Here is a 288,358-nt window from a genome sequence, read left to right as displayed (position 1 = left end):
CACTGTATACATTTGCACAGGCTAATATTACAGTTTGAATTTTTCATATTTATCTTATTATAGTTTCTTTGAATTATGAGCACAGCATCAGATGGGTAAGAGGGGAAAAGGAAGAAGATTACAGGCAACAAAAATCAGCAGTTAATTCATATCAAGCCTAAACAATTAAACTGTGATATTATCACAGTAGCTGACTTCTGCCTACTTCGTAGTCTTTTTTGCTGTTAACAGTCAAATTATCCCTGCTCTTTTGGAAGTACTGAGCTCTGCAGACTGAAGTTCTCTATCCAGATATGTCTCTTGCAGGCAACAGAATAAAACCCTTCTCACCAGCACACCAAGCAAATGGATAACCTTGGAGTTGAAGGGGATCATTGGAACAGTAGCGAGAACATCTCTGGTCTACCTGCTAAGTTTGTTCCACTCTCAGGCAAGGGAGTCTCAGACTGACCTATCCTCTTCATATTATAGACGAGTTTTCATACAGTAAGTGTACCTTTGGGGGTGAGTAAGGAATGATGTATGTTAAGTGTTTCTGTACAAATTTTGTAAAAACACTGTCAATGTAAATTCAGGTGGTAAAAGTTGTCCAGATGTTTTCCAGGAATAAGTACAGTGAAGTGAAGGTAAAGGAAGACAATTTTTTGCATCCTTTTTCTTTTCTGTCCTACAGTGTACAGCAACTAACACTTCCCAGAAAGTGCATCTAAATGCTCATTTCAGTAATTCATGTAATCCTCCCAAACTTTTTTTTTTTTTGAGAATATGCTTTTGAAATGCAAATTTTGCTTAGGAAGAGGACATAAACCACCAGCAAGTCCAGAAGTGTAACTGAAGGAAATCATATAGGGATCACTGTGGATGACAATCCGAAAATTAGCCAGCAGGTCAAAGGTTTAGACAGCAAACAAACAAACCAACCAATGAACCCACAAGCAAAACAAATAAAACCAAACAAAAATCGCCTTCAAGTTGCTGTCAGTGGTTGAAATAATGAAATGTGAAAAAGCATTTATTATGTTCCAAGCCAACCGTTGCAGCTAATCCCTCCCAAATTTCATCTCTCTCTCCCCCCCCCCCCCCCCCCCCCCGAACAAAAGAAATACTTGCAGTATACTCCCATGTTTTTCAAATCCCCCTCTTTGTATCTTTGTACTCCATTTTCTCCCTTGCAAGCCTGGGCAAGAGGAAGATAGATGTGAATTGCAACGGAAGAGTGGACAGGACATACTTGCTAAGCCCCCAGCCACTCAGGTATCTCTAGAAGGGTGGCTAAGCTCTCTGTTACCTGCTCAGCCATTGATTTTCACAAAATTGTAAAAACTATAGATCTTCATGAATTATTCTGTTAAATTTGGTTGAAATAGACTGATATATTAAGTATTTGTCCAGGAAAAATGGCAAATATAGAATGAGATAGGGCACAGCATAAGATCCTTTGAAAGAATCATGAAAAGGAAATTAATTACCCTGTGGTGTTATTCAGAGGTTATTAGCAGATTTAGCTAATTATTCTAATTTTCATTGCAGTTCAAGTGCTGTGCCCTTTCTGGAATCTGACTTTTTAAGGCAGATTAATTGCAAAGCACTCAGAAAACAAGAATGATAACAAACTCGGGAAACATGATCTATAGAGTAAAAAGTAAGACAAGTGGATATGCTTAACCTGAATATAAAAAGACAGAGATGGGATATTTTGTAAAGATTTTAATGAAGTGATCAGTTGTTCTCCATGGGCAGAAAACAAGCAACTAACTTCATTAGCAACTAAAAAAATCTCTATGAAATGTTAGGAAAATTAAGAATGCTGGTGGGAACAGTCAAACAGGCTTTCCGACGCAATGTGCAGTCACCTACCGCAGAGGTTTTTAACAGAAGTTTGCACAAGCACAGTCACTTATTGGGACTTTCAGCTTTACATTTCTGTCACTGTATCTTAAACCTTTTTCTTTGTGGAGATTCTGGGAATGCACTGAGGACCACTACAGTAGTACAGCTTAGGTTCTATTTGCATAATTTGCTAGATTTCTAAAATGCAAATCTGTGCTCCAGTGATAAATCTGAGAAAATCCAGTCAAGAAAATATGAGCCTTTCCATAGGTTTCAGAGAATTTAGGTTGAGTATCAGAATACATGAAGACAAGTATACTGTTTTCATGCATTCAGCATACGTATGTAAATATACGTATGCATCTAACAGGGATAAATGCATTTTCTTCATCCTCTTTGTTTTACCAAATCAGTGAGGCAAAATAAATCTGAACTAAATAAAAAGGAAGTATTTCTAAAGCTTTTCTTTTCTGAGGATTCCAGTCTAAACATTAAACAATGAAATTTAAGCTATGTATCGAAAGTAATGTAATAATTTCAAAATAAAGATTAATAATAAGCTTTTTTTTTGTGGTTATTTATTTCAATCTTCACCCTCTCCCAGAATTTTGAAAACCTAGTTAATGACGGTAGAGACACCTCTTCGTTTACAGAGAAGTGATTTTAGCCACCCTTTCCGTATAGGACAAACTCATCTCAAACCGTTTCATTTTGTTTCAGTAAAGTTTCAGTCCTGCAAATCTGTACATTTGTGGACAATCCTCAGTCACCTCAGGGCTCACAAAAGTCAGGTGGGACTTTTGCATGAGTAAAAATCCATGAGCAAACATTTTCAAAGATCAGGACCTAGAACTTCATTCTAAGAATAAAAAGGCGTAATTTTTCTTGCTGTTATACCACAGAAGTATTCACTATACTATAAAGTACTGTATAAGAAATTAAGTAATGCAGAAGCTAGAATACAGTTGACATTATTTTTAAAAATTGAATTGCAATACAAGTTGTGTATAATTAGCTTATAAAAATATTGAATTCATGCTGATTTATTCATTCATTTTGGTATAGCAATCTGTTTTTCTTTTTGTTTTTGTTTTTGTTGTTTTTTTTTTAGGTTTTGGAAGAAAGAAAATACCAGAATTATGACCCCTGTTTAAACATACACTTCATATGTAAATAACACGTCACTTCTTTGTCCTTAATATATTAGGACAGACAAAAAGTAATTTATGACTACAGTCCAACACACCAAGTTACAAAATGAATATCATTCCAAACTTTGACTCAGGAGGAGCTCATATGCAAGAGAAAAACACATGCGCTTGCTGAAACAACAAAGGAATAGATAGGAGATCTCACGTATTTCTACTCAATACAAATTTTATTTAATGTGGCAGTTGAAAGGTGGATCAAAAGATCAACCAGAAGGCATAATATCCCTACTGTCTAGTGAGGTTTGTCCACATTACTGTCTTACTATTTCAATTTTTGGGGAAGAAATCTCTCTAAATTCAGTGCTTTGTAAATCCCAACTAGTGGTGTATCAGTCATATTGCTTGGCATCCTTCAAATTGTTCTGATTGGTAATGTAATGTAGCTATCTTTGTATGAGGATTTCAGGTTTCAGGCACTCAAAGCCCTTACCACAATTCATTTCTGTAAGCATGTGAGTAGTCCAATGGGAGCAAATATGATAACACCCGTGCAAAATGTGTGGCTGGATCTGAGGCCAAGAATTACATGTATAAGAGAGGAAAGATAGGAAATTCCACAATAATGACTGGAGCACAGTCAGAAGAAGTGTAGAGGTGCCAAGGCAGCAGTCGCTTCCTGAACCACAGCCCTGAGTTGCACCATTTAGTTATCATGTTTGGTCCCAAGTCCATTACACAGAGGATCAAAGGCTGAGAAAAATGCCTCCAAGAAGACATTGCCCAATCACAGCCTTAACTTCCTGTGATGGTGCAAATGTTCATCTCTCTTTCCCCGCCAGTTAATGCGTAGCTTTCATGTTCAAAAGACTTGAAAATCAGCAAATGTATCTTTGCTAAAAATTCCAGTGCCAGAAGCCATGTGACTGACTCAAAGCAAAAAGCATTTCAAGTGAATCATACATCCAGGCAAGCCCAGACAGGACACTGTTAAGTATCAGTTGCCCGTCATAATGGTTATCTCTCTTGAGGAACTTCAATGTCAACAAAACCCCTGGCAAACACAGACCAATCTCACATGCTGAGTCCAGACCTGCACTTTTTCACGTGGTAAAATTCCCACAGGTAGCAGTGGAAAATTTACCTTAAGGCCTCTGCAGCTCTGCCAGTCATGTGAAGGTCAGAGCTGACCTTCCATGAAGAGCAAATAGCTACATACATCTCCATACTGCTTCATGCCGCATCCTCATCAGACAGCCTCCAACGGAATATCTGGGGAACAGGGGGTGAAGGAAGAGTAAAATTGTGGTCTCCCTCCCCTGACATAGTTTATACATCACCTTATCAACCCTTCTTCCTAACCACCCCTCCACACTCCTGGCCAAGTCATGCAACAGAGATCTTGTCCAATGCTCAAAATCTATTTTCTGCCATTCTTAAATGCCAAGTGGGCAATTTACAAACATGCATTAAGAAAAATGCACTGCTCAGCAATTAGAGTTGGAGGCAACAGTATGGCCAACACGGTGAGGATGTGTTCTCTCATCTACAATAGACCAAAACTGGCAGAGAGCTCCTATAGCTTAACATCAGCAATTCAGGCTTATAGGAATATGTCAGATAGCTGCTGCTTTCCAGTCATTAGCTAAATATGTAAGCAGCTCTCCAATGAGTCAGGCTTTTCCACTAAATTCAGCTGTACACTGAAAATGGAAGTCAGCTGATGATGAGGTAGTTTCAGGAGCACTGGTAAAAAGACTTAACTGGTAACTGCAGTGTGAAAAAAAGTTAAATGAAGCTGAGGAGGAGGAATTTTATCTGTTTGCATGCATGTTTTTCTGTAGTTACCACCGCTGGATTTGTAATACCATATTCAATAGAAAAAGCTAGGTAGAAAGCTGGGCAGCCTCCACCTGCAGGATTGCCATACTGTTTCAACCAGAACTGAGATATTTCTCTTCTAGCTTTAACTGCCCACTTGGAGGCACTTGTTCTCACTGAAGGCAGGTGTATATGGTGGGACAATATTTTGCACAGCTATAAGCTGTGTAGCATGAGTTAGAAGACCTACCCATAAAAAGTTCAAAAATCAGGTGGAACTCCTTCCAAAGAGGAGGCATCTCTCTGCTATTTCACTGGCCTAACTTTTATTTTCAAAGTAAAACCTTGTTTTGTACTCCTCCTAAAAACTACCACACAATTGTTTTAGTATCAAAACCCTCCCATTTTCCACCCCTCATACAGTAGCAGCAAAATGTTGCCTTGCTTCTGTGAAATTATTTGGGTAATGGGATTGTTTTCCATGAAGTTCTCTGGGACAGCCACTGCAGAAACTGCTATCCAAAATCAACAGAAGGAACTTGGGCTGTTAATGAAGGTGGTCCAACGTAATCAGAACGTAACCTCTATTTTAATATTTATTGACATTTCAATTCAGTCACAAAATAAAAATAAAAGGCATGTTTGGATTTTAAATTAAGAAATACTTGATAACTAAAATAAAATATATTCTAGGAGATAGTAGATAGAGTTTTAGGATGAAATAGCCATGGGACCACAAGTGAGAGCAAAGACAAGGCCAGTCACAGTGGCTCATTAAATTATTGGAAGAACTCTTTCACTATGATCAAGTAATGCTGATGTTTCATTTTCGGCTTCAGTGATTAGGCAACATTATGGATTTTGTAGAGTTACTTCTGGTAGGAATATGAGCTGATAACATGAATAATTTTTAGTTTTTTTTGATATTAATTTTTAAAAATTTAAGTATATACAAAGTTTTTTCCATGGAATCTAACAGAAATGAGCAATAGCAGTAAATTTCAGTCAACAGTGTACTCAGAGGGCTTTATGTTGAGAGGACCATGCCCACAATTGCTTCCTTGCTTCCTTTGCTGGCTTAGATGACAAACAATTCCCTCCTCCCTGTGTTTTCACAGCTAGTAGCAGTTAAACCCCTGAAACTACACAATTTACCTCTGCTGTAACCTTCTAGCCACTGCTACCCAAGTCTGCATTTAATTACTCCTTCCACTCAGCCTGGCAGAAAGGATGCCAGACATAGCTATTGGCCTAAAACAACTCTCCAGCTGTCTGTAGCTCACCTTCTGGTGGCTGACAGGCATTGACAGTCTCTGAAGTCACAATTCCATCCCTACAACTGCCTTTTCTTCCACTGGCAAAACATTGCTAGGTCTAACAAAAGAAGTGTAAACATTCAAAACAGGTTCAGGCAGCTACATTTTGTAGACTCAGATGAAAAGAGAAACAATCAGTAGGTATGACATAATTACAGGGTAATAAAACTATGAACATTGTTACGACATTAATGTTTAGCTTTCTAATCTGGGTGTACAAATCAACAGATGTCCAACTGCTTCCATTTTAGGTTGGAAAAAAACATTTTTTTGACTGATGCCCATCAGCAGACACGTATTTTTTTCATCGGTGACATGGAATGAAATATATCAGGAATATTACCAAGGGAAGCTCATCTCCCCACTGAGTGAGGAAAAAGTATAAAATAAAATCTCTCGCCATAATAAAAATATTTAATTTGTCTGGGTGTGAAAAGCCTCTACTGTAGGAAAAATATTTATATGCAGTAGGAAGGGCAAAATATTACTTCTACAATAAAATATGTCCCTGACATCCAACTTTCTGATTACTTTCTAAATTTTCAACTTTTGTTAAAAACAAGGTCTCCACAGACAAGAGAGGAAAGATCATTGTAGCTTTAATTTCCAGAGGGGCAAGAAAGTCAGCTAATCACAGTGTGGCTAGTGAGATTTGCTTTCATCCCTCCTTAAGAGATGACGCTTGCATGAAGGGACAGCATGACACAAAAGATCTGTAACTCATGGCAGGAAGGGTTGGGTGGGATAGAACAGAGCTGAAGTGAGAGAACTGAGTGGGGTGCAGGATTTGTTCCAGGGAAGGACTGAAGATGAGGACAAGAGGGAGAATGCAGGAAGCAAGGATGGTTACATAATTTGAAGAGTCATCAGGTGATCATTTGCCAGATGCAGAGCTGGATAAAACCTTACTGTCAATAGAAAACTCTCAGTGGTTTGCCAGTTTGACTAAAGTGAGCGAGCATAACCCTCTGAGTATACAAGTCATTTTTATATCCAGAATGAGTCTGCAAAACTTGCTTTGATTTGTTTAATTTAAGTTTCCTCTCCAAAGGAGAAACGCTTATACTCCGTGGAAACAGGACACAATATTGCTCTTCATTCACTTTTTTTTTCTGTACTTGAAAAAGTACAAGGAAGAAAAGCTTTGAATGAAGAAAGAAACACCAAGAGCATTTAAATGGCTGGTGTCAAGGAGAGCACTTCCGTGTCTTTTCCTTGTTACAACAAATGCAAAACTGCCACAAAGCACTTCCCCCCTTACTTAAAGTGAGAGTTTCTGAAAATGAAAATCACCATGCCAAAATCTGTTATGCTGCCTGAAGAAGACAGACATGTTCCAAGTATGCTCCATATCACTCAACAATTTGCCTGCAATTAACTCATGATTCTCTTGAACTCTGAAAAGTCTGTTGCACTTTTAGGTTTTTTTTTGTTTTTTTAGGTTGTGGTTTTTTTTTTTTTTTTTTTGTGAGGGTGGAATAATCCCCAATGAAAAAAACCTCCTGCAAAGTGATGTTGAATTGCATCTATACACAGAATTGTAGGGGACTGTCCATATGCCTATTATAAATAATTTTGAATCACTCCAACGGAAAGGCAGAAGCCTCTGAATGATGAATAGTAAGATAAAACCAAGTAAAATGAAAAGAGCTAGCCAATAAAACAACTATGTTTATGGATTATCTGTGAGGTTTAGGGAGGTATCCGCATTTGGGATTCATGTGGGATGGAATGAATGTGTCTGACTGTGGAACTGTGTCCTCCAGAGGCTTCATGTTATTTTTCTGCATAACTGCTGCTGTTCTAAAAGTTGAGAACAAAGCACCATATTTTTCAGATAATCAAATGCCCCTTTCCAGATTATCACGTTGAAAACTCATTATCTAAGAATGCATCTGACCAGAGGACACATCCTAAATCCCTTCAATGAAGGCAGTGATCTTCTTACAAGCCATTTTACCCAAGATTTCCTTTGAAGGGGACACAGTGCTGGCTTATTTTCTAACAATAGAAAAATGTCAGCTTTGGGCAATATTTGAAAAGAATATGAAAACTGAAACAGTTGAAAAACTGCAATTTGTTAGGCAATAGCTAAAAAATTCTGCCTTGCTCTAAGTGTTACTATGACCAGGATCACAGTGCCCTTTGCTAAATGAATTCTTTGAAAAAAGATCATTAAAAGACTCAGAACACTTTTGTATGATCCCACCTTAGCAAGAAAATGTAAACTAATTTAAAAAAAAATTCTACAGAGAACTCAACAACATATTTTAATAGAAATTTCTCTCTGTATACATATAAAATTATATATACAAATAGATACATAAAATTACATATTAAAAAAACCACCTTACCTACAGTGAAAATCTTGCAGTCATACAAGAATGAAGTGAAATGAAGCCCTTACTCATAATGAGAATCAGATCACAAGAGGAAAGGAGTTGAAATCTGTAAGCTAGCTCCTACTCGAAAAACCACGACTGTGAGGAAGGCAGTAAGTTTCTCTATGAATCAGCCAAACATCTGATCTCTGGGGATAATTAACTGCCTGAAAATAAATGCATCTGGAATCTGTATGTGGAATAGGAGTTAGAAAAGAAATAGTTATCCAACAAAAGCTCAAGAACTTTTATTAGGTAACTGCTATAAATGATTCCACAATTCCTTGATAAAAATCAGTGACTTTTGAACACAAAGCAAAAGTAAAAATTTTAGCAGCAGCCAGTACTTTTTGATCTACACAAATAAAAGGAAATTGAGAATTACTGAACTAGGAGTATCACAGTTTTTGAAATAAAAGTGCTTCAAATTAAATATTTATATGCTTTTTTTAGTACAGACATAACAACCAGCTGGAGTGCAGTCTTCCTGCAATACCCAGACAACATGGATGCTTCTTCACAAACTGACAACAGGAAATACAGATCAAAGCTGAGTTCCTAACTTGCGCAATTCCTAACTTGCACGAATGCAGCAAAAATAGAAGCGCAGTCAAATTCTCCTGGTCAAAATCCCTCAAGCAAAGTTGGTGATCTTGATCTCCGTATGTTCTGTAAATACAGCCTAAATGATGGTGATTGTGACATTTTTACATAAAAGCAATAAGAAACATGATCTGAATGAGACATTTAAATATGCTACTATGTATACTGCAATACATGTTTGTGCATTATAGCTTCTATAGATTATTTAAAATCACTTTAATTAACGCAAGAAATACTTTGAGATGTTTAAATATTTAAATACCTTTCTGATACATGTTGCAGGCAGAAGTTAAAAGTACTCATAGAAGGAAACATCCTTTCTATTGCAAGCTATTTAATTACTCCAAACTAAATACAAGGGCTACAGCTGCACTATTCTAATGATATGCTTTCCTCTAAAACCAAAAGCTTGAACAACTGGGCTGTTTTATTTGCCCCCTCTAGTCTACAACATAGATTTTGAATTTGAAAACTACTCTCAATTTGATAGGACATTTACATCCTTTAGAAAAATTAGATTCCTAGCTTCGACTTTGGGACATTCACTGCTGTCTTAAGGTACCAAAACCAACTTATAGCTGCAATTGCCATATTATTTTTCCTTTAATCAGCAAGTCCCTTTAAAAAGTGCTTTGGAAATAAAGCCGTACTTTACACAACTGTATAAAAAGAAAATTGAAAGAAATTCTGACCTGCTGAAAATGTGAATGCTGTGTGCTGGGTTTGCTCCTGCTGCTAATTGATTTTAAGGGAAAGGCAATGCCAAACACTTCTCTTGGAGTGCAACTTCAAACCATTTTCAATTCCCAGTCACAGGGTATCGGTAGAAGAAGCTCTGCTGATAGACATTTTGGTACAGCACCCCTGAGATCTGGAAATCTTTCTGAAGTACACTAAGTGCAGAGTAGTTATGGAATGCCACAATGAGATGCTACAAGGCAGGGCTGCCTGCATCACCTCTAGGACAGAATTCTGAGGTTACCATGTCCTGTGGGACAAGGAGGATACCTACCACCTAGCACCTTCACAATAGCATGGAAGAAGGAAAGGGTATTACAAAGTTCGGCAGAGGGAAATACTATTTCAACAGGAATAGGATGAAAGCTAGGGCCAAGGTTTTACTACACCAAAAAGTGTTGAAATTGAACTGCAGGACTTCAGTCTGAACATGCAGAGATCCACACTCAACAGGATGCAAAGGAACCCAGTATAGCATTAAATTTTGCATGCAGTCCACAGGTAGAGTCCCCCACAGTTGGAGGGGACAATCTTTAAGGGATAAGAGTAGGGAATAAAGTTTCCCTGCTACAAATGATTGAAACTAAGACTGTCGGAGCAGGGCTGACAACCATAGACCTTTCCATTCAAGTGTACAGAGCATTTGTCCGTGTTTCAGTCCCTTAACAGCACACAACTGGAGAAAAGCCTCCCTTGGCTCTCCCTATTGTGTATCCGTTCCTCAGGTCTCCCTCCTGTGTTACTGCCAACTTGGACTGTCACAGGTCCTGCATCAGTAAGGGGGTTTGCTCTAACCACCTCCTTTTTCCATTACAGTTAGATTGTGGTTTTATTTGTCATCAGAATGTTTCTATGCAAGTGGGTTTTGGAAGGCCCTCAGTTTCTCTCTGCTTTGAACAAGCTCTACTGCTGTACCCAGGTGCTCAGAAGTGCTCCTGGAACTGACCATGAACCCAAACCCGGTGTGCAGTAATGAGGCCCTGTACAGATACCCCTGGCAGAAGAGTTGGATTTTATTTGTGCGGTATCAGTAACTTATTGTACATCTCTCTCCTCCCTTTTTGACTGTTCATTTATTCTATGGGCTGGGATACTGTTCTATAATGTCTGCATAGTACCCTGGCAGAAACAACTGGGGCTTCCATATTTTTCCTCAAAAGATAGTAATACACATTTTTCAGATGGATCTTTTAGAGCTAACTTACCATATTTGTACTTACTGTCTCCTAATCTACAAACCATTATATCCATTCACTGTAACAGATGCAAATATCATTTGCAGCAAAAAGTCTGCATGTGGATGGTAATTTCATCTAATTTATGAATTTTCTCTCTTATGGCCCCTTCAGTCCTTAGTACTATGATGATTTCCTTTTTTCCCTTTAAAAATTTTCATGGAAAGACAAAAATGCTGTCATTCCAGCAGCAGGGAAAACCAGGCATCTGTTCCATTGGGTTTCTTTTAATGTCCTTAAAATTGCATTATCTTTGCTGCCTCCTATTACCTCTGCTTTTTGTTTGGTTGGTTTTTTTTGGTTTTTTTTTTTCCATAATGGCCACCTATTGTTAAATGATGGCAGGGATCCAAGTCTAAATTTGTTTTACATCCATTTTATTCCCCTCATCTAATTAGCAGCTGCTCTGGGAAGAAAGCAAGGAGGAAATTTTGCACATGCTGGAATTTGAGAAGTGTATTACTGTATATAATGACTTTTGGATATTTCTGATTTAACTGAAAAGAAAATAATCTCCTTTCATCCAGGAGCACTAGAAATATTTCCTCTCTGATCATCTGCTGTTTAAAAAGAAGAACATAAAATTTATATATATGTATGTGTATGTATATGTATATATATGTATATACACACACAACATCACAGATGGAATATATTCCACTTCAGGATACTCATGATCTAACCCAAAGAACACCACTGCATGTTCCTTTCCTTCCAGAAGTGCTACTATGAACCTGAAGCTACATCTCCTGTAAAGAGACAAGCTAGTGCACAGAGCTGTCATTAGGTATTTCATAGGGTCATAGTCTCAGGGATTCCTTATGTCACCAAGGCTCTCCAACCTACTCTTTCTGAGCTGTAAGTACCAAAATTAGCCACATTTAGCTCCCGAGAAGCAGCACAAATACTGATTTGGACTTGGTGAATATGTATGGGTTGTTTCCTTAAGAGTGCTCCAAGGCCATGCTCAGAGCCAGATCAACTATGTATGCAGACAGCAAACCTATCAGTGCATCCCCAAATCCAGACAAGAACTGCTTTCCATGAGTCTGTCTGATGACACATGTCATCTGACAGCTGGTGTTGTGTTGTCTGGAGGCCATCAGGTTCACTTAGATAGACTGTCCATAAGTTGCCTCCAAACCACTATGTGGAAAGGAAGATCTGGAGGACTTGCTTGTTCCCAGATCTCTCTCAATCACCTGACAGTATCATAATGGCAAAATTTGACTTTGGCTGCTGAATCTCTCTTGGAGCCAAGATATTCTGGACAGTCCTTGTTCTCAGCCAGGACAATCAGACTGCTCTATTGGTGAAAAACCTAGCAAGCCAGAAACAGGCCCCTGACACGCCTTAAACATCTCTATCAACATCCATTAGCAAACAACATTCAGTAGATGGTGGGGCCTTCTATAAGATTACTTCTGTTATTCTAGGCTTTCTCTTTAATACTTTCAGGCTGTCACATAACTTTTCATTATAAAATCTGAGTGTTCTGGTTTTCCTACCTCACCCCAGTACAACTCCACTGATACCTAAATGCTAGCTAGAAACAGAAATGTTCTGGACATGAATCACTCTTCAATGGCATGGAATTAACAAACTCATTACCTTTCCATCACTGATATGCAACTGATTATTATAACTGACAGTTATTGACTGTCAACATGTAACGTAACAACTGCTCCAGTGCAATTGCCTGTGCTCTCTGACAATCTGTGAAATGAAAAATCACGTAAGAAGAAACAACCCGCTCTCAACTGTGATTACTAGGAACAGTTAAATGAGCTTGTCCAAGATGTGAAAAGCAGCATGATTACTGATCTGAAGTCTAAATCTAAAGAAATTGGTGTGCTTTAAGCCTTCTCCATCTGTCCCAGGCCACATACTTATTGCTGACAAGTCACAGACACAGTAACTGCAAAGTTTCCTGTTTTAAGTAATATCCATGAAAAGTCCTGGTACACAGAATCTAATGAGTAAATCCTCAAATGAGTTTGGTCACGGTGTCACCAAGGGGGAAAGTTGAAAGTCCTGCAGAAGGGTGTGTGAGAAACAAGAAAGCCATGCGTAGCAGCATGCGAACATGGGCAAAGTAGGTGAGACTTTTCTTGGTTCCTTCCATAGGACATAGGAAAAACTATGACTTTTCTCAGTTTTGTTAGCTAGACCAGCTGTGCAAGGAAAAGCAGTCTGGTGGGAAGCCAAAATCCTGTTGGATGTTAGGAAAACAGAACCTTTGCAGAAGTGGGGGAGGCCCATAGAAATGGTCCAGGTATGATAAGGTGTTATGGGATGCGATGATATCGTGATATCTCCAGGGGAGAAGTGTCATATGAATGCAATAGCTGAATGGCTATTAATTGCAGGGAGGAGAATCTGGAGTTCCTGATGGTGATGAAAGGATGACTTCAAAAGACAGGGTGATTAGGAAGGGACCTGGGAATTTTGCTGGGAATTTTTCAAGATGCTTTTTTTTTTTACATCAGAAGATAATCATTCATTGAAAACAAATACTTTGAGGAAAAGGGCAAGTTTAAGGACTGTTGCTTCACACAATTTTCACCCAGCTTTACAAAGTATTTGGTTTAAAATTAACTAAAAATATTTTATTTAATTTGGAGAAAATACTGTGTTGTAAGTAAAATTAAACTGAATTTCTTTAATTTCTTTAAATTTAAAAACCTTTTATGTGTAAGCGGTGAAAACCTGTATGAACAGTTTCAGTGCTATCAAAACATCTCAAATGATACAAAACATCAGTTTTCAATGATTGTTAGTAAAATAAATCTGTATATCACTGCAAGTGACGCTATCAGGTTGAAGATGACCTAAAAGAGAAGCCAGGCCCAAGTAATTTAACTTCCTCACTACATGTCCACACCACCGCACAGCCAACATGCCTTTAGACTCCTGCCCAGCAAAAAAATACAAATAAATCCAAATGGGATTAAGTGGAGCCTGAAATGGCCCAATGCAGACATGTAGGGCTTGATAAATAAATGAAACTACGGAGCACCATTTTTTTTCAATGGGATGAGGGGTGGGAGAAAGGGAAAACACCTAACTTTGAGAAGCATTTTCTGAGTCATCATGCGATTAAAGTCTGTGGGCTGAGCTTGGGTCTGTTCCACCTGTTTTGCACCAGTTCCAGTGGTATTATGCAGTTCAAAACCTATCCCAGCTGCTCATCATATCATGCCTTTGGCGTAAGGAAATCCCCAGGAGTCAATCTTCAAACATTCCCTCCTGGGCTTTTGTGTCAGAGGTAGGGCCAGTGAAAGGGAATGTGGTCTGGGGCATCCACAGGGTCCAATTAGTCTTTCACTTCTGGGGTGGTCCCTTGGGGCCAGAGGCAGTGGGCATTAAATTCACAATCTCATGGCTACTTTAATTTACACTGGTGACTGTTATCAGGTAGCACCAACGTACAGCACGTAAATATTATGAACCAGAGACCAACCACAGGGAGAAAGCAAGCTGTACTTTGTGCCTGCAGGTAAGATAAGTTCACTGTTCATGAATGCAAAACTAATAGACTGATTCTTTTAAAACAAGTCTCTTCCTTAGATTGTAAGGAGATACACAAAAGGAGCCTCATTTTGACTGAATCCACTTAACTCAGGCTGAGTTACACAAGTACAATACTTGGGGAAGGGATGTGAAAGATCAGAGGACACAGAAAACAAAAAGCATGAAGTTGATTCAAAAGAATCTTTTTTAAAAACAAAGTGATGATACACAAAGGCTGGGATGGGTCTTGTTTCCGTAAAAAGTTTGCAACAGCATTAGTGAGCCATAAAAGGAGAGGAAACAAGGAGGGCAGTTCTGCCTGACCACCTTGAGGATTTTCTTGCAAATCTTGGGAGATAGAAGATAGCACAATAGCATATGGTACTGTGAAGGTACCACAGAAACCCAAAGTCCGTAGGATATCTTAGAAAGATTGCCAGTAAGCCAGAATGCTCCCTTAAGCCTAAATTTCACCTAAAGAAAGACCTTCCACTGGCTTCCTTCACCCCCCCAACAGATACTGAACAAAACAGAGTGCAAAAATTCCCAAAAGCCCGCGCTCCACTGTTCTACAATTAAAGTTGCATTTCAGTTTGCAGCTCTTGGTAGTATAACACACAGGAGCCTGCAACTTAATGGTCACAACTGCAATCACTTAATTTTGCCCATTTCTCACCAGATATCCCAATTAGCTGACAATTCATCACTCAAAAATGTTAGTCACAACATAAACTGTTTGACAGGTATCAGTAATTATTCTGAAACTGCAAGGTTTTTTCAACTGCTCAATCTACCCTGGCAGTGAAGGTAATATCTGCACCAATTAACTTAGGAAAGGAAATACTAAAATTCTTAACATATTGGAAGGTTAAATTTGTGTGCATGTATGTGTATATGTAATATTTTTATGTATATATTCATACATGCACAGACACATACTTGAAAATACTTCACTTAAGTGTAGTGAGTTTTGAAGAGAACTTGGCAGTACTGAAAGATTCATATAAATGAACTTGCAAACTGGTTGTCAAATGATGCAAAACAAGGCAAGAACTTCATATACTATATTAAATACTTTGAGCTTACTGAGTTACTTGCTTGGACTTGCAAGAGAAACCTGAAAACTGAGATATATAGTTGGTATGAAACAGCACTTAGGAGCTTGTGCTTTGCCTCCTACTCCTGCATATTTTATCATTTATGTTAATTACTAGTTTTAATGATGGGTAATCTTCAAAGAGGTATAACATAATCTCTGGGAGGGATGTTGAATACAAGGAGTGGACTGGGTACAGTCACAAATCAAGGGGTGGGGTGAGGAAACAATCTTGGATCTGTGGGACAAACACTCAACATCATGAGGGGGCTAAGCATGGCAGTGAGTCAGAGACAAGGCACATTTCTCCTAAGGGAAAGGGAGGGGAAGATCAAGGACTCTGGTTCAGGGAGGCAATCTGGAAAGAAGAGTCTGACCCTGAGAAGAAGAAAAATTTAAGAGACTATGGGTGACAGAGCAGGGACATAAGGCCGTTGCTGAAATGACTGAAAATTCAGATTTTGTAATCTGCAAGTCTAGGTCATCCTCTGGAGGATTTTATTCCTCACTGTTGATTGTAGGTAGTGTCTTAGACAGCACCTACTTCAAAGCTTCAGTTTGGAGCCCAAAGACAACTTGAAACAAAGTAAGTTTCCAGTATAAAACATATTCTGGAGAAATAGGGAAATCCTCCTGGATTTCACTGGCACCATGTCTCACACACCTATTACTGTCTTAAAGTAAGTGGAAAATACCATCATAAGTTATTACACGAAGACAAAGCTCTGACATTTCATAAGCTTATACTCCCCATAACTAGTGTAAGCATTGTCTTCTCCTAGTTTCTGAACAGATGAGAATGAACTGGAAAAGTAACAATGATCTTGTAATAAAAAGCAAATGCCATTGGCTTTTTACTTTCATCTACAGTTTGGTTAAAGAGCAGAACACCACTGGACCCTATTAAAGGACAGACTGCAACTGTCTGTATGTGAAAATACAACAGACTGCAAAGCAAACTCCTTGTCTGAACATGTTTCAGTCTTCTGAAATTATTACGGTGTGTGATGACTATGGCACAGCCCTGCTGCATTATCTAGTGAATTTACACTGCAACAGGAGGACAGAGAAAGAAAGCGGAGCCTCTGCATCTCCTTTGCTCTTCAAAATGCTGCTTATAGCCTGATCCTGTGGGAGTTCTTGTTAGGTATCATCTCCTGCTTCTCCTGCTTTATGTATGAATACTAAGGCAGATGGATGTGAATCAGAAACACCAGACCAATTCCTTTCTCACACTTCAAAATGACAATCTGAGATAATCCCATCTTGCTTTACAGACCCCAACTCAGAGCTGAATTTTATTGAATACTTATGTTTGAATATTCTTCATATGTTAAAATGAGGTATATTACTGTTTTTGATTTATGTATTCAAGCACTGTTAGATGACGCATTTGATGAATAATAGCATCAAATAATTCACTTGATGTTTAGTTCTTCCTGACATTCAATGCTTTTGTCATTTTCCATCAATATCAGAAAACCTATCATGTGGAAATACTATCTTTAAATGTTCAGGAAATCTGGGGTTCAGAGTGAGAGATACTTTGCTTCCTGAAGAACATGCACAGGAAAAACAAATCATGCATTAACAGCCCTTGAAGCACCTTCATACTCTTGTTTATCTCGTGGAAATGTATTGATCCTATTATGACTAAAATAAAATGGCTGAAGAGGACTAGGGAATTAAAGTCACATGAATAAATCTATATTTTTCCTTGAGCAGATTAGATAGCATTTGGGAACAGGGATCTCTATTATGATAAGGAATACTACTAGTACATTTACTTGGCAAGAACATGCAGCAAAATAGCATTGAAAAAAATTTTGTATGGTCACAGAAATTTGTATAAAATAAGAAATAATTCTGCTGAAAAATTAGAATACTTGAGAAAGGGCTCAGTGAAGGCAGCCGCTTCAACCCATTTGAATTAAAGAAATAATTGTACATTCACTTCTGAGCTGTTGTGTTTTCTTGGCACAAATATTCAAGAAAAGCAAATATTCAACTCCAGTGCTGAAATACTAACTACGAGTAAAATACAAGCCTGAACAGGGTCCAGCATTTCATTTATGCAGTATTTGCACTTCCTTATATGCCTTCAACAAGTGGAGTAACATATTAAGCAGGCTCACTATGCACAAGGGTAGGCTTCAAAGAAGATGTTGAATTCTGTAATCCATATGAATATTGTTACCTCAACATCCAACTGTTTCCCTCCTTTTGCAATTTGTACAATAGCAGTTTACTGTGTAAGTCTTTTAGTCAGCAAGGAGAAATACCATCACGGCAAGATGGTGCCCTTTCTGCTTGCAGGCTGCTTGGATAGAAAAAAAAAATATTTTTGCCTGTATTTTAATAAAGAATACAAATGCTCTGCAAACCAAACCAGCAAATCCTCCATAAGAGATAACAGTCTGCATAGGAGAAGCAGCTTGCTTTAGCTGTTATACTGACTAGTTTCTATTTTTTAAGTCTTAGCATAGCATAGGATGACTAGAAACTGCTCTCAAGCAGTGGATATCTGGCTTGGTGCTAGGTGCCAAGTACTTGTTTTTATGGGAAGAGAACAGTCACAACATGGCTTTATTGTCTTCAAGTTATTAACACTATTAGGTAAGGATAAGTGACACTAAAACAAAATCACAAGTAAACCCAAACTTACCTGTATTTTCGGAAAGCACACTGCAAAACGCATAAATTAAAGCTTTGTATGTCAGTCTAACTTTAAGCATAAAAGCCATATTATTGAGGTGGGTTTACAGCATTAGTTTCAGTGAAATTTGCCATATGCTTAAAGTGAAAGGGAAACATCAACCTGTGGGGCTCTCTGTGACAACTCAGTAACCTTTCACCCTAGAGGTTAATTCCTAGACAACGTTTCCCTATGTTGGTGAAGCCCTGAGTCCGTTGAAGCCCTGAGTCCAGTGAAGCCAGCAACAATTTTGTCCTTGACTTTGTTAAGGTCATAGTTTCTTACATGAGCTTGAGATTTAGAGCACAAATGTGAAAACATATACTGGCTTTCACTGTAAATGTATACTTGTACTTCACATAAATTGTTTTCACAAATTCTACCAAGTTATCCTTTTTATATATATTTCACATTCATTTCAGTAGAAATTTCTCCCCTCTAATCTGTTAAAAATTGTTTTTTCTTACATTCTTGTTTTGTTTGTTTTTTTTTTTAATTTTGAGGAAGAAAAAAAAAATCAAACAAGAAACCCTACAGCAACCAGTCCCTGTTTCTGTGATCCTTGAACTAGAACAATTTGTTAAGACTTTGTATAAAACTGACCGCTAATATACACAAATTTCACAATGCCTAAGACACGTAAAAGATTGTGTGTGGTTTAAAGCAGAAGCTGATTTAAAAGCAAATATTCTTTCAGAGCATTTACAATTCAAATATTGCCACAAATGCATGAAAAAACAAATCAACAGTCTAGAAACTGTATATAAAAATTTAGACTTGGTGTCTAGGTAGTTAATATTTAAGCTGAAAGAAGCAGAAAATAAAGAATTAACTGCAGTTTTATTATTTTTGAAGTTGAAAGGAATATTTCCAAAAGAGGGGGAGGAGGTGCAAGAAATTCCAAATCCAGGAACAGAAATATTCATAAAAGAGGATTAATAGAAAAAGAAAGAGAAGTCACTTAGATAGGTCTAAGGCTGCTACAGCATATTTGTATATTCAGGGATGAGGAAGAGATTTCGGTATTCACACTAAGAAACAACATTTTATTTCTACTTTGAATGGAAAAGTGAACATGGGTAAGAAGTAAGATAAAATAGAGACTGCCATCTAGAAAAGAGTACAGTTTACTCCAAAAAGTTCATACCTGTGGTCTAGCTTATTTAACCTATCCATAGCATAGGTATTTTCTGTGCACAGCATTATAAACATTATTAGGTTGAGAGCTGAAAGAACTGAAGATGATTCTAAAATTAGGCCTACTTCTAAAATTTGGTTCAGCAAAGCTCTTAAATGTTTGCATAACTCTAGGGGCAGTAGCAGTCCTATTTGCCAAAGTAGCAATATTCAGAGTTATGGACATGCTTAAAGGCTTTGCTGGACAGATGTCAATCACACACTGAAAAACTTACATCCTCAAAGAAAATCAGTATGCCATTTATTTCTTTATACAATCCTCCTATGCAGAAAGATACCCTTTGTCAGGGAAAAAAAGTAACAATTACAAATAGAAACCAAATTAACCCTTATTTGAAAAGGCAGTAGGGACCCTTTTTAAACTCATAAACATTGTGGCTCGGAAGGTAACAGGATACTACTACCTTTCTTCTTTCTCCCTGCGTTTTCTGCACATTTTTGAGGGGGTCAGTCCTCAATGAGGTTTTGCTGTTGCACTGCCAAGGCTGCTGGCAGCAGGACCTGGCTCAAATGAATACCTGCCAGGAAGCCCTAAAGCCTCAGATTGCTACAGAAATCCCATCTGGGGCCTAATATGTCTCTTCTTTTGGCCTGGAGCGTCTAAGAAGAATAAATTGGATTTCATTTAGAACAGGGTTAGCTACAAGATGCTTCTGTAACTACTGCCAGCTTGGGTCACATGTAAATCAGTGATCTAGCATAGACACTCTTCTAGTGAGTGAATGTTTCCAGGCCTTCCTCACCAGACTCTTCCCAACATGTTAAGTTAAATCACAAATACAGATCAAATACACAAATACAGTGATGGGATTTTGCTTTCAAAAAAAATCGTAAAGTGGAGATGTTCTTTCTTTTGGTCTCACTGAAGAAATATAAGGAAAACATAAATGTACACCATGTGGGTAACACTAGTGGTATCCTCAGGCCCCAGTACTGGGGTCAGTGTTGTTTAATATCATCACTAATGATCTGCATGAGGGGAACGAGTGCGCTTTCAGTAAATTTGCAGACAACACCAACTTGGGTGGGAATGTTGATCTGCTGGAGGATAGGAAGGTTCTGCAGAGGGATCTGGACAGGCTGGATTGATGGGTTTGGCCAATGGTATAAGCTTCAACAAGGCAAAGTGCCAGGTCCTGCATTTGGGCCACAACTCCTTAGAACTCTACAGGCTTGAGGAAGAGTGGCTGGAAAGCTGCTCAGTGGAAAAGGACCCATTGGTGCTGATCAATGAGCTGAACATGAGCCAGCTTGTGCCCAGCCAGTCAAGAATGCCAATAGCATCCTGGCTTGTAACAGCAATGGAGTGGCCAGCAGGGCCAGGGCAGTGATCAGCCCCTTGTACTGCATTGGTGAGGCTGCACCTTGAATTCTGTGTTCAGTTCTGGGCCCCTCACTACAAGAGAGACATTTTGGTGCTGGAGCTGGTCCAGAGAAGGGCAGTGAAGCTGGCAAAGGGTCTGGAGCACGAGTGTGATGAGGAATGGCTGAGGGAACTGGTGATGTTTAGTCTGCAGAAGAGAAGGGTCAGAGGAGATCTCATCACTGTCTACAACTGCCTGAAAGGAGGTTGTAGTGAGGTGGGTATTGGTCTCGTCTCCCAAGTAACAAGCAATAGAACAAGAGGTAACGGCCTCAGAATACCACTGGGGAGGCTTAGATTGGATTTTTTGGAAAAATTTCGTTGCAGAGGGGGTGGTCAGGCATTGGAACAGGCTGTCCAGGGAAGTGGTGGAGTCACTCTGAAAGTGTTCTAAAACCATGTAGATGAGGCCCTCAGTGATTTGTTTTAGTGGTGGACTTGGCAGTCCTGGGGTAAAGGTTGGACTTGATGAGCTGAAAGCTCTTTTCCAACCTAGCTGATGAAATGTGTTTTAGAGCACACACACATATTGCTTTTGGCACTAAGTGTAATGTATAAAATTAAGACAAATGTTTACCATTTAAATATGAATTTAATTTATGCTATTTGTTTTCTTTTGAATGTCATCTTCAACAACAAAACTATATTGGTCACATAAATTTTCATAATCTTAGTGCTAATAGATATTTCGTTTTTACTTGCCAACAACGAGCAGAAGTTCTTGCATTTCAATGGTATTGAAAACATATATTAATATTATAATAATAAATGAAAACCTACATGGCTATTTCACACATTCCTTTTCTTTCCCAACAGAGCACCCCAGTTCTGATAAATATAGTCCAATGTGAAATTTTGGTTAAAAAAAACAATGCCAAAGATATCCATCAATAAATAAAGTTTATGTTTAAAAGCACAACTACAACTCAAATGAATACAACCAATCAGAAAAAGCAACCACTTGATGAAATTTTGGTGTGTAACACTTCCACGTTGTCCATTTCCAGAGGTTTGAGCTTCAGTAAATGATTTATACTGTATATAAAATTAAAATAAACCATAAGGACATAGAGCAAACTATAAGTATAATGAAGTCTAATTTTAATGTTTTACTGCCTTGATCTTGCAAACCTTAATTTACCAAGTCAGTTCGCATTTTTTCAGGTCTTCACGCATACAGATGTTTCACAAAAGCTAATGAAATTGCTGCCAGGAGGGTGACTCGAGGTAATCACAGGATGAAGAACTTGATTATATATGTTAGGATTTACAAAACTACATACGCACCACCACATATGCATGATCCTGTATATACTGTATTAAACTTCTCTTACTCTCTTCATTATAGTTTTGTAACTACATCTCTAAACTTTGCATTTTTAGGACATACAGAATTTCTGTTTTGCAGAGAAGCAAAGAATAAAAAGAAGAATGCAGTTTTTCTTAACAGGTATCTTGATCTCCTCTATCATGATGGCCTATTGCCAGCATCTAACAGATCACTAAGACAAAGAGAAGTTAATTACTATGTGTAAACCTAAGGGGGTTTATGACTCATTTGTTCTCAATGAGATCTTCCTTATGCCAACTGTTAAAACAGTACAGTCACTGCAGTTTTTACAATTAATACAAATTCTGAAGCTCTGCTGCCATCAGAAATTACAACACCCATCCAATGTTAATACTTGAATACTTTTTCCAGTTGTCAGAAGGTACAGTTCTATTACCTTTGGTACTTGATCCTGCAGTCTCTATTCATATGAGGGTTATATGAGTCAATATTCATATTCTATTAATCTGATTAATGATTTTGACACAGATGCCCTTGAGTCAAAACTGTTGCAATGCAAATGCTTTCTTCAGGGTGACAGGGAAGAAGGATTCCCAAGCATGGCCTGCACAACTTTTGCAAGCAGGTTAGAAAGGTACTTTATAAATCTTCTCCATCCCAAGTCACATGGCTGGTACATATTGCTGCCTACCCCCTAGGGTGATGTCCCATTCCATATCTGGCTCTCCCTGAGCACAGTTTTGAAACATCTGATTTAGGCTTGTCCTCGTAATGTGAAGAAGATATTCTGAATATTGTAAACCCTTCATATGAAAGCTACATGGTGAGTCAACACATGAAGGACAGAAATGAATCACCGTGTTCTCGTCACAACCAGTGGCAACTCCCCACGTCCCCCCCTAAAAAAAAACCTCAAACCAAGGCCAACATCACCTACAGAAGATCCATATACTCTATGGTAGTAGATACTATACTCTTTTTAGTATACTCTTTTTAGTAAATAGTATACCCTTTTAAAAAAGAAACAGATCTGTGGTTTTCCAGAAGCAAGAGTTCCTGGTTTTATTTTGTTTTGGCACTATTCACTATAGGTCTCTCAGAGGTGATGTCACACAGGTACCATTTATCAGAGACTCTGGTACTTTGATGGGGGAGACGTGGCATCCATGCCAAATTTGTTTGTTTTGTTTTTGTAACATAAACATTCTGCTTTGTTTTTCCTTTTTTCTGTCTTCATGACATTTGCACTGAAAATATTTCAGGGTAAAAGAATTTGAAGACATGGAGAAAGAATCATGAAAGTAGCTGAAAATAGTTTGTTTCCTACAACTATTAATGTAGTATAAGATGACCAGCTTACATACTTTCACATATCCCATCACATTACTCCTGTCCTTAAGTTTCAAAAACTATAATTTACAAAATTAACATGTTCCATCTAGCACTTCAACAAGAAGAGAGGAAAGAGTTTAAGATCCCACAACTGTAAGATTTTTTTGCTGTTACTGTGCAATTGTAAGATTTGTATGATTTACTACAATTTTAGATAGTCTAGACAGCAGCTTATAAAGCATCTATAGAAATAACACGTTATTTTATATATTAAATCATTATATAAGGAGAATAAGCAATCATCAAAATAATGCACACATAGTCAAACTGTTCTTCAGAGGTCAGGACACTGCACTGTTGCAGAAATTAAAGGGACTAAAAAAAATCATACACAAGAAGCCTTGAATCAGAGCAAGAACAATATAAAAACCAAAGAATGTTATGGACTTATTTTATGGTTTAGAGAACACACTTTATCACCAAGAAATCCCTCTGTTATTCAGGGTAAGTAAGTCACTCATCAAGAACACAGTAAGACCAAGTTGTCAATTTGGTGTTCCATGGTTTTGAGGCTATTTGCAACCCAGTTCATTTCACTCATTACCATAAAGCATACTGCCCACAAGTTACTGAAGGTGGCAATCTGATGAAAAGCTTTAATCTGATGAAAAGATCTAAAGCAGTCTTTGAAGAAATGTCAGTGGACAAAAATTTGCAAGCATTCCCGTTGATTTTAATTTACAAAGATCTGAAATAGGGTTCATGAGCATGAATGGCAATCCCATGATCCTTCATGATGAAGAAAAAACATTCTTATTTTTCAAACAGGTAGGGTGAATGTAAAGAGAGATTAAAAACACTACACCAGTTTTCAGCGCAGTCTGTGGTAAAACTAGAGCACTGAGAAAACCATGAGGAAGTTGAATATTGGAAGAGAGCCAAAGGGCTGAACAGGTCTGACTCCCCTGACAAACACTTGAATCAGTGGGCCAAGTGAAACCAAATGGGATGGAATAACAGAGTCCTCAGAAATACTGTGTTCCCACAGTTTTCATAATAGGAAGTCAAGGGTAAAAAGATCTGTTTGTGCACTTCAGGGCCGGAGCTTAATCCTTAGAAGTCTTGAGGTATGAACCCAGGAAAACTAGATTCCTGATTTCTGCTGTTCACAAAGCTGTCAGGTTTTTCTGTGGTCACTGTACATTTTGGTAGGGAGTGCCCATAGATCTTTGTGCACTGAAAAGACATATCTACAGCTGAACATGTCAGATCCAGTTCTTTCCACATCATGAGTAGCAATGCTTATGTCAAGCTCTGAGATCACTGTATTCAGGGTTGAGCAGTCAGCTTGCTGAGGACGGATTATATCTCTGCTGGTCCTGATTCCTCAGATCATGCCTTGTTGAAAATAATCTTTCAGGCTCATGATCTTGTCAAGACTGGAATATTGTTACAGAAACAACAATCCCCCAAATGGTCTTATTGATGAGGCCAAAGAAAACATGATCCAAATGTAAAATCAGTGAGATGATACCTGTAACACCTACAAGACTCTTTCAAAATGAGAAAATATTGTATAATGAAAGAAAGCAAAAATACCCCAACATAATACAGAAGCAGACTGAAAAGTATTAACATTTATTCAAAAGTTAGAAATTAAATTGGCCCACTAATCCATAGTGAATGGGCACAGACAGCCTCTTCCAGGGGGCAATTCAGATACATTACAAGGAATTTCTTACAAGGAGTCAATCCTCACTGACTGCATACAAATATTTTTCACACAGCAGTCCATGAATGAAAACTCATCTGCAAGTCATGGCCATGTAACACACTGTCTGAGAACAGAAGTGAAGAGGTTCACAGGTGGTTCAGAAAAACATCAAACCCAAAAGGCAGGAAGTTATTCCATGGAGGGAAACAGAGCCCAAATGCATGTCAGCCCTCGTATGAACAGTGCAACTCCATTTCCACCCTAACTGCTGAGAGACATCCACCCTCACTTAATAACTAATTCCCTAATTCCAACCCTACATTAACCCAAAAAGTCTCTAATCCCAGCAGGGATCAGGTTTAAGCCTTGTCTTCAACTGCTCCTTTCAGATCTAGCACTGGCGCAACTGGCACACACTTGCAAGGCGACACCTCCTTTGCTGAGGGCGATACCTCCTGAACACAGCTCACCTGCACCCACAGCAGGACATCTGACTAAGGGATGATTAACACCCTTAAAAAGCTATAAGCTTCCACTTGAGCGTAACAGGGGTTTAAGGGAAACCCTTAAGGGCAGTGACGATAACAGAGTAACGCCTGTATTAATGCATGTTAACTAGTGTATTTCGCAATCCTAAATCACAGGAGATAAATAAGCCCAGGAATTAAATAAGGTGGAAAGGGGTGGGAAATTAATTTCAATTCATTACCTCGAGGGGAAAAGACAATGTTCAGTATGCAAATTGAATCCATGCCTTTCTTGCTTTGCACGGCTTCCTTTGACAACATTCTTGCTCCTTTCATACGCTTTGATATGGAGCAACTCTGATTCAAACTAATTCCAATTCATCTTTGCTAGGGAACTCAGTGTGTTGCTATTTGTTGCATGTCTCAGTCAGTTGCCAGGATCCAGTTTGAACCCCACAGTCATCAAATAAGTAAAGGTGTCAAGATCGTCAGAAACAGAGCCAGACAAATTATCCCACAGTAAAAAAGACAAGTAAATTGGATGACTCTTTGATCTATGGTCATCTTGTTGATTGGCTCTGAGGGCACTCATATGCCATAGACATTAAGACTGTAACTGAGGAAAGGATGTCTAATTTCTCTGTTATTTCCCTATTGTTGGATTTCCTGTTTAGAATCTCGACTTTTGTAGACCTTTACCATTTTCTCATCTACTCTGAAACAGTTAAAATGTCATAATTTCACCATAAGTTACTATGCTTGAAGATATTTGGTTCTCAGGTGACTACATTTTCCATCTATCAATACAAAGAGCAAATCCATCCTTATACTCTTGCTTGCAAGTTTAGGTGTATAGCTTTCTTTGTAAAGGTGTAAATAATAAAGGCATGATAATAAAACAGCAAAACTATTTACAGACAGAAGTCTCATTGTGTCCCTTACACAAGATGGCAGTTTTATATTTTTGTCTACAGCTATATTTAATAATATAGTTATATTAATTTATAAAATCAGTTCAGAGAACAACTCAGCCCCCTGTTAGACAGGAAAAGTTGTAGAGAGGCTGTCAGGACAGCTTAGATACGTTTTTGAGCACCCACAAAAAAAAAAAAGTGTTCAAAATGGAATGGCTCAGAATGCTGTCTTGTTCAGTCCTGGTATCATATCTCCCTGCTTCCCTCCTATTGCCTCCAAGACCAAGGTTCAACAACCTCTTCCTAGCCATGCTGTCAGCTTCCTTCCTTCATTCACTCCATCCAGCTCCTGGGGACACTTTGTTCATATTACTCTGCATTTGGAATATGCAAAAAGCATGCAGTTGCAGATCCCAGATCTCAAAAAGCTGAAAAACAGAAAAGGTTTTTTGTAAGCAGAAAATGCACTTCAGCTTTAAGGACACTAAGTCTACTTCTCCAAGATACTGCAACCCATTAAAAGTTACTTCTTAATGGAAACTAAATATTAAAAAATGGCTGCTTTTCTTTTCTCAGTTAAAATATTGCCTTTAAAAGCTACATATTTTGCTAATTTATTTCCAAAAAATATTCCATTTATAGCTTACAAAATAAGAAGCTTTATAAAGAAATTATAAATACAGGAAATTACATAAAACCTTCACAAGATGCAAAAGAGCTTTTGTAACCGCTGTAGTAAGTCTCTAAAGTGTTAAAAGACCGTGGAGGTGAAGTCACTATACGAACTGTGGCAGCCTAGGCTTCTTGTAAGCTGAGGCTTGTCTCTTTGTAAGAAAAAAACCACGAACAACCAACCAAACAACAAAGACAGATGCAACAGTTTCATTTAAGTCTGTGGTTTTGTAAAGAAATAGATTTGCCTTTAGGGTTTCTCCTACTACTTGAGAAACACTGTAGCCACATGTGGCAAAGTGCTGATCTATTAAAAACTCATTTTGCTGATTCAAATTAGTTCAGAAAATCTTGAAGCTTTCATTTTGTATGAAAGGCTGCAGTCAAGATCAAGTTTGGTCAATCTGCACAATTCTTATTTTATATGTGGTCAAGTACCATCAATAATGCATAAAGCTGATAAATGCGTTGCACTGAGCAAGAATCCCACAGAAATTCAGTTGTGTTCCCAAGAATATTTGATCAACTCTAAAATGGTAACAGGACTACATCCAGAGACCTTGGAACTGGGAGAAATGTTTATGAGTACTTCCAAAAGCATCAGGCTTGTTTTCATTTGTGTTTCAACTGGACTTAATGACACATTGACAGGAAAACATCTCCGCTTCCTTAGACAGTGGGTTCAGAATTTGTCATGCTAAAGATTACATTTAGATATAGGTTTAAAAAAATATGACAGTGAGGTGTACCTGGCAAACCCAGGATATGAGTCATTTTAGGTGATATTTGCAATATTTTCTGCCTGCATAGTAATTACATGAAAGAGAAGGGAAAAAAAAAGAAGCGGTGACAGAAAACAGTGGAAATACATTCCCTTAAGGTTGGGTTTTCCCTTTGTCCATAAACACTCAGGCTAATCTCCCTCATCAATTAATTAGAAGAATCACAGAAAATATTAGCAAGAATGACACAGTAAATCAATCACCAGTGAAAGGACAATTTGTTGACTAAGAATTACGTGTCTCCAAGGACCACAGCTCAAAAGTTCTCCCTGTGGGTGGCAAAACTCATTTTACTCAATTTCAAACCTACCTGAACAGAACTATCTGTGGTTTGTACTTGTCTGGTCAGCCAAAATGCAAGCACGAAAGAGAAACAAGGCTGAGGAATACATGTACTGCATGTTTTATGAACTACCAGCATTGATAACACAACCACCTTGAAAGACACTCAGACGCCAGGTGCTAGAAGGTAAGGGCAACATTTCAGTGTTTTTTTTTAATTATTATTATTATTTTATTTTTTTTTCAACTGGGGCACTGATGAGCATTTTGTGCAGCTGTAAAATACTGATATTCATATAATGTGTACTTGCATGTAGGCATTACTGTTGTATTTATGTATATGTGGTGATGGAAAGATGCTGGACAGTGCTGGTTTTTGTTTGAGCAAAATTTAATATACATCATGGTATCACTTCGAATTTGTATGACATGGGAAAACACACATACTCTGCGCTAATTTCTAATTATCCATTCATTTATTCACCCTTCCATGCCTTTTGTGGTGTGTTTTTCCAAAACACAGTACTATAGGCCAGTTTACTCTCACTTTTTGCCTTCTTGTAACATCCTAGTTTGCTGGCCAATGGGTCCCTATAAACCTTGAACAGGTCAAGTAAACAGGAGAGATTTTAAAAAATAATAATAGTTTATGTTAAAATTTATATAATTTGAGCACACAGCAAATACTCGTGGTCCTGAATATTTTTTAAAGGATGATATCCATTTCGCCTCCTTCCCCATCCATGCCAACTACAGGATGTAAGATCTGTCTCCTTTACCTCTTTTAAAACAGGTTTACATCCAGAGTCCAGGATGCTATCCAGAAAACATCAGATTTGTAAACTCATTCAGAATGATTAAATATCATTCTTTTACCCTTCATTTCACTTCCTCCTTGAAGTTTAGGATTCCCACTAGAAATATTTCCTTTTTAAGTAGGATTTTATCTTTTGTGATATGGTCCAATTAAACAGTTAGCTTGTAATCTCACTTTTAATACAAGGCTCCCCAGATTTAGAAAACTCTTCAGGGATATTCTGTGGTTTGAATATAATGTGATTCTGGTTACAAGCTAAGGCAGTTACTTTTAAGACACGGTTTATTGCTGTTGGCCACCTAGGATAAATCCTACTGAATTTAACAATAAGAATGACTCACTTGCACAAATAAATGCCTGTGTGTGTTGTGACGTGTACTTCATGCTTGTTCAGCTCCAGCTACATTTGCCTTCATATCACTGATGGCAACTTTGTACATGCACCAGCAGGGACTTTTACAATTTTACTGCTGTCTTTGGAAATTACTCTAGCATTTATCTTTGAAATAACACTAATTTGTATATTTAAACCCACTGTGGATCCTTCAAATCCTTTTTCTAAAAAGAATAAAGTGCTTTATATTAAACATTAACATTGTTCATGTCAGTTGGAGTACTCACATGTAGGAATTTAACACAGAAGTCCTTCCATGGTCAAAGCCTGCTTAATGAAAGGGGAACAAACACCTTTTTATTTTTTTATTTTCTTTTTTTTTTTTTTTAATTGAAACCTCAAAATAAGCCAGCATTAAAAGTCTAGGAGAAACTACCTGCAACAAACACCCGAAATTTAAAATTTACATTAAAAAAAAACCAACCCTCAAAGCCACTAATCTTTCTGTATTGAGCAATACATGCAGATCAAAAGTTTTCAATCCAGCAGTTGATTCCTTTTCTGAAGAAAAAATTACGTGAAAAGAAAAACTGCGCAGCTGTTCATGTTGCATCTTTATGCATTTTTACCTTAAAGTTTGGAACAGACTCCTCAGTACACATAAATGAAATAAATTTTGCTGTAACCAGATGTTCTGAAAAACATAACTTCACTCCAGTCTTTAGAAAAAACTACGGACACTCTAAATATATGAAAGATTGCATTTTTCTCTACCAAATTAACACAAAATGAATAACACAAAATAATGCAAATGTTTTTAGAAGTTGCAAAAGTGTTTTAAAACTTCAGTAAGCAAAACAGCAAAATTTCTTTCTCTACTAATGCAGTGCTTCTACTTGAGCTAAGTTACACCCTGATTTATCAGTTTAAAAAATGGAATTTTTCAAAATACTCCAGGCAATGTGAAAAATATTCTTAAATATTTCAGATGTAAGTAACCTAGTTAAAAGTAAGTGGCACTACCAAGGACTTCTGTTTTACCTTTGAATTTCAGGACTCTATCACCTTCCTCTATTAAGCCTGAGTTTGTACAATTGCCCAGTGTCTGCACAAGAGATCTAGGAGTATATTGCATGGTTTTCTCTGCTTTTTGTACTGGATGCACAAATGTACCGCCTGATATCTTCTGTCAAGTTTTACCAGTGAAAGAGCAGACAGGTTTGGTCACAGATGTTATGCTCCAGACAGTGATAACTGGGAAACCAGTAAAGATGGAATAAAAGCTACATTTAGTGACTTCTCATGGTCTATCCAGTCTTAAGAGGACTTCTTTTCTGACAGTCATGTACACAGTAATAGCAGCTCAATGCAATATGTCTTAAGTTAGTTCAAACAGGGACACCTTGTTACTCTTCCTGTCTTGCTTGGACCTTAATAAATTTAGTCTTACAGAACAGGCAGATATTGGAAGTATGTGACAGCCTACTGAGATGATTACAATCAATTTTACGAAAAGTTTAGCAATCACAGAAGATATCTGCAATGGAAAGCCACTATGGAATGGAAAGCTGTTCAAAGCAGGCTGAAAACTGGAACTGATTAACATACATTACTTAGAGCATTTGAATTTTAAAAATAGATAAATAGGTCAATCTAGCTTGCTTCTATCAGCAGAAGATTTTCTAGCACTTTTTTTCCTAGTAGTCCAGGTGCTCAACCCTAGGGTAGCTCACTGTGGTAAATCTTATTCCAGCCTATGTGTCAATCATTCTGTAGCTGAAGCTAGTAGAAAGCCCCCCTTGTTTTCTACAGCCCCACCAAGAACATGGTACTTTCCAAATTTCTGCCAAAGGCAGAATCTTAAAGTATTAATTGTAAGAAAAATCTACCTTGAGGACACCACTGCCTCTAAAGTGCTTTTCTCCAGTTGCAGGGTTAAAGGAGAAGCATCTGTACCATAAAGATTATTACCTATTGGACACAGATGGACTTATCAAAGGGAAATGAATAAAATAGAAAAGAAAGAAAAAGAAAGAAAAACAGGAGCTGACATCTGCTTTACAGCAATAGAGTTAAAGCCAGGTGGGACTTTGATCAGAGCTATCTTCAGAAAGTATACTGGTAAATGCAGAGACTACAGACTACACCAGGAACCTTGCTTCCTCCACTGCTAAAGCAAGAAAAAGTTAGATTACTTACAAGCAATAGATAACTTAATCCAGGGCTTGCTGCTAAGAATAAGAAACAAAGCAGAGGCTCACATAACAGCGCAAACAGCTAAAAATTTAAAAAAAAATATTAAAGTTGGTAACACATTCACACAACAGGTTGTTGATATGAGAAGTAATGTTTCTAAAACATTTGGCCACCAAAGTCACTTTCTGAAATACATTTATGTGGTGAAATATTATTTTTGTTCTCTTAGCCATTTAGAACAAAACAATAGTGTTTTGGGAGGGTAGAGGAATGACCTGCTAGTAATCCAGTACCCTGAATCATATGACTTTGTCTCTTAAATATGCTTTCAGTCAGAGGTTCATAGTAGCAAGCCATTGGAATGCCTCTTCTGTATAGAAAAGTGCATTTCTGATGTCACATAAATACTTGCAAACTCAGGCAGAGGTCACACATGATAGTTAGCTTTCCACACCTCTATTCCAAGTGGACAAGACCCATTTAGCAGATTAATTTTGAGAAAATCGCTGGACTTTTTCCTCAAATAAGAAGTGAGCTTTTCTCAGAAGAAGCCTCTTCAGAAGTGTGGGTGATCCAAATATCAGGTCTAGGCTTTCCAAGGGAAAAGTAATTAATTTTTAGTTAACTACATCTCCATGCTTAAAAAGGTGAAAAACTCCCTGACTACAGATTAATCATTAATGTCTTGAGGCAAATATTTATCTATGGAAGACTATAAAAGCACTGGCAGTCCTTTATTACCTGTATTGTTTCCTCTGAAGTGTTAAGTCCTCCATTTGACCACACAGCTTTCTCGAAGATCTTAGAGTTCAGTTATCTATGACCCCACTTTCCTCAGCTTTTTCTAAGCAGAAAATTTCTTCATTCATATCACCCATGTCCTGAGCAGCACTGTGAAGAAGTCTAACAAGTTGAGACACCTAAATAAAATTACAAGATTAATATCACTATTAAAATATCAGATTTGACCAACCACTTATTTGACAGCAAAGGACAAAACTTGTCCAAAAATCCTGGGACAAGCTCTTCGTACACAAGAACTCTCAGGTATAATCATGAAGGCTTCTATAAATCTAATCCTGCTTTATGCATTATGCTAAGCAGTTAAAGGGAGTTTTCACAACATTCATGTGCTCTTACTGCAAGGTCCTTTCCTGTGTTTGAAGAGGTAAAAGTAATTTTGTTGTAAACAGAATAAAAGCCACATCTAACTCAAACTAAGGACTGTATAAAAAAACCCTGATGCTAAACAATTAATCAAATTTAATATGATTTTCAGGGCAGTCTAGGTAACATAGACACACTACTCTTAATTAAAAACACTCTGAATGACTTCATTATTTCCAGAGTGCAAAAGTGTGTCTAGACAGCTTTGAAGTCTCTCTGCATAGTATAATCTGAAAATCACTACTGAACCATTTTGTTAGGTGCTGCATAAAAGAATTTACTGCTGAGAATTATAATACAGAGAAAAACTAAACCAAACAGTAAATGCAGCCTTACTATTGATCCATTAACCTTCATTTCAAATTACTTGTATCATTTCTACAGGACACACAAATTGTACTGCACTGTTTATAACTCAAAACATTTATTGACAAGCAGGGTAAATTCTAGCTACAAATAAAAGAAATGAAGGACTCAGGAAGCACTGATCTCCGTTCATACTGGCATAAAGCTTACTTGTTTTTTGTTAAATAGAGCGTAAAATGTGTCCAAGAGATCCTACATATACAGGTGGCTTTGTCTAAGGCATTTCTTTGTTTTTTAAACTCATTCAGTCTGACCTTGTAAAATGTTAAGCATCTGTTTGCCCTAAGTTTTCCTTCAAAAACTGTCAAGGATTGAAGCTGTTCAACATCCGGCTAGAAGGCAGCTATTACCTTTCAGTATTGGACACTATTTCATGTATTGTTTACTAAAAGCACAAAATTTCCTAGGTGAACCTAATTTGCTGTTAAGTAACTGAGGTACAGTGATGAGAACTGTATCTCTGTGGAGTATATTTTAATTTTAACTGGTGGTTAAACTTTATTCATTTCCGCAAAGACTCACAAATGCCAGCTCAGAACAAAAATATTTGGAAATAACAGACCAACTTAATTAAGTTGTGGGCCTGATCCTAATTTTGAAATCTGTTGGATTTCAATAAATTTTACAGCAAAGTAAGTGCAAATAAAGGCTGCTGTATCAAAGTGCTCCAAGTCAAAGCCTTTGGGTAAAGTGCACAAGCAGCTGAATCAAGTGCTCCATAGCAAACCATCCAAGCTGAACCAGGTCTTTCAAGAAAGAAATGAATCTAGGGATTAAAATAGCATCAAGAATAAGTCCTTTCTTGTGTAGTCTGTATTAGTAAGAGTATGCATTACTGTTGCATGGATGGAAACAAAATAATCCACTCTCTTCAAGTAATTTTAACCCCTTAGAAGTGGCATCTACAGCACTTAAAATGTATAGATCCTAATTCTGTAGTCTATGAGAATACCCCTTGTCATACACTGACAGCTCTAGAGACTCTACAAATAAGTAGCTACAACAGAAAGACATGTAGGAGTTTATCTGTTCCTCCAATGTAGAAATCTTTCAGACGCTGCTGATAAAGTGTGACACTGACATCCTTAAGAATATTTCCTATGGAATATATAATATTAACAATAACCTTAAATCTCAGATAAACTTTCCTCTAAAGAAAGCAGGGAGGAAACAGAAAACCCTAAACTGAAAGTCTCTCTGATAACATGTTCTCAAATATGATGTTTATTATTATGAAGGGAAAACACACCAGAAGATGTGCAGGTAATTTTTTTCCAGAAGATTCTAAGTGTAAACTTAGTATGTTAAAATAAACAAGCTTTTCTCATACTGTGAATGGAAGCATGATTATGCTCTTCAACAGTATTTAAACAACTTGTAACCATATTTGTTACCCTAAAAAGCAATAAAATCTGGGTTACAAAGGAGAAATGGTAGCAAACTAGGGTAAGGCACGAACGGCACCATGCTTTCTGTATTAAGAATGCTTGTGTTGTAACAAATAGAAATACAAATAGAAAAACAAATACAAAACGGAGAATATAAACATATGTATCACTCACTTTATATAATAAAGAAGTGAAGACTTAAATAAAGTAGAAAAGAGAATCTGGTCTTCATATGAATTGCAGTGTTACAGAAGAGAAAAACCTATCCCCCTGCAAGTGTAGAAAACCTTATTACCTCTAATGGTGTCTGATAGTTCAGTATCACCAGAGACAGTGAACTTTTCTATTAGTTACTTTCAGAAAGGGCTAACTAGAAAGAGCAAAAAATCGTACATTAGACAGCTCCATTAGTCCATGCAGAGGAGTGTGAGAGCAGAGCCACAGCGTTAAGAGCTCAAACTGCGCACAATGTCACCAGCCAAAGTCACCTTAGAGGGCTTGGCTCCATATGCTGCTTGGAAGTGCGAGTAACAGCTTGCCTACGTGGGGAACCTCATACAAAATAAAGTAGGGTGTGCTTTGCACATGTCAAATTGTTTCCCTATCAATTTACTCCAGAACAGGTCTTAGTACAGTTTAGCTCAGTCCAACATTATGGTGGGCATACAATAGGAAATTGATGGGTGCCCCTGTTGGCAACTAGTAGAGAAAAACTATCCTGCAGAAGGGTGAAACTAGACCCCTGACCCAATTTATTCTAATTTGCAGTCTCCAAGGAAAGGTTTGAAGCAGCCAGCTGCCTTGCTGACATGCAATGTATCTGCTGCTAAAGGCAAGAGTCCTCTTTAACTCCAGACTGTCCCACTTCACTCCTTTCTTTTGCTTCTTGGCTTTGCACTCCAAAACTTGTGCAAACTTCTTTAGACACCTTTACAATTGCATAAGGAGAAAAGCCTTGAGGGGTTTTCTCCATGGTTCTGAAGGAAATAGTTTCTGATCTTTGCCCATCAGCACACACAGATTTGTAAGCAGACAACGGGAATGATGCAAAAAAGCTGGAGTGAGAGAAACTATAGGAATGTCCACTGTGGTCTTTCAGGATCACTCTTAATGAGGACGACTGTAAATGAATGGACAAGAAATTTGTTTCACTCCTTCTCCCCCCAGTTTCAACACAGAGAGGGGACGCAGAGGAGCATTGCTTGGTCTGTAAATATCCAGAATGAAAAAAAAAATTAGAATCTAATTTTCTTGTTACATTGTGCTTTTTATAAGAAATGGCTAGCCTAGAAATATGTTAAGAAATAAATAATCAAAATTCAGTAGCAGACATCAGCAATTTATTACAACCTTCAATCTCTGTCACAAACACATCCAACAACTGCTTGTCACAGCAAATTGTTAATACATTACAGTAAACTGTGAATTACTAAATTCTTTAAATTTGTTTTCTCTAATCTGCAACTCATTACACCTCAAGTGCTATTGATAATACAGAATTGCTTATTTTTCATTTTGACCTCCAACAACAGAAGACCATGGGATGCTTTGAAGATAAAACTGAATCAACACACAGTTGGGAATTTCAGTGGGGCTTTAAAATAAGAAGCCAGGCAGAAGAAGGCATACCTGGTTATTTAGTCATTCTGATCAAAATGAGACATCAGGGATCTTGGATAAGGAATAAAAGGTTATTTATCATTAGTGATTGGTTAAAAATGCAAGAAAATGAGGTAAGACAGAAAATTCAGGTTTTATTTGGAAAGAAAGGATATCACACAAACCATGAGAAAATACTAGGATAATGTTAAGTGCATGTTTGTATACTAATATTTGCCTTCGTGCTTTCAGGAAATACTTCTACATCGTTTTCTTTAAAATAATTTCATCTACATTGGAGAGGTTTTCTTATTAAAGAAATTCATGTGCTGTTTCACATAGGCTTGAGAAAGGCTGAGTTCAATTTCTCATCAGAACTGTGTTTCGGTTAAACAATGCTCATGATGGATCAGCATACCTCTAATTGTCCCTGAACACCTACTAAAGCAAGAATGGCAAATAAGGCTACAATACCTCTCCAAATAAAAACCTTGCTATTTTAGTTCTGCTTATCTAAGACAAGCCTGAGACTTGGCACGGGCTCCTTTCATCTGTATTCAAATTAAAGCAGGTCAGTGGCAACAAATATCTAGGATGCCGTCAAACTCCAGTGTTTTCTAAAAGATTCACAGAAATTTACTTCAACTGGAATAAACCATGAGCATCTTAACCGAGGGTCCTCTGACTTTTGGTTCCTAAATGTAGGACATGTTATGGAAGGACCAAGTTAAGTTTCTGCAACATACTCGATTTCAGATACATCTTGACCCCTATTAATTCACTGTATTCTTAGAATACCACTCACTTCTGTGTCACACCTGGGCCACTATTTGAAATGAGTCCCTAAAGCAAGCTGGCTGATGTTTATGCAGCAGACCTTTATCCGGCATTTACCTTTGTAAATGGACTCCACAGTAAACATGGTTTTGTTTTCTTTCTTTCTGCAGTTGAAAATCCAGAGTTTTATAATAAAAACTCATAATACTGACAAAAGGAATTCCAAATCCAGTATTTCACAATAAAGTGGCACTTTATTAAGTGGCACTTATAAAGTGACACTAAATAGGACTCTTGATTTAAGCACCAGTGCAGCAAGGGCAATCATGCTATGACAACCAGTTGCGCCTTACTTAACACTGTAGAGTACTTTAAAAACAGAACCAAAACCATTCAAAGAGTAAGATGTGCATACATGGCACGCTAATAACTGTGTCTACCACCAAACCTGGAAGTGGATATAATCCTACAGATGTAATCTCTCCATTCAGTGACAGAAGTTCTATGAATGTTTATTTTGGCACTCACTTGTCGAAGCCATATTGATAATTGAAAAAAAAAAAAAAATCAAATTACTTGCTCCCATAATGGGTGTGGACATCATGAGATTAGTAGATGCCTGCTAAAGAGATTGCAAAATACTGTTGTCTTTTAGAGTCACGTGGAAGGGTATGAGAAAGTGGCAGAAATTTTGATCCATTTCAATGCAAAATTCAGTTCTGGTAGGTTTCATTATGAAATTCTACTGGACAGATGTTACTACTACAGGAAAGTGGCCACTTTTGAAAAGTTATAAAGGCAGCATTTTCAGAGGTGCTCTGGTAGTTTGTGGCTATCCTGCATAAAATCATACAGCCACCTTTATGGGAAGGGAGCTAACTTGTCAGCTCAATAGTATAATTATTCTTTGAGATTAGGCACTAACTAGGTTTCAGAAGCCATATAACTCCATTTACCATTGTTATGTCTAGCTAATTAATCCCTGCTGTCAGAGTAATTGTCAAAAGCGCTGTGCCCCTCCATGCCCAACGGGCTCTGAAATTTGCTCATTCAGTGCCACACGAAGGATCTTCGCAACACTTTTTAATGCACTGTTTCACTATCTCCACAGTCTCCAAAGGAGACCAAGAATAGTCATGTTGGACGGGGCTTGTGCCTCTGCATCCCTTAAAATTCTTGTGTACCAGTGACAGTAGTAGCATGAAACTGAGCAGACTGCAAATCCTGCTCTCCAACAGCTGTGGAAATATTCATGCAGTGGCCTGTACCCCACTCAGTGCTGCAACAGCGACTTTGTTGCATCAGCATCCAGTTAGAAAGCTTAACCATTGGAGCTGCAGCGACCACAGTGTAAACACGCCTGTCGACCCTTCTGAAAATTCCACTTTCACTGAACTAATGGACAAGCTCAATCTGAATTGCACGATGAAGCATACAATTGTGTCATTTATAAGCTAGGCAGCTCTCTTAAGGATGCTGATTAGAGCTGCTTTCTGCATGCATATGCACGCAATGTTCTTCTAGACTTTAAAAAACAGAGACACAGTATATTAAGGCAATATCCTCAAAACTGCTATTGTCAGTTTTACAAACGTTTGCTTCCTTTAAGATTTCATAGAAGAACATTAACAGATAAAGCATCAATATTACATTATAAATGGAGACCTCATTTCTCAAGAAAGTTATATCATTGAAAATAAAACCTGTCCTTCACATGCAGCAGTGAAAGCTCTCCCACTATAATAAACCCCCCTCTCATTCTGGTCATTCTTATTACCTTATTCTAAAGTTTTCTTAAAGGCTTTAGTCCAGAAAAATACATATGTGTATGGCTAGCTGCATGTATGTAGTGTAGTCCAATTAAATTAAATTTGTGGTTAGAAAATACAACTTTGAACAATAACCACACTGCAACACTAGTTCTGCTCTTAACCTTCCAGATACAGGATATTACTAGAGCATCAGATAAAAACAGTGATCAGTTTATATGAACTAGATCCTTTCATGTCTACCTTTATTAACAATTTATTACACTCATACTGCCTAATCTCATGCCACTCTATAATTCAAAAACCTTTCTGTACCTTACAACTCTGCCCCCTTACAGTGTAAAGTTAAGAAGAGACTCTGGGCAGATACACATATTCTGTGCCTTTTTGCATTCAAGTATCCCATTTGAAGTCCCATATTAGAATTTAAATGTATAACTGAACTGTTCTAGAGTAAGAAACTCCATGGTCTTTGCCAAAATCCTAAGTCTCTGAAGAGGTAGAACAAATTCATAGGAATAAATTTATAAGAACTAAGAGAGGTCTGCTGCCCCAGATGCCAAAGATTTTTGGACAAGAACTGCAAGCATATATGGAGGAAAAATGAAGAAGAGGGAAATAAGCTGCTTTCTTTTTCATTAAAATTAACAAAAAAAGTGCTGAACTTTCTTTCTAAACTCTTGTTTTTTAAAGCATCATTTTTTTTGATACTGTACTGCTATTGAAGTTACTAAACTTTAGAGAGTGAAAGCAAGAAGATTAAATAACTTTCCTACCTCAATGCCTTTGAAGGGCTTTCAGAAAATATCTTCTCATTTGGATGCCAGTTCTCCCACTCTACGAGCAGCAACAGGATCTCATCCAATGTCTGTTCTCTTACACACACCAGATTTTAACAAATATGCTATACAGAAGTCTGTGAGTAAACACAAGCAGCTAGCGAAGCTGATGCAACATGACCATAGCTGAAGTCTGTGAGGTTACTGCTCAGGTAAATATGGTTGTAGGCCTGATTCTGGTAGCTCAGACTGACACATTTGTGCAACAGACTACTAAAGGAGCTTCCTCAGCTTCTGCAAGACATTTCAGGTTTTTCAATAGAGACCTTAAGCTGTTTCCAGCTATGGCATTCTTTGCTTTCTGTACAGACACAGAATACTTTAAATTGTCAGGGGTACTTAGAGACACCTGTTACAATAAACTGCTCAGAGGACGGCCACTTGAGGTCAGGTTATTCATGGCGAGGAAGCACGAACAAATCTGAGGAACTCTCCAGTACCAACAATAAAATTTGAACTCCCCAATGTCAATTGTCCAAATTAAAACACAGTTTATGAGACCAGAAATCTCCTTTCAGTCAGCAGCACCCCAAGTTTTTATTCAGCTCTGACCTATTTCAGTACCCTTTTTAAAAAAATACATCAGGTAGGAACCAATCAAGTGTAAATTCACAGCTATAAGAAAACTTTAAAAGTTTAAAGAAAAGAAAAGGAAACTCTAGCTCAAACATGCAATCCTAACTGCCCTGTCTTGTCTTTTCTGTTAACACTGACTGGCTACAATAATAATACAACAGGCCAACAGTATTCTAAATGAAATGAGACAATCTGAGCTCTCAAAAAATACCAACACACTGGAGAGAAAATAAAAAGATAATTCTGAAGCAGTGCAAATGAGGTAAAGTGATCTGACACAACACTACCCATCTGAAGAAAAAGATTCTTCCATATTTTAAAGTGTGAGCATTTTATTTCTAGTAACAAGAGCTTTTCCTCCATGACCCTTTGGCATGTTTCTAAATCAGATGACAAAGACTGTATACATATACTGCATACACAGTTAGTATCTGCTTTACATATGGTCTTATATCATACACAGATAAATGTAGATGCTGTTGAGAATAATCCTGCTCATTCATGAACACCGAATTTCAACACTGACAACAAGTATCTGCTTTAGATGTAAGAATGCATGGCACTCAGACTATTTTTCTTTTATTCATTCTAACAGACAAGTCTGTCAATATTTTGAAGTGAATATTATTTTGTCAGCCAAACAAGTTCTTTATACTCTTCATGTTTCATTATTCAATGCTCAGAATATGCAAGATAATACGTTGGTTCAAAATAAAAAAATATTGTCTCTGTTAAAAAAAAAAAAACAGTCCAGCTACAAATCCTTACCCCCCCCCCAAAAAAAACAAACAAACAAACAAAAAAAAACACCAAAACCCCACAACCTAAACAAAAACCCCAAACCAAACAACCAAAGAACCAAAAAAAAAACCCCAAACTATCCAGGAAATTCTAGTACAAACATACAAAAAGTTTTGTCCATTTGATTTCTGTCTGATGGTGCCTGCCCAAGACCTGATGTCTAGGGACTTAACAGTTCATTATCGACAATAGACCTAGGACCTCACAGAGCTGTTTTTTTCATCTACAGTCAAGAAAAGATGCCTCAGCTGTTTTGGAATTACTCATTTCTGTCAACAGCAGTAAAAAACTCTTGGGGGGAAAGGAGACCTTCACATTAATTGAAATGATGAATTGACTAGTAAATGAACGTGAATTGTTTCCAGTAAACCTAATCCATATTCAGTTAAATCCAAATGGTGCTTTTGTACTGACTTCACATGATGACAATACAGTATAGTAAAATACCCCTCCCCTGCTTCTCTCCCCAGTGCCTAGATACATTGTGTATCAAAGACCCTTTCTAATTATGTTTAACTGATTTGCATCTTAACAGGACGATGTTCTCCAAAATGTTTTAACTATTCCTCAGATGCATCTGCTTAGAAACTTTATATATCTCAACATGTTTTATCAAATGCAATATCTGTATTAGACAAAATTTTGACTGAGTTTTCGAAAACAGCCTTATGAATTTAATGTGCAAATGTATAATGAATTTATAAGATAGATAACAAATATAGCACACTCCAACAGCATATGAAATTATTATTTTATTTATGATAGTAGCTGGTCTTCAAATATCCCTCTCTGTGCAAATTTAGTTCAGTCATAGAAAGTAAATAACAATTTCAAAATGCATTTTTATTGAATGCTTTTCATGCCGCAGTAAAACACTTCTGCTTCAGCAGGAGTGGCTAATACTTGACAAGATAGAGAAAATCTTTGCCAAAACATGAGAGTTAACTTGCTGTCTTAGAGCAAGCGCTCCGAGGAAACCAAGGATCTAAGCATAAAACCAACCAGATAGAAATACACGACACTCATGCTGAAAGTTTAGTGATGAAAAAATAACTGCTCCAATCTACCAGAGACAGCCGGAAAAAGAAAATTAACTTATACTTGGTGCTTTTAATTTAAAACACACACCTTTTCTACCTCGGAATGAAAAAGGAGAGCTCCAGAAGCACGTCAACAGTTATTCGAACGTGGTAGAAAAGCAACAGCAATTCCCCTCAAATGCTACAAAGTATCTCAACTGCTTCTGTGCTACCACAAAACACACAGCTAAATGGAAACCTGCATGTTACCTTTCACAGATGTCCCCTCTCATTGCTACTTTGAGGACAGACATGAGAAGGAAAGCATAAGCACTGCCTGCTGTACAAACCTGGGGATCCCCAAAAAGAAGCACCCCTATGTCTATAGGCAACCGTTTAGGCAGATCCAATAGTCATGCCATCATTCTATCCCCTTCTTTCTACAGCGTCTGGATCTTATATAAGACAAGCTGCCGTTGCACAGCTGCATCGTCTCAGCAGATCAGTAGCAGATGTGGTGTAAAGCCTGGCTCTCTCCATTCCTTTCTGACCTTGCTGCAGCAGCATCTGCCTAAAGCTGCCAAGGAGAATCAGCCGTGAGATCCAAAGAAAGATAAATAGCTTTCAGCCTGTCAGACACTCACTGCATAGGTACGGAAGTAAAAGTGAGATCGATAAAGCATGGATACTATGCTCAACCCTTTAAAAGCAGACAAAGCCTGACATGAGCAGAGATGGTAGTTTTGCTCTGTAACTGATTTGGTTGAAGAGACAGGAGAATATTCCAGGATATTCTTCCTTGTAGGAAGTTTTTTCCCCATTAAACAGGAACAAGACTTCCCAGATCAGTAGTGCTGACAGGCTGATGAAGCCCATGCAGTCTGTGATTTCGCTTAAATAACAGTATTGGGTTTTTTTCTCAAGTAAGGGCTTCAGTTCACGCCTCCTATATTACAGTTTGCCTGACACAGGTGGGGGCCTCCCTAAACTGACTGTGTGAGTGTAACCTACACAACGTCACTCAAGTAAGGTACATCTTTTATAAACCTGTTTCATTTCCATACAATATAAAAAATCGCCTATCAGTCTTTTCAGTCACCATTGTCATATTCAGTGGTCGTCATGTACAGATACAATTTCACAGCAGCTGGGAAAATCACTTTATTTCCAGAAAGCTCAAACATGACTCACCCCACCTCAAAACTTCTGTCGCTTTGAATACTATTACTGATATCTCTGTTTTAATATAGAAAATAGAAGAGACTTTTTTATAATGTTGTATGTCCTCACCCAACTTAACTGTTCTCTGACCCCAAGCTTCCTCATTGGTGAAATGAGGCCATAATACCTATCTAATGACACCTACTGAACAGTTTCTGAGTGCAAAGTGCTAAGGCCAGTCAGTAATACAAGTGAAAGAGAAATGCTGTTGCTTCTGATTTCTAGTTTCACACTCTGGGCACTGGAACTTATAGCACTTAACTTTCCCAAATTGCAGAAATCTGATACTGGAATTTTACAAAGACCTGGATAATGAACACTTACATAGATAGAGCTGTTTGATTGTCAGTCCAGGACTTGAATAACTATTCATGTCAAGCACATAGAACAGATTATAACAAACATATAGATGTACATATACATGTATCTTTCTTTCATGGCATACTGTGCTGTAACTTATGTACCTATTATGCTCACAACTATGGTCTGGTTTATTGAACTATAGTCTGAAAAAAAAAGAGTAAGCACAAATCTGGAGCTCTTCTAATGAAGTAAGCCTGTGAAAATGGTAACCTACATGCTCCTCCCTGAAATGTGTGAGGAAGATAATACATATTCTAGTCTTGTTTTGTGGGGGGAATTTCCTTTTTTAGCAGTGAACCTCATGCACATTGTTATTACATTTGACACACCTGCAGTCTCCTGTAATGCTTCTGCAGAGGCACAGTGAAATATGCATTTATGAGGGTTTTAAACTTCTTAATGAAGAACTAGCTAGTAATTGTGAAGGAGAAACACCTGCCACTATTAATATGAATAATAACACAGCTTGTTTTGACCTCACTGAAGTCCTTCACCTTTTAAAGCAGGGTAAAACCAATGAATGCTGTACACTGCAACCCTTAGAAGAGGCAAAACATTTAATGGAGGGCATTAATCAATATGTATATTACCACAGTAATATCAATAGGATTTCATCTTGACTTGAAATGACACAGGGTCTCCAACTCCCCTCTGACCATGGAAGCAGGAGTGAAAGGAGCAGAGAAGCAACCACCCTGCCTGCTGGTCTTGCATCCTGCTCTCTCAGGCCACTAATGCTGCCATTTGTCCCAGCAATCCCAATTGGAAAGTGGCTATTTTTTTGACTTCACAGAGGTTGACAGTGCCAAACCAGGCACCTCTCTCCTTCTTTGAGTCAGCCAGCTATGCTAGAAAGAGAAAATGCATGCCCTTGTTTGGCCATCTCTACAGAGGCAGAGCTGGTAGCTGTTCCATCCAGCAGTCTGCTCACACTGGTGAAAACACCAATATGTGTTCAGGTCAGCTTACTGACCCAGTTCAGAACCAGACAGGTCCATATGAACCATCACCTGGCCTGGAGTCTGTCCACTGTTTCAAGCAAGAGTCCATTCAGAGCAGATACAGCACTCATTAGTGCTTCTGCAAAGACTCTAAATTCCAGAATCCACAGGTTTCTAATTAAGTTTGGAGAGATTTTTGAGGAATTTATTCCCTACATGAAAGAAATACTTTCATTTTAGCAACTTCTGTTCTTTTATCCACATAGCTTCCTAGATCTTGTGATAAAGCACTAGAATTTTTTGCTATTTCTGGTATAGACTAAAAGAAGGAAGGAAAAGCTTTACTCTATTTCTTCTGACATGAAATCTTTAGTAGTCTGACTGTTGATGTTGCTTAGCTGTTGACAAGAGAACTATCTTACACATTTAAAGAGGGGGAGAAAAGCAGCAGCAAACTGCTCTGTGTTTAGTAAGTTCAGTGTGAAGCTATGCAGCTGCATTTTGTATTTAAAAGAAATAAGTGGAATTTACTTTGAGCTTGGAGAGAAGGAAGTGCTATTCCACCCTAAACCTTTGTGAAATGGTATGATTAATTGCTTACACGTAAAAGAGGTGCTGTGGAAAATTGGTTCAATTAGCAGGTAAAAGGCTCTTCAGTTTTTCTGAAAAGCAGCCTTTAAGAAATCACCTGCCACTCTGCAGGCTGGCAGCAGGTTTATTTCAAGTTTTCACTAATTTAATATTGTTACAGTGGTAACTAGCCGACTGGAACAGTCATCGTTGAGAGGAAGCTGGTGCGTGCTGTTCATATTTTATCTGATCAGTGAACTAATTAATTTCACAAATGTCTTTTTTACCCAAAAGGAAGGACAAAATACTATCAAAAAAACACAGCCAAACAAGTATTTTATCAAAACAGACCACATGGGGTTGAGTAGCTCTTTCATGCTCTCTGTATCTCGGTATGCATCTTGTGATGAAGGTTGTGAGTTTGAAAGTTACTCACTTTCTCTTGAATTCACTTCTGGTGTTTGAGACTTATTAATGTCCTGTCTATACTATGCTCTTTATCCCTCTCTACTCTTCCCAGTAAGGAGAAAAAAGTGAGATCTAAAAAAAAAGTTGATTTCCATAAATCAAGAATTCTAAACATACAATACCCTATACTTTTTCACTAACCAAAGACTTTCAAAAATCCTAAGCCAGTTTTCTTTTCTCCTCCAAATCACGGGTTAGGTTAAAAGAGCTCATAGAAGATTAAGGAAGTACTGTATTTCTCATTCTGAAGAAAAGTTTTCAGTAATTTTTAGTTCCCAGACATTAGTCCTTTAAAAATCCTTTAATATAGAAGCACAACTGGCTAGAAATTTTCAGGTCAAAAGAAGAAGATGCTCTTACAAATATTAAAATGAAACTCTAACCTGATCGGATTTTTTTTGTGATTCACAGATAAAACTAACCAAATATTCCAGGCAAACTGATAATTTTAATGAGAATTTAATCAAATGCTGAATTTTCCATCAGACTTCAAGGGAAAGTCAACCCTGACCAGAAGGGATAAAACTAGGAGAGGTGGCAGTGTCATGGAGCTGTTAAACTTTTTATAAGCTTTCCTCCATGCTGGGCTGCCTTCTTTCTTTCAAGGAACTGCATAAATAAAGTTTGAGTAAATGTGTAGTATGTTGGTAAAGAAACTATTTACAAGCTGCCAGAAAAACTACTAGAGCAATTTCCCCACCTGCTTTATGTTTGGCTTGCACATAGGACAATAACTAGAATATATGAATTGTGAGATCCTTACCTCTACTCTTACATAGCAAAGTTGATAGGAAGGGCTAGAACTGTGTAAATGCTCCCACTTCTGCCCAAGAAGACAAGACTTCAGCCAGGTCACCAAGCCCTGTTTCCTACCTGCAAACCAGAGGTAACAGGTGACATTTCAAAGAACTGTTTGCTTCACAAGTTATACCCTTGAGTAAGAACAGTTGTGTGTGAAAAAAGTGGCATTAATGTTCTAGGTGTGAAAAAGTTGCATTAATACACTCTCATAATCACAATTGGTAAAAAAATCTAGGTTCAGTGGTTTTTCAAGGCAAAAAGCAGGAAGCTATGGCTATCCTCAGCAAAATCTCTTCTAGAAGACCCCTGATAGTCTTTTAGAGAGCACGTTGAGAAAAAGCAGCTCACATGTGGCATAGCTGAAAATCCTCTTACCAAGGCACCTGAAGATTTTATTTCATTAGCTGCTCTGTCAGTTTTGTGGGCTTACAGTTGCCAACTATTAATTTCAAAAGAATGTTTCACATCACTGTGAGAACAGTACAAAAGAGTATGTCACTATGGCATTCACTGTGCATAGGAGAAAATACTGAAAATTACTATGTGCAGAGATTTGATAAGAGGATAAAACAGAATTGGAATAAGGAAAAATGTATTTGCCTAATCAGTGCTATATAATAGCATGTATTGGAAGAAAATGTAGTTAAATATAGAAAGTAGCATGATTTTTAATTAGCAGTATGCTCATCTATGGTGTATGCCTGTGTACTTCTTGGAAGAAAAGCTTAGAGTTGGCTATCTTATATGGAAATGTTACTGTGAAGGTCACACTTTTTTTTTTTTTTTTTTTAGCTTTTCTGTATTGCAGCTTGTAGCCCAAACTTTCCAATTCAGACTGCAAGCAAGAGAAATCACAAGTGTTCCCTTTCCATGAGTAACAGGATACAAAACCCACCTATCCCTGCCCTACTCCACAGGTGTTCACTACCTTTATTCTCAAGCAGCCTGATAGATTACTTCAACAATTCCATCTAGCTTTTCCTTTATTTTTAATCTTGCATTTTGCTGCTTCTTTTCAGCCTTGAAAAGGAACTAGGTCCAAATATTTGTCTACGTTTCCCACCTGTACTGTCAGGTCTAGATGAGCAATGTTTCTTCTTACACATACAAAATTTCAAATACTCGAATTAGAATAAATAAAAATTAGGATGCGGTTGCCTTTACTACCGTAGGAACTGTAGAAAGGAGCAGTGGCGTTGATGTTCTGTGAAGGCTGCCGTATCTTGCTGCTTGCCCTAAAATAAACTGGAGGTGGCAAAAGCTGGTGAGCACTCGGCGATGTGCTCAAGATGCGTGTGTTTGACGACGTACTTGCAGTTGTCAATGTACATACCCTTATGCATGTGTATGTGTGTACCGGTACATGTACAGTCTGTAAGCCCACGCCACGAAGCCTGCTCACCCTAGCGCCAGCTGCTGCCCCGACAGACCGGGTGCGCACGCGGCCCCCGAAGCCCGGCCGCTGGCCGCGGCGCCGGGTGACCTAGGGGCAGAGCCTCTCCTCGCTGCTTCCCCAGGAACTGCCTGCGCGTTCGGGAGCGAGGGCCATGTCAGCCGCTGGGACCCTAGAAGAGGAAGCCTCTCCTGGCTGGGAGCGGGCACCGGCTCTGGGAGGAGGTGCCTTCCGGGCGCCTTTCCTCCGCGGACCCCATCTGAGCTATGTGGGGAGGCTCCGTGCACTGCGCGGAAGAAGGAACACTCGGGGCGCAGCGCGGCTTCTGAGGAAAACGTGAGCAAATCGACAACCGGCACCGGTCCTGGGAGTCGCGGAGGTGAGCGGGACCGGGAGGAGGCTCCGATGGCCCCTATCCGCGCCCCCACCGTCAGGGCAGGGCGTGTCCCCCCGCGGACGCGGGTAGCGGCGGGGCCGGCGGCGGCAGGTGCGCGGTGGAGGAGGTGCAGGAGCAGACGGCAGCCGCCCTCCCTCCCCGCGGCACCGCGCTAAGCCCTGCTCTCCCGGCCGCCGCAGCAGGTACTAAAGGGGCCGCGCTGAGGGACCGCGGCGGGTGGTGTTGCCCGGGCGGGGCGATGCTGGGGTGTCGGGGGCTGCGCGGAGCCCGTAGCCGTGGCGGGCGGGACCAGTCTCGCTTCCCGCTGCCGGAGGCGGGCCGTGAGCTATCCCGTTGGGCTGACCCCGCTGTGATTCGGAGGGTGAAGAGCCTGCTGTCCTGCCGGAGGAGGACTCGTCCCGGCGGGCCGGTGGCAGCAGGGGCCCGAGCGCTCCTTGTCAGCACCTGCGGTCGGAGTCGACGCGCACCGAGGTTTCCCGCAGCCTCTAGACGCTCCTCCGGCGAGCGCGGGGAGCCCACAGGAGGGTGGCTCCCTACTCGGTAACCGACGAGCACGGGTATCTCCTGGCAGCTCCCGTCGGGTCGGCCCGAGAGTGAAAGTACCGGGGGTTACTTTCCTGATAAACAGTAATTGAGCTAAAGTGAAACGGGGGTCGGGCGAGATGGCATGTGCTTAAGGAGTGAACGGCGAGGATTGAAGAACAAATTTCTCTTACCCGCATAATGTGTAGAAGAGTAGAGCCGTAGCCACCCCCTGCCGTGGTTCCCACGTGTGATTTAAGGTAAATCCTCTCATAGGCCTACTAGAGCATTTTACAGCTAGCTGCTCCTAACACTTACTGTTCCATCTTATAATTACTTTTGTTTAGTCCTGTGCAGATCTCTGAAGTCTCTTCCTCTGATGCCATCAAACATACTGATTTTTACTCTCACGAGTGCTCCTCCACCATATTTACTGGATCTTTTCATTCTTATGAGTGAAGTTGAGACCATAATGCAATACATTTTTGATGGCTACGCTCTGACTAAGCAAAAACTTGAAAACACTCTGCAATTTTGCACTTCTCTGCTTTCCTTTCTCTGTATATACACTTGTCTGTGAGCTACTTTAGTACTATTTTTTCAGTGTGTTTTTTTGTTTGTTTGTTTACAAGCCGTAATTATTCTGTGCTAGTGTGTTTGAGACATGTCAGTGCCATCTTCACCAGATGAAGTCTCCAATTCAGCAGAACAGTGGCAGAGACTATGAACCCATAGTCCATGGTTTGCTGAAATCTGTTCTGCATTTTTTTGTATTAAGAAGGAACCCTGAAGGCAATAGCAGTGTAGTATCATTGTCGAATTTCCCTATGGCAAACATCAGTTTAAGTCCACTTAGCTTTGGTTTTCAGAAAACTTCTTAAAACACAACAGCAGCGCTAAGATGGAATTGTTTGCCCCTGTACTCAGGGACACATAGTTTTTAGAGGGGATTTATTTACAAATTATTTCAGGGTAGAACTTGTACTAGTGATGAATAAAATACGTTCTCAATCCATATCTAAAAAGAAAATATTTCCGTAACTTTTAATGTTGAGGAACATCTGGGCCTGTGTGCAGTAGGATTAGGTACAAACATGATTTTTTTAAAAAAGTATACTTCTACACCACCTCACTAGCCAAAGTCTGTTCTGAGCGGGCATAATCTTTAATCCCTCAGTATTTGACATCTTGACACTAAACCAGGTATCATGGTTGTTGTGTAGACATGGAGTTTTTTAATGCCTTCCATACCTGGTCTGTGAAGGCATAAAGAAAAATTCAATAGACAGTTATAATTAGCCTAGTTCATGATTGAATTCTCAATTTAAATGGTACTTTGTTTCATAGGGAATGAGTTTTACACCCTTAAAGTCAAAAGTGAATTTTCACTATCAAGTGAAATAAAATAAGGGTTGTTCTCAGGGAAGTAGTCCACTCCTTGTAGACAATAGCAGAACAGTATATAGAATCAGAGAAATCTTTAAGTATCTTTGTAGCTGGAAAGGTTGCATACAACCTTGAACTTAAAGGGAAGTTCATTAGCACAACAATTGGCCTCAGAGTTTGGACTTTGTGCAAATAGTTGCAGCAGGGGGTTTGTGTCTTTTTACTTTGAAAAGTGATTAGATTGCTTTAAATATTTACAGCACACTCTGCAGTTATAAAAGAGTGTCTAACTTGGGAATAGAACCAGGATTTTCACTTTAAGATGGTGTGTATGAGTGTATTTGGATGCTTGGCCACACAGCAAAGAACAAGCCAGTGTTGCCCTGGGTACAGGAAGCAGCCTTGTCCCTGCTTAATTTTGAGCAGTCCCTTGTCTTGAAGTTTCTCTTCGTGTTTGACCAAAATTATTTGAAGAAATGGAGCAAGCTGTCCTTTTTTTACATGCTTCTTACAGCTCTCATGTATAGAAAAATATTTGCTGTAGTATGTGTGATTTAATTTTTTTTATAAAGTGTTGCGTGAAGGAGCTGTGAATGGAAGGACAAAGCATGGGGCTGAAGAACTGAAAGAAATTATATTCATAAGTAAAAAAGAAATTCTTATATAAATCCTAATTGTTGTTTAAGAGTTAATTTTCTTGTGTTATTTCCATTTATCTCAGCAATCCATGTGGCTATGTCTGTATTTTCTCTGGAAACCACTAATTAAGCAGTACTACTTCTTAAAAATCAATAGGGAGGACTGACAAGTTCTGGGCAGAACAAGAAGTCACTGCGTCCCCTCCCATGACATAGGAAGTAACATGTCTGGAGGTGGAAGAGTTAGAGGATGGTCAGAATTAAGGAAAGTAAGCAGTTTTACTCCTGGCAAGTCGAATCCCACAATGAAAGTACTGTTCAATGAAGAATGATCCTGTGAGTTTGGCTCTTTGAGGGGGTCAAGGGAAGAAGACAAAGAAATTTGCTTTTACAATATAGGTGAATTTAATGTTGGGCTCAGCTCAGAATAGCTCTGGCTGTCTCTTCAGCATCTTGGTCTTCCCTGGCTTGTTAGTGATGCTGTATAGTTGGCAGCTGAACATATGCCGTGAGAACTTTCCATCAGAGGAAATGTTAGTGGTAGGAGGAATATCTTTTTGGGAAGGAGCTGTGAAAAGTTTGAGAATAGGGCAGATGAATGAGTTCTTGAAGTTTGCCACTTTGTTTTTAAGAAAGATATGATGTTAAAAGACCGGATAGTGCAATTTATGACTTGCAAAGGCAAGAACTCCTGTTAAGAAATACCAGCACTGGTGGCACAAGCAGACTCCATTTCTTCCTGCCCTGGATTGGGGTGCGTGTATTATAAACCTGTATATCTGTTGGCAAGCTTAACATTGCTGCAGATTGACTCTTCTTTTTTTTTTTTTTTTTTTTCCTACTATTAGAGTCCCACCTCCATTTGATAAAATAGCTCTTCTGTACTTTTTTTATATTCCTCACCTGTTATATTTAATCAGGTCCTGGATGTATTTAATTTTATCCAGAGAATCACTGTGCATGGAAGGCCATTTAAAAAAATTCCTTCTAAATGTGCTTTTAGTACAAGTATTGTGTGTGATTTCTGGGTGTCTTGTAACAAACTAATTATGTTTCACAAAACCTGCAAATCTTGGGTAGATACTAGAACACATATAGCCAGATGTCTTCTAGTTCTTGGTGTCCTAGCTGGCTTTCAAATCCTTTCAGTGACTGTTTCTGCTGCAAAGCACAGCGCTTCTGCTCGTATCTGTTGGTCTGTCTCTGTGAATAAAAAAAGAAGTGCTAACAACTACTAGTAATTTGCAAAAACTTTGAAAGAAGTCAAGTTCCAGCATTCCATAGGACATATATACTTCAGAAAGAATTCAGTTTGCCAAAAGGGCTTTCAAAGTCTGTACAGCAAGTTCATTCTTTTCCTTTCCTCTGCTGTTTGTACTTTAGTCATATATACACTGCAACTTCTGTAAGAAGCAAAGTCTGTCATTTCATGTACTGCACACTTACTGGTTTCCCAGAACACAGTCTTTTGAAAGGACTGTACAAGGTAGAAAACTTTTGAAAAGGTCTATGAGCATATCACTACCAACTATTGTTAATACAAATGCAAATTTTCTTTCCCAAAGTCAGTGAATTAAAAACCTAAGCTCATATTTAGCAGTAAATAATTATCTGTTGAGATCTGATCTGGTAAAGTACTATGCGGTAGTCATTTCGTGAAACTCGGTCACCAAAGGAGGCCCTGACATTCAGAAGAATTGAGCCAATACTTCATGTAGTAAAACACAAGAAGCAGTCGTTCTTACAAACGGTATTTACAAATTTTCAAGGTAACCAGGAGATGAAAATTACAGGGAGTAAAATATGTAAGGTCAGGTTTTTAAAATGAAGCAAATGAGCAGTGAGCCGTTGCTTTCTGACTGCATTTTAAAGCTTCTTTGCACAAGCCAAAAAACAAACATTGGCACTTAAAATTAGTAAAAAAGGAAAAAAAAAAAATCAAACTGTAAGACCAGAGCTCAGTGTCAATGTTTATACTATTCTGAACTGTAACAATGTTGATGGTTACTAATAAGAGGCCTTTATTTCTTGAATGCATGACTACAGCACAAAAGGGGTGTTTAGAAATCTGTTGATAGAGATCTTAGGACAGCCAAATCCTGGTTTAACTATCTGGTATGATTTACGAAAAAAAAACAAAAGCAATTTCTTCCTGTGACAGTGTACATGTATATAACCCACTTCAATACGTGATAAAATTAATGAGAAACTTTTGATCTATTGTAGTGTTTTGGGTTTTTTAAAATATAAAAATATGCTAAAGTGGCTCCTTTATAGTTTTTATTATTTTGGCTTAGAATTTAAAAATTCAGATAATGATAACTCAATTTTGGAAGAACCAAGCGACAACCAAGTTAATACATGTTTTCTGTATATTTACATATGTAGACCTAAAAAGCAAAGGTAGCTCTGTATAAGCAATAAAATGCTGTGAGACTATATTAAAAATCCACTTAGAGGTGTATATTCCCTGGTAGTAGCTATGTAGACTTTCTCCAATGGGATGCTGTTCTAGGTGAACCTTTCTGTTTCTGGGTGCAACAAGAAAAGCAGTTCATTAACAGCACAGGCTTTGTGCGAAAACATTATTCTTGCAAAATCAGTCATGCTCTGGTATCTGGAAAACACTTACTAAACATAAAAATCTTGGACAGGTCAAAACCAAAGTTTTCTTCCATTACTGTCTTGGTCTTGACATCATCCATCTCTCTGAGACCAATTCAATGGGTCTTCCCCAGCAATGGCAGCCCAAGAACTCCTCCAGCAGAAATGATCATTCCCTCTGGAAATTCTTCTGTAGTGATGCCTGTGGATTATAGATAGGATTCAGTGTATATATGTGCCAGTCACACTGTTTCTGTTCCCCAGAAGCATATTCTTTTGAGGTTGCTGGGTTTAACCATTTGTATTAAGGGATTAGTGTTTTAAATTACTCTGTGTGAATAAGAGTAATTCCAACGTGCTATCCAAACAATGTTTGTGGCTTATCATTGTAAACTTCTTTTTCTTATGAGATTCTGCTTCAGAGTTGCCAATTTGTTAATTTAGATATTTATAGATACTGTAACTACTTCCTTTTAGAACTCCATATTTAAGAAACAGAAAATACAAGAAAATACACAATTCTTGCAAAAATTTCTGTGTCCCTAGTATATTGTCACTGATTCACCTACACGTCCAATAACCCGTCCGGTCTTTACTGGCAACATGTAAAATGTAGGTTGTGGCATGAGTGGGGAGAAAGGCAGCACCTGCAGGAGATGTTGAGGAGCTTTCTATAAAGTGAATTAAAGTGGTCTGAGCCCAAAAGTGAAAAACAAAGCTCCCATGGATTGGCCTGGAGCAGGATCAACCATATTTAAAAATCAGAAATCCAGATCAACCCCAGTTAATTTGCAAATTTCTTTACAATAAAGGTGTTCTTGACACAGTAGAAAGCTTAATCAGTGTTTCTTAGACCTACTTAGCAACATGCTGCTCACAGCAAGCTATTTTAAGAACGTTTTAAATTGCAAGAACACATTTGCAAGACACCTGCCCCTGTAAGAAGTTACCCAGGAATAGTAATTAACACCTTTCTTTAACGTACATCAGAGAATTTCAGATAGATAGGGTCAGGAACAGTAAAACAAAACATCAGAAAACACAGAATAATTGATTTCATAACTAGATTAATTAAAAAAAAAATGTTAGTTGCAAAATCACTGATGAATAATAATACATTTTCAAATCTCCAGCTCCTTATAAGAAGGTAGAAGTCTGCACCATTTTTGCATTTGTTTGTAACAGGGTGCAGTTCTGGAAGTCCCAGTCTGTGAACTCTAAAGGGTGACAACAATTATTTATATGGTGGGTAATGCAAACATGTTTCACAAACATTATGGCTACTATGAATCAATTGTAATGCAAAGGTAGCTTGATGCATATTGTATACCTACCTATGTGAGGACTACACTGCAGTTACTGGGCTTTATGGACTACACTGCAGTTCCTGGCAGCTTCAGGGCTTTACGGTGCTGAGGAATCAGTTTCTGCCTTCTACACCGAGTGGAACAAATGGGATAAATTAATTTGGTCAGCTGTGAGCTACAGAACACTTTATGCCTCAGTGTTTATGTACCTGATTTATATTTCCAGATTTAGTCATTCATTTGTTACACTGGGGAGGAGCAAGTCAATAGTTAATGCCACTACAGGCATGCAAATATTTTATATATGCATTACCATATATAAGTGAAGTGAAATATATAGCCCAAGTGAAACCCACAAGGTAGAAATAGTTACAGGCTTAAACATTCTTAACAAATCACTGTGCTGTGCTTATTGGCTCTGTATGTCTTTTGTTAGTTATGATAACCTACTGATGAGAGCATGGGTTTGTTACACTCTTAAATTTATTGTTCAGACCCAAGTGAGCCCTTAGTTCAGCAGTGGTAAGTCATGGTGCAGTTAAATACAGTTCTACACACCAAAGCCATTGTCAAGTATGTTACCGCATCCCATGGCCATTCAGCATATGCATCCTACACCATTACATCCAAAGTGAGGATTTCGTTTTTAGGACAGCACTGTAGTAACAAAGTTGTTTGATGAGCAGTACAGTATGGGTAACACTTTCATGTTGCTACAGCACATTTGAGGTTTTCCATTGTTCTTTAAGAACTGCTTCATCTTAGTCTATTTAAACAAATAAAGGAAGTAGCCAAGGCTGTTTCTTTGACAGCAGAGAACATATAAGTATGTATTTGGCTTACATTTTCACAAAACAGCATTTACCCTTGTCACTCCACTTAAGAGCTTTACCTGTCATTTATATCAAACTTTGCTCTGAGCTGAAAGAAAAGACAATTATCCTGTCAAGCACTGTGTAGAGAAGCAATCCCCTTCACTGTGGAAGTATATACTAGCAGTATACAAGGTACTCCTAAAAAAAAAAGCCACACGCTATTTTTATTATGACAATACTATCAAAATGAGCCTTCCAAGTGTAAAGCTAAATTTAATATGAGGTTACAGAATGCCTTGTTCCTATTGAAAGATTGTAGAATTTGCAATCATCACTCACCTTAATCATAACAATTTATTTGAGATACTTTTTAGTGCATTTGGCTACACATTAGCTAACTGAATGTGAGCTACAAAAAAAGTATTCAGAGAATCTGAGCTACTTCACATTTCCTTTTTATTGTTTTATTGTTTTATTTTTTTTTTTTTTAGTGGCAACCTATTATTTCCCATTACAGCCTAGAAGGCTGAGTTGTCAGCTGCTAAATGATTTTGGGTTTTGGAGTTTTCACATCCAGTAAGAAGGAGGGATGTCCACATAACACCAAATAAGAATTCAAATACGAGGTTGAGAAACCTAAGGACCACATATTCCAAAATTCTTCTTACTGTATCAAGTTGTTAATCTTAAAGTCAGGAAGAAGCTTAACACAATTGTGATAAACATCTTTACCAGATTCAGTTACGGCAGTCATCACTGTGTTTGATCTGAAATAATTATTGATTTGATTCTTCAGAAAAGTATTTGATGTCTACTTTCCTGCTTAGTCATGTGACTTGCTTTACTGGTATCTCCTGTAAGTTTGTAGTTAAATTTTGGATGACAGGTATGATGACTTTGTAGCTAAACAAAATTAAATATCTGAAAGAGTAGTTATCACTTTTAACTATTAAACATTGACAGAATGAAGGGACTTTATAGACTCAGTTGAAAAGCTATTTCAGGAGCTGCATCATCACCTTTAGTGAAGTTTACAACTCACAGCTTTAGTCCAACTATTTTTTAATGCAAGCACTGACATTAAAGTCACAGGGATTTCTTTTATAAATAAAGACTAAGGGAATATTGGTGAGTGTGTACCACTGGATATTTTTGCCAGTTACATGTGATGTTATCTGGTTCTAGATAATTCCATTGAAATCATTTTTCTTTCCATTTAACTTAAAAGCACTGTGGCTCAAAGTTGTTCTTCATGTTGCAGACTTCATTACTGGAACATGCCAAGTGTATAGCTTAATTCAAATACTGATTAAAAGTGTATTTTATATATATCTATGTAAGTATGAATGTTAATGAATACAGTTAAGCTGAGCTTACACTATCTTTAAACAAACTCATAGGTCAGTATTTTTTAAAATGAATAGTTAGAATCAGACGGCTGATAAGGGTCACTTTATTCATTATCAGGTGAAGTCAAGGGTACTAGCCTGTCAAAGTTCAGTGCTGTGTAGTTAAATGCTCAAACCCATCCCACTCACGCAGCTCGGTTCCTTCATTCTGGGGCCACCTGCAAGATTGCTGATTCTGCCAGAGGAGAATTCAGCATTTAGAATTCAGCAAAATCTCAGAAACTTGGCCTCCATGGGATGCTTCAATTTGGGATCTTCCAAATAATCTCTCATTTTGAAACCACACATTTTTCAGTATCCAGAGAATGACAACACATTTCCCAAAAGATGTAGCCTGTACTACATATCTCTGTTATTCCCACAGCCACCTGCAAAACCAGGTATTTTTAAGGACAAAAATAACAATTTAAAAAACATTTGTTCAGCTCTTGAAATAATGTTCTTTGCAAAGATCAAAGGAGCTCAGGCTATATTTTTTTAAAGTAATTTATTTTTCTTTTTTTTAGCTTGAGATAAAAAATTATCAGGGGGATGGATATATGAATTTTGGGGGGATGGTGAGTATCAGTCATACCTTAGCCAACTTCAACATAGAGATGTAAAGATCCACAAAATTTTGCCCATTTTTAAAAATTATTATTTCATAGATGCAAAATCAAGACAAAAAAAAAGCCCCCCCCCCCAAAAAAGAAACCCCAAAAACAAAACCACCACCACCACCATCAAGAACAAAAAACCCCACAAAAACCAAAATCCAGGACAAAATAAAAAAAAAGCACAAAGCACATGTAGACCTAATAGGCTCCATTCAAAACCCAGAGAAGATAACTAGAATCTTTTCCAGGCTTTGTAATCTGATGCATCTTTTGATTCTGCAGGAAAATAACGTGTGCTAAACTCCGGAGTAATCTCTTAGGTGTTGGGAGCAGGGGAGAGAAACCAGGAATTTTTTAATTTAGCCTGAAGAATACCATGGAAAACTTAGTATGGAAGAATCTCACAGTTCTAGGAAGAGAATGATTCTATTCAGTCAAATCCAATTAGAACTAATGTTTTATACTGCAATAAGTGAATAAATATTTCTGGATTAATAACCTATAAAATTCTCTATGGCCAAGTAATTTGGTGTGAGGGAGGAATATGTATGAATTGTTTTTAAAGAAATATGACAACACTTAAGTTTTCCCTCAGTGGGTATTCCGATCAGCTGTAAGTTTTCCAGGTTCCAGCTGCTGCTTTTTCATTCCTGATGTATTCCCAGCTGAAAACTTTCCATGCAGTCTTTGACTGTGAATCTGCTGGAAAGCGGTGACCCACTTGTTTCTTTCATCTTCTTCCTGGTGCAGAAAGTTTTCAGATTTTCAGAAATCTACCAAACATTCTATGGGAACCCAGCCCACAGGAGAGCTGCCACATCTTTGGCCTCAGTCTTCCTACAACTTGATTGTTCACCAGTCCTGTAGGATTAAGAGCGTGACTTCTCAGCAGTGTTGTGTGCATGTTTTGGGTTGATCTCCTTGAAATGAAGTGTTTGTTTCCTTAAAAAATGTGCTTATTCTGCATTTAATGGGAAAAACTACTTTAGCCAATGCAATAAATGAAAATTAATTAAAATACAATTAAGCCAATTTATAACAGGCTCTTATCTTTAGAAATTTCAGGCTATTATTCTGAGGAAATTAGGCACAGTCTATAATTAATGAGAAAAAGTACTGAAATGGATAATGCATGTCAGAGGCTGCCAAAACACTTTTTTTTTTTTAAACAAAGATCCTTCAGGGAATGTCCCAAACTCCCAGCTTCATGGAGATTCAGAATTTGTTTGCAGACTTTTATATTACCAGGCCTGCATAATTACAGGGATTAAACTGTGCCCGTAAGGCTGCTGTTTTCTCCAGATGCTTTCCCTCACACACACACTGTGAATGCCAGTGCAGCTACTGGTTCTGATAGTGGGAGCAGTATCACAGAAGAAGCTCCAGGCAGCTGCCCGCACTTTAAATTTTGGTTGTCTAAACCTGCTCAGAGCAGGTCTGTACACAATAAGCAGGTGATGCTGGGGGTTGGAAGGCATCTTTGTGTTCTCCACTGAAAGGTTCACAGTGAATCCCTTTCTCTCCCTTTCTTTCTCCCTTTCTGAAAGCTTTGTCTGCAGTGTTCATGTGGAGTTTTGACTTTTTTTCAAGATTCTTACATACCTACAGATTTGCTTCCGTGACGAGCTGATTCTTGATCTGATTCAACCGCTTCTCACAGAATGATCACAAAATTCTGGCATGGCTTGCGTTGGAAAGGACCTTAAAGCTCATCCAGTTCCAACACCCCTGCCACAGGGAGGAAAAACTTCCATTAGACCAAGTTGCCCCAAGCCCCATCCAACCTCGCCTTGAACACTGCCAGGAATGGGGCAGCCACAGCTCCTCTAGGCAACCTGTGCCAGGGCCTCATCACCCTCAGCATGAAGAACTTCTTAATGTCTAATCTAATCTTTCAGTTTAAAGCCATCCCCCCTTGTCCTGTCACTACATGCCCTTATAAAAAATCCCTCTCCAGATTTCTTGTAGGCTTCCTTTAGGTTCTAAAGGTCTCCCCGGAGCCTTCTCTTCCCCAGGCTGAGCAAGCCCAGCTCTCTCAGCCTGTCTTCACAGGTTGAAGGAGAAGATACTTCAGCCTTCTGATCTCTGATCATCTTCATGGCCCTTCTCTGGACATGCTCCAACATGTCCATGTCGTTCTTGTGCTGGAGGCTCCAGAGCTGAATGCAGGACTGCAGGTGGGCTCTCACAAGAGCAGAGTAGAGGGCCAGGATCACCTCCTTCAACCTGCTGGTCATGCTCCTTTTGATGCAGCACAGCACATGGTTGGTTTCTGGGCTGCAAGTGCACACTGAAGCCCGCTCATGTTCATTTGCCCATCAACCAACACCCCCAACTCCTTCTCCGCAGGGCTGCTCCCAGTCCAATCTCCACCCAGCCTGTAGCTGTGCCTCAGATTGCCCCAACACCTTGCATTTCACACTATTGAACTTCACGAGGTTGGCTTTGGCCCATCTCTCAAGCCTATTAAGGTCCCTCTGGACCCCATTCCTTCCCTCCAGCCTATCAACCAAACCGCACACCTTGGTGTCATGGGCAAACTTGCTGAGGGTGCATCAATCCCACCACGCATGTCATCAACAAAGAAGTTGATTGAACAGAATCAGTCCCAGTGCTGACCCTTGAGGGACACCACTTGTTACTGGTCTCAAACTGGACATTGAGCCGTTGACCACAGCTCTTTTCATGCAGCCATCCAGCCAGTTCTTTATCCGCTGAATGGTCCATATATCAAATTGATGTCTCTCCAATTCAGAGACAAGGATGTCATGTGGGACAGTGTCAAACACTCTGCACAAGTCCAGGTAGATAACATCCGTTGTTGTTCTCTTATCCACCAATGCTGTAACCCCATCATAGAAGGCCATCAAATTGGTCAGGCAGTATTTGCCTGAACAAATGTGAAGCCATGTTGGCCGTCACCAACCATCTCTCTCTTTTCAATGTGTCGTCATACTTTCCAGGAGGATCTGCTCCATGATCTTGCCAGGCACTGAGGTGAGACTAATTAGCCTGTCTTTCCCTGGGTCTTTCTTTTTTTCTCCTTTTTAGAAATGGGGATTATGTTTCCCCTTTTCCAGTCAGTGGAAACTTCACCAGACTGCCACAACTTCTCAGATATGATAGGTAATGGCTTAGCAAATTCATACACCAATTCCCTCAGGACCCTTGGATGCATCTCATCAGGTCCCATGGACTTGTGCACCTTCAAGTTCCTTAGATGGTCTCTAACCTAATCTTCTACAACAAGTGGTTCTTCATTCTCCCAGTCCATGGCTTTGCTTCTGTGACTTGGATGTGTGGCTGGAGCAGTTGCTGATGAAGACCAAGGCAATAAAGTCACTGAGTACCTCAGCATGTCCTGGGCAACCAGCTCTCCTGTTTCCTTCTGGAGAGGGCCCACATTTTCCTTTGTCACTGACATACCTATAGAAGCTCCATGATGTCCCTGGCCAGATTTAATTCTACTGGGGCTTTAGTTTTCCTAACCTTATCCCTGGCTGCTTAGACAGTTTCTTTGTATTCTTCACAGGCTACCTGTCCTTGGTTCCACCCTCTGTAAACTTCCACCTCTGTAAACTAAACAAGTTTGACCTTGAGTTTGTCCAGGGGCAACTTGTTCATCCACACAGGCCTACTGGCATTTTTACCTGACTTTCTTTTTGCCAGGATGCATTGCTCCTGATTTCGGAAGAGGTGATCCTTAATTATTAATCAGTTTTCTTAGGCCCCTCTTCCCTCTAGGTCTTTATCCCATGGTACCTGAATGAGGTGATCCTGCCTATCTACTCTGCTCTTGTGAGACCTCACTTGGAGTATTGTGTACAGTTCTGGTGTCCTCAACATGAAAAGGACATGGAACTGTTGGAACAAGTCCAGAGGATGGCAACGAGGATGATCAGGGGACTGGAGCACCTCCTGCATGAAGATAGGCTGAGAAAGTTGGGGCTGTTCAGCCTAGAGAAGAGAAGGCTGTGTGCTGCCTCATAACAGCCTTCCAGTATCTGAAGGGGGGCTACAGGGATGCTGGGGAGGGACTATTCAGCAAGGACTGTAGTGATAGGACAAGGGGTTAAGGGTTCAAGCTTAAAGAGGGGAGATTTATGTTGGATATAAGAAAGAAATCCTGTACTGTAAGTGTGGTGAGCCACTGGAACAGGTAGCCCAAAGAATTCCGTAATTCTATGATTCTGCAATACCAAGCAGATCACTAAAGAGGCCAAAGATGGCTCTACTGACATTCGGGGTTGTGTGCTTGCTGTGCGTTCTCCTCACCACCGTAAGGATCTTGAATTCACCATTTTGTGGTCATTTTGACAGCCAAGGCTGTCCTTGAGCTTCATACTTCCCACCAGCCCCTCCTTGTTGGTGAGAACAAGGTCCAGCAGAGCCCTCTCTCCTCATTGGCTCCTCTATCCCTTGGAAAAATTATCATCAAGGCATTCCGTGAACCTCATGGATGGCTTATGCTTTTCGGAGTTGTCCCCTCAACAGTCATCAGGGTGGGTGAAGATCCCCATGAGGATGAGGGATTGTGAATGTAAGGCTGCTCCTAGCTGTCTGTAGAGGACCTCATCCACTCAGTCTTCCTGGTTGAGCAGCCTGTAGCAGACCCCCACTATAATGTCCCCTGTCTGTACCCTCCCTTTAATCCTGACCCATAAACTCTCAGTCAGCTCCTCATTCATCCCCAGGCACAGCTCCATGTGTTCCAGCTGGTCATTGATGTAAAAGGTAGAACAACTCCACTCCCATCTTCCCTGTCTGTTGCTCCTAAAAAACCTCTATCCTTCTATTCCAACGCTCCAGTCATAGGAGCCATTCAACTGTATCTCTGTGATACTAATAAGATCATAATCCTGCAAGTGTGTGCAGGTCTCTTGCTTATTCCCCATGCTACATGCATTTGCATAGGGGCATTTAAGCTAGGCCCCTGATGACGAAGCCGACTTGCTGGCTGGAGTGGCTGGAATTCCTTTGTTCTGCTCTTCAGGTGTTCTCCTGCTGACCTGCGATCCCTCTCCATGCTCTGAGCATCTCTTGCTGACACTGGCATCAAACTGGTAGGGATGGGATGGATTGAGGTTCCCCTCCCCTGGCAACTTTAGTTTAAAGCCACTTTGCCTGCTCCCCTGTTGCAGCATGTTTGAAAACTGTGAAGAGCAGTCAGAGTGGGAGAGGCTTTAATACATCAAATGAAGTTAGCCTGTAGCCTGTTTGCTTTCCCCTCTCATATTCTTACCCACCTGTACTGAAGAGAAGGTGTATACTGCTACTGAACTTTTTAACAGTGAGAACAGATGAAGTCGATAAGTTGTTAACAAAAATGCACTATCTGCATTCCCCCATCCCACCTCTGCTTTTATTGGTTATAATTAAATTTTCTACTTAATCAATCTATTAATTCAACAGCTGGTTTGCTTTGTGTGTCTGGTAGCATTTAATGTATTGCCAGGCAGTTAACCTGTTCATCTTCTTAGGTAGTAGTGTCTGTGGAGAAATCTACAAAATCTACGAAAGATATTAATTATGTTAGACTATTAATAGCTTCCTTTATTCTTTCACAATAAACTTTGCCTAAATTGAGCTGTGGAAGCAATGGTACTTCATCAGCAGATTGTCAGAACTGTCCTGTCCTGCAAGTTACCTGTAGTAGCTCTGCAAGCCTTATACAGCTCTGCTTTCAGTTTCAGTGATGGATTTTTCAAATAGGATGTTAACTTCCACCAGCAGGCCATCACTGCTGGTGATAGCATGTCAAATCCAGACTGTTTGGGTTAGTGATTGTCTTGGGTTCAGCTGTAACACTTATTTTTCTCCTTCCTAGTAGCTGGCACAGGGCTGTGTTTTGCCTTTAGTGTGAGAAGAATGCTGGTAACACAACAATGTTTTAGTTGTTTCTGAGCAGCACTTAACCCTGATCAAGGGCTTTTCAGTCTCTCATGTTCTACCAGTGAAGAGAGGCACAAGAAGCCAGGAGGGAGCAGAGACAGAACCCCAGACTCAAACTAGCCAAAGGGCTATTCGATACCCCAGCACATCATGCCCAGTACATAAAGTGGGGGGAATCACCCAGACTAGCAGATTGCTGCTTGGGTCAGGCTGGGTATTGGTTGGCTGATGGTGAGCAACTCTATAGCGCATCACTTGTATTTATTGTTTTGGGTTTGTTTGTTTTTTTCTCCCTTCCTTTTTTAGTTTTATATTCTCTCCCCTTGTTATTTCCCTTAGTAGTAGTAGTAGAAGCAGTAGTAGTTTTATATTATACTTTAGTTATTGGACTGTACTTATCTTAACCCATGGGTTTTACATTCTTTTGATTCTTCCCCTCCTTCCAGGAGCAGGTGGGGAGGAAGGGGGGGGACGAGCGACAACGAGAAACTGGCATCATGGTGCTGAGTTACCAACTGGGCTTAAACCATACAGCTATGATATAGAGCTTTGAAATAATACCTCCCATGGCCTAAGTCCAAACTATGCTGCAGTCCATACACTGTTCTAAACAGCAGGTTTTCTTAGGACTGGAGTGATTGTATGATTGACAGGTCAGAGAACATCAGTGATAACTCACCCTGATCTTGTCTGCTGACATTGCTGTTTAGTTTAATTCTTGTTTATTAGATGTCATATCAGAGTATAAAGACGCTCTACTGTTGTGAGTGCACTTACACACAAGCATTCTGCAGAATCAAATTCAAAATATAGGCAGTTTTCAATTCAAGAAAGTCTTGGAAAAGTTGTTAGCTTAAACAAATGCAGGGGTATTGCCAAAGTGTTAACATAACCACACTCACTTATAAGAGAATTACAAGATAAGTTGTATATGTACATACCTGCTTCAAATATATCTATATAAACTATTTTTAAAAATAGTTTATATAGATATAAGCCTTAAACAGAAAGGCTTAGCAAATGCAAAATAGGCCAGTAAACATGTTTTTTTTCTGTATATCCACTTTTTTTTTAAATGAAATAAGCATTTTGAACTTACAAAGTATTTCCCAATTTGAAGAATTAGAACTTTTTCCCATCCAGAGATACAGAAACCCAGATAGAAAATTCTAGTGGAATTCACTGATAATATTTATAAATGGTGGATTTAAGAACTTTTTTTAAACTGGATTTTAAAATAATTCCAAAGTAACTCTTTAAAATGTAGTGTAATTCACATGTCTTCAACCTTGCACTGTTTTCTTACAAAAGAATAATTGGTGGGAAAACAGACTTTCAGTTGTGTAAGACAGTGATAGCTTGCATGCTAATTACAATGTTCACTAAAGACACAAGTGTTAAGAAGAACAAAAGATGCTCTCTTGTAATGTTTTGAAATGTGATAAAGTGTTTAGCTCCATAAAGATTTCTATTCTATCTATGTAATATGGAAAAGTGTGTATTTTCACTCCTGGTTTTGGACAGTTCTGTGTTGTATGTTGTTAAATGGTCACTGGCGGCACAGTCAACGCCTGAAGAAGGAGCCTACGTTGTGCAAGTCACAGCTTTGAAACAGTTTACCAGAACACAGCTTCTTCAAAGAGTGCTCCGGAAGTGCTATGCTACCAGGGTGTCTGGTGACCATGAATGCACTTGGCTCTTGTTAAAGATGTTGTAGCCAGTGTAAATAAATAACTTTTCCTTTGCTTTTCTCACCTCACAAAATCCAGTGGGGGGAGGAGGTAAGGGGGAGGGAAGAAAAGCCTCAGTGCTGATATAACGTTTAGGTGCCAGATCTGAATACAGAGCTTTAAAATGAAAATTAAAGGTGCAGTTGACAATTCCCACAGCTGACAATATTGTCTGTTCAGCAACAAGTATGTTTGGTGTTGCAAATGACTGACCTAGTCAATGTGATCTAGGTACAATTATCAAATGTCCTTATTAGGCTTACTGGACTCACTAGACTCCTACATATCAGTCTTGCCAGTCTGGTTACTGTACAACACCAAGTACATGGTAACAGAAATGTATTAGAATATCTTTCCCCTCGCTGTCTGCCCCTTTTTATTCTTTGTTCAAAATAAATTAAAACACCACAAACCAAAGAGCTGAAGTGTGGCACTGTGGGCAAAGTAAATCACATGAGACTGTCTCTGGTTCTGTAATGACTACCACTTTCCTCCTGAAAATCTGTCTTCTTGGCAAATCTGCTGCCCAAAAAACCCTCCGCAAATATTTGTGCAAATGAAAATAGATTACGAGAAGGTGGCAGTGGCAGTGTGATTTCTAAGTATGAATGAAGCTGCTGGTATATTTTTATAACAGCAAATGTTTGTGTTTAAAATATTTCTTTTTTTTTTTTTTTTTTTTGTGTGTGTGTGTGTGTATGTGTTTTGGTTTTGGTTTTATTTTTTGGTTTGTTTGTTTTGTTTTGTTTAGGTGAATCTAGGACAAAGAGACTGACCAAATCTAGAAAATGAGTATTTAAAATGAAGTCGCTTGAGAATATGCATCTACTATGTTATATAGGCAACATCTTTAGACTGACCATCCTCTCTCTGGGATTTTGTTGATGTGTTGGTAAGAAAAGTCCTGAATACATTATTGCTTTATGAAAAATAGTTAAGCAAACACTGTCTCTCCTCTGCAACTGTTGTAGGCACAGAATTAAAAACTGGGCCCATTATCAGGGATTTTTTTTAGATCTCATAGCCTAAGGGATAAAAACCAAATCACATTAGAGTTACTGTACAGTATACTGTTTGATTGATATTCAGATGTTTTACATAACAGTGTGAAGCTTCTACTTGAATTTTGGTTTTCTGTTTCAGGTCAAACAAATCACAGTAAAAGATTACACGATTCCCACAGATGCCTTTTCAAGAAGTTCTTTTATGCAGAGCTGGAGGGCAGGCAAGATGTTGGCATAGCTGTTGACCTAAAAACCTGCTATGCCAACATATTGTCATCTTTCCTGTCTGTTTGCAGCAGAGGGAAATTCGACATTGTAATAGGCATTTGGAAGAGTGTTTGGTCTTTATAGATAACTTGAAATCCCATTTATCTGGCACTGCTTTTGACTCATGTGTTTATTATGTGCACAAATACCAGAAGAGGGACAGAATGTGTGAGTTGGTTTTGCTACTAAAACAAAGGTGCTGGGGAGGCTGTTAGTGGACAGGATAAGAATTGAATGTTTCTCTTCCTGACCTGTACATGTTTGCAAAGAGAGTATGAGTTATCAGTTAGCAGCCTGCTTAGCAGGAATTCTATTTACATATTTTTTTCCTAAGTCTGGTTATATGTACCTTTCCTGTGTACTTTTAATGTCTGTACTTTCTGTTAAGAGCCATTTAGTAAAGGGTTTTGTGCAATGAGAATACAGTGGTAGTCAAAAAATGAATGAGCACCTAGTAAAGAAATGTTGTAGCTGCATTCCACTGATCAGTTTCCAATACATAAATAAGAATAAAAGAACAGTAAAACTTTATTTTGAGGAAGGTTTCATGATTGCAACACAGGGAACCTCAAGAAAAATGGAAGTTACATGAATGAGGAAATTGCTACATGTGCTTGTTGTATATAAGATATTACCTCGCAAAATTAGAGCTCTGCTTAGAGAATCTAGAATTAGAGGCTCCATCAGGAACAGTAGTGCTACTTAAAAAAACAAGCATAATGAAGGACTTGATTCCAGATTCTGTACACTGGCAGTAGACTTTTACACTCACAACTCTTCCTGACACTCAAATATTGAGCTTGATCTATTTATGGAAAAATAAATAAAAATCAAAAAGAAGAAAAAAAAGAAAAAAAGTTTATTATGACTAGGTTGGGAATTTCTTATATAAAAATAAAATTCTGATTTTTTGGTAGTTTTTCTAATGATTAAGAGCTTAAACTTTATAAATTTAAAACATAAATTCATTTTTCCAGATTTCATTGAAAACACTTTAGGGAACACTTTTTCTGTGCTTTCCACAACATCTATGGCTTAGAAGGGTAGCACACTGATCAGGCACACTGCTGCTACTCCTGTCTTAAGTTAGGGGATGGCTACCTGTATTTCTGGCAATTGCACATTTGCAGGGAATGCATTTTGCAGGGAATGGCAGGGAATGCATTTTGCAGGGAATTGCCCAGAAACTCATCCTTCCTGATGAGTTTCTGGGCAATATCTTTTAGGTTTTGTTCCCAATAAGCAGTGCATATAGAATGCAATACAAGGAAAGCCCAGTTTTTGAGTAACCATCTAAATAACAGGTCCTGGGTCTTGCAAAATTAAAGTTTCTGTTTGTAGGATAGTTTGCATGTCGTAAGACAGTTTTGGTCACAATTCTTCAGTGTGACATATCCTCACACTATTTTTCCTCTCCCTCCTCTCAACTCACAAGATTTTCAAAAGATGTTTGTATTTTTTCAGATTTATGTTCACCAAACATGTGACACAGGAATGCTTTATGTATTTTTTGTCTCAACTTAGGCACAGATAATGGTCTTTAAAACTCATAGCGCGACTTAGGAAAGTATTTGCTTTTCCCCCCCTTTCTTTTGCGTTCATTAGGAAGGAAGTTATTTTACATTTATATACTAATATTTCAAAGATGCTTCATGGCAGCTCTTTCATTTTGAGCTCTGTTTATTGTTATGTTGCTGAATTGTATGATCTGTATTATACTAGGGCGGTGACCCTCAGAATAGTCTTGCAGTTGTGGGCAGACAACCTTCTTTCATCCCAAAACTGTTTCAGAGCCTTAAGTCTGTTATGTGTCACCTCATGAACAAGCTAAATTAGAACAGGTCTCAAAAAAAGCCAGCCAAGACTAGAACCCCAGAAAATTACAATTCCAAATTTGAAAGGAAAAAATTAATGTAATTCCATTTGAGAATTCTCAAATTTAGTAACAAGCCGAAGGAAGACACATGATATTTTTTCTTTTAAAATTTGGAGTCTGCATTTTAAAAAAATCACTTAAGAAATCAAATACTCTTTGTCTGACCCTTCTCCCACATAAATGTCACTGTCGTAATGCAAACATGTTACCCTGCTCATGTTACCTCTCACGGCTAAATTGAGGAAGTGTGGTCTGGATGATCAGGTAGTGAGGTGGACTGTGAACTGGCTGAAGGAGAGAAGCCAGAGAGTTGTAGTCTATGGGGCTGAGTCTAGTTGGAGGCCTGTAACTAGTGGAGTGCCTCAAGGGTCAGTACTGGGACCGGTATTATTTAATATATTCATCAACGATTTAGATGGGGGAATTGAGTGTACTATCAGCAAGTTTGCTGATGACACTAAGCTGGGAGGAGTGGCTGACACGCCAGAAGGCTGTGCTGCCGTCCAGCGAGACCTGGACAGGCTGGAGAGTTGGGCAGGGAATAACCTGATGAAATATAACAAGGGAAAGTGTAGAGTCCTGCATCTGGGCAGGAACAACCCCAGGTTCCAGTATAGGTTGGGGAACGACCTGTTAGAGAGCAGTGTAGGGGAGAGGGACCTGGGGGTCCTAGTGGACGACAGGATGACCATGAGCCAACACTGTGCCCTTGTGGCCAAGAAGGCCAATGGCATCCTGGGGTGTATTAGAAGGGGGGTGGTTAGTAGGTCGAGAGAGGTCCTCCTTCCCCTCTACTCTGCCCTGGTGAGACCCCATCTGGAATATTGTGTCCAGTTCTGGGCCCCTCAGTTCAAGAAGGACAGGGACCTGCTGGAGAGAGTCCAGCGCAGGGCAACGAAGATGATTAAGGGAGGGGAGCATCTCCCTTATGAGGAAAGACTGAGGGAGCTGGGTCTCTATAGTTTGGAGGAGACTGAGGGGTGACCTTATTAGTGTCTATAAATATATAAAGAGGGAGTGTCACGAGGATGGAGCCAGGCTCTACTCAGTGGCAAACAGTGATAGGACAAGGGGTAATGGGTACAAACTGGAACACAAGAGGTTCCACTTAAACTTGAGAAGAAACTTCTTCTCAGTGAGGGTGACAGAACACTGGAACAGGCTGCCCAGGGAGGTTGTGGAGTCTCCTTCCCTGGAGACATTCAAAACTCGCCTGGACACATTCCTGTGTAACATTATCTAGGTGCTCCTGCTCCGGCAGGGGGATTGGACTAGACGATCTTTCGAGGTCCCTTCCAATCTCTGGCATACTGTGATACTGTGTGACCTCGTAACTCAAAAATGTTAAACAAGATGGTTCCAGGTAAAGGAAACCAGGCAAGACATACTTGGATCAGTAGTGACGTGCAGACTATTGTTTCCTTGCACCCTTCACTCTGAAAAATAAGGCCTTTCAGCATCACATGGTGAAGAAGTTTTGACGTGAGTATTGATCGAACTGACTGAAGCCTTAAGCAATCAACTAGACAGAATGTAACAGCGCTCATTACAAATGACAGCACGTTATAGGATGCTTCTGATGATAATCTGAGATTATATAATATTATAAATTCACAGAATTATGAGAATAGGAATCTGTTTAGGTATATATTTTTGTGTTTTAGGCATTTTATTTTGCTGCTTTAAACTGCGTTTGTTTCAAGTAATAATGGATTGGAAACTGAAACTCACATGCTGTGAACCATTCAGAATTTCTTGAGGTTTGATGGACTGGGACAACAAACTAAAATTTTTTAAGCATTATGAAAAGTTTTGTTACGACATTCGTGAAAAATTGCATTTCAGCTGCACTGAAACTTTTTGTTTCAGCTCCAGCTGTACACAGTGCAATGTTTCAGTAATACACCTGGGGAGCATAAACAGTATTATGCCTTATCCTCAACAAACTACATAGGAATAACATATTTGGTGAAGAGATTTATTACAGCAAAATTTTATTATTTCTCTAGAAAACCACTGCACCACAGAAACAGTATGTGTACTATAGATACTGTAAATTGTATCTACTATATCATAAGAAACATTCTCAGTAACTGCACTTCAAGTAAGGGATAACATGTTTACCTGGTTTTTGTGTGTGTATGTATTTAAAATTTACATTAAAGATGGTCTGATATTTCAGAAGAATGATAAACAGTGCAGGAAAGAGCTGAACAGGAACGAAGAAAATGATCCATATCTTTTTTGCCAAATACAAGACTGGGCAGAGTTATAAGGAAGGGGAAGGCAATGGCCTGGGGTGAGATTCTGACCTGGCTGGTGTCAGCATAACTGCTGTTCCATCCCTCTTTAGGATGAAGACACAACTATGGAATTAAGTTTGCTGTTAATGAAGTCTGGTTTAGAACTTCTCTTTTATGAACTACAATCCTTAAAAATGCTCTGGTACTGTACTTCATTTATCATGATTTATCCTTGTTACTAGTGTGTGTATACTCTGCTCCCCCTTTGACACAGCAGTAGAGGGAACTTAGAGGCCTCTTGGTGTTGGCAGAGGACAGAATTTGTCCAGGAGGGATCAGGCAAACGCAGCACGTAAGCAGTGTCATTTTTTTCAGTAAACGACAAAGATTTTTCTGACCTGCCATAATAAGTGCAATTGGATGTATAGAAGACGACAAGGTGAAGCTTTGGATAGATAAATTAATTTGAATCTAGTTGGCTGTTCATAACACTTTCTTAAAATATTATCTTTCATAATCAGGTAATTTCTTAGATTGTTTCCAAGAACGTACCCGTGCTAGTACTTGAAGAATACTCAGGTTTTGATAGCTCCATTGGCAAAGGTTCCCTAGCATTACATATTTTGGATGCACTTAGAAGCAGTTTCATTCATGGCTTCTGCCAGCTCTGTAGAGTATATATGATCTTTTAATTATTCAGGGGTAAATTGCATCAATTCTCATAGATGGTTTCTACACTACTAACTGATTATTCAGATTAGTTACTTATGTAAGTTGTGGGAGCTCACTTTTTATACTCACTGCTACATTTGTGTTCTTTTAGAGCTGAAAAGTTTTCCAGGGCTGAAATTCATGCCTTGTGGGAGTGTAAGAAAAAGGAAAGTGGACATAACTGAGTAGGAAATTGAATTAAACTGTCTATTTATTGCCATTCTAGGCAGAAGAAGTAGGCTTACTCAGGAAAGACAAGACAAGATAGAAAAGCAGTTTGCTTAAGAACCAGAAGGAAGTGGAGGAAAGTTGGCACGTTCAAGAGGAAAACTATTTCAAAGCTCTTCCTTTATTTTCCATCACCTTATGAAACTTGCTTGTATCTGCTGCTGACCTGTGTGTATGTGTGTACAGAAATGTTTATTGATTGATTCATAAGTAGTTAAATATGTGTGTTTGTGCCCAGTAGCAATTCTGGAATATCTTGACAAGGACCTACTTAGGTATTTTAATATTAACACAGCACTAAGTCATTCTTTAGTTACCTTTCCCACCTCAAAATCAGTTAAACCACAATAAACACAAAAAAGAGCAAACACAAACATCTTTCATTCCCTTACACAGCAAAAAAGGAATAGCTACAATTCCTGTGAATAAAGTCAAGATTTCTTATACCTCTGTTTTACAGTAAAGAAGCTGGTAAATAAGAAATTATCATGAAGACCACAAGGAATTGCTCATGTCTGTCTCTAAATGACTGTTCTCAAAGTATCTGTCTAGATTATTTCCAATTAAGGTGGTACCTCTTCAGGCAATATACTGGGTTTATGCAAACAACACTCAGCTGGATCTAGGCTCCTGGCTACTAACTTACACAAATACCCCATTTTCAGGCATAATATACACAATACATCAAATTGATGTGGTCATTTCTCTACCAGTTGCTAAGTTATTCTCCAGAAATGTCCCAGAAAACACTGTGCACAATCCACTGCTTCCATCTTCTGCTGAATTTACAGAATAGGATGCAAGAATTCATCTGTATATATATTTAACAGTGCCTGAATTAGCATATTCTCATAATGATGTCATAAAGCAGGTCAAAGGGGACAAGAAAAGCTCATCCAGAATTTGGGTGGCATGAAAGGTCTCCAGTGCAGTGTCACTTCTGAGTAGGGGTGACTGCAAAAGTGTTAGCTAGGAGAGGTCTGCAGCTGCTTTATGCAAATGTCTAGACCTGCTGTAAGGATGCTAGATCATCACATCATTTTTCAATACTTCTGTCTTTGACTTTAGACAGGGTAGAGAAAGGATGAAGAAGGATGTGAACAATAAAAACTTAATATCTGTAACTTCAGTAACTCAGTACCTAACTTCCGGAAGCTTATTTGAGTAACTGACATCACTTTGGCTGTGTCTCTCAGTTCCCGGCATACAGCTCTTTAGTGCAGCATGTTTCCCTCTAGCTTTTCCACTACAAACCCGGAACAAAGTTACTACCAAAAGCAGAAGTCTCCACGCAGTAACCAGCACCCTCTTGTGCTCATGGTGCGCGCAGGCCAAACCCTGCGCTAGGTAACTCCGGAGCCTCACTAGCTGCTGAGTGCACCTTCACTTGGCTCAAGTCTGAGGCACGGCAGGAACCTACACATGCTCCTCCAATAGCTGGCTGTTGCAGTAATTATGTACATCACATGTTAATTTGCACAAACACAATTACAAATCTTCAATCCGAACAACTTCTGCCCAGTATTTCTTAGGGGCTGCCAACACCTTTCCAGGAAGTATGGAAGTTTCTCAAAAAGGAATTTATACCGTGTCTTCAATGGAAGGCAGAAAATCATCAAATAAGCTCTTTGGATCTCCAATACTATACTCTGTTAAGGATTTATAAGATGTAATTTGCATAAGAAATAGTGCAATAACAATGAAGTTGCTCCAAAGCAGAACAAAACCACAGTTTGGCTGGTGTACCACTGTCTAAATAAAAGCATAATTGATGCAAAATACTTCTGCCATAATAATTAATTCAGTACCAGGGTATGCTACAAATAAATGAGCTGATTGATCTTTCATTCTGCACTTTGAGAGAACTTAGGATTGCCATCTTTCGCCTACAAAAAGCAGCTTGAATAATGCAACACGCAAACTGTATTGGTGAGTTTAATTTTTTTATTAAGATCTGTGCTCTAACGTGGTAGAATATCCCCTCCCTGCTGGACTTTGCGAAGATGACAGTTAATTTCATGAATACAAATGGGAGGAAGGGTTTATGATTGAACTAGAAATTTCATAGCATCCTCCATGGATATAGGCCACAAAAGTGACATATCTCCAGTTTGTCAATGTCTCTCCTATATGGAGGGCTCAAAGTGGACACGATATGCTGGTGAAGTCTGACATATACCAATCAGACGGGTAAAATCCCTGATCTTGCTCTCCGGACTGAGCCCTATTCACATCACCCCAGGTGTTGCTAGCCCTTGTTGCTGCCTGGCCACAAGGTTGTTCCCTGCTCAGCTCACTGGCCACCGAGGCCCATGGTCCTGTCCGTGGCATAGTCCCATTACATCAATGTTGGGGCCTGCCGGTGGAACACAGAAGAGTTACTCAAACCCTGAGCTCGCAGCCATGCTCCCCACCTCTCTCAGGGTAAATCCCGTGTCTGCAGTAGGGAGTTATACCTCAACATTGAAATTAGTAGCTGAAAGGAGGAGAACCACATCTCACAGAAGAAAAAGCATCTGCCTTCATTTCAGTTAACCTCACAGCAGAGACTGGAGACTTATTCTGTCCTTGCAGAAAGGTGACCTTGCATGTTTTTTGACTCAGTTTTGCATCAAGACATTCCTTCATACGTGAACTAATTTCACTACGGTGTTTCTGGACCTGACAAACCTGTCCTTTTTCCATCTCCATGACCATACCTGCCTTTGAGTCTGTGAGGAGCTAGAGCAGAAAGGGTGATCTATTCAGAAATGAATCTGTCAGACACTCTGTATCTGTTCTGTGGTCACCATACTCTTCTGAACTTAGCTCTAGAAGGCAAAAGCAGTGAAACGAGTTCTCAGAAGTAATTAAACCAGAAGCAAAACTCACCTTAAACCTTATGCCACTTTTCTCTTAGGCCCTGTTCTGATGCCCTGTTCTCTGTAATGTCTGCTGCACTGATAGGAAATGCTTTGGAAAATGACATCTCAGGCACATATTCGGTCTCAGTCTAGAGCATCAGATGTCAGCACACCTTGAAAAGTAAACAGTTCTGGATAGAGCTCCCTCTGATAGCGCAAGTGCAAAACAGGACAGTAACACCTTACCACTATTAGGTTTTACCAAGAAGGCATTTTTCATCATTGCATGTTTGTCCTAAGAGGATATGGCAAAACACAGACTGGGATGAGCTGGGTTGAGCAAGCAACACTCTATTCCCAGCCCCACCAAAAATGCCCTTGGGCTAAGAGCATCACACTTCAGAACCTGTGGTTAATGTGCATGTGAAGGGCAGAACATCTGCTGTGGATTTTGTTTTGTTGGTTTTGTCACTGAACTTTTGCGGAGTCTTTCAATAGGAAAGCGCTGCCACAGTGTGTTATCTTGAACACTCAGAAACTCTTCAGCTTCTCAAAGATGCAGTAACACATTACGGAAAAAGGATCAGCAGACCAGCCTGTGATGATCCTCTGTCCATCTCCATATCTGTTGAGCTGTCTATGGGCACTGTACCCCTCCTCAGCTGGGGGGGTATATAAGGCAATTGACGTCCTTACCAAATATTTCCATGCAGCTGTTAATAAGGAACTCCACCAGCACTGTCACCTGCACATATCAACACATTGGTTTCAATTCAAGGGGCAGAAGAGGCATCAGCCTTCCTGACTCCTGACCTTTTTGTATGTGCAGAAAGTTGTATCTATGTCACTGCTCTTATGACAAGCTCCTTCACAAGCATTTCACAGAGGTAACAGCAAGGTACTTCTCACTGGGAATGCTCTGATCGGTCCGGATTGGCTTAACTGGTTGGTAAATTCAATCTATTTTGTCTTTTACCTCCGTCAGCACTCCCTGCAGGAGCAGATTCTTGCTCAACACATTTGGTACAGTGCAGATGGCAAGATTGCTTGAGTCGATCCTGCTTGTTGATAAGTTTTGCCTGGTATGGTACAGCAAGAGACAGCAACTGCTTGAGGATTAGGAGGCAGGCTCTTGACAATTTGTCAGTAATCCTAAGGGAACATGAATATAAGGTAACACCACAGTGGCTGCTACTACTTTACACTGCAACTGCTGGCCACTCCTCACAAGAGTAATTCTGTGGAGCAATCTCAGGTCCTTAAAGAAAAGTTCTGACTTGAGGAACACTTTTCTGTGTTGTTTTCCCCAAATCTCACTCCACAGCAGCAACAAGTAACTGTCAGAACCAAGAGGATTTTACAGGAAACTATCAGTTTGCAAGGAAGTCTCAGGCCTCTACCAGTCCCTCCATACTGGTGGCACCACTTGCAAAACTTACTCCTTCAATTCTTCTAATCTCTCCTCTTCACTCATCTTCTCCGAGAGTCATACCCAGTCCTTGATAGAGGTCAGCCAGCAAAAGCTTCAAGGGCGTGTTTCAGGATAAGTCTTGCAATGCCAAGAGCTTCAGATAACACTTTGAATGCTCCCTCTGATACTGAAGGAAACACCCCAGTGACTCCGGCTTGGAGGAAGCAGGTTGTTTTCTGCAACACTGGCAGCTGCTGGTGTACGGGCCAAGAAAACTCACACTAGCCTGCTAGCAGGACTCCCCATTCTTCTCTGCCCTCTGCTATCCCCTAAATGTCAGTGTGCCTTTGTGAGGGTAACACTCAGGAAGACAATTAAGTGAGTTTCCCATGCCAAGAATGAGAGGCAGAACAGGAGGAACAGAAAAGGAAGCAGAGAATAAAAACACTCAAGTTGAAATGGAAATCTGAGAAACAGAGTTTTGCTGCACTGTAGCTTTAGCCTGGGCTCCTGGTGAGGACAAATCCAGTCACTGAAGTGGAAGCTGCAGCATGACAGGTCGAACTTGCAGCCCCAGATCAGAATTCACCTTCGCGACCAGCACCAGCAGCTGTACAGTTTGGCTTCCCCAGTTAACATCCCCTCCTCTGTCTAGGGCCTCCTTCAGCTCCCAGTGTGCTTTCTTGCTGGAAGCGGGTCCAAATAGCCCCTCAGCTGATGGCCCTTTCATGTACAATATACCCAGGAGTTCCTGTGGGAAACATGGGAAACTTCATGGAGATAGACCCTAAGGTATGTAAACCTCTCTTGGAGACAGAAGCAAGTTTAGACAGGGACATGCACCTTTCTTTACTGTGATGGGATCTAGATGTTGCTCCAGGGAGATCACACTGGGATAAAGCTCACCTTCCGCCAGCACAGAAGTCATTTTATGCTGGTGAACTCCTTTCACTGCCTTGAAGACAATTCTGCTTCCTTCCTAGAGGTCAAGCAAGTCTTCATAGAATCACAGACTCGTTAGGGTTGGAAAGGACCTTAAGATCATCAAGTTCCAACCCCCTGCCATGGGCAGCGACACCTCACACTACACCATGTCACCCAAGGCTTTGTCCAGCCTGGCTTTGAACACTGCCGGGGATGGAGCAGTCACAGCTTCCTTGGGCAACCCATTCCAGTGCCTCACCACCCTTACAGTAAAGAACTTCTTCCTTACAGATAAAAGTGTCCTCAAGCCCCTGCTTGCAAAGCCAAAGCAAACAGGAATGAGACTTAAGGCTGAGCAGCATCGCTGCAGCAAGGGCTATCTGCTTCCCAAGGTAAGGTGAGCTGGAGTTGAGGTGGCCCCCAGCACAGGCAGTGCCCTTACCAGCGGTGCACAGCTGGGTGCTGGTAACATGGTCCATCACCAGTCTCAGGAGAGGCAAGTGATGAGCCAGGTCCACAATCCATCTGGGGAGTGCAGTCAAAGGAGATGGGGCTGAAGATGGGACTGGAGGCAAGCTACAGCATCTGGATGAAGGGTCTGTGTGAAAGACAAGGTGCCATCAGCATAGGTTTGAGCTGTCTCCAGGAGACAGGGCTGGGGACTGAAGGCCCAGCTGTGAGCTGAAATGGGCCTCACACAGGCGGAGTGAGGAACGGGGTGTAGGAGGAATGTGTGTTGAGGGGTTTGTGTGATGGCACCAAGTAAGACTGCCCAGGCCCCTGAGTCCCTTTCTGTGCACAGTCCCTTCCCAGCAAGAGATGACATCCACCTTGCAGAGATCTAGATTTAAAGGTGGCTTGATGGGTGGTGTAAGCCAGGCAAAGTATAGGTGTGTGCTCCAGCTTGCTTTAATGATAATAATTAAAAATTAATTAAAATGATGAATAATATAAATTAATAAAAATAATTAAATGATAATAATTAAAAAATAACCCAAATCTCATTCATCACAGTTCAGCTAACACCCTCATTTAGACTAGAGATGGCTGCTTGCTAAGAATTTATTTCATTCCAACACTGCCACCTCTTGTTCATCTGCAGATACTATTTTGCCCAGCTCCAGCCTGTGGTGGATTCACTACCAACACAAAGGCATAAAACTTCCAGTACTTGTGTTAAACTCACAGAAGGTATAGTGTATACCTCACAAGGTATAGCAACTGAGCAGATGCAAAATGATGTACTGCCATGCAAATTGCAAACAGATAGAAAGCCTGAAAACATCCACAGCAACAGTGTTGACTGGTATGTAATTGTTTCTTCTGGTAACTCAACAAATGAGGTGCTGAAAGAAAGTTTCCTCTTTCAGGGAATATTTTTAATAACAACAAAACACCAACGAAAAATCAACAAACCAAAAAAATGTCACCACACAACAACAACCAAACAAAGAAACCAAACCCCAAGTACCAGCAAAATCCACCCCAGTGGAAAATGGCACAAGATTTTTCCAGGGAGTGTGACATGTACTGTGTCCATGCAATGTTATCTCCAAACTCTGACTTCTGATGTGAATCTCAGTTGTCCTCTCAGTACTTTCCCCATCTTGTACCCCAGAGGCTGCCACCCAAGGGCATACATTTCCCTGATGCTGATTAATGAAGAGCAATGCTTGCTTTGCTTCTGCCAGGGACACCAAGTCTGAATTTTGAGGAAGCCTGGAGAAGACCTGGCTGCAGATGAGCAATGTGAATTGGTCATCTTTGTCTTTGAGTTTCTGACTAGGTGTTTTCTGGGAAGAGGTTCAGCAATCCCTAGAAGAAGCAGGACCAGAAGAAGATGATTCACATTCTGCGCTAGCAGTAGAACATGGGCAAGGACCATAGAAACTAAGGAGAATAAAAAATCAGGACAATCCAGTTAGGCCTATTTGTCCCACTGCTTGGCATTCAACTAGCTCATTTAATTGGGGTTAGACTAGTGTTAAAGATGGGTTTCCTGCGTGGGTTCCCTTTCCAGCTGGAAGATCCAATCAAAAAGAAAACTAAGATCTTGAAATGGAGCTGCCAGCAGGCAAATAGATTTACCACGGATGAGTCCTAATGGGCTAACACTTCAGGCAAATGTTTTTTTTTATGCCATGCTCAATAAACCCACTATTTCTGAACCACAGGATTGAGTCCAAACTCTCTTGCAGCTCTCTCTGCTGTCTAAACCCAAGATGAACCCTCAGAAGCTGTGGTGCTCGTTTTGGGTACTCAGCTGACTTGTGTATAGGGCCCACCTTGGAAATGTTAGTATGCTCCCTTGTCCCCTCACTGATGTTAACTAAGACAGCCTCACTTCATGTTCTCATAAGTGCCCCAATCCAGTCACAGGGCTCCATTACCTTTTCTGCAGGATCCAGAGTCAACAGAGGCACAGGGTATTCCAAGAAGGGTTCATTCCTGAATGGTCTTTCCACAACAGCTCAGAACTATGGCAACAGGCTTTTGGTATGTCTGTTGAGATGCTCTGGGAGGGTCCTCCTTTCTGCTGTCGGAAAGACTGCCCTGCTGTTTAATCCAGCAGATCTGTTGGGAATGTGTCCTTGATGTTGATCTCATCAGTGACCTTGTACTCCGGATCAGTGCCATAGGGAACTGGGTAGGAGCTGCTCTGCCCCTTCTCTCTTTCTTTTTGGTGGTAAGAAGGAGACAGTTGCAGAACCCAGACCCTTTGCAAAGAAAATATGAAGCTGAGACTGCTACAAGGCTACATTAAGTTCCTACTGAGCTGCATGGTCCTCAACTGTGCGGCATGACCCAACTCTCCCACCTGGGCCAAGAGAGCCTGTTCTGCTGCCTGGGGCTGCTCTTCACCAGGAGCATTTCATGGATTGATCTGCATGGTTCACTTTGGACCGTCACCCAGGTCATCAATAAAGATGTCAAATGGTATTGAAGCCACTGTTGCCCGTGGTGTACACCCGCGATAACCGACCTCCAGCTGTCATCTCCCTACAGCACATTTGGACACATCCTGTCAGGCACTGGGGTGCATCCTGCAGGGGCTGCTGGGGGCTGGGACCATTAGGGGCTGCCCCTGGTGTGGCCAGACCTATCCCACTCCTATCCCACTCCCCAGAGAGCAAGCAGGGCAGGCACAGGTTTTCCTCCCCACTTGTTTTTTTTAATCTGTAGGGTAGAAATAATTGTAATGTAATGTAAGAGGTCATGAGCATAATCAACATTATAAGAGCCCTCAGGCTTGTGCACACAGTATCGCAGAGAATATTCTCACAATGACAGCATTACGCAAGTGAACCATAAACCCCTGTTTCCTTAAGTTAGGTTTTAAATTTAGAACTGGGATCTTTATTTAAATCACATTATAATTCTGAGCACTGTTACCAGGCAAAACAAGAACTGTAAAACAGTCACACAAGCTTATTAATTTTTGACATATTTTAGTCCCGTATTTCATATTTCAGTCCAACTTTGCGTAAATGTACCACCAGTAAAAATGTTGCATGTTGAGGCAATCTACGCAGAGCTCAGTTCATTGAGATGGCAGGGATACCTGCGGGCTGGACTCTGCGCTGAGGGGACCGCTGAACAGCCTACATACCTGAAAGCAACCAGCACCTAAATGTAAGTCCTTTTGTAGTGTGTGTGTGTGTGTGTGTGTGTGTATGGGAACCAAGCCCAGATGCTACAAAACTGATTTCAATATTCCACAAGAGATGAAGAGTAAATGCCTCTACAGTGTCTCTGGGAAATACCATAAAGACACCCACAAGCACAGGTTCCAGTTTGCCAAACCTAATGCACACCTCCACCTCTGTGAATGCACCATTACACCTCTCCTCCGCAGGCCAGCACCAGCCCACAGGCACAAAATATGCAGTCACAGCTTGCAGCCATCTCTGCCTGGAAAATCCCACTTTTGCATCCCTTCTCACTTCATATCCCTTCCTCTTTGTAAAGTCCTCCCTGAACAGTGTTCCCACCATTTGCACCATGGTGCTCCCCTACTTTAAAACCCCCCTTCTGCCCCTCAAACCCCAAAACACACAGCTCCCTCCTGACCAGTACTGCTTTGCCCATGCATGGCATCCCCCAGCTCTCTGGTCCCATCTGCTCCACTGGCTTTCACACCCTCTCTGCATGCTTCCAGCTTCTGTTTATTTTCTTTTTCTCTCAGGCATACTAAGAGCTCATCTTTGCCCTGGAAAATAATATTAATAGCAATAATAGTGATAAGGGTAACAACAGCAATAGTAATAACAACAATAGTAACTGTAATAAAAGCCACAATAGTAATAATGATAATAGAAAACCCAGTGTGATATCTCTTTTTGCAGTCAGTTTTTCTGTACCTGTTTCAGCCAGGCTTCCTCCTGTTTACTCCTTTCCTGTTCAGGAGTAAAGCAAGGGCCTTACAGAATTCTCTTTTCTCTCACAACTCTCTGGATTTCTCACTTAAATTTGCGCTCTCTTCAGCACCAAAGATGAAACCTGTTTGGAGGAGTGCTTTTTCCCCAAGCCTACCTTGGCACACACAGACCCTCATCTCCCAGCTGGTAGAAATAAAAGCTGATTCTGGCACGCACAGACACACAGATGAGTTATGACCGACGGAGAGGCAAGAAGTTCTTTCAGAGGTCCATTTTTTACGGGAATAAAATGCAAAGCAGCAAAAACCATCCAGCCCATGGTGGCTGCCCCCCCTGCATTGCATCCCCAGCCCAAGTCTTGTGGCTGGGATGGACCCTGCACTCTCCCAAAGGAAAAACTGAGGTGCAAAGTGTCTGTGTTCCCCACAGTCCCTCTGGGCACCAACGGGGCAGGGAGCAGGTGTTAACCGAACCATCACCAGAAGACATGAACCCCAGTTTCCAGCCCTGTCCTGAGCTGGTTGGCAGCCCAGCTGAAGCACGCAGTGATGCAGGTGGTTGCAGTAATTTTGGAGTAACCCTCAGCATCTCCCTCTGAGTTCTGGGGATTCCAGTGCATGAAATTAAAACTTCTTCCAAAACACTGTCATCAGAACAGTGGCTTTATTAACGGAGACAAAGGCTTAAAACACGTTATGAGTTTGCTAAAACAGTGTATTTATGGAGGACAGACATTTTTCTGTACATCGATTCATTGTAGAAACGTGAGCAATTTGGCCTACATGATTAGGATATCCCCTAGTAGTTTGCAACGGATCCAGTCAGCTTTCTCTCCGCGGTGGCTCCCGGAAAGCAACCGGCTCCAGCCGGCACCCCCCAGCCAGGATCCCGCCGGTCCCCAAACACCGCTACGCCGGGGGTGCGCCGAGCTGGGACTCCTCGGCTGGGTCAGGGCTCTCCGCACACACCCGCCCCCCCCGCCACAGCCCGGGGGATCCCCTGGGCCCGGCCCCTCCGCCGGCCGCCACGGGAAGAAGCCGGGAGCCCCGGGGCACGGCACGGCGCCAGCCGCGCTTCTGGGCACGGCTCGGCTCTGCACCGCACGGGAACGACTCTGCAGCTCCCGGTACCGGCACCTCTGCTCGGCAAGGCACGGGCTGGGTGTTTCCTGGACGGACAGAGTCAGACGGTGAAGGAGGGGAAGGAAGAGAAGGGAGAGGGAAGGAGAGAAAGAAAACAGCTCCACGGATGTCGGATGTCGCGGACGACGTTACACAGGCGACGCGGGGGCTTCTCGCTGCGTTTCCCGAGCGGAGGAGCCCCCCCGGGTCGGCACGTTAGGGCGAGGAGACGTCGGTGCCTGCGCTCCCGGCGGCTCGTCCCGGGGCGCCCCGCTCACAGGCACTTGAGGAGAAAGGAATTGCACGACGTCCCCCGGGGGCAGTCGCACAGCTTCCCGATGCGGGCTCCCTTCCTCACGGCGCACTGCTCCCCGGCGTCACACTGCGGGCAGCGACAGGCGGTGAGGGTGGCCCGTCCCGCCGCGCCCCGTCCCATCCCGCCGCAGCACTCACCATGGGCACCTGCCCGAACTTCTTCTCGTAGTGCGGGACCCGCTTGCTCTTCAGCTTCTCCAGCACCTCCTGCAGCGCCTCGATCTGCCGAGAGATCCCACAGCACACGTCAGGCCGCGCCCGCCCGCCCGGCGTCCCCCGCCCCGGCCCCGGCCCCGGCCCCCTGCCCCACCAGCTCCTTCTCCCTGGAGGAGCCGCCGCCGCCGCCGGCGGACCCCAGGTCGCGGCCGCGGCGCGGTGGTGTCGGCCCCTGCCCGCGGGCACCCAGCAGCAGGGCGGCCGCCACCGCGCAGAGCGCCAGCGCCCGGCAGCTCTCCATGGTGCTACCGTCCCGACGGCCGCCGCCGCGGCCGCATTTATAGCGCCGTGCCCGCCCCGCCGTGCGTCAGCGCCCCCCGCTGCCGCGCCGCTCCCCGGATCTGCGCTGCTCGGCTCGGCTCGGCTCCGCTCCCCTCTCCCAAGGGCCCCGAGTGTCTGTGCCCCAAAGCCTCTGTCCCGTCAGAAGCGCTCCCCGAGGGGAAAATGGGCTGCTGCCCGACACGAGGTGTCTTGGGCCAGGTCGGTCCCATGTTGTGAGGGAAGAGGGGGGTGCTTTTCTCTAGCCTGTGGTGGTCCGAAAGGACAAGAGAGCAGGAAGCTGTTGGACACTCAAAGGAGCGAGTGGAGGTTGGGCCATCAGGGAGACCAGTCTTGGAAACCAAATCAGGGACCAGAGACAAGGGAGTCAGTAGCCCATGGGCTAAGGAACAGCACAGTGCAATGGGAGGAAGACCCAGGGTGGGAGGATTAGCCTGAAGATAGGGGGAAGAAAAAGATGGTGAGCAACCAGCTGATGAGGGTGGGAGGCTTGAATGAGGACAGGTGGGACTGCCAACAGGGTGAGAAGGTTCAGGGCCACCAACAGTAACGTAAAAAGTAACATCAAAATGCTTGATAATACTGCATTACTGAGCTGGTGCTCCATGAGCATCATCCATTGCGTATATGAAACAAGGCCACCTCCTTCTGGGATGAGGAAAAGCACAGTTGCCAAAAGGAGACCCAGCATCTCCATTCAGCTCTTCCTGCTAGCGTTTGGCTCTGCAAGCTCAGTGGCCTCATGTTCATTCACACTGCAGCCAAAAAGCTCCCTGACAGCGCCAAGCCTGCCCAAGCCTCATGGTCAAGATGGGGACAGGAGGAAGGCAGGAGCAGCTTCCCCTGCTAGGAAGAGCAGTGCTATACCAAGGAGAGCATGCACAGTAAGGAGCAATGCTCACCCCTGTCCAGGGTCATGCCTCCAGGATGAGTCTAGCGCAGAAAAGGGGGGACCTAGGCAGTGGCTTTGCTTGGCTTGAGACATTGGTCCCTCTGGCATGAAAGCTATGGGGACAAGGAGGCAGTGAGCATGGCCTGCCTGGGGGAGGACTCTGATCCCAACTCTGCAGTGGCACAGGGATGATCCTGACCTCCAGCCAGCAGCAGTAGGAGCTGGGCTGGAGCTCCATGGGTGAAGGGAGCATATGCTAGAGAAGGAGGAATATGGAAAACCTCATTAACAAAACTGTCCTAGCTGGCTGTAAGGGAGCTAGATACAGCCTGAAAAGGCAAATCAATATGAGCCAGAAAACCTCAACCGGTTGTTTAAAGAAAATCAAACAGGCCCAGGGATGTATTTTGTCAAACAGAAAGGTACTGTTTAAAGGGACAAGAGGAGTGTGGCTTAGTGAGTGAATTTCAGCAGCACCATTTTGTTTGAGGCAACAACTAGACTCTGGTCTCCCCAGCTATCACGTTGCTTGTCCTCAGAGCTGCATGTTCATCTCTTGCTGTTACCTCCTCCCACACGCTCCTATTGATCATCACATCCAGCAAAGGCCTCTTCTGTAATTGCTGTTCAGAGTAGAGATCTTCTGCATGTTTGCATTAATCCTCCAGCCTTTTTTTGCCACAGGGAAGACTGAGATATCAGACATTAGTGGACCCCACATCCCAGGCTGAAGGAAGAACGCAGCTGCAAAAAGTATTGGAAATGATGGGCTTGCCAAAGAAGGCTTCTTAGAGCAGAGAAATAACAGGCTAAGAAAAATACAACACTTCACACAGAGAGGCAGATATATGGCCTGCTCAACTTTGAAAAAAGCATCTGTGGAGCCTGACCAAAAATTCAAGCCATATTTTATAGTTTGAGGATTACTCATGCAGTGCTGAGGCACTACAGAGATGCTCAGAAAACACCACCTTTTCCTTTCCAACTTCCACTTCCAGTACAAACCTGAATTTCTTAGGTCCCCCAGTAAAATTGCTGTTGAATGTGAAGGCAATTATAAAATTGTATATCCAAGAGTCATTGTGTCTGTCTGGCCACAGACATGCACAGACCTGTATGTTTCTGCAAATATCTGCCTGCTGCTGTCTCTGAAAATATCACTGTCCCCTGCTCCCTGCTCAGCCCTTCTTGTAGACTTTGTCTCCAGCACTAGGGCATAAAAGAAGCCATAGCACACGGGATAGCTGAATTATTAAATATGAGTGTCAGAAGTGACCTTGCCAAGGAGCAGAACAGGGGCAAGGTATAAAAATGCACAATCACTGTTTACAGCTACAAAAAGGTGGGTACATTTTGGCAGCATCAGTAGCCTGTCATAAAACAACTGGCTACAAAATTAGGGGAGTCCTTGGCACTGCAGGTCTCAGCTCCAGGTAATCCACACAAAATGGCATCAGACCTCAGAGACAGAAAGCTCTGTGGCAGATGTTCATTAGTTCAAGCTCCTCAAAGTAAACTTATTTTCTCTGTAATGAATATTACTGCAGATGGCGCACAAACAGGACACAGCCAATGTGCATTAATAACTGTATTATCAAACAGGCAGTTTTTGAAGTTGTACATGGTATATGCTTTTTCATAATCACAGCCTTCCATCGTGATCAATTAATTGAGTGTAATTCTAAAAGTGGGGAAATAATAATGGAGGTGTCTATTGACACTGGTATCAGAACAATGGAGTATCCATTGGGTGTTTCTGATGCATTTATGTGTTCTAGTTTCAGCCTGACATAGACACAGAGTTGGATGGATTTTATGACTACTAGACCATAGAGATTAGTGTGAAGCATTTGTTCAAGTGCTCCACTGAATCAGAGCCATGAAAGTGGACATCTGGCTTTAAATGGATGCTTTAAGGCTTTGCTGAAAAGCAGTGGGATTTTAGAAGTGCTTTGTTGAATTGCCTTAATTTATCAACCTCAGTTTAAAAAAGAAAAAAAAAAATATTGTGCCACTGCTGGTTTTCTGAATCAAGACATTTCTTTGGCTGGAATCTGGAACAGGAAGGAAAATTTAAGATAAATCAGGGTTCTGCCACATTTGAAGCAATAATAGAGTCCAGAGGCATACTTGAAAGATGACATCTGCTTCAGCAGAAGATACCAATTCATCTGGATCAGTAATGGATTGGAAAATGCCATCTAAATAAAACATGGGTTCTCACAGGAACACCAAATAACAAATGCTAACACAAAGACTGAGGCTACAAACTCCCCATTAGAATAACCCCAAAATAGGGTTAGCTCCCCATGAGGTTAGTTCTGGAAAGAGCGGACAGGAACAGAAAGGTCCCCTGAAAGCCTGGAGCACTGAGTTCGAGGTCCTCGTCCACCACAGCTTGTGTGCTTGATACGGCAAAGCCATTTCCTTTGCTCCTCAACTGCCATCTGAGAAGTCAGTGTCATCCTGTAATTAAAGAGATTAATGGTTGAGCTGCTCCAAAACTACAGTGAATAGGTGATATGTACCTGAGACAGGCAGGACAAATCTCAGAATTGTCACCCACACCTCTTATATTGCCTCTACCATCACGAATCTTATGCCCTTGCAGTGGCAGCTACTTTTTGTTTAGGTTTATTTCACGTTTCTTTCATTAAACATCAAAAGGAGATCCTACTGGTAGAGCGATGGCAATGGGGAGTGAGAATGACTGTGTACCGGAATCAATATCATATAAACTTAAACGGTACCTGCCACTGCAAGAAACAGCAGACACGTATTAACATCACCAAATGTGGTATAAGCACAGAGTCCAACTCTTCCCTCCTGGTGGGTCCACAGACCACAGGTTTTCCAGGAGATCCCTGGGTAGCAATAGTCCATTTTTGCCATCGGAGTGCTGCTGCACACAGTGTGCATTGCGTACAGCCAGTGCCTACATACGAAGCACAGCATGCTAACCTGCAAAAGCTTCTCCAAAGTAGTCTGCTATGCAGTGGGGGAGCAAAAATCGCTAGTGATTCCTTGAATGGTTAATCCGCAGGGAAGGAGGTCTGGTTCTGTAACTCCCCTAACAAGAACAGGCTGAGAGGATACAAACAGCTGTGTGGACGAATTATATCTGTTTAACAAGTTTCCAAAGGTAAATTTTAAGGCAGAACATGCTTATTCATTCAGAGACATGTTTTGACATGGTTTGCACACATATTTAGAGGAAGCAATTTTGGTAACTGCAAATAATTGTCCTTTTAGACATAACAAGTTATAGGGAATAATCTTTCTCAGAAGTATGAATCCTCTGAAATCCATCTACTTCCGTTATCTGTATCCCAGGATTATCTGTTAACTGTCTCCAATTCAGAATTATTTCATTACCAGTCTCACTGGAAGGTTATATTCAAAGAAAAATACTCCAAAGAGATCAATTTTCTTAGCAGAAAAAGGCAGTACTCCTTATGGCTTTGGGAGAAACACCTGGGGGAAAGCGACGCCCCAGAATTGACAGCAGAAAAGCAACAGGTGCCTGAACTGATTACTCAACCATATCAGGAGAAAATACGGAGCATTTCTTCTTACTGGAAGCTATTAATAGCAATCATTTCAGGCTCTGAAAACTTTTGTCTCCCTGGCTACATTTTATATATATATTTTTTATATATATTTATATACAGTTGGATATATATATATATTTATATATATCCAGTTGGAACTGATCATAGAATGGTTCTGGTTGGAAAGGACTTTATGATCATCAAGTTCCAACCCACCTGCCATGGGCAGGGAAACCTCACACTAAACCATGCCACACAAGGCTCTGTCCAACCTGGCCTTGAATACCGCCAGGGATGGAGCATTCACAACCTCCCTGGGCAACCCATTCCAGTGCCTCACCACCCTCACAGTAAAGAACTTCTTCCTTATATCTAACCTGAACTTCCCCTGTTTAAGATTTAACCCATTACCCCTTGTCCTGTCACTCTAGTCCCTAATGAAGAGTACCTCCTCAGCATCCCTACAGCCCCTCTTCAGATACTGGAAGGCTGCTATGAGGTCTCCATGCAGCCTTCTCTTCTCCAGGCTGAAGAGCCCCAACTTTCCCAGCCTATCTTCATATGGGAGGTGCTGCAGTCCCCTAATCATCCTCCTGTGCCTCCTCTGGACTTGTCCCAACAGTTCCATGTCCTTTTTATGTTGAGGACACCAGAACTGTAAACAATACTCCAGTGATCTTAAGGTCCTTTCTAATCCAAGCCATTCTATGACTCTATGATTCTACGCTGGGCTGTCGGCATTCTGCACTGAAAATCCCCTTTTCTGAAGAATTACTTTGTATTCACTTCTGCATCTGACACAGCTGTGAGGACTAGTAGTTAGCTGACCTTCCTTCCCTGTCCTGGGTACAGGCGAACACCTCCATCATGAAAATTCAGGAAGGCTATGCCAGCATGTTATCCAAGATGATTATTCCTATTAGCAATCTTTCCTCTCCACCCAGGCCAGCACAGGATAGGAACTTGATCCATGTGCATTAACTCTTCTTGAATTTGATTCTCAGTCAGTATTTCTGCCAATGGCTATTGGCAGAATACCAATAGCCATTGTATCGTGGGACAAAGGTAGATAAAATCATCTTCCAAGTCCAGCTAGCACAGTAGATGCCTTCTTATTCTAGGCACACTACCAAATACATATCAAATGTATTTTGCAAATTTATTTATGTAAGAGATAGCATCAGTAGTTTCTTGTCAAACATTAAACATAACACTACAAGCTGTAGCTTATTCAGCAAAGCAGTGTTATACAAGTGCTGTGACTGATCTCAAATTACTATCAAAATACTGAAGCACTGTGTGATGATTGCTCAGTGTAAGTAAATAATTACAATATTCCTATTAAAACCAGCATTGCATAAATCTTTATTTTTAAATCACATCGACATTGTGGTTAGTTTGCCCTCCAGCCCCCATTAAAATATACACAGGTAATTCTGATGAGCATACATTTAAGTTCACATCCTGAAAACCCCAAATTCTGTCTTCTTTGTAGGTGCATTTAATGCTGCACTGAGGCTAAGGCCCAAAACCAGTCTGGTGTCAGCTGGATCAATAATTCCATCATCCCATAATCTAGAAAAAAAACAAATAAATCAAGCAATCATTATAAAGGATATCAACACACACAGTAGGTAGGTCTTCAAGCACATGAAGCTGGAAATGGCTATACTAAAGAAATTGGACTAAAGAGCTAAATTATATTTGAAGACATGGAGTTAATTAACCTTAACTATTAACGCAATGGACTGGTATGTGTCACTCTGTGGAATCTGTCTCCTAAAAGAAATTTTGGACAAAAGAAGAACATAGAATCACAGAATCACAGAATAGTTAGGGTTGGAAAGGACCTTAAGATCTAGTTCCAAACCCCCTGCCATGGGCAGGGACACCTTACGCTAAGTCATATTACCCAAGGCCTTGTCCAACCTGGCCTTGAACACTGCCAGGGATGGAGCATTCACAACCTCCCTGGGCAACCTATTCCAGTGCCTCAGCACCCTCACAGGAAAGAATTTCCTCCTTATATCCAACCTAAACTTCCTCTGTTTAAGTTTGAACCCATTACCCCTTGTCCTATCACTATAGTCCCTAATGAAAAGTCCCTCCCCAGCATCCCTATAGCCCCCCTTCAGGTACTGGAAGGCTGCTATGAGGTCTCCACGCAGCCTTCTCTTCTCCAGGCTGAACAGCCCCAACTTTCTCAGCCTGTCTTCATACAGGAGGTGCTCCAGTCCCCTGATCATCCTTGTGGCCCTCCTCTGGACTTCTTCCAACAGTTCCATGTCCTTTTCATGTTGAGGACACCAGAACTGCACACAATACTCCAGGTGAGGTCTCACAAGAGCAGAGTAGAGAGGCGGGATCACTTCCTTTGACCTGCTGGTCATGCTCCTTCTGATGCAGCCCAGGATATGGTTGGCTTTCTGGGCTGTGAACACACACTGAAACCGGCTCATGCTCATTTTCTCATCAACCAACCCCCCCAAGACCTTCTCCGCAGGGCTGCTCTGAATCTCTTCTCTGCCCAACCTGTAGCTGTGCCTGGGATTGCTCTGACCCAGGTGTAGACCTTGTACTTGGCATGGTTAAACTTCATGACGCTGGCATCAGCCCACCTCACAAGCGTGTCAAGGTCCCTCTGGATGGCATTCCTTCCCTCCAGCGTATCAACCAAACCACACAGCTTGGTGTCATCGGCAAACTTGCTGAGGGCGCACTCAGTCCCACTGTCCATGTCAGCGATGAAGATGTTGAACAAGACCGGTCCCAACACCGATCCCTGAGGGACACCACTCGTTACTGGTCTCCAGCTGGACATTGAGCCATTGACCACAACTCTTTGTGTGTGGCCATCCAGCCAGTTCTTTATCCACCGAGTGGTCCATCCATCAAATTGATGTCACTCCAATTCAGAGACAAGGAGGTCGTGTGGGACAGTGTCAAATGCGAACATCATGTCTACATATTTCAAATGAGATTATTCATACTTCTTTTTAGTATGAAATCACCACCTTAAAGAGGCCCTCTTTGTTTTTTTAATATTTAAATGGACAATGACCTTTTATCAATTACCTATCTTCTTCTAGTAAGAATGCTAGTATTTTAAAGACTATATTATTTTTTACAATACTCAGGTTAGTTCAGCTGCCAGATGAGAATAATAAATGTTTATTCTTTCATCATTAAAAGACCAGAGTAAATTCCAAGTATTTCCAGTATTTGTGGTATTTATTTTTTCTGAAGGCCATTTCTAAACAACTAACCTTCTTAACTCAGTCCTGAAATCAATTAAATTATGAACAGGCAATTACCAAATCCTCAAGTCCCCAGAATCAAACACACTTGCATATAGTCTCTTTGATATTATATAAAAATTTAAATACTTGTGGCATCAGTTCTCTGTGACAGCTGTACCCTACCCAAAAGAAAATCCATGTCAAAACTCCCAGCAGGCCACAAAACTGTAAATATTGTGTAACTACTACCTCCCCAGCACAATACTTAAACAAGATACCACGTTGCTCATTGCAACCCAGTCTTGCTGAAATAAGCATGCATTGTAATCAGGGTCTGCAAAACAGATACACAGTATCTCTGGTTAAGACAGTGATGCTCCTCCTCCATCCCATCTGCATTCTTTTTTTGAACTTACTTCAGTGTTGGCTAATGTTTAATTGTTTGTTTATGGAAAATTTAAAAATGCAAGAAAGGGTCATGAAAAGGGAGCTAAGGCTGACTCCACCAAGAGAAAGCACATCCATTCCTTCCTAATTGAAGTTTCCAGCTACAAATTTCCAGCTGCAAATTGACTATTGTTGAAGATTAACTGAAAAAAAAGAATCTGTTAGACAGGAAATCACACATTTTGCACTCTTCTCTCAATACTAAATGTGCCAACCTCATCCCCTGTAGAAAAAGGACTGCAAACTGTACATAAACACATGCTGATAAGTTCAAGGCAGCAGCAGACACTTTCCATCCTTGCTTTGTTTGCCATTTCCTGTGAAAGTTAATATTCATCAAATCAGATAAAAATATTAAGAGACTGACATGCTTTTTATTTTACAACAAATACATATATTGATCCTAGGATGCACAAAGTGGAATTGCAGTAAAAGACACCTGTAACAAAATGAGGCATGACTCAGCCTAGGAGCTTGCTCTCCAACTAGCAGAGAGAGTAAAGCTTACCTAAATGAGAAAGAACATTCTAGTATATCTTATCATGGTGCAGCTCCCAGGGTAGAGAAGACTTGTTACCCTAGATAGGGCACAAGAGCAAAGCTCAAGTACAAAAGAAGAAAGGAGTTTGGAAAACTTCACTGTTAACTGGTCAAAATGATGCTTTATGAAGGAAGAAATTTTATACCCCAGTAGCTGTGACAATAACTGACTGACAGGTCCCAACCAGTGTAGAAAGAAAGAAGTCTGGTAAAAAAAACCAAACAAACAACTTCTTTCAAGGGGAAAAAAAATGCTATAAACCCAAATCACAAACATAAGGAAACTAGCCCTATCTAATTTGTTCTCAGTTTAGGATTCTCAGTTATCTCCTTTCTAGTGGACTAATAAGCTGTGCACCGGAACATTCAAATAGCCACACTTGTGTCTGCACAGAAGTGGTACTATCAGCAGATTTTATTGCAGAAGATGCACAAGAATTGTCTGTATCATATTCTGGATAAGTGCATTGTATAAGCTCTTGTAGTCTGGTTCCTGTCAATAATTCCTTTCCTAATGTTAGATAGCTTTAAACTGCAAGTAGTAACTCCTTAAAATATTCTAGTATATTTCAATAGTACTCCATTCAAAAGAAACTCAGAGTGTGTGCTTCTTACCATACAGGAAAACCACTCAGAAGCTCTTATTCAAAATAACCAGAGGACCACATATAAATTGATTTTACTAAGACTTACCTAAGAGCTATTTAAATTCTCTTGATTTTCCCCAAGATAGTGGTTATACCTACTCATATATTTTAGCACCATAGACTGGCCAAGACAGAGTATTTCTACAATACTTCCAACATCATCAAGTGTGCTTTACCAGAGTTTAATATATATTCCTTCCCCCCCCCCCCCCTTCTTGTATGTTAATCTTGGTTTACTTTTGATGGATGTCCTCAACATAAAAAGGACATGGAGCTGTTGGAGCAAGTCCAGAGGAGGGCGACGAGGATGATCACGGGGCTGCAGCACCTTCCGTATGAAGACAGAATGAGAAAGTTGGGGCTGTTCAGCCTGGAGAATGACTCTTCATCAGGTACTGTAGTGATAGAAGGGGGAATGCGTTCAAGCTTAAACAGAGGAAGTTCAGATTAGCTATAAGGAAGAAGTTCTTTACTGTGAGGGTGGTGAGGCACTGGAACAGGTTGCCCAAGGAAGTGGTAAATGCTCCATCCCTGGCAGTGTTCAAGGCAAGGTTGGATGGAGTCTTGGGTGGCATGGTCCAGTGTGAGGTGTCCCTGACCACGGCAGGGGGTTGGAATTAGGTGATCTTAAGGTTCTTTCCAACCCAAACCAGTCTGTGATTCTATGATTCTATGAAAATTGTCAGATTAATCTGCTGAAGGGATGGAGAAGATACCTGTTAATAGTGAAAAGCAAAGTAGTCTGGTAAGGTCAAAGCAACCACAATCCCTTTGTTTTCTTAGGACTGTGAAAAAAAACAACTGTAAGAACAATTTCAATGATAGTAATTTCTATTTTTAAGCAAATTTTTTTTCTTACCGTTACAGGTTTGTTTGCGTATCAATTTTTTACTGAATACTTGTAATAACTTTCTTATTTATGAAACACACTGAAACTGAATGAAGGAATTGACACTGTGTTAGTAAGTCTGCTAAAGGCCTGGGGAGGGCAGGGATGAATTGAATAAGAAAGAATCAGCAACATAATGCAGTACCTTCCAAGCTGCAGCTTCATAGTGACTACCACTGTAATAAACACTTCCAAATATGAAGCACGTTTTAATGGCAGAGTTGTTTTTGTAAAACACAATTAACTTATATCGACAACCACAAAGATTTTATGTTGCACAGAAGTCAAGCTGCTTTCATATTGTCACCCCTGGCTTCTGCTTCTCTTTGTTTAAAGGAAACTACATTCTCTACTGGGATGTAACATTAATAATTAAACTATCTACTAAAACCCCACTGCTAGAACATGAGTCACAACTACACTCATAAAATATGTGCAACTGAGACACTGTGAGTAAAAGAAATAAAGTTCCCAAAAGTGAAATGCTCATGTAACTTGTTAAGATGCAAACTCAACATTTCACTGAAATCCTTTTAGAAACCTGCAAGCAGATTGATGTAACTCATTAAAAAGGGTACTGCCTAACAACTCCCGTTAATTAAAACTGCTCACTGTGAAAGGTTCTAATCAAATAATTGATCAAAGTTTGATTAGAAAACACAACTGCAGGGAACACGATTGACATCCTGTACATATAACAAGTTATAATTTACAAGCAAAATTTTAGAAGCAGAGTAAATATGGAAATTTGCTTATACTTTAAACATCGCTAGGGCATTTTCCTTCCTTTTCATTACTATTGCTAAAATTTTAATGCAAAGCCTAATGAAGTCAACTGGAAGAGTCACATCATTCTCCCTGGACATGAAGGGTGAGGCAGACTAGTCCCATATTTTAGGAGTGAGGACAGCTTGAGGGAGCCTCCAAACCAGCTGCATCTGAGCAGCAATACAGACAGCAGTCTTTCTGCCCATTTATCATTCATTCTTCTCAGCACTGCAAAGCTGTTTATTGGAGTGCTCTTTTGGAGGGATCCAATTAGCTCTGACAAAACTAAGGCTATCCAGATTCAATTTCAATACAGCACCCTGACACTTGGTCAACAGTCAACTGTTCCTTTTACCATGCTTGGAGCCAGACAGGAAGCATCCTTTAGAGGAAAGGGAACAGGTTACTTTGTCTCCCTGACCTATGGCAAATCCTTGCCAATAAGCAGCTGCTGATGTTGGCTGACAAATGGTTTGGCTTCAAGGTGCCACGTGGCTAAATCCCTCCTTCATGTATATTTCTTGCTGCAAAGGCAAATCGTACTTCATTTCATTGTCTCTGCTTGGGCAGCCTATTCCACAGTAACAAAAACTTTTGAGCTATTAGTCTGAGCTCTTGCTTAGGAGTTAACAATAAATAAAGGAACAAGCCACACATGTCATAATATTGGCAGGAAAGCACGAAATCAGAGCAGAAAACACGAGAATATCTAATCATATACCTAATTATCTCTAGCAGACAGCAGAGAGCAATTAAGAGCTCCTAGACAATGCAGACTGTACCTACATGTACTGAAGAGACAGAGAAAACAGCCTGGAGTGCCTTGACCTGCGCTAGCCCTCTCACAAGCACTCTTCAGTGAAAAGGGGCATTTCACTTTCCCTGCTTTTAGCCAGATGAACTTCAGCAGGATTTCAGCTCTGACATTTGACTTCATGTCTCAGTTGGGCTTATTAGCTTGAATACAGCATCACATGAACCCAGCCATGTGCAACCCAGACCCACACTAGTTCTCAGCTAGCTCACATCTGTGCATGTTAAGTTTCCTCTCCAAGCTACAGGCACAGTAAGAAGTACATAATTACCCTGCTTTTTTAAGTGAAGGACAAGATGTCTAGTATTAATTAGCATTTCCTAACCCGTAGGCTAGGCAACCTTAGGCTATCTCCTGAGATGCCTTCCAGATTTGCAACATAACTTCACAAAATGGCCAGATATTCTGGAAACATGAACTGGTAGAAACTGCTCAGTAGAAAGCTTCTTGTCTAAAAATCACTGGACATCATTAAAAACTTAGAATCTGACTTTTTTATTTTATTTCAAACTTAATCTTACATGTAAAACTATTTTTCTGCAGATTAGTAATTTACTGTGGTAAATACTGACAATGGTCTGTTGGTTTCAGGCAGAGGGCAAGTTTTTGTATCACTGATATATACTGAATAAATAGTATGATAAATATATCCAATTATTTTCATTCACAATTACAAAGAGACTGTGTTTCCAGCGAACATATTGAAAAAAAACAAATATAAAAAAGGAAATAAATCAAACCATTCAAACACAATACGTGTTTTGATTTTTCCTTCTTGCGTCAGGGCAGAAGGCTTTGTGACACAGGTACTAGGCTTAATCTTTAAGGGCTAGTAAGAGAGAGAAATTTTTAACAGCTGAAACCATCTTTCAATTTGGGGAAACCCCTACGAAATTTAAATCAATTAAAAAAATATAAAATTAAAAAGATATTAAAAAAAATTCTAAACCAGTGCTCCACCAAAAACTCTGTGTCAATAACAATTCAGGATTTCACAAAAGTGACCTCACTCATTATATGAAAAAACATGTAACACATAGTAACTTAGTAGCAGTGGGGTTTGTACACATGCATAAAGCCTCAAGAAGTTGAGAATATCTACGACTCTGCAACACTACCACATAGGCACAAGCAGAGACCAAACACTGATGAGACTAAAACCTCTACTAAATCCATGACCCACATGCTATACAGCAGCACCACTGAAACCTGCCTAGATGAAACCATAAACCCTGCGCTACGTATCCTACTAAGCCAGGGCAAAATGGCAAGAGCTTCCATTTGATAAAGACACTAATCTGATTAAACATTAAAATGAATATAGATCCCCCAGGTACAATGATTTCAGTTAATCACACTATTCCAACAGAAACCAGTGTAAAAGTTACCATTAATTTTATATCTTCCTTTAGATCATGATAAACAATTCATAAAGGAGCTCACTGCTGCTGTATCGAGTTTGTCATACGCAAGATTAAGCAGCTAGGTTTCCAGGTTACATAAAAAGGTCCCCTAACTCCTTCTCATATTGGCATCTTTACAGCACTGTCAGCCTACCTTGCACCCACTTGTTCACACAATTTCTGCCCATGATGCCCACATAAAAATTTATCAAATCCCAACCACTCTGTACTTAGTTTGTTTCCAGACTTTCCTGCCAGCATGTAAGAAAACCATGAGTATCTCTAATTCAGCTACACAAAACCAGACAGACTCACAGTTATATAAATATACATATAAATATATATTCTGCAAAATGAGAAGCCACAGAGGCACAGCAAAGCTGCGTTATTACATGCTAAACTCTACCATCAGCAGCAGCTCAGGGCCTGTGCAGAACTGGCTTTTGGATTCCACAAGCAGAAAAATGTAGTGGAAGACTAGTACAGACAGGATGAAACTGATGTAGAGTAACAATCAGAGGCCAAGAAAGCCTCCAAAGTCAGTTGACAGAGGATGCCAGGATGCCATGTTGCTTCATGAGCCTCACTAGTTCCCAGGCATTTACTAATATTCCATTAACCTGAGCACAAAATGCTGCAAATGACCTCCCAACAAACATAAATATGCCACATATATTCAGCCAATGACCTGAATCATCCAATACAGTCACCTACCAAGATAACGACCTGAGATTTGCAAATGGTTTCAGGTCTTTCTGGAACTTCTGCTTTACCACTGGTCTCTTCAACTTGCAGAATCCCACTGAATTAATTCTTCCTAACATACATGCAGCCACTCATTACACTGTTCAATGGGCTTTTGAATGGTGACCAAATATGACTTTGAGAAGAATGATAAAACTTATCCAGAACAAAATACTTAGAATATAAACTCCATGCTACCATATCATTACTTACAGAACCAGCAGAACAATTCCTACAAGTGCATGGTTTCTTCTGAAACAGCACAGAAGAGAGACTACAAAGTCTTTAAGACAGATAAAACATCGATTTGAAGCTTGTTTTGTTGTACTCCTGTATATCAAACACCATCTTTGTTTCAGATTGCTCTCTTCTGTTCTTCAGCACCAAGATTTAGATGTTATTGTTATGTCAGGTGATTACAATTAAGATTCGGAAAAGTCATTTATATGTTACCTTGCACTGGAATAATAAGGGTTTCCTTCCTCCTCGAACCTCTTAATGATTGGCTCCTTCAAAGCTGCTTCTTCTGCCTCAGATAACTAAAAAAAAGGCAAATAAACAAACAGATACTCTTTAATATTTTCTTCTACAATGACAGGAGAATTTTGTATGCAGCATTCAAGATTATACCCCTTTTTACATGATGTTATCAACTTCATGTATTTGACAATGAAATTAAAACACCACTTTTCAAAACCTGTGGGTAGGAAAAGGAGTTGTAAAAATATACTTAACTGAGTATAAGAACAATTGGGTATTAGCATCTGAAAAACTCCTGAAAAAAATGCTGTACTCAACAAACCCTATTCTGAGTTGCCTTTGGCAAGATCTTTTAACAAAACAAGTCTATGCTTTTCTAACACTGGGTTTCTCTATGATCTAGAGTGGTCACCACTGTAATTCAGAAAATTTTCAAGTTTCGAAAACACTTTACTGACATTAACCACAATTATTTTTCTCAAACTTCTTTCTGGCTTTCATTCTGTCCATCTTAGGGATTTGGGAAATCAAGACAGAGAGACCTGAAGATGAATATATTCTATCCATTGGAAGCTCAAGTAACATGCAGAAAACAGAACTGTTGAGATAATGCTTCCTATTATGAATACATAAAATACAAGCAAGTTTTAAGACATCACAATAAAATCACCTACAAGATCAAGGCAACAGTATAAACACAAACTATGTAATTTAAAAAAACACAGCAGAAAAGAGTGTACAGAGAAACTAGAAAAGATTATTAAACAAAATACAGTAATTTTCAATTAAAATGCTGAAATGAGTCAAAACCTTCCAGAAACCTCTACAGACTTCTCCTGTCGTTTCATAACTGTCAGTCACTGAATAATTTGAAGTTGTGCTTTCTGTAAAACTGCCTAATTCAGAAATAAATGGAAAGACACTTCGTTCTCACATATTCCTCTGCCTTCTCCCAAACCAGGGAGGACCCCTGGCTGCTCATCAGAACTAATAATCTGGTGCACAAAGTACAAAAGTGGATGATATGAAAAATACTCCTCTTTTTAAGCAGACAAGAATGTAATGAATGATCTTCACATTTACAAGGTGTAAAAGGTAACATTTGACAAATCTTTCAAGTTTGTCAATGCACTAGGTGGCATCCAGAGAATGATAGTTCATTGGAGTCTCACTCTCTCACATTCTTTGCTAGCTTAAGAAGTGAGCAGCTCCAGTGAAAGTGTAAATAATAATGACATTACTGTAAATGAAAGAAAAAAGATGTACCTGTTTTCCCTCCCTTGCTTTTTGGTCCTTAGCTATTGTAGCTAGAACAGTTGCAGCTTGCTCCCCTCCCATCACCGATATGCGAGCATTTGGCCACATATATAGAAATCTTGGACTAAAAAAATACATATTAAATACCAAAATAAGACATTGCCTTTGGATAGTAAAGAAATACTTCTCACTCAGCCAAGAATTCATTTTTATGCATGACAATCTTACAGTGTATTGTTTTTAAAGACTGCAAAGTTACATACTTCAATCCTTGCAGCATGAGGTTTGAAAATACGAAAGTTCTGTTTATTTCCTATATCCAGGCACCTTAAAAAATTATTTCTTTCTTGAGACTCTTCATTTAACACTACCATCACCCACCACCATTCCAGAATTTTTAAAAGTATTACCTTGAAAAATGAAAATAACATTTATGTGACTCTTGTCCAAAGGGAATAAAAAAAAAAATCCTTACAGATTCTGCAAACATTACTCATAAAAACAGATCTATGAAAGTGAATAAGGATTTTTTACACAGGCAGTACTCTTCACATGAATGCAGAATAACGAACCAGCCCAAACTAGCTAGTGACTCTTCAGGATTATACCTTTTTTCCTCCAAGAGGAAATGGGTGAAAAGCACGTCAACACATTTACATGTTAGATCTCCTGCATCACCTAATTCAAGGTTAATCATGAGCCTATAAACCTCTACAGGTTAGTCAGGTTGTTTTTTGCTTATGACCGTATTCAATGAAAATTGTTTTGCTTTCCAAATAGCATGACTTCTGCAAGTACCAGAACGGTACTTCCAGGATATGTTCTCTCAGCTTAGTCTTATCTCCTGTCATAACTGGAAGTAACACTTACCTATATGCTCTTCCACACATCCCATAGTTTCCAGCTCCATAAGAACCACCAATAATTACTGTTATTTTAGGTACATTGGCACAAGCTACAGCAGTTACCATCTTGGCACCATCTTTTGCTATCCCTTCAGCTTCATATTCTCTGCCAACCATGAAACCTAAAGAATCACAATATGAAAGAAAGGCTCAGTAACTTTATTAATATAATATGTTATATGTCATATTATGTGCTTTATAGCACATGCAGAAAAAATGAAGAACAAATAGCAAAGCAAGGCCTTCACCAGCTGCTGACAGACAGATTTCAGAACAGGCTGGAGATGCAGATGCAACAAAGCACACAGGATGCTGTACAAAAGTTACAGCCTCAACAGTTAACAACAAAACCTGCAACACAGTGAAACTTCAAAATACTGAGCTTACTCACCTGTAATATTCTGCAAAAACACAATGGGAATATTTCTCTGGCAACACAACTGGATAAAATGTGTACCCTGTGGAGAGAAAAGAAAGGAAAAAAAAAACCAAAACAAAATATAAAAAAAAGAGTAAGCCATTAAAGTTGAATAAGTGAAGCTATTTCTACCAGCAATCTGAAGACTGTCGCAAGCCTCTTTCCACTGAAGTCCACAAGCCTATTTACATCATGAAGTGCTGCATCATACAAAGTCAACTGCAAAACGTATGTTCACTCTAGAAGAACATGCCAAAAATGTGCGAGTTCAAGGGTGAAGCAGAAATTACATCCTTAAAAAGCACTACTGTTGATACTGAAAGGCTGAACTGTTTTGACTCAGCCAATATGTAGTTAAAACCACAGGCAGCTTCACAGTGTGGCATTTGATACTGATTGTTGAAGGACTGTGTCGCAGAAATTAAGACAACCAGTGAGATAAAATATCTTCCTGTTTCCTGCATAAAAGAAAAGTATTCTCTGAAATAGGTGAAGGCCCACATAAACCATTCACTCATGGGCAGACCAATTGCTCTTTCCCTTTTTCTCAAGGCAAGTGCCTTCTCCCCATTTTCTAAGAAAAGATCATTTTCCTAGAAAAGATGCAAATAGTTGATTCCAAGTTTTTGTTTCACAGAATTACATAATCAACTCGGTTAGAAAAGACCTTTAAGATCATCAAGTCCAACTGCTACCCTAGGAACAACAAAAAAAAAAACTAGAAAAACACTGTTTCAACCAGAAATAATCTAAATCAACAAAGTTCCTCAGGTTATTTACACACTGCTGGTAAATATATATATATATATATATATGTATAAAAGTATGTAGCAATGTAGCAACTGAAAAAAACCCTTCAAAATACAAAACCAGCAAAATCTATGAAAACAAAAAAGAAAAATCACACAGCATAACCCTTAGGTAGCTTTTTCAGAGAAGCATTTGAAAAGTATAGTGATGATCACAGGAAAAAGATGTATCCTAATGTATGACAAAGATGCCAGATGAAAAAAAAGGAATATTGTTAGATTATGATGCTTACAGAACCAACATCATGGACAAAGGTCTCACCAGAAGTGAACCAAATGAAACATTGCCATCTCCTTTTGCAGTACTGATATGGTAGCAAAAGTCAGGAGAGGAATGTTCCTAATTTATTTTCATTGGTAGGAAAAAAGTTGCAGCACTAAGTGATAACAAAATTACTGACAGTATTAGAAATACAAAGAGTTATTTTCAACTTGGAAACATACGTGTTAAAGCAAATGCTCGCCTAAAACAATGTCACTTACAGGCAGTGCTCCAAGTTGACAGTATTCCTTCAGTAAGTAAAACTCAATTTCATGTATTATTTTATTACATCAATAAATCACGTAAATTACTGCCTTTCTCCAAATATCTCTCACAGCTTCCTTTTTCCTATAGATTTTCAATACCAATTTCCTTGCCCTTAGTTTGAGGAGCTTGCAAGAACAAAACTACCATATATAATTGCTATGACAAAAATTCAACTGACAGTCATTTCTTGAAAAAATTTGATAAGAATGCACATTTTCACTCAGTCTAAGCCAGGAGCTGCTGCTTCAAAGAATAAAAATTAAACCTCTGGCAACGAATCCAAGTTTGAAATTGTCCAGTAATAAATTACAGTATTTCACAGATTACAGGTTAGGAATTATAACTAGTAGGGTAATTTATACAATCACCATGGACTTGTAATGGCTATAAATTCCAGGATTACTATTTCATTTGTGGTGTTGTCACACAAATTCAAATGCTGTTTTTTCTAACTATATTTTTTATTGATCTATCTTTGACCTTTCCTTTTGACTTCATACCAGAAAAATCTACAGGACACTGTTTCTAAAATAAGGTCTAATTTTTACAGCCTATTACGGTATTTCATGTTTACATGAAAAACGTGGAGCCAGTCTGCTCTCATATTTTAAAAAGTTTCTTGTTTCAACATCAAGTTGAAATCAGAAACCACACCAAGCTGTGTGGTTTGGTTGATACGCTGGAGGGAAGGAATGCCATCCAGAGGGACCTTGACACGCTTGTGAGGTGGGCTGATGCCAACCTTATGAAATTTAACCATGCCAAGTGCAAGGTCCTACACCTGGGTCGGAGCAATCCCAGGCACAGCTACAGGTTGGGCAGAGAAGAGATTCAGAGCAGCCCTGCAGAGAAGGACTTGGGGGTGCTGGTCGATGAGAAAATGAACATGAGCTGGCCTCAGTGTGCACTCGCAGGCCAGAAAGCCAACCATATCCTGGGCTGCATCAAAAGGAGCATGACCAGCAGGTCAAAGGAGGTGATCCTGCCCCTCTACCCTGCTCTTGTGAGACCTCGCTTGGAGTATTGTGTGCAGTTCTGGTGTCCTCAACATAAGAAGGACATGGAACTGTTGGAAGAAGTCCAGAGGAGGGTCATGAGGATGATCAAGGGACTGGAGCACCTCCCGTATGAACATAGGCTGAGAAAGTTGGGGCTGTTCAGCCTGGAGAAGAGAAGACTGTGTGGAGACCTCACAGCAGCCTTCCACTGTCTGAAGGGGGCCTGTAAGGATGCTGGGGAGGGACTCTTTGTTAGGGACTGTAGTGACAGGACAAGGGGTAATGGGTTAAAACTTAAACAGAGGAAGCTTAGATTGGATATATAAGGAAGAAGTTCTTCACTGTAAGGGTGGTGAGGTGCTGGAATGGGTTGCCCAGGGAAATTGTGAATGCTCCATCCCTGGCAGTGTTCAAGGCCGGGTTGGACAGAGGCTTGGGTGATACGGTTTAGTGTGAAGTGTCCCTGCCCATGGCAGGGGAGTTTGAACTAGATGACCTTAAGGTCCTTTCCAGCCCTAATTATTCTATGATTTTAAGTCATACATCGTAAGTTTCATTTTTCAGTGGCAAAGAAGCTAATAACCTATTTATTTACCTTTTTTGCTGACTCTGAGAAAAGAACTCCATTGTTTCCAATAATTCCTACTGGATAACCAAATATTCTTGCAAATCCTGAAGGAGAAAGATAAACTTACAAGTTTTCAAATATATTTATTTTACCATAGTGTATAAAGCTAGTCTTTCTCTTGGTAACAGAAAATAATATTCTTTTGAAGAAAAGAAAAATGTTATTAAGAATATCAATGGGTGAGCCAAACAGAATGAATCCAGCTGCAAACCCAGTGGGAACATATACAGAATAATTATAATATATGTCTAAATACCTGTAATTAAAGTATCCCCATACAAGGCTTTGAATTCATCAAATTTACTTCCATCTACAATTCTAGCAATGACCTTAAGAAAAAGTAGAAAAATAAAATTAAATTCAAAATCCTTCATAGTTTTTGTTTAGATGGAAAGACCATGCTAACATATAACTTAAAATAAATGCTTTCCATTTAGAGAACATCAAACAGCCAACCATATAAATAGTCTTGGATGGCAGGCAAAGCCCATTTACTTTTTTAAGTGTGATTTATCCACATGATGATAAAAAATGGAATTTCAAAATTAAGAATATTCTAAAAGAACAATTTAAATTATACAGAAACAAAGTTTCCATATTAGTTAAATTTTAAAGGAAAATGCTACCTCTGCTTATAATGAACATTCATCAATAGACTGAAATCTATAAAGAGAAAAAAAATACACAGCCATAAGCCACTTTCTCAGAGAAAAGTTTATTTTTAGCTTTTCTTAAATTTGTGACATACAAAAATAATGATGATCTGTTCAGAGGTTCCTCTGAGAGGCAAAGCAGCCATTTCATATAAATATAGATCCATTGATAGCAAGCTATTACAACTTTTGGGAGTTTAGTGTTAGACTCAATAAAAGCGTTTGCTTTTCTTTACCTTAATACAAAGCAAAAATCCTAGTAATTTCTGACAAAATATTTTAATAAAGGTACATACTAGGACATTTCCTAAAACAATTACTTGGTTGGTAGTTAAATGGGCTCGGAACATGGGATCTATGCAAAACATGAGAAAATATATGGTCTCAAATGAAGGTACTCGGGCAAATAATTACACTACACCTGCAGTAGTGTCCAATAGTCTCCGTATGTGGGAGAGGAGGACCAAATTGTTTGTCTTCCTTATACTCCATAAATCTTTAAATATTTGGTCTTTACTTTCATAGGATTAACAGAAAAAGAAAGCTATTGTATCACTCAGCAGGTCTGTATAATGTATTGAGAAGGCAAAGCTCCCTATTGTCTAGCAGCTTTTTCAGAATGTAAACCATCTTTCATCTTTGCTCATCCTTCTTAGAAGTATAATCAAAAAAAGCATTACATTTTTAACATGTCATTGCCACAGCAATGGATCTGCTGGGAAAAAAACAAAACCAAAAACCAAAGACACAAAAACCAAAACCAAAACCAACCAATGAAACAACCAACCAAAACCGTACCCCAAATAAGATTTCTGTAGATGATGACACAAAGAGTGATTTCCTGCAAGAAAAATTAGTGTATGCATGTATGGGCATGTGGATCTTGTATTTATATTCATACCTCTTTGACATCAAAGTTTCTTTTCAGCTGGTCGCCAACTATTCCATATATTTCATCAGCAGGAAATAAAGGCTCTTCTGATGGTTCTATAGTCACCTGTAGCAATTTAACAGAACAATTTAAACAACAACGGAATTGTTAGTCCACATTATGGCTTAAAAGAACCCAAATAAGAATTACTTTGCCAACAGCTTTGAGCAGTCTTCTCTTCACCAACCACATCAAAATGCCTGTACTGGCTTGTCCTCATTTTGCAAAAAGATCAAGTTTCTTAAACTAAAGCTTGATAACATGTTCTCACTTATTGTTACCTTTGTTTCTGCTCCTGTGTATACCTCCGTACGTGCTCCACTTCTTCCATGTTACCAAAAATTAAGCATGTCCTCCATTTGCTTACTTACTCCCTGTATCCTATTAGGTAGGTAGACAGAATCCTAAAAAACTGATAAAGATTTTTGCCATGCAACTGAATGCAATATCTTGCCTTCCTTCAGGTGCTGAGGTTTAATCTTCAACTCATCCTTTCACATCTCCTGACAAATTAAGTTAAGGCAATTTCTCCCCCATATGCTATTAACCCTATTTTCTACAAGGAATTTTTAAATCAATAAAATACAATGACATGATTTAGGTCTATCCTCTCAGTTTTATACCTTTAATAGTCATAGAAAATGTTATTCAAAAAAGATTCTTCAGCAGGTATTTAAGTCCATAGGAATGATCATGTGGGCTTAAAATTAAATTAAGCATCTTGCAAGCCTGCATTAATTTTAAAGCACAATTCTGTGATTCTTAAGCACTGTTCTAATTACTTCACTCTTGCATGTAATCCCAGTGATTCTACTGGGAATAATGCAGAACCAAAATACTAGAGAAATCTTTAAGGACAACAACCACACCTCCCATTTTTAAAGTGTCTGTAGTCAGAGATAAAAAATGTGTTGAATAAACCAGGCAAAAAAAAGCATTCCTAATTTAAACAATGCAGTGTTTTAGACTCTATACACTTACGTCTACTTTCTTTTGGAGATTTAAATTTCTGACAGCTTTCCTTGCTAGATGAAGTGCATGACTGTCATCCAAAGCATAGTGATCTGTTACACCAGATTTTCTGTATGTAAATAACAACAGCAATAGGAAGACTTATAAAAAATAATCATCTGACAATGAAAATCTGAGGTTTAAAAACTTTAAAGACTTATAAAAGTTTTATATTTATCTTCAAAATACAGATTCTACAATACAGCTTTCCACGTTTTGATATGAAATTACTTTCAAAATAAAACCCACGCCTGAAATTTTCTTTGGAACAGCACATTCAAGTTATCAGACATGATGGAAAATAGCAACTTTAAGTAGTAAAAAAATCTAAATGACAATATAAAAGATGACAAACACAGTAAAAATGGATATTAATATTAATTTTAAACTATAAAGAAAATATGTTAACAAAAATGTATAATCTTCCCCGAAAAAGAATTCTTTGTTCACTCCAGTGAAGTAGAAATTAAGCATTTTTTGTACAGTAATACCTAACTTCATTTAATATTCTTTTCATTTTAGAACCAGAAATTGCACAGAATTCTTCATTTTGATAAGTATTCTTTTACAAAAAATACAGACTATTTTGATCTTGTTTGTAGTAAAGTTCTAATTGACAGTAAGAAAGATACAATCTGCAAAATGCATTAATCTTTCTCCATGTGTATTATCCTTCTAACACTAAGTATTAAACAGTAAAGAAAACTTTACCATATGCATGATTCTGCAGTATATTAGACATGTAGGTATTTTAAAGTAGTAAATGAAGGCGACAAGATCCTAACTAGAGTAACATAAGGTAACTGTGCTACTCTTATAATAAAATAATTTATCAGCACCAGATAAGGACACAGGATATCTTAATTTTCAAATCTAAATACAGTTTTCAGAAGATTAAAATAAAATAAAACAAAACAAAACAATCCCCAACCCTACTAAGGTCTGAAGGATGGAAGAAATTAACTCTAGGAAAATATTTCTTTAGACCTGCAGTGAAGATCTGCTCCTCCAAGATCCTCTGCTGATACCTCTTCACCTGTTGCTGCTTTAACCTACCACAAGAAAAGGAAAATGAGCTTTAGAGCCTACACCTGTCTTGAATTAATATTTATACTGGCTTAGTTAAAGCAATAAAAAAGATCTTTGAACTTTCATTTTCACAAAATTTATTTAGCACTTAACAAACAACTTCAAATGTGATCCTTTCCTTCATTGTTTCAAACAAGCAATACCTCAGTTGAAACTCAGTATTCTTTGACTGCTTTTTCTACACAAACTCTTCTGTGAATTTTAACTTACTTATTTAAGTGTTAACCATTAATCATTAGCAGCTTTTATTTTCTCAATCTTCCATTAAACACACAACAACGTAGTAATTTTCCTTTAAAAAGCATATTAGTGGCATAAAACTGTTCAGATCAAGTATGCTGATTCCGTAAAAATACCTGGAATGCACAATTAAATCCTACATGTGTCAAATCTTAGACCTGACAGTATAATTTAAGAGTGAGTGAACTCCTTCTTAAAACAAAGCAGTATCATTTACTGCATGTTTAAAAAAACACACAGTTCTTGACGCATTTCCACTCAACCATAAATGCTTGAAAAGGATTCCTTGTAAGCTGGTGAAACCATTATTCATCGCACAGAGTACAGAGGTAGTGTAAGAGACAAGAGAAGAGAAAACTATAATAATTTCTAAAACATATTTCAGTTTCCAAGTTTTCAGCCTAAAACTGAAGTACACTAAAGTTATAAATATATAAACACACACACTTCCAAACTGTCAAGTTTGTAAAATTAAGTATAGATATTTCTTCTTTTAAATTTGAATGGCTACTCATGTAATATACAGGTGTGACATTCTGATACGAATTAATGAAAAGTTTAAGTCAGAGACATAATTAGCTTGAGTCTTCATCAAACAACAAAGAGGAGAACATACTTTTATGAGAAATAAGGAAAAATCTCTTCACCAAAACGGTTTTCAAGCACTGGAACAGGCTGCCCAGGGAAGTGGTTGAGTCACCAACCCTGGAGGTGTTTAAAAGATATACATGCAGCACACATGGCTTAGTTGTAGACTTGGCAGTGCTAGGTTTATAGTTAACTTGGTGATCTTGAGGTTGTATTCCAACATAAATGATTCTGTGATTCTATTCTATGATTCTATTAAATATACGTCTCTCTCAACGCATCTGAAACAGTATGCAGTTATAACATTGTGATTCTGTGACTACTGCAGAACTTTGAACAAATCTGAATAGAGCACTGATTTCTATTAGTACCAAAATCTAGACATTCATTTTAAGAAACTCTACAAAAAAGACTTTTTCATCTTCCACAGAACTGAAGTTTTCCTTATCCAAATCACAGGATCGGAGTTGTGAAGTCTGTCACTCACCCTGGGAGACCGTCTAGTTTAACTCCCCTGCTCAAAGCAGGGTCAACAAGAAGAGGCTGCTCATGATCGTGACTTTTAGTATCTTTAGGGATGGAGGCTTCATAACCTCTCTGGGTAACTTGGTTCAGCATGACCACCCTTGCAGTATATAAGTGTTTTCTTACATCTAAACAGAATTTCCTCATTCCAGTTTGTGACCTCTAGCCTCCTGACCTGCCTGTCACTGGACACCAATGAGAAGTCAGGCTCTGCTATCTTTACTCCCCACTGCTAGGTATTCACACACAGAGACAGACACCCCCTAAGCCTTCAACAGACTGAGAAGTCTCAGCTCTCTCAGCCTCTCGTCATACAACAGAAACTTTAGTCATTCCATCATCTTCAGGACCTTACTGACTCACTCAAATATGTCCATGTCTTTCTTGGTCTGGAGAGCCCAGAGTTGGACCTAGCACTGCCAATGTGTCTTACCAGTGCTGAGCAGATGGGAAGGATAACTACCCTTCACCTGCCGAAAACACTCTCCCTACTTCATGCACAGAATATTGCTGGCTGCCTTTGCTGCAAGGGCACATTGCTGACTCATGTTCAACTTGGTGTCCACTGGGACCTACAGTGCCTTTCCTGATAGGCATCTTCCCAACTGGCTGGTTCCAAGCCTGTTATGGTAACCAGGATTATTCCTTCCAAGGAATATCTGCCTGCTGTGTTTAACTTCAAAAGGTTCCATTCAGCCCCTTTCTCTAGCCAGCTGAGGTTACTCTGAGAGGCAGCACAATCATCTGTCCTCTTGACCACTCCTCACAGGTTTTAGCATCTGCAAATTTTCTGATGGTGAACTTTGTACTGTTGTCCCGGTCATCAATGAAGATGTTTTAAACAGTACTGGTCCCAGTAATGACATCTGGGGTATACTACTGACCTGCAGCTTGATCCCAGCCATTTCAGCCAGTTCTCAGACCACGTCACTCCCATTTACCTAGTTCATACTTTCAACAATTTGTTGAGGATGTTCCAGAAGACAGTGTTAAAAGATTTATCAAAGTCATCACAGACAACATCCACTGCTTTCTCTGATTCCACTCAGCCAGTTATCTCAGCATAAAGGACTATCAGTCTGGTCAGGCCTGATTTCCTTATAATAACTGCTGACAACTCACACTCAACGTTTTATCTACAGTGGTTTTGGAAATAGTTTCCAGGATTACTTGCTTCATCACCTTCCCAGGTACTGCAGTGCAATAGAGCATTCTACAAACTAGTTTAAATAGTACAAACTTTCTTAAAGTTAATTAAACTCTAACAGACTGCAAATACAGTCTTGATAAAATATGTGAGCATTTGTAAAGAAACCCCTGTTTAAGCTACTTCAGCTAGCAGTCATCAGGAAAAATGAACACAAACCTTACATAAAGTGTCCATTTCCCACAATAGATCAGGCTAACATGTACAAGAGTCCCCAGCACATAAACATACATGAATTTGACAAACTTATCCCTCTTACCAGACTTTCCTTCACTGCTGAGCACAGAGAGTAGCAAATTTTATCTGGGGAATAGAGACTCAGAAACTTCTGCAATGGGAGGGAGAAGCCTACACATCAACACAGCACCTTGAGCTACCAAGACTGAGGATACAGATTCCTGAGCTTGGGGGGGTACAGAAGAATGGCCCTATATATTATTACTACTGTGACACTTCTCTTGCCACTGAGATCTATCTGTTCATGAAGTCATTACTCCTCACCTTTCTAAAAGGAAGGCCAAGGAAACTTGCACTTTAGACTGTACCTACAATTCACTTTTTTTTAGCATACACATCCCAAGACTAATTATAACTAACATCAGGGAATTTCTTTTGCTTCCTTAGGATGTTTTGGTTTAGGTAGGTAAGCGATAAAATTCAATCCAATTTTCTCCATATAGGAGAGACATTTTGGGGAACAGGGCACACAATATCTGCTACAACATGGAATGGAAGTTTCTATGGGAATCTGAAGTAATTTCGATGCTTACACAAGGGTGAGCAAAATATTTTCAGTGAGAATATGAAAACCTCTACCAAACAGAAAAGCTGACAGGTAGTGATATTAAAGTTTGATCTATACGCACAAAGATAAGGATCATTACATCTACAGGTTGCTAAGGAACAAATTAAATTGGAGGATAGTTGTGAAATCTTCCCCTGGAAGTGGTGAAAAACTCTCATCCTTTCTAACTTCACAACAGCCTTGCAGTCACTGGCTTGCCTAGCCAAGTCTCCCTTTGAGAACTGACTCAGGCCACCTGTTTTCAGCTGCTTACCCTGGCAAAAATGTCCTGTGCTACCTCCCAGTGATAGCACGTATAACCTAATTTCCCTTGTCATGTTAAATGATTATCATTTTCTTAAAACAACAGAGTCTGGTTCCCTTTGTTCAGCTTCCTGGGCAGTACTGGGTACTGGCTGTCTTTTTTTTTCAACCTGCTTAATGCTGGAGCTTGAAAAGAACCAGCTTTAAGCAGGTTCTCCAGAACACATTATTCAGTGCAGCTAAGGGGTCCTCAAAGGTCTGATGAACCTTTCCAGCTCTAACATAACTCCAAGCAGAATCAAAGTGCACAGCACTCCCCCAGCACTCTTGCCAATGGAAATGCCATGTCAGAAGAACTGAGTTTGGTCAGCTTACTGAGCTTCTGCAACAAATTACTCTGAACCTGGGCAAGCCTCAGGGGCAGTACTACCACTTTAAACACCACTGGCTCTAAGCCAATGAACAGTGCAGGGCCCAGAAAGGACTGAGGCCTTCCTGGTACCAGGGCAGTTATTTGTAACACAATAACCAAGCTACTAACAGTCTGATGTAAAAGTTAATTTCTTTCATTGTACTTATTTCTTTATCTCAACAAAAATATATATGAATCACCCAATGTTACTCACTCAATTAATACTATTCTCAACTAGTATCTTCATTCATATTTATGCCACCTTTACCAAAAAACTCCCAATATCTAAATTACAGTGAAAACTGCTTAATTTTGAGGGAGGATTTATCTTTGTTTACCTATAACTACAAATTGAAAGAGACCAATACAATATAGAAAAGAACAGAGACCTAGATAAGATGTTTGAAATAATTGCTGCCAAAGAAATTCCAACAGACAAAGAAATTCTAGAATTCTAAATTGTAATATGCAGTAAATAAATTAGTGTTAAATCACACTGTTGGTATTAATTATTTCATCTGCTTTTGACGATTACTTTGTTGTTCTTGTCAACTTGGAAAGCCTCCACTGAAATAATGAAATACTTCAAGCTAAACACCTTATTTTATTGTGGTAGACAACAAAGTATTTTTGTAGATAGAGGTGTGTGTCCCCTGCTGCTGCTTTCTGTATGTCGGCTACATTCTGAATTTAAATTCTGTTTTGGAACAGTAATTACCATTTATCAGCCACAGAAAACTATGTCTGCATAAATGATAAGTTGGTTTGGGTTTTTTTAAGCTGCACAAGAGTTTAAAATCCACCTATGCATTAAACTTTCGAAGGAAAAAAGGGTTTAATATACACTTTTAGCATCAAGATGACATTTTAGCATCCAGATGAGCCAGTGGAAAAACAGCTGAAGTAAAGGAAAATAATTAAATGCAAAAACATACCATGAAAATTTGAGCAGTGCTATAAAAGTAAATGCTAAAGGATGCTACAGGGTCAATTCTTCATGCTTTTAAGGAAATTACCACAGCCATGCCTTAGGAACTGGTCAACAAAAAAATCCATCAGTGGTTGCCTTCCCACAGACCTGCTACGTCTTCCCAGTATCTTGAGTGGTGGAAAGAAGTGACTTCCAGCAGACTTTGCCTCTTCTGTTACTAGGGGAATTGAGTGGAGCATTATCTTCATTAACGATGATGTTACAAAGCAATTTCTCCATTTAGGCCTGCTCAAGATGGAAGGACTTTTGAGAGATGTTTGATTTTCACTTGGCTTTGCCACAGGAAGCACCCCTAAAAGATCCCAGAAGTCTGTAACAGAGCCAACGTCCTGCCTCAGACCAGTTTGTTCAATGAGACAAATATCTGACTATTTAAGAAAAGCAAGTTTATTCAGTCAGACTTCATTCAGACTAGATTAGTTATGCTGGGTGCTGCCTTACCTGTTAGGTCTAGCAGTAACGTAATATTTACTCCTGGAAATTCCCTTCTTCTCATAAAGCATGTGTTGGGTAAAACAATCTTTGTCAGCAAAGGTTAACTGTTTGTATCACCATAAAACTCAGCCTACACTAGAATATACACCAGTACAGCTGTTAAAAAAAAAACAACAAAAACCTGTACTTGAGACTTCCTTTCCTGTTCGAGCCAAGCTACTGTAATTTTAAAGATGTTTTATCCTGCAATATTTTGAATAGTAATAAATTTCACTGGAAGTTTCATAATAAAGCAAGTTTCAATTCACAGGAGCTTGTCAGGTCACTTTCCTTAGAAACAATTTATTTACTAAGGAAGCAAGGAAATTACGACAAACTCCATCATATGTGCACCTCCTTTGTCTGTAAACTGACATAAAATATAGCAGACCAGTCCTGTTTCTGAAGTTCTCTGTTCCTGACTCTCAGATACAATATACATACTTGAAATTTTTATTTATTTCACATCAAACCTAGAGAGTACATAATGGAATACAGGACGCTTTTCTGTAATTCAAAATGTGCACAGCAACCTAAAGGCAGTACTATAAAAATACCTTAACAAAGTCTGATTTATGTATAAAATTCTAATAGACAGAAGAGATTTAATTAAGTACATAAACATTCAGATCTATCTAAGAAATGCAAATCAATCTACAGAATATCTGGAAATACCTCACTAAGAAAGGTCGCAATAGTTTAAGTTGTACTATTGTTTGCAGCGCAGTTTTTTTGGGGGCTTTGTTACAACTTCAGTATCCTTACCAGCGGTGGCCCTCCCAGGAATATTGTTCCCTGTTTGCCAACAATAATACTTTCATCAGCCATTGCAGGTACGTATGCTCCTCCTGCTGTACAGGACCCCATTACTACAGCTATCTATTGGGAAAACAAAAAACGCAAGTTAATGAATTGTCCAACCCTTAAAAACAGCAAATGCACATGATACTATTATATATCGTGCTGATCTTAATACAGTTTCTGGGTCAGCACTGCAAGATTATTTCTGCTTGACACAGCAAACTTTTTATTTATATTTAAGATTTTCTTAAAAAACAGGGAATCTTTCTTGTTTTCAGCAGCGTCTTAAACTACGATTTTCAGGCTGCCCTGCAGGAAAATTCCTATGTGAAGTACCCTGAACTACATACATGAAATGTTTGAAGAGGCACATGAAACTACCATGAAATTTGTTCTACCATGAAACTTGTTTTTACCGATGAATGGTAAAAGGTTGAAATGTAAAGGCTGAAACCTAAAGGTTGCTCCTCGTATTTATGCTTAAGTCAGAGTCAGAGTTTCAGTTGTTGCTTACTGGCTAATTTCACCAATGTTAACATCATTTGAAGAAAACTCCTCACATCTACTGGTATGTAACTTCAGTTCTCAATGGATAAACTAATTAAGTCTGCCCTTTCAAGGTGTGTTGAGAATCTCGCTATGGGCTTTAGCATGAATAATCTCTGCTTTATTCTTTTTCCTAATTTTGAGATGAACATCTAGCTAATGAACATTTTCTACCAGTAACATTTTGGTGACATTTTCACAAAAGTGACTTGACACCAAATATGGTGAAAATCTCAGCAGTGTATGATCATGAGAATGAAGTTTCTCACTTAACGTTACCTTCAGGGGAGCTCCTCCAAAGAGGAGCCTTCAAAACACGTCGTAAAGTGGAAGAAACTGAATACTCGTATGGAAAAGGCTTTCTTGCACAACCACCACAACTACAACTCTCTCCCTAAATAATGTGATTTTATATTGACTCTGAAATATTTCTAAAGTGACATCTAACAGTGTTCTGTGTTAAATGATAACTTAATGTTTGCTCTTAAAAGAAAGAAATACACTCAGAAATAAATCTTCCAAATCACATTACCTGTATCTAAAGGAGTAGATGAACTATGCCAACCTGCTACAACCAAACTGAACAGCTTTTTCAGTATCTTAAGCTATACTCAGAGTCTTGTGATTAATCTGCAGTATTTGTGTTGTGCATTTAATAAGTACCTCCTAGTAAATATGAGCAACATAAGCCCCTAGAAAATGGACAAACTTGGGGAAAAAGTTAATTTTATTTTTTCCCCAGGATTTGGGGTTTTTTCCTACTCTTCATTTTACCATGTTCATGCTGAAAAATGTGCCTGCATTTGAACTTTAAGTGTCATTTTTTCTAATATATAAATTAGAATATTTATATACTGAAAAAAAAACAACCAACAAATCTACCTGTCAAACAGCACAACCTTGAATTCCCAACTAATGCTCTACTTCCTGACTTCCTTGAATTACTGCATAGGAAATTACTGAGAACCGCAATAAAAATCAACAGTTCTGAATGCACACACAGTATTTCATACCCACTGATCAGCTCCCCATTGTATCCATGCAGCATATGAGTGTGAGATTGCTTAGGAAGCAGCTAATGAGAAGCTAATCACAGCTTTCTGATTCACAGCCACACAGACATCAATGTAATTTAAAGCTGCAGTAGGAGTATAATATATTAGTCACAGGTAAAAGTGGAGAGGAAAATTAAAAGCACCATAGGCAATGGGGAAAAAATAATGACACACCTCCCCCCCCCCCCCCCCCCAAAAACAACAAAAAGCCCCAAACAAGCACTTTAAAGGCAATATTGAGAAGGGACGACAAACCCTTCAGGCAGGACAAAACACAGAATGGCAGGTAGAAAACTAAAAACACCCACCATCCTGTGTCAGAAGAATTAACCAAAATTCTTGGTTAATCAGAGGGAGCATAACTTCCTAACACCATTTCCAAATGAAACATCCTCCCAGACAGGGAAGATGAGCCTAGCTACACAGTCTGTTGGCACACAATCAGTATCAGATTTACAAATTTAGTGCCTTTTTGAAATGAAACAAAGGATAGAAACATCTCCCAAACAAAATACACCTGTACTACATCCGTTCAATGAAGGAAGCACTTCCATAAAACATTTTCCCAGGCTTCCATAAATATTTTAAGAAAGTTACCTTATCATACCATAAAAGAAATGTGGTTTATTAAAAGCCAAATCTTTCCTACACTAAGCTTTTATTGTATAGAAGTACAATGCTACTCCTAATAAAACACTATATGGTAATCAAAATTGTGGAGACAGTGTTCTCATGGGAGAATGGATAACTGGTACATAAACTCTGAATAATCCTGAAAGATACAGCAAGGCCGTGAGAGGCCCAAGGAAGCTTAAGCAAGCAAGATAAGAAGAAGCTAGAATTCACTGATGTAATGAGAACTGTGGACTGTTGGCAAGCTTTCGAGGTCAAGTTCCCACACCTGTGCTTAACCAATTATATGCTAGTTGCAAAGGGTCTTCAGGACATGTATCCAAACATAATATGCCAAATCACTGTAAGTGCATGTAAGAAATAGTATTTAAGGGGTTAAGGCTTTGTAATAAATGGCTTTTGTCTGATCATATTGATCTCTGAGTCCATATATTTTCTGCAGCACAAAATAAAAACAAATTCAACTTTATAAGGAGCTCTACACTAAAGTTGTTTCACAATATTCAGGAAAACACCAGCATCACTTTAGGGCCAGGCATTTCTAGAAAGGTCCTGCCTAACATCAGTAATTTCAGCCTTCCAAACTGGTTTCATGTATCCATCTTTGACATAACATCTAAAAATTACTACTCCCATACTAGATTATGATTGCACTCTCTAGCAAAACTGCTTACCAAAGCTTCTCCTAAGAAGATAATTCAGCAAAACAGCTCTGTGACTGTCTCCTTTGACGCTTACTGTTCCACAAAAATACCTGGACAAATTTTATTCACACATATAAATCTACAGTACAACCTAGACCTGTCAGTGACTCTGCATGATGGCCAGCTTGTAAACTTTTTCCCTAAATATTTTCATCTAACCAAACAGTGGTTTTCCCCTGGAGATCTAGCTTATTAATACAATTGCTCCACTTTTACTGTGGGGAAAAAAAAAAGAACTGTAGAAACTAAATTATGTCAGACTTTATGAAGAGATTTAGTGTGTTGTTGGAATTTTCAGCCCTGGATTTCTCTGGAGACAACAGATTTCAGGATTCTTTGGTAGAGAAAAAGATAGTTAAAGATACAAAATCTGACTTGTTTCCCAAATATGCCAAAAAGGTACCAAAGTAATAAATGTAGTTTCTTCAGAAATCGTGCACAGCTATGTAAAAAGGAGTTGGAATACTCTGTCCTTGATTGGTGTATCTGCTACATACTGAAAGGAAATACTAGCTTCTAATTCCTCCTTTGGAAGATCAGGAGATTCAAACAAGCGCAGCTTCTCACAGAGAATAAATAAAAATGGTCCCAGCCTAACTATGCCTCTCAATGACATGTTGGTAAGAATGAAGAAAATAAAAGTCCTGCTTCCACTTTACATTAGTGATGATTTCAACAGTCAAGTATGTCATGGAAGTGGAAACACTTCCACGACAGCACTCATATAAAACAGCAAGTTAGCTAAACTTTTACTCTCCCTGGGGTTCCGCCACCTACTTCTAAGCCTAATGTTCTAAACCATTTTCTCTTCTCAAATGCAATATTCTGAAAATTTCCTTCACCTTCTTTCATCCAGCCAATATAAAGTGATATGCATTGATTTAACAACTACACCTAGGAGCAGGCTCTTGAAATTAAGACAATTCAGGGAAACCACCAGCTCACTGCTCAGCAGTCAAAAAAATGTCACAAATGTTAGGAGCTACTGGCAATGGAATTAACAGAATAACATATCATTATGCTATTTTGTATATACTCATCATTAGTTGACACATTGAGCAGTGCAGTCTGACTCCTTCATCTCAAAAAAATATAACGAGACCTGAGAAAAGGTAAACTGTCATAGGTATTGAACACTTCCTGTAGGAGTAACAACTAAGTAAGCTTGAACTCTTTAGCCTGCAAGCGGGAGTACAAGGCTGGTAAATGAGAGGGCTATGCAACCATATGAAGAGGCTGGGAGCTGACTGACTTGACAATTCTGTATGAATGACCTGACTGTCTGCTTTCCTGAAGCATTTTCTTTATTTGAAGGAGGTTACCTTCGAAGACAAGTTTCCCCCACCCTTCCTGGCAGCCTCTCTCAGGTCCCTGCTGACAATTCCCTTAACAAGCCCAAGACTACTCTCCTGAAGTCGAGCGTCTTCATCCTGCTACCTGCCTTCCTCACCTCCATTGGGACCTTATACTCTGCCCTCACTTTCACTGCAGACAAAGCTGCCATTAGCAGTCACATCCTCAGAGGGCCTACATTCTTCATGACTAATAGATTCAGAAGCGCACTTCCCCTAGCACTCTATCTGCGTCAAAGAACTGACCCCAATGCACTCCTGAAACACCCACGACACAAAACCACTTCTAAATCCAGGAACTGTGACTAATACTAATTCTATGCATTGTTAATATATTAGAAAATAGCCTCATTCTTAGGGCAGTTTTATCCTACAGCACATCAGTATATAAAATGGATATATAAGTATATGCATACCCCTATCAGTAGAATGTATGTCTCATTTACTAGCCATCATCAAAGGGGTCCTCACCTTTACAGCGTTGATGCAGAATGATAACTGTTGCAAGAGATTTCCTAATGCTTCTTCATATGGCCCTACCTACCATGTTGTCAAGTCTTTTTCCCCTCCCACTCCAAGAGAGAAGCAGGTAGGTCACGTCATTAACACTAAGGCAAAGAAAGAAGATACTTTCTTCAAAACTATAAATGACTTCTTGTGGACCGTTATTGTGTTTACAGTGCCTCCAGTCTCCAGACTGGGCCATTAGGTCAGCACAACACAGTGCTGTCTAAAACAAAGCATGAAACCAGATAAAGGCAGCAGGCATAAAAACTAATTAGTACATTTCATTCTGAAATAAAAGCAAATTACCTGCGGGATTCCTTGTGAGGACATGACTGCTTGATTATAGAAAATACGGCCAAAATGATCTCGATCTGGAAATACTTCAGCTTGCCGAGGTAAATTTGCTCCTCCTGAATCAACTACAGTAAATGAAAATGTATTAACATGTCTTTGAACAGTGTTATCTAGGTTTTTAATAAAGTATCTGCATGTTTCAAAATACACAGCAATTATTATCACTATGAATCTAGGTATATTAGAATACTCTTGACAGAAAAAAAGAAAAATAGTAATGTCCATACACACAAATAACATCCATTCTAATGCAAAACAAATTCAAGTATGCTAAGAGATGCAATCACACCTCCCTATACAACCTTCTAAACTCATCTTACTGCAAAACACTTAAACTAAGAACATTTTCAATGTACAACTTTAACTCAATTATTCTATTGCAATTCTCACACAAGTTCCACAAAGGGCAACACTTGAGCTCAGGAAGTGTATCGTGTACTTTCATGCCTTGATTATTCAGACATACCAAAGATCTTACACTATCTCGAGGAACCTTCATTTATTATGTGTCCTTGCCTCTGGCTTACAGGTCCCCAACTGCATCTACCTTTCCACTCCCAAATAAGGGAATTACATCATGTTGTAAGACTCCGAAAAAGGACAGGAGACTAGAAGGAAATGCAGATGGAGGCCAAGCATCTATGAGAACTCTGGCTCCTGGCAATAAATTTTCACCTATGAGCAGCAGTCCACATGCACATTCTCATGTTTCATGACTGCAGCCATTAATGCCCTACATTCAGCTTTGTCTTGAAGCACGATGTTCATTCCTAGCCCTGCCGTTGCAGAACCATTCTCCCAAATCAACATCAAGACAAGCTCCAACGTGACCAACAAACCAGTGTTCTGAAATGGGCCATCCCTTAACACAAAAGAAGATGCCCACATCAGTAACATCAGGTATCTGCATCAGAATTAACATCTAGGAAGCTAACACAGAGGGAAAAGGCAGTTCAAATGGCATGAAACTTACATGTCAACGGAACACTCCCTCTTGATTGCACAACATAAGGGAAAGGAGTAAGTGATACAGTGGCATAATTGCGTTTGTTCCTTATGAACCCACCCTTACAGCAGTGCAGAATAGAGTGTTGAGAAGCTACGGGTACCCTCCAGTTAAGACTTGCCACCAATTCGCAGAGGTCACACAGTACTGGTAAAAATACATTCGAGTATGTGTGTCTAAAATACATACCTGGTTAGTCAGATCTGGGGACACATCAATCTCCAAAATGTTTATTTAAAGAAGCAGCATCTTATCTAGACATGCCCAGCTCCCCTTAACAAAGGACATCTGCTATTTCTGCAGTGGAACTTACCCAAATACAGGCAAGGGAGATGGTTTTGCATTGCAATTTCTTGAGCTCGTAGATGTTTCTTAACAGTGATGGGATAATAAGTACCACCTTTGACAGTAGCATCATTAGCAACAATCAAGCATTCCACCCTAAAAATAAAACAACCTTATGAGAGAGAAAAATATTTCTAATGAGTAAGTATGTCTGTTGGTTAAGATCTGCAACATGCCATGGACTCTCAAAGTCCTGATGCTCAGAGTCCTCCTCACCTGTACTCCATCAAATGAACACTGTAACTGCAGTCTCAGCACTATCATGTCCTGTTTCACAGTCCCTTAACTCCCTAAAACAAAGCTCTATAGCATCGTATTTAATTTCAACATCAGTTTTGGAGGTATCTTTAGTGAGCAAAATTAATTCTAAGCCTCAGATACCACCCAATTTTTTTTAAATTGCTGTAGGTATTTAGTGATACATTAATCTCTTTCCTTCATTGGACACGGGAAACTCTGTATGTGTTCCGCTTTAATATGGGATACACTAACTAAAAAAAAAAAACCATACAAAATCACTTTCTTTTAGCTAAGACTGAATAAATTAAGATACCAACATTGATGATTTTTTCTGGGTCAAAAACTGAAAGACTAAAAAGTGCTAATAGCTTAATACTGGAAACTGAACAAAATTATACCTCCTTCCATTTCATATCATCAGTAATATAGATCACTGGTATCTCTCACCCAGATACTCGTCCAATGCCTGTGATAATGCCTGCTGCTGGTACCTCTTCATTACCATACAACTGGTAACCTGCAAACTGGGAGAACTCCAAGAATGGAGACCTGAATGATGACAAACAGAAGGCAATTTTAAAAATGAATTGGCCAAATTTGTCACTGAATCTCATTTAAAAGGTTAAATTTTTAAAAACAAGATTTTTTTTTTAGGAGAGGTGACTATTTTGAAGAACACTGTAAAATCTCCACTGTGTTAATTTGCCAGTGTTTATGGAATTTAAAGAAAAAACAAGTCTATTGGAGTATCTACCCACAAAAGAGAAATATTTTTTAAAAACCAAAATACCTACCCAGGATCAATAAGCCTGTCAATTCTCTCTCTGGGTAACAGTTTTCCTCTTGATGTGTGAAGCTTACGAGCTTTTTCTCCACCTCCTGTGATACGGTAGTAAATTGTTAAATTTACAAAGGACACAGATAAATCACCACTTATATTAAAACTTCAAATGGAAGCACTGTGAGTTCCCAGTTTTGAAGTATGGACCTTAGCAACAAATTTAATAAATAATGGTTTCTACTTCAAACAGATTTAAGATACTGATAAGAAAGCTCACTTTTCATAATCTACTGCATTTTCCCCCTCATTTTTGATAGTAGTCTTGAGGTACATATTTTAATAAATAGCTGTCTGAAACCTTCCCCCACTGCTTGGCAACAAATCAAAGGGCTAAAAACACGAACACACAAAGGCACAGCAGTAAGAACTACTTACTGTTCCCCCAAATTGGTTCAAAATAGCTATGCTGATTCCAGTCTTGAAAGACTCAACACAATCTGGATTCATTTTCTTAGATCACTCCAAAACTGTAAGAATTGTTCATTCAGACAGCATTTAATATCAAGTGTATCTTTGCTTCATTTCAACCCTTTATTTGAGGTCATCCTAAATCATATCTTTTGCTCTCTAGAGCTTTCTGTCATTCAGTACCTAAGATTTGTTGACACACTTCAGCCTCTTTACAACAGCTTATACAAACATTGTCTCTCTATGTAGACAGATCACTGATCCACCTCATCAGTCTGTCTCCTCTGTCCAAAATAAAAAAGTGCTATTTTGATAACATTTTTCCTGAGACTTCAAGATCTCTTTGTCATCTAAGCACCACTGAAACAGAGCTTTTAAGCCTGCCTTTCAAGCCTTTATGCTCACCTCCTTCCTTGATCACTACGCACCTTATTTCCTACCCATCAGGCATGCCAGAAACTCCACAATTTATTTCTGATTGAGCCTGTTCATTAGGTCTGTGTATCCAGCCTAAATCTAAATCTTGAGAATTTCTGTACAAGTTTCTTAAGATACAACCTCTCATATCCACCTACAGAGCTAATACTCTCATCCAAATTCTCAGCATCCCCCATCTACAATATTTTTCCTGACTTCCATCTTGCCTTTCCCATTTACACCCACAGTGATGCTGTGAAAATAATTTCCCATTCTGTGACTTCATGCATCTCTGTACATTCCTGCTCTTTACAAACTAGTCATAAATGCTTGCCCTCCAGGCCTTGTAGCCATTCTACTGAATATTTCTTGACCAAGATCCAGACCTTTGCTTTACCCTAAGATGACGTCTATTCTGCAGACTGAGAAGCAGCACCCCTGGCAATGGAACAAATTTGGAGACATTTAATTTGAAATCCTTTCTTTAATTTCTCCTTTACAATAATGTCTATAAGAACTTCACTGTGGCTGCTGATACGCTATGATTGCTGTTAGTCACAGAAACTAGAAGTATCTCAAGTCGCTTCTTGTGCTTGTTATCAGAAATCCATCTGTTGTAATTTATCATAGCCTATAAATTCTGTGATGGCAGGGGCCACCTTCTTGTTGCACAGCTGAGGATTACTCAGGAGAATGGGATATGGGTTCATAAAAGCCTTATCCACTGAAACAGAAAACAAAGAATGAAGCATTCATTATATTCCTTACAAAGACCTTAAGCAAGAGCTCATCCTCTGAAAGACAGCTTTTACTAAGAAAAAAGGCGTTGCACTTATCCTTCAGATGTATTCAACATAAGTACCTAATTCCTCTCATACTTAAATGATGGGCAAAGCAAGCTCGACTGATGTCACTCAAAATAGTGTATTAACACCCTGGTGGAGCTACCTAGATGGAAGAAAGATGAGGGCCATGTTCTTGTCCTATTATTATGTAACAGGCAAGAACAGGAAAACAGCAGTGAAGATGGCAATCATCATTATCTCACGGGCCACACAGGGAATTGCTGAAGTCTCTATACCAAATAAAAGACAGAGGTAGTCCAAGTGTTTCAGCATCTCCTCAGGATATCCTGGAGCTTTGCTGCACAGCAAGAAAAAGACTAAGCACAAAATCTTAACTGTGCTTTATTCCAAAGCCATAAAAGAAACTGCATTATATAAGAAACCATGAAGAGCAAACAGCATTACGGTGGAAACAAGAAGAGAAGAATTAAAGCTGCGTGTTCAATCTCTGGCAGCAAAGTTAAGCAATTATAAACCATTTTAATTTTATTGTCCACATTAATTATAGTAAACTATACTTAATTCAGGTAGTCTTAAAACAATGAAACAGATTTCAATCTTACAAACTATTACAGACTTGCTTTTGTTTGCCAGCACAAATACAGCTAAGGTCTTTTAAAAGACCCTGACCTAAAAAACTATAAAAAATGTTTCTGTAAATACATCAGCAGCAGAAGGAGGGCTAAGAAAAGTCTCCATCCTCTACTGAATGCAGGTGGAAACATAGTGACAAAGGATGAGGAAAAGGCTTAGATACTTAATGCCTCAGCCTTTATCAGTAAGACCTGTTGCTCTCTGGGTACTCAGCACACTGAGCTGGAAGACCGGGATTGGGAGCAAAATGAACCCCCCCCATAATCCAAGGGGAAATGATGAGTGACCTGCTACACCACTGAGACACACACAAGCCTTTCTATGGCAAGGTGACCCACTTAGTGGATGAGGGAAAGGCTGTGGGTGTTGTTTACCTGGAATTTAGTAGTCTTTAACACTACTTCCCCCAACATTCCTAAGGAGAAACTGGCTGCTCACAGCTTGGATGCATGTACTCTTTGCTGGGTAAAAAACTGGCCAGACAGCTGGGCCCAAAGTATCGTGGTGAATGGAGTTAAATCCAGCTGGTTGCTGGCCACAACCGGTGTTCCCCAGGGCTCAGTACTGGAGCCAGTTCTGTTTAATATCTGTAGTAGTGATCTGGATGAGGAGATCAAGTACACCCTCAGTAATATGCAAATGACACCAAGTTAGGGGTGTCCCTTTGAGAGTACAAAGGCTCTACAGGGGGATGTGGACAGGCTGGATTGATGGACTGTGGCCAGTAGTATGAGGCTCAACAAGGCTGGGTCCTGCACTTGGGCCACAATAACCCTGTGCAACACTACAGGCTTAGGGAAGAGTCGCTGGAAAGCTACTCATGGAAAAGGGCCTGGAGGTGCTGACTGATGCCTGAACATGAGCCAGCTTGTGCCCAGCCAGTCAAGAAGGCCAACAGCATCCTGGCCTGTATCAGCAACAGCGTGGCCAGCGGGGCCAGGGCAGTGATCATCCCCCTGTACTGCACTGGTGAGGCTGCACCTCAAATCCTGTGTTCAGCTCTGGGCCCCTCACTACAAGAGAGACATTTTGGTGCTGGAGTGGGTCCAGAGAAGGGCAACAAAGCTGGTGAAGGGTCTGGAGCACAAGTGTGATGAAGAACGGCTGAGGGAATGGGGGGAGGGGGGTGGGGTGTGTTAGTCTGGAGAAGAGAAGGCTAAGGAGGGACCTTATTGCTCTCTACGACTTCCTGAAAGGAGATTGTAGTGAGGTGAGGTTGGTCTCTTCTCCCAGGAAATACAATGAGAGGAAATGGCCTCAAATTGCTCCCCGCGGGGGGGGGGGGGGTGTGGGGGGTGGTGGTGTTAAACTGGATATCTGGAAAAATCTCTTCACCAAAAAGGTTGTCAAGCATAGGAACAGGCTGCTCAGGGAAGTGGCTGAGTCACATTCCTGAAGGCATTTAAGAGACTTGCAGGTGTTCTGCTTAGGGACATGGTTTAGTGGTGGACTTGGCAATGCTGGGTTAACTGCTAGACTTGATGATCTCAAAGGTTTTTTCCAGCCTAAATGACTCTATAATCCTATGAAAATCCTCTTTCCACATGAAGAAACTGACATGCAACTTGAACAGAATCACATTAGCCAAACCAATCTGTCACAAAAGCAGGCAGCAGTGGATGAAGCAAGGAAGCAGGTGAAGTGCTTATCAGTAAAAGCCTTTTATTAATAACCCTATTTTCAAAAATTACTGCCATTAGAAGCATACATTCCATTAAGATTTTAATGATTAAAAATTAACCAATTCTAAATATCCAGTTTTCACTACCTTCCTGCTTACTTTTTGCCCCTCTGACAATGAAATTAATCTTCCATTTGACTAATCAGTCTTGTTTTTATTTATGCCTGCTTTCAGTAATTTATGGATTTGCTTGCATTACGATATTGCTCTGATGTTCAACTGGCAAGCAAAAAAGCATGATAAAACACTTGATATTGTGGTAAATAAAGAAGTGCTAGTGGTATGGACATTTTTCTTAGCTAGCCTGAGTTGCTTTAAAAAAAAAAAAATCTCAACAAACCAACAACTAAATTTTGAACCAGCTTGTACATAAACTTTTTAAGATTTTCAGATGTCATGAGGTGGTAAATCTAGATTAAAATAGATGGCTAAAATTTCAGCATGACTACTATAATCCAGCAAGGACGCTGTATCTGAATGAACTGATTGATGAAGATACATCTATAAAAAATAAACTGTTTTTTGGACGAAACTAAACCAGTGTTTAGAGCACGTGTTCTAAAATCTACCATACTTACCTAATCTGATTTTTTCTGCTTGCTGTTGGAGTTCAGTTACCAGTGCCTTCATTCGTTCATAGTTTTCCTAAGTGGAGAACAAACAGCATTTTATGTTTAATCAAGAATGACAGTACTGCTTTTTAATAAAGCATAGAAGGTTCAAGATTTATTTCTCTTCCAAATTTCACTTTACCTTATTAAATACCATTAAACAAATCTGTATTGGCTTTTAAGTAAGAACATTTCTACCTATGTATTGTCTTTCCTCACGCATCCCAACGCATTTAATAAAAACACTAAAAAACTCTGAGCATGTTAGGGTTGTAAAAGTCTAGTTCCAAATTTAATAAATAAAACCAGAATTATCCATTATAGAGTTGAAGTGCTATTTTTCAGGTTTTGTTCATTAGTACAGGTTTGCTTTTTTAATCTAGTTTTGTAAAAAGCATCATGTGGATTAAATTCATTTATGCTAATTATTAAATTAATTATGCTAATTTATGTCTGTTATATGTCTTTATGTCTTATTTTGTGTTTTATACCAAAAGATGAATGACCTAGACCAAATAGAATTTGGTTAATGTTTTTATATTCTTGTTCAGGTAGAACACAGAGATAACGCTTTTAAAAAACATAAAAGTCTGGTCTTCTTAGTTCTCAATATGACTGATCCAGTACTGAGCTCACAACTTCTATCAGAAGCTCTGTGCGCTTATTACAGCAGTTGTTTACCATTTCTTACAAATTAAAAGTCAAGCTTAAACTGTTGGTTTGTTTTTGTTTTTTTTCCCAAATAGCTATGTTACCTCTCCAAAAAGTGAAACTCCAGATACATATAGTAACTGCTGCATTAAGAAAATAAAATCATACTGCCTTATCTAATTCTCATTTAGAAGATGTTAGTCTACTTTGCCAGAAAAAATAAAAATCTGGTGACTCTTTATATTCAGACTCAAACACTCACAATTAAGATTTCCCCTAAAAACAACAAGTGTTGCAGTTAAGTTTGTTCAGCTCTGTGTTGGTCACTGAAAGGCACCAAGATGCAAAGGAGGAAGGAATAAAACCACGTACACAGACACTGCATTCAAGCCAGTTTCATCACTGTGGCAGTATCCCAAAAGCTAAGAACAAAACAAGACATGTCATGTTAACTTGACTCTGATGCTCCTAGGAGAGACTACAGCAGCTACTGTGGCCACACAACCACCAGCAGCACTGAAGGAACTAAAACCTACTTTTAATCCTTTGCAAAAGACACTGTTTACAAGTTAACTGTTTTTCCCTGTGAAAAGTCTGTGAAACAGCCATTGTAATTCCACACTTTCAAAAATCTGCAGTTGTCACAACACCCACTTCTACTGTATGTGTTCAGCTTGCCCAGCTGGCTCACTTCGCAGCATTACGCATGTATTTTCCCTAATTCGCTTTGTCCACTCAGCCTGTTTTCTCTAAATACACTTACTTTTTGCACACAGTACTGAGCTTAAAAACTCACCTTTAACATAGAAAAAAAAACAAACCAAATAAACCCAGCTAAAAATGGCAAAGCAAATTAAAAGGGGCACAGCAATTGCAATCACAGGCTTACTAGCTTCTGAATTAACAAATTACGGTAGCTGCTTTAGCTACTCTACATAAAACACTGTGAAAGGATGATTCAGATAACCTATAAAAGAAGTGTATTCAAATATTACAGTTGCTTAAACTCACTTAATTTCTAGCCTTATCTTTCGTGCCTTTAACCAGAACACAGCATCATTAGACTTTACAAAGGAAAACATGCCCTGGAATCTTACAGTAGGTTTTGAATACACACAGAAAAGGCTCCTCTCAGCAACAACCGTGTTAGTTCCACCATATATTTGTGAGCTTTTCATTAATTAATGACAAAAAGGCCAGTGAAGTGACACAAGTTGTTCTGGAAACTTGCCCTTGCACCAGTAAGTTCTGTAAAATCCTGCCGTTAACATGAGGGCTTCTAGAAACATTAAAGAAAAAACAAGAGTCAAAACCTAGAGACTAATCCTGCAGTTATTACACAGGCTAACTGAATTACTGCTACATGAACTAAGTGGCTGCAAAATCTAAACCCTGGAATATTCACACAGATTTCCCAGAATTCAGACTCTCTTTAGATTGCATTTTCACTTGACTGGTTTGAAAAAGAGTTTATATTATGAAGGTAAAGGTGCCTGGCTGAATTCACAGCCAGGAAACACAAACATTAGCTAAAGAAGACAAGACCTTTAACACATATCCTTATGCCTTCATGTGTTTGCACCTTTATTCCCTGTATTACTTTTGTTTCAGATGGTGAAGTGCCTCATAGCAGGGACATCTGTGTCTGTAAAGCACCACATGTGTTTACAGTGCTCTGTAAATTATTTCTACCAAATACTAACACCATTAGCTACTTTACGAGCCTTGCTTTTGGGATGGAAAGATACACACTCACAAACACAAACCTAGCAACAGCTTAGCTGAGCAAACACATTTATTAAAATACTACTTCTTGGGAGTTTTGGTACGCTAAACACAAATACGCACACACACACACATATATATATACACCCACTCCACATGCACAAGTTTTGTACATGGGTATATATAAACACATACTGAAATTCCACAGAAGTTTCTAAGTCACCTAACTTAAGTCCCCAAGTTTAGTTTCTGCAAAACCAAACGCAGAACCAAAGGCACCATTTAAGTCAGGAAGAGTTGCTTCACTTGCCGTTTAGATATTTGACTTGGAACAAACATGAAAGCAAATGCATGCCCTCCTGCCAGTTTTGATCCACACCAAAGTTGTGTTTTTCTCAGCCTAAACTGTAACCCAATTTTTTTCCTGAACATGATGACGACAATATAAATACGATGCAGCTGATACGGTGTGTTGCATCAGCAACAGGTCAAGGGAGGAGACTCTCCCTCTCTGCTCTGCTCTGGTGAGACTTCCCCCTGCAGTACTACATCCAGCTCTAGGGCCCTCAACACAAGAGAAACATGGAGCTGTTGGAGCGACTCCAGAGAAGGCCACGGAGACGATCAGGGGGCTGGAGCACCTCTGCTATGGAAAAACAGGCTGAAAGAGTTGGACTTGTTTGGCCTGAAGAAGAGAGGCTCTGGAGAGACCTTAGTGCAGCTTCCAGTGACTAAAGGGGTCCTGCATGGTGTCTGGAGACGGACTTTTTACAAGGGCATGTACTGACAGGACAAGGGAGAATGGCTTTAAGATGACAAAAGGGAGATTCAGATTAGATATAAGGAAGAAGCTCTTCCCTGTGAGGGTGGTGAGGCACTTGCACAGGTTGCCCAGAGAAGCTGTGGCTGCCCCATCCCTGGCAGTGTTCAAGGCCAGGTTGCATGGGGCTTGGACCAGTCTGGTCTAGTGGAAGGTGGGCTCCATGCTGTTGCAGGAGGTTGGAACTAGATTAGCTTTAAGGCCCCTTCCAAACCAAACCATTCCATGTTTTTCTGTGCTAGTAATGCCCCATAAAAAAAACCAAAACAATTTACACCAGACACAAGTACTGTTTTCTTCATGAAGACAAGTGGAATGCGATCTATGGTTCCAGACATGATTTCTTCTGCTGCTGCTGGCATTCTGATTTAAAAATAAGACAGGTAAAAACATCCATACTGAAGCAGCCGACAGTACAAACCCAAAGTCTCTTTCGTGGCACCTCTGCGCTCAGCATTAGCTAGAGACCTCAGCACTGAAAGCGGCGGTCAGCGGGAGCAGCGCGGTAAAACCGAGCCGTACGAGGCGACCCCGGGCTGACCGCAGACTGTGCGTGACACGGCCGCGGTCACACCAGCTGTAACGCCGCTGCCGCACCCACACCACAGCGCCACCGAAGCAGTGACCCCGAGGCCCACTCGCCGCCGAGTTCCGCTGCCCCTCGCAGCCTGCGTCTCGCAGATGGGGCCTCCCCTCAGCAGGCGGCCGGCTCGCCACACGAGGGCGAGGAAGTGGGATGCCGCCGAGTTGCAGGCCGGGGCTAGGCCGGCAGCGTCAGCTCCCAGCCCGGCCGCCCTAGCAGCGGGAAGACCAGATCTGGACTCCCGCAGATCCCGGGGGTGGACACCGCTGCCCGCCCATGGCTCCCCACCGGAGTCTCCCGTCCGCGACCCAGCAGGCGGCAGGGGGCCCGGGCTGGCCTACCTGGTAGACAGCGGAGCCCGCGTCGGGGGGCGACCCCACCGCTGCCACCGCTTCACCCCGGTAGCCGCGGGCTGGTGGGGTTGTTCTCAGCAGCTGCCAGCGGCCCAGCAGCCGCCGGGAGCCCAGCAGCATGGCGGCGCCGCGCGTCGAGCCGAGCCGGCAGTCCCAGGCCCGCGGCGCCACTCCCCCCCCCGCAGCCAATGGGCATCAGCGGGGCCGTGGGACCGGGCTTGGCTGCAGCGTCGTTACCTGCGGTGCCCCGTGCCGCCGGTCGCGGCTGTGACTGTGAGAACCGAACTCAACAACGCTAAAGGCTTTCCCTTTGCCGGTCAGCGACAGAGTACCGCAACCCCCCCCCCCGGGCCCAGGCTGCAAGACGACGCTGAAGAACTTCCGTTGGAAGCCATTTGTTCCCAGACGGGAATACACATTTGTGCACCCCCGAAGAGCCCTTGCCCTTTTGTTACCTGCAGAACGGCTGAGATGCTACAGCAAGAGTGACAGATCATTTATTTTTTTTTTCTATTGTCCCTTGTGTGAAAGCTTTGCTGTTTTCCAGCATTCCAGTTTTATTTTGTATTTACACAGAGAAAGCGGTGTGAAGCCTGGTACAAAATCAATTAGGCTGTATGCTAAAACATAACCTCAAACCAGAGACACCCACCACATAACCCCTGTTCAAATGTACTTAGTCTGTTACCACCGTGTGCACCCCAGTGCTGCAGTCAGAGCTTCAGCCATCTACTTAGCCTACAGTTTCATTCACTTACTATACCTATGAGCATTTAAAAACTACAAATGATATTCCAAGAAAGGGATACAGAGGCAATATAAAATAATTTATTCACATGATTCATAGCAGAGAATATGACTACTTTCTTTGAAACAGATATAAGAAGCAATACAGGATGTTGGACAACTCTAAGCAAAGCAGTCTTATGCCACATCTTCACAGAAATGCTAAACTAATAGGGATTGAGATTTCTACCTTTTCTTACCTACTTCACCATTATAAAACTTTCATACACAAACAGAACACAAAGTGGTCTTATCTTTATTCAAATTAAATTTGTTCTTAAGGAAAAAAAAAATCCAAACAAATCCAAAGCCCTCTAAGAAAGTGCATGTGACTTACTGCAGGGGAAAAAAATGTGCGTAGCCCGAACTAACAGGTAGATAAGGCACCTTAAATATTAGTCATGAAACTAATTGGGTGTTTTTATCTTATAATAAGAATGCAAGCTAAAATGTATAGAACTAAATGTGGAATGGTTATCACTTCAAAGTATTTAGGGCAATTATTTTATAGTGACTCCCCACAAATCTGTTTTAGTCTCTTATAAGTGCAAGTGATTAAAACAAGCCACATGTATCTAGAATCTAATGCATACATAAAATAACATCTGCAAGATATACAATATATGGCCCTTTATGTATAGATCCATCTATGTCTTAACATTTACAAGTAAGACAATATTTAGATAAACATTTCAAGTTGTATGGATTAGGCAAAGGACAAGATACTATCTGAACAGAAACTGATGGTGATGGGTGATTTTGGGGTCTTTTGGATGGTGAGGGTGGGGTTGACAGTACGGTTTCAAGTAAGTTCACACTGGGACTGTTAGTCCCTTTTCCATCACTTCAGGAAGATACTGCTGCTAGACACATTTGATTGACAGATGCCTGCTAATGTAGCAAACTGCAGTAACAATAGCTTTTCCTCGTTGACAAAATTTCAAAGGTTCCTTCAGAAGCCTTGCTTTCTGAAAAGGCAAGCAGTCTCACAAGTACTTAAACTACTTACATGAAAATCTCTGCCAGTAAATGATTATCCAGTCCAAAGCTGAAGATAGGTTTGTTTGTTATGCTCCCTGAGAGCACACCACCACCATTTAAACATCAGTTTAGTAATAAATCATTTGTTTTGCAAAAGTACCTGCTGGTATGAAGTAACAGGAGAAAAATGTAGAGTACTTAATTCTCCACACTCATTTTTGTGTAAGAAGGAGTTTCAGAATAAATACTGATATGCGGGTGACCATCTCACTTTGAGACTGCATGAACCTTGTTGCCTCAACACGACAATCTTCTCGATGAAGCAAGTAGAAAATCATAAAGCTGCATCAGCATTTTATAGTGAGTTACAGCACAAGCAGACATCCAACATGAAGAAAACCAAATTCTACTCCTTCAAAGTAGCAAATGCTCAAAGCAACCACATTATCTAATCATGGTTTAACTCCTATCTCTTTGCACTACTTTGCACAAGGGAAACCAAGGAAGTCAGCAGATACACAAACACCTACAAATAAAACCAAGGAAAAGAAATGGTATTTATCCCCTTGTTTTCAGATTTAGAAGAAAATTAGCATTTGTATTAGGAAACATTAACCTCTTCCTCCCACTCCAATAGGACAGCCGCAACGATTAATGCTGCATGGCATTTTTAATAAATTGTGTTTTTCCAGTTATTCTCAATAAATTTTTAAAGAACTAAAGCTATTTGGCTTTTCAGTTAGGATCTTTCAATTCATGTCATTAAAAACAATTATAAAAATACATCATTTGAAGATGTTAATAAAAATACCCGCAGTGCTGAACACAGAACCATAGAATCATAGAACAGTTAGGGTTGGAAAAGACCTTAAGATCATCTAGTTCCAACCCCCCTGCCGTGGGCAGAGACACCTTACGCTAAATCATATCACCCAATTTACTATGCTACTTCCAGTATTTGCATCTTTATCTACAGAGATTACCCTACAGATAAAAAGTTCATTCCTCCTTCTAACACACTAACATACTTCACAAAAAGAAGTAAAGAACTTGTACAGCCAGTACCACAAGCTTTAGCATTAAAATTCAAAAGGATACTTGTCACAAAAATTAAGCATTTTTTCACTGCACATTGCATCCATTATCAGCATCTAAAGTGAAACTACAAGCTAGTAGGTGCTGCTCTGGTACAATGACATCAATGTAGACGTTTTAGATTATATCAACATTTTAAAAGTATCCAGGTTGCTTCAGAAGAAATACATTTCATCTTTATGGAATTAAAAACAGCTTGGCTGACATTAAGTGTGGCATAATCAACATAAGAACTTCAAAAAAATACTCTTTTCTTGCTGCATTACACTCTCAGATCCTAGGTTTTTATAAAGCGGACTTACTATTCTGAATCATCCACTTCCATAAAGATGTCACTGAAAAAATACTCAGAGATTCTGGTTGGTTCTTCCTCCTTCTCTTGATCTTTAGCACAAAGGGGTGGCTTCTCAGGTGGCTTGTTACTTGGAACCTAATACAAAAAGCTGTTGTTAACAGTCTTAATCTGTTCATGTGTATGTGTGTATGTATATATATATATACATATACACATATACATATATATATGCACTCAAGCTTCCAATTTAGATAGAAAGGTTAGACAAAAAAAATAATCAGTGTTTACTGAATACAGGAAACACGTATTCATACCTGCAGTAAAAAACCAACTCACTTCCCTTTTCCAACACATGCACAAGTCACGATTTATTCACCAGGATAGGGATCTCAAAACACAAATACTATATATCACCTACCCACTCCTGAAATAACTAATTCACTGTTCTTCACATCTCAAAAATGCAAGGGCATTCAAAGGTAAGCATATACCATAACTGCAGCATCAGCAGCTATATTCTCATACTCCACAGATGAGGATGTGCTTGTAGAGGGAAGAGAACAAGATTCCCCGTCATCCTTAGGAGATGGAGTGTGGTTTTTTAGGTTTCGCTTTGGAGTCACAAGCCGAGGTTTTGGGATATTCCCTCTATTCCTTTTGGAATTTTCTGCGGTCTCAGAACCACTTTTTGTGCAAATTAATGATAAAAATCCCAATGGTTTTCGTCCACGCCTGCTCAAAAAGAAGAAAATAAAATAGTCAGAATGTAAGATATGTATATTATTAGAGGAGTCCAACTCATAACAAAGGAAACACACACCTCTGACATCTATGAAAAAATCCAAGACGACCCCCCCCCCGAAAAGTCATTCTGAGAAAGGCTTTTGGATTACAGAATATTCTGGCACAAGATGTTATGGAAGTGTTGCAGAGACGCTCAACAATCTCCATCCCTGAGAACAGGAATGTACTATTTGCTACTAAAGCAGAACCTGTAACAAGCGACCATATCTTCAGAAAGAAGTTCCAAAAGGAACTGAGACATACTCCCAAAAAACAAACAGAAAAGAGCATCCTTTATGTATTCAATGGAAAAAGAAACCCAATTCCCAAGGATGGGGCCAGAGCAGACTGTCTGCTGCAGCCCATTACCAGCATCATACCCAGTAGTAGTACACTTACAGGTACACAGAATATCAGCTTTTTATGTTGTTAAAAAAGTTTACAACTTAGTAAACTTAAAGGCAAGGATTCTGATGTCAGTGCATTGTCATCCCAATTGCTGTGGAAATCCCAGTACAAATAATCAGGTTTGGTTCTCACACAAGCATAAAGAAAGAGTAAACAGCATGAGAAGAAACCAATAGAGCACCACAATCAACTTCAGTGAGCAACAGAGGCAGGAACTCAAAACACTTAAGCATAGAAAAATATTTTGAAAACATCCACAATCAGATGGTTAAACAAAAGGAGTATTCTCTGAGCTGTCAAGACTGAAACTCCTCTGGGGATATGATACATCTTAAGTTAGTCCTAAAAATCCTGTGTGCTGAGAACCATACCAGTACCAAATGTTATTGGCAGAAAGACAAAAATCAAAACAAGTGGATGGGTGTATATATCACAACATTAGACTCAGCTCAGGAAAACAACAATTATTCTAAATCTGTATCATAGCCAACTGATGTCTGCCTCACCAGAGGCATCTGTCAGTGTCTAAAGTAGACATATCGTACTTCAGTAGCGTCCCTTGGTCAATCTGCTCACTTAAAATAATTCAAATTTCAAAGCGGACTATTTGTTCCTTTCTAATTTGCTGAGGAGGATAGATACTGTAACTAGCCATATACGTCATAAACAACGGTACTGCCCTTCTTGTAATACTAAGTGGAAAAAAGATATGAACCTCAATATGGAAAAATGGTCTTTTTACAGAAATAGCCAACAAAGCATTGCATAAATACCTGACTAATGGAGTTTTTGAAGATGATGCTAGGCTTCCAGTATGTTCCACCTGTCCAGATTCATGCACTTCCACCTGCTTCCCTTGTTCACTTATTTCTGCTTTTCTGTTAGAAGACAATCTAGACACCACTTCCTCTTTTTCTCTGGATGATGAATTCTCAAGTGGTGCTATCCCCAAGTTCTCCAAAGTCTCAAGGTGGCTCCTGTCAGCCAGTGGTGACATAGATTTGGACACCAACACAGAGGCAGGTACTTTCTCTTTTGCTGAAGCCTCTGTCTTTTGAAAAGGATTCCCTGTAAAAGTAGTTGAGAGTCATTTAAAGACTCCTGTTACTTTAACTTCAGGGATAACACAACAACCCAAAAGACACATGTGATGTTAAGAAGGTTTTTACCATTACAAGAGAAGGGACAAATTTTTTAATTTTTTTCTTGCAGTTTTATTTTCTGAGTCCCCACTAAAGATTAAAAGTTCATGCTCTACTTTTAAAGTTTGTAAGATCTTACAGATGTTATGGGGAAAAAGCTGGAAAAGCTGGTAGAAGCGTGGTTTTACACCACACGCACACACCCACCCTTTTCAGCATACCACTAGACTTAGTCAAGTCATCTAGCTGTTTAAGTTTCTACAATTACACCTTAAAGTCTTTATCAGGGCCAAAAAGCACTTTGCCAAACCCTTCACAGGCTCATTGAAGACTGCATTGTCAGCATTGCAGCTTTCTCTCCGATTCTTCAGAGGCAGACAAGATTTTCAAACAGTTATGTTTTTGCGCATATTTTTTAAAAAAGACAAAATAAAATAAAAAAGGAATTATTGTGGTTAAAAAATTAGTAGAGATAAAATATCAGTTAATGCCTGTGCTTACTAGCGCCCTCCAACAGGTGGAAATATTAATTTAAGAGAAGATACATTTAGCCCCCAAAGCCTCCCAAATTTCACAGACTAGCTACACAAATGTTTTTAGAACCATTATTAAATTAACAATTATATAATCCAACACACATAGTTCATAGCAAAAAACGCAGAATTGTGGTATTAGGGTAAACTTGTTCCTATTTTCATGTTAGATAGCCTCAGACAGGGCAATTCAGCACAGTAACAGCATTAAATTGTGATGTATTAAGCATTTCTATTCATTGTACTTTGCTTTACAAGTTTAAATATACTTACCTGAAGTTACCACTGGAGCATTTGTGGATTTAATTGAGTAAGTCTGTATTTTAAAAAGAAAGAGAAAGGTTATTTGTCTTTTTTTCCTCAATACAGAAGAGAAAATGAAAGCTGATACAGCCATATCACACATGCACAGTTCTAAGAACAGCAGTGATACAGAAGACTACATCTTCAGTACAGTGTCATTCATGACTTAACTCATTTCCTAAGCAGGCTTTTCAAGGTGTTACAACAAACAATTCAAGGCAAGGATATAAAGATGAGAGATCAACGAAAAGGCTTGTTATCCAGTCCCTCACAGAAAAGCTCTCTGAATCATGCAGGGAAATTTCACCCATTCCTTCACCCAGATATACTGCACAATCTTAGCTTACTCACAAAAAGCAGTGGTAGTCACTGCTATAAGCTTGGGCATATTCTAAATGAACAGAGGGAAGCTGGAAACATGCTGCCTAGTTTTTATTTGCAGCTCGTTCTTTTAAACTAATACTTGTGATGTTAAAAACAAGACAGGAATATATATCTAACGTCTCCATGAAGCAAGACACCATGAGGAATCACAACATTGTTCAGTGAACCCAGACAGTCTGCCAGTCATTCTATAAAGATCCAGAGTTCCACCTCCTGCAGTGTCATTGTTGGAAAGGCTGTAGTGAATGAACCAAGACAGTCACATAACCAGTTTGCCTACTAGGAAGTCTAATAATAAATCCTGAGAACCTATAGATTCTCCAAAAAAAAAGATACTATATTAACAGCCCCCAAACTGGTGTGAAGTTCAAAATACAAAGTAATCTGTGAGTGCTGATTTTTTTTACGTTGTACAGGCAGCTCATGTTTACACAAGTGACACCAATAAACAAAAAACATAATTAAGATGCTCTATTACATTTTATACATCTACACTTTGCATAAAGACTCATGTACCAAATTATGATCTCACCTCGTAAGTGGTTTCCAAGTTATCTTCCACTACAACAGTAGAGAGAATTTTCTTGGCTGGAGGAAAGTCATTCTCTTCAAGGTCAGCAGCTGACCTTTTCTGAGTCGTCTGTAAATTTGGGACAGGCTCTACTGATGCACTCTCTAGTTGTTCAGTTTCCATACTGCTGTTTAAAGGTGCAGTAAATTCATGAGTTGTCGAAGATCCAATACCGTATACATAAGAAGTCATTACTATGGCTGTACAAAAGCCCAAGTTTACTTTGCATAACATTTCTGTATGGAAATTACACATGGATCTGTGTGATACTCTTTCTTGCTTTGTATCTAATACTAATTTCAAATGTACTGTTTACTACCAAGAAACATTTTTCTGTGTTGATTTAGAGAATTAAGTTTTTCTAGTCATAATTCAATCTAATTACTTCTAGAAAGTGTTGTTTGAATTGTACTTGATATTTCAATAAAATGTAAAAATAAGACAAGTGATTAACTGCCCTAGGAGATGCTACAATACAGTATTATTTATACATACAGTTGAATCTTTACCCCCATGCTCCCACACTGTCCTCCACTCCCCAGTATGGTCTCAAAAGACAGCAAGTCATCTAGGGGAGCAGCAGACTAGAGAGATAGGGTAAAGCAGAAGGGAACAGTGAGACAGAAGATATACCCTAACTCTGCCTATTAGCAATTCTGTCTACTAGCAGTAGTTCCACAGGAGTTAGAATTCTTAACATTTTGTAGCCTAAATTCATAGTGTTGCCAGAATTCATTGTGTAGCCAACATTCACCCAAAGACATACCCTTTTAATAACTCAGGGAATGACATCAACATTTGATGTTACACAGCAAGGTATAGTGTTTTTTACAACTTTGCAACACTTCTTATTCTTCAGAAGGCCTTTTTCTCTTGATGTTGGGTTCTTCCCTCCCAAACTGACTGGGAGATTAAGTTCAACTGTAATGCTGAAATTGCAATTTTTTTATATTGCATTGAGGAGTACTACTTGCAAAAGAAAAATCAAACCCTTTCTATTGTAGTTCTGCAAACCAGTTATTGTCTGGTTGAGTAATTAATTTGTTTGCTTTTTCAACATGGCACAAATTCAAGAGAGTATCTGAATTTATGTCCATGGTTTATCACGCTCTCTAGAACATTAAAAACTAAAAATCTACACTAAAAATCTGGAAGAGCAATTAATAAATACCTACTTTACAAAACTGTTACAACAGTATAAAAGTGTGAATATGCTTAGATATTTCATTTCAATTACTTTTCATTCTAAGTATCCATGGCAGAATCAATTCAGACTGGACAAAAGGTTTTTGCTAAAAGGGAAGACTTTCTCTAAAGGGTAAATCAGAATTGAGATTGACACCAGAATCCCAGCTAACTAAAACACTAACTTCAAACTACTGGTGGGATCTTTCTAAAATCTGATGGGAGCCCTTTCCACTTCCTTTTCTCTGCCAAAATTATTTCCTTTTTCCTCTCTTCTTTTGAGAGGTTCTAATCTGTAATGCACATTTAAGAAACAAACAAGGTTCACAAAAAAATACTTCACTTTACTCAAGAATAAAGCATTTACCTCTCCGCTTCAGTCACACTTGTTTTCCTTGGATTTATTGGGCTGATAAGTATTGGGGCTGGTAGTAATGGTTCTGAAGTTTGTTCCAGCAAAACAGACGCATCAAACTCTTTTGAATCAGCTGGGATTTCCACCAACGTTAAAATGAATGTATGTTCCTCCTCTGGATATCTATGATCATTGCTCACTACTATCATTTTTTCAGGGAAATAAAGAAATAATAAACATCTGTTACTCAAGTTTGAAATTACACTGTTCTCTTCATGCCTGCCCTACTCCGAGTAATTAAGTTTTAGGCACTCATTTCTCCACAGAAAAAGGCAGTGAGGATATTCTTGAGAAAATTCTTAGATGAGATACACATCATCACCCCCTGGAGCCTATTCATTGCAGTGGAATCCTGATTACTGTTCAGAATGAAGAATATTAACAATGCCTAGTAGGAATGGATCTTTTTTAATGGATGTTCTGGCATTAAAGAACAATTTGCAGTTTAATTAAACTTGTGTAATGGTGGTCAAGTGGTCCTTTGTCTTTAATTGCAACTGCCAGGTATCATTACTTCTTTAAGTGGCAGGAGTCTGCTGTTTTGATGGTAAACAAAAGGCTTTTTCCCCTTACTTCAGGCTTGCAGAAGAGGACCCGAGAAGTATAGTCTTGAATTTAATAAATGAAGACTATAAATGATTTAGTCAACAGATGGACATTAAAAGATAACTGCCAAGTGCCATCCATTAGAATGAATTTAAGGTGAGAATATTTGTAAAGTTTTCAAAAGATAGAAAGCAGTGCTGCACCATTACTTAAATCAGATTCTGTTCTTGACATAAAGCTGCTGTTATTTCAACCTCAACTCAACTTTGGTTCTTCATCTAATTAAAAATGATTTAAGATGCTCTGTCACAAGATCCTTGCAGTAACAGAGCATAACAATAGATACCTAAGAAGTATTAGCCCCATCTTTCACACATGCTCAGGAGTTAAAAGTTTAGACTGCAGTTTCTATGTAAAGTACATGTTCTGGGCTTTTGACACAGTGATTTTCCCATACCTCAGACAAGTACTGGTTCCGAAACAGCTCCATTTCAATCTGATCTAGGGAAAAGAAGCCATCACCTTCATTTCTTTCATCACATCTAATCAGTTAGGCATTAATCTGCTGACTCACTACAGCTAAAAGGAGGAAAGTCTGGTTGCCATCTTCTTTTCTCTTCCCCAATTCTTCTTCCTCCCCTGCTCCATACTTGCACAGTCCATCCCTTGTACTCACACAACTCTGACACTTGACAAGTCTACAGCTCACTAAACCAGTGGAAAACTACACAGGTTCTCTCACTCTGTGACATCCACCTTTTGATGGACAAGTGAGTCAGAGGCTCATAAAGCCTCTAACAACTCCTAAACCTAGCATGAGTTAAGCAGCAGGAGCTCACAGCAGGGAGAAGAGAGCAAGAAGTTTTTCTTTCACTGATATTTAAACTTAATGAAGTGCTATTCAAAAAGTTCACAAATTCAGTTTGTATCAACAAAATTTAGTAAGAGGCTCAGGAGGGGAATGCACTGGACTGTGGGTCACTGTTTTTGTTAATGAAATAAAGTTTTCAATCATGTAAATGAGAATGTTTCTGGTTTTGTTTTTGTTTTTTTTCTTCTTTGTGTAACCACAAGATACACCACTGTGGGCTTCTGCTAACTTAGAATATTGGCACATTATACCTGAAGTCTCTTCTGTTCTGCTTATCCATTGCTGTTGATCATCCTGAGCACAAGCTTTATTCTAGAAATAACACAGTTGAAATAAAATGTTAATAAATCTGAGAAATAACTCTAGAGAACAGGAAAGAAACAAAGCATGTCAAATGCTGAAGAGCCAAAATATCTAATGACATCATCATAATTACATTTGTCAGTTTTTACTTCTAGCTATGGTAGGTTGAAGATATTAGCCTTACAAGGACAAGAGACACTTGGGCAACATAAAAATTTATATGCAGCTCATTGTCTGTATTGATAGTTTGTCAAAATAAATTTATACTTCCTACAGCACAACTCTGTCAGAGATGACTCACACGATAAATTGCTCAGTGGCACTCAGAAAACAGATGCCACCAATCATTACAAAACCACTGAGTGCAGAAGAAAAACACCAAGCTCTGCAACTCATCCATCCCTTCCTTTTTATGGCATATACCTTTGCTAAATCCAGGTATACTCTACTGCAAGTAGCCTCTTCTCACACTCTCTGCCAGTCCCGTAAGACCCAAATCATTCTTGTACATTGTTCTACCATAAGATCACCTTGACACATCAACAGGCTGCACTGAATGAATGAAAGTCCTAAGTAACTTCTTCCATCAAAACTCTTTAAAAAACTGCCCCAAAATTTACTAGCATTTATTTATCACTTATTGCTGAAAAGCTATAAAGTGAGGCTTGCAAAGATTAACGTTGTCCAAAAAATTAAGTTTGGTTATGCCTCTGTAAAAAAAAAAAAAGTTTAATTCACCAGCTGTCTTCAAAATGTACCAGGTCTTTAAAATCAGATAGTACATTTTCATGGAAAACCTCTTCCTCTACAGGATTTCAAGAAACTGGACAGTTCTAGACTGTAATTAAATGGAGTTCTTTACCTGAGGAAAGTTAATTGTGCACATGTTGTGCTCAGAAAGATAAGGATTTTGCTCAGGAAGTCCATCCACAGAACTCTGATTTGGATAATCCTCTAGTCCAAGGTGAGATTTTTCAGGTGTTGGTGATGTAGTTCTTAATTCTTCTGATTTTCCATGAGCATCTCTCATCTCTTTTTCTATTCTGTAAGGTATGTATCTAGTTAATTTGAAATCAGTATGAGATGGTCTGTGCATGGGCTAAATTCTGTACAATTACATATTTAACATGAAGCTCATGCAGTTACAGAGAAACAGGTCACCTGTTTAAATATTAGATCATTCTACTGATGAGAACGCGTAATGCTCAAACAAGTCTAAATACACTATTTCAGAAAAAAGCCTCCCTAACATCACTAATTCAGATCTTATTAGGAAAAGCATGACCAAGCAGGAAGTCTTACAAGCTGATTAACATTTCTAAATTGATCAACTCCTTAACATTTCCTTTCAGAGGCAGTTTCATGGGAGACAATCAAGCAGCAAACTGATTACTAAGTTCTGAAACAGCAAACAGAAGTTAATGTTTTTGCCTCTAAGATCTGTAAGACAAGAGAGAAAACCTTAACAGTCTAACCTGCACATTTAAGTGCATAAACACACACAATATATGTAAGCATAGTTTCCATAACAGACACATAATATATATGCACTTCAGCTGCATATTTTTAAGAGACTTCAGGAATAAAGCCAATATCTACTGATGATTCTTCCTACCTCTCAATTTTGTCTGCTTTCTTGTTAAGTTCCATACTTTGAGTTGCAAAGTCATGAAAAATTGGAGAATCACCTGCAGCTGGTCTGACCTGTTCTAGTTCCACCTTCTGCATTTCTGCAGTACCTCTCAGGGTTGTAGACTCTTAAGATACATAAGGATGAAAATTCAGTTAGTATTTTTTTTTGTGTGTGTGTGTGTATACATATATGTGCATATATCTACATTTATATTTTTATATATAAGCTTTTGTATATTAAAATGTGTATATATATAGATGCATATATATAAACACACTACAAAATTATTAACCCCAGGATAAAAAGTAGGCTTACCACTTTGAATTTGCTCTGGTTGTTCCACAAGTATATTTGTAGTAAGTGACTTCTGAATTATGTTGTCATTGGACATCGATACTCCAAAGGCTGGCTCAGGCTCCGAAAGCCCACCTCTTGTCAGTCTCAAACTATTCAACGTAGGCAAAGAGCTATCACTTTAAGTAAAAAGGAAAAACATCATCAGTACAGTTCTTGATTTTTGACAGTGCAGAGAAGAGATAAGAGAGATGGAGTAGATAAGACAATGAAGAGCTGAAATACAGGCTGCAGAGGAGACAGAAGACTATTCGGCAAAATAAAAAAGGAAGAGTATCTGGGAACTGGAAAAGTCAGGTATATTGTGAACTAGGATATTCCCATCTACAGAGAAAAAAAAGTAATTGAGATATTTAAAAAACATGAAAGGATCAGAAATGTAACACCAATAACATAATAAAAGAACATAATAAAAATAACATAATAAAAGAACCACTGGACTTAAAATAATTTATCTTTGATTATAATTTTCAGAGGTGCATATTCTGATAGTTTGTCACACCAACCAACAAGTTAAACAGTCTTTTAAATAGTACATGATCACCAGGAGATGTTTTTTCTGAAAAGACGTTCCATCAACCTGATTCAACATTCACAAATGCTTGAGCAAAGTTAAACAAAAGCATTAAACCCCCCATAATGATAGAAGATGAACCAGTTCCTTGCCATCTCTGCACCAAATCTTTCATAAACATCCCACAGCAGCAGTGACACATAAGCAATTTCCCTTGGCCTGATTAGCTGTACTTTAGGAAAATGAGCTTGGTAATTAACAGTGATCCATACCAACTAAGTCTGAATATTATTTTCTCCCCACCATGGTAAACTTAACTTCAGGAGTAAAGAACAAGCTCTACCTCCCCAAAGTTGTATACCAATGTCTCACAAAAGTCGTAAGAAAGAGACAAGAAGGGTTTTTCAGGTTACATACTGAATTATATAAACTGAGAAACCTTTGCTAAAGCAAGGCTGTTTGCAATTCAATGAAAATAAACCTAGCAGAAGTAAGCAATGTCAGAAGACTTCTCTCCCTAAAGAAAATAAGTAGTAATTTAACCTGGTATCTGTGGAATTTTTCTCAAAATATTCTTTGACATCTGTTCTTGTGCCAGTTCTCTGATTCTCTACATTAATGTTGCTTTCATCCTCAGAAGGGACCAACTCCTTGGTAGAAGTGTCCGAAGAAAGTAAATGCTGACTGGAAATTCTATCTTGTCTGGCGCAGGCAGAGCTACTGCCCACATACAACTCATCTTGAGTGGGTAACACGTGTGTTCGTTCTGGTTAGAACAAGAAACAGAATAGAAAAGCATAATTTAAAAGACTCAGGTTTGGCAATACATAAAGCTGTTTCACAGTTACTGAACATCAAATCTTGTTTAACAAAGTCTGCATTCTCCAAAGATGCAAATTCAAATCCCAGGTAAATTCAGTCCTAAAGCCACACTTTTGACAGTAATAAGGCAGAAACTAGCATTCAAGCAATGAAAGCAGATCAATTCTAATTAGAAGACTATACAAAAAGAAGAGACTAAGGTAATTTCCGGTTGTAGCTAGTTAGCCAGAATAAGCTATCTTTCAGGTTAAAGGCCTGAAAAGATGACTGACAGGTATGGTCATTGAAGCCTGATTCCTTTCTTTTGTCCAGTTTGCATGACCAGCTTAATTCAAACATGTTTTTCCTAAACCAGGTCTCAGAAACACTTTTCCAGCAAGGTGCCTTACTTTTTCTAGCCAAACTGCGTTGCCTAGTCTCAATATGCATTACATTTTAGCAGGGCTAAAAGCCTCTTGACCTTGCTATGCAGCAACACACGGAAGAGCTACACAGTCACTGCTCTGTCCCTTCTTAGGTGGACTCAAAAGTTCAAGCAAGGGTCTGTACCATAAATCAAATCATACCTTCAGTGCTCGCTTTTAACTGGAACATTGGATCACCCATTGCAAGTAAAGTCATAGCAGCTTCAGTGCTTCCATCATTAATACCTGCAAAGTTGTTCATACATGTTAAAACTCACAAGCACATTAACCATAAATCCACTTATCTGTTTGATGTCACCATCAATATACTGAAGAATGCATTTTTTTGAATTGTTGCCTTTCATGGATCAAGATGCTTGGAAGGAGACAGCACTTCTCATCCACTAAATTAGAATTACTGTAAAAAACCTGATCAGCAGCATTATTCCTTTTAATGGTGTACTGGGTACACATGGTAAGGTGTTGACAGCATGGGGGCTGCTCTGGACACAGCTGGTTCAAACTGACTCCATCGTAAGACACAACCAAGCCTGCCAGCCAAGACAGTGGCACATTTGGGGAACACATTTCAGAAAGGGGAAAACGTCGCACAGCAATGAAAAGTGAGGGGGAAAGTGTCAGAAACAGCCCTGAATAAGTCTTGTGGTTTAAGCCCAGGAGGTAACTCAGCACCATGCAGCCACTCACTCACAACCCCCCCTCCTTCTCCCTTCCCGCCAGGCAGGATGGGAAGGAGAAATGAAAGAATGTAAAACCCATGGGTTGAGATAAGCACAGGCCAGTAATTAAAGTAAAATATGAAACTACTACTGCTACTACTGATAATAAGGGAAATAACAAGGGGAGGGAATATAAAATTAAAAAGGGAAGGGAAAAAATACCATAATAATGTGATGCACAATGCAATTGCTCACCACCCACTGACCCAATCCAAGCAGCGATCTGGGCCTTCTGAGTGACTCCCCCAGTTTATATACTGGGCATGACATGCTGTGGTATGGAATACCCCTTTGGCTACTCTGGGTCAGGGGTCCTGTCTCTGCTCCCTCCTGGCTTCTTGTGCTCCTCCTCACTAGCAGAGCACGAGACTGAAAAGTCCTTGATCAGGGTAAGTGCTGCTCAGCAATAACTAAAACACTGGTGTGTTACCAGCATTGTTCTCAGACTGAAGCCAAAATACAGCCTTGTGCCAGCTAATAGGAAGGAGAAAAATAACCGTTAAAACTGAACCCAGGACAATAAGGAAGGAGGCAGAGGGGGTACTCCCATGTGTGGGAGCAGAGATCCTCCTGCAATCTGTGGAGGAGACCTTGATGGAACAGGTAGCTATTCCCCGAAGCAACTGTACTCCACAGAGGACCCATGATGGAGCAGACTTATCCTGAAGGCCTCTACCCTGTAGCAAGGACCCCACACTGGAGTAGACAAAGAGCCTGAGGAGGCAGAAGCAGCAGAGATTGTTAGGAACTGACCGTAAACCTCATTCCCCTTTGCCCTGCACTTCTTGGGGGAAAAGAGGCAGAAAAATGGGAAATGAAGGTGTGAAGTTAAGCCTAAGACGGCAGGAAGAGAATGCTGCTTTTCAGTTTTGATCTGTTTCTCACCATCCTATTCTGTTTGGCAACAGATTAAATTAGTTTTTCCCAAGTTGAGTCATTTTGGTAAGTGGTCTTCATGTCTTTATCTCAACCCAGGAGATTTTTCGTTTTATTTTTCTCCCCTCATCCTGCTAAGGAAAAGGAGTGGAAAGCAGCTGGGTGGGAATCAGCAACAGCTTAATCAGAGAAATCCTTAACCTATGGTGTTGATCCATATCCCAGTTTAGACTCCCAGTTCCTAATTCACTATCCAGAGTACATCTGTTTGCCTACCGCTAACTGGGCATATTCAAAAAGACATTTCCATCCTCTACAGCTATTGTACTGAAATAAATTGAAAGAACAAAGTAGGCTTCCCCTCCTTCAAGTAAGACACTAGGTACACTCAATCTCCAGTGGAATCTAGCAAGATGTATTGAGAATGTATTTAAAATGTGAAAGCTATTCTAAAAATCAACAGATCCATAAGAGTTTGTAAAATCCCACATGGAAAGAATATTCGCTTCTGGAAGACTGTGATCACAGATATCACAGTCTTCATGCTATTTTACAGATTCAGGATATTAAGGTCAGAGACCATAGAGACGACAAAGCTACAAATCTGCCCAATCTTTGTCTCAGTCACACATCAAGCAAGTGGCAAGTAAGCAACTTGTGGACAACTACCACAGCACAGGAAAGAGGTAGACGGGATACACAAAAGGTAATTCTGACCCTAGGAAACACAACTTGGCAACACTTGGTCCCCCTGCTTGACAGAGAACAGTAAGAAAATAGTTTAAATCTTCTCCAAAACGTAAAAATATGTAGTATCTCACAAGCAGGTTTTTTTTTAAATAAGATATATAAACCTGAAAACTTTCAGCAAGAATAACTACATATTGGTAACAAGTTAATGGGAAAGATATTAACAATATTGTTTCATATCTACCTTTGTCCACCCCTGGATTTTCATGTATGGTTGTTTCCTTAAATAAAAGAAAAACAGTATCAAAGTTCTAGATAAGATGAATGCACAATTTTAACTCAATTACACACTTAAATTACAGGTAAATTCTGTCCAAAGTTTATCCTGGCTTTGAACGGGTATTTTAAAGGCTAACAATATTCACTTACATAGTTTTTCCAAAGCCGTGTCCTTGTATCTGTACAGGACAGGCAAGAGTCTATTAAGCTATACTGTTACAAGCAGAGATGGCAATCAGGCACAGGCACTTTTACGTTCTACAAAACAACAACAAAAACATTCTTACTGCCATTGACATGCTTACTTTTTCCTCCCTCTGTACCACTTGATTGACAGATGCATGAGAGAGACTTTCAGCATCAGGAGCCACCTGCACATCTGGTATATTCACAGGTATTTCCAGCTGTAAAAACAATTAAAAAATATTTCAGTTCCTCAGCCCCAAAAGAAAATCTGTCAAATGCAAGTTTTTTTTATAAACTACATATAATTAGTACATCTTAAACATTTAGTGGGATCCTTCCCAAAAATCAAGTCTTACACTACACACTTCCTGATTTAAGAAATCAGCATTTAAACTTGACAACAGCTGAGTCCTCAGGTATCTAACCATATTCCTGCCTTACTAGAACTCATGGCTCCTATGTGTTCAATCAGGAAACATATGTGATACATATTCCCCATCTCTGAAATGAAGGGATTCAGCAAAACTTTCTGTGCAGGAACTTTGCTGTCCATTACTGTTCTAGAGTCACCCTTTCACTGAGCTTTAAATTTTTTTACTCTTTCATCAGGAGAAAGAAACAGTGTGATAAATTCACTAGACAAAGATAAAAAAAAAAATAATCAAGATTTCAATGAGAGAGGAAGATGACTCTTCCTCTTGTAAGCAAAAAGAACTGGAGTGGGTGAAAAGTAGTGATGAAAACCTGAGGCATGAGCTGGTCAGATAAACAGATTTGGAGAAAGCAAAAAGAAAAAAAAAAAACAAACAAAAAAGCTGTCAAAGAAGACACGTCACTGAGATAAGACAGGCCAGAAGGGCCAAAAAATGCAAAGACAGGGAAAAAGAGTATACAAACATAAACCTCTGAATGCAATCCCTTTCAAGGGACTTGAACAGAGTTCCAGACTTCAATAATTCCCCAATAACAAGAAGTATGCCAGTTCCTCTCTAGTGACTGGTCTTAGTAGATGTGATACCAAGTCTTTCTAGAGTCTAACAATCTTGAGTTCTATTCTAGTCTAACAGCATAATTAAAACATGGGCCTGCATTCTAGGCTTAAAGTTTCCAACTCTGCAAATTGTTCACAAAGAATAAAAACACGTAACTTTCAAAAACTGGACCTCAGACTGATGCAGTATTCTGTTCAAAACCATGTGCTAGGTAACATCCTTGCTACTCATTGCCATTATTAACAACTTGAACTAAACTGGGATAAACCCCAATTTTTATGAGATTGTATTAGAACAAAAGCTTTTTAAACAAGCGAAACAAAAGTACATATGCAGAACACAGCTACATGATACCTCGTCCATGGTTTCCTGTATCTGAACAGGAATAGGTTTTGGAGATCGAAGACCTTTAGGAACAAACGCTGGAGCTTTGTTTACTTCTTCTGGTGCAAAGCATTCATCTTCATCATCAGGCTCAAAGTCATCTGCCTCCTCCTCCTCCTCTTCTTGAGAAGCCCGGAGGGTCACCAAGGTTATCTTTGAACTTTTGTGCTCCTTCCCAGATTTCTTTCTATGCACAGTTTTCAAACTTTTGCCTCTAGTAACACGCAGTTTAACATCTTGCCTTTGATTCCCCTTCTCACTGCAATCAGCCTCACATTCAGAGGAAGGAGAGGCAGCAGTTCTTAGCTCAGAGATATGTTTTGGCAGCACTATCTGTTTTGATGGCCTCCTGGACTGCCTTCTAAAGTAAAGGACAAAAGCATGTTTAAAAAACAACGTCCAACACATTCCAAACAAAGGGATACTATAAATAAAAACAAACTCAATGAATAAAAAGGGACCACCGTGACCAACAATACAATCTATTTACTTCCTAATGTAAAATGACAAAAATGCATTCACGTACTATTTAATCAGAAATCCTAATTTCTTCATGTATGCAAAAAATACTGATTATCAATCTGTATGAAGCAGTTTCAGAGCTTTGGAAAGCTGCACAATTAAATTTACAAGATACAGAATTCTTTGATTAGAAAAGCATGAATTCATTTTTATTTTGTGGGATGTGTAAGTCAAATGCTTTTTATCTCATGTGAACGTTTCCAGTTCTCTTTTGCTAAAGCTGTATTAGGAGCCCCAAACTGTCACACTTCAGCTGATCACACTAATATCTAGAAACAAGAACTGTTAGATAACTAATTATCTGCTCCAGTTTCTCAGACAGCAATCTCTTCCCTCATCAGTTGCCGTTTCCCTCCTCCAAATGATGAGCACCACCACTTCGAGTACCAAAAGTAATTCCAAACATCCCCCAAAACAACATCCTCCTTTGTAAACTGTTGTGGAGAGAAAACAAATAGCAGCAGAGGACATTTCCACAGACTTTGTTTAGATTAATCCCACAATCCCTGTGCCCCCAGCACTAGTACTACAATGTCTTCCCCTTTAAAATCAGTAATTTCTGTTGAAACCACAGGTGAACCTGGGATGGGCTGGCAGGAGTGCTGGCTGAGCCCATTTTGCAAGAGTGCAAGCAGGGTAAGAGACAGAGAGAAACCTGCATGCATCTGGTAGACCTCAGATGAAAGACAGTGACTGACATCCTGCATGCACTCATGGAACACTATGCAAAATAATGGCTAATAATTACATTTTGAAAACAAAAGCCAAAACCACTAAATAGAGCTTACAAGCAAAAATTAGTTGTTTTACCTTGTGAGATTGTCTGATTTTTTTTCTCTTGAGGCAGAAAGCTGAGAATCTTCTTGTTCTACTTGACTCTCATTCTCTGATGATATCTTTCGAGACTGGAGTCTACCATCCAGCCTCATTCTCTTACAAGATGCTTCTCCAGCAGAGTGTGTAAAATCATGTTTTCTTGTAGTCTCTGAGAAGGATGCAGCTTCCACTATGTTACTAGATTTTAGCTGAATGGAGGAGACAATTACTGCCATATTAAGTGCCAAACTTTTTAAACTGTTTTTGAGGCCAAAAAGATTAAAACAAATAAATTTAAGGTTCTTGAAAACGTGTCCAGCTGTCATCTCTGACAGCTTAGGACATTTTTCCCCATCTTCTAGAATTTTGGGTTCTATAGCAGAAGCATCATTAGATGCTACTATCTATAATGCCAGTGCTGTGGTTTGCTAACAGATCAAGGACATGCTCAGCTTATTAAGAGCAGCAACTCTTCAGAAGCTGGAAAGAATAATAATTTTCTAAAACTACCTATTAAAGAAAAATCTGAAGGAAAGAAAAAAGTATTTTCTGCCCTAGGAACAAATTAGGATGAAGAAACTACAACAGTTTACAGAATGGCATTTAAATACTAATCAAAACACACATACAGAAACATATCCCACTATATAAAAATCATCAGCAGGCACAGCCCTGCCAATTATGGCTACTGGGCTAAAATATTATGTTAACTGTAAGATTTTAGTCATCCATCTAGAAAATAAGGAACACCAGATAAACTTGATCCAAGTACTGCAACGTTAGACAAAGAAGCAACTAATTTGGCTAGGTTAGACCTCTTGAGCAAATTTAAGCAGAAGATCTGAACTTTGTTCACATACACTTCAACTTGTAAATATATGGATTTTACGTAGTATCTCATGTTAGAGAGCTGCCTTAATTTCCATGGTTCAATTAATAACAGATATTAAATTAACTGGTAACAGTGTGGGCATGTATTTATGATAATGCAGACTTCTGACTATATGAACTGTAAAACTGAGGACAACAGCATACATTAAATGTTTTCACAGTTTTTCAGATTCTATGTCCATTTATTCAGCATCATTTCCAATAGTGAATTAAAAACAAACAAAAAAAAAAAGGATCGTATTAAACTTTCGCAGTCATACACTGGATTTCTGCACCGCCTATGGTTCTTAGAACTTAAACACAAGAACTGAGGGATAAATTGGCTCAAAACACAAGATCAACACTTACCACTGACACACTTGGTTCTTCTAACACCAAACACTCTTCTGCATTTCTGTTATCAGAGTTGTCCTCTTCTCTGTTTTCACTTTCTTCAGGATAACCCCTTTTTCTAGTAACACTCGTTAGGTTTGGCCTTGAGCGCCAAAGGGATTCATTCACTTGACGCAACGGTTTTGCATCGCTCTGTTTACTTTCTTCTCCAGAACTTGGTTTATTGCTGGACCTACAAAAATATTTTTCAAATTCTGCTTCTCAGGAACTACAAAACATACACTCTACAAGCCTGGCTTGCTACCAAATATTAGTACTTCCACCTAAAAATGAACTCAGGTTCATTTTTACAACTTTCATTTGTTTAGTTGGTGAAGAAAAAAAAAAGGGAAGAAAAAAAACAATGTGAAAAGCAGGTAACTTGATTTTCTACAGTACTGGGCCTTTCTGATTATTTTTGGAAAATCCTTTTTGAAGCAAAACAACATTAAGAATTTGTACTACCACTTTTAAACAGGATTAAATTCTTACATCTGCTCAAGCACATTCAGAGCAGCAAGACAGAAATCTTGGGCTTTTAAACTCTCATCTCAGGAAAGGGCAATCAGGAGGATACAGATCAGTCCCTGGGAAAGTGATGGAACAACTAATCCTGGAAATCACTTTGACACAAAACCCGAGAAGGTCACTTAAGAATAGTCAGCATGGATTTACAATAGGAAAAACATGCTTAACCAACCTGATAACCTTTAATGATTAAATGACTGGCTCAATAGATGAAGGAAGAAAACTACTACTACCAATAATTATAATGGGAAATAACAAGGGGAGAGAATATATAACTGAAAGGGGAAAAGGAAAACAATAACCAGCAGTGGCAGTGAGCAGTACAATTGCTTACTACCCACTGACGGATACCCAGCCCCATCCAAGCAGCCATCAGTTTATATACTGATGTGCTGTGGTATGGAATACCCCTTTGGCTACTTTGGGTCAAGTGTCCTGTCCCTGCTTCCTCCTGGCTTTTTGAGTCTCTCCTCACTGGCAGAGCATGAGATACTAAAAAGTCCTTGATCGGAGTAAGCATTACTTAGCAACAACTAGAAACATCAGTGTTATCAGCCTTGTCGTCAGGCTAAAGTCAAAAACACAGCACTGCACCAGCTACTAAGAAGGAGGAAAGTAACTCCTGAAGCTGAACCCAGGACAGCGACATGAAAAAGTATGGGCTGGATGCATCCCATTCTGGGCTGCAGCAGACAAGGGGGTGCACTGAAACTGACTGAATGGCTCATCTTAGAGGTTTGTGATCAGTGGCCCACAGGCTAGTTAGAGACCAGTAACTAAGAGTGTACCCTATGGGTCAATGCTGTGTCCAATCCCTATCCTGTTTAGTATCTTCATTAATGATATAATTGATGGGGCAGAGCATACCCCCAGCAAATTTGCAGATTATATAGAACTGGGAGTAGTTGCTGATACACCAGAAGGTTGTGCTGCCATCCAGAAGGACACAGAGAGGCTGGAGAAATGGGCTGACAAGAATCTCTTGTAGTTCAACAAGGAGAAATGCACAGTCGGCACCTGGGGAGGAACAACCCCAGGCACCAGGACATGCTGGGGGCCACCCAGATGAAAAGCAGCAGGGTAGAGAAGAAACCCAGGAGCCCAGGTGCACACCAAATTGAACGTGAGCCAATAATGTGCCCTGGTTACAAAGGAGACTAATGGTATCCTGGGCTGCATTAGGAGAAGCATTGCCAGCAGACTGAGGTAGATGATCCTTACCCCACATGCAGTGCTGATGAGGCCACATCTGCACTACTTTGACCAGTTCTAGGCTCCCTGGTATGAGGCATGGAAATACTAGAGATGACCTGTCGAAGGGCCATAAAGATGCTGAAGGGCCTGAAGCATCTCTCCCGTGATGAAAAACTGAAAGAGTGGGGACAGTTCAGCCTGGAGATGGAGAAGGCTCAGGGGGATCTCTTCAATAGCTATGTTAAAACCTAAATGGAGGGCGCAGAGAGGACGGAGCTGGGCTCTTTCAGTGGTGCGCAGTGACAGGACCAGAGGCAACGGGCACAAACTGAAACACAAGAGGATCCTTCCGAACATCAGAAAATACCTTTCCACTGTAATTGAGCACTGGCACAGTTACCCAGAGAGACTGTGGAGTCTCCGTCTTTGGCAATAATCAAAAGGCATTTGGGCAGGGTATTGGGCAACCAGCTGTAGATGGCCCTGTGTGAGCAGGTAATGTCTAGAGAACACTTCCAATCTCAACCATTCTGTTTAATTCTGCCATCACAGGAGCCATGAGGACTGTACGGCAAGGCCCTTTTCTTGTTAGCACAAAGACTCTTAGGTATGATTTCAGTGCAAGTTATGGAAGAGATTTTACACAGAGGCTCAGAGACAGATAGAAACGGGAAGCTAATTTCAGAAAATAGCAAAAGTAAATTGAGTTGAGGATGCTCTGTATCTGTTAAGATTGAACAAAATGTAGCTTATAATCCAGAACTGTTACATCTAAATGGCACTATTTGCCTCGTATTGCACGTACATAAAAAGTATTCCCTTGACCAAAGAACCAGGACCCTGCACATTTTTGCATGAATTTCTCCTGCTGGAAAGATAAAGTGAAGACTTAGAATACATCTTAAACAGCAAGCCTATTTCATGTTATTCTACCTACCACTTGGCAGTAGAAGTGATTGCAAAATGCACTGCTCAGTCTTTCTTTCAACAGTCCACATTTCTAGTTCATTGTACCCTAAGAACTGTACCCTGTCTGAGAAATCCAGGCAGCTAAACTGTGATTATTTGCTTCTACGCTCTCCTGCAAAGTACCTTCTAAAAAGGAAAACAACCTTGAAAAGAAGTCTGTTAAAAACTCTTGTATTACCTAAGGATGCCACCTAGTGACCTTCATGGTGTTATCTAGTGCAGCTCAGAATCTAACACTTCAAAAAGCAAACGCTGAATGAAAACAACTGGACAAATAAAGAAAAAAAGCTCTTTAAAAACTTTTGTGTATTTTGCCAACAAGAAACTTTACCTTTCTGAGGTATCCTGAATGCTTCCTATTGTATCTTCAGATAGCTGTTCTTGTTCTGCCTTATTGTGGCAGTTAGGTGGCATTTTAGAGGAACAGAGTGTTTCTGACTTCCTACTTTTAAGATTTATGTCTAGATTGCTATTCTTGGGCAAACTCCCCACAGACAGCAGTACTTCCATGTCATCCTTTGAGTTGAGGGGGAACAAACAAATAAAAAAAACCCCAGAATTAGCACAATATATATCACCCGTAAAATAAAGCATTGCAAGTTATGATCAAGACCTCAACCTGAGCCAAAATTTCACTTGAAAACTTCCATGAGCAACAACCAAGGAGCTCAGAAGAAACCCAGCAACAGAAATATGACATGCAGGTAACCTCATGTATCATGAACATGACTGAAATTTCAAATTTTAAGTGAGATCTTTCAGATTTGGTAACAGAAATACACATATTACCAATGTGTTACTAACAGAATTTTAGAAGACTTCATATTAGAGTGCAAATATTAAACAAGCATGTATTCTTACTAGTCCAAAATGAATTTATGCACTTAAACAGCTTACTCGGATGTCCTACAAACAGCTGGTGCAGAACCAATCATCAGAAAGCATAGTCAGAAATATCTGAAATGATTCTCACTTTTGAGGAAGGAGGTTCCTCAGATTCTTCTGCCACAGGCAGATTTTCTCCTTTATTTGCTTCTTCCTCAACTGGAGCAGCAAGGGTTTGTGTCACTGGAGATTCTTTTTCCCTATAAGATCTTTTTAGGTTCGGTCTAATTCTTGGAAATGTTTTCCTTATGAGTTGTCCTGATCCCAGAGCACCCAGCTTGCCTTCTTGAGAAGTGGAATTTTCAGCACTAGTGAATTTAAAGCAAATAAACAAACCAAACCAAAATTATGTCACTTGACTTTGGCTGGGAGAGGACAAAACCAATTCTGAACTGATTAAGTTTGAATCAACAGTTATACAAAAGGGTTAGAAACTGATACACTGTTTTGTTTAAAATTGAGACAATTACCTTTTCAAATGCATACTTATTATTTTGGGCATTTATCATTAACATGCAAGGATGAATAAAAGGATTTCTTTGTCAAGGCATTTTTAGTAATGCAAGAAAAGTTGTGTTGCTAACCATACCAACATTAAAGTATCTGCAGCCTAATAAATGCTTAAGAGCTTATTTTAACAAGCAGTAAAATAGAAGAGCACACTGAAATCAACAAAAGACACATCTCTCACATTTTGCACAATTTCTACGTGTTTCATGTATAATTGCTGTATATGCAAATACAAACTAAACGAAAGAAAAGCATGGTCCAAAAAAACTATGAGCTCATGCAAATCAACTATGTACCAGATAAAGAACGACAAGCAGTTCAGCTCAGCTAGAAGTGTGCTCTGAAAGCATGGGATGAAGCTGTCTATAGGTGCTGAAAATTAAATGCTGAGGAAAGACAGATAACAAGGAACAAAGAACTGACATACGCAAAGGTATCTCACGCACCAGACAGAGGTTTCTCAAATGCAGTTTTGCACTCTAGCCTCACCTGTTTTGTTCACACAATGTGTTTCCAGAAATACAGGGCACCTGAGGTACCTCTTCCTGTTTCTGTTCCTCTTCGCTCAATACATCTGCTTTACACAATACAGCTTCATTTTTACCCTTTAACTTGCAATTAGGAAAAAAAAAAGCATGAAGAAAAAGACAATCAAGCAAGTTATTAAACCAAACTTGTATAAAAACATACAAACTACAGACCTCTGTGCTGTTTTACCAATCTGAATCCAAAAAAGAATCACGTTTTATTTATTGAGGGTAATCTGCCTAAGCACATATTTCAATTTACAGACAAGCATGAACAGAAGTCTTAGTCGTGGGCTACCTAGAATTAGGCTCTTAAATGTTATATGCACCCAAGCATTACGGGTTCTATTTAGCACAGCTCTATTTAGCGTTCAATCAACTCTATGGAAACAAAACACTTTGGCAAATGGAAAAACCTTTTAAAACTGGACACTGCAGAGAACAGCACAGACACATACAAGCTACTATAACCTCATATTCATAAGGCTTTATTACCTTTATTTCTGTATTTGCCACACTAATTCCACAAATAAGCCAGTCAAACACATCCCTCAGCACTTCAGGTCCATGACAGCTTTATTAGTATCAAAGAGCATCAGACCTGCTGTGGTTCTACAGATTTCCATAGCACAGAGCAAATGTACATGCATGGTCCACAGGTCTAGAATAGCCAAAGCTGAACTGCAAACAACTACCTCAGCTAGGGGTTAGCTGACACTGGGGCACTAAGAGGTAAATTACAGATGCAATGCACTTGCACTCCTCACTGAGAACATGGCACATAAGTACTCCAAGCTAGGTCTACACAGGTGCAAGAACAAAACAGCTATAACCATTCAAAAAAGAAAAAAAAGGAGTCACTCTTAGAAAGCTTAGTTATGTTTGAGATCTAAAGTAAGTTTATGTAGTCATGCCTACACCACTGGCATGATTCATGAGCAACCCACAAAAGGGTTACAGAGATTTTATCATACCAGCACGGCTTTCAAGGATTTTAGTACCTTTTACAGTGCCTAGTAAAGTGTCTGTGGGGACACAGTATAGATGAATGACTCAGTTTACCTGTGTAAAGTAGACAAGTGTCAGGGCTGTTGTGGTGAAGCCAAAGCTTACCAAATCAGTAAGACTTAAAAAAAAAGGCAAAAAGAAAAAAGCAAGCCAACAAAAAAAAACAACAACCACCAGGAAAAAGAATATCCTGTACCTTTGCTTGATATTCTATACTAGATTCCTCAATAGAGATTTGATTCATCCAAACAGGAAAGATAAGCTAATATTTCTGTATTGCAGTTATCATGAAAAATCACGACAGTCAGGTGAAGCTCCAGACAACTGGGAAAAGGGGAATACAACCCCCATTGTCAAGAAGGGGAAAACGGATGACTCAAGGAACCAGTCAGTCTCACCTCTGTGTCTGGCAAAATCTTGGAGCAGATTCTCCTGGAAGGCATGCTAAGGCACATGAAAAACAACAAGGTGGCTGGTGACAGCCAGCATGGCTTCACTAAGGGGAAATCCTGCCTGACCAATCTGGTGGCCTTCTGTGATGGGGCTACAGAACTGATGGACAGGGGTAGAGCAGTTGATGTCATCTACCTGGACTTGTGCAAAGCGTGGGATTGAGTGTGCTCTCAGCAAATTTGCCGATGACACCAAGCTGTGTGGTACAGTTGATACGCTGGAGGGAAGGAATGCCATCCAGAGGGACCTTGACACACTTGTGAGGTGGGCTGATGCCAACCTCATGAAGTTTAACCATGCCAAGTGCAAGGTCCTACACCTGGGTCAGAGCAATTCCAGGCACAGCTACAGGCTGGGCAGAGAAGAGATTCAGAGCAGCCCTGCAGAGAAGGACTTGGGGGTGTTGGTAGATGAGAAACTTCACATGAGCCAGCTTCAATGTGCGCTCGCAGCCCAGAAAGCCAACTGTATCCTAGGCTGCATCAGAAGGGGCGTGACCAGCAGGTCAAAGGAGGTGATCCTGCCCCTCTACTCTGCTCTTGTGAGACCTCACTTAGAGTATTGTGTGCAGTTCTGGTGTCCTCAACATAAAAAGGACATGGAATTGTTGGAACAAGTCCAGAGAAGGGCCACGAGGATGATCAGGAGACTGGAGCACCTCCTGTATGAAGACAGGCTGAGAAAGTTGGGGCTGTTCAGCCTGGAGAAGAGAAGGCTGCTTGGAGCCTTCATAGCCTTCCAGTATCTGAAGGGGGCCTGTAAGGATGCTGGGAAGGGACTCTTTGTTAGGGACTGTAGTGACAGAACAGGGGGTAACGGGTTCAAACTTAAACAGAGGAAGTTTAGATTGAATATAAGGCGGAAGTTCTTTACTGTAAAGTTGGTGAGGCACTGGAATGGGTTGCCCAAGGAAGTTGTGAGTGCTCCATCCTTGGTGGTGTTCAAGGCCAGGTTGGATAGAGCCTTGCGTGACATGGTTTAGTGTGAGGTGTCCGTGCCCCTGGCAGGAGGGCAGGGCCTTGATGATCCTAAAAGGGCCTTTCCAACCCTAACTATTCTGATTCTATGAATATAAACCACATTTTTATTCTAGTGTTTACATTAAATGTGGCATACTCCTTTTCTCTATAATGCAATCCAATCAAAATCAGATCTTATTCCAGAAGACAGTAATAGCATAAGTTGTAGACTTCACTGATTTCATCATACTGGACGGTTTTCAAGGATTAATACAGTGCCTTTCACAGTGCCTAGCACTGTGTCTGTTGAAGTACCTGCAATACCTCAACACACCAGGGTTTGGGGATTTTTTTTTCATCTATTATAGTGTCTCAGCTTCAGGGAATGCAACTTAGATATTCTAATTTAACTTCATAAAAATAGAACATGCAACTCGGAACCATCATTTTGAACACAAAGCACTTAAGACTTACAATGAGAGTACTGGCAGACTCATCTTCTTGCAATACTGACTGCTCTGCTTCAGGATTTTTCTCCATCTTCTTTTCTGATATTTGTAATTCCTTCCTTACAACAGCTCTTACCAAGTTTGGTTTGTACCTCTGGAATCTGCGCCGTACTAACTGGGCAGGTTGAAGAGGTGTTTGTTTACATTCTCCAGTGCTATTTTTGCTATCAGTGCAAAGTCAAACAGAAAAAAAAAATCTGCAACTTAATTCAAAAGCACATTATTAGTAATCACAGATTCATTGTACATAAATAGAAAACACAACTGAATTTTTAAAAGAAACCATGTAAAAGTAAAGTTCTGCTGAGTTTAAGGTGCAAACACAAAACTTGGTTTCACTGTATATTTCTGTCCTGGGTTCAGCTAGTAGCAGCTATTTTTCCCTTTCTTAGTAGCTGCTGCAGTGCTGTGGTTTAGACTTTAGTCAAAATAACATGCGGATAACACACCAATGGTCTTAGCTGTTGCTCTGTAGTGTTTACTCTGATCAAGGACTTTTCATCATATGCTCTGCCAGTGAGGAGGGGCACAGGAAGCCAGGAGGAAGCAGGGACAGGACACCTAAACCAAACTAGCCAAAGGGGTATTCCATACCACAGCACTTCATGCCCAGTATATGAGCTGGGGGGAGCTACCCAGAAGGGCAGATCACTACTCAGGTTGGGCTGGGTATCTGTCAGCATGTGCCAAGCAATTGTATTGTGCAGCACTTGGGTTTATTATTTTCCTTTCCCCTTTTAGTTTTATATTCTCCCCCCTTGTTATTTCCCTTATCATTATTATTATTGGTGGTAGCAGTAGTGGTTTGTGTTATACCTTAGTTACTGGACTGTTCTTATCTGAACCCATGGGAGTTACAGTCTTTCAATTCTCCTCCCCATCCCTCCAGGAGCCAGGGAAGAAGACAGTCGGGTGGAGTGAGCAAGCAGGTGCACGGTGCTAAATTACCTCCTGGGCTTAAACCATGACAATTTCAAAGCACTGGTCTCCTACCAACTTCCACAACAGAATTAATCAACTTACTGGAGGCATTAACTTATTGTCTGCCTACTACTATAAAGCCAAAGCAATTTTCACATGGTTTCTCTCATACCAAACTAGTGTTTCTCTGCTTACAGAGAATTTAGTGTTTCAGATGATGAAACAGCTGTAAAATGAATGCTCACTAATTTAATGTTTAGCATAGAAGTAACTGGAATTTTAGTATCACTAGTGTCAAATCTATGAGAACTAAGATTTCATTCACTATTTTTATTAAATTTTCTTTGCCAGTTGGCAAATTTCCTTTTAAAATATTTTAATTGTGTAAGTTAAGAAACAAAAGTAGCTAAGCCCTTACTCTGCATTAGTGGCTGAGTCATCTTGGCTAATTTTGGGTAGACATGACGTGAGTTCACCATCCTCTGATCCTGAAATTTTCTCTGGGGACTTAAAGCTTGGGCTCTCAGAAACCTCACGAGAGCCAACAGACTTCTCCTTTCCTAAGAGTTCTAATGGTTGCAGGACTTGATGTTTCCCTGCATTCTGAAAAGAGTAAAACACAAGCACCAGTATCATAACTAAACCAAAAGGAGACATTACAATATCCACAAAGTCCAGTACTATATACTCCTGAAGTGTTCCCTGGAAAAAACCCTCTAACTTTTCACTAATAATTTCCTAGTCTTTCCAGGACAAACACAAATTTATTTAAAACAAAATAGACTGAAAACTAGATTTCTTCTCTGACATGTTCTATTAACTTTTCTTTCTTCCCTGTCAACTCTACAAGGCCACCTCAAGTCAGAAAGACATTTGGACACATAACAAGAGATGCAGAATGGATGTAATCTTTTTCTCCTCACACACAACCAAGTAGAAAGTATAGTTTTCATGTGGAAAAATTTAGCTTTTGAAAAAATTGATTCAAAAAAATATTAACTTTCTATTGCTTAAATCATCAGTATTTAATTTCACAAACCCAAAAGTTCAAACATAACTAAAAAAGGGAAAAAAGAAAAAAGTGCCTTACATCTGTATCAGGAAGGATGCTACATTCACTGTCACACTGCACCAAACTTCCTTCCATGTAGGTATCTTCCTGTGATACACCTGTATTATTTACATCCAGCACTTTCTTTCTACTAGTTGCCATATTTAAATTTGGCTTTGGTCTCTGGAATTGACTCTTTAGTAACTGAACTGATGACACAACAGTTTTCTCCTCTTCCTTCTGAGGACTAGACTCCCTACAAAAACAAACAGAACAGCTGAAGGGATAGGACAACGGTGGTTCTCCAAGTCATGAATGACGTATGTATTTCTCTTCAATACAGAAGTATAAAAAAAATTTTATCTTTCTTAAAGGAACAGTAAAGTTAATTATATTGTGAAAAAAAATCCAATAAAAGTACTCTGAACACCATCAAAAACCTGTGTCTCTTACAAACAGGTGAGCAAAGATAAGTTAAAAAAAGATGCCATTTCAGAAAAACCCGCATGCATGATTTGACAGTATAAACATTTTAAAAATTACTTTGTCTAATCATGTTTAAAACTTAGCAGTAGATTTACAGCACAGTTGTGGGTTTTACTTTGGCCTTTTTTTAAAGGACAATTTAATAAAAAAATAAACCCTTTACATAAACACATAGTGATGCACTGCTAGGACCAACATGGAGAAGTTAACTACAGGAACTGAACATCACACTCACAGTGTAAAGATCAAATTAATCTCCAAGGGCATACATATTTAGTGCTTTTGAGCTCTTGGGGGTTGGTTTGTTTAAGTTTAGTATTGTCTTGATTAAACATCTCATTATAGATATAGAACTTGTTTTAATGCTGAAGTTGAGAATACCTAGGGATATCAGTGGTTTATGAACCACTTCTCTCCATTTAAAAAATTACCTTACCTTGTACTGGAATCTGGAACCTGTTTCAAGGTATCTGCCAATCCCTTTTCAGTTTCACAGCTTTCTGTTTCAGAGGACTTTTCCTGTATTGAGTTCATCTCAGAATCTGTAGAAACATCCCCATCTAACATCGCACTGCCTGGCTGAGTGTCTTCATGACCTGTCACATCCTAAAAGGAGAAAGTTTCACCGTAAGATTGAAAGGATTGCTCAGCCTCTCTTTTAGAGGAGCAAGTGGAAATGAAAAAGTTTATTTTAGTATCTCTTACAAAAACAGTCTTGTGTCTCTTGCTTCCTGGGCATCCAATTAGACATTTTAAAAGTAAAAATTTGTTATTTTCCTATTAACTTTCTACCTGAAGTGGTCTCTTTCCCAAGAGTGCTCTTTTCTCTGAACTTCTCTTTTCAGATCTGGTATCACAGATACAACCAACTGAAATATAATCCATCTGTCCATGTAAAATACAACCCAAGTGCAATCATGAACAAATTTTATGACAATTCAGTTTATTCTGAAAGGATAAACAAAGCATGATAGGTCTATGCTTACAAATTGCGTGGTATGTACCCAGATCTTTGACACTACAGGCTTCTACCTAGGACCTATCAAAACAGTGTGCCTAGGCAACCACTCAGGAAACTTACATTTTCAAGGCATGGATCATTGTTTTCATCCTTATGGTGTATCACACCTTTTTCTAATTCTCCACTTTTAGTTTTCTCCTCTTCAGGAGCTTTTTCAGCTGTCAGGTCTTTTTGTCTTGCAACACTTCTTCCTAGATTTGGTTTTGGTCTTTGCAATCTGCCTCTCTTTAGAGATGCTGGTTTCAGCACACTCTGTTTGCCATCTTGTTGTAAACCAGCTGTTTCATTAGATCTGGAAAAATATGTTAGATCCATAATTACATACCACATATTGAAGTGAAAGAAGTCTTGGAGAAGTGGGTGGTTTTTTTCTCGTTTTTTTTTTTGTTTTTTTTTGTTTTGGTTTTCTTTTTTTTAAATCTAAAACAGAGCTATGCATTATCAACTTCATGAAACAATAAATTTAGAAGTGTATCTGCTAGAGACTGAGAAAGTACCTGACAAGTTTAAACTTATCTTTGCCCTGTTCTTTGGCTTTTCCCATTAGAGACAGGATACCACACCAGACAGCCCTTTTTCTGACATAATGGCTCTTCTTATATTCCTATCTGTCTAGAGGCAGATGGACCTAATTTAATGAAGGGTTAAAAAAATCACAAACATTCAGAAAATACATATATAGCTTCATAATCTTACTAATCTAAAAATATCGGACACACACTAGCCTCTTTTTAATCCCTTTCAAAACAACCTCTCCTGTAAAACATTTCTCCTGTTACACTACAGCTGCCACTTCTCCATGGAAAAGAAATACAAGAAACACTTCCTAACATGTGCATGAAAATGCCCATATGTTGAAATTCTTCCTATGTTTTTATGCTTTATGTTTGAGTGCTTAGCCACTGAAACTGATAGAGACTTGTTTTAGCTTTCACGGGACTTTTTTCGGCATTTATCACGATTGAAACCTCAGTTAAAAGCTTTATTTAAAAAATATTTAATCATATTAAAAAAAAATTTCCATTCTTCCCTCAATTTGTGTTTTATTGCTGAAGTTTCTTCAGAAACTTCTCTAATTACAATAGTATGTAATACTTTCAGAAGTGAAAGGGATGATACATTGCTGGGGAGTAGCATGTCTTCTCATTTTTCACATACTTACTGAGGCACTGTCTCAAGGATTTTATCACCTTTTTCTGCAGCTTCTTCACTGGTAGCATCAGACCTATCACTCTGGTCAGTGCTCTAAATACAAATATAACATTAAGACATTAACTTTCTTACATTTGTGAAGTACAGCATTAAATAACAGACCAGGTAACTGTGACAGGATACAAAGTGGACTGCTTGTGACAGACACAGACAATTACAGGGGTACATTTCACATAGTCCAAAAGGTGCAGTAAAATCTGTATCAAACTAAAGCTGCATTTGCTGCAGGACCTGAAAGGTTATTGGCATCTACTGTTTGTGTGACAAGTTCCAGCTTAGCTGAGGCCTCTAAACAGTACCATGCAGTCAATGCACGTTAGTAAGTGGCTGATTCCTGGTCATACTCAGAGGAAACAAAAAGAAATTAAAAAGATAACATTGCTGTTTTATCCACCAGCTTTTTAGCCAATACATTATCTCCAGCTAACTTACTCTATTAAATACCTTTTCAGTTTCCTCCTTAGGCTGTAGATGAGACACTGTCTCATTTCCTGCATCTTTTTCAGGCTCTTCTTTCTTTCCAGATGCTCTTGTAATATTAGGCTTAAATCTCTTTCGACACCCTCCAATTACTGCCTTTGCAATTACATTTTTTTCAGGTTCTCTGCACAAAGGATCCACAACAGTGACAGTTACTCCATAATATTCAAGCCTATGTAATATTCAATGACTTGCACAGCTTTCTTTAGTGTAACTGGGTTGTCTTTGGAAGGATTTGCACAAACTTATGCAAGTCTCCTCACAAGAGAACCAAACTTTCTTTAGTCTTACAGAGTGTGGAAACTCAGTTTATTAAAAAAATATAAAGTTATCACACAGGGGAGGAATCTAACTAGACTGCATACCGTAGGTGTTTTTGCAAGTGTCAGAAGCAGAGCTATTATCTGGCAACTGAGGCTGGGAGGAAGGCAAAGGCTCCTTATGAAGTTGGTACTTCCTAAAGTAATGATTTCCTCAACTTCCCAAAAAAATAAGCACAAGCCTTCTACCATAGTACCACTTGATACCATCCAACAAAATTCTGAAGTCAAATTTAAGACTTACATTAAAACTTCACAATTATTATTGCCTTTTTTTAAAAGCACTATGTAGAATAAATCAACAATTATGGTCAGTTCATTGTGGAAGACTGGAAAAGCAATCTCAATACTTACTCAGACTCAGTATCCAAAGCTGTGTTCTCTACTTCTGTGGCTTCATTTCTGTTTCCTCTACTGCCTTCCTCAGAGCACTGAAATTGAGGCAAGGAACATTACTCTTGGACAAGTGTACAGATGCTTCAGAAGCAGTTCTCAGAATACTACTTATTAGACTGTAGCTGGTCCACCGTACCAGCACTGACGAAAACAGACACAGCATCAAGAGCATAGCATATTAAGCAACGTTCCTCCTTCTGACCTTTTCATCAGCATTCACAAGGTTTGGAGAGGAAGTCTTGGCCTCCATTTTCTTCTGTGTTGCTGCTTCTCTCCTTACAGATGATCTCACTAAACTGGGTTTAGGTCTTTGCAAGCACCTTATGCCTGCTAGCATTTCAGTTTTCCTTATGATATGAAAAAAGGTGATACATATTATTACCAAAGAGAAGCTTGAAGTTTTATATGATCCAAGATGTACTTCAAGAAGACCACAGACTGTATGGGTAATGCAGCAATAACCTTAAAACAATTACACTACATCTTTTTGATATTAGAAGATATGCTACTGCTTAATGCAAAGACTGTCAAATAAACTCTGCTGGCTTTCAGTGGAATCTACTTTAAAATATTTGAAGGAAGCTTTACTGTCGTTGTTACAGAGAGGTTAGCTTTTTTCTAAGCTTACTTAAGTTCTCCTTCTCATTCTCACATAAAATTTTAAATCTCGGCCAAAGCATTGCTACTAAAAAGTTATCATGATCTACCATCTAGTCCAGCATACTATGGTCAATTAGAACTGTATCCAAATTAAGTAAATGCAGGTTAAGCACAAGTAAATTCAAGGAAAAATGATTTTACCTACATGATTTCAGATTGAGAATGGCTTTCTGATGTACTCTGCTCTTCATCTTGTCTATGTAAGTCATACACATCTTTGTTCTGAATAAAAAAAAAAATACAGAAAGGAACTGATAAATGTAGGCTCTTTTCTGTAATGTAAAAAAAAGCAGAAACAAGAACAAGATTCACAAAATGGCTAAGGTCTGCAGGGTCCTCCGGACATCATTTGCTCACATAGGGCCATCTACAGCTGGCTGCCCAATACCCTGCCCAAATGCCTTTTGATTATTGCCAAAGATGGAGACTCCACAGTCTCTCTGGGTAACTGTGCCAGTGCTCAATTACAGTGGAAAGGTATTTTCTGATGTTCAGAAGGATCCTCTTGTGTTCCAGTTTGTGCCCACTGCCTCTGGTCCTGTCACTGCGCACCACTGAAAGAGCCCAGCTCCATCCTCTCTGCACCCTCCATTTAGGTTTTTACATAGCTATTGAAGAGATCCCCCTGAGCCTTCTCCATCTCCAGGCTGAATTATCACCACTCTTTCAGCCTTTCATCACAGGAGAGATGACATTAGTCTTCTTTGCAGCCAGGACACATTTCTGGTTTATGTTCAATTTGGTGTGCACCTGGGCTCCTGGGTTTCTTCTCTACCCTGCTGCTTTTCATCTGGGTGGCCCCCAGCATGTCCTGGTGCCTGGGGTTGTTCCTCCCCAGGTGCAGACTTTGCACTTCTCCTTGTTAAACTTTGTGAGATTCCTGTCAGCCCATTTCTCCAGCCTCTCTGTGTCCTTCTGGATGGCAGCACAACCTTCTGGTGTATCAGCAACTACTCCCAGTTCTGTATAATCTGCAAATTTGTTGGCGGTATGCCCTGCTTCATCATCCAGATCATGAGAGATGCGTATGTGGCATTATAAACAAAAACAGATTGGAAAAGATAACCAGGAACATCATAAACATGAACAGAAATGGCACAATGAAAGTATAGTTCTATCAAACTACAAGCCATCATCTTAAAACGATCCAAAGAACAAATTTTTAAATTAATAATTAAAGGAATGAACTTTAGCATTCAATTCACCACAAAGGTACAGATTTATGCAGTAAAGCAGCTAGACAAACTCACAAGCAGGAGGTGCATCAAGGACTTGAAAAGATGCCAGATGCAATTTCAGAAGGTTCCTAAACTGTTGAACCTGATTAGACCGTACTCAAACAAAGATCATTCAGTCTTGGTCTGGTTTCCTAGATCTTTTCTGAAACACCTCAAGGCAGCCAGTACCAGTGGACAAGTTTACACAGGTTTCCATCCTGATGTAGCATGAACAACTCAACAGCTCAACCTTCTCAAAACAGTTCACAACCCTGTGCTAGTAAGCGTAAGGTAAAACTTGCTCTGAAGTTTTACTGTTATTATATTGCTTCACTTGTGAGTAATTAAACTATTCAGCTGTTTAAATTGTCTATGAGATAAGCCAAGCATGCACAGATACTCTCTGAATAAATGCAGTGCAGCAGATAACCCAGTGAAGCCAACCAAATTGGTAGCATTTGAATTTTGGTGATGTTCTCACACTTATTGCCTTTTTCTGCCTAGTGGTAAAACCATCACTAAACCAGTCAAAAATAATATAAAAAACCAACTTTGACTTACAAAAACACTTTAATGGTTGAGACGAATTGCTTAAGAAGTAAAAACTACATTAAAAAAAAATAAAGGAGATACATACCTTTGTTTCTGTAGTTTCTTCAGATTGTCCTTCTTTGCTTCTGATCTTTGAAACTGGCAAGTCTGAAATCTGGCTTTCTTGTGATACATCATCCCTAGTATCTAGGGTTCTCAGTTTAGCAGGTTCCATTTCTAGTGTAACATCATTGCTATCTTCAAAGCTGAAGTCAATAAAAGCACACAAAACCGTATTAGTGTATTTTAATTAAAAAAGCATTATTCTTTACGAATCGGTCAGGTTGCATAAAAATTACATAAATTTGACATTAATAACGTGTTTCAGAATATATGCAAAATTTTTGTAATATTTCCAGGATATGAGCTTTAAAATAACTTTTGTAGTACTATTACAAGATGTTAAAATCCCATCTGATTATTAGAACAGACTTTAATATAAACTGTATGTAGAAACTTTTTTTTCTGATTTTCTGTAACAATCTATATTGAGTTCAAAGACACATCTGTCCCTTTGAATGATTCCAATCAAGTATTAAAGCACATAAAATTTTCTGGGAATCTGCATGAAATAACAAATAGTACAACACAGCTAAATACAACAACTGACACATTAAATTCTGAAGCAGCAGTAACAGCTTCATAATGACTTTTTAGGATTTACCACTTCCGTATATAATAAGCTTAATAAACATTCACCAAGTGAATAAACATTACTCCTTCTAGTAAGAGAATGCCCGAAATTGAAATCAAAAGCTTGCCCCCCCCCCCCCCCACGTTCTGCAACAATAAAATCCAAGCAACATACTTTTCCTACAAGAACCATGTTATTACAAACAGACATAAATTCCAAGTGTATAGCAATATTACTTAGCAACATTACCAAGGAGCACTTTGAAAGAAATATTAGGAGTTAGGATAAGCCAATAGCCTCCATGAACACACAAAAAAGTGAAGCAGTTTTGGATGGGATTTTAGTATTAACGTAAATCAATTTTACAAGGGCAGCCCATCAGGGAACACTGAAAGTGTAAAGTAAAAACAGTTTACAAAACCCCAAGAATAGCCCTCAAAAACAAAAAAACCCTGCCCATTCTGTGCCAGCTAGAATGACGATAAGCATGAATAAAACCAATATTAAAACTCTGAACTATTCTTATTTTGCCTAAGCTTTAAGATTTTAAAACATCACCCAAGATTTTAAACATTACCTGCGTAAGTTGACATCACTTTCTCTCTCCATTACGTCATCCACTGGTAAACAGGACTCTGATCCCTCTTCCTCTGTAACAGCAGTCTCATCTTGTTTTCCTTCTGTAACATTGTTCAGTTCTTCTCTACAGGTAGCATGATCATCTTCGTTTGCATCACATACCACACTTTTTTCTGCTACTGAATAATAATTAAACCAATTTGGACATTCTGGGCAAATCTTACAATTCCAATTCTCAAATCCTAGCTACAACAAAGCAAGAGTTACTTTAAGAGAAAAAAATTCCAGCAGAAAATGCTTAAGTATTAAGATTTAAGAGAACTGTTCTCAGCTAAAATAAAGTATGTTTAGACTTAGCATGAAAGCTGATTTTGAAAGGCATTGCTCCACAACCTCCCAACATTGATCAAAACTCAAGTTCTTATTTGTTTAAGTTTGCAATGTTTTTATGTAAAATTTGTATTTGAATATTTGAAAGTGAGCATTTTTGCCTCTTACTTTTCTTAGAGGACTTCCCTTCAGCAATTTTTGGAGGGACAGCCATTTCTTCTGGAAGATTCTCCCCTTCCTGTTCAAGATCATCTTTTTTCTTCTTCTTCCTCTTCTTTTTTGCTAACACTGGCTCTAATGCAACCTGTTCTTCTGCCTGTTCAGAAATGCCCAAAGATTCCTCATTTTCTTTCTCAGCCACCACAGCATCAGAAATTCTGGCTTCATGAGAACCATCTTGATCAGCAGCAGCTTCTGTGCTGGCAGCTTTTGCTCCTGAGACAAAATAGTTCCTGTTTAATACTGGTGAAGTATTATGCAACCTAACTAGCAAAGATATTTCCACTAGCAACATCTTGTTAATTCATACAACACTGCACATATACTGCCAGGAAAATGAGCAGGACCATAAGAAGCCAGTCACCGACTTACCAGAAAAGCTTCAGCATAGATTAACTGCAACACTAAACACATTCTGCACATGGGACAACACTTCACCAGGGTAGTCAATATAAGATATAAAGCCAATTTAGTAAATGTTTTTGTTCCTATCCTTTTTAGCAAGTTGCACAGACACCACAAAAAGCAGGTACTGCTATTCCTGAAAAGAACTGTGTCTCTTCAGAAAGAAGTGATGATAGCTGCAGAAAGTATGCCATGAAAAAGCAATTTTAATCATTTAAATTTTTAATCAATAAATGTATAGTAGTTAATAATTTCTTATTTATATAAGAAAGATATATTATTTTCTAGTTAATAAGTCACAAATTTTCTTCTGGGTTTAACAACTTTCTAAATTTCTCCTCTCTCTCCTTTTCAGGATATTTTGTCTTCATCTTATATTTATGCAGAACATCAACCACCAAGAACCTTTCCCTATTCTTACACAAACCATTTCCCCTGTAATTAAAAAATCTAAAATGCAAGAGAAGTAGAAAGGCATACTCACATTCCTTTACACATAAAGTACTTTTAATCTACCACTGAAGTCTACAAACAGGATTCTGTATGTGGCTCTAAATCCTAATAGGTGGAATATTTTACTTAATCAAATCTGAAATCAAGAAAAGCAGCAACTATGTCAATGTTAACACTTAAAAAGCAATGTAGCTTCCTAGCTAGCATCCCCTTTAAAAACGTTGCTCACTTGTTTGTTCCACAATACCACTTACGAAGAAAATGGGTCCTTGTGGAACAAACAAATGAACAACCTCACAGAATTAGCAGGGAATTTATGAAATGGTGTCACTGTAACTGTTTCTAATTTAGGCACATCTCTGAAAGATCCCTTAGAAAGTACTGAGGTAATACAACACTATATGGTGATCAACAGTAACTAAACAAAATCTTTACCCTTTATTTTGAACAGACCAGAAAACCAAGACAACTCTTACAAGACTTCTTGAAAAGAATCACACCATTCAGACTCAGGGAGTCAAACTATAATTAAAGGAGAAACAGAACCACTAAAAGAAGAGAGCTTAAAAAGTAAGAAAAAATTAAATTAAAAGTCACAAAAGAGCTTGCCAAATACAGTTTAAGCCCAAGGATTCTAGAAGTGAATTTGCTAGCAACTCATGAAGACACTTATCAACTGTTAAATTAGAATATCCTGTTTAGAATATCAGTGCTTCAGACTGTGGAAGAGAATTGATTTCAGGGTAGTCTCAAATGCCTGTCCAGAGAAAAAACTCATCTCAGGAAACAGGCTGCTACCAGTCATCATCATCTCACACATCAATAAACTACATCTGAAAAAGTTTCTCTATGTAGCCAGGATCCTCTTGCCCTCTCTGCAACAGGGTACAGAAAGATTCCCCGTGTGATTTTTCCCCTGCTGGCAACAAATTACTGACCACTGCTCTGTGAATGCTATCTTAAGCATTCTTTTGATGTACCTTCTGGCTTCTTTCGAGGCCTTGGAGGCTTCTTCTCCCTTGCCTTCTGGCTTTTAACAGTCTTATGCTTCCTCTTTTCCTCATCTGCTAAGACCTTCTCAAGCAACTGGGCAAAGAATTCCAAGTCAAAAGGCCGCTTCTCTTCTATAAGATTAAAGGAAACAAACAAAAAATATTTCAAAGTTGATAATTTTTCCAAGTTTCTGCTTTGTAAAATAATCAGTGGTATATGTTACGATGCTAAACAGCAAAGGTTATATAAATTTAAACAAAATTCTTTCTTAAAATAATTTCTGTATCACTTGAGCAGGGTCTAGAGTTGACATATATATGGATTATGATAGCTTGGTTTTGAAAACAAATAGTAATAAGGTTACAGTACTTAGTAGTTTAGAAAACTGAAGAAGTGATGATACAATACACAAATCGTGCTATAATGTCAAATAATGTATTAACATGCTGCTCTAGGACTTATGTATGAAAAAAACACTACAATTTAATGACTCATTGTAGGGTGGGGTACATTTACTTTACTTACTGAAAGCTTTGTCTATCCTCCATCCATTAGCTTTTTCCTCACGTTTGAATTTGTTCTAAAAGCAAAGGTATAACTGTCCTTTTTAGTAACATTATATTGTACAAAATGGCAGATCAAGATAAGCTTTCAATGCAACAAATTTCCTACCAACTAGAATTGTTAAATTTACAAGCACACTCACAGAATACAAGTTTGTAATTAATTTTACATTTAAAATCTGTCACCAATAGGTAACACCAGTCATTTTTTTATTATTATTTTCAACATTTTTGTTCTTACTTCACATCTAAGCAGGGTCTGAAATATCAAAGATTTTCCCAGCTGGATACCATGAAAGAGGCCACACAGACAACCCTCACCAAACATCCAATTATGTTTATTAGCATTCTTCAATTAAAAGAAAATAGAGACAAACTGTGTCTAGGTACGCTAGATTCACTGAATATTGACTGGAATTCAGCTCAGCATATTAATGTTTCAGATACTTAATACCTCTTGGGAACAGGTATTGATGAAAGCATTGCTACAGATCCAACTTAACATCAAAATTATCAATACTAATAGAGGAAGCATAGGAATAACAAATGAGAAAAAAGCAAAAACAAACATTTACTTGCTTTATTGAGTGCTTTAATTTTTACCTTAATTTCTGCTCTGTCTCTATGAGGGAACAGCCTTCCAATCAAGGAGAAGTCTGTTCCTACCATACTGATTGCTAAAAAGAACATGTCTGTTTCTGGAGTGAGGGGGGAAAAAAAAAGAAAGAAGATTCACACACTTAACTATTTAGTTAACCATCCTTCTGGCTACCCAAAATAAAATCACCAAACTTAATGCAACCAGGTTGGTAACTTTAAGGATATCTACTGTTGCTGCAAGTTCAGCTCAGCTGGAATATGTGTATTATTTCACCTAAGTACTTCTAATAATGTATCTAATAACATTGCTGACTGGCCTTTTAACAAAAAGAACTATCTAATCTGTTATAAAACTGCAGAACATGAAAAGAGAATCCAAAATCTGAAATTACACTTCTGATAAGGCAGACTGGATTTCCACAGTGTCTAAACATCCACGACAGAAGGAAATCAGAGACAGCCTTCATGTCACAAGGCATTGTTTTTTTTTTTTAAAAAGGCCAGTTTTCACAGGAAGCGTCAGAGCTCTGCTTATTCTAAGCATTTGTAGGGTTGAGACTACGTCACGCAAACAGATTCATTTACTCCACTAGAAATAACAATTGCTGAGTACAAAGCATAGATGGAAAAATAAGATTTTTTTGCAGACTCAAAACTTGGAAACCAAAATACGCTCACCTTTATTTGACCATGGTTTTGTGTAACAACTTCTCCTGAAGCTAGAATATGTAGTTGTAGAACCACGTTCAAAGATGGGGTCATTTTCTTCAACAACACATGGACCTTTTGTTCTTAGAACTTCTACAGTTAAACTGGAAAAGCAAACACACACAGAGATTTATCTGAAAACAATGCTAACAAGACACATAGTAGATGTTTACAGGCCAGCCACAAGCCAGTGTTTGTACTGTGTAATCAGGTTTAATAATTACATTAACATGCATTTAATGAGACAATGCAGCAAAAAATCATTATCCTAGCCCAGCCTGTACACATAAATATGATTTTTGTAAGCTACAGTATAGACAGGCATAATTAACTTAAATAAAAGAAAAATGCTGTCTTTTTAACATTCAAGAAAATTTGCAAAACCACAAGACCCTCCCCATATCCTTTTCAAATACGTTCGAATTTTTTTACCAGGACTGCTCTATCCTTGGGCTACATCTCATGCTAATAATACATTTGGGGAACTCAATAATCTGATAATCATTACTTAAAAAAAAAAAGCCATATTCTAAGCTAAATTACTGAAAACAGATTAATAAATCTCTATATAAATATATAAAGCAGCAACATGCAAGATGCAAAGCTGGAGCAAGTCATACTGACAGCCAAATAATAGTAAGCAGACACACATACTGTGAGAAAAAAAAAGAAAGTTAACTAAAAAGAAGGCATTCAGAAGTTTGACGAATATTCAGTATTTGTTCACTATAACAAAATATGACATCTTACGCTCCATCTCCTTCTCCAAAAAACAGTTTTCATAGAGAAAGTCTGCACAACTACAGCTCATATTTTGTCACATGTTTGTACTGCTTCCTAAGCTAGGAGAGATCAGCTCTCAGCATTTTTCCCCATCCAAAGTAACTGTTCTCTATTCACAAACTAAGCAGCAATGTACTGTATATTGTGCATGAATCAGGCACAGAATTTGTTACCTTTCTTCATCCAGAATAATTGAACCATCTTCTGCTACTTTCACACGAGGAACTAGAAGTGAACCATCCTGACTCTCCTCCCCATTCTCTATTTCATCATCCTCCTCCTCATCTTCATGATCAGCAGTACTTTTCTCTTCCTGTCTAAAATTTTAATAGATGAAGCAAAAATATTAGTTTTGTTAGTATTTTGAATTGCTGCTCTGTATGCCAGACATTTAACACTTTAATGAGCCACCCAGAAATTCAAGCCATCAGGAAGTTAGTGAGTACATGAACTCTAGAATCTGCTTTTATTCTACTGTAAAATGGACAAATCCAAAGCCACAATACTGAAAGCAAAATGCTCTTTAACCACCCTCCCCTCCCAAACTGCAATTTCTTATAAATATGGGCTGTGATATTGAAACAGTAAAAAAAACCCAACCAAACCCCAGAAAACAAAAAAGAAACCCCTCACAAAAAAAAACACCCTTACTATCACCACAGAAACATGGGGTTTAACATCAGAAAATTTTTTGATTATGACTATTTCCATCACCAACTTACTCTTTCATTTGACTTTGTGCAGAGCTTTTTTCTGTTCTATTTTCTTCTGCCACTGAAGACCTAGAATTTTATAAAAAGGTAGAGATGTTTGTACAGATAGATTTCTGCTTCATTCCACAAAATCTGCTTTATTAGGTAATACACAAAGACACACAAAGGTTTTTTTCAATTCTTTGTACCACATCTAGACTTAGGTCTAATTGAAAACCACCACTGCTGAATGAATTTTGTGTTTTTTTTTTTTTTTGTATAAGCAAGGACAAAAAAAAGATATTTCAAGATGTAACCCACTGTAAAGGTACAGAGAATGTGAGAGCATCTGGTTCATTACCTGCTTAAGGATTCTTAAGTCTAAAACAAACAAACAAACAAACCCCATAAAACAAGGGAAGTGATAATACAGAAGCATGTAAACATTAAGAAATAGGTGGTGACAATACCAGAAAACTGATCTGCTACTGAAAGGACTTAGATAGCTGTATTTGTGTTTATGTGACTTTTTTTGGTAGACACAGCAAAAAGGCCCTGCTCTGCCTGTGACAGTCTGTGCAAGCCAGCTATATTCGTATTCCCTGTGTATATGCACTTCTGGATTCTCACTCAGCCTTGCTACTAGCAAAACCTGCAAAGGGAACAGTAGCAGCTATATCCATCCAGCTGGAATGGAAAGACCTCAGGGGTCTTATGTGCATTTTGCACTTCATCACCTGGAATGGAGAAATGCTTAGCTTCCTGCAGTCCACTAGATTGGGCAGGCAGTCATAACATCCCTTAGAGCCATAACTAAAAGTTTAACAGTAGCTAATAAAATAAAACAAAACAAAAAAAAACAACCAACCAAAAACCAACAAAACACAAAAATAACCCCAAACAAAAACCCACAAAAATATTTCTGTTATTCTGCATTTGCAGAGATAAATCAACACTGGAGACAGGTTCATGTTTTCATATTTCAATAACTATGCTAATCTCCATTCTTATTTTTGTGTGAAGACCAAGTATGTGTGCAAATGTCTAAAAGCTTTTGTTACAATACTGCACCTAATACTCCAGATTTAAGAATTCTCAATTTCATATTAAATTGGTAGAAAAAAGAAAAATCATTTAACCTAAGGAAACAGAAAATGGTCATACTTACTTCATAGGATTGTTTTCTGGCAGATAGTATATCAAGTCTCTCATGGTCATTTTAGAACGATCTGGTGGAGAACGCCCCTCAATTATTGGAGGCTTCTGTTTCAACTGTTTCCACATAACAAGATAAAAATGCCCTTAAATTCACACTGAAAGTACTTTTCTGTTTTACAAATGAATATTTTTATTTATTTACAGAGCACCCCATTCAAGGAGGTTTGTTGTTCCTCCCCTCCCTCCAACGTTATCTTAAAAGTCAGAGAGAACACCTCTGACTTAAGTAACTTACCCTCTCAAGAGAAATTTAATACTTGGCACAAGTGAAAAGTTGTTAAAAATTACAAACTTTGGTCAAAAATCGAGTTGAAAAGATATGAGGAACCCCAAATACCCAGCTTTTAAATCATGTTTTCCAATTGTATTACCAACTGTAAAACTTAGAACTGCAGGTCTCATGCGAAAAAGGCTTATGGGGCTAATCAAAAGATATATATAATTCCCGTATTATGAGTGAATACAGTTCTACTACTGCTTATAAACAGACTACATACACCTGTAAGAACACAGACTATTAGCAGTATGCAACTAATGAGTATCAGAAAACGCCTCTGCAAAGAGATAACATATGTTAGGTGCATCACACATTTGCCCTTCACAGATGAGCACTACTGAACACAGAGGCCTACCATCCGCTCTTTCTTCAGCTCTTCTTTAAGCATTTCTCTTAACTTCTGAGCTTTGAGGACCCTTTCACGGTCAGAACATACTCGTTTCTCTTTTAAACGAGCAGGTTTCGCACGTAACTTCTCCTGTGTTCCTGATCTTTCCTGTGTTGGTCTCTCCTTGAGTGGGGACGGTACATTCTTCTGCAAGGTATCATCACTTTTTTGAGCAGTTACATCTACAGTTTGCTCTTCATTTGCTGATTTATTTAGTGGGGAATTCTGTGGCACTTGTGGTACAGGTATTTTCTTTTCGGGCAGCATAAGGGACTCTGAAGAGCTTTCAATATTACTCTCTTCTGACGGAGAGGAATCTTTCTGAAATGAAGCACTGCCTTCAGGAGCCTGTGATGCCTGCCCCAGTGGTTTCGATGCTAAACGCTGAGCAGATGAAGGTCCAGCTCTAGGTTTCAGATTGGGCACGGTGGAAATACGTCTTCTTCTCTGCACATGCATCTCTGCAGGTTTACTAGCTTCTCCAGCACCATTCGATCTATCAGCCTTGTCATCACTGAAAAATTTAAAGGAGTATTCTGAAATACTTTACAGTGACAGATTCATAACTCATACTTTCAGCATATGTTTATGCACCAATCAGTATGAATGTAGTGCTAGAGAGAAAAACAGTTACATAGAAGCCACAACACTAGAACCAGCCTGTAGCTAGTAATTCCTCATAAACTTGCTGGCTACAAGAACTGGTATATTATTTTCTAATACTAGTTATTAATGTTACTGTTACAAGCTAGTTGCCTAGTAATGCTAAACTCACATGTTCCTATACCCCCCAGCCTGCTTTTTGAAATGCTGTCTACTCTCAGCTGAGAATGCCAAACATCACAGTACATACTAAGAATAATCCAATAAAGATATACACAAGTAATTTGATGTTTTTTACAACTATCTATCTGAACGTTCCTCTTATACATTTGTAAGGACATGACACGTAAACTGTGAATGCAAAAAAAACCCAACAAACCTTCACCAGTCACAGAATCATAGAATAGTTAGGATTGGAAAGGACCTTAAGATCATCAAGCTCCAACCCCCTTCTCTTGGGCATGGACATGTCACCCCCGACCATGTCAACCAAGGCTCTCTCCAACCTAGCCCTGAACACCATCAGGGATGGAGCATTCACAGCTTCCTTGGACAACCCACTCCAGTGCCTCACCACCCTCACAGTAAACAACTTCCTCCTTATTTCCAATCTAAACTTCCCCTGTTTACGTTTGAACCCGTTACCCCTTGTCCTATCACTACAGTCCCGAACAAAGAGTCCCTCCCCAGCATCCCTACAGGCCCCCTTCAGATACTCAAAGGCTGCTATGAGGGCTCCAAGCAGCCTTCTCTTCTCCAGGCTGAACAGCCCCAACTTTCTCAGCCTATCTTCATACGGGAGGAGCTCCAGTCCCCTTGATCATCCTCATGGCCCTTCTCTGGACTTGTTCCAACAGTTCCATGTCCTTTTCATGTTGAGGACACCACAACTGCACACAATACTCCAAGTGAGGTCTCACAAGAGCAGAGTAGGGGGGCCAGGATCACCTCCTTCGACCTGCTGGTCATGCTCCTTTTGATGCAGCCCAGGATACTGGCTGGCTTTCTGGGCTGCGAGTGCACACTGAAACTTGGCTCATGTGAAGTTTCTCATTGACCAACACCCCCAAGTCCTTCTCTGCAGGGCTGCTCTGAATCTCTTCTCTGCCCAACCTGTAGCTGTGCCTGGGATTGCTCTGACCCAGGTGTAGGACCTTGCACTTGGCATGGTTAAACTTCATGAGGTTGGCATCAGCCCACCTCACAAGCGTGTCAAGGTCCCTCTGGATGGCATTCCTTCCCTCCAGCGTATCAACCGAACCACACAGCTTGGTGTCATCGGCAAACTTGCCAAGGGCGTACTCAATCCCACTGCCCGTGTCACCAGCAAAGATGTTAAACAAGAGCGGTCCCAAAACCAATTCCTGAGGGACACCACTCATTACTGGTCTCCAGTTGGACATTGAGCCATTGACCACAACTCTGTGTGTGGCCATCCAGCCAGGTCTTTATCCACCAAGTGGTCCAGCTATCAAATTGATGCCTCTCCAATTCAGAGACAAGGATATCGTGTGGGACAGTGTCAAATTCTTTGCACAAGTCCAGGTAGATGACATCAACTGCTCTACCCCTGTCCATCAGTTCTGTAGCCCCATTACAGAAGGCCAACCACCTCGTTGTTTTTCATTTGCCTTAGGATGCCTTCCAGGAGAACCTGCTCCAAGATTTTGCCAGACACAGAGGTGAGACTTGACTGGTCTGCAGTTCCCCAGGTCATCCATTTTCCCCTTCTTGAAAATGGGGTTATATTTCCCTTTTTCCAGTCATTGGGAACTTCACCTGACAACCATGATTTTTCAAATATGATGGACAATGGCTTAGCAACTTCATTTGCCAGCTCCTTCAGGACCCACAGATGGATTTCATCAAGTTCCATGGACTTGTGCATGGGCAAGTTCTTAAGATAGTCTCAAACCAGATCATCTTCTACAGTGGGCCCAAGGTCTTCATTCTCACAGTCCCTGCGTCTGCCTTCCAGGATTTGGGTGGTGTGGTCAGATCATTTGCCACTGAAGACTGAGGCAAAGAAGTCATTGAGAACCTCAGCCTTCTCCAAATCCAGGGTAGCCAGTTCTCCTGATAGATTCCGGAGGGGGCCTGCATTGATCCTAGTCTGTCTTTTATTTGCTATGTACCTATAGAATCCCTTCCTGTTTTCCTTAACATCCCTAGTCTGTCCCCCATCACTGTCCTCCCTTTAACCCTGACCCACAAACTCTCTGTTAACTGATCACCTGTCCCCAGACAGAGTTCCATACTCTCCAGCCTATCCCTAACATAAAGGGCAACTCCCCCTCTGTCTGCAGGGCCTGTCTTTTCTAAAGAGCCTGTAACCTTCCATTCCAACACTCCAGTCATAGGAGCCATACCACCATGGTTCTGTGACACCTATGATATCACACCCCTGAAGACATGCACACAACTCTAATTCCTCTTGTTTGTTCCCCATGCTACGGGTGTTTGTTTAGAGGCATCTGAGCCGAGCTCCAAATGAAGCCTGCTCATTGGCTGGAATATCTCTGCACTGCTCCAAGAATTTCTTATAGGTGCTGGCAACTGACTGGGTGTGTTGGGATGGAATGATGCCCCCCTCCCTCAACACATCTAGTTTAAAGCTTTATTGATCAGCCTGGCAAGCCTCCTACCAAAACTGCTCTTCCCCTTCATTGACCAGCTCCACCAGCCTCCAGTAGACCTGGGCTCTCAAAGTGAGTCCTGTGTTCTAAATACCCAAACCCCTGACTATGGCACCACTGTTCTAAGCATTTATTAACCTGGCCAATCCTCCTAGCCTTTTTAAGGTCTTCCCCTTTATCCTGGAGAATTGATGAAAAGACAATCTGAGCTCCAGAGCCCCTAACCACCTCCCCCAGGGCTCTGTAGTCCTTCTTTATGCTCTCCAGGCTACTGTTACCTATATCACTAGCACCCACATGGATCACTAGAAGTGGGTAATAGTGGGACTTACTAGCAGAGGCAGCCTCTCCGCAACATCCCTGATCCAAGCCCATGGCAGGCAACACACCTCCCTTGAGACTGGGGAGGGCCGACAGATGGGTGCCTCTGTGCATTTCAAAGTAGAGTCCCCTATAACTACGACCCACCGCTTTTTCGTAGCGGCACCATTAGAGATCATCTTTACCAGTGCATCAGCCAGTTGTTCATGTTGTGCGTTTCCTCATTACCCCCCTGCAGAATTGCGAAGCGGTTCTGGGTGGGGACATCAGATTTAGGAGGAAGCCCCTTGCTTTTAATTGTCCTCTTCCTCCTTTTTTTCTGTTGGTTTCTTTTGTTGCTGTTTCCCAGCTTCCTGGGTTAGTGGACTCCTTCTTTCCTTCATGAGCTACAGTGGACGCTTGAGGCCCCTGCACCGTTTGGGCCGGGAGCAAGCATTCCTGCTTCCACTCAGCTACCCTGACATCTCTCAGCCTATTGACAGCATCCCGCAGCTCAGCCCCTGCTGCAGGAGGACCTCCACCGGGGAGCACCGAGCGCAGCCCTGCCCGTTGTGCACCCTCCCCTCACCAGACCCGTGCAGGCACTCTCTACACCCCGAGCTCTGCACTGCAGCCTCCCCTCTCATCGGCTCTGCCTGGGCGCCTACGCTGGCCACCGCCGGGGCAGCCAGAGCAGAGCTCCCGGACCGGGCTCTGGGCATAAGGCGACGGCTCACCAGCCCCCTCCCTTGCCCGCGCGAACTGCCGCACCACGCCCCCTGGGGCGGGTTTTTAACCAGTTAGGGCTGGTGCCGTCCCTCCTGGCACCGCCCCCCGCGAGCCGCCGAGCTTTGCTACGCTGCTGGTTATGCGTAACTACATCAGAAATAGCATTTTAGGGGCAAAAAGGTTCAGCTTTCCTGGAAAGCTTTCTTAAATATTTTTCCATCCCTTATGCAGAAATCATTTTCAAAGTGCAAGCACAACTGCCAACCACTACAGTGTGCAGTCTGTAGACTCCTGCCGTGTTTGGCTCTCTGGCCGTTGCTTACAGTAAGGCAGCAGAGAATCATAATTGAGTCACAAAGAGTTGTTTTAATTTTACATTGGAACTAAGCCTTGTACCTAAGGACAACCACACCCATGGTTCACTTAGCTATCATCAAGGAGAGTCACAAGAAAATGCCTTGGAAGGCATAGAAGAACATAAACCCAGAGAGAAACTTCCCTCTCCAGCTACCGTCTACTATTCAGACAAATGCTGCAGATGATGTTGTGTTTAACAGCCTCTCTTAAATGGCTGAATCAATCTGTCCTACACCGTGAGCTCATATACATTTTTAGTGCACAGAACATCCCTCAGCAAGTTTAGCTCTATGTTCAGTATGAACAACTTTCAACACAAACTGTCTTAAGTTTTTTATAACTGCTCCACTTTTTCTTCAAAACAAGTGGATGTACACCTAGATACTTTCCACATTTATTAAAATATCCTGCAAGCCTGTTACTTATATGGCAAAGGTCTACTTTTTAACCCATGTGAACAGATCCCTTAGAATATTCTCCCTCTCAGAACAGCACTGATGTCTAGTTTTGGAACTTACAAGTAATTTACACTGAAACATACAAATCTTTAATAAATCTGCTGAATCAGCAACAGTACCACGCAACTGAAAAATAACAATTATAACTTCATTTAAAAAAAAAAGTATCAAATAACAAAAGCTCCAGTAACCTGATTTCTGCAACACATAAATTTTATAAATAAAAACTGAAAGAAAAATATCCCTATACATCCTTATAGCACAAGTTTAAGCATAAAAGATGTAAAATGTATTTAAGTATAAAAGATGTAAAATACAAGTTGAATTAAAGGCAGCATGTGTCTACTAAAGATATGCCATGCTAGTTAGTCTGACACCAGAATTTTTAGTCACAGAAGACTGTAAGATGACCTTGTATTATACCATTCAGGATGACTTTCAACCAAAATAATAGAGGTATTCATGCAGAATGCAAAACCAGCTAGATAAAAGCGAGAAGGTTATTCTGGAAAGCAGTTACCAAACTGGGGAAATGTCCTGAGGAACTGGTCTGTACTGCCTATCCCAGCAAGCAAGCAGCAGTGTGTGGGCCTTTAGGGGGTTAGCCCCCAACAGGGCAGTCCTGAAGGACTGACTGAGCCTAGGATCAACTTTACCATGCACTTTAACTGCAATAAAAAGCACTTAAAAAAATAAACCAAAGAGGAAAAGGCAGATAGTTCTCCCTTGCTAATGCATGAAGAAGTGAAAGCAAAACAGCGCTGTAAGGACGCAAAATCAAAGTCATTCAGTTATGGAATGCTTTTTTTTTTTTTTTTGCTGTACACAACAAACTGGAGCTCCCAGCTACTACACTGCCATTAAAAATGAGTACTGGAACACACTAGTCCCCTCCTTTGCAGTCTTAACTTACATATTGTTTCAAACACCTGCAGTGGAACTGCAGTAAGAAACGCAGATTTTGCTTAGGTTGCAAATGCGTCAGACACCCAGAAGTTGTCCGATTGCAGTCACCAGGCACCAAATAGAGCGCAGAGCTGCACCTCTATTTCAGGAGTTTTCAAGGGGGGACACCACCAAAACAAAGCAGGTGTTACGCGGAGACGGTAAGTCGCGACAACGAGCGTTACCGGAGAGACAGTCACCGCTACATCCCAAGGGCACCGGGGCAGGGTCCTCCCCCGACCCGTCCCGCTCCCGGGGATCCACAGACGGGCTGTGGCAGCGACCTAGACCAAACCCGCCGAGGAATCGCACAGCGTGTATGGCCCAACCCCATCCCCGAGCTACCGCGGGCCTCGGTGGCACTCACCTCTCAACCCGCGGCGCGGCCGGCGGGGGCTCGGCCACGGCTTCCACCGCAGACTCTGATCCGGTAGCTGCCGGGGAGCCCGAGGCATGAAGCTCCGTGTCCGCCGCGCTGCCGGCAGTGCTGCTCGCGGCGCTGACAGCGGCGCTGCTGCTAGCGGAGCTGACGGCGCTCCTGACCCCGGGCCGCACGTTGGGCCGCACATTGAGCCGGGCCCGGCGGAACATGGCGGTGGCGGTGAAGACGACGGCGTCAGCGCCGCGCGGCTCGGTAGCGCCGCGAGCTCCGCCGCCTCACGGCATACCACCCGCCTCGCGCTCGGCGAGTACACAGCGTCATCATCGCGCGGCGGCAGGAAGCGGAGGGGCGGGGCCGCGTAGGGAGCCGGCGGGGAGAGGGCGCGGTGGTGCTGTACGGAGCCGAGTTTCCTGTTAGAAACGCCTGGTGAGCCGCTTTCCAGGCGTTAGTTGTGCCCACTGTGCCCCCTTTGAAACGAGCAAGGCGGGTTCTTGCGGCTGGAAAGGGTTTTTCAGTGGGAGGACTTGGGCGGTGCTGATCAAAGCGCTCTTGGGCGAGGAAGAGGAGGGGTTTGCTCTCGGCCTGTAGGGCCCGAAGAAGGAGGGGCTGCCAGAGAAAGCAGCAGATGGGCGGCTTGAGGGTTCTTTAGTTTCGCTTTGTGTGCTTTTGTTGTCCTGTTTAACTTTCTGTGGTGATTTTAACTGACAACGATCTGCTGCAGCGATTCCTTTATCCACCTTGATACCAAATAAAGTACGTTGCTGTGTATAGAGAGATAGTAAGACTTCAAGGACTCTTAGCACTACTGAGGCCGCACCTTGAATCCTGTGTTCAGTTCTGGGCCTCTCATTACAAGAGAGACATTGAAGTGCTGGACCGGGTCCAGAGAAGGGCAGCAAAGCTGGTGAAGGGTCTGGAGCACAAGGCTGATGAAGAACAGCTGAGGGAACTTGGCGGGGGCTAGTCTGGAGAAGGGTCAGGGGGGACATTATTGCTCTCTACAACTGCCTGAAAGGAGCTTGTAGTGAGGTGGGGTCAGTCTCTTCTCCCAAATAACAAGCAATAGGACAAGAAGTAACAGCCTCAAGCTGCACCAGGAGAGGTTTAGGTTGGATATTAGGAAAGATTTCTTCACAGAGAGGGTGCTCAAGCATTGGAAGAGGCTGCCCAGGGCAGTGGTGAAGCTCATGGAAGCGTTCAAAGAGGCCTTCAGTGATATGGTTTAGTGGTGCTCTTGGCAGTCCTGAGCGATTTATGGAATAGAACTTTATAACTCACAAAGAGTTATAAAGCAGGTATGTTTATTGCAGCGCCGGGTGCGAGAGGGATCACTCCTAATTCGCACACCAAAAGCTCAACAAGCTGGTTATTTATTACACACAAACATATATATTCATCAGATTTCCCAAGCATAGGAGGAGATTATTATAATTATTTCCAAGAACTCATTAATAATATTCCCCTCTCTTCTACGTCTGCACACTGCCATCTGGTGGTCTTGGTCCGGCGTCTTCTGGATGAAGTAAGAGGTGTTCCTCGCCATGTGCTTTTCACCCTTGGCGCAGTATCCCCAGCTGGCAACCTCAAGTCTTACAGAGACTAGCTGAAACAGGTTCTTGTCAGACATTCATCTTCTTGAAGGAAAAGGGTCCCTGATTTTAAACAGTGTGTTTTGGCTACCTATTGTATTTTGAGTTATAGTTTAACTGGCAAGAACAAGAACATACCTGTTCCCTATTCTAAGTTAAGACAATGCATAGTTTGAAGAAAACTCTTAACTCTTTCCTTAGTCTGTTACTATTCCTCGCATCACTGAGGTGATGATTGGACTTGATCTGAAAGGGCTTTTCCATCCTAGTTGATTCTATGATTTTATAAGGAAGGCATGCAACAAGAGAACCCCGTATCTTGTTTCAAACCAGTGCGGGCTTTCCTCCAGCTGATAAGGCTTGGGAAACAGGTAAACAACTGTGAAAGTAAACAGCTAGAAGAGCCTCTCAGGGTCATAAATTATCCCAAGCAAGAATATACAGTTAATTGGCAGGACTCAGCACGCATTCCAATGTCCTTAACTAACGGATTTCCATGGAAGGGTAAAGCGAGTGGGGTTATTTTAGATCCAAAACCCCGCCGGACACGGTACGAGCGCCCCCCCCCCAGCTTCCCCCAACGAGCCCGCAGATTGGCCAAACCGTCGGGCGCTGTACTGCCTTCCGCGTGCCACGATGACGTCGGGGATCAGCGACGTTTTATAGGGAGCGGCGGGGCCGCGGAAGGTTCCGGCAGCCGGAGCGGTGCTTGTGGCGCGTTTCGTCGTCGTGGTGGTGGTGGCGGCGGCGGCGCTGCGCGGCCCGAGTGTCTCGCGATGACCCGTGAGTGCCGCAGCCCTAAAGGCGGCTGCTCTGGGCCCCGCCGGGGAGTGGGGCGGAGCAGGCGGTGGGCCTTTGCGGGGAAGCGCGGCCTGGGCACCGCGCCGGGGAAGCCCTGCGTTTGGTCCGGGGTCGTGAGGTTGACCGCAGTGTGATGTCGGGCCTTGTGGCTGTAGCCTTACCCCGGCGAGTGCATGGCCGCTGGGGCTGAAACTGCCCGCATCCTGCTGCCGGCCCAGGCTTGGAGCAAGCGCCTCCTCGCCCCGGACCCTGTCGTGGCTGTGTTGGAGAGTGGGGAGGAGGAATAGCGATATGCTAGAACAAGAGCAACATGCAGTTTCAGTCCTGGCTACTGTCCAGTCTGCAAAAAAAGAGCTATTGTGTGACTGCCGAGTATTTAATACTGTGTTGCTTAAATGGTGGTAGTTAAGGTTGTTACTGAAAAGGCAGCAGTACTTGCTAATCATCACCTTATTCAAAAGTAACGTTGGTATATCTACTTTAAAATGGCGGAGAACTGTGAACCAGACATAGAATGTTCTGGTTCCCCTAACTGCCGGGGTGGCTGGTTTGGCTTGTGTGTTACTGTACTAGGCAATACAGAAACTGCCTGTGTTTAACTGAGGGGGTGCTTTTACTTTCGCACTTAAAAATGCCACTGTAGTGCTGGAAGAGCAAATAAAGACCTGGATCAGAAACAGTTTGTGTACAGATCAAACCGTGAATGTGAGAAAGAGTCAGGTTTACATCTGCTGATATTTCCCCCCCCCCATTCTGAATGGTACTAAAATACACATGGCCGAAGGCTAAAACGAGGCACAGCATCCCACACCCAAGCATAGCAGGATGATAACATCTAACTTTTGAGGACCTACTTTAATACAGCATCTGCAATACTAGAGGTGTAGAAGTTGTGGTGTGCTGCCATACAGTCTAGCCTTAGCTTTAGTATGTATTTTTGGAGTTTAGCTCTTTGTTGTCAGTCAGACCGGGATTAGACCCTGTGTTTTCAAATGGATGTTTAGTAAAATAGATTAAGTGCTAATTATTGTGCTTCTCAGTTCATAAATTCGTGGAACTTGTGTACTGCCAAATTTCAGAGTACCTGAAAATGAATAAATTCATGAAGATGGTGGTGACTAGATGAATTAGAGAGGGTTTATGTCACTAGTCTTCCGTTAATTGTTCCTATATCAAACAGTTCTATTTATTTTTGCTTTCTGTTTTTGGGACACGGTGGCAGGCACTCTTCTGCTTTAACATATGATTAGTCATTTGCTGCTCAGAAAAAAATTCTAGTCATGACGACCTCTGTAGCCAGTTCTTGCTATTCTCTTTCACTTCCTTACAGTAGAGATGATCACTGCTTGTTCCAGTGCTGTTCAGAGGTCTTATCCTTGTCTTCGAGAACAGCTGAATCTTGGAGGAGCACGGACAGGTTGAGCTAAGGTGTATGTCTTGCAGAGGCAGGCATGGATGGGGATGCTCAAGCATAGGTACAATCAGAAAGGGTGTACTGACCTTTACATGGCAGATCATGCTTGAATTTCACATTACAGGAAGTTGAATTGTGTTCTGCAAGGACTGGACCAAACTTCATGGAAGATTCAGGTTGATGTTACAGAATGTAGAAAATGGCACCATCTTCCTTGGAGCTAGGGATACTCATTCAGCATCCCAGGTGGAGTACTGGGTCCAAACAGTTCTTGGCAATGTTTACTTGGAAGCAGGGGTGATACAAGTGATCTTTTCAAATAGGTGTTTGGTTTTGAATGCCTTGCATGCGTACTGTATTGATCTACTTTTCCACCTCCTCTGTTTTGCAAGTGGCAGCCAAGCTTTTCAGTGATGCCGTTCAGTTTGATTCTGAAGTTTATAGTCTTACCATGTTGTCCTGGGTTCAACTGTAACAGTTATTTTTCTCTTTCCTAGTAACTGGTGCAGTGCTGTGCTTCAGCTTCAGTCTGAGAACAGTACTGGTAAGACACTAATGTTTTAGTTGTTGCTGAGCCGCACTTAGGGTGATCAAGGGCTTTTCAGCCTCGTGCTCTGCCAGTGAGGAGGGGCACAAGAAGCCAGGAGGGAGCAGAGACAGGACACCTTTGGCTAATTTGGGTCAGGGGTATTCCATAACACAGCACGTCATGCCCAGTATATGAACTGGGGGGAGTTACTTGGAAAGACAGGTCACTGCTTGGGTCAGGCTGAGTATCAATGGGCGGTGAGCAATTGTATTGTGCAGCACTGCTGGTTATTGGTGTTTTTTTTTTGTCCTTCCCCTTTTAAGGTTTATATTCTCTTCCATTACTTCCCTTATTAGTAATAGTAGTTTTGTATTATACCTTAGTTTCTGGACTGTTCTTACCTTCACCCATGGAGTTTACATTCTTTCAATTCTCCTCTCCATACCACCTGGAGGTAGAGGAGGGAATGAGGAGATGGGTGAGTGGCTGTGTGTTGCTGAGTTACTAGCTAGGCTTAAACCATGATGTGTATGGGGTAACTGCAGACATGAGGCATGGTGCTTGCTTGGAAAGGAAGGAGGCATATGAGGATAACTGCTATGTGAATTCTGGCTATAGCAGTGTGGTTTTACTGTCTGCCCCCATTTCTTCATGGTATAAGAAGATACTTAATTTCTTTGAGCACCAGCAAAGAGCTGTTTCATTGCTGCTAACTTGTTTATAGACATTCCTGCTTCCTGAAGCTGCAGAACCATTTATAGCTTGGAATGTATCATCTGCTCATGAGTCACTAAGTTCTAATCAACTCAATTGCTGCCGGAGATAGTGAGGTGATTTACTTTATGAACAAATAGTGGTCCCTCTACCTGGAATGTGGGGACAGGATCTCACTCAGTGGTAGTGAGAAAGAGAACTCCTATTCCATCCTAGCTTTTTCAAAAGATAGTACTTGATGTCCTGTCACAGGTGAGGATTATCTTCCAAGGCAGGAACAGCTTTTGGTCATCAGCAGTCATAATATGCTGTTTCCATTTGGGCTTCTGGTACCTCTTGCCACACAGTACACGTACAGGTGTGAAGAATGCACAAAACATCTGCTCTTGCGGGGTTGGTCTTCCCTACATGTTGACATAATAGGTACCTTTATTGGCTCACAAATAGGATGAATAAAAAGTGGTGAATTGTATCAACAGGTTGCTGTTTAAAATTGACCTTGTCCTAAACTGTTGCTATATACTTGAATTTACAGGCACATAAAGATTGCAGAGATCTCTGAGATTCAAAGATGGCATACATAGTCTTAAGACTGGAGAGAAAAAGAGGAACAGCCCAGATTATGGAGAGGTGGAACTTTCATTTTTGAGCATAGGAAAATGTGATCATGTTTGTAGAACAGCAAAAGTTACTGTTGTCATTTTGCCCAGGTTATTGATTTGATGGTCTGGTTTCAGTCTTTTGTGGGAAACTGCATTGCGTTACTGGGAAGAATGTTGAAATGGATCTTGGTGATCTCTTGCGCATAACCTGTAGATACATAAACATAAACTAACAAGCTTTTATCTTCCAGTTGTGCACTGGAAGGGGGAGACTGGTGGAAGATACTGCCAGCTACAGAAGATACTGCCATACTAGCTCTGCAGGTAGAGCCACGCTTTACCACTTTTATAATAGACTTCTTCACAGGCAAACTGTGGCGTATGAGGCACAGACTCCAGTTGTGGGGAAACTGAAGACGTTTATTGAGTGAGCTTAAGGCTTTTATAGTACTGTGCCTAGCAGTTAGTATCAGTTAGCTCCTTCCCTACTTTTCCATCACGAAACACCATGCACTTTTCCAGCCAGTACCTTACTGATCACATGCCTTTCAGCCAATCATATTACTGTCCACTCAGCCAGTCATATTACTGTCCACGTGTCTTTGCTTAAGCAACTATTTTTAAGCAGATATATAAACATGTTTCTGTGCTACCACTTGTTGCTACATTATTACTTTCTGTTCTCTTTGAATACACATTCTTTGTCCCCTTGGCCCACATTTCCCCCTTTTTTGTTTGCTAAGCTTTGCAAAGTGAGCACAGTATGTGTTTGTGCAAGCATCACTTGATTTATGCTTTGGTCTATAAGTTGTGGAATACAAGAAAACAAACATGGCAAACAGATCATAATCATCAACAATGCTAGAAGCCCTGTTACGACAAAGCCAACTATGTGTCTAAGCCAAGAACCAAAATTTCCCAACCAAGAAAACAGTCCAAAAGGCTCCCATCCTTGGTTTTGTCGCAGTTCCCCAGGCAGTTCTGTCAAATCCTGAATGCTTTTGTGAGCTGACTTGAAGTGATCACTCAGATTCATGCAGCACATTCCATCAAAGTCTTCACACCCATGTGTATGTACTAAAGGCAGAAGATCAATCTCTGCCCAATTTTGAACAATCAAGGTGGCAAGCACTTTGGCTTCAGTTCTTAGCAAGTTGGTAACAAGCCTCCAGATGACATGGAGGAAAAGCAAAGCAATGTGGTGATGTCCAGGCTCCAAAAACAAGGTTTCACCAGTGTGTTGGCCAGATATACTGGGAGTCTTGGGAACCTGGAGATAGATACTGTTACTTCCAACGACACAGTCCTTTGCTTTCTTTATACCCTTCTCTGCTTCAGGAATCTTAAATCACACAAGAGCAGCTTCTTGACATTAGCCTTTGAGAATAGAAGATTCAAATATGATAGATATTTATTTCATTATTATTACTTATAGTAGTTACTTGTGCTAACTTTTGCCATTTTTGTTGGGTTTGTTTTGTTTTTTTTTGGGTTGGGGGTGTCTGTGCGGATGATGAAACCTGCTTTAGATGACTCTGGCTGAGCAGGGGATTTGGACTAGATAGTATCTCATTCTGATGACAGGCTGTTTGGCCTGCACTTCCCTCCAGGATGTCCCTCTTATAACGGAGGAGGCCATCCCTCACGTCAAGGTCTTGGCATGGCATGTGACCCCACCGCTCAACACCTGCTGGGTTGCAGCCAACAGCCGTGCTAAAGGTTCTTCTTGGTGCCAAACACAGAGGACGACCCAGTCTTGCCCTTGACATATGGTAGGAGGCATTTGGCCAACTTCAGTCCTTGCACCTCGTTGTCAATGCAGAGTTTCACCTGCCTGACCCAGTAACAGGTTGTTAGTATGGTAAATCACATACAGATTTACATTAGCAGTATAACTATTACAGGGTGCAGCAGCATGTTGAGGATGCTGGTGACAGTGGGGAACCAGCCAAAGAAAGAATTTCCCACCGGTATGATTCTCCCACCCTCTTAATTGGTTCCATTACCTGCTTTATAACACCACCATCATATTAGAATCTTTCTAGCTTCTGCCTTAGCATTTTCTATGAGCTGCTGTAAATTTGCATGCTCTAACATCTCTTTTACAAAGGACAAATCCATACAATACAAGGTGTAGTTTCTTATTAGCAACTGGCTAGTAAATACAGGTGGTTTATTATAGCTACATTGCAAGCACACATTTTCATGTTGTTGCTTTTCAGTTGCCCCCAAGTGGTGTTTTTCAAGTCATTCCTTTTTCTCTTCCTTTGTCGCATTCTGCTCAGGGTCTTCAAGGTCAGCTCCTGCATCTGAGGCATCGGATACTTCAACTTGTCTATCCAGCTCATGGTATGGCTTGACAAACTTTGCAGGCAGGGGCCACGGACCTGTAGGTAGGAAGACACAAGCATACCCCCTCCCCCAGGTTATCACTTCCACTGGCCCTTCCCATTTCTGCGAGCCCAAAGGATCACAATACCACATTTGCTTTTAAGCCATGAGGATTTATACCCATGGCAAATGAGGACTGAGCTGTTGACTGACAGTCAGGGCAAGACCTAACTATTTGCTTTGCTTGAGAAGAAGACAGGTTTAAATGTTTCTTTAAAGCAGAGGCATTCTGATGAAAAAGGGAATGTGAAGCAGCTGCAAAAGAGAACTGCGCAGTATTAACAGTAAAGGAGTGTGCTATGTCATTACCCACAGTTAAAGGGACAGGCAGGTTGGAATATGAGCTGATATGACCAGTAAAAACAGAAAAATTAATGTAGCAGCCAGTACAGAAGTTCTGCGAGCTTCTGCTCTGACATCGCAGCATGCCCCAACCAGTGCGACAGCGTCCCTGCTCCAACATCTCAGCATACCCCAGCCAACTTAACTATGTAAACTTTTCCTCTGACTGGGGCTAACACAGCCCCGCAATCCCCACCTACACCCTCATATGCTAGCCAAAATAAAAGTGCATGAGCAGCCCCGTGACCATCAATCTGCCTTTGTATAGCATTGTCCAGTTGGTCTGTAAAAGACACATAGGGTTCCTGAGACCCCCCCCCCCTGTAAACACCTGCAAAAGAAGTCTCCCCCCCACCTCGATCCAGGCACTTTCCTCCAGGCCTGACCAATCGCATGGGGGGCCCACTGGAACACCAGAGGGTTTAGATCTGATATATGAAGCCAAACAGAAACCGCAGTAACTGTCTTCAGTCACTATAAATTCCCTTCTATAAGCAGTCACTCCTCGGGCTGTTTCCCAGCCCAACCTCGCACACACAAACACTCCCTAGGCTGCTCAAGACCCAGGTGCACTACCAGCAGTTCTTCTTTAATTATCCACATAGTGGGAACAGGACGGCTTGCAGTTTTGTTTATTTCCTCCTTTCCTAGTCTCCCCTTATTGCGAGCTGCTTTGTCCAAGCCCAGCCCCAATAAATCCCCTAATTGGCTTAGCTTTTCAGTCACTTGTTCAGTGGGGTTTCCTTGTTCATTGTGTCACACGCTGGTCAAAGGCCAGGGTGCAGTTTTGCTTATATTCTCGGATTCAAGCGCCAGGAAACTTTATTTGCTCACTAACAAATGCTTAACCACAAATTTCAAAGAGAGAGAGAGGGAAAGTAAGAGGAAAGAGTAAAAGAGCTTCCAGCAACAGCTACCACCCCAGAGCTGCAGTGTCCCAACAGTCTGCTCTGTTTCCAAGTCCAGGGGGGAAAGCGTTTCTTCCAATGCAGTTTGTTGGTGCTCCTTTGTAGAGCTGAAACCTCATCCTCCACCCGGCAGCAGCACACATGCCTTCCTTGGGTTCTTCTCCCTCGTTGTTCCAAGGTGTTAGCTGGGTAACAGCAGGGGGTAAACATCCTGCATAAACATCTGCTGTGGCGGTGGTGTCAGCCATGTTGGTTCTCACCGATGCCATCTTCACCAATGCAGTCTCTTACATCTCCCAGTGGATCAACATTACTATCTTAGGAAGTGTTATTCATGGTGGCATGAACGATAAAGGTAGAGAAAACAGGAAGGGAAAGAGCGTGCGATGCAATAGCTAGTAACATCTAATAACTAACAGTGTCTAATTAACTTTGGCTTAACAATTGCATCTAAGTAACTATTGTTGTTGCTTTATTCTTGTTGCTTTCAGCAACATCCGAGGGTTCAGAAGGAGGAGAAGAACAAAGTTTACAGGGGCATTTACAAAGTGAGCAATTCCAAGGCCAAGTGACCTGTATCAAAATAGCAATTAAATAGCTAATAGACCGAAGGCTGTGCAATAGACTGGTAAAAGGTCTTTCAGGTATTCCATGATTTTCCACGATTTAAGTGGAATAAAGTTGAGCGATTGCAGACTTTGTGGTTCACGCAGCCTGCTGTCCTGGTCTGCCAGAGTTGGAGTCAGGATACACAGCAGGAAAATTGATTTCCACGCCCCCTTAGCTTAAGGCGCATGTGCCATTTGGTTTTGAAATCTTCTGTCCCAGATTTAGGAAAGTGAAAATGAGCCCTCCATCAGCTGAACCAGCCAGTTCTGGGGTTTCTCTCCTGGTCTCTGCTTGTATTTGTCCAGTAAGTTACTCATTTCCTCAGTACTGTAGTCGTATCAATTTGTGTGTTCTTACCTGTCCATTTGCCCTGGTAATCATCTCACCTTTAAGCACAGGAGCTGCATGTACTCCTTCCTTTTTCATGTCTGCCTCGGCTTTGGTATTTGATTCTGACTTGCTGGTACCCCAGATATCTCCATTCCATGTCTCTGGGTCCCAGTCGGGATCTGACACAAGGGCATGGACCCATGGCCTCACTGCCTTTGTATCCTTTTTATTGCTCTGTAACTTTCATCTTCTTTTTGTTTTCCCTACGTCTCTCACCCTACTCTGCAGCAGCTATAAATGCCTGCCTCTGCAACAGCGCTTCTGCTTTAACCCTTTCTAGCTCGGAATGTAAATCTGCTACTTGTTGCTTCAACTCTGTGTTCTTATCTACCATGCCTTTGTAGGCAGGCAGCAAGCAGCCTGTCATACATCCGGTATGATTCAGTTGCTCCCTCGAGCGGTTATGGAGGGTTTCTACAAACTCAGCCCAATACTTTAACACTCCCGTGAGGTCCTTAGCTCTCTACAGTTCAGGTCCTACATTAGTGCAAGTCTCTATTTTATCCCACAACATGCTCCACAATTCCTGCGTCCACCCCGGGCACTCCACAGGAGGAGCTTCGGCCCAAGGCTCTCTCCTACAAAATATAGCAATAGTATATTACACAACAACCTTAAAGCGACCCTGACAGCACACAGTGACCAAGCCCTGTTTTCACACACACAGAACAGTGACTCTTGGTACAGCTACACACCCCACTCTAGTCATATTATCCAAAAATGTTTCTCACAGTCTCTCAGACCTGGAATCCCGTCTTCCATCACCAGTTATGTTCTGGGTTCATAGGATTCCCATGTACAAAGAGCGGATACCAAGCACAATGTAAACAAGCAAATGCTCTAGTCTGTTTATTGAGTTATTAGTGCAAAGCAAATATGTGTATGTTAACGCGAAGCAGGTTACATACATGCCAGCCCCTGGTTGAATGGGATACCGTGAAGCAGGAGATGGAACATGTTGCCTGGTCGGAGGGGTGGTAGGTAGTGTGTCGTCAGGGCATCCTCTGAATCAAGATGCGTGTCTGGCCTTCTCACCCGTACATCCCTGCACAGGTCCTTATACCCCCCCCCCGGGCTGGAGTGGAAAATTACCAGTTGCAACATCAGCGCACACGTGGCCAGCATGTGAACAGAGGCTTACTGGTATAAGGCTCCCTTTTGCTAACAGTGGTGTTAACTCGCTTGTTTTCAGGGTTATGTTCCCACAGCCCATGTCAAACAGTACTTTTCTATTTTTGTGTGTTTCACTACGGACCATTCTCTCTTGTCACTGGCGTGTGCCACCCCATGGTCCGTGGTTGGAACACACAAAAATTTTACCATCCATACTACAGATTCGCACAGGATATTGTCTGAGGGAACGGATTAGTGCTAAAAGACAAGGAACACAACATAAAATACATAAAAACCCCTATATCTATTACCACTAATAATATAACAGCTTTTCACAGCCAGTTACACCCCCACATCCATCCCTGAAAGGGGTTCCACCTGGTGTTTTCTGGCTAGTGAGGGTCTTTAACTTCTGTATTTGTGCATGTACTGAACTGGAGTGGTCACTTAAATTCACGTAGCATAACCGGTCAAAGTCTTCTTTTGAGCGTCTGACAGTTTATACGAAGTCTATACTGTGCTTCTTGTCCTGGGATAAGTTTCCTCCCGTGGTTCCTGAGCGCTCACCTATCCAGTGATGGGCATACACAATCCTTTCGTAATCCCGGGTTCAGTTGGGCTATGCCACCAGTCCGGACTTCGAGAGTCTCCTACCCCAGTCCCTGTTTGGGTGCCATTTGTGGCCTATGAGGCACGGACTCCAGTTATGGTGCAACTAAAGACGTTTATTGAGTGATCTTACAGGCTTATATAGTACTGTGCCTAGCAGTTAGCTCCTTCCCTACTTTTCCGTCACGAAACAATGTTCCTTCTCCACTGGTGTGTGCTTTTCCAGCTAATGACTTTACTGATCACACGCCTTTCGGCCAGTTGTATTACTGTCTGCATGTCTTTGTTTAAGCAACTATTTTTATCAAATATATAAACATGTTTCTGTGCTACCACTTCTTGCTACGTTGTTATTTTCCGTTCTCCTGGAACACACATTCTTTGTCCCCCTGGCCCACAGCAAACTGTGTAAGTAAAGTGGTAGTACCTGTATAAGCTGTGTATTACCCTACAGGTGGGAACCAGCGTGAACTTGCCCGCCAAAAGAACCTGAAGAAGACTCAGGAGATCCATAAAGGGAAAAGGAAGGAGGATAGCTTGTCTGCTTCTCAGAGAAAACAGAGGTGAGATGTAGTAAAGTTGAAGGGAAAATGTGTCAGAAAGAATTCAGTCTTCACTGAAACAGCATTTAAGCACTTTATTTTGATTTGCAGTCCATTCACATGTCACAATATGAATTTGGGTTTTAATGCATCTGTTGTTAAATACCTTTTTTTTTTTTTGAAAGCTGTAAAGGTTTTCTTTCTTTTGAGCAGCTTTTTGCCTGGAATGAACAAGGAATGGTTGTGTTAATACTTTCTTGAAGATGTTTGATCTGGTTTGTCCTTTACTTCTAAAGCCAAAAGATATAAAACCAAAATAATTCTATAAGGTATACAAATAACTTATTACCTCATGGGGTACTGTACTGAAAGGAGAAAAAAAAAAAAAAAGCAAACCAGGGGCATGTAGGCAGCATGCTCATGGCTGAGAATTTTCTCCCATTCTTAAAATGAGTGTTGCTAAAGGTGTTACTAAAAGCAAGATGGAGAAGGCCCTGCTTAGAAACACCGTGAGCCAGGATCTGAAATCCAACTTTCTTTCTTCACAGAGACTCTGAAATTATGCAGCAAAAACAAAAAGCGGCTAATGAAAGGAAATCTCTGCAGGCAGGAGCAAAATGAGCTGCTTGGAGGGAGTGCACCAATGAAGAGAAGGGCCTGGAAGATCATTCACAGAAGTGTCCAGCCATTAAATGATTAAAATCTCATCTTGTGAAGTTGCTCAGCTAGCATTAGTTTAGAGTATTTTCTGGTAATTGTAGGCTTAGTTATCTGGAGTGCTCTTTGAAAAGTCACTACACTCTCTGCATGCATATAAATAGAAATACCAAGCAATAGTACTTCAGCTTTTGCTGTGTTGGTTTCACTTAGTGGTTCCAGTGACAATAAACTTGTGTATTTAGTTAGACCAGATTTTCTTGTCTTAATTCTTGAAGTACAGCTTCATTCAGAATGGAAAACACTTGTAAAAGGTGCTTAACTTTACAGAGGTCTGACTGTAAATCTCATCCTAAATTATTTTTGCAATAAAATGTTGCATGAAATACTGTCTGATCTGAAGTGGTCATGCTTGATTTCTAAGAAGCTACCAAGAACACAAAGAATTGATGGAATTGTGGAGAAATGCATTATAAGTACAAACAGAGGTATAAATAAAATTGGTAATATAAGAAATGCATATTATAAGCAATGTAATATGCAGTAGTAAGTCTGCACTATAGAAAGTAGTGGTGTGTTGGAGACTTCATCAGTGTATGTAACTGAACCTACTGCTGATACTGGCTTCAGTGAAGCTGCAGCCTTGAAGTTAATGAGTTGCAAATTTATGGGTCTTGAAGTTGCCATGTCACTAAGATGATTTAAAACTGCTGCTTAATGTAGCCTAAAGCACCAAACCTGGCATGAGAGCACACAGTGCTCACTTCACAGGCAGGCTGAGTTGTGTACTGACTGAGGTAAAGTGTGACCTCTCTGGGAACACAGGTGGATGCCTTAGCTTGTGCACGGCTCCCGCTGCAGTATGTTCTGAAGCAACGTGTGTGCCCTGGGTTTAGCCGTAACAATTTTACTCCTTCCTAGCAGTTGGTGCAGCCTGTGTTTTGGCTTCAGTCTGAGGACAATGCTCGTAACACCTTGGCGTTGTTGTTGAGCAGCGCTTACCCCAATCAACGACTTTTCAGTATCAGTGCTCTGCCCATGAGGAGGGGCAGGCACAAAAAAAATGGGAGAAAGTAAGATTGGACATCTGACCCAAACTAGCCAAAGGGCTGTTCCATACCACAGCACATCATGCCCAGTATATAAACTGGGGGGAGTTACCCAGAAGGCCCAGATTGTTGCTCTGGTCTGGCCGAGTATCAGTTGGCAGATGGTGAGCAGTTGTATTGCGCATCGCTTGTGTTTACTGTTTATTGTTATATTATTTATTTTTTTATTTTCCCTTTTTAGTTTTATATTCTCTCTCCTTATTACTTACCTTACTATCCGTAGCAGTAGTGGTTTTGTGTTACAACTTAGCTACTGGACCGTTCTTATCTCAACCCGTGGGCGTTACATTCCCACCGAGAGGAAAGTAAGAGGGAGGAGAGCAAGCGGCTGAGCGGTGCTGACGTACTGGCTGGGTTTAAAGCAGGACAAGGGGGCCTGGTCTGGCAGCTAGCGGGAGCTGCGCGGGCCAAGCGCACGGCCCCGTTCAGCGCGGCGGGAGGCGGTAGTGCTGAGGCGGCGCCGGAGCGCCGTGCGCTGGGCCGCTGAGGGCCCCGCCCGCCACCGGGGCGCGCGCAGCTGACGGCCGGCGCTGCCTGCAGCGTGGCAGGTTGGCTGCGCGCCGGAAGTGACGAGTGTGGGCGTGGTTCGGGCCCGGCCATGGCGGAGCGGGTGCTGTTCAAGCGCGGCACCGGGCAGGTGGGCATCGCGCGGGCGGGGGCTGGTCCGGACGGGGGGAGCGGGACTCTGAGCGCGTTAAAGCGGGTCTGTGGCCTCCGCAGAGCGACGATTCGGATGTATGGGATGATGCGGCTCTCATCAAGGCGTATGATAAAGCTGTGGTCTCTTTCAAGGTAAGGGAGGCGGCCAGAGCGCTGCGGGCCCAGGCTGGTGGGTGGTCGCTTATCGTGTTCCTCCTTTGTGTTCCCGAAGAACGCCTTAAAGAACGGGGAGTGTTCGGAGCTTTCGGGCAAACAGGAGCAGAGCCAGGGGATGAAGAGAAGAAACAATAAAAAGAACAAAAACAAAAGGAGGACCAACCTGCCTTCGAAACAGGTCATCTCATCTGTGAACGCTGGCGGTGCTTCTGCTGTTGTGCTTTTCTGTGATGCTTATTAGTAGCTTCTGTGTAATCTTGAGAGTAATGATCCGTGGTAGGGTTGACAGCATTTGAAACTTTACTTACAGGTTACACTGAGCAATTTCGCTAATACAGAGGAAAAAAAAAACCTGGGTGGGAGTCATCCTCCTGGTGGGTGGGGCTAAAAGCACTATAGGAAAAGGAATCTTTCTCTCTGGTCATTGGTGTAGGTATTTACTCGCCTGTCTTCTGTTGCAGTGGAAAGTTGGTGACAGCTGTAATGCTGTTTGGTCTGAGGATGGTAATGTGTACTTAGCAACTATTGCCTCCATCAATCACAAAAGAGGCACGTGTGTTGTTACTTACACGGGATATGGAAACCAGGAGGAGAAGAGCCTGACTGATCTACTCCCTGCAGCCATCGATGAAATAGTAAATGGGATGGGGAGTTCTGGGGTGGTGAGGGACACTTTTGCTCTTCTAAAAAGAGAAGAGAAAGTGGGAGAAACAACTTTCTAAGTATTTCTGGTACCACTGTGGTGTTCGGAGTGAGAATCGTTACCCGATTCCCTTGTGAAGGGACACAAGCTGGTAAAGGGAATGAAAACAACTCCTTACTTCTTGAACTCAGAATGGAAGAAAGGGAGGGGACAAGAAGAAATTCACGAGTGAAAGATAACATAAAGTGGTGAGCAGATAAGATTCTGAGGTAGTAAGACCTTTCTTGGGTAGGACTGGGAGGGCTATAGAGAGAGAGGGGTGAAATGGGGCTTCCCAAGCTTTTTTGCACTAAAATTGCTTGCAGTAGTGCCAGCAATCCTCTTTACCGCATCTCATAAGAATGTCTTTGTCTTCTAGAATGAGAGTGAGACTCCGTGTTCAACAGATGGAAGTGAAGGATCTCAGTCACCTGGAAACAAAAACAGCTTCATGAAAGGAAGATTCTTCCCTGAAAACCTGCGTTTTCCTGTACCACCAGGAGTTCCAGGCCTGGGAAGGGTAACCTCAGCCTTAATAATTTGTATACCACTGTTAAGCCCAGTATTATTACTATAAATTCTGAGACAACAGGATGAGATTCATTATTGTCTAGAAACCAAATAACAGCATTTTGAGAATGTATATACAGATATGCATGTGGTGCTGTTGGTATGTCACTTTGCAATAATCTACCTACTTTTGCAGTGCTACTGTCTAGTGAGAAGTCTTCTCCTTGGCTAACATCTGCTTTATGAGTGCCTTGTAACCTTAAGGAGGGATGTTGTTTCCTTGCCTGTGATAGTGCTGTTAAGATTGCATTGGCATTGAAGGCAGCAGAAGTGGTGTCCAGGTGTCATAGGAGCTCTCAGCTGCAGCTTATCTAGTGAATTATGAGGACTGTGGTATTAATACACTCTTCAGTTTTCCTGTTGTGTAGGAGCCTAAATGATAGTGCACTTGAACACAGCATTATGTCTTCTAAATGTCACTGTTTGTGCAAAATCTTTTTTTTAAGGTTTTCTTCCATCTTTTTTTTCTTTCTCATCAATGGATTTGTAACTAAGCTCATTTTAAAGATATTCACAAGCATACTGGAATTTAGTCAGCATATGTCCCCAGCCACACAAGAGCACAGAAATTGACTGTTTGCCTGTGGGCAAACATCTTTTTCATTTGCCAGTGCAGTCACTGACTTCTGTTTAGAAAACTTTCTTAAATGCTTATATTGACCGGGATCGTGTTTCAGCAGTGTTTACTGCAGTAACATGTGTAATGTTCAGTTTTACTTTTCCAGTCATGGAGTGCTTCACAGAAGCAGCTAGTTTGTGTAGTCACTAGTTTCATTAAATTGCTGGGATGGGGTTGGATGTGTCTTTAGTTCAAGGTACGTTAATTGCTTCAAATAATTCTCTTATAAAATCGTAATGCCTGAAATCTCTTTTCAATCTGCAATATTTAATTCTTTCACTGTAGTCTGGATCAAAATTCAGGGCACCTCCATCGTTTTTGTCTTGCTGGCCCACACCCTTCCCAGCAGGACCACTGGTAAGTCACAGGAGAATGAGGAAGAAAGTGCCAGAGAATAAAAATGATTGTGTGCAGTCATCCTACAGGAATCCTGTTTCTCCCATGCTTTGAACTTACTCTTTTTTACTTGCTTGTTTCCTTGAGAAAAGATGATCTTATTTAACTCCTTTTCAGCACATGCATTGAGTATATACTCATGTTTTTCAGTTTTATATTTTGATCTTTGATCTAGAACTGGTTGGTGTTTAATCTGGGATATGCCCTACTGAAACAAAGACATTTCCTTTTTTCATTTCTTAGTTGATTCCTCCTCCACCACCTATGAGGCTGGATTCTGAGGATGATGAAGCACTGGGGAGCATGCTGATAGCCTGGTATATGAGTGGTTATCACACTGGGTATTACCTGGTATGTGCCAGTTTTGTCTTGGAGTGTCTCTGTAATTTTGCTTTTGTGTTGCTGCTGCTGTTTTCAGCAATAAGTTAGACTGCTTTTTAGATCTCTTATTCTAACTTATGATAGCTGTATTTAAGGGTATTCTATATTGTATAAGTGTTCTTGGGCTTGAGTATCAGTCGCATGAGCCAGCATATATGCATAGGTGACGATTTAGTTCTTTGATTCACTGGAGTGGTCCCATTAGGTACTTTTATAGCTATTCTGAAACAACCAGTTTTGTCTTTGCAGACAGGTGGAGTAAATCTGAATATGTTTATTAATCAGTGGTCTTCTATGTATTTGTCAGTGGTAATACCACATTTTTGATCAGATTTGGCATCCAACCCAAACTATTCTGTGATTCTATTCTATGAATTTTGTGGAGTATTCATCAGTAATTGTTTCAGGTGACTGTGAAGGTGCAGCAGGAGCTGTGAGTGTAGTTGTGAAAAATCTGTGGCATGGAGTATTGATTTCTATTTCCTTTGTACGCTTAAGAAGAAATTACCAAAGGAATTAAAACTCTTTGCATTGGGGAGGTTGGAAAGGGGAGATTTGGTGCTTAGGTTATCTTCAAAGGACTAGGTTTGGAATTTGTTTTTTCAGATCACATGTAGTTGTGGATTGAAATTACACTGCAGAGCCACTAATTACAAAGAAGACACGTAGTTTGGCTTTTGTCCTTTTAAAACCACCCATTCTGATTTCCCCAAAGAGTACAAAACTATTCTTGATTTGTAAAGGGCTAAAAGAATATTGTAGAAAGATGTGTTGTCCTGTGGCTAAAGCTTTTATTTCTACGTTAGTAAAACCAAGATTATTTTGCTAAATTGTACCCTGTAGGGTTTAAAACAAAGTCGAATGGCAGCAGCACTGGAGCAACAAACACATGCAAAATAACTGAATATCCATGATTGTTTTGAAAGAGTTGTATCATCCTTTTGAGCTAAATGAAGATACAGTGTGGCTTGACCAGTCTGAAACTACAGTTCATTTTGCAAGCTCTCAAGAAGTTCTGAATTCTGTGAAAAAACTGGGAGCCTTGGGACTTCCACCCACTTTTACATCTCTTCGAAGACCACTTCATCCAGTATTAATCCCTTCTTTGCTTATCAGCTGTGGAATAGCAGCCGTCTTGGCTAGAACAGAGGCAAGTATTTTATTTCTGTAATGAGAGTTTTAACTACAGCACGCCTTTACATCAGGATTAACAGCACGGCTTACCAAGAGTTAACCAACTCTTACCAAGAGTTAACCTTACTTGTTTATGGGCTACCTTGAAAATAAAAGGTTATGTGACATGCAGTCTTCTCATCTATGTGCACATGTTCAGAAGCAACTCCTTCCTCAAACAGTGGGATTGCAGGATGTGTAGCTGAACTTCTTTTCAGGTCAAGATCAACATTTCAGTTTGATATTGTGGAGTGATTCTGTTCTCACTACTTCAGTGCTTGAGCTTTTATTTGAAATCCTGTGTTTAGAATGCTACAGTATATTGTTCAGTTCCTTATAGAACAAAATTGTATTGTCTTGGGGATTTCTCTTTTCCAAAGCAATATCTGGTTTACTGTTGAGTAATTCATTCAGCCAGGTACAAATCTTTTCTGCTGAGAGGTGTATGTTGCATATTCACAGCTAGTTAATGGTGAAGATCAGAATTTTTTTAAGAAATTAATCTTAACATTTTGTTAACACTGATCTGTATCTGATAACAAGTGAACTTGAGACTCATAATTGTGTAGACTGAAATTACCTATTTCTTAAAGACCTCTAGTCAAATGTATTTGGAGAGCACTGTAGCAATAAACTCTTTTTTACTTTCCTGAAACAATTTTCTGTCTTTTTACCATAATAGATTTTACATCTTTTAACCCCATATGATTTCATTTATCTGTTATTTTATCAGCTCTTGTATTCCCTGGACTTTTTATGTGAATGACAACACCAGAACCTAGTGATTACAGTATACTGTTTTAGGAGACAGCTGTAGCAGCAGTATATGTTACAGTAGCCACTGGTAGCAGTGGCCTGGAAAACAGTATACCATGATGTTGAAAGAGATATCTTATAGCTCTGTTCTGAATCCTGAATGTGACATATGACAGCTGGATTCATAAAGGCTCATTACATATTTTTTTGTTTCAAATGCTTGTGAATAGTTTTACTTTTCAAACTTTGAATTTAGGGATTTGTTTTGTTTTGGAGTGGTTTTTATTTTTAGCTTCTGTAGACAGATGTCTGTCAAATGAACAGCAGAAATACAACAGAAGGTTTTGCTGTGTGGCCTTTTCCCAAGTACCGTTAACTAAAAGCAAGTTGGAAAAAGCAGACTGGGGGAAGGTGTGGACCAAATAGGTTTCAGCCCTTAAAATCTTAACTCTCATAGAACGGAGGCTGCAGCCAAAACTCTGGACAGTAATTTAGTTCATGCCATAATGCTCCTCTATCTCTCCCCCTCCTCCCTCTAACAGTCTATCCCCCAGTTTTGCTGTGTGCCTGTAAAAGATCCAAGGCCCAGCTCTGGTAAGACACTGGTGCATTACCTTGGCACACACCACTGCAGAGATGAGGAAGATGCAGGCAGAGCAAGCAGGGTGGCCATAGCAGACACCTTTTCTTTGCTTGAGTGGGGTGTTAGGCATGCTAATGCTCAGCGTCAGTGCTCCTAACATCCTTTTGCATGAGTTAGCAAATAACTGCTTTGTCCTTCTTAGTGTGTATGCTCAAGGTGTCTGGACAACCCAACCCAAGAAGAGCTGTGAACATCGCCCACAGGAATATGTCCTGCACAAAACCTGTCCACTAGCTTCCCACAGTCCCCCAGACTTGGACTCAGCTTTTTCCCCTCCCACCAGCTCCTCTGCAGCAGTTCTGTGGCCATGCTCTGCATGCTGGGTTGGGGTAGTTTGCTGCCAATAGAACAACACACTGCCATTCGCCAGCAAAGGATGATTGCTGTTCATCACTGCAAAGCTGATTGCCAGTAGCTGCCCTGCAGAGATGCTTTCTCCACAGCTGGGGTCAACACCTGCAGGCAGGCAGCCACTGTTTGGGAGCAGATGATTGAGCACTGCAGGTATGTGAGCCACAGGGCTCAGAAACACCTTTACCTTCTGCTGCAGAAGGGAGCTGCAGCAGCTAAGCAAGCAGTTGTTTTAACTGCAGTCAAAAAACTTTAAAAAGTCAACTGTTTCCAACATAAGTAGTGACAAGCAGGAATTGCATGGTCCTTAATGAAAGGGAATGTAATTTTTATTAACTAAAATACTGTCAGTACTTCTCTTTGCTAAAGTGGGCTTACTGACACTAGCCTTCTCAAATACAGCTTATCTTGGAGAAGTAGTAACACTGTGATACGGCAACCACAGAAAATACTTTACTGTGTCATGGTTCAGAATGCAGCAGATGGCTACAGTTCAGCTCCATACAGTCAAATTCCGCTCCCCCACCTCCAAAGGGCTGTGTTTATCTTGGAGAAGCAATAACGCTGTAAGTTACTGCTGTTGTGGCAATTCATTCTAGCGTCAGAATCAAAATAACATCACTGTCGTCAATACTGTGACCATCAAACAATGAACTGTAAAATCTCAAGTCTTAGACCTTTGCAAATTCATTGCCTTTCAGAACCTTACACTCCCACAAGAAAGTGAGACCTACACCACTCAACAACAGACACAGCAGTCACAGAATTCAGCTGGCTTTGAGTCGTACCATTAAAACCCAAAATGCGTTTTCAGCACATCTGTAACAGCTGTATTTGAATTGCCCTACTGAAAGCCAAGGTGAATAGCCACACTATTTGAAATGATTATCTGAAAGGTCTCCCAATTAATTGCTCAAAAGCATTTTTATTAAGTACTTTAAAAAAAATAATAATAATTTTGATTTACAAAACTGTATCATCCACTAAAACTTGGAGCTTACGGATATATAAAACATATTTTCAGGACTTCTCAACATACAATGAAAGGTGAATTGCCCTATCATAAAACCAGTTTTGTCACTTTCACATTTATAAATATACATGTTACTCAGAGTAACATTCAGAAAACCAGAGCTTTTGGACAAGAACAAAGAAAATGGATACATATAATCCAAGAATATATTAGAAGTAGCAAAATCATTAATACATTAGTAAAAAAGTTTGCTCCCAAGCCAGTGTTCATCCTTCTGTAATCATCTATGTCCTTGTTGCTTTGAAGTGTCTCACTGAAAGCCATGGCTGAGTATGCAAACCAGATTTATGCAGGAATTACACTGATAACGGCATCATGCAGACGTGGCAGCAGAGTTCCCATGAACACACCCAGGACAGCAGTGCAGACAATCATGAATAAATAGATCACAATCCACGCAAAATACATTCTGACACACTTTACATATGTAAACCTATGTGGAAAAGATACAAAAGTCAAATTTAGATTAAACAAGAAAAAAAAATAGTCCTGCAGTAGGTCAACAGCTGTGTCATCAAGACACTGTAAACAGACTGTACTCCTAACATCACAGAAACCCAGTTAATTAAAGTTTCTAACAGCAGGTATGTCCAAAGGGCTGAGCTTGAACCACTGTAGATGCCTCCAAATGGGTGAGTGGAAGCTTATTTATGCAACTGTCAAGGAAATCACTTCCCACACCTTTATAGTCTTTGCAGTCTAAAAGGCATGACTCTGTAACAGAGAAGTTAACCATGAAATAAACTTCCACACATATTTTTCTCATCTTCAGAAGACTATACTAAAGGATCATCTCTGCTTCTGACACTCCTCAATGAGAATTCCATTGCAGTTCAACATACTTACATTTTGATCTTTCATTTCTCCCTGGCAGCCTTGACAACACCTAAAAGCAAAATTGTGTATTTTAACTGAAAAAAAAGGTCATGATTGCATGAAAGTGTTTAAGAAACATCTCATACATAGTAACAACTTATGGCAACTATTTCATCTATTCAACCAAACACACAGGATAACCATTTACAGGAACGACAAATATTTCTTATTGTAGGTGCCCCAAATCACCCAAACATTCAATACTGTTTCCACACCAAAGAAGGTACTGCCAGCTATGCTTACTTAAGTGATCAAAAAATTACAGGGTCCGCAAGTACACTCATTATCACAAATATGATTTGCATACCGTTCCCCCTGATACTCTGTCAGAGGAACTTCCTGAAAGGCATCCAAAGGAAACAAGTGATGGTAAGACCGAGCCAGATGAGGTGCAGAGACTAATGTGAGACCTGCAAACAGACATCAAAATTGGTACAAGAAAGGACTTGCTGAAAAGCTTTCCTGTATTAAACAAAGTGGGGGGGGGGGGGGGGGGTGGAGATATTTTTCAATTACTCAGTGGTTCAGAACATTTAAGAATTAAAAACCATAGAATTGTTTCTTAGTTTGCATAATCCAAACCTGTAATCATTTCCAGAGTTAAACCCAAATACGAAGCAGCCCAAATTTTCTAATGAAAAGGTTTAGCTCAATATTTAGAAGTACATTTACAATGCACAGTTGTAAAGTTAGGAAGTTTTTCATCCTCATGCCATAAGCAAAATGCAACCATAGAGGAGCCATCTGTTTAAATCTAAATGCACTCCTGTTCCAAAGTCCTGTTTGGAAACAATAGTTCTGCTGTTTCATGTCACCAGTTAAAATGATGTCTAACTACAGAGCTCTACTTCTAACATGCCACAGCTCTGTTTCAGCTAACAGGTCTACTTGTTTTGGCTGGGGTAATTTTCTCCATAGTGGGTCTAGGCTCTGTTTTGGATCTGTGCTGGAACCAGTGTTAATAATTCAGGAATTTTTTAATTACTGCTGGGCAGTGCTTACAAACAGTCAAGGCTTTTTCAGCTCCTCACCCCACCCCACCACTGAGCAGGTGCACAAAGAGCTGGGAGGGGACATAGCTGGGACAGCTCACCCCAACTGATCACAGGGATATCCCACACCATATGGTGTCATGCTCAGCATAGAAAACTGGGGAAGAGGAAGGAAGCGGGAGGACACTTGGAGTTATGGCATCGGTCTTCCCAAGTAACTGTCAGACGTGACAGAGACCCGCTTTCCTGGAGATGGCTGCTGATGGGAAGCAGTAGATTAATTCCTTACTTTGCTTAGCTTGTGCACATGTTTTTGGCTCTACCTATTAAGTTGTCTTTACCTCAGCCCACTAGTTTTTTCACTTTTACTCTTCTGATTCTCTGCCCAATCCCACTAGCAGTGCGTGAGTGGCTGTGTGGGGGTTAGTTGTCAGCTGGGGTTAAACCACGACAACAGGTTAGCTGGGGTATGGGCTGGCACAAACTTCTTCATCACTCATATGCAGTGTAAACTTCTGAGCTCTTGTTCTACTGACAGCTATAGCTGTGGGGAATCTGTTGTTGATACATAGGATTTCTCCGGTTACCCTACTGCTTTGCTGAAATGCAACTCATGCTGATACGAAAACCTTCACATAAAACTAGGACAAGGTGACCCAAGCTAAAGTTATTTCATTTTCTTGCCAAATACACACATCTTGGTAACACCTATAATTTAGTCATATGCCTGTAGAAGCTAACATGAGGACAGCTGTCGCTCACACTGCATTAATACTCTAAAAAATGCTGATCCTCCCTCCTACCCTCATTTAAGCAGGGCAGGGGCACCACTGGTTGCATTAACTTTTGCAGCACCAAAGGGCTTCCATTTACAACCCTATAGCTTTTCATGTGTCACTGTGCAGCCTGACCTTGAGTTCAATTTTGAAACCTCTCACCCACATACCCCCAGAGGGGTCCTTCAAAGTCTATCTTCATGGCCTGGCATTGAGGAGTCTGAAATATTGGTGTGTCTGTTAAATCGGGATTCTTCAGGAAATTATTACCATTCATATATGAATCACTCTTCTTCCTCCCTTTGCTTTAGGGTTTTTAGTTCACAACATACAAGGGAATATGATACAACTCTTCTGTCACAGGTATAGTCCTGAAAGTCCCTTGTACGATGCTGACGCAGGAATGCAGGCTTCTTGAAGCAGAGCTGGCTTTTAATTCCTAAGTGTAGCTGAATTTTTCTAACCCTTAATTTTTTCAACATTAACTCCTAATTCATCTGCTCACCTCTTCTTGCTACTCACCACAGATTTTGCACTCCACGGGAAGTTCACAGTATTTGGCTCTGCACTGTGGACAAAAATATCCACCCAGTGAAAGACCTGGCTCACTGTTGTTTTCCAGTTGCCTAGAGCAGAGAGAGACAATTTAATATCCAAGAGGTAACACCATAGCACAAATACTACACAGTTCTCACAATAAGTACTTTGAAAAGTTTCAGTAGCTTCCATGCAACAGTTCCATGCGTATGGAAGTTTCAGAAAGCAACTAGTAACGGTAAGGTATCAGTAACCACATCTTCCCACAGAAAAAGAACAGATTTTCCCACATGAGGGAGATAATGCACCTTTATAAAATAAACTTATGAAAGATGGAAGCATTAGCATTTCTCCTTACACATGCAAATATTCTGTATTGACTTTTAAGATGGACGTTGGTACATAATCTTACAAACAGCTGACACTTTCCTTCTGAAAATTCACACTTTCCTATCATCCCTGAAAACTATGATTCCATTCACTGAGAAGAGCCCCAGTACATGAATCATCTGAAGCCTCTATTTTAAACTTTCCTCTAAAGTCACATTAGAAAATAGATAACAAATACTTTATTCCAGAGAATTCCCTTCATCCTCATTATCTTTACAGTGACAAAAATACTTGAATCAAGAAACGCAAGTAAAAATTGGCAGTAATCACTTGATACCTTGTAGCACCCTTGTGTTCTAATCACCGCACACCACTATTAAAAGCCATTTATTAACTTTAAAAAAAAAAACAAAAAAGAAACAGTGAATTTTAAAAAGTGTATTTAATAGGTGTAACCATAGGTACATACTGGATGTACAAATGGAACTAAATTTTCTACTGAGAAGTCACAGGACATTACTATTTTTTTCATGTTATTTTGCAATATTTTCACTGACAAGCAGATTTTCTGAGTGATTATTATTGAATTGTAGTCAGCTAAGTGAATTCTAATTCCACTTACACCATGCTAAAGGATGGCTTTGCATCTTGATCAGATAGAGAAGCAATATAATGCTGAGGAAAACCTGAAGAGAAAAACATCCCATATTACCAATTATAAACATGAAACTAATCCTTCTGTTTCTTACTTCAATGGAGAAGTTCAACAACTATTCTAAACATTAAGGCCTACCTCTTTTGTTTGTTTATTATTACAGAAGGAATACACTCTTTACTAGGTATCAAATTCTTCTTTACCTGCATACACCAACAAATCCCTCACTGTATTCCCTCCAACTGAAAAAAAACATTTTCATAGACTTCATATTAATTGAAGCTTATTGGAACCCATTTCTTATGAACAGCTAAAAAGCAAATTATGTGCAATGGTAGGAAAGCAGAAAGAGTACTGAATGAATGTTTACTTGAACAATAGTTTCTATTTGGGGCCAAAATCTTTTTATGTGCAGGCACCAAGCGCATATTCACTTTCCAAGCGCAGTTTACGACAGATGAGACTATAGCACTTTATGGGTGTAAAAGATACCATTCTTTCCACCACTTATTTTTTTACAGCTCATGTCAAGTGGGCAGTCAGCAGTTTCCAACTGCTGCTCAGGCTTTACCTAAAACAAATAAATATTTTCAGTATTTAAATCTACACATGAGAATACATATATTCATATCTGTGAAAACGTGTGGATGAAAGTGAGAAATCAGTGCTCTATTTTGTGGCATGAGAGTTCCTATTCTAACTCCAAGCTTAAATTTATTGAGAAATACATCAAAAGAAATGGCACCTAATCCATTTGCTGAAAGAACACCACAAAAGCGCTCCTAACAAACATGTATTACATGGCCAAATAGGTGTCTCTTAGAGTCAATAAAGCTTATAATAGTTGCCTCCTGCAGGGAAAAAGAAACCCAGAGGGAGAAACAAAATAATTTTTCATCCTTAACTTCTAAGTATTACAGTTACACCAAATACTGAAAAAACAATATAACTGTACTTCATTTTTTCAAACTGAAATCAAATAATCTGCCTTACTTAGTTCTTAACTTTACTTAAAAGCTGACTACTTTGCAGGAACAACATTAAGAAAACTTATGTTTATTCAGCAAAATAAATGTCAAAATAAAAAAAAAAAACCTCACCAATTTTCAATGTCTATTATACTTCTAACTATTTTTATGGCTTTGACACAGATGACGCAAAGAAAGAAAAGGACAAGACTTGCAAATTTGTGCTAGGATTTTAACAAAACCATATCCTACCCATTCGAATAAGAGAGCACTCAGAACTTGAACTGGTAGGTAGAGGACGAACATGATGCATCAGCAGCTCCTTATAATGACTTTCATCTAAAATAACGTGGTATGTTCCTGTCACAAAGAAAGAAATGCCTTACTCTCAGATTACCAGCAGGTAAGAATACAAACATACTCTCCAGATGACAGAAAATAACTTAAGTAAAAAAAAATAATTTAGCTAACCCTGTTCTTAAAAACTAGTCCTGTTAAAGATACTGAAAATAACAAATTTTCAGATTAATAAGAATGTTCAGATTAACAAGGATGTTTAATTAGATATGAAAGCCCATAGCTTTTTCTCCAACATTTCACTGTTAGTAATGTTATTGTAAGAGTTACCACTGTAGTAACTGATATTAACAATATCAATTTAGTATCGATATTAACAGTATCAACAGTTCCACATAACAGAGCTTTATATGAGCAACACTAGGTTTTAAAATATATATATATTTCTTCTCTCTAGAGATGCAGGTACCAACTGATAATTTCACTGACTATTGTGTGTTTTGTACATTTGAGAAAACCTTAAATTTTCTGCCAGCACAACAGAATATTCATCCTTAAATATCAAAATGCCTTAAGGAATATATGACAAATTAGTTACCTATTTTTTTTATTTAGAACTTGTATTAGTAGTATAACTACCGAGCTTCAGATACATACCACCAGTTTCTCGGGCAAGTACTGTACAAACTCGAACCTCAGCACTTAGGCCGATGACAGACACTCTGATCTTAACTGCTTTTAAACACTTCAAATGGAAAAAGAAGGAATACTCAAATTTATGTGCAGAACAGAAAACAGTAAAAGGTTCAAAGTTTTAAATTAAAATCTATCAGCAACGACTCTGCAACTGTCTTAGTCTAATGTAGTAGTCAAACTGGATGTTCAATGTAGTAGTCAAACTTCACTTCTGTACCTTAATCAGATCATAGATGTTGGCCGGATCACATGTCGTCAGGCTGCTGCAGACTACCAAAACCTCTCTGCTTGTATGTGCTGGCATGTGCCTGAAGAAAGTATACGGTTAATTTACTTATAAACAGTAATCTACTTGTATGTTAAAGCTTCCAAGGACTTCTAAGATACTTAAGTGAGAAGGTGACATGATATGAAGTCCCCTTCAAATTATAAGACTGTGGTAAGATCCTTCTATGAGCACCAGAATTTCACCTTCCAAAAGCCAAACCTTTCCAGTATCTAAAACACAGTATTTGACAGTGTAGTTGATACCTGTTTGCTCTAATGCTTAAGCTACTGCAGTACCTTATCTGTACTCTCAGAGGTAAAACTCACCTTCAAACTAGCAACAATGCAGTAAGTCTTCCTGACTTCTTAAAATAAAAAATATCAGTTTATAGGTGTAAATCCATTACTTTAAACTAGTTTTTTAGTTCTTAATGGAACTCTCTTCCAACTAGTTATTCAAATAATTTTTATGTCATTTACTACTAGCTTTATTCTGCCAATGTTTCTAGCTGTTATTACTTGTTAAAAGTCTCCTGCATGTTTTTCCCCAACTCCATACCACACATAGCAAAAGTTTTTTACCTTTCTAAAGTATGCCAAAACTCCCACCAGATTATTGTGATTCAGTGCTGCTTCTCTTCCTTCATCATTAACTCTAACTCCACTCCGTCTCATACCTTAGCCCTCTTGTAAAAAACAACTGCAGGGTCTTCCATCAGCATATTCATACACAATATAAAACCACCTACTTAAGTTTTAAAATATTGTTGCTTTCTATAAGCAAAACACCTCTAAATAGAAGCATCTTCTGTTAGAAAATTAACTTCTGCAAAACTAGCATATTTAACTCCTCAAAAGCTTGTATTTTAAGAAGTCATAAAGCTGCCTTTCAGAGACTCGGGTCAGCACAATGCACAATGCTACTTGTAAAAAATACAGTCTCTGCCCCTCCAAAAATTCACAATCAGCATTATACTGATTATGGAAAACAAAGAAAACAAAAATCCTCTGCATGCATATACTAACTTTAAAGTCTGCATAGCCAAATTTAGGGCATTATACAGAGATGGCTCTCCACTGCAGTTCATATCCAGTGCTTTCTTCAGAGCAGTTAAGTGCTTTTTTGTGTTACCTGTAAGTGAAAAAAAAACAATGCACCTGAAATAACAAGTCAAAATAACTGAAATATTTAAACTATTTATTTAATGAAGTGTACTTGTACAATAATATTTTTCAAACTGAGACTTGTAACTGCTTCGCTTAGAAATTAACCTCTTGGTCAGAATGTAGAAAACGGTAAACCAACATACTAACAGGAAGTAGTTACAACTACTCTGCGAGCACTCTATTATTAGAACTTTTAAGAAGTCAGAAAGAGTAAAATCCTTGCTGCGTATCACTGAACGCTTGAGTGTGAAGAGTCTCACAAAGCGTCTCAGCAAAAAGAGAGTTTAGTTTCCTCTGTTATCTTCAAAGCATTGTTCAAAGATTGATGGATCCTCAAATTCCTCAATAAGGTTGCTCCAGTTTTGCAAGTGAATAAAGAGTATAAAAATAATGCTTCATCTCACAAGCCACAGGGATTGCTTGTGGCAGAAGGCAGGAACCAAGAAACCGTGCTTATTACCATCTAATCTGATTTCACAGAACACACAGATGTCACAAGACACCAAATCAACATATAACCAAATCAACTATAGGAGAAACAAAATGTATTTTAGTTGCAATCTGTGTAGGGCTTGATCATGAACATGCACATGATAACAATTCTAGATCAAAACAGATTAAAATAAGGACTCTGGTGTCAAATAACTTTTTTTAAATTAAAAATGTTATGTAAACACTACTTCACCTTCAGCAGTGTCAGCCAGGTAGAACTTAGAGTATCAGTGCAACTAATGAAAATATCTCCAATTTAAAAAGAAAATATACTACCTCCCCTACCTGAAAGCTCTGTCATTTTTTCAGCTCTTTTACTCTTGGTTACAATTAAGCCAAGCTGGAGAAGGGAAAAAAAATAAGAGACAAAACTTTTCTTAATAAGTTTAAAAAAAAGTTTATTTACATTTCTGGTATATTTTTCCTAATATTTCTTTATGGATCAAAATTACTTAACTGTATGAATTTTCTTGTAAGTGTAACAACAGCAGCACAACATTATACATCAGTTAACATATATTTCTGTATTTCCAGTTCTTTTGCCACAAGGTACAAAAAGAAATCTAAAATTCTGAATACCTGAAAAAAATCTTATCAGATTTTCTGTATTAGAACTTATTTTTAAGAAAAAGGAGCCAGATGGGTTCTTACTTTCATTAGTTCAGGCAGCATTTCACCAGACTGATGATGAAGGGATAGTAAGGAGCACATCAATTGAAAACAGTTTCCTAGATAGTGTTAAAACTAGACCCAACTTTTAAAGTAGTTTTCAGTTACTTGTTTCTTGCAGGTTGTACGTACCTGACTAATAGGATTTTGGTCAAAGTACTCTTCAACAAAATACTCCAATAACTATAAAGAAAAGGTAAGACAATTAAAAACTACATACAGTTTTATTCCACATGCTTTAAGTGAAAAGACACTTGCAATTGTTATTAAAAAAAAAAAAAAAAATCGGAAAAAAATGGAGGAGAGAGGAATGGGCCCTCCCTTCCATTTTTCTCTTATTTTATTCACTTTGTATGTTAAAAGTTCTACATTACTGTTGGTTCAAATGGAGGTTCACTATCCACCAAAAAGCACTAATCTCTACAAAAATCATCAAAACCCAGGATTTCAATGTGTAGTGTGGTTAAGAGAAGACCACATAGTACAAAATGCACAGTTTAAGTCCTCCACAGTCTGAAGGAGCAATCCAGTTGAACTCCTGTCTAGCATCCATTCAAACCAGAATGCATCAAAACACAACTGTAAGGGAAAAAAGTTACCTAGATGTATAATGAAAGCACATTTGTTCTTTTCATCCCTTACCGCATGCAACACTTCAGCTTAATTTCCACACTTTTCATAATGTGTTTTACCATAATATGTCTCTACAAAGTGTTTTTACGGTACCAAAGTGCTTGTCAAAGGCAAACTAATCAAACTGATGTTATACAGATTTTACTATTCAAAAAACAGTCAAGTTACAGACCAGTAACAGAAATAAGACACAAAAAAGTAGGAACAAGAAAGATGAGCCTATGCATGTATGATATGCATGTCACAGAAGACGTTAATTCATGTAAATGCAAAAATGGAACTGGTTTACAAAGAAGCAATGGATTAGTAAGAGAAAACAAATTTTGCATACAGAAATACCTTCAAAGTGCAAGTAAGCCTGTTCGGTTTTAAATCTTGGTCTTCCATAGCTCTTGATCCATCAATAACCACGTAAAGGTGACGCATCTGCATTTGCACAGTAAGTGACAGTCACTCACACAGCATATTTAAACAAACTGTTCAGTATTACCTTTACTTAAAAAATCAACTACTTCCTCCCTTAAACAGGGGAAATTCAATATACTGAGCTATGCAATCAACACTGCCAATGAGCAAAGAATTAAAAAAAAAATAAAGGCTTGTGGAAAACACAAGCTTTGGTCTCAAGCACATTTAGTCAGCATAAGTGTATTTCAGATTAGACATACCACCTCTAATCAGTTTTGGACTGAGGACACACAAGGGTTAAGACATTTACATACCATTCCAAGTCGAACTTGTCCATGGTGTTCATAGAGTCTAATAAAACAAAAAATAACTTAAGTAAGATGCAAACAATTGAATGGTTCCTAAACCAAAAGTCTGGAAGAAATCCAATACAAACACGAAGCAATTACAAACACAGATACTTATTTACACCAAAAAAAGGACAACTTAATTACAAACAGATTTCATGCCTCTCTGAAAACAAACAAAAACCTATTTCTTACATTTAAAATTTCATCCACATTTGAATACTTTAACATAATCAGAAATAAAACAAAACTAGATTTTATGTAGCAATTTTTCTGGACATTTGAAACACGAATCTGGTGCTGTGATACCGAAACCCAGCTCAAAGCATGATCTGAATGTTAAAAAAATGTTTAAGGATTTTCTCTAGGCAGTGTAAATTGGAGTGGCAGTGCTTTGCACCATGTTTCACTAGATCAAGACCTCACCTCATGAGCTAGCATACATCTAGGCTATCCAGCCTGTGTACATTCATTCTTAACGTTATAGGCAAAAATAAATTTTACTGTCTTTTCAGGCACAACTAATAAGTAGCTGGCAAGCAGCACACATTTGGAGCTCTGAAGGGGTAAGGACACAAAAATGCACAGCAGGGGTGCCAATAGGCTCACTGAACTTAAGAGGAGCCAACATGAGAATTAAGCCCTTATAACTGACCAAACCAGGAACATTGGCAGGCTCATGGCAACACACAGAATCACAGAATCAACTAAGTTGGAAAAGACCTTCAAGATCAAGTCCAACTGTTATCCTAGGACTGCCAAGTTCACCACTAAACCATGTACCATGCCTCATCTATGTGGGTTGTGAACACTTCCAGGCTGGTGACTCCACCACTGTTCCAATGCCTGATCACCCTGTGAAGAAGTTCTTCCTAATATCCAGTCTAAACCTGCCCTGGTGCAGCTTGAGGCCGTTACCTCTTGCTCTATCACTTGTTACTTGTGATAAGCCACTGATCCCCATCTCCGTTTGACCCTTCTCTTCTGCAGACTAAACACCCCCAGTTCCCTCAGCCGTTCCTCATCACACTCGTGCTCCAGACCCTTCACCAGCTTTGTTACCATTGTCTGGATCCGCTCCAGCACCTCAACGTCTCTCTTGTAGTGAGGAGCCCAGAACTGAACACAGGATTCGAGGTGCAGCCTCACCGGTGCCGAGTGCAGAGGGACGATCACTGTCCTCTCCCTGCTGGCCACGCTATTGCCGATACAGGCCAGGATGCCATTAGCCTTCTTGGTCTTTCTTCTGGGAACAAGCTGGCTCATGTTCATCTGTCTGTTGACCAACATCCCTAGATCATCATACCTTTTCCTCTTTGCCTTGAAGAGGATGCTCTCGATGGTCGGTCTCAGCGAGCCAGATTCATCTTCTTTAAGAATTTCCCTAGGCAAAACAGACCGTGAGTGAGCAGAAGGGAGATATCCTCGTTTTCTACCTCGGTAAGAAGGTGAAGAGGGAAAAGAGAAGCTTACCATGTTCTCTCGTAGCCTCCTTCCCAGCGCTTTGTCCGTTCGGGTTCCTCTTCCATCTCTGCGGCTCCGCTCTCCGCCGCGAAGGCACCGCAGCCTGCACCGCCTGAGGGGAAGCCCGGTTACAGTGCCACAGAGCGGGTGAACGCGCTGGAAGAACCAGCCCCAGCCCGAGGGGAGCCGGGAGGGCCGAGAAGCACCGGACCCACGGTCAGCCAACTCAGCAGCCAGGCCCAGCCGCCGCACCGCCTCCCCCCACCCCGACACGGACCCGGAACTGCCGCAGCACGCCTCCTGCCGCTTGTGTGCGCCGCCAGCCCTTCGGCTGCCGCCCGCGCCGCCGGACTATCGTTCCGGGCAGGAGCGGCGGCGGCTGAAGCAGGGCGAGGCCTTGCAGCAGAGGGCGAGGCCTTGCAGCAGAGGGCGAGGCCTTGCAGCAGAGGGCGAGGCCTTGCAGCAGAGGGCGAGGCCTTGCAGCAGAGGGCGAGGCCTTGCAGCAGAGGGCGAGGCCTTGCAGCAGAGGGCGAGGCCTTGCAGCAGAGGGCGAGGCCTTGCAGCAGAGGGCGAGGCCTTGCAGCAGAGGGCGAGGCCTTGCAGCAGAGGGCGAAGGCAGGCCTGGTGGCTGTTGCCGGTCATACCGGGTGTGACTGGCCCCGAGCTTCACACCTAGCCTCACCCCGGGCGGGAAGCGGGCCCTCGGCGGGAGGGCGTCTGCCCTGCCTCGACGGCGGCTGTGGCTGCCGTGGCAGTGAAGTACAGGGTGTTTGTTACAACAGCATCGAAACACTCCGGTGAAGTCATTAATGCTACAACACGTCCTGAGGTACAGCAGTAGGGGAGCCTGCGGTAGGTTTGTCAGGTCAATCAGGCCCTCGCTCAGAGGCCAGGTAACAATTAAGGCACTGTCAGGGTTTTACGTGGTATTTCTGTAACTAACAAATAATTTCAGTAATTAATAGAAGAATGCAGGAGCCTGGGAAAAGGCCATTAGTTACTTGCGCTAGAATTACAGAATCATAGAATAGTTTGAGTTAGAAGGGATCTCCAAAGGTCATCTAGTCCAACCCGCTGTCATGGACGGGAACACCTTCAGTAGATAAGGTTGCCCAGAAACATGTCCAGCCTGGCCTTGAATGTCTCACTGTACCACTGAATTCTAATGCTCATAGCTTACTTCATGAAAATAACTGCCTGTTACCCTGTTAGCAAAAGCACCTCTTTGTTCTAAAGCACAGAACTTGGAATACATTCATTGCTGCATTTATTGTTACCTCCAGATACCTGAAGTGCTTGGAATAGTGATTATCTCCATGTGCAGGCAGAAAATGGATTGTACTTCTCACTGAAAATGGGCTGTTGTATTTATAGTTGCTGACTAATCACCTTTCCCAGCTGCTGTGATTAGCTGTGATAAAGATTATAAAACTATATTTAACTATGTAACTTTCTTCTATCACCCTTACTTTGCTATGCCCAGAAATTAGAATCATAGAATAGTTAGGGTTGGAAAGGACATTTAGATCATCTAGTTCCAACCACCCTGCATGGGCAGGAACATCTCACACTACACCATGTCACCCAAGGCTCTCTCCAACCTGGCCTGGAGCACTGCCAGGGATGGAGCATTCACAACTTCCCTGGTCAGCCCAATCCAGTGCCTCACCACCCTTACAGTAAAGAACTTCTTCCTTATACCCAACCTAAACTTCCCCTGTTTAAGTTTGAATCCATTACCCCTTGTCCTATCACTACAGTCCCTAACAAAGAGTCCCTCCCCAGCATTCTTGTAGGCCTCCTACAGATACTGAAGGCTGCTACAAGGTCTCCACGCAGCCTTCTCTTCTCCAGGCTGAACAATTCTGCAATACCATACCAGTTGTTGCCAAATGGAGTATGACATGGTCCCTACATCTGGGAGTTTACAACAGCAACTAGTTCACCTTTTGAAATCAAGAGGATGATTTGTTTAAATACAAATTAAAAAGCCATTTCAGCTGAATGGATTAATGTCAGAGTACTTCAAGGACAACATGGTGATCAAAAGTTGCCACAGGATGGATTGGCCTTTCTGAGAGTGAGGCAGCAGAGAAAAAACAAATTCGAGCATACAGTGGAACAGAGGGACACATCTGTTAGCAGGACAAACTCACTAATGGACAAACAGGATCAGAACTATGAAACATTAAAAACTACCAAGATCTGAAATCTGCTGTGGAAAAGAAAGAAAATATTTACATATGGTTTACATATGCCTATATATATATTTTATGTATCTCCAGAACAGAATAATACAGTGGCAGAAAAAGAAAATTACTGTACCTACTTAATTACAGGTAGACAGGAAGAAGCCAAATGACATCTACAAAGTGCACATATTTTAGGAATAGGAGGGAATAAGCAGTCTTTTCAGGACGAAAGAATGCACACATCATAGCCATTTTACATGTTGTAATTCCACAAGGTCTTTATATTTAAACAGGACCACAGCACAGGTTCTAGAATGGTATGAATCTCAAACTATTTTGTAATAGGTAATGGGTTCAAACTTAAACAGGGGAAGTTTAGGTTAGATGTAAGGAAGAAGTTCTTTACTGTAAGGATGGTGAGGCACTGGAATGGGTTGCCCAAGGAAGTGGTGAATGCTCCATCCCTGGCAAGTGCTCAAAGCCAGGTTGGAGAGAGCCTTGGGTGACATGGTTTATTGTGAGGCGTCCCTGCCCATGGCAGGAGGGTTGGAACTATATGATCTTAAGGTTCTTTCCAGCCCAAACCATTCTGCAATTCTATGATTCTACCTAAAGTAATTCCAGACAGCACTGAACCGTCTCATGTCATCAAGAGTTTCTGTTTCAGAAGCATCACAGTGAGGATCATCTCAATAAAGCTAGATATTTAGCCAGTTTTTCTGCAGAGCATTCATAACCTTCCTGGATACAGTGGAAGTGTGCCAAAACTGGGTTTGACCTCTTGAATTGCAGGAAAGTTGCCGAGCATCCGCTTTTAAAAGGGTGTCACTCTGCGTCCAAGTAAGACAATAAATGAGGAAGAAAGTATTTAAACAGTAGTAACATTTCCTTAAATAGGAGGGGGAAAAAATCTTACTGCTTCTGTATCCTTCAGCCTGTTGCATTTATCAGGAGCAATTTTTATATATAGAGGAAACGGTAAAGAAATGAACTGGTTTTCAGTAAAACCATACTTGGGAAAAATCCAAGATATTGTGAAGGAAGGCAATGAAAACTACTAAAGATGGAAAAAAAGGGAATTCTTCTATTTAAGAAGTAAAGATTTCCTTCTAGGAACTGAAATAAAAGTTGAAGTTTCAGCTACTCCCATTAGATCCCAACATCCTGTCTTAAGAAGGAAAAAGCCTAATTTATAAAATGGAAATGGAAGAATGGCTGCAAGCTGAAAATTTTCATAGAAGAGAGAAATGAGACTCCTTTCAGAAAAGGGATACTTTATCATTGTCAAGTCCAAGAATTTAAATGCTGGACAGGAATGCAGGATATACAATCATTTTGCAGATTATGACTGTCCAAATGGTTCAAATCCCACCATTATTTTGAGATTAATAAATACTGGATAGCTGCTTCTACAGTTTCACATCAATTAGGTTTTTCATTACCACAAGTTTTTTAGTTGAATCACTGTCATGGAAACTGGTCCACCATACTATGCAATACAAACCTTTGGTTACATTTGTTAGGTGCTGCTTTATCTGACCTGCAAAAATGTACAGATTAGGTAAGGGTATGTTGCCACAGTTACCTTGATCAAGGATGTTTATCAAGAAAAATGGATGTCTCTGAGGCATTTCCCTTTGTACACCCATGGAGCCAGGTGGGCATTTTCTCAGAGAAAGACTGAAGGGTAAAAAGTTCCTGTTAAACACACACTACTTGTGAGGAGAGGCTGTCATTGTAAGTGGTTGCTGTATACCCACTGATGTAGGGCAGTGTTACTTGAGAAGATTTAAAGAAATGTTAACTGCCTTTTGCAGAAACCCAGTCACACAAGTAAGACCACATAGCAGACTGTTTACATGTACATGCAGATTAACAAAGCTAAGGCTGAGAGGCTGAGGTGATAATCATGTAATAACTTTAGTTTGGTCTGAAGTATACCTTCTTTGAGGATATCAAGAGACCACTTTTCCCTGATAGTTAAGTGACAAGTAGTTACAATTTCTGCCTAATTTGTGTCTTGCATTTGACTTGGCTTTAACCCCCAGCCGTTAATTCTTATTTCACTCATCTCAATTTCTCTGAGAAAGAAAAATGTTTCTTAGACCAGTATTTTTTAATCTGGCAAGTTCAGAGCACCATTGACAACACCCTTTTCAGTCCTCCATTGATAGGTTAGAACAAAACCAGCTCACCAACTGTATGCACCAGAAGTGCCTGCTTAGCAGTGTCAAGGTTCCTAACAGCTCCAGGACTGAGCAAGTAATTTACTCTAAGGGGTTGCCTTGCTGGACTTCTTAAACTGCAAAGGTAAATACCTTCTCCTGGGGGTATATGCACTGCAGTAATCCTATCTGAAACCCAAAAGGGTGGCAGAAGGGAGTATTCCTACATATCTTCTCTCCCCAGCTTTTGGAAAATAGACCTTTAGCACTTTACTGGGAAATGTGGAGCAATCCACATACAGCTGTCTCTCTCTCCCCTTGGTTTATTTCCTTGTGCCAGCCACAGGCAGGGCATCCCCTTTTTCCATCCCATCTGTTCAAAGCTTTGCAGGAAAGGAGCATGATGGTTCTGCAGATACTTTGCAGGCATTGTCTGAGAGGCCAGGAGCCAGTTCCTCACAGACTGAAACTCAGACCACTGCCAGAGGAAGCCTGGAGCTTGGTGTCAGTGTCCTGCTAGAGGAAGGCCTATTAAAGGTGCAGACTGAATCTTCCATTCAGGTACTTTTTAGCACTTTCTAAACATCAGAATGATCCTTAAACTTGGATTAGGCTTCTTCTGGTACTGACAAAATACCCAGAACTCTCATCAAGAAAAAAAAAGAAATCTGGATGTACAGTGAGAGATCATTTAGATTGCAGGGATTTGGACAAGGACCTCTTGTACAAAGAACAGCTTAACAACTATACAGCACACCAGGCACAGAACCCTTGACCTAGCTCCTTTATAGGGTAGAATCTAAGACAGGCACCTAAGAGAGGGAAAACAAGGGATAGCACTGACTACCATCTGATTTCAGACTGAGGAAGTACTGAGACATCTTCCAGGTAGATGAGACTGAAGGTTTTCAAATGAAGGACTTGCCAAGCTTTCAATTTCTCTCAGCATTCCCATAGTGTCTTCTGTTATTTACTTAATCCACTAAAACTCTTATAATTAAGTGGCTGATAAAATTGGAATGTCAATTTTATAAATACGCAAGTGTGTTTGTAGCCATCAGGACTGCAGTGTGAATGATAAGGGCTCAAAAATTAGATGGGATATAACTGCCAGAGCAAGGTAGATTAGTGCAGTCACAGTACCGAAAAAGAGAGTTCAGAAGAACCACTGCTGTTGCTGGAGAGTGACTCTTCATCAGGGACTGTAGTGATAGGACAAGGGGTAATGGGTTAAAACTTAAATGGGAAGTTTAGATTGGATATAAAGAAGTTCTTTACTGTGAGGGTGGTGAGGCACTGGAATGGGTTGCCCAGGGAAGCTGTGAATGCTCCATCCCTGGTGGTGTTCAAGGCCAGGCTGGACAAAGCCTTGGGTGACATGGTTTAGTGTGAGGTGTCCCTGCCCATGGCAGGGGCTTGGAACTTGATGATCTTTAGGTCCTTTCCAGCCCTACACTTTTCTGTGATTCTATATCTTTCCTTTAAATTAAGGCAAATGTTAAAACCCATTTTTCGGAAAAAAAGAAAATTAAGAAAAATTTGAAATAACCTTCATCAGAGCACCTTCTTCTAACACAATGCCTTTATAAGCAATAGAAAAATAACACGGCTACACTGGTGAGGGTGTTTTTTTTTTCATATTAAAATGTATTGCCAAACAGATAAATGGCAGTTGTAGAAAACTGTACAATGAAACTATCAATGCTTCTAACAATTTTAGTAAGTAAAAAAAGTACACAAAATGTGGAAAAGATACAAAGAAAGGTTATAAGCATATGCAAACATTTGCATGTACAAATCTATCCCCAAGGTAAAGTATAAAAATGTATATTGAATTTATACAGATACACTCTGGAAAGCATGTCTATTAAAACATTTTTCCTGGCCTTATAAAGGATACTAATAATTTATATTCTGGATGAGAATTAATTTTGCAGCACTTTCTCTCTGAATGCCAAGTTCACAGACAGCTGCTGCTTACACAAAAAAGTCCTGTTACTTACTGATGAAGAATAAAGTGTTTTGCCTTTAAACCCATTGTTTCCTACCAGGATGACCTAGAAAAGGTGTGCAAAGCATACGAGCCTATAGCAACACTAACAGAACATTAACACAAGTCTCATCCTGGACCTCTGTTCCCTTAAGGCCATGTGTAGATTTGTTGCATTACACTGAAAGAGGGGAATAAAAAAAAAACCAAAACCCCCAAACCCCCCCAAACTCCCCCAAAACACCAAAAAAACCCCAAACCAAACCAAAACACCCCAAACAAACCAACCACAAAAACAAACTCCCCCAAAACAAAACCAACCAACAAAACCCCAACACAAGCTACCCCTTTCACCCACCCCACCCCGTAAGTAGGAAGTGATCTTGCACCTCTTGGGCAAAATTCCAGATGATTTGTGACATACAGCAAAGCATTTGGAAACACAATACAAAGTCTTACTAAACTGATTTTTGACTTGCCGAAATTATTCAGCATGATTAAGCGCATGATTAAGCGCTCCACTAAACCCCTGCAGAAAAGAACAGTGCAATAAGTTTTGCTATCATTAAGATGTCACCTATAAATAGAATTTTAAATTGTTAACAGCATCTCTGTGCACACTTTCGACATGATACTTAGAACTGCCTTCTCCAATGGGCTTTGCAAGTTTGCAAGTACAGTATTTTCAATCAAAGCATTCATACTTAAGAGGCCAGGCTTTGTACTGTCTGGTAAGAACAAAATGTTATCACAGGTTTTCTAAACTCATCAGATAACTTCACTACATTAATTTAAAACTGGGTCTGCATACAAAACCTACCAACAATGTACAACATCCAGATAAGCAACACAGTGATTACGTAATCCCCGCAATTGTTCTGAAAGCAAATAAATAGTTTAAAATACACATATCGATTTAAAGCATAGAAAATAACCGCCACAAAATGAAAGCATAGCTAAGTTTCTACACTCCAATTAATAACTTTATCATAGTCCTGAATTCGTTGTTTTATGTGAGAAAGCTTATTCTTTAGGTATTCACAACGCTCCTTTTTCTCCAGAAATGCAGGATCCTGCCAAAAATAAAAACATTTACATTAACACATTACACTTTCAGACTCTTCCAAGAATACTGTATTATCAATTATGTTCTTAATTAACAACAGTATCTAAATATTCTCCAAAAAATCACACTTTTCTCCTAGCCACTGTTTCTTATTCCCTGCTTCTCCTTCCTTTATGAAAGACTGGAAAGAGGTTCTGCTTTTATATGCTGTAGTTATTTAGTATGCAGAGCAGTTTTTAAACAGAAATATGCAAATATAAGTTACACACTACTACATAATTTAGATTTTATAGGTATGTCATGATATGTCTAATCCCTCTCCCCAAAACCAGAAATGAAGTTTAACAAACATAGACACAAAATTCAAATTTCATGGGGAGAAGGGAAGGAAAAAAGGTATTCATAATGCATTATGTTTTTAATGGAACAGAGGTACCTGTGTACTGCCTGCATTTAAAACTGACAAAGCGAAACTTCTTGGATTACACTGAAAATTACTTTTTGTGAGTCTAAGTTCCAAGCCACAAAAATACAAAACTTTTCAAGGGTAAGACTATGTTTTCTGTTGTTAGCTTATCTGCTGGCTGTGTCAGCCAGTGAATATAAATGAGCTGGATCCTCAAAATAACCAGTCTTTTGAATGCAGAATGCTGAGAGATGAGACATACTTTCAGGAGATGAAAATGCTTAACTGTTGGTTTAGGTTTTTTTTCTCTCCACATCTGGCTAATGGAATAATTATTCACAAGACAGGCTGTTGCCTTGAGTGGAGAGGACTGTGTCCTAATTTTGCCAGAGTAAAATACATAAAGCCCTGTAACCACTACCTGAGTTGTGCCAAGCATCACACAGGTCTGCTATTTACATTCTCTTTGCTGTTCATTAGATTTACTAGCAACGTAAAGCTGAAAACACTCACATTTTTCTTCTTCTTGTATTCTTGCAGAACTTTTGATATCCTTTCCTGTTCCTAATGAGAGAGACCACACACTTTTAAACATTTTGAGTTTGCTCCATATCTTCATGTAAATTCTACAGAATACTTGTCAGAAATAAAATTCCAATTTGATCAGTCAGATCAATCTATCCTAGTTGTAACATTTTAGTTGTAAACTTTGCATCTGAGAAATAATGAAAATACATTAACCGTAACTCACTCAAACGTGAAAGCTACTATTGTGAGGAAAAGAAACAAACAAAAGAAAACCAAACAAACAAAAACCCAAGAACACCAGAAAAACATGTACGCAACTTAACTGCAACTTGGTATACTTGACTGATGACCAAACAAGAAATAAAATATTTTGGGAAAACTTTCTCTCCCTCAAAGTCACTGCCAGTATAACAAGACATTGTGCCCTAGCTAAAGATAATGAGAAACTGCCTAATGCCACAACTGATTTCAGGTACTTACATGTATGCTTTCAGGATGGTGAGGAAGCTGTCTCAGCAAGACATCCAGCTCATCAAATTTTTTCAATACAGCATGAACTTCCACCGACAGCTCTTTATACTCAGCAAACTGATCATTGAATACTGCTTTGTACCTGTCTCGCATTTCATTTGTTTGAATGGCTGGGTATTTCCTTTAAAAATAAATAAATAAAAGTTTACAAGGACTAGTTTTGGAGATAGGACTTCAGCAAACACATGGACCATTCACCTTGATACTGTATTTCTGTAATGTTTGCTAATCTCATAACCTGCTGAAATCTGCATGTATATAAAGCATTAGAGTCACAGAATGACAGAATGATTGAAGTTGAAACAGATGAATGGAGGTCATATGGTTCAGCCTCCCTGCTCAAGCAGGACCACCTAGACCAGGTTGCCCAGAAATGTGTCCAGAGAGACTCCATAGTCTTTCTTGAAGAAGATTTTCCCAATATTCAGGTGGAACCTCCTGTGTTTCAGTTTGTACCCTGGTCTATGGCATATAGTATAAAAATTAATTTATGCTCTCACACTCCACCGTGGAGAGACATGCCTTTTAAAATGGAGCATGTTAATAGATTTAGCACTTAGGAAATACAAGAGAAGTCAAATTTCAGACACGTATTTTCCCCATGTATTGTATTTTTTTCTAAATTGTCTGTGTGGTAGTCATCTGTTCCTTTGGCAATTATTACACTTGCCATATTATAACTTTCTGCTTTAACATCTTAAGTGTTGTTTTTTTTAAATTTCATTTTCTCTATTTACATTACCAGTTCTATGGCATTGATACCAGCCCCCATAATCTCTATTTTGAACATTGACTTGATAAAGAATTATGAGCTCACATAATGCAGACATGGCTAAGAAGTCATAAATGTATACATGAGAAATGGTGAGTAAAAAGCATCATTGAAGTATTCTCCATTAAGCCTGTTCATCAAAGTCAAGTCACTTACGCTAAGTAGTCCGGCATCACTATAGGTTTAGGAATGTGGCCTGCAGGTATATGACCATTAAGTAGTTCTGGTTTTCTTTCTACTGATTTAAGCTGCCTGTAATTGACCTCTTCTCTTGGTCTGTCATCACTTTCATACTGTTAAGAAAAAAAACAAATGAAAAACCAAAACAAAACTAGTTCTTAAGTTGGTTTTACTTAAAATGTAATATACATAAACCACAAAATACCCAACTCATCTGAAGACAGACATAAAACTACTGAGCAGGCAATCATAGATATTTCTTGCAACCCTTACTGTAATTAGAAAATTATTAATGAGTTACAGTAATGTTGCTCACATAATCTCCATCTTCAGGTTGTCCTAACAGTGGTACCAGTGAAAGAAAAGAAAGGGCCTTGAAAAGATTTGTCTTGTATATCTTAAAAGAATAATTTGAGAAAGTTCCCTTGGATATCCATCTAATTCTTGAATGAACAGGAATCATTCAGTTTTCTGGGGTTCCCTTTTCTCCCTTGTTTTCTGTTTCCCTTTATCCAGAAATAAAAGCAGGTGGAGTTCTGCTGGAACACATAAAAAAGGATCAAAATCTGGTACGAAGCAACAGAGAAAACAGTGACAGGAAATTCACGGTATCTAACAGGAGACATTTAAAGCTTAAAAAAACACACCATAAATGTTCTGTGAGTCATCAACATCTGCTATACGATCCTATATGACCTTTGCAGTGTACGCAACTTTGTGTGGCAGAAGCAGTAACGCTGCTCATGGTTCAAAACCAGCAGGGAGGTCTTTGGAGCAGCCTCAGAGTTACAGGACCAAGCTCAAATCACAGAGCACCTACCACTATGCTTCCACTGGCCCTCCTCAAGTTAAGCAGCCAGCCAGGAGGAAAGGGAGTCTCTAAAACCCACAGCACATTGGATGACCTACTGTTTTAGCTATGTCAAGCTAAACTCTGTGATATATCACAGAATCATAGAATAGTTAGGGTTGGAAAGGACCTTAAGATCATCAAGTTCCAACCCCCCTGCCATGGGCAGGGACACCTCACACTAAACCACCCTACCTGGACTTGAACACTGCAGGGATGGAGCATTCACAACCTCCCTGGGCAACCCATTCCAGTGCCTCACCACCCTCACAGGAAAGAATTTCCTCCTTACATCCAATCTAAATTTCCCCTGTTTAAGTTTTAACCCATTACTCCTTGTCCTACCACTACAGTCCCTACTGAAGAGTCCCTCTCCAGCATCCCTATAGGCCCCCTTCAGATACTGGAAGGCTGCTATGAGGCCTCCAAGAAGCCTTCTCTTCTTCAGGCTGAAGAGCCACAACTTTCTCAGCCTGTCTTCATACAGGAGGTGCTCCAGTCCCCTGATCATCCCTGTGGCCCTCCTCTGGACTGGTTCCAACAGTTCCATGTCCTTTTTATGTTGAGGACACCAGAACTGCACGCAATACTCCAGGTGAGGTCTCACGAGAGCAGAGTAGAGGGGCAGGATCACCTCCTTTGACCTGCTGGTCATGCTCCTTTTGATGCAGCCCAGGATACAGTTGGTTTTCTGGGCTGCGAGCGCACATTGAAACTGGCTCATGTGAAGTTTCTCATCTACCAACACCCCCAAATCCTTCTCCACAGGGCTGCTCTGAATCTCTTCTCTGCCCAACCTGTAGCTGTGCCTGGGATTGACTGCCCTGACCCAGGTGCAGGACCTTGCACTTGTCATGGTTAAACTTCATGAGGTTGGTATCAACCCACCTCACAAGCGTGTCAAGGTCCCTCTGGATGGCATTCCTTCCCTCCAGCGTATCAACCGAACCACACAGCTTGGTGTCATCGGCAAACTTGCTGAGGGCGCACTCAATCCCACTGTCCATGTCAGCGACGAAGATGTTAAACAAGACTGGTCCCAACACTGACCCCTGAGGCACACCACTCGTTACTGGCCTCCAGCTGGACACTGAGCCATTAACCACAACTCTCTGTGTGCAGCCATCCAGCCAGTTCTTTATGCACTGAGTGGTCCACCTATCAAACTGATGCCTCTCCAATTTAGAGACAAGGATGTCGTGTGGGACAGTCTTGAATGCTTTGCACAAGTCCAGGTAGATGACATCAACTGCTCTACCTCTGTCCATATATGCTACAGAACTTGTCACTTCATAAAAAAGGGTAAGAGCACATATAGAAGCAGTCATCAGATTTGCTATTTACTGTATATTATATAACCTAGGCCAACTAGTACTATCTTCCTTACAAGGTTCTTGTGAATCTTCTAGGTAGGAGAATGTCATCTGGACTATGTTAAAGAATTAAACCTACTAATAAGTAAATAAATAGGTCAATCAAAATAGTCATAAGAAAAAGAACAACCATTTGAGAATACTAGAAAACAGAAAAATAAATTCCTACTTCCTACCTTCTTTTCTGGAAAAGGGGACTGTGTTTTCAGCTGTCAGAAAAAAAAAAAAAAAGACTTCTTAAATTTTATTTTCAGCAAAAATAGTATGCAAACCCGGAGACTTTTAGTATCTAAACTTTTTCAAAATCATGCTGTTCAGAGAATTACATTTATAATTAGGTATGAAGAAACTTTGTATATGGAATATTTCCAGAGCAATTGATTTAAAGACTGCTTAAGAACTGTGGAACAAAAACAACTACCCAAAACTCAGAACAATGACAAGAGCTCCCACAGCATAGCTGTAAGAAAAGCTTGCAGGAATTACTCAGTCCACTTCCCAGCCTCCTTTATTATCTCACATTCCAGTCTGTATTAACTCACTGACACTCTACAGCCTAACTCATTGCTTAGAAAACAACAGTGCACGAAGCAATAGCTCAACCAGCAGCTGTTCTGCACAGCACTCTACAAAACCTGACCTTTTACAAAAGTATTTCCTTTAGAAATATTAAGTAACTGAAAGAACAGAACACGGACAGTAAAAGTGGCTGAACGCCTTCTGTGTAATTCAGCAATCACCTCATTCTTTCCGGGCATACCAAAAGTTGGTTAAAAAACTTCCATCAAAGAGATGCAATGTACTTTTCAAATGAAAAAATCTCAGTTTTATGCAAGGTGGTGGAATGGAAACCAGTGTTAAATTAGAACACTGCAGTCACAGAGCAGAGGAAATGTGACTTTAAACTTGCTCTCTCCTACTGGATTCACCTAAATGCCAATTCACATACATCTATTTTTATGCTATATTAAGCTTTATTAATATAATTTTTTTTTATGGTGTTTTCATGTGAAGGAGGTTTAAAAACAATGACTTTGAATTCTCTAGTTGAGAGTGCTACGCCTCTGCTATTACAGTTCATAATTAATCAGGCGAGTATAGAATGCTTCCAGTAAGGGCAAGGCCAGCAGCAATGCAAAATGCTTGATGTGAAAAAGATGAAAGTATTTGAAATCTTAGATATGAAAACCCAGCCAACTCTGTCAATACTATTATTTCTGATCACTATTGTAAGGAAATCAGAAAAGATCTGAAGAAATACCTTGGAGTTTTGCTTGCAAAGTAAAAGTGGGTTTTTCATGTGCTTATGGTTATTCACACTAGCACTTACTGTGCTGAAAGTGCAGTTTTCATATACATGTTAGTATATTAAACCTCATTTAAGCCTAACCCTGCTGGTCAGCTTAATAAGCACAGTGCTCATTTTTTCCTTTGTTTAGAAAATACATACCAGGACGCACTTCATCAGCTGAGGCAGGAAAAGAGCTGTGTTACAAACAAAACAGAGCCAGCTCCTTACCAAACTGAATTAAGTAAAAGAAGTAGGAGTCCAAGAATTTGCATCAGACATCTTAAAAAACGCCTTTCATTTGGCGAGTTAAAATGCTGTTAAGACTGGCAGAAGCTCACCCTCTGTGCACCTGCTGCAAAGAAGACACCTGGTCCATGGTACAGAAGGATCTTACAGAACTGCTTTACCTGTGGCATAGAAATATCTTACAACTGCTCCCCATCACATCATACCCTGTAGATACAAAATGATAACTGATGACTTACCTCCTGTTCCATTAATTCCCTGTGCCTTCTAGCTCCTTCATGCCTCCATAACTTCAGAGAAACCACCGCACTAATTAGATAGATGATTACCGTGACAAACAAGAAGACAATTGCTGCTGTCTGACCTCCCTCTACACGGCAAAAAGACGCATTTATCGGCGTCTTAAACAGCTGGTAATAGCAGAGCCCACCTCTGTTGGTATCATTTACGTACACTATGGCAGCTGACATGTACAGAAAGAACAGGACCAAGTTAATTCCGAACTCGGTCAGAGGCCACCAGTTGGAATCGAGGAGAATAGTTCGGTAGTACATGGACATGCCCAGCACCAGCAGCACTACCGTGACTACCCACGACATTCCAGCCGCCACCAGCACAAAGGGCGTTTTGGGTCCGCCATAGGAGTAGCCTCCGTAGGTGCTGCCAGCCGCGTAGCCGTAGGGCTGCGAGTACCCGAACATGTTGTACCACTCGTTGTCCTTGTGCACATAGGCCGTGACACAGGCGAAAACAGCGGCACCCAGCAGCAGCTCGGCCACGCAGAGGATTCTGAGCAAGCCGGCCCAGGACTTCATGTAGGCGTACCGCTGGTGGTAGGCCTCCACCCGCTCGCTGTATGTCTGTCCGGTGCGGCGCTCCAGCGACTCGAAGGGCTCCGCGGGAAGCATGGCTTCGGCCTCCTTCCGCGACGTGTAGCTCCCGCCCGACCCTCCGTACGGATCCTTGTAGGAGCCGGGCACCGACTTACGCTCCGGCGGCAGACAGGCAGGAGAGGCCGGCGGGGAGCACCTGACCCCGTCCGAGACGTACCTGATGTCAGAGGCCGTGCTGTCCCAGCTGGAGTCGTTGTGGCGTCTCCCTCTGAAGAAGTTCTTCCACGAGTCCGGGATGAACCGACGGACCGGCTTGAGCTCGGGCGGCGCGGGGCTGCCTTCCCCGGGGCCAAAGGGAGGCTGCAGGGGAAGCGGAGGCGGCGGCAATGGAGCGGCAGCTCTCGGCTCCGCGTCCCGCGCGAGCGAGATGCCGGGGCTCGTCCCACGGGGCAGCAGGGACCCGCCGGGCCGCCCGCTCTCCGAGCCGGTGCTCCTCGACATGGCTGGCGCTCAGTCCAGCGTCAGGCACCGCTCGGCCACCTCTCATTCACCCGACGGGAAGAAGCTGCCGCGGGGTCCAAAGGGCGGCCGGCGCCGGACGGAAGAAAAAGACGATCCCGCCAGAATGTGTGAGGATTCCGGCCCGGAAATGCCCGATGCCACTCCCCGCCCGGCACCGGCACCTGCTCCTTCACCGCCCCACCTGCGGCGGACGGGCGGCCCTGGCCCGCGGAGGCGGGAGCGGCGGCTTCCGGTCGGCTAGCCAGGGCTGGGAGCGGCGGCCGCTCCCGACCTCGCCCCGGGGCAGACGCCGCGGTCCCGCCCGCGGTAGCGGAGCTGCGACGCGAAGGTGAGCGGTGTCGGGCCCCTCCATGTCACGAAACGCGGTGACTCCTGTCAGCCAGCGGCCGCCGTGGAGCCATCCCGGCCCCAGGGAAACCGAGGGGTTGAACTGGCTGCTCGGACGGAGGTAAAACACCTCCTTGTGTCGTTCATTGATCTAACGTCCGGTGGAGGCAGGCTGAGAGAGCTGGGCTTGTTCAGCCTGGAGAAGAGAAGCCTCCTTAACGGGAGATCTTAGAGCAGCTCCCAGTGCCTGAAGGGGGTTTACAAGAAAGCTGGAGGGGGACTTTTTACAAGGCCATGTAGGGATAGGACAAGGAATAATGGCTTTAAGCTGAAAGAGGGGGGATTTAGATTAAATATGAGGAAGAAGCTCTTCACTGTGGGGGTGGTGAGGCCCTGGCACAGGTTGCTCAGAGAAGCTGTGGTGGCTGCCCCATCCCTGGCAGTGTGCTTGGAGCAACCTGGTCTAGTGGGAGGTGTCCCTGCCCATGGCAGGGGGTTGGAACTGGATGAGCTTTAAGGTCCCTTCCGACCCAAACCATCCTGTGATTCTATGATACCTTCCTAGCTTAACTCCAGCCAGGTGCATGACCATGTGCAAAGTGCAAACAGTTGATTTTATCTCATCTTTTTACTTTCCATTCATAAGAAATACTGTGTTTAAATTAGACCACTAGAGTCTGAAATTGCTGTTCATGGTATTTCACACATCTCAACATGTGTGCATGGGGGGGGCATGATCCTTACTGACTATCCCAAGTGACATGGAGAGGGTCCTGTCACACTTGGTGTTTGACCAGGCTAAAAACCCTGGGATGTGGTAGGGGAGACACAGGGGAGGACTTCGCCTCCATGGAGGGATCCTGTGCAGCTGAACCACAGGAACACGACAAATTCATACAAAGGGAGAACTCTTCAAGGTCCTGATGCAGTGCACAGCGCAAGAGGGTTGTGGCAGCCCTGGGGCTCCTGGTGCTGTTTGTGTGCAGAGCTGCTGATACTGCCAGCCTACTAAGCGCAGTACTCCCATCTCCCAGTTTTCACTGCTTTACCAGGGATCATAGTTACAATAATGTAGCAATAAAAGTTGTAATTTGCTTTTTCTAGTGTGCAGTCACTGATGGTGACTGATGGTTTGGCAGAGGCACCTGCTATGAGCTGGAGGGTGGGGGTCTTGGAAAGGAATTAGGAGTATGGAAACAGGGATGCCCACAGCCTGTCATTGGTGCTCTAATGCACGTGTTTAGTGGAGGTCAGTGCCTGTGCACAGAATACACATAGGCAAATGGTAGAGTTGAGAAGGGTATGAGCGAGGCTGGGACAGGCTCTACTGGTGCCTGATATAAACAGCAAGGGACGTAAGGACATTCTATTGCTCCCATCACATTTTAGCACTTTGTGCCATCACCACCACCACTTGGTGATGTCGTGGCCGGCATTCTGCTCACCAGGCACCAAGCACCAGATGGAACTAGGAGGTGAGGCTGGAGATAAGGAGCAACCTTTACCTCATGAAGGCCTGGTTATGCTATTTCCATGCTTGGAGAGTTTCAAGCCCAGCAGGACAAAGCCCTGAGCATCCTAATCTGGCCCCAGGGCCAGCCCCACTTTGGGCAGAGGTTGGGTCAGAGACCTCCAAAGATCCCTGTTACCCTATGGGATGGCTGCCGCTTCTGTTACCCTGTCAGTACAGGTTCATAACTTGCTGGATGAGCATGAGGCACAGAACACAACCAGGGTTGAACACCAGAGAGACCACAGCTGTTCAGAGAGGAGAACTGTACTGTGGAGTTCCCTCAGCATCCCTGGTTCAAGTTAAACACAGGTGGATTCTAGTACTGCAAAGAAACACTGCTCTGGAGCCAGTGTACAGTTGCTGCTGTTAGCTTGTGTGCTGATGGAAATGTTCAACCTGTGTTCACGTATTCACACCCTCAAATAACATTGTCTCCCCAAAGTCCACTTGTACTCTTACCAGCAGGTAAGTTTCATCCTTTTTGTAAGGAAGGCATACACAGCCATTTCTTGAATGATTTTACAACTGAGTATATGTGTCTCTGCATGGCCGTGTCTGTGAAGTGGGAAAGACAGCGTGTAAAAACTTGCTGCAATGTTGAGAACAGATGAACACGCTTGCTCAAAGAGACTGTAAAGTAGCATGGGAATGGCAACACAATTCTCAAAACAAAAGGCGATGGTACCGATTCCCAGGAAAATCCTGTAAAGATGAATTCACATTTTCAGGGGGACATCCCTCCAAGCCTGCCATCCTCTGTGGCTGAGAGCTTTCCTAAGCAAAAAAATACTTCTTTGTATTGAAAGAATACAGGGCTGGTAGAACTTTTTCTCCATGTAGTTGTTCACTTGCCTTTTGAACTTGTGTAAACTTTGTCTACAAAGTCTTTAACATAATTCCTCATTCCTCTGGGAATCTGAGTACAATGAGGAGCAGTGCACTGGATGAAAGCTAGAAGTCCTCTTTCTCACTGAGCTACTGCTGCTTTTCTGAGAGTAAATGATTTAATTTTTCCTTTCTTCACTTTCCTCATCACTAAGACAGATGTAAATACAGTGTCCTTCATTAATGCAGATTGATGAAAGGTGATGTGAAAGTGCATTAAATCTTTATTATTACAAGAAGGTTCTACAAGAGCTCATGACAGCTGAGTGGAATAAAGGAGTAATTTGGACTGCAAAGCCGTGAAGCACCTGGCAAGTGAATTTCTTACTGTCCAGGTTTGAATTCTAGGCTGCTAAAATCTGTCACCATGCATCCCCACTAAGGACTACAGGAAGAAAAGCTGAAGTTGGGTGGAAAGCCAGTGTTATTTTAAGTATCTGTAGAACTGTTAATAGAAATGCTTAATATGTCTTTGCCTCATTTAAACAACTCTATTTATGAACCTGATTACACAGGAATCAGTAAAACCCACCCTGTGAAATGCTGCAAATCAGCCCTTTGCTTTGAATTAGTGAATATCTCAGTTCTGTCACTGCATTTAATGAAACAAGGGTTAGCAGGGATTCATTCGAGAGCCAGATGTGGCTGTTCTTCTCATGGAAATTCCTTCCCCAAACTCACTGAGGAACTCGAGGCAGAAGGATTTGCTCTTCCATGGAACACTGCCTTGTCTGCAACATGGGAAAAAATAACCTTTCTTGCTTCAAAACCACACGAAAAGAGGTGGTTTTCTACACTTCCACATTGCCATGTGGAAATGAAATACCTGTTCAGATGCGCCTGTTTCCTTTTTCATCTGATACTCCCATCTGGGTGTCCAAGCCTCAGTGATTAATAGACTGTGAAGAGCTGTCTCTGAATAGCTACAGGCAGTTTGAAAGCTTATGAGGAAGAATTAGCAACCAAGGCAACTGTGGTGTTTACTACAGGCCTCCCAAACAAGGGGAGCCTACTGATGAAGCCTTCTTACTGCAGCTGCAGGAGGCATTGCCACCATTCTAATCCTGCTGAGGGACTTCAGCCACCCCAACATCTGCTGGAAAAGTAGCATGGTAAGCTGTAGACAGACCACTCCTGTAGTGCATTGAAGGTAAATTCTTAAGCCAGGTAATAGCCCTGCCAGGGGAATGCAATACTGGACCTGATGGTCTCTAATGCAGCTGCGCTGCTCAGAGGCGCAAGATTGGAAGCAGCACAGTGATCATCCACTGGTGGAGTCTGAAGTCCTGAGAGACATGTGAAGAGTACAGTCGGGACCCTGAATTTTAGGAAAGTAGAATTCCAGCTGTTCAGGGAGTTGGCCAATGGGAGCCCTTGAGGAACCTGCTGCTGAATTGCAGGGTCAGGCTTTAAAACTTTCTTTCAGTACTTACCTCATTTTATTTCTTTGGTAAAATGATGAGCTTTCAGTGGAAAAGTGCTTTAGACTACAACTCATCTTAAGCTACTTACAAATTCTGGGTGCCAAAGCACCTAAAAAGCCTCCAGACAACTATGGCTGACCACAAGAACACAACACTGAAAGAGGAGAACTTAACCATGCTTCTAGACAAAACCTTTTTTTAATTCAAGTACAGTGAATATTCTAGAAAATTTCTGAATGTACAGCAATAGACACAGGAGAAACAAACAGGCAGAGAAAGCCATTCTGGAAGTTGCCCACGCAAAGCAATGATGCCTAGTCTATCTGTTTTTAAAACCTTAACTGGTATGTGGTAAGATTCAGGAAGAAGCTACACAATATAAAGGATCTCCAATCACACATTTAGTTACTACAGCTACATTACATTTCAAGTGTATGTCTCATTAGACAACGCTAATTGGATGCACCTTTGTAGTGCACCCTGCATTAACTTTGTATCCCCAGAATTAACATGAAAACATGCAGTAAGCCCCAAGTCAGTCCTGGCATCTGCAGTCAAATACTTTGAATTCCACTCCAATAAGAACAGATTTCTGAGTATTACTGCCTGCCCTGGTAACATGCTCAGCAAAAGGCCAGTAACCATGCTATGTTGCTGAAAGCAGAGTTCTCCCAGTAACCTGAACGCACAGCCAGTTATGAACAGCAGTGAACCGGTACACTTTGTTATGTACGACAGAAGCAACAGAAGTAATGATCAAGTGCCACATGGCAGATTCACTGTAATGTGTTAAAATACAACCCGAATACTCAAATTTTTAAGCTTTTTTTTAAGACTAATGCTCCCCACTCCCACATGCAAACAAAACAACCAGACCACATTCATATATTAATTTTTATTTTCCCATACAATATTCACAGGGTCTGCTTTTTGTCTTAAACTAAACTTCTTTTTTTTTTTACCTCCAAACTGACAAAATGACATTACAGGACATGAAAAGAAGTTCTGTAAACATAAAACATCCAAGGAATAGCTGAAACCCAGAGCCTTTAGCAATTAAGAAATAGTTATATCCCCTTTAACGCAGGCTGCTTACTTGTGCATCACACCATTAACCAAACTATTATTTTTATATATTAAAAAGGTGCAGCTTTAAACAAAAGTCACAATGCATTTCTCCACCTGCTGCATGTTAGCATGTGTTTTACTATATCCTATTCAGTCACTTATTTTAAAAACTATATACAGCTATGTTTAAACATGTATTTGTGCCATGTTTTTAGTAACACAAAAATAAAGGCATTTTTACGCTATTGCTGCATATTTTGCAGCAGGATACAAGAGGATTGGTTCAGATACCTAACTAACTTCAATGCAAAAGTCAAGTCCACTAAGCTTCTGCAGGGGGAGTAATTTTGAGCTGAACAGTCCCACTTCACACATTCAAACATTATGAAAGAATAAAGACGTGTACATGATGTCCAACCATTATCTGTTATACCCCCATTTACCAATTTTGACAGAACACAGAGCAAATCAGTGGAAAAAAACCCAACACGTTTCAATCTTAGAACAAATAATTTTGTTGTGATTAAAGCTACACAAGTGATACTCAAATTCCAGAAGGTAACAGTGGACACTATCAAAATCAAATCATATTTTCAGCCAACACTTGCACCCAAATTGTACCACTTGCTTTATTATTGTGTGCAATGCAACACAAAAAGTACTGAATATCAGCTGCTGAAACACAAGAATAAAGCATATAGGTACAACCAAGAATAGTGCTTGCAGGCACAGATTTGTATCGTGAGAAGAAAGCACTGATTTTTTATTTTTTGATCTTTGTAAGCCTAACTATTTCTGGGAAGCTTGCATCTCAAAATGGGACTGCAGTATTCAGAATTCAGTACAGGACAGGAAGACATTACATACAATCCTGCATTTTATATACACTAAGCTTTTTAATACCCCCGTGGCCTTTTAAATACTTTTTGAACTGTTTGAGTTTTTTCTGACTTCCAAAAGAGCAGTCATTCAGTTCACAACAGAGAGTAGGTGCCCTTTTAATTTTTTCAGCCATCACAAGATATTAAACTCAAGTCATCTTAGATCAATTCTTCAGACTGCTCAAGTGTCACCTGTACATGTAATTCCACATTTTTGCTAGAAACAATACAGGCAATTGATAAGGGTTTAGCATCCTTTCTTGGGTTGCTGGAAACTTGTTTAAGAAGCATCTTTTGGTTTAGCCAGTAATGTATGACAAATTTTTTCCCCTTCATTTAGTTTGTGTGCACTTAAGAGTTGGTTGGTTCTACTTAATCCTCCAGAGCCATTTGAAGGAGTTTAGCCTTGTTATGACCAGCTTAATTCAAGCTACTCGTATGTACATACATCTATGACCTTCCACATCCAAATAAAACAAGACTCTACAGTACATAAGCTACTAAAGACATGAGCAGTGGAAACAAGGCAACTATAACTACGAAAAAGATAACCTGAAGTATTTAAAACATTTCCTGACCACTAGCAAAAAAGAGTGCCAGCTAGATATACAAGGCCATCATGTAAAAGTGCACCACACACAGGAAAGTAAAATTTACAGCACTTGTGCAATGCAGTATCAATATCAAATTGGCCTTTTAATAGGAAAACAATTTAGTAAAAAGCTTTATATGTGCCTAATACATAACATAACCTTGTCCAGTGCTGGTGCTGTGCTGCTTAACAAACCAAGTTACGTATGGTATTAAAATCCAAAAAGCAGCAGCAGCATGTATGAGTACAGAAACTGCACAGTTTCAGTGACAAAAGATTCCCTATTTTACTGCATGTTTTTAAATAAACTTGAAGATTTGGATTTTTGAATACAGGAAGTGGATTTCCTGAGTAGTCTCAGTTTATAATCTAGTAAAACAAAAATTTAAAAAACTTGTTCTAATATAAAAGAATGCATGTTTAAGCAAACATACTGAAGTACAGAATTTAGCAAGTTTTGAAGATGGAGTTAGCAGGCTGATGGAAAATTTGCACCATGATGTAATGTCAAGCTTGCAACAATTTTACAAATAAGCAAGGGGTACCATTGGATTATTTCTTCTAACAGCACATCAAACCAGTGCACTACAGTTCATCACATTTGCTTTTGAGTAATCCAATACAATCAGCCTGAAGATTAAAATAAAACAAAAGTTTCATATATGTTGTCTCTCAGATCAGATACCAGACTGTTGGGCTACTTTAAAGAGTTATACTCCCAGATGGCTCATCTTACTGGTAAAATCAATCTCAGTAAAAGTGAGGGTGGTCACTGCCAAGTATTTAATACAGGAATCAGAACACATATAAGTTGCAGAAAATATTTCAAATCCTGTCCCCCTTTCATTATCTTTTTGGGTCTGTTTTGTGATTTTTAAGGGATGAGGAGTAGACTCACTTAAATGTTGCATACATTCACATCCTTTGTACCTACAATTAACTGCAGAACTGTTAACTTCAACAGGTAAGTAGCACACAATGACATGAAGCATTACCACTACCAGTTATGATCCAACACGGGTTGTCGTGGTTCTTTTATCTGAGAAGAAGCTTTTGAGGAGAAATACCTGCCCAATACTAACAACAAGAAGAATGATTGCTTCCCCTATTGACCAGTAGGCCACCCTCGTGTTTAAATCCTCAGCTCTGCTGCGGCCCTGCGCTTCCCTCAAGCGGAAGTGAGTCTGATAATCGATGACAGACTTCAAAGCTTCATGAATTGAAACACATGCAGACTCCATCTAGAGAAACAAACAAATAACACATCACTGGATTAAGAAGCCTCCTAGTGCTCTTTCTGTGAAGTTTTGTGGTTTGTTCTCTAAAATTAGGATTCATGTAACTTTGCAAGCTAGGGATTAACTCGGTCCATTGTCAGACTGAAATACTGTAAATGCAGTAAAATTTAACTTGCATTGACCAAATTCTATACTCAGGAATGCAACAGACTTAAATACAGAAGTGTGCGTAACTGTGGATCTAATGAAAAGCAATGAGCAATAGGCTCTTAGAACTACACAAACCTTATATTCATGTATATTTGGGCTCAAAATGAACAGTAGAAACACTTCTGACATGTCAGTGATCCCCCAGTTAATTCCACACCTACCAGGAAAGCTAGCAGTTGGTTTTAACATTAAGATGCATAGTGTACATTAAATGTTTCTCTGTTTCATTACATTCTTCATTGCATAGTTCTAATTCTCAGTTGAGTTATATGACACACCAAGATCTATGTTACTGAATTCAAAATGTTTTGGCAAGAGACCCTCCTTAGTCATGTACACAAAAAGTGGTTAAAGAAAGGACAGTTCTGTTCCTTTCAGTTATGCTTCACATAATCATACACAAATACTTAGGAATTTAACCAACTTGTTATTTTTCATAAAAAAATATTACCAGTTTTCCAAGCCCTAGATCATTTTTCATATGCAATTCTACTTTCAGTTTATCTTCAACAACTGAAAGTCAGTAATTCTCATTGTGTTTTGATCACCAAGAGATTAACCAATAGATCTTCAAAATACTTAATTTCTAGTCACAATTATTTTTTGTGTCTTACGGCTAAAAACTAGTATTTCCTGAAGAAACATCACAAACTATTATAAAAGGAAATGTTTAACACCCTGATAGGACCACTTTCAGTTGCTTGTATCTGTGTCTAAACATCTTTTCATCTTGATGATTTTCAAGACAGGTGTCTGAACAAGTCTAAGATAGCCAATATATAGTGTCTTATAAAGAACAAATATATACAAGCCAGCTAAATATGGCTGATTTTAATTTGCTGTATCTTGATTTTAAAAATGTTATTTACATGAGAGGTCAGCCTAAGTCCTCCCCCCCCGAAACACTCTACTACTTTAAATGTAAAAACAATTCTCAATTTTTTTACAAAGTTTGGAAAAACCCCGATGCACTGATACTTGTGAAATCTAAATTCAAGAAGCACATAACCATGGCAACAAATAGAAGCTACCTTAAAAAAGAAAAGAAACTGGCCTAGAATTTAACTTTCTACCCTAATTTTTCGTAAGCACTTGGTGATTCCTTCTCAGCTCTTATGGAACAAATTAGACTTATGTGTTCCATAAATCTTAACTTCAGAATGAAAGCTTATTTGTAGTCATTCATACTACTTTAGAAGCTCTAATTCACTGATTTTCAAAAGGGATATAGGTATCTAATGCAGTTCAACTTGAAAAAAAACCCAAACCTAACAGCTAACAGCTCCACCTAACAGCTGCAGTCAAACACAACAGTGTTTTACCTGGGTAAGTGCAGTTACTCTGTTCTCACTAGGAAAAAGTGGTGGATCTTCTCCAACCTGGAAATCAAAGTACACAGTTTTGTGTGTGAAAGTAGAGAATTCATTGCTGAAGCAGAATTTGTATGTTCCATTTCTGGATGCAGTAAACGTGAAGCTATCGTATTGTTTCTTCATCTCTTTGTATAATACAATGCCATCAGGATCTTCCAACCGACAGTCAACATCATAATGACCTCCAGTGATCACCTGGAAACAAAACCCCAAAATTGTCTTTTTAACAAAGTGGACATTTATACGTTTCTTTGAAATATGATTTGTCAAGTGGCACTGCAAAATTTTGTGCCTTACATGTTTTAAAATATGATGCATTAATTTGAAAATTTTTCAAAGCAAGTCTGAAAAATTATTTTCTTACATAAGACACAGAACATAATTCAAAACACTTTAGGTTCAGCATACGTAATGTCAGCTCTAGTTCCAAACCATTTACAAAGCATAATTACTTTGTTATAAATGTACAATAGCGAAAGCTACAGCAGATGTAACTTGATGGGGCAGTAAAGATATCACTGTAACAAACAGACTGCTTGTTGTATCCACAAGTCCTGAATGGAATTGGTTCAGCCAGCTGAGATTACTAATGTGGAATAAAACTGCTCCTTTCCTTATGGTTGTAAGTGTAACTGCCCTACTATTAGCTCAGGCTGCTTTAGGATACAGGAATGGTGTTCAACTGGTAGAACAGGTATTTCAACCTGCCAGTCCTCCTGTGCTGGTGAATGGAGCAATGTTCTGCTGCCTCCCTCCTGCCCAGATAGCCATAGCAGTTCTTCCCAAAACAGCACATGCTGCACAACAGCACATAAGACATACAAGTGACTCCAAACTTCACGATTGTCTCAAGGTTTTTCAGGCTTTGATTCTTGTTGGTCTAAAGCATGTTGCTCTGTAGGCTACCTATCCCACCTCTACAGAAAGACTAATCAGTAGCTTAGGTATTCATAACTTGGCATCCTGATGACTCTTGGGGTAGCAGTTTTACACTTAATCCTTGATCCAAAACTTTTCAAGCTAAAGCACGCTGAAGAACAAAGAGACTTACAGCTAAAGGCATGTCCCTTTTTTATGTGTGCAGAAATCACTGAAATATGTAACTGTCTGAATATCTGCACTTCAGTTCACATAGCATTATTTAAACTCACAGTTTATTTAGGTATCAAGTTATTAAAATTATAACGTTAACAGTACAACTGAAATAACAAGAGATCTCAGCAGTAGCTGCTCTGCAAACAGTAAGTTTTAAAAGCACTCAGCTGGCAAGCAGTGTCTTCATAGTCATTCCAAAAATGTGCTTTGAATTCAAAACAGGATACAAAGAGAGAGGAAAAAAAAAAAGATGTCTTGATCTCCAGATGTCTCTTCCTGGATGTCTGCATCTGGCTTTTCATACAGAAATGCTTACCTGGTTGGAAGGAGAAGCAAAAAATTAGATTTTCTACAATGAAAAAATGGATAATTTTTGAAGCCTGATCTCAAGTTTGACAGGGGCATGCTTTCTACCAATCATGAAAAATCACTCATGTTTGGTTATATCATGCACCCTGAAAGGGCCAGTTTACTTACACATGGCAAAGATTTGCCAGAACTTTAAAGTTACCCTAAAATTCCTTGTTAGAGAGGTTGCTTGAGTCTCCCCTCTGCCAAAGGGTGAGCACAGAGCACTTCAGTCTACCAGCAGTTGGTCAAATCCAGACAAGGCTACTCCTGTCCTTATTATGCCTGCTTATGTCTGCAGGCTTATCTGTCCAGCAAACTCCAGTGACATCCACTTAATAACAAGGGTGAAAGCAATGCACAGAAAAGACTTTATGAAAGTAACAGGCAGGGGCAAGAAACATTTGGGTGGGGAAAATGGTATCTTAGAATATGTAGGCCAGACTAACAGAGACATATACTTGGCATAAACATTCCCCAAAATATTAAAGGCAGGAGAGCAGCTGGGAAAGAAAAAAACCCACAGGACTTCTAGATAAGCTGGACCATAAAAAGTACACAGTTCCTTCAAAAGCCCCCAAAGATAACTGTGATACCCAGCATCAAGAATGATTTCTCTCGTCCTGCTGCTGTACTATTCACCAGCTGAAGTGACAGACTGAAAGCTTCCAAACTTGCTGATACCCTCAAAAGCACCAAAATTGTCAGAGCTCTTTTCCTGATAATTCTTGAGGCTGAATAGTGTGTTCTATTGTGATGGCTCCATGTTCAAACTGTTAAGAGGCTGGAAAAAGTAAGAAAAACTGTCTGGCATCACTTACTATGTGCATGCTAATCAGTCTTCAACAAGATGTTGGTTCACATCACAGAATGGTTTGGGTTTGTAGGGCTGCCCATGTTTTATTGTGTTAAGACTCCTGAATTGCTCTATGCCTGCGACACTTTGCTGTATAACCATTTTACTGTTTGCTATGACACCCCAGTTTGAACCATACTTTGAACTGAGTAAAGCATTAGCTCCTTATGTTTTATCATGCTCACCAGGCAAATGTTTCACAACCCACACATGCTGTGGGGTAGATGGGTGCTGGGGTTTCAGAGGGATGGGGGGGGGGGTGGGGTGGGTGGGTGGGAGAGATGTTGGGTTGTTTTTTGTTTTGGCTTTTATTTTCAGTCAAAAACATTCTGTGCGTTTCCTCCCCATCCTAAGAGTGAAATGTTGTACACAGCTTTATTGTAGCTTCTTATCTGGAGCTCTCCCAGGCTTTATTTCCTGCCTCAGCTTCCCTTCTCATTTTTGTCTTTTTGGTTTTGCTTCTTTTCTTAGCTAGTCCCCAGACTCATAACGACAAGGGGTGATGGCTTTAAAATAAGAGAGAGATGTCGATGAGACATTAGGAAGAAATTCTTCCCTGTGAGGGTGGTGAAGCACTGGCAGAGATTGCCCAGAGAAGCTGTGTCTGCCCCATCCCTGGCAGTGTTCAAGGCCAGGATGGACGGGGATTTGAGCAACCTGGTCTAGTGGAAGGTGTCCCTGCCCGTGGTAGGGGGTTGGAACTGGATGAGCTTTAAGGTCCTTTCCAACCCAAACCATTCTATGGCTCTGTGACTTTGGAGGCACGCTTTTGGGCAGGTAGGTTTAGGTACGCGGCACGCTGGTCACAAGGGACCCCGAAGGTCCGCGTTCAGGGTGCGAGACCGGCAGGTTTTGAGGGCCCGCTCTCTGCTCTCATCCCGCCGCGGTGCACACGGCAACGGGCAGCGTTTGCTGCGCCGGCTTCAGCTGCTGTCCCCGTGCAGGCGCCTCTCCCCGCTACAGAGCACCCGAGCACCGCACGAACGAGGAAGCCGAAGAGCCCCGGGCCGGGCCGGGCCCAGCCCCACAAGCTCGACCGGGGGCGGCGCTTCCCGCGGATGGCGGCCCCGGCCGTCCAACTACCTGGAACTCGAGGGTGCACTTGGTGCCCTGGGCGATCTCCTCGTAGAAGCACTGCTTGGCGTTGTCGGGCAGCTCGAACGTGATCTCGGAGGCCCACGCCACGCAGGCAGCAAGCGCTAACAGGAACAACAGCGGCAGGCGGGCCCACGGCCCCGAGGCCCGGGAGCCCCACAGCAGCATCATCAGACGCGGGGAGAGGCGAGGGGGGAACGCGGAGCGAGCCGGGACAGAGCGAGGCCCGGCGGCAGGAGGCGGCTGCGGCGTGGCGGAACGGCCGAGCGGGCAGGCGCTGCACCCAGAACCCCTCGCGCTCCGGGACAGTTTCCGGGTGAACCCCCCCGCTCCACCCCGCGGGAGGGGTTGCGGGCATGGTGCGCGGGACCGTCGTGGCGCGCCCCCCGCTGGCGGGAGGGTGTCCGTGTGGTGTGAGTCGCCGGGTCTTTAGTCACGAGAGGCGGGATCTGGAGCTGGAGTAGGGCGAGCGCAAGCGAGAGGTACCCGCGGTGCTCCCTGCGCTGTGGGATCGAATCTGAAGGGGTCTGCTTCACAGGTCGTGAAAGATTCGTTGCTCCAGAGATCAAAACTCATCATCGTGCTCGTACTGACTGCGGGAATGTCGGCTTTAAATTCTCCTCCAGTAAATACTCAGTTACCTTTACAAAGCAGAGCAGATTCCAAAGAGGAAACAAAAGTAACTTCCATCCCTGTATTCAGTTTTAAGTTCCGTGGTAAATCAGGCAGAGTAGGAGGAAGAAAACTTGGCTCCAGCCTCCTCGGCAGGAGAATGAACATGTCAAGTGGTAGGCCTGGCCTCCCATTTGATTCCCCTGGAAAACTGTCTGACTGCATGTGAAGTGCCGAAAGCAGCACCACACCGGAATGTGGCTTCCCCAGCCTGAGTCGGCTTGGGGAGCCTGTGAATTTGATTCACAGCACTGCACAAGGACCCTGGGCACCTGAGGGCTGTAAATTGTACAGGAAAGAGGCACCCAGAACTCATCCATTAAAGGCAGTGCTAGATTTGCAGGTGTGGATTAAAGTGAGAGGGCAGATGCTTTACCAAGTAACCACTCCACATTACCCGCTTACAGTTAACCCTCAGACCTCTGCTGTTTTCATTCAAACACTGGGTTTATTTCAGATAGTAGTTAAGTTCTGGCTAATAGTTGAGGTTGCTCAAAAGCAGATTATAGATCTGTGCCAGAGGAGGCAGCTTCAGACATTTTGCTTAAACCAGTGACTACAGGCTTGTAGGACTTGTATACCCATGCAGGGTGTTCCAGATCACCTTCTCCTTCATGTGACAAGAACTGCATTTCAGGAAGATTCACTCCATGATTCTTCATTGCAGCTTAAGTGATCCTGTGCAATTTAAGTTTTTTCCTAGTTTACTCTTTCCAGCTATTTTCTTAAAGCCTCACTAAAAAGGCAAAATTAAGCTTACCTGAGAAATGACAATGGGTTATCTGACACCAAATAACCAGCCAAATAAAATGGAAGGGGAAAGAGGCATTATAAAACCAAGGCAATCCCACAGAACAGGCAAGAAACGTGTCTGATGGCACCTCCAGAATAAGCAAAACACAGAACTTTTCCTGATCTCCAAAATAAGTAAAGTAGATGTGATCACTTCCTTTTCTTTTGAATCAAGGACACAGCATGTAAAATATCAACTGAATGAAGAAGAAAGAAGGCAAACTGCCTCCAAGGAGTTCTCAAGCCCAAACGTGTTGGCTTTGGTGACTAAAGACCACCAAGTAGCGCAGCCATCATCCCTGACTATGTAGCATCAGCTCCACAATGGTGTGTGCTCGCAGTTCGTCTGGGATATATTTCTTAAGGACTTAATTGTTTTGTATATTTAGTGATAATGATTTAAGAACTATTAGCTACCTGAACTGTTTATGAGCAACAGTACTTCTTTTAAAGCTTGAAACTGGCTTGATTTGCTCATTTCCTAAACATGCCAATCATGGTGATGTCCAATTCCACAAATCATATATGAAACTCTATATTAATTTGTAATACTAAGGATCTGAGTCTTTGTACTTGTTGATTTCATTATCATTTTTCATGAGTTAGCCAGTTAATGATTGGTAATCTTTACAAGGAATAAAAAAATTAGGTTGCTGGTTTTCCAGGTTGCTGGTGCTGCTGTTACTGTTACCAAATTCTTCCCAGTTTCTATTGTTCTGTCTCCATGTGTGACTATCCTGTTTGTGAAATAATAAAATTTCACATCTTGTCTTTGTTGTCTTACTGCACAAATAATATCTAAATGTTAAACCTAAAATAAATGCAATACATATATTTTAGAGGAAGTCATATGAAGAGTTTTTCTTTCCTACTGGACAATCTATTTAATTAGGGTTAAGACTCAGTTTCAGCACAGTTCTTTCTTGAGAAAAAGCCTACATGGATAGCATGCATTGCTTCATCTTGTTACTCAGACTCACCCAACATGGTCAAGCTTCACCATTTCAAGTACCTCAGCTTTGAAAGTCTTTGCTTTAGGCTTGCTTTGACAGATTTTACATAAATAATAGACCTTGATGTCCAGATATTAATTCCTGCTTACTTTTTGTTCCAGTGCTCAGTTTAATAGATTAAAATAAGCCAGTCACATTATAAGACAAATTAATCTCAATTTGCATTGTCCTTCATACATGAAGAAGCAGCCCTGAACAACTTTGGCACCTGCAGAACACCTGAAGAGCATTCAAGTATACTAACCACTAACTAACAGTTTCATCCCAGTTCAGTGTGATTTGTGCAAAGTCATGCTGTGAAGGAAAAAATCACCAGACCTTAAAACTGCTTGAATTTATCCTTTAAGGTTCAGTGATTTTCTAACCTCTGTTCTCAAAACAGCAGTGAAGAAGAAATGAGCTTATTTGTGTCTAAAAATTCAAGGAACTACTTTCTGTGCTTGTGACAATTGATTACATAAATTCCAAAACACATCCAGACAGGACACCCAAAGTTAACAGTGCATTTAAATAAATGTTTTAGATGAAAAACAAATTTAGCTGCTCCCAAAATAAAGCATTTACTGCATTTCGGCATTTACAAATTCACAGAGGAATAGGTTGAGAGCTGCTGCCAGTACAAGGAGCTAGCCTTCATGGAATCACAAGAAGGGAGATTATTAGAAAAGTTCTGACCTCTGTACTGTCTGTTCATGTTCCCACATGAATTCCTGCAGACACCCAGCTTTTACTGACAAGAAGGATTTGTCCACCTGTATGCATGGAAACGTTGTACTTTGATTTTCAACTTTATTAAAAACTATATTTTTAAGTAAGAATTTGAAATGGATAACCATTTGTTTCAAAATGTCAGTTCTGTGGGGTCTTTTCCCCTTCACCTTCCCTTCCCTCGCCTCCCCTTTGCTCCCCTCCCTTCCCCTTCCCTTTCCTCTTCCCCCTTCCTCTTCTCCCTTCCCTTTCTCCCTTTCCTTCCCCCTCCCCTTTTCATTCCCTTTCCCCTTCTCCTTCCTCTTCTCTCTTTCTTCCTTCCTTTTCCTTTTCCTTTTCCTTTTCCTTTTCCTTTTCCTTTTCCTTTTCCTTTTCCTTTTCCTTTTCCTTTTCCTTTTCCTTTTCCTTTTCCTTTTCCTTTCCCTTTTCCTCTTTCCTCTTTCCTCTTTCCTTCTTTGCTACCTTTTGCTCTTCCTGTGGCACACAAGAGGGAGCTCTTGGTCACAACTTTGCTCTTCCCAGTTTTTGTTCAAAGTATATCCTGGCTTTTCTCACCTTTTCTTGCTTTCAGATTTGCTCTCTCAATTCAGTGATAAATGGATATTGGAAAGCTAAAAACAAGAAATAAAACAAGTTACAGTCTCAGCCATGCATAATGTAGGTGTAATTCAATGGAATGTATTGCAACACCCAAGGCTTATGCATTGGTCAGGCAGTGAAAGCCACATGTCACTTTAGGCGCAAGGACTCCTTATATGTAACATACTGAGATCTCAAGCAGTGAGGCTTACAAGCCCCTGTATCCTGAGCAGGGAGCTGCAAAAGCTGTTCCATGAGAAATGAAGAAAAGTTGGTGCATGGGAAACGACATCTGTGGCAAACATGGCCTGCTCTCAGCAGCGTGCAGGAGTTAGTCTCTGATCAACATTCACAGCTCCCAGTCCTCTCCAGGGACAGGCACCTGCACCAGCCTTGTTGCACAGCATGTAGTGCTGGGGTGAGGCAGGAGGGACTGCCCTTGATAAATCGATTTCTTTAGGAGTTAGGGGGGTCAGGATGTATGAAAGGCTGTTTGTTCTCTGGCTGAACGTGGACTTCAGTGGACTGTGTGAAGGGGAGAGACCTGGGGAAGGGCTGAAAAACCTCAGAGGCAGATAATGGAAGGTTGGATGCACTGAAGAAGGTAGGATCCCTGAAATATGCCCTGGACAAATATTAAGTGAAGAATCTGAAGAATCCAGGCATCCTTCCCACAGCACTCCTCCCACTGGCTCACCTTATGTTTGGGTTTGTTTTGTTTGTTTTTTTCTCCCAGTTGTGGCTGAGTTGTGATAACACTCTTAACACCTAATGAAGAAAAACACTTCCATATGTGCACCTTCATCCACTCAGATTTAAGGTACTTACACTATGCTATGAAACATTTGGGCTGGTTTTGGGTAGGGTGGAGTTAATTCTCCTCACAGTAGCTAGTAGGGGACAATGTCTTGGATTTGTTCTGGAAACTGTTGATAATATGTCTTTGTTACTGCTGAGCAGTGCTTACACAGAGCCAAGGCCTGTTCTGCTCCTCACCCCACCAGCAAGCAGGCTGGGGGTGCACAAGGTGTTAGGGGAGACACAGCCAGGACAGCTGACCCCAACTGACCAAAGGGGTATCCCACACCATATGGTGCCATGAGCAGCATATGAAGCTGGGGAAGAAGAGGAATGGTGGGACATTGGGATTGATGGCGTTTGTTTTTCCAAGTAACCATTATGTGTGATGGAGCTGTGCTGTCCTGGAGATGGCTGAACACCTGCCTGCCCATGGGAAGTGGTGAATGAATTCCTTGTTTTGCTTTGCTTGCGTGCACGGCTTTTGCTTTACCCTTTAAACTGCCTTTATCTCAACCCATGAGTTTTCTCACTTACACTCTTCCAGTTCTCTCCCCCATCCTTCTGGGGAGGGTGGGGGGAAGTGAGCAAATGGCTGTGTGGGCTTAGTTACTGAATGGGGTTAAACCATGACAACAACTAATAAAAATAGCTGACTCTTTACAACCGTATGTAGTCAGTCTAATAAAAGATATAATTCTTTCTCCAGAAACTGTTTCAGTTAAAGCACTTAAAAAAATATTGTGGCTTCATAAGGAATGAACAGGTATTAAAGGGCTAAGAGCACCTTTATGCAAAAATAATTCTTTGTATTTTTCTTTTCTGTAATGGTTCTTCCCCATTCATAGTAATCCTAGCTGTTCGTGCTCAGTATATAGCTAGGAAGTGGGAAATGAATACGTTGGTCTGTTACCTTCTGTCATGCTGTAACCAGCATGACAGCGTGACAGAAGTGTTTAAGCATTAATTATAAATTATTATACATTATAAGTATTTAAGCAGCCGTCAATTGAACAAATAAATTTTTAGGATGACTGTCTCTCTAATAAATATGCTACTCTTAGTATTTCCCTGAGGGATGCAATACAGAATTTCATGTGAGTGAATAAGTATACCAATCTGGTACACTATGTGACTACCCAAGTGTAGTATGTTTGTTCAAACCTCATCTCTCTTAATCCTGGATAAAAGAACACGAGATACGGAGTATTAAAATGTGTCAGACAAACATCAGTATCTTGGGTATCTTCAATATTCCAATCCAATGCGAGTTTCCACATTTCATCTTAGATATAGCCAATACAGCAGCAGTGTTATTAGTATCTTGGAAAGAAAAATAATCAGATATGCTTTGAATCAGCTGGGATTTTGTTTTGTGGCTTTTCTCATTTGTTCTGTATGCTCTGTTGCTTTTAAGATGTTTGACTTACCGGTACCTTCAGGCTTGCTTTCAGAAAATGGACATATCTAGAAAAGCAATATATTGTCAAGGTGTTTAAAAATAGGAGTCCAAGCCTGGATATGGCAATTTGTCACAGGTGAAATCTAGGACAAGATCATCCATTAAATAAATCCAGGAAAAAAACCCCACGTAGTAGTGTCATGTGTAGATAACACAGGAAAGAGAATTAAATGAATTGCTTGAGGTGGAATGAGAATAGGAAAAGCAGATTAAGGGAAAAATCAAACACCTTAGGTGTGATTGAAAATAAGAACAGCAGAACCTGCTACCTAGGAGCTCACAGCAATTGTAAAATTGCCTTGCCATTCTGTAGAACAGGATACAGCCACATGAATGTGCATTTAGGACTTACAATCAGATGAAGAAAAATGGCAACTCTTTACAATCATTCTTCTCCTTTTAGCTGTAAAAGAAGTGAAGGGTCTGTAAAGTGCATATTGCAGATGAATTCAGGCTTATACAATTTTTATATGATTCACCAAGCATTCAACAAATATAGCTGGCAGGTGAAGACTGGCTAGAAATGCTCAAAATTTGGGTGAGAGATGATGGCTTCTAACTGCTGACAGACTGAAGGGTTGTCTACCATTGTCACTAAGAAAATGAGAGAGGGACGCTCTTTGGACAGTTACATAAAATGTTTCACAAACATCATGCTGATCTGAGTGTGTCCAAAAAATCTTGGTTCTAAAAAGTGCCTCGGTTTGTAGAGTTGTACAACAACATTACAGACACTGTCATCTGGAAGTAATAACAAGAGAAATAGGAAAGGAGGAGGAAACCCCACAAAATTATTCGCTCGCAAGAAGATGAGTAACATGCTGACTATTTTAGAGCACAGAGCAACCTGAGATTTCACATGATGAATGAAGTTGTGGCTGTGACAGAAAATAAGCTGTTGAATCTTGTGTTTCTTTTTCAGAAAGAGAAAAATGTGTGCACACAGCATTTCTTTCACCCACTTGTATAGAAAAATGTGAAGAATTAATTAATAGGCAAGAGGTACAAGAGTACTGTATGCCTCCTTGATTTGTTCTGCAACTAGTTCACATAAATGCAGGTATGGAAACCTAAAAATGAGCTTATCTGCATCTAAATCCAAAGCCTAAGATGATGGAAATCTCAGAGAATATGCTAGGACAAGGCTGATAATGAAGATCTGCCCAGAACGCAGCCTTTCAGAAAATGGTTCTCTTTGCCACAAATTCCTCAGATTAGAAGCCTCTAAAAAAGAGCCTTACCACGGATGCACAGAGCTTTCCCAGTGCAGATTGCTCAAGACTTTGGGCTGGGAGCCTGGAGTCAAAACTGAACAAAAGCCTGTCTGCTTAAGAAGAATTTATTTCCAGCAATCTCTGTTCCACAATGGCAGAACTCTGCCAGCCACATGAGGCACAGCAGGAGGGAGAATCCAAGGGGAAACTTGGCTTTGTACCTATTGCAGCCTTAATCATGCTTTTTGAACAGAATTCAGCCGTCAGCCATGTGGAAGACAAACACCTGTGAGGAAATACAGAAACAGCTGGTACTAGGGGTGATATTGCAACCAGCATCTGCTGTGATCTTTACCAAGTCCTGCTGTTCTGCTAGGTGAAAACAGTAATGCAGGTCTTGTCATAAAAACTAATGCATTGGGATGAAGACAACCAACACGCAACAAAGACAAAATGTCTTGGGAAGAAAGAACAAGGATGATGCCATATATTAATGGATTCATCATCATTGGCGCAGTTCTTTATCTTGAGCACAGAGAAATAGTAACACTGATGGACAGTAAAACCTGCTCACTTTCTTCCTCTTAAGTTTTTTATTCCAGACTCATACTTTCTGTTTCATCCTCCTATAATTTCTCTGGTAAGCATCTTCTCTGGCCTTTGAAAAGATATTTTCAAAGTATTTGCTTAGATAATACACCTAAACTTTAATTGTTTATAGTTTGTCTTTATAAGGGATACTGTAAAGTCTATGGAACTTATCACTATGATGTAAAACGAGTAGCTATCACTAAGTTAATAGATAATCAGGGTTTATACTAGAACTATGAAACATCTCCATGCTTGTATTTTGAATTATGTATCAAAAGCTTTGATGGTGGTTGGAACTTAATCACAGACTGGGAATGATATATTTGTGCCAGTCTGCAAAATTAAGTGCATACACATAGCTGCCCTCAAAAGATCATTCCAGTAACTTCTGCTGGCAGTTTTGCAACATACTTTGTCTCCCAGGAGATCACAGTGCAAAGAGTCAATCTGTTTTGTTAGAGAAAGTGTCAAACAGATAATCTGACAAACCTGGTCTGGTGTGATAGAGGCGTTTCAAAGTGGAAAGGGAGAACCTTAAAGGGGCTGTGGGAGGGAAGCAAGACCAAGAGCATAAGGGTTTGCTTCAACAGTTGGGTTTGCTTCAACAGTTAGGTTTGCTTATGGGCAGAGAAGGAAATGTTAACGCACTATAAAAGATGAGTGAAAGGCTGGAGCTAAAGTCAGTCTACTAGGAAAGATGTTTATTTAACATTTTGAGTGCTTCCAGATCTTCTTCGTGCTAGAAACTGCAGTTGTCTATTTCTCAATTTCTCTTTATAACTGAAGATACTGTTTCATTTTCAGTACAAAGATAAGACTGAAAGCTGAATATGGTATGAAAGTATGTAGTAGTTAAAGTTGTAAACAGAAGTACACACACACCCCCCCCCCCCCCCCCCCCCAATTCTGGCTTAATGTTGTAATATGCTTTTAATTCACTTAGTAACTTATCAAAGTACAGACAGGATTTTGACAAGGGCTTTTTCTGTATCAGATGAAACAGAAAGCTGATAGGAAGAAACACTGCAGAGAAAATAAAGTATTTCAGGGTATTCAGGGTTTTAAGTTAGAATACCTGTTCCATTTTTAAAAGTCACAGGAGCCTGCATTTTAATTCCAGAGGACTCTAAAAATTGCACCTGTGATTATGTTGCAAAATACTGGTATTGATATCAATTAACTTTGTAGAATGAGGCTTTACAGAGGTTGCAATGAGTTCATACTTTTTTTTCTGGAATTTAAGTGTTCAGAGTACACATTCTGCTCATTTAAGTTAGATTTTTTGTCTCTGAGTTGAATTTATTACTCACTAGTGAGAACTTTAAATTGTAGGGCTGCATCTGCAAAAATTATAGTAATCATCATTACTGCTACAAATAATGTACAAGTCTGGACACCAATACATGTGGTTCTGATGGCAGGGAGAATAGGTAGTTTCTTTCATTCAAAATACCCTTTGTATTTGCACACTTTTAGTATTCTAGAGGTTGTGAAAAATGGAAGAACATGAGAAAGCACCAATATTCTCTTTCCTTCCTGGAATAGTAGGCATGTCATGTATTTATTTACATTCTTGAAGTGAGTTAGGGCTTGGACAAGTGATAAAAATAAAACTAAGGCTATAAGTGATACTTTTCATAACAGTAAGTTACAAAGTTTACAAATTGGAGAAGGAACCTTCATAAAATTACTGTTTTTTTTTTTCCCAGAATATATGTCCTTTTCCTTTTAAAGCATATTGCTGTGTCTCTGCAGATTATCAGTAGTTGTTGACCAATCTTAAATTTTTGTGTGTGTCAAAGGACATGTGCTCACCTGTTCAGAATATTAGTCATATTAGGGGAAATGAAATCCTGCATGGCTGTCTACAAAAAGATGTTTTATCAGTGTTACATAGAGAGAGAGCAGAGGAAACACTTTAGTCCTGATCTCATCTATCCAAGAAAATACAAAGGAATACAAGCAAGGAAAATAGATATATTCCTTTTTTTCTTTCTCTGTGTTACTTCTACAGTATGGCAGAAATCTTACAACTCAGCACAAAGATGAACCAGCCAACTAGGTTGAGCGTCATTGCAGACAAGAACTACAGTACTGAATATGATATATTCGACCTGAGGGTAGTGGCGTGTCAAAAATGGTGTTCTTTATCCTGTTTTCATATCAGTAGGCTTTTAAGTTGCACGTTTATACAATTAGTCATTTGGAACACTGATTAAAATAGGAAGCATATGCAGTTATGTAACAGGTCATACGTGGTTGCAATTGCTAAATCATTTGCACCTTAACAAAGGGAATGCAAAATGGAGCTGGTTTATGCTTGCTTTGCAAAATGAAATACTAATAAAAGATTGGGAAATAGATGCAATTAGCAACAGAGAGTGTGGGCAAAGGAGGATCGTAAGTTTCTCTTTTCTAATAAAAGTGGCTTGGAGCAATGATTTTACAAGCCACTGGTGTGCCTGAAATAGGCTTGTCTCCTAATTTGTGCTATAACATACTAATATGTATGCTTCTAAAGAATGTATTCCCTCTGTCTTTCCTCCACAAAAAGAGAGAAGGAACTGCCATCCTTTTTGGGCAGCAGAAACCATTGGTACAACTAGCAAACTGGATGACTATTTACTTTAACTGGAAAACACAAAAGTCACTTTTCCCAAGACTCATTAAGGCAAATCCGTTTCCTCTGTGAAGAAATGCATTTAAAAGGAAGATATATTTGAATATGTAAGGTTAAGATTTACCTTCCTGAAACTCCTCCATTGTTTCGCTATATCATTTCACTCTTTCAGCACATCAAGTCTAAGGTCTCCCAGTGATAGTTCTCATCTTCCTGAAATGATGGTCTTCTGTCCAGTTCATATAATTTTTGCAATTGTTATAGCATGCCTAGAGAAGACATCCAAAGCTTTCTTCCAAACTTTAAAAACCTTGTCTTCCCCCACCCCAATTTTTACTTTAGGCCCATTTGGGCAGATCAACAGAGATGTTTGATTCAGTAAAAACAATAGTGCTGAAATAGAGTATGAAGGTTATCTAGTACAGTATAGTTTGGAACACTCAGTAAAAAACAGTGATTCAACAAACTGTGGGTGAAATCCAAGCTATAAATTAAGTTAGTGGCAAAATTCCTATTGACACACTTATGCCGGATGTTCTCCCAAAATACCCAGTAGGCAACTTGAGGCATGACAGCTTAAGGTATTTGCTGCAATATCAAAGCAGCAGATCCGCATTGCAGGGCCCATTGGAGCACAGCACTGAGACTCAGGTTGGTTAAGAGTCTTAACTCAAACTTTGACTTTACCTGCTTCTCAAAGGCTCACCTAGACTGTAGTTGCACCTCTACCAGCCAATTAAAGTCAAAGAAAAGGGTTTTGTAGTGCTTTAGATTAGATTGCTTACCTTCTATTTAAGGACATACACAAGTAATACTTATGTAAAACGAGTTTTTCCTTCTTTCCTGTAAGTGAAGAACACAACCCTTGTGTCCTAGAGCACCAAGCTTGTTTGTAAAGTTTGTTTGTAAATTAGCTTAATGTCTACATTATTTCACTTCAGAAATTAAAATCCTCTTTATTTTGTGAGTCCTGGGCATGAAGAACAAAGGAAATAGAGAGTCCACAACAGAGAACAGGAAAAAAACATTTTAGGAAGAGAAAAATAATCTTTGTTATTTAAAATGTTGGGGGTTGGGACTGGCTGTTTTTGTTTGGTTTGCTAACTGCTATTTGTCTTCAATAATAAATTACTGTAATGAAAGTTTCAGGGAGGGACTTATCAACATTGTGTCTGTACTTAGGAACGTGTGGTAATACCCTTTTTTTTGTTGAGCAAGCTCCCAAGTCCATTGTTTGTATCATACACTTCTCAGAGTCAAATAACAACCATCCTTCTATTCCCATTTACAACCTCCATGACAATTAATTTTCTGAATCCCTCTGCAGCTATATGGATACAACATCATCCAACAGGCATTGCCTTCTAGTGCTTCATGTGTACCCAATGTGTCCACACAAAAACAACCTTCCAAAGTGCTGGTGATCTGAACAACAGCCATTTCACCCAGCTAAAACCATCCAATCTGTTTACAATGACACGCTGTGCTCATGCACACAAAACATGCTTTTATGCTGATTAAGCACAGTTTTTTTATCAGCAGGGTGTGCACAATCAAGCATATTTGACACAAAAACAGAAGCGTAGATTGATTTACTCAGTTAAAAGCTTTGACCTAACCACTACAGATATTAGATAGAGCTAAAGGAATCCATGGTGCTTGTGAATTCTGATTTACTTTTGGCCTCTAAAGCACAATGTTAAGGGTAAGCAGGGATTTCTTCACTGGCACAAACAGATGATTGAGTTCCTGAGAGCAAGAGGTGCATTATTCCTCCTAATAGCTTTGCTTCTTCATACAACCTTCCCTTGCTAGTCTGACACAAATAGGCTTCTAGATATTCATTATGCACTATCAAGCATCCCCGACTGCCTCAACTCAAGGGACAAAACATTAGGTGCAAGCTGTAGGAGCTTCACTGAGACATAATCAGAAAAGGAATCCTGTCCTTGTTCAAGGGCATAAAGTTTTCTTTCATATTTCATCCATTTTGGTAGGTGGAAGAAGCTAAAAAAGTAGTTGTTAAAAAGGGTACGTATATTTTCTAAATATTCCTTCAGGATGTGCTTGCCACCCTGAGAGCTGGAAATAGTCAAAATAGTTTGTTCTGTCCAAAGTATTGTTACAAAGGTAGTAAAAATTTTTATGACCATTAACTTGAAACCAGTGCAACGATTTAGCTATGATCTCAAAATTACTGATCAACATTTTTTGCCTTGTCAGCTATTTGTTTTGGCAAAAATTGAGGAAACAGTTGCTTAGACACATAGCAAAAAGCTTGTTATCATTGCAAAAGTGAAGTGTGGAACTGCACAAGCAAAAGAGCTAAATAGCTTTTTACATTCTGGGTTCTTTTCTGTTTTTAGTGGTTATCACTTTTTCATTGTTAAACTCCATCTGACCATTTTTATATTCCTGCTTCCTCCTGCTTTAAAAAGCATTCTTGGTTTTGTTTTTTTTTTTTTTTTAAGCATTTGCCACATTCCCAACTGTTACAAGAAATTTAAGCATACAGATTGGTTTACTCAGGTGTTTTGGCTAACAAAGGTCAAGAGGACTGGGTTATAAATATGTAAATGATTAATTATAGTGTGTGTTCCTTTCACTGTGATACTGAGAATTGCACAGGAGAAGAGAGGCTACGGTTATTTTCCATCTATGCTGGAGTTAACTGCCTTGGTGCAAGAAGGCATCTGCTCACTTGCATTGGTTCCTTCCTGCCAGCCACTCAAACATCCATGAACATCCACAATCATCCACACAAGACCAGGTTGAACGGGGCTTTGAGCAACCTGGTCTAGTAGAAGGTGTCCCTGCCTGTGACGGGGGTTGGAACTGGATGAGCTCTAAGGTCCCTTCCACCCCAAATGATTCTATGACTGTAGGGAAGAAATAATGTTACACAGAGTTTTTCTATGATTACAGTCTCTTCCTGCAGAATAGAGCTTTCGTTTAAAGCGCTGTAATACCAAATGCAGTAGGGATGTCAATCTGCCATTTCATCAGATGCTTCGATGCAAATGCATGTTTATAACAGCAAGGGACTTTAAGCAGATCTGCGAGCTCATAGCCTCAGGTGGTTGATCCTGGAGCGTTTAACACATGAATACTCCCACTGAGTTCAGTGGGAACATTTCTGAGCTTAAATAAAGCTTGTGATTTACTAGTTGTGTATTGGTGTCTATCTGAGTACCTGATGAATAAAAGGCTCCCAAAAATATGCTTGTAAGTTTTGGGTAAAACCTACTGCTCCATTGTGTTACCTTCTGAGGTTAGGCATTAGTTGTGGAGTAAAGATCAGGGATATGGGGCAGATCCCTCCTCATGCAGCCTTTGACTTTTCAAATTGTGGTGGTTAATCGCAGAGGTCTTTCATATGGTGTTAACAAGGGTCAGGCTTGGGATATCACTGACAGGATAGTGTTGCACTCAACATGTTCCATTTCTGAGTGTACGTTTGGACATATTTTGGGGCTCTGGGAAAGGGCAGGCTGCCCCCTCTGAATTCGTCTGCAGAACTTGAGCTGAGGTAGTCTCTCAGGGGGACTTTGGGAGCTGCAGTGTGGCTGACTGGCAAATCTGGACCAAAGAGCAGGCTTAAACTGTGCTGAACTGACACTGCAGACATATCCAGGGCACGTAGCACTTGATGCATATGCTTCCCCTTGCAGAAGAGGGATCACCATCAACAGCTACTGCTGAAGCGGAGAACTTTTGATATGCAAGATGCTTTCTTACCAGCAGCAAGATTAGCACTCAAGGAAAACCTGGAAGAGCAAGCAATGAAAGCTTATAGAAGAGGCAAAAACTGTGAATCATCTAACTTTGAAAAAGGATGTGTAAGAGCCAGTAGTGAAAGCCATGCTAATGTTCTGGCATCCAAATGCAACTAGCAACCTTTGACTTTATGCCAGTTCAGCACTGGGTATGAGGCTCTTGGCAATTTGCCTCCACTTCACAGCATTTTTAGGTCTGGAGACAGAGGGAAAGAGAGTGCAGAGACCTGAGTATTCAGAATATTTTGTAAGTCTTGTTTCTGTTTCTCTTTTCTACTTGCAAGAAACTATTCGTACCTTTTGGAACTATGGAGGATCTAACTCATAAAGATCAGGTGAGGGAAGCAAACCACATCCCCCGTTTATTTAAAAGTGTGATTGAGAAAAACTGTATTTTGTGTTCCATTTACACAAAAAATATTTCTTGTCAAGCAAAGATACTACTGAATGTGATTTTCAGGAAATGAGTTCTCTTTCCAGCTTGAAACATCAAACTTTCCTGTTAAGAGACGTGATTTTTTAACACCTTCCCCTCTGCCAGAAATATCAGATACTGGTTAGAGCATCTGGAAACAAATGGTCACAGCTCCTAAAAAAATAGGAAAAGTAAAAACAAAAGAATGTTTATTTATTTAATTTGTGTTTGACCATCAAATACATCATGATGCTTAACTTGATGCTTCAACCAAAATAATTTTAGGTTCGAGGGGTGCTTTTCTATTCAGTGGAATAACTTTCCTTGTGCTTGCAGGTGTTTACCCAAGTCAGATGAAAATATTATATATATATATATCTAATGTGTGGTATAAAATCAGAAGTCCTTTCATTAATCAAATATCCCTGTTTCTAAAAGTTTAAGTTAAGGGAACAAAAGTGACTGTGAGATCCTGATAATTACTGATTTGCTCAGAGGTCTTCTGCCTGACTGCTGCTTATTGCAGCAGTCCTGCTGTCACTCGGGACTGTGTGTGGAAGAAGGTAGAGGGCAAGTTGGCCTTCCTACCATCACTGCTGCAGACCTTTGCTGCAGAAAGCCCAGCTGGGTAGAGAGGGCAATTTAGAAGCAGCAAGATTGGCAATGGCAACGTCTGCTAACCTCAGGTCACCAACATGTGAAAGCATTCCACTGGCCCTTTTCTTCTTTGATTGTAATACCATGCAGTCGTGTACACTGATTTCGGTGCCTGAAGTACCAGCTTTTAATGCCATTATCTTTCTCTATGAGCAGCACGGCCTACAGATTTACTCCTTTGGTTATTCCAACATCACTTTGGGAACCTCAATGCCAAACACGATTGTGCTACTTCAAAGCAGTAATCCTGCAGGAACATACTGTGGCAGCTTTACAGGCTTTACTGAGAGCAATAGTGTATCCCACAGTTTGCTAATACACATGCCTGACTTTTCCCAGGCTGGTTTGGAGAAGGAGTCAGAGCAGCCTGGACGTTCGTTTTTCCACATTGGCAAATCCTATATACCCTGTTTGGTACTATTCACACTGTTTTGTTCCCCTGCATGTCTTGAATAGGATTAACAAATAACAGTTTTTCCTTTAAGCTCTGATGAACTTTACTAAGATACTCAGAAACTGCGTCAGAAGTTTTAAATAGTCTTTCTCACTGGTGGTTCTCTTGGTACCATAATTTCTTGCCTTAACAGAGGCAGTGACACTTTGTCAGTGGCAGTTCTTGTTCTATATTACTGTTAGAGTGTGTGAAATATTAACTTTAAAGCAACCTAGGGGTTTTATTTGCTGGTACAGATCTCTTTAAATATTGACCCCTTTAAACATTAAACATTAAGGACAAACACCTCAGAACTGATGATGCAGGGATTGCAAAATAAATTACTGTTTAAACAGTGGAATGTGCAACATGGCAGTTCAGAGCAGCTGTCAGGGCCACCTCCAGACACCCTCCGGAAAGTGGTCTCACCAGCTGCGATATTGGTGCTAGCAGTGGTTTCAGACTTATTTCAGGAAGCATACTGATTAATTGCTTTAATGATTCCAAATCAATCTCTTATTGTCTGTCCTCTGACTTAGGGAGAGATTTTACTTTGTGTGTTATTACTTTGTGAAGAATGACATGGTGCTGGCCATTTGGGCACACCAAAATTAAAAGTGTGTGGAACTCAAGATTTTTAAAACTTCAGTAATGAGGCTTTTATCTCGGTAACTTCCTCTCCAGGTAAAAATCTATGGGTCAGATCTTTGCTTGTTGAAATCACTTTGGTATTTGGGTCAGGGAGCTTGCCAAGGTCCAGTTTCAATTTCCTTGAGTCAAACACCTTGCCTGAAGAAGGGAGCACAAAATCTGAGCCATTACCATCCCCTGTTTGAGTTTTCCTTGTGCATCTCTCTCCTTTTCACTACACTTGAAAAACAAAAAACAGCTGTTCTCTGGCACTTGGAAGAGTGTAAACAATGCTGTAGTTATATGCTATACACCAGATAGGTTTTACTTCAGAAATAATCCTTTTGCAAGCAAGCTTACCTCTAATCTAATAGGAAGACTTTTAACAAGGGAAGAACTCACAATGCCATACCCAGGCTCGCCACTTACTGCAGGATGTACAACCAATGATCTGTCTTCAGGACAGGATGATAAACTAGGATTTTACTTTGCATCTTAGGTGAGACCAACCATGCAACTTAGAAGCAAACTTCCTGATTTTTCCCACATACCACACTGCAGAGAGGTCTTAAAGCATGTTATCTGGATTTTACCCGCACATAACACTAGTCTAGAAGATGTGCCCCTGGACTGGTCTGACCACTAATGAGTTTTCCATTCACAGGTCAGACCAGAACCAGTCTGAAGTAAAACCTACTAAACTCAATATGTAATAGAATACCCAGTCCTGTTTTACTCCACAGGTCCACTCCTACTGTGTTACCCTACTCGTCAATATATACATGGTCTTCTGATACTCAGTTACCACCCACTAGATTTCCATCAGGAGTATCACCTTTGGTAGATGTTGAATAATAAATAAACTAGCAAATGAAAAAAACACAAATAAACACACACACCCCACCCCCCCCCCCCCCCAGCAACAACAGCAACCAACCAAAAATCCCAAAGCAAAATAAGAGAAATGGTCTTTGGTTCAAAACAGAAATGCCACTTCTCTCTAATGTTTTGTCATCTTCTACTGCGTAGCATGCAAAGGAAACACCAAGAGCTAGGGCTTCCAGCCATAGGCAGGGTTAGGGCTCAGATGATTTAGGTCACTGTGACTTCATAGACTTTAGTGGACAAAATAACTACACATCCCAGATGGAAGATCTAGGGATGGATTTTGCTATAAGCCCCAACTGCAAATTCAAACCTCAAGGATAGATTTTAAAGACTATAGTAAGGATACTAGGCCAGGACAAATAACAAAATCCAACCAGCTATTTTCTGCTCTTTATTCCAAACCTCCAGTTTTACTACAGTAGCAAGGACTGGCTGGAAGGAAAAAGCAGTTCCATCTCACACAGCTCCACAGAAAGTGAGCCAAACACCTACACTTTAGATTCCTTTTGGGTGCTAGATTTTTCTGTATATATCCCTCCATTTATACACATGCATATGCTCTCAGCTCAGGCAGTATTTAGGAATTATTTCTGGCTCAGAAGTTTACATTTGTTTCCTCCTATTTGAGAAATCTTGTGTTGATCTGCTTTAAATTAAGAACACGAGCTATAGCTCATAATTTTACGGAGGTTTATCCAAGCTGGTGTTCTAGCTAGTGGTATTCCCCTCAGCAGAAGCTGCGGCTAGTTCTCCACCTAAAGATTCACATTTGTATCTTGAATTTCCATATTCTATTTCTAAATGAAGATTGATATGCTGAAAAAGAATCTATCTGGAAGAATCTCTTTCTATTTTGGACGGAGATCCCTCTTTGGCACCTTTGCTTATTTAGATGTCTTCCCAAGTCTCTATTTTTCAAAGATACCGGGGTTCCATCCATTTCCTACATTTCCAGTGCTTTTAGGTCTTGGCATTTCAGAGAAGTTCTTTCTTTTCCTAGTGACCAAACAATTGCAGACCTTCCTACCAAGTACAACTGGAGGCAGGCAACAGGACTGCTATAAAGGGAATGTTGTTGAGTGCACATAAACTGGAATTTTACTGGGGCTGCTTGAATTTTAAAACCTAAGTGGAAGGTTACAGTCAGCTGAACTGACTCTAGAGGACCTACAGATAAAAGACATAGGATAATTCATTTGTAAATCTGTGCAGAATAGCGTAGCAATGGATGACTGTCTGAAGGGGAACTGTTGATCTAACTTTAGGTAACTGTTGAAAAACATTTTTCTGAAAACCTGTCAATTCTAGAACAGATTTATGCCCTTCCAGAGGGGATTAACTGGTATACAAAAGATGCCAAATGACAAAAAAAAAAAAAACAACCCAGAGCCCACCCGAAATTGTTGTATATAAGCACAAAGAAGTTTATCCCCCAAAAATCAACTTTTCCCACAAACACAGGGCCTAGGACACAAAGTCTTCGGTGTAAATTTCGTGGGAGAATTTGGACTACAAGCCATCTTTGAGTAGACTGACAGCAGAGGCGCTGATCTTAATTCTTCTAGATGTCAGATGAGGTGTTAGCAATTCTCCTGCTATGTTTGGTGGGATTTAAAATCCAAGAGGAGTTACAATAAAAGCAGATAAATTGGCAGCTTCAGCCAGTGTATCCTTTAATCCAAGCAAGTCTGAATAGTCAATTTTGCATGTGTGATTGTGCAACTCAAGATAACTGCTCCACTTCTCTCCCACTTCTCTTCAGTTAGTTATCACCTGCAATGTTTTCTGCAAATACGTTCTTGAGACTATACTATACAGATAATTATAAAGTTGTATGTATGAAAAGTATTTTCTTCGTGTATGTGAGGCTCTTCTTTTCCTACTGGCTCTTAAAAAAAAACCTGCTTCTCTTTCCCTGCCTCCATCACTGCTCTCTGTAGTTCAGAGTCAGAAAATCTTTACTTTCTATAAAAAATACTTTTTTTACTGCAGGAGTAACAGCCTCAGTGGAGACACTCATGGAAGAGAAGCAAAACATCTCCAAAGCTGGGCAGCAGTTCAGCTATTATTTTTTCCTCTCTTCCAACCTATGAATAGTTCAAATCACCCCTGTATTTAACATCAGGGATATGCTTACCTGACTTAATTGAATTGGGACATTACATGGAAAAAGACTTTATTGAATTATGACTTACCTACTGCTTTCTGTTGGTGCTACCAAAGAATCAGGCTGAGCCTGTGGCACTGAGTGCAATCAGCATTTAAAAAAGGAAACAGTACAAACCCAGATTCTTCCAGGTAAGGAAATCACTCAGCTTGGGGATTTATTTGGCAGAACCTACAATATATCAGATCTAACTGAAGGTCTGGAAAATGCTCAGTGTCTTGCTAATGCCTTTAAAAGGGAAACTTGCTCAAGATAAATACAATGACAACTGCAGACACTTCATGAATGTGAATAAAAATGCAACCAACCAGCTCACACAGATAAGAACTGCTTTTCTAAGGCACACATCTGTACTCTTGGACTGCCTGATGGTCAAACCTAAGAACACAAGCTTTCCTCCGTCTGACAAAAAGCATTCAATTTTAATGAGTTTTTATGGTCAGCTTTCTAGCTGTGAAAGGCTGTTGAAGCATTTCAGGTTTGTTTTCACACACACTGTCAAAGATGTTTTGTTTTGGCTTGTGTGCTGTAGAGGACGGAACAGAAATATCTACAAAGGCCCTATTCATGTTGCTATTTAACTGTTGATTGACAACTCTTCCCTCTGTGTGTGGGTGAAAGCCTGCTGAACTGTAGCTTTGGCTGGAAGGAGCGAAAGTGAAATTGAGCACCTGTTCCTAAATACCAATACCAAATATCTGCAAATCTAAAGGGCCTTTTGTTGAAAGAGTACTGAGTTTCAGAAAGCTAGGCAAGGAAGGAAGGTTGTTCTCTTTTTGAGTTCTTTCTCTGTGCTTATTGGTACAAAGTCCAACACTGCCCCCTGAAATCGAGGTAGATAATTCTACCGTCCTCATCAGACAACATCTGACAAGAATTTTTTAGCTTCTGTCAGGTGTTTTCTTTCATCCCACAACAGCTCAGTGGAAGAAGGACAAAGTCAAAAATGTTGGCTCTTCTTATGTTTAAAATATCTATATCAGAAAAAGAAAAAGTTGAAGAAATAGACCTTGTTACATAATAAGACCCTGTTTTCTGTTTATGTCACCAGAAACTTTGCCTTTTCAAGGCAAGAGATAAAAACTGAAGTAGGCATGAATTTTTGGTATCATGTCTTTTTGAAAAAAGTGATTTCAATGTTTCTAAGTTGAATTTACATGGAATTGTCAACTAAAAGAAATTCAGCAACATTTCCAAAAACCAGCTGGCATTTTTACTTTTTGCTAGTATTTTGAGTTTTCATTTATAAGTCTTTGCTTTTAAAACGTGCAACTGAGTATCACAAGAGAAACACGCTGGACTTTGTCTTTCAAACACGTGGAAATAGGTTGGCATTTGTGTGGGCCAGAATACTTAGAAAGGTTTCTGTTTATTTCAGAGGTGAACTTTCGAATGCTTGTACAGCAGGTGAAACAGAATCAGCCTTTATATTCTACGTTAGAAGAGCATACCAGGAATAAGAGGTCTAAGCGTACATTAGCATTTGTCTTGTCTCTCTGGCATGAGAACAATTTATGTAATTTAATGTTTCAGAGTATTCTGACACATCAAACAAATGTGAAATAATTGACTCAACAGAAATATCAAGATGATTATTTTTAAAAGGAGCAAAAGATAGTAAAAACAAAAAAAATAAAACCCAGCAAAAAGTGAATAGCAAGCTATTCATAAATGCACATTTCTTACCCAGCATTTTGACAAAATTTTGTGTGATATTCTTTTCTAATACTTTTTCCACACTGCTAAGTGTGTTAACTCTGAGAGAGCCACCTTTGTTTCAGGAATTTTCACTTATTCAGGTATTCCTCCATTTCTTGACACAGAACAGGCTTTCTTATTCTTTTAAAATTCAAAACACATTAAAGAGAAGACTGTGGCAGTCAGGCAAAGGAGACTTAGATCAGCTTTTCATACAGTCTGTCCTGATAAAGGTGGTGTTTCCTCACATTGCTTTAGTAAAAGTGCTTGTGTCATCAGCCTCTCAACAGTCAGCATGGCTATGGATCTCTTTCAACCTTACCATCAAGCTTTCATTTGAAACTGGTATTTTACGTTGTTCTATCAGCCTTTTATTATGACTTTAAAGACTACATTCCTCCAATGAGTTCACACTTGAAAAAAAATCAGTGACCACTTGTGAACATCTTAAGGACAAGGTTTTGGGAGAACAATGGTAGTAGAAGAGAACTTTGAGTAGAAGGATTAGATTTAGATAGCAATTTTGTCTTTCCATTTTTAACTTTTTCTTACATAAACTTAAACCAGCAGATTTTATAAAGGAGAACTATTTTAAAAGCCTTCGGAGGAAAATCAGGAAAATGATCCCACCAAAATAAAATGAGAGCCTTGCCTGAAGCTATGCAGACATCAATTTGGTAGGGCCTGTGTACATGAAATACTCCAAAAATTAATTACTTATCTATCTAACTAACTAATTAACTAATTAACTACATTTTTAAGAATTTTGAAAGGAAATTATTGTTCTGTGTATACCTCCTTAAATGATACTGCCCTACAATGCTTTCTTTCTACTTTATATTCATGTAAGCCTTAAACATACATACCTGAATACTTAGATACAGGCATCAACATTCTTTCAAATTCAATTTTCACTTTTTACTTTTTTTTTAATTCAGCCTATTCCAAAAGCTGATTCCCAGGTTGCTGCAGGAAAGGACTATTTGACGTCAGAAACACACTACCAAATTTAGTAAAACAGCCCTAAATATTCATAGTAAACTGCAGAAAATGGCTTCAGAAATGCATACCTATTCTATCAACATAACATGGTCTCTGTCAGAAGCATAAGAATATTTTAAATAGACCTATTCTGTGCTGCCTTCACCCCAGCAGTAGCTGTGGTCAGGTGAGCAAGGCTGTCTTAGGACTTCATCTAAATCCTCATAATCTCTTTTTGCCAGTAAAGTTGATTCCTCTCTTCCCTGTTTCTGTCCCAGTACCTAAAAGTTTGATCCAGGTTATCCATCTGGTCAGCTTTTTTCGCTTGCATGATGGGAGACACCTACACTCTATATGTACATATAAACCACCTGCTGATATGAACTACTTTGATTTGTTATTATGTGCATTCGTATTCTGCCATGTGCAATGTTAAATATTACCCTAAGCAAATTGGAGCAGAAAAATTCTCAGTTGCCTTGTCCAGGAGCAGTGAGCACAGTTCCTCAGAACACTACAACCTCTGGTAGCTTTGAGCAAATAATTGTTCCTTTTTTGCCTAAGGTTTTTGCCTCAGAAACTGTGTAGTAATATTTCCTTTACCTAAAAACTCTTCCTGTTTTTGTCTTCATACAGTGTAAGCTCCCAGTGCAGGAAGCTTCTTGCCATGTCTTTGACTGGCACTGGAATGAGGAAACTCTGCCTCACCTTCAACATTCTGTGCACTCTGTTGGAATGATACTAAAATAAGTGCTAAAAGTAGTTGGCCAGTTCTGTTGAGGCCTTTCAACCAAATATTATTTTTGGCTGTTTTCAGCTTTTTCTCATTGTGCAAGATTGTAGGTTTAAATATGTTATTAAAATAAATTATTTTAACAGTTCCTGTATAAACATACCTAGTTACCAGCTAAAACATGATTTTTTATGTCTAGGGGGAATTCCAGTAAGAACCGATGTAATACTTCTGCTTGTGAAGCAGACAGGCAAGGTAACCTTTGTCACCCCTGGGCTGTGCTGCAAAGCATATCTTTGTGTCAACAGGGTAAGGTGACGTGTCCTCATCATTGATGCAAGTGTTCTGGCAGTTTGGAGAACTACAGTTTGCAAAATCAGAAGCTAGCTTTGTGATTTTCACTTGGGGTCGGATGATGGGAACAGATAACTCACTTCAGATGAACAAAAGGAAAGAAAATCAAATTTAAAATGAACTATGTTTCTGACGTATTTTCTACATGTAGAGAAAAGCCAAACCTAATACGTATTCTGACCAAAGGCCAAACACTCAGCCTTGGCTGCATATGCTTGGCTCTCATTGTCGGCAGCAGCAACTCTGAGTATATCGAAGGTCAGAACTAAACTCTAATTTGAGCTTAGTTCAATATAACCACATGATTTCATCAGCTCCACCTAAGTCTAATAAAGTAGAACTTAAGCCAGCATACCACTGATCAATGTGTTTCATGTATAAGATGCAGAACTTCATTTAAATAAATGGCAGCCCAAGGAAATGAAAGTAGGTGTAAACCGAATTAATGCCTTGCTGCACAAAATGTAAAAATCCCAGCCATTTATCACAGTGTAGCTTAGTTATTCTGAGTGCAAGACAGTAAATCTGAAGGAATAAGAGATGTGCTAAGAAACCAGACGTTAAAGCTACAGAAGCAGAAGCGACTGATGGGTTAGTTTAAATCAAATGTTGCCTCAGCTACACTGCAAAAGCAAACAGTCTTAATCCTTAAGTGCTGAAGAGTGCTGGACATTTCCAGTTCCATCCAAGAGAAAAGTAGACAAACTGTTCTCCAGTCCTTCTACCACTGAGAGGAGTGTTTTCCCTTTCCTGCTGCCTTGAATTAGCTTTGCATCCTCTGTTTCATCTGTGCCTGCCATGGCATCAGACTACAGTGGATCTTCTTCTTCCAGAACATCACAGTTTTTGTTCCATCCTCTGTCTCGGATATACCTTAGGAAGATGACTGTATGAAGCATAGGCTTTGACACACAGCTGCTTAGCTGTGCAGGGCCTGAAGTAAAGGTCAGCTCGAACTCCATTCCAGCAGAAACTGTGCAGGACAGCTGCTCTAGCTCTGGTCATACTTCTATGCATCCTATGAAGGCAGTCATGCAGGAACTAATGTTTATATTTAGTTCTTGAATAAATTATTTCTATTCCCTTGTTTATAAACAGGCATATATACAACCTGTATATACAGATATAGATACAGTTCAGAGTTGGTTTGTTATAGGCACATTTGGTTGTGTATAACAACCTGTCCTAAAATGGCACATCTCTTATTCTAACTAATTTTATTAAAAAATCCCCAAACTTTTGGAAAAGAATCTTTCTTGTCCATTTGGGATGCACTATTCAATTCGCATCCCTAGGACAGGAAAAATTACCCCTCAGAACCTTCCCAGTTTGCTTTTCTGTGAATATTTAGTTTAGCTGCATTTGTCTGTTTAGAAGGTAGAGTGCATTTAGAAAGTAGAAAACTAGTACCACCAAGGAAAGTATAAAATGTTAAATAAATCTGAAGTGTTTGCATGCTATGAGACAGTTTTTAAATTTCTGTCTTCCCAAGTGGAAGTGGAGATTTACGTGTTATGATGTGACATAATATGTGCTCTATTTAAAACTGTAATATGACTTTAAAAGTTTTACTACTAAATGAGAAGGGCTAAGACCTTAAACAAGACAGGCTTTGAGTAAGAGCCAAATGTAATTTTAATGTAATGTCTTCCAGCTGTTACAGTGCAACATACCGGCAGATTCTTTCCTGTTAGCTGCTAGGGTTCATGTTACCTTTAAACTTGAGCTGTGCTAGTCATGTGGGGCAAGGTTCTACTTCCCTACTCAGTCATGGTCCCACTAGTGTGATGATAAATCATCATCATGGCACAGCGATGAAGATGTGTAGCAGGGCTCCTCCAGAAGGTACGGAGCATTCTGTTTGCACAGACAGCAGACCTGGCTCTTGAATTCTTTCTTGCTTTCCTTAGCCATATACAACCTCTGAGAGTTTGATCTTAAGCATTAAAAGGGCTCCCAAGAAAAGGTCTTGCAGATTACGGTGACTTCTTATTCTGAAATGAAAATGTCTTCATTATTCCTTTAAAGATAACAGGAAGGGATTCTACAAGTACATAGCAAATAAAAAACAGACTAGGGAGAATGTAGGCCCCCTCAGGAAGCTCTCGGGAGAACTGGCTATCCTGGATTTGGAGAAGGCTGAGGTTCTGAATGACTTCTTTGCCTCGGTCTTCATTGGCAAAGGCTCTGACCACACCACCCAAGTCTTGGAAGGCAGATGCAGGGACTGTGAGAATGAAGACCTTGGGCCCACTGTAGGAGAAGATCTGGTTCGAGACCATCTTAAAAATCTGAACGTGCACAAGTCCATGGGTCCTGATGAAATCCATCTGTGGGTCCTGAAGGAGCTGGCAAATGAAGTTGCTAAGCCACTGGCCATCATATTTGAAAAATCGTGGCAGTCAGGTGAAGTTCCTGATGACTGGAAAAAGGGAAATATAACCCCCATTTTAGCTTTGATATAACCACCACTAACAAAGAGGGAGAGAGGCATGACAGCGAATACTGTCAGTTTGGTACATTTGTTTAGCAGGCTTGAAATAAGATTCAGTTTGAAGGTGTTTGCAAAGAATACAGTAGAAGTGTGGAACGAAATACATCTTCCACACTAAATGTGTTGTTTTTCCTGTCCATTTAAACCATCCACTCTGCTTTGTCAGAGCTTCTCCAAATAATGAAATTCCCTCTCCTGCCTGTAGCCCATGGTGCATACAAATAAGATGAAGGTGGTGGTGGGAAGAAACTAAGATAGAAAGTCAGGGGAAAAAATGAGAGAAAATAAGATGGAAAGAGGAAAAAAGGAGGAAATAAAACCAGATTATGAGCTAATACTACATTCCCACAGATCCAAGATCGTGAAAAATAAGGTACAAACCACATCAAAACTGTGCTTTAAAATGCCTGGCTTATTTTCACTGCTTTTACTCCAGCGATGAATTACTGGTCAGCATCCAGAAAAGAAGACACCCTCTTAACCTCAGAAGACCTTCATCCATAGTGAAAAATATAGCTGTAGACCAACCAGTGTTCTTCATTGAGTAATAATGCTACTTGCATTATTGGCATAAGGCAAAAAAGTGGAGAAAAATAAGAAGTATCTAATCAGAACTGGAGGGGAAAAAATGTGTCTGTATGGAAAAAGGTAATTTCTGAGTTGAAAACTAATCAAGAAAGAAGCTTGAAATAGTGGAAAATAGTAAACAAATTCCTGTGAGATGAACTAACACTGTGCCCTGCACTGAGAAGTAATTGAAAAGTAAAGAAAACAAGGGTTTTGGAGCCAGAACATGACAAAAACCATCACAGAGTCTCAGATCTCAGCTAGCTCACACACTTGTAGTGCTAGGTACCTCTTGGAAGAACAGTCTGTCTCCTTTTCCACTCAGGAGAGGTCACAAGAATTTATAAATGACAACTGCCTCTGCTGAAGAGGGCTTAACAGGTATAAAGAAAATTACTGCACTGGTGCTGCCCTTTGCAAACCCCCAAACATCAAAACTCCATGTTACATCATTAGGATAGAGATCAACACCACTTAATTCAGTTCTGCTTTGTGGAGTCAATGGTAAAACTCAGATTTATTACAAAAGCACTTGTCTGAAAAGCTTTTCTGAACTTAATCGCTGTGTTATTTTGCAAGTTTCCTGTAAATTCCCCCCCCCCCCCCCCAAAAAAAAAGGGTAATATTACTGTTCTATGTGAAACTCCATCGTTCCTGTAAACCAGCAGATAGAATCATAGAATGTTTAGGATTGGAAAGGACCTTAAGATCACCAAGTTCCAACCCCCCTGCCATGGGCAGGGATTCCTCATACTAGACCATGTCACACAAGCACTGCCAGGGATGGTGCATTTACCACTTCTTTGGGCAACCTCTTCCAGTGCCTCACCACCCTTACAGTAAAGAACTTCTTCCTTATGTCTAACCTGAACTTGCCCTGGTTAAGTTTTAACCCCTTACCCCTTGTCCTATCACTATAGTCCCTAACAAAGAGTTCCTCCCCACATCTTTACAGGCCCCCTTCAGATACTGGAAGGCTGCTATGAGGTCTCCATGCAGCCTTCTCTTCTCCAGGCTGAACAACCCCAACTTTCACATCCTATCTTCATACGGGAGGTGGTCCAGTCCCCTGATCATCCTCGTGGCCCTTCTCTGGACTTGTTCCAACAGCTCCACATCCCTCTTGTGTTGGGGGTCCCACATCTGGATGCAGTAGTGCAGGTAAGGTCTCACAAGAGCTGAGCAGAGGGGCAAGATCACCTCCTTTGACCTGCTGGTCATGCTCCTTCTGGTGCAGCCCAGGTTGGCTCTCTGGGCTGTGAGTGCACACTGCCGGCTCATGCCATTTTAGACATAAATTTCTCCTGAGATGAAAACCTATGTGCTCATTGTTTCCATGTGGGATGTGCTTGAAACTCGTCCATCTTTCCTAATTTTACTAGCTGATCTAGTGCGTCTTGCAGAAAGAAATAATGTTTTGTCTTGTGTAAGTCTCTAGGGCATTATTCTTACTACTATATGACTTATAAAAATCAGTTACAAGGCTGACCCTATTTCAAAGACCCACCATGATGATCACCTGTAAGTCATTTACCTTCCTTGGTAGGAAACTTGCCTCTCTGGAAATGTGATGCCAAAGGATGAGTGTATCGAAGCTACTGACAACTGTGGAAGAGCCAGTGGTAAACTAAAAGTTACCTGAGAAAGAACCAGAAGAAACCTAAGAATGGAACTGGCCTGTGTGTGAGGTCCTGTGCCAGCACACAGATAGCTAGCTAGTAAAGATTCTGTGCTTAGGAGAAATGCCAACAGAGCTGCAGCATCCTGAAAGCATTTAAGACCCCACTGTGTACCTTAGACAATGGTCCAGTGAATATGCTGTAGCAGATCTCTCTCAATCAGCAAAAAAAACCAAGTCCAGATATACCATAATTCATTCAAATTAGATGGTGATACTTGCTCCTATGATCCATGATGTCCCCACCCTTTCAGACAAGTTGATGTACTTTGGCCCCTAATAGGAACTTCATGTATTTACTGGACAAAGATAATTCTCTTCTCAGAACTCATAATGCTTGGTATAAGCTATTTGCATCACAATAACATGGGTAGTGATAATATTGAGAAATCAGCACTCCTTTCAACTACTAAGTCATTGCCCTTTCACCAGTTAATAATTCCAGATCTTTTCTAAGGGAATGTTTCCTAGAATCCTTAAGGGAATCTTACATGGGGAAATCTGATGTGATCTTTGGAAGCAAGGACTGAGTTGATCAAAGACTTCCATAATTTTTTTTTTTTTGTAACAAATTTTTGTGTAGGCAGCTCAGGTCTTGGAACCTCATGATTACTGCCATTAGGACTACTTGGTCCAAGGTCATGACTTTTCCTTCTTTACTGCATGGCTCCTAATGCATGGCTATTTAAATTCTGTTTACTTGAATATGGGATCACTTCCACGAGCCCAGAGCATGGGGCAGTATGTAGGTACTTCTATGTGCTGACATAATGTGCTACTGATTTTCATTAGTGCCAATGCTTTTCATTAGTACCATTAGTAAGCTGAAGCTGATTCAGGCCAGTGTATTACTTCAACAACAAGGCTAAAGCACCTGTGTAGACGTTTAAGGCAAACACTACTAATTCCGAGTTGTCATGTCAGTGAACAGACTTGGTATAACACGAAAATGTTTTCTTTCTTCTGATCCTAAACCTGAAGGAGGTAGCTGACAGTTGAAGTGATTGCTGCTTCCGTGTTTATTGAACGTGACCTGACACTTTCCACCTTGGACCAAGGACAGCAGAAAGTATGTGTAGTTCCTCATGAACTCTGGTGATTTACTGCTCCACATGTAATAAATCTGGAATAAATTTCAGTGTGTCCTCATATGCAAAGCTGCGGACTGTGATGGCTCTGAATCAGCTTCAGCCTGCTATGAGCCTCCTTTGGAAAATGGGATGGGCAGATAGGTAGCTAGAAGTAGCAACTGCTTGGCCTGTCCACATTAAATCACTGGTGAGTCTTGGTCCTGCTTGTTCCTCACTGAACTGTACAAATGTCATCACACAGTTAATCCTAGTGAGCCTTCAGTCCACAGCAAACCCTGAGTCTGGAAGCAATCTGCCATGTGGTATAGCTGGCTCTCCACAGAGGTTGCAAGCCCAAGCTTGTGGTGCTGTGAGCATTCATTCATTTGCAATCACTTAGGTTTTTCCAAGTGACTGTGAGATATCCTTTATAGCTATTCAAATTACAGAGAGAAGCAACTGTTTTAAAGAAGTGACTTATAATTAACATAAGCATTTAATGACTCCGTAACTCACTCATTTACTTGGGATCCTTTTAGTAGCTGCTCCACAGGTGCAAATAAGGGAATTCCAAAGGCAAATCAATATTTGGGTCTTGTTTTATTTAGAACTAACTGGTTTCCAAAACCCCACCTTTGTTTTAGTATGAGTCTATGGAAAGAATTTTCCATTTGTTTGGGATAGTTTTCAGCTCTGTTGAAAAGACCTCCACAAGTGTTTGGGACTTTCTGACTATGAAAGATGTTTTTATTGAATGTTATGATTGTGACTTCAGTCAAAGACTACTACAAAATATTTAGTGTTATTTAATTTCCTTTGGGAATGGGCTTTCCATGCAAAGGACCATTTGATATTTCCAGGTCTCAGTTCAACCTTTTAGTTTTACAACAGAAGTGCGAGCTAACTGAACTATAGATGATCTATAAGAAGTTTTACTCTCTATATTTTAGCTCTCCACCCAAGGTGATTTTTTTTTTTTTTCCTTAGGCAGCAATAGAAATATAGGCTGGCTATATGTACTGGAAACTAACATGGGGTTTGCAACACTTTTGTAGAGCTATCTGCCCTGTCTGGCACAAGGTCACTAATTTCACTGTGTCTCAATTCCCTTATTATTAAAGAACTTGTTATTAATCACCTGACAAAGGCTTGGTACAGTAGGAATAAGTATTTTTAGGACCACAGATGTTGAAGAAGTTGAGGCTATACAAGTTACTTGGGCATAATTTAGCATATTTGGTGTATCAGAGTCTAATTCTCTAACACCTATAACGTGCTTTCATGATTCATGGCGGAATGGCGCTAATGGTATCATGTTACATGTAAGAAGGCAGCAAATAGTTTACATTCTTGTAAATGTAAACTATATATTTCATTTTCACTGAGAACCTTGAGTACTTTTCCTGCCTGGTTTGAGAAAGTTTACAGTTGGAATATTGCCATAGCCTGCAAACTGCCATAACCACTGTGTTATCAAAAATTCCAAGTTTGGGAAGTCTGTGAATGACTTACTTCAGCTGTTCTTTCAAGCGCTTCGTGCCAACAGAGTAGGGCTCAAATTCAGACCAGAAACCTTAACACAAAGGTTTTATTTTTCTGAGATAGCAGAACCTCAAAGTAGATACAACAAATGAAATTACCTCCTTAATCTGAGTTTATGTTGTGATGAAGCAATGAAGTGCAAAAGCAGAGAAACATGCTACTAGTTTTAATTTATGCAATGATGTAGGAAGACACTTTTCCTCTCACACTTGCCTGTTGTCTGGAAGCTCTAGTACTGCATACTCGTGGCCAACATGAAACACTGGAAGTTAAAGCTTTTCTCAGGCAGTACATTTTTGCTCATAAGTAACCACGTTCAGGGAGGGCCACAGTTTGAAATCTCAAGTAATAAACATAACCAGGACTAAACACTCAGTCCCAGTAAAGGCTTAAAATAAGAACCATTGTTTCAACCAGTAAAACATTGTAAGTCTGTTGATGACAGCATTGCTGTTCCAACCTATATTGGATAAAGTTCTAGCCCAAAAAAGTGATAAGGCTTCCTTTAGCCTCTGAGTTTAAACAGGGCTATTTTGCGTATTTCTTTTGAAGCAAGCTTTTACAAATGCATTTTCTTTCCCAATGAATATGCTAGGTAAATAGTCTCACATCAGCAGTACAAGGCCCATTCAGAGCCCTACCCTACAAGAGAGGAATAGCTATACACTGTGGGTTTGAGTGCCTCCCAGGAGGTTTATCAGTATTCCAGTGAAAGGGTCAAGCTATGGCTTCTATAACTGTATGTAACCAGACCTCAAACGAACTTGATCTTTGTAGTAGCAACAGGCTCTCAGCATTTACAGGGTAGTTCTCTAATCTCCAGAGCTATTCCTGCTCCTCAGGTTTGCCTGTCCTTATGCTGAGGACATGCACTTTCAGGGCCGTCCTCTGAGTGATTGATAGGACATCTCTGCCCCTAGCACGAAGCATTCACAGAGCTGTTCTGCAGTTCTCTTAAGGGCAAAGCTCTGTACTTGCCTGCAGGTAGACACAAGGGAATAAATTTTTCTGCATGCTTATTTCATCAGAGTGCTTGTTGCAAACAAGTGATGTGCTACAGGGGCTGGAGAGAGGCTTTCTTTTTCTGGCTCCTCCTTTCAGTGGCAGTGATTTACAAAGAAAATCAAACACTTTGCATTCACAGTGTGATTTAAAAAAACCTCAACAAAACAACCAACCAAATAAAATAAAAGTCAGAGATACTGAGGCTCTGAATCTGAATCCTTAATGGGAGCAGAGAACTGGAGGTAGACCTTGTTTTGGATCAGAAGTTTTGCTCTCTGGTTGGGGAATATATTTTTCACTCATGGTAACTTTATGATTCATGTGTATCTCAGGGAAACTGGACAGATCAGAGCAGCATGTGCCACATAATCCTCTTATGACATTTTTCAAACTATTATGAATTAAGTGAGCAGGTTAATGAAGTTGCATCTTCTAAGAAATGCATTAATTCACATTTAGCCGTCATGTTTTACAATGTTCTTCACCATTGCTGGTCATAGTTGGCTAAACTAAACCTGGGAGACCACAGGGCTCTGCAAGAATATACATCTAAAACAAAGAGCTACATGGGCATGAAAATTAAACCAAAGCATGGGTCAGGAAACACTTTATCTTTGTGGTTCAGAAAAGGATCTTTTTTTCCTACTGGGAAGTGAAGTGCAAATAAGAGTGATTTTAAAACTGTACATTCCTCTGAACAGGAGGGAGGCACACCTCAGATGTCAAGAAATTAGTCTTTAAGAGGAACCAATGCACTTATCTGTCTCTACTGAAGGTTTTTAGGAAATTGGAGAGTAAAAGCAAACAGGAAACACATCTGTAAAAGACATAAGATATTTCATTATTTGTTAAAAAATGGCCCAGATATTTCTTGAGTAGCATGCAGAAAAGATCAGTTAGGTTAGGAGATCTCTATTTGGGCATCACCCATCTCTGAAGAAAAACAGTGCAGTGTAAAGTACTCAGAGGATTCAAACATTTGAGATCTAACAGTGAATAAAGCTATATGGGCTAAAAGGGTCAGAACTGGTCTTGAAAACTTGCACAATCCATCCATGGTGGTTTTGGGTCCTTTACCGGACAGGCTGGAGCTACTGTCCATCCCAGAACGTGAGAGACTCTGACATTTAAGGACAGCAAAGTCTTCCATGAGCTAAACTGGTAAGAGCAGAATACATAGCATGGCTGAAAAATACTGAGCTTCATGTCACTCTCCTTTTCTCTGCAGTCACTGTAGGCAAGTCACCTCTTTTAACCTCAAGAAGGCTATATTCTTGCAACACAGCTTTCTGTTGACCATGAGAAGAGTGTGAAAAAATAATATATGGATTAGCTGGTGAATAGCACATCTTGTATCTTTGTGGTTTAGGGAAAAAGCTTTGTAATGGAAGCAAGGTTATATATAGGGTGGATTTTGATTCTGCTGTGTTCCTCTGTACATCAACAGTAAAGAATAATAATGCTCAAACATCAAGAGACTTAACAAAGTGTTACCCCGGCATAAGGAACAAATCGAACCAATTAGTGTATGCCGAGTTAGACTCAAGGTTCAGTTATTCGAAAGAACATTAGAAACTGTTTATGCAGTTTATTGCTCTCTGAGCAATGATTCCTGTTAGGGGCTTCAGAGCTCCCTACATTCATTTCAGTATGGGGAGACAAAAAGCTGCTCACCTGCTAGTTATACAGAGGTGAATATTCCCAGAACAAGTGTCCAGAGTTCCTGTGAATCTTGCCCTCATCAGCCACAGCTACAAAGGATGCAATAGCATTCCATTCCCCAAAGAACCCCTGCTGTCAGCTTTTCCCTTGCATATGGCCTATGCCTTCCCAGGGACTCTTTGCTACAGAGCCTTCCCATGTAAACTATGATTTTGATAGAAGACTTTTCTTCCGAAACAAAGCCAAAATGACCTAACCTTTTTGCATTTTGAGGAATTCATGTAAATACTGCACTTCAATCCACTCCTGGCATTACTTTGTCTTGCTGTGTTTTCCTACTGAAGCTCCTTCATTGAAATCTCAGTTAATGTACCAGATCATAGACTGAATTCCTCCTGCTGTTGCCAGCCTGAATGATTTAGTAGTATTAATGGTTTAAGGCAGTATCTCTTACCACTTAGGGATCTTAGCTGTAACCCAGGTAAATGCTGAACTCTCTTCAATTTACAGTGAAACAGCTCACTACTACCTTCTCAGATGAAAGCATATGAAGCACTAAACATGTTCATAGCCCGGTGAAAGCTAATAGTCACATATTGCTACCTCATCAGTTGGCCAGTTAGCACTGTTTTAAAGCTCAAGGACTTCCATATGCTAAAAAGTTTAATACCTTGGCTGTTCAGCCATAATAACGTATGAATATTATTTTGTTCTTATGTTTTCTATGTTTTAAACCAGCACAAGTTATGTGAACATATATGTGCAAGTGAAAAGGTGGCTATTTCTCATTGTATCAGTTGATACTTATGAATTAAATATTGCTTTTGGTAGATACTAGCTTTGTGCTTGTGCGTACGGAGCACAAGATGCATAGGTAGTGCTTAGGGAGTGGCAAAGGTGGTGGCTGTGGTATGTGTTCTAAGGACGCTAGACCCAATCAGGCATTTCTCTCAAGGTTTCCTGTATTTGTGTCCTTTATGTCAGATAGGCTACCCCTCTTTGTTTCTGTTACTGCACGCATAAGAACATGGTAAGTACCTTGTTCTGAAACATTGAAATTCTTGTATTATTTTACTCAACATATGATACCATGTTTACCATGGCTAAACAGTGTTTGGGACAGCTTGGGTAAATAATTGTGTTCTTTTTTGTTTTTATTTCTTCTGCCTCACTTGCTGGGCATGTGTGTGGCTAGCTGGAGAACTGTCTAAATTTCTGTATCAGCGGGTCTTGGTATAGCTAGCCGTTGTTATTGCTGCTGGGCCTCTTGGCTGCCTCTCTGATCTCTCCAGTTCGCCTGATCTGACTGAACCTGTGATATACAAGCTGTTTGGCTCATTCTTTAATTTTACCTAGTAAGCAAAACCATGATGAATATGCTATATTCGAAACTAGTTAAGTGAAACGGCTCACTTCCTGTGAGAAGGGGGAGGAGAGCAAGAGGTAGTGTGTGCAAACTGAAATACAAGGCATTCTGTCTAAACATAAGGCTTTTTTTTTACTGTGAGGGTGATCAAACACTGGTGCCCAGAGAGGCTGTCATGCCTTCATCCTTGGAGATAGTCAAACCCCAACTTGACATAGTCCTGAGCTACCTGCTCTAGGTGACCTTGCCTGAGTGGGATGGCTGGACTGCCAGCTTCCATTCACCTCTGGTGCTGCAACACTCCCATAACAGTTCCAGTCATGACAAATTAAGATGCTCCATCCCAATCCTTGACAAGATTTTTCAGGATCTGGTTCATAGTGAATGAGACAGAAACGTGCTAAACCCTGGGGTATTCTGTATCCCACGGAAAGCACAGCGGATTCTTCGTGTTTGCAGTGCCATTGCTACTAATGCTTCTTCCAGTTTTGGGCTGCACGTTACCTTGACCTGTCTTTCGCACAGACTCCAGGTCCACCCCATGCAGACAGTCCCCAGTTACTGCTGATGCTTATTTCTGTTCTTTTGCCTTTAGGCCTTCCTTTTCCTTCCACACTCCCTTTCTCCATCTTCCCCCTCTTGCCCCTGGCCTTCAAGGAGTTATCACAGCCCAAGAGCACAGGTTCATTTAAAAACTATGATACTGCTCAAACTTCTTATTTCACTTTTTTTTTTTAATTTGACACAACCTTCCTGGAAATATTTACTCACAAAGTAATATTTTCCATGCTTGTCAATATGGAGGGAAGTATGTGACATCTAAAAAGGGTATTGTTAAACTGCTGCTGGAGTAACCTGCAGTCATCTATGAGACTAGGAGGCATGCTCCATGTTCTCTACTTGTCCTATGTTATTAGCTGCATTAAATATATAGACAGAATATATATAAAAATATATATAACATAATATAATATAATATATTATTATAATTCCCGTGCAGGCAGCTTTTCTGATTTTGGTATGTATGTTTAATTAGAGATGGTTCTTTCCTTACAACTAAATCTGGAGGATAAAACTAAGCATCAGTGAACTCAAACGCAGAACTCCCACCAACTTAATTGGGATCAGGATTCTTTGCATGTTTGAAATATTTCCAACTTTCTAAAGCCTCTTCTAATAGTGTATTGCTTGGAAAGGACTTAGAAGTTCATGAAGAATGTGGATTTTCAGAAAGTGTGATGAATATTTTAATTGCCAGGAGAAAAAAAGCTGAAAACTTAAAATCTATGAACAAATCCAGTTTTATTTCAGTTACCTTCTTCAGTAGCTATATGGAATATGCTGGAAACTGGACATTAGCTGAATTAAGTATGATTAGTCTTATTAAAAACCTAAATCTCTGCCCAGTTTTGAAAATCATTGTGCATGAAGCATTTCACTGCTCCTATTTAGAGCAAGATCTGACAAATGAAATTCTAAAAAACAAAAAGTAAAAAATGCACAAAACTATTAAAATGGCGTACAGCACTAAAACCTAAAAGGCTTAATTAAAAAAAACCAGGAAGCTGCTGTTAGTTGTATCTAGTGTAATCCCCATAGGCACAAGTGACTGGAAGCTTAGAAGTTTATATAGTTATTAATTACATTGAGAGCATACATACTGATGCACCTATTAAGTAGTGTCAAATGATGTTTATAAACCCTATTTCTGATATTCGCAGTGTGGTATCAGAATTGGAATTAAAAGGAGGCTAGAATCAGAAAACAAACTACTTAATTCTGACAAAAGCCTAAGAAAAGGCATCTAACCTCTCAAGTAGTTTATGGCACTAGTTATCTTAGTGTCCCATAATCAGCATTTGCTCGGGGGAAATGCGGATGGCTTGGAAGCTGCCCTAGTGTACTCCTATGTACAAGGTATAGAAATATAGCTGGCTGCTAGCCTTAGCCATGCAAGTCTTCTGTCCCCAGTTAAACATTCAGCAGGTCTCATGCAAATGCATGCTGGTGCTTCTCAGTTGTTCTCCTGTGGCACTGCTGTTGCCTAAAAGGAAAGAAGAGAGGTAACTGTTTTAGGGAAAGAGACAGACACCACCTGCCTCATTTTCTCAGCAGGGGCCTTAATTCCCAGAGCAGCTCAGTACCTTAAAATACTTAATGCATTTATATTTAGTACTACAGAGCTTGATAGAGGACACCTGAGAAAGTCACTCTGTCCATTGAGTCTGTGTGACCACAGGTAAGCCCATGGCAGATGGGACAGTGGAGGAGTGCCTCCTCCTTCAGACTATCTTCTCTCCCCAGTACTTCGCCCTACTTCATTTTACAGAAACTGCTTGAAAATTCAGCTTGGAAGACAGGCTGCAGAAAGAGACCTCCTACCCCAGCAAAATTCTGGGCAGTAGGAACTGATGTGCTGTGACATCCAAGACAAAATCAGTTTCCCATCAGTGAACTTTCACATTGGTGTTCCCATGGCTTGTACCCAAACTGTGTAAATAGTTACTTCTGTGGGAAGTCCCTGGACATGCTACATACCATAATAATTAGTAGGCCTATATAATTTATTATGTATTTACTGGAGAGTTAGTTAACTAAGACTTCATTGTGGCCAGAAGTCACTAGGGATTGAGCTGTGTGGTTTACCTGCAAAAAAATTTATGACAAAGAGCAAGTACTGAACGTGCTTTAGGTAGGCAGATATTTCACTCATAAAGCATAAAATACACCAGTATATTTTACATTACTCTTTCTGTGTTTTTAACTTAGAGCTCTGTGTTTTCCTACATCCCTTTGAGATCTGGTAAGCAGAAGAAAATTTGATTTTCCAGTCAGATTTCCAGAAACCCTCACTGAGACCAGAAGGTTTTTGTAGTGTGAAGTCATTTCAGGCAGCGGTACGGCTCAGACTCAGTACCTCTTTCCCCCTTACTGGAATTCCATTTACAGGAATTCATGAAAGAGACACAATGGCTAGGATTTACCTCCTTCCCGAAAGCCAGATCTGGTTTCACACAAAAGGTAAAAGCGCTGCTAGATAGTTACACATCGAGAGGAAGAAAATGGCCCAAATCAAAACATCTAGTCTTGCTTGTTATTGGACATACCTCATATTTAATAAATACTTAAAACAAAAACAAAGCAAGCAAACATTGAACTCTTGCATGAATTTTGTTCAGCATTTTTCCATGTTAATTTTCCTCTAAAATCTGAATTACAAATTTAAATTTACTTTCTCAAAGACCCTTCAAACTCGGGAAGGTCAAAGTTTGTGTTTCAGTTGTTTGGTAAATCATGTAACGCGATAAGCTCCAAAGAAATAATCTACATGGTACTTGTCAATTATGTAGAACTTCAGCTGTGTCTTACTAAAAGCTCACTCTGGGAAACGCCCGAGCACTGAATTTCTGGCTTCAGTGAAAGGTGAAATTGCTCTGTATCTAACAAAACCAAACAGTCCTTGAATGTCTGTGGCTGAACATCAAGAATCTGTCTTTTCTTCCCGTGTAAGTAGTTATGTTTCTCAATGCATGGAAGAGCGCTAAAAGGAACCTGATTAAACTCTCCCAGATGTCCTAGCTAGTTTCCCCAAAACCAATCTTAAGATTGCTTTTCTATCCAAATAAAATATCCCGCCACTGCTCAAGAATGCAGCCGATAGCCAAAAGGCCTGCTTTTACTCTCAGAGAATGTCTTTCTGTGTCAAAGTTTTTGTTTCAAAGAATTCAATTAAATCTATTAAAAATTCTTTGCAGTAGGTTACAAGGTTTTGAACTAATGACTTGAAATGTGCTGCTTTTTGGCAGAACAGTTTCGGCAGGAAACGTTACACATGACTTAAGCTGGCCAAAACAATGTATCTGCTTCACAGTTTTCCATTGGCTGGCTTGTATTTACTATCATTTTCTGCCTGAAGATACTTAGCTATTGACAGAATTCTCAGTAATCCTCCTCTCTGCTTGGAACCGATTTCCTGCTGGTGAAGGGGAGGAAGCTACAAAGCAGCCAGTTCCACACGGGGGAAGTGCAAACCAACAAATCAGGTAGTATTGGAAACAAGTTTTATGCTGGTCCTAGATGGGGATGCCCCAGGAAAGGCAGGGCTGCTGGACCTTCCTTCTGCCTGTCCTGGGGCACTGGTGCTCTGCCCTGGGTAGGTAGGAGGACAGGTCCTCGCCCTTGTCCCCACAGGGACATGACATAGCACAGGGCCAGGTGGGCAGCGTGTCAACTCATACTTACACAATGAGTCCTTTCCCCAAACTGGCTGTAGAAGGTCATCTTGACTTTGTGCTTGTGTCCAGTCCTCTGATCAAAGGTGTTACAGCTGTCAAAGGGCGGGCTGTACAAATGCAGGCTAACGGCAGGCTCTGTGTGGCTGATGTTCTCCACACGGTGCAGGCCAATGGAGTCTACACCAGCAAGGGCATGAAAGAAGAGGTTGTGTTACTGAGAAGATGTGATGAGGTCTCAGACACCTGGAAAACTGATTTCTGGACAGAAACTTATAAGCAAGCCCCTCAGGCGTGCCGGCATTTTTACGGGCAACAAGTAACTGAGTACAGTGAATTTGACTGCTGTTCTCCAGCACAGATTCCTAAATGCAGTGGTAATTCAACATAAGTTATTGCTCTCCATACTTCACGTAACTTCTGGATTATCTTCTACAGGATAAAGGCCAACAGAAACCCAGAGAAACTTAAGGAAGGGCATGCTGTCACTAGTTTTCTAGCTATCACTCCCAAAGGGCTTCAAGTTTATTTGCTTTCCCAGGAGATGCTGCTGTTCCGAGGAGGAAGCTTCCTCCAAAAGCAGGAAGGTTTGTGTTTCTAAAAATTAGCAAGATGTTTTACAGGGAAGAAGTTTTCGTACTGCCAGCTCTTAGCCTGGAAACAAGGACATCAGTCAAATTAAAAGTCAGCTACGTGTATTTGGGGCATGCACTTCTAGACAGAGAAGTAATTGTCTTCTCTACAGGCATCTGTTTCCCAATTAATCCTTCCAGTTTATTAGTTTGGAGAACAGGCTTTTCATCTGTCTGCTCTTTTGACTAAGGTGACAAATTAGTAGTGACTGGCATACTTCCAAGCTTAGCTGAATAGCAAGTATAACTGAACACATCTGTTCGCTGTCTGTCATGTGGTTACTAACGAAGTAATGGCACATTCTGTGATGGTGGAGTAGAAACCGAGCTGTTACATAAAAATGTAAGGTATGAAGAATCACATCTATGAAACAAATAATTTCCATTCTACACTGAAGTTGAGTTTTTGAGTTACTTAAAAGACCTGGAATTTAAACTTCTGACCCTGCTATAAAAACAACTAAGGCCTTTGTACTTGAATTAATAGAATTAATATGCTATATAATACCTGGACCTGTATAGTGCAACACAAGCATGATACTCTGCGAATCTTGAGTACACTCTTAACTCTGATACATTTGAAGTGTAAGCCCTAAGTGTTGTTAACATAGTTTACCTAAATAGTGGAAAATAGGGGAAAAAAAGTCCTAAATCTGTGCTCATCCAGTGGGAAACTCAAATAAACACTGTGGGTTCTAACCTTAAATATAAATTACAGAGCAATCAAGAAGCATGCAATAGAAGCATGAAGGTCACCCACTATTGAAGTAGTTCGGTCAATCAACAGTGTTTTCCTTCTACTTGTTTTACCTGTTTCTTTGAAATCAAAGCATCTGTTACAAAATGTGGCTGAGATCCAAACCGCCTCAGAGAATTGGATACCAAATTTGTTTAAAACAACCAAGGAATCTTTGGATCAGATGCACACAGGGTGCAATTGCTTGCACTGGAAAGATCTGCTTAGGCAGGAAAACCCAACTGAGTCTGAGAACCCCTGTCCCAAGTAATTTCAGATAGACATTAGGGACACAATGCTGAAGGCTGCTTGGTTTAGAGGAGATACCCAGCTTATATAAGTATCAAGCAATTGCTGCAGTGTCTTAAGAGTGAGTTAAAAGAACATGGTTTTATTTGGTTTACTGAACACATTTGTGCAGAATCTAGATAGTCACATTCCTAAACTGTGCATAGAGCCATTAGTATTACGCTGTTAAAGGTACGAAACTAGAAAGCAGATGAACTGTTCTGTTAGGAATAAGTCATGGATGGGCAGTTGTCAAAACAAGCTTAACAACTTACCATTAATGTAGGCACATTGATTTTCCCTCAAAACTCGTTCTGATTTCTTAATCATTTCACCATTCCCTTTTTTCTCAGGCCATTCGAACAGAGTCTCCTTTAGATTTCCCTGGAGGATCTTCATAAAGCAGTGTGAGTCGGTGTGATCATGGATGCTGCTATACACCAGAAAGGAATAACCAAATTCAGTGTGATGTACATAGTCAATTCTAGTAGAGCAATTTCAGGACAAATGGTATAGCATATTGCATATGGACACAGCCGTAGAATCAAGTGCTGTTGCACACAGGTCATGCACAAAAGTCTTAGGAAAAAAACATTCCAACACAGTCGCTAAGGCATGCCTACTTAACCTACTTAAAACTCCTATGGTGGAAATGCATTGTGATAAGCTCACATACAGCAGCACTTGGAGGAGAGTCAGATGTTGTTCAATCATCTATGGCTTTGCACAGAGAAATACAAAGGAAGCCTGGAGGAGGGAGGAGGACAGAAAAAGTCTTCAGAACACAAAAACTCTCATTGGTCAAGAAACAAAATGACCTCAGGCAGAGGCTGGTATAAGCTTGCAAGTATACCTGATATTTGCAGATCCTAAAATGTGGGAGAAATGAGCTACTTCTGCTTAATTTCTATGGTCTCCTTACTGCTGGAGTGCACAGACATCTGTTGAGTAAAAAAAAGTGCTGTACCTCTTGCTCTGGTAGTACTAAGTACAACCAGCTCCAGCAAGCTGTTAATTTCTCTAGTTTGGCAAAACATGAACAGAACAGCAGGATCTGGTATGATTTGTCTGCTTGCTTGATCTGAAGTATGTTTTAATTGCTACATTTGGAGACATACGGGCTAGATAAGTAGTTCAGGCTTGCTTGGGCATTTTAAGTAGAGTCCTGTTACAGAAGTCAATGTGATTAGGAGAAAGAGAGAGCTCTCCACTCATCCAGGGGGACGGAAAAGGGAGAATTTGATTCTCCCAGAAATACAGTGCTAATGGGTTTCAGTCAAAAACTTGGTTCTTGTTCATTACTGTTTCCAGTAACCAAATGTGAGATGCCAAGAGAGCAGAGCTTGCTTCAGGCACAGAGCAATTCACAAATGCCACATTGTCACGCTCCTTCCACAAGCCATGAGAACAACCTGATCCTCCTCATGCAGGAAGCAAAAACAGCTTGTGGTCTTAGTCATAGAATCATAGAATCACAGAATGGTTTGGCTTGGAAAGGACCTTAAGATCACTCAGTTGCAATCCCCCTGCCATGGGAAGGGACGCCTCACACCAGACCATGTCACCCTAAGATCTGTCCAACCTGGCCTTGATCACTACCAGGGGTGGAACATTAGCACTTCCTTGGGCAACCTGTTCCAGTGCCTCACCACCCTCATAGTGAAGAACTTCTTCCTTACATCCTTATATTCCTTATATTCTTCCTTATATCCTTCTGTCCAGTTTAGCTCTAGCAAATGCTCATTCAACCCAAACACAGCTTGACATAAATTACAGGCTTTGGGGGCATAGCCTGGAAGGATTAGAGGTGATGGGGTCAATTCCTATATGCCTCTGAGTATGACATCATGGCATCCCCTAGATAATACTGTAAATGCTCAATTGCATGCTCAATTAAAACAAACAAAAAAATGGTCCAACATCTCATTAGGTTTTCTATTTATATGTGAGAATAATAAGTCAAAACCTGCAAGTTTTTTTATTCCATATTTTATTTTAGCCAAAATTTTGTGAAAGACCTCCAAGGGACAGATCCTGCCCTCACATTTGTAAGACTACACAACGTAGGATACCATCTGTGCATACAACTCAGGAGGCCACATCAGCAGTGTGGTCCATTTTGAGAGAGGTGTGATGCGTGAACCTAAAGAAAGCCATGTGCTCCTGGAAAGGTTTTCTCTCCTCACAGCCTGCAGTCCTGACCCAAACCTACCTTTCTCATCTTGTCATAGAGGCAGGATTTAAGCACCCTTACAAACAAAGAACAAAGACTATGTAAATACCACCAAGTCCTGCTTCTGCAGCCAAGTGTTGCATGGAACTGGTTGAACAGTCCCTGCTACCCATGGAATCCACTGTATTTCTGGGACTAAAAAATTCCTCTGACAGAGGAGAAGGTTAGATTTGGTAGAAAACCAAAAGAGTGATCTAAAGATGTCAATGACATACAAACCTGCAAAAGATACAGCAAATACTCAGGACTGCTATACCAATACCTCTGCTTTGATTCCAGATGCTTTCCAATAGCTTTCAGAGGGCTGATTATTTTTCTCCTTTTATGACAGTGAAAGATACGGTGTCTCTTTGTCTGTTTGCTAAACCCATAGTCTTTGGATACGAACCTGCCATGCCCTTCACCCCAGCACAAGATCATTAAGTTGAACTTTCCATTTCCACTGTCCACAAGATTTCTTGTATACCTGAAATACAAAGTGTTTGCATTTTACCGTACTGATATGCCTACAAAAGACAAAATCATACAAATGTTTATGAAGGAAGATTGTGATGTATAAGAATCCTTTTTCTACCTTTTCTTGAAAGCCAAGTTGTACTTGGAAAAAAAAACAAACTTGTATTTTGAACTTCATTTTTTGGTAAGAGTTCTTTTTTTCTGGGGGAAAAAAAGTAATTTTGGTATTTTATAATCATATTGCTTTTGAATTACATAGACTATTGGAGTCTGGGAACTGTGAGTCTGAGACTAGGGTGGTAGACAGGATCAAATCAAAATAGTTGTTGAATGAAGTCACTTCAGCATCTGGCTTATAATTAGAAACAGAGGCCTGCAGTGGAACAAGAAAAATAAATGGTTACATTCTTCTGCATTTCCTTTTCAAATATTCTTGGCTTTCCTTCTGTTATGCAGCACTCATTTGTACAAAGCCAAAAAAGAAATAAGAGGTTGGGCTTTTTGTCCATGGTTCTCCTAGTCTGATCCTGAAAGTCCTATGTCTTGTACTGCGGCATTTGTGTGCTGATAAAGCACCTGTGGGATAACTTCTGCCAGCATCTACTTCTAAACAAAGTTTATCACTGCAAGATTTCCTAAAAAGATTTTTCATGTGCTATCTGACAGGTGGCATAAGCTTGGTTCTGAATGCTTTTACCGATAGGGATATTCTAGACTGTGATTTGCTCTCAGGGCTTGCAAATATCTTTAATAGCAACATCTTACATTTGTTCCCTTTAGGGAACACCCCTGCAAGCCTCCCTGGCTTGCTGCTTGTCTTCTTATACTGAAAGGTTCACTTGAGAAGGGACTGGGATTTTGCTCTACACATTACTTTCCGTAGTGCAGCTCTTCTGATCTGGGGCTGGTGCTTCTAGATGTTTTAATGCAAATAACCCAGTTGGACCTTCTGATTTCATTTCAGCTTTAGTTATGACTATGTGCACCTTACTTTGCCAAGTAAAGCAAATACACTGATTACAGGATGCCTCACTCTCAGCTAGGAGATGCAAGCAGGGCACACAGAAAGGGCACTGATGTCAGTTTTTAATTAGTTTTCCCGTAAGACCACTCTATTTTACTCAAGACAGGAGGCTCATAACAAATTACTTTAAAAGCATAACATGTATGTCTATATGCTGCCTTTCACCTCATCCACATTTTGCTCATATTTTAGGTAGACATATTTTCCTGTGATGCCAGAACATAAGCAATCGATTCTGGCATTTGACCAAACTTTTCAAGTGCTGTTATTTCTGTATGGGTTCGGCTGGGGGAAAAAAAAAAAATACGGCTGCCATACATACTTCTAATGTTAGCACACTTTGTTTTTCTGATTCTTAGTTTCCTGTGTCCTGCTGCAAATTCCGAATGGAGGATAGCAAACACGAGGTTAAAGAAGGCGAAAAAAGTCAAGCCAGAGTGATGGTTTCATGAAAGTAAGGCTAAAAGTAAAAGTCTGGGAGTTTTTTGTTGTCCTTAGTTTTGTCGTTTTCTTAACGAAGTGCTCAAATAAAATATATTTATATTGAAACCTGAGACGGGGCAGTCACCAATGGCCGTGATAAATCAGTTGTTAGCAAGTCGGAGCGACTCCAAACCCCCGCGGGTATTTGCCTCACTCCCGGCAAACAGCAAAAAACCCCAGAGGAGTAAGGGGCTGCAGCGTGGGGCTCGGTCGGCTCCCGCCCCCCCGGCGCGGCAGGGCACGCACCTGCTCCTCTGCGGACACCGAACACGCACGTCGGTGCGGTCTGCTCCGCGCCCCGGCTCGCCGCGCACCCCCCGCGGCATGCCGGCTCTGCTGCGGCGCCGGTGGGGGTGTACACGTGATACTGCCGGTAGCGGGTGCGGGGCAGCCACCGCCCGTGCCCGCCGGTGCTGCAATTGGCCGCTGCCGCCCCGCCCGCTCCCCGGCCCGGCCCGGCCCCGCCGCTGGCCACCGCGGACCCCCCGGGGGCCTTTGCCCTTTGCCCATGTCGGAGCGCTGCCGGAGGGGCCGTCGGCCGGGTCGGGATGGGGAAGAGGGTGGTCAGTGGTGCGTTTGCTCTGCATCCCCTCGGTCCTCGCTCCCCGTTCGCGACTTTGCCCTTCCGCCAGCTCCGCTAGCACGGTGAGCGGCGCGGCACCGGAGGCTTTCTGCTCCGGCGTGGTTTGTACCTGTACTGGTCGAACTGAGCGTACTGCAGCCACTCCTCGGGGTTGCTCTCGTACGACTCCATCAGCGCCTGTACTTCCTCCACGCAGATTTTGTCCTCCGCGAATAGCCGGTGGAGGATGCGGATCAGCTCCTCCAGGCTCTGCGCCTTCCACATCTCCGTCTGCACCGGCTGCTCCATCACCGCCGGCAGCTCCATTTGCACAGGCTGCTTCGTCGCCGCCAGCCGCTGCCCACGGCCGGCCCCCGCCACCTCCCTTTATGTACTGGGAGGCACGGCGGGAGCCTGCCACCGCCCCGGCGGGCGGAGGGGCCAGGCGGCGGCGGGCGGGACCGCGGCCAACCGTGCCCGTCCCCGTCCTCGTCCTCGGGAGTGGGGCCACCGACCCCGGCGGGCGGGGGTACCCGGAGCCGGCTGCAGGGGCGCGCCTTTCACCGCCTTCCTCTGCTCCTGTCTCTGCCCTTGCCCCTGCCTCTGCCCCTGCTCCTGCCTTTACCCCTGTTCCTTCTCCTGCCTCTTCCCC

The 288,358-nt window shown here is 40.4% G+C and overlaps 9 protein-coding genes and 3 long non-coding RNA genes across 19 annotated transcripts; 4 read left to right on the top strand and 8 right to left on the bottom strand.

Annotated features, from left to right (window-relative positions):
* Window positions 1-81,625: 81,625 nt before the first annotated feature.
* On the bottom strand, window positions 81,626-82,870 carry CARTPT (CART prepropeptide). The gene is made up of 3 exons (XM_062604414.1): window positions 82,724-82,870; window positions 82,552-82,635; window positions 81,626-82,480 (listed from the first exon to the last, which is right to left on the bottom strand). The coding sequence occupies exons 1-3, from the start codon at window positions 82,868-82,870 to the stop codon at window positions 82,373-82,375; spliced, it is 339 nt and encodes a 112-aa protein (XP_062460398.1). The 3' UTR covers window positions 81,626-82,372.
* A 5,822-nt stretch (window positions 82,871-88,692) lies between these two features.
* Window positions 88,693-129,292, bottom strand: MCCC2 (methylcrotonyl-CoA carboxylase subunit 2). The gene is made up of 17 exons (XM_062604516.1): window positions 129,096-129,292; window positions 124,943-125,009; window positions 120,373-120,457; window positions 120,026-120,127; window positions 119,307-119,434; window positions 117,940-118,052; window positions 112,801-112,914; window positions 106,449-106,513; window positions 105,432-105,531; window positions 104,421-104,516; window positions 103,123-103,195; window positions 102,834-102,910; window positions 99,876-99,942; window positions 99,450-99,606; window positions 98,589-98,703; window positions 97,296-97,381; window positions 88,693-88,926 (listed from the first exon to the last, which is right to left on the bottom strand). Exons 1-17 carry the CDS (start codon window positions 129,225-129,227, stop codon window positions 88,809-88,811), a joined length of 1,695 nt encoding a protein of 564 aa, XP_062460500.1. The 5' UTR covers window positions 129,228-129,292; the 3' UTR covers window positions 88,693-88,808.
* Window positions 129,293-131,815: 2,523 nt separating this feature from the next.
* On the bottom strand, window positions 131,816-181,566 carry BDP1 (B double prime 1, subunit of RNA polymerase III transcription initiation factor IIIB). The gene is made up of 42 exons (XM_062604473.1): window positions 181,318-181,566; window positions 174,890-175,436; window positions 174,208-174,311; window positions 173,070-173,129; window positions 172,521-172,664; window positions 171,535-171,668; window positions 170,860-170,954; window positions 170,219-170,273; window positions 169,681-169,824; window positions 167,792-168,058; window positions 167,292-167,472; window positions 166,127-166,286; window positions 164,418-164,494; window positions 163,815-163,959; window positions 163,571-163,647; window positions 162,849-163,020; window positions 162,367-162,449; window positions 161,265-161,496; window positions 160,620-160,789; window positions 159,737-159,953; window positions 159,065-159,249; window positions 157,691-157,889; window positions 154,759-154,874; window positions 153,848-154,067; window positions 153,206-153,390; window positions 150,160-150,376; window positions 148,915-149,129; window positions 147,553-147,943; window positions 146,326-146,424; window positions 145,986-146,022; window positions 143,598-143,681; window positions 142,753-142,975; window positions 141,657-141,814; window positions 141,324-141,465; window positions 140,571-140,766; window positions 139,657-139,717; window positions 137,941-138,130; window positions 136,350-136,515; window positions 135,404-135,446; window positions 134,229-134,523; window positions 132,756-132,996; window positions 131,816-132,399 (listed from the first exon to the last, which is right to left on the bottom strand). The coding sequence occupies exons 1-42, from the start codon at window positions 181,539-181,541 to the stop codon at window positions 132,271-132,273; spliced, it is 7,080 nt and encodes a 2,359-aa protein (XP_062460457.1). The 5' UTR covers window positions 181,542-181,566; the 3' UTR covers window positions 131,816-132,270.
* Window positions 181,567-183,661: 2,095 nt separating this feature from the next.
* On the top strand, window positions 183,662-194,928 carry LOC134156382 (small EDRK-rich factor 1-like). The gene is made up of 3 exons (XM_062604378.1): window positions 183,662-183,704; window positions 193,798-193,906; window positions 194,434-194,928. Exons 1-3 carry the CDS (start codon window positions 183,698-183,700, stop codon window positions 194,504-194,506), a joined length of 189 nt encoding a protein of 62 aa, XP_062460362.1. The 5' UTR covers window positions 183,662-183,697; the 3' UTR covers window positions 194,507-194,928.
* Window positions 194,929-196,185: 1,257 nt separating this feature from the next.
* SMN1 (survival of motor neuron 1, telomeric) lies at window positions 196,186-200,946 on the top strand. 3 transcript variants are annotated; one of them, XM_062604376.1, is made up of 8 exons: window positions 196,187-196,288; window positions 196,372-196,443; window positions 196,523-196,645; window positions 196,929-197,102; window positions 197,529-197,669; window positions 198,624-198,695; window positions 198,978-199,085; window positions 199,959-200,946. In XM_062604376.1, exons 1-8 carry the CDS (start codon window positions 196,250-196,252, stop codon window positions 200,013-200,015), a joined length of 786 nt encoding a protein of 261 aa, XP_062460360.1. In that variant the 5' UTR covers window positions 196,187-196,249; the 3' UTR covers window positions 200,016-200,946. The 3 variants fall into 3 exon arrangements, with proteins under 3 accessions (XP_062460359.1, XP_062460360.1, XP_062460361.1); XM_062604375.1 differs by lacking the exon at window positions 199,959-200,946 and having other exon boundaries at window positions 196,186-196,288; window positions 198,978-199,927; XM_062604377.1 differs by lacking the exon at window positions 198,624-198,695.
* Window positions 200,947-203,199: 2,253 nt separating this feature from the next.
* GTF2H2 (general transcription factor IIH subunit 2) lies at window positions 203,200-214,798 on the bottom strand. 2 transcript variants are annotated; one of them, XM_062604522.1, is made up of 15 exons: window positions 214,655-214,798; window positions 214,488-214,565; window positions 213,149-213,185; window positions 212,766-212,852; window positions 211,926-211,976; window positions 211,410-211,464; window positions 210,492-210,597; window positions 209,416-209,506; window positions 209,160-209,247; window positions 208,458-208,565; window positions 207,205-207,268; window positions 206,238-206,341; window positions 204,255-204,357; window positions 203,918-203,957; window positions 203,200-203,504 (listed from the first exon to the last, which is right to left on the bottom strand). In XM_062604522.1, exons 1-15 carry the CDS (start codon window positions 214,708-214,710, stop codon window positions 203,385-203,387), a joined length of 1,188 nt encoding a protein of 395 aa, XP_062460506.1. In that variant the 5' UTR covers window positions 214,711-214,798; the 3' UTR covers window positions 203,200-203,384. The 2 variants fall into 2 exon arrangements, with proteins under 2 accessions (XP_062460506.1, XP_062460507.1); XM_062604523.1 differs by lacking the exon at window positions 203,918-203,957.
* A 6,513-nt stretch (window positions 214,799-221,311) lies between these two features.
* On the bottom strand, window positions 221,312-229,684 carry MARVELD2 (MARVEL domain containing 2). 2 transcript variants are annotated; one of them, XM_062604364.1, is made up of 6 exons: window positions 228,475-229,684; window positions 226,875-226,907; window positions 224,452-224,588; window positions 223,473-223,644; window positions 222,978-223,028; window positions 221,312-222,065 (listed from the first exon to the last, which is right to left on the bottom strand). In XM_062604364.1, the coding sequence occupies exons 1-6, from the start codon at window positions 229,567-229,569 to the stop codon at window positions 221,949-221,951; spliced, it is 1,605 nt and encodes a 534-aa protein (XP_062460348.1). In that variant the 5' UTR covers window positions 229,570-229,684; the 3' UTR covers window positions 221,312-221,948. The 2 variants fall into 2 exon arrangements, with proteins under 2 accessions (XP_062460348.1, XP_062460349.1); XM_062604365.1 differs by lacking the exon at window positions 226,875-226,907.
* A 4,935-nt stretch (window positions 229,685-234,619) lies between these two features.
* TMED7 (transmembrane p24 trafficking protein 7) lies at window positions 234,620-242,808 on the bottom strand. The gene is made up of 3 exons (XM_062604513.1): window positions 242,484-242,808; window positions 239,051-239,296; window positions 234,620-237,521 (listed from the first exon to the last, which is right to left on the bottom strand). The coding sequence occupies exons 1-3, from the start codon at window positions 242,664-242,666 to the stop codon at window positions 237,285-237,287; spliced, it is 666 nt and encodes a 221-aa protein (XP_062460497.1). The 5' UTR covers window positions 242,667-242,808; the 3' UTR covers window positions 234,620-237,284.
* A 569-nt stretch (window positions 242,809-243,377) lies between these two features.
* LOC134156395 (uncharacterized) lies at window positions 243,378-244,798 on the top strand. Its single transcript, XR_009961896.1, has 2 exons — window positions 243,378-243,635; window positions 244,142-244,798. It is a non-coding gene; the product is annotated as an uncharacterized LOC134156395 (long non-coding RNA).
* Window positions 244,799-247,949: 3,151 nt separating this feature from the next.
* On the bottom strand, window positions 247,950-265,306 carry LOC134156449 (uncharacterized). 2 transcript variants are annotated; one of them, XR_009961912.1, is made up of 3 exons: window positions 264,679-265,306; window positions 253,069-253,213; window positions 247,950-250,019 (listed from the first exon to the last, which is right to left on the bottom strand). It is a non-coding gene; the product is annotated as an uncharacterized LOC134156449 (long non-coding RNA). The 2 variants fall into 2 exon arrangements; XR_009961911.1 differs by lacking the exon at window positions 264,679-265,306 and adding an exon at window positions 264,475-264,665.
* Window positions 256,933-266,586, top strand: LOC134156448 (uncharacterized). 2 transcript variants are annotated; one of them, XR_009961910.1, is made up of 3 exons: window positions 256,933-256,967; window positions 261,736-262,041; window positions 265,226-266,586. It is a non-coding gene; the product is annotated as an uncharacterized LOC134156448 (long non-coding RNA). The 2 variants fall into 2 exon arrangements; XR_009961909.1 differs by lacking the exon at window positions 256,933-256,967 and adding an exon at window positions 260,954-261,008.
* Window positions 266,587-278,343: 11,757 nt separating this feature from the next.
* On the bottom strand, window positions 278,344-288,141 carry CDO1 (cysteine dioxygenase type 1). 2 transcript variants are annotated; one of them, XM_062604507.1, is made up of 6 exons: window positions 287,837-288,141; window positions 285,570-285,647; window positions 283,224-283,381; window positions 281,293-281,472; window positions 281,027-281,036; window positions 278,344-279,097 (listed from the first exon to the last, which is right to left on the bottom strand). In XM_062604507.1, the coding sequence occupies exons 1-6, from the start codon at window positions 288,031-288,033 to the stop codon at window positions 279,040-279,042; spliced, it is 681 nt and encodes a 226-aa protein (XP_062460491.1). In that variant the 5' UTR covers window positions 288,034-288,141; the 3' UTR covers window positions 278,344-279,039. The 2 variants fall into 2 exon arrangements, with proteins under 2 accessions (XP_062460491.1, XP_062460490.1); XM_062604506.1 differs by lacking the exon at window positions 281,027-281,036 and having other exon boundaries at window positions 278,344-279,104; window positions 281,303-281,472; window positions 287,837-288,131.
* Window positions 288,142-288,358: the final 217 nt, after the last annotated feature.

This window comes from Pezoporus occidentalis, unplaced genomic scaffold (assembly GCF_034315485.1).
Source record: "Pezoporus occidentalis ecotype Australia unplaced genomic scaffold, CSIRO_AGI_Poc_V1 ctg86, whole genome shotgun sequence".
Taxonomy (NCBI): Eukaryota; Metazoa; Chordata; class Aves; order Psittaciformes; family Psittacidae; genus Pezoporus; species Pezoporus occidentalis.
Note: the sequence above shows the minus strand (reverse complement) of the source record. Positions and strands in the feature narration are given on the sequence as shown.

Bases quoted from the DNA above. Each gene is read 5' to 3' on its own strand.
- MCCC2 (XM_062604516.1), bottom strand. From the start codon at position 129,227: ATGCTGCTGGGCTCCCGGCGGCTGCTGGGCCGCTGGCAGCTGCTGAGA. The intron at 104,517-105,431 runs GTAAGTGTATAG...AAATTGCTACAG, and splicing joins ATCTCCAAAAGAAAGTAGAC to GTGACTATAGAACCATCAGA. The intron at 99,943-102,833 runs GTAAATAAATAG...TTCTCTCCACAG, and splicing joins TCTCAGAGTCAGCAAAAAAG to GGTACACATTTTATCCAGTT.
- BDP1 (XM_062604473.1), bottom strand. From the start codon at position 181,541: ATGTTCCGCCGGGCCCGGCTCAATGTGCGGCCCAACGTGCGGCCCGGG. The intron at 170,955-171,534 runs GTGAGCGTATTT...CCCTCACTCCAG, and splicing joins AAAACCATGGTCAAATAAAG to AAACAGACATGTTCTTTTTA. The intron at 143,682-145,985 runs GTAGATATGAAA...ACAACTTTGCAG, and splicing joins AAATCCAGGGGTGGACAAAG to GTATTAATGATGGAAGCACT.
- LOC134156382 (XM_062604378.1), top strand. The intron at 193,907-194,433 runs GTGAGATGTAGT...CTTTCTTCACAG, and splicing joins GCTTCTCAGAGAAAACAGAG to AGACTCTGAAATTATGCAGC.
- GTF2H2 (XM_062604522.1), bottom strand. From the start codon at position 214,710: ATGGAAGAGGAACCCGAACGGACAAAGCGCTGGGAAGGAGGCTACGAG. The intron at 209,507-210,491 runs GTTAGTATATGC...TACTTTCTTCAG, and splicing joins TTGGCTATGCAGACTTTAAA to GCACATGCCAGCACATACAA. The intron at 206,342-207,204 runs GTAAGTGGAATT...TCTCTGCTCTAG, and splicing joins AAGCCATCCTTTAGCATGGT to GCAACTGGAAAACAACAGTG.
- TMED7 (XM_062604513.1), bottom strand. From the start codon at position 242,666: ATGATGCTGCTGTGGGGCTCCCGGGCCTCGGGGCCGTGGGCCCGCCTG. The intron at 239,297-242,483 runs GTAGTTGGACGG...TTTTGTTTCCAG, and splicing joins AGTGCACCCTCGAGTTCCAG to GTGATCACTGGAGGTCATTA. The intron at 237,522-239,050 runs GTAAAACACTGT...TTGTTTCTCTAG, and splicing joins GAGTAACTGCACTTACCCAG to ATGGAGTCTGCATGTGTTTC.
- CDO1 (XM_062604507.1), bottom strand. From the start codon at position 288,033: ATGGAGCTGCCGGCGGTGATGGAGCAGCCGGTGCAGACGGAGATGTGG. The intron at 285,648-287,836 runs GTACAAACCACG...TTTGTATTTCAG, and splicing joins GCTCAGTTCGACCAGTACAG to GTATACAAGAAATCTTGTGG. The intron at 283,382-285,569 runs GTTCGTATCCAA...TCTGGTGTATAG, and splicing joins TGGGGTGAAGGGCATGGCAG to CAGCATCCATGATCACACCG.
- MARVELD2 (XM_062604364.1), bottom strand. From the start codon at position 229,569: ATGTCGAGGAGCACCGGCTCGGAGAGCGGGCGGCCCGGCGGGTCCCTG. The intron at 226,908-228,474 runs GTAAGTCATCAG...TTTTTCTGACAG, and splicing joins GGGAATTAATGGAACAGGAG to CTGAAAACACAGTCCCCTTT. The intron at 223,645-224,451 runs GTAAGTGACTTG...TTATTTTTAAAG, and splicing joins GTGATGCCGGACTACTTAGC to GAAATACCCAGCCATTCAAA.
- SMN1 (XM_062604375.1), top strand. From the start codon at position 196,250: ATGGCGGAGCGGGTGCTGTTCAAGCGCGGCACCGGGCAG. The intron at 196,646-196,928 runs GTCATCTCATCT...CTTCTGTTGCAG, and splicing joins CCAACCTGCCTTCGAAACAG to TGGAAAGTTGGTGACAGCTG. The intron at 197,103-197,528 runs GTAAATGGGATG...TTTGTCTTCTAG, and splicing joins CTGCAGCCATCGATGAAATA to AATGAGAGTGAGACTCCGTG.
- CARTPT (XM_062604414.1), bottom strand. From the start codon at position 82,870: ATGGAGAGCTGCCGGGCGCTGGCGCTCTGCGCGGTGGCGGCCGCCCTG. The intron at 82,636-82,723 runs GTGGGGCAGGGG...ATCTCTCGGCAG, and splicing joins CCTCCAGGGAGAAGGAGCTG to ATCGAGGCGCTGCAGGAGGT. The intron at 82,481-82,551 runs GTGAGTGCTGCG...CGCTGCCCGCAG, and splicing joins AGTTCGGGCAGGTGCCCATG to TGTGACGCCGGGGAGCAGTG.